The 203916-nt window shown below is 42.0% G+C and overlaps 4 protein-coding genes, 1 long non-coding RNA gene and 2 pseudogenes across 12 annotated transcripts; 4 read left to right on the plus strand and 3 right to left on the minus strand.

Annotated features, from left to right (window-relative positions):
* The first annotated feature begins 20422 nt into the window (after nucleotides 1-20422).
* LOC103677037 lies at nucleotides 20423-21490 on the plus strand (annotated as a pseudogene).
* Nucleotides 21491-31001: 9511 nt separating this feature from the next.
* INTS10 (integrator complex subunit 10) lies at nucleotides 31002-67385 on the plus strand. Of its 6 annotated transcripts, none has more exons than XM_040643193.1 (17): nucleotides 31002-31256; nucleotides 31838-31905; nucleotides 33073-33176; nucleotides 33876-34015; nucleotides 35994-36075; nucleotides 36574-36714; nucleotides 37382-37553; nucleotides 37964-38133; nucleotides 39075-39208; nucleotides 43695-43851; nucleotides 45172-45254; nucleotides 46277-46429; nucleotides 49173-49281; nucleotides 59505-59584; nucleotides 60651-60829; nucleotides 61717-61810; nucleotides 66922-67385. In XM_040643193.1, the coding sequence occupies exons 1-17, from the start codon at nucleotides 31128-31130 to the stop codon at nucleotides 67045-67047; spliced, it is 2121 nt and encodes a 706-aa protein (XP_040499127.1). In that variant the 5' UTR covers nucleotides 31002-31127; the 3' UTR covers nucleotides 67048-67385. The 6 variants fall into 6 exon arrangements, with proteins under 6 accessions (XP_040499127.1, XP_040499126.1, XP_008704488.2 ...); XM_040643192.1 differs by having other exon boundaries at nucleotides 60651-60813; XM_008706266.2 differs by having other exon boundaries at nucleotides 43698-43851; nucleotides 60651-60813.
* Nucleotides 67386-71023: 3638 nt separating this feature from the next.
* HGSNAT (heparan-alpha-glucosaminide N-acetyltransferase) lies at nucleotides 71024-115987 on the minus strand. 2 transcript variants are annotated; one of them, XM_040643198.1, is made up of 17 exons: nucleotides 115904-115987; nucleotides 100457-100572; nucleotides 93255-93391; nucleotides 92911-93032; nucleotides 90107-90176; nucleotides 87827-87896; nucleotides 87005-87114; nucleotides 84922-84998; nucleotides 84156-84186; nucleotides 82441-82601; nucleotides 81183-81298; nucleotides 79059-79180; nucleotides 78544-78670; nucleotides 75276-75353; nucleotides 74615-74685; nucleotides 74405-74517; nucleotides 71024-73389 (listed from the first exon to the last, which is right to left on the minus strand). In XM_040643198.1, the coding sequence occupies exons 2-17, from the start codon at nucleotides 100538-100540 to the stop codon at nucleotides 73208-73210; spliced, it is 1671 nt and encodes a 556-aa protein (XP_040499132.1). In that variant the 5' UTR covers nucleotides 100541-100572; nucleotides 115904-115987; the 3' UTR covers nucleotides 71024-73207. The 2 variants fall into 2 exon arrangements, with proteins under 2 accessions (XP_040499132.1, XP_040499133.1); XM_040643199.1 differs by lacking the exons at nucleotides 84156-84186; nucleotides 84922-84998 and adding an exon at nucleotides 77115-77201.
* LOC103677040 lies at nucleotides 88533-99593 on the plus strand. The gene is made up of 3 exons (XR_572304.2): nucleotides 88533-89987; nucleotides 94762-94941; nucleotides 98943-99593. It is a non-coding gene; the product is annotated as an uncharacterized LOC103677040 (long non-coding RNA).
* A 14959-nt stretch (nucleotides 115988-130946) lies between the features above and the next one.
* On the plus strand, nucleotides 130947-131660 carry LOC103677042 (annotated as a pseudogene).
* A 3968-nt stretch (nucleotides 131661-135628) lies between these two features.
* Nucleotides 135629-158772, minus strand: POMK (protein O-mannose kinase). 2 transcript variants are annotated; one of them, XM_040643200.1, is made up of 5 exons: nucleotides 158733-158760; nucleotides 155621-155713; nucleotides 151255-151352; nucleotides 149746-150047; nucleotides 135629-138021 (listed from the first exon to the last, which is right to left on the minus strand). In XM_040643200.1, exons 4-5 carry the CDS (start codon nucleotides 150025-150027, stop codon nucleotides 137251-137253), a joined length of 1053 nt encoding a protein of 350 aa, XP_040499134.1. In that variant the 5' UTR covers nucleotides 150028-150047; nucleotides 151255-151352; nucleotides 155621-155713; nucleotides 158733-158760; the 3' UTR covers nucleotides 135629-137250. The 2 variants fall into 2 exon arrangements, 1 of the variants encoding a protein (XP_040499134.1); XR_005838233.1 differs by lacking the exons at nucleotides 135629-138021; nucleotides 149746-150047; nucleotides 151255-151352 and adding an exon at nucleotides 155044-155441 and having other exon boundaries at nucleotides 158733-158772.
* A 5957-nt stretch (nucleotides 158773-164729) lies between these two features.
* FNTA (farnesyltransferase, CAAX box, alpha) lies at nucleotides 164730-192000 on the minus strand. Its single transcript, XM_040643201.1, has 9 exons — nucleotides 191763-192000; nucleotides 189535-189620; nucleotides 179816-179930; nucleotides 175900-176004; nucleotides 173252-173378; nucleotides 171195-171343; nucleotides 166733-166795; nucleotides 165639-165810; nucleotides 164730-165362 (listed from the first exon to the last, which is right to left on the minus strand). The coding sequence occupies exons 1-9, from the start codon at nucleotides 191960-191962 to the stop codon at nucleotides 165243-165245; spliced, it is 1137 nt and encodes a 378-aa protein (XP_040499135.1). The 5' UTR covers nucleotides 191963-192000; the 3' UTR covers nucleotides 164730-165242.
* Nucleotides 192001-203916: the final 11916 nt, after the last annotated feature.

Genomic DNA, 203916 nt, shown 5'->3' on the forward strand with positions numbered 1-203916 from the left:
GAGCCAATAATTTCCTTTCTGACAAATCTATTCTAAGAAAAAAATCCATTCTAAGAAATAATATATAAAGAGCTTCATAGGAAAAAGTAGAAATAATAAATGTTCAACAATATGGAAATGAGTAAATGGATTCCATACAAGCATTCGATGAAATATTAAACAATCAATAAGAGGACAAAGACTTCAAAAAGACTATCTGATAATGGACTATAAAAATGACATCAAAAATTGGGTAGCATCACAGAAAAAATGTTTACGAAAAATCAGAATTCAAAACTGTTTATACACTACAATTACAGTTACATACTTTTAAAAATACCTACACATGGAAGGAAAGGAACAGAAATTAATATTATGAATGTTACCCAGAAAATGATTGTGTCTTCATGCAAGTAAACTCTTAACCACAGGGCAAGCATGTAGGCAATATTCGGTAGAGTAGCCATTAGAATTGTTCTGATTATCATGGGCTATGGTTTGTCTTTATTTTTAATAAGCTTGTGTTACTTTAAAATAAAAACTAATCCTTTCAAAAACATCAGAAACGAAATATTAGTGACTTCTGGGTAGCAGAATTGTGGGTAATTTTTACACTCTTTTTTGCTTGTCTGTTTTCTCTGAATTTCGTACAAGACACATGTATTGCTCATATAAACTTTAAAAGGTTTTAAAGTTTTTAAATTTTTAACACATGTATTTAACATGTGGTTTTTACTGATTTGAAAACACTGCTGTTCTTAAAATCACCCTGAGCCAATTTACAAAATTATATTCATTACAATATGTTGCTATTGCTCAAGATACGTGTCCAGAAAGTGAGATTTACACTTTTTACCCCATACACTTCCGTCAAGTTTTACATTTGTATACTGGAAATGTGTAAATATATTACCTGTGTAATTTTTTAAATAATTTAAAAGAAAACCCAAAGGAAAAAAAACCCTGCTTTGTTCTCAGACTATAATCAGGGCACACAATATTCTTGCTAAAAAATTAATTCAGTAACAACTCAACTAGTCAACTCAAACTAGTAATGTCAAACAGATACATAGCTTTTAGGATGGAGATTACTGTGTTTGGAAGGTAGCTCAGAAAAAGGAAAAAGCCAAGTAGCCAGCTATTTCTTCGTTTTGTTGTCTTGGTAACTAAGGCAGCTGTATGAGCTGTTTTCTATTATTTTCCAATTCTGTCACAGAAAGAAAATTTTCAAATGGGAAAGCAGATGTGCCAAGGGTATAATTAATCTCCCTGCAAATGGCCCATTAAAATAATGTCAGTGGACATAGGATGAAAACGAATCCAAACAAAAGAACTAGAAAAATACAAGCCTAAAGCCAATGAGTGTTTCACATTTGGTTCCGTTGACACGGTAATACGAAAGATTTTGCGACAGGCCAAAAATCTCTAAGGCTGGAATCTAGGAAGGCCCAGGCAAGCTTACCCAAAAAACGGAGTGGGAAAAAGCTTCCTGGGGCCAAAAGCGCTAATACAAAGGAACCCAACTCCCACTGGTGAAAGCTCCAAAGAGGAAACGGTATGACTTCATGGGCTAAGTCCTTCTAAATGGAGCCTGTTTTCAACAGCCGTGTGTAAAATGAGAAATGAACTCTACCAGAAGTGACTCATGAAGAAAGCACAGCACTGTGAACAACTGCGCCTACAGAGCCACGTGGGGGTGAGGACGGGCCCCCTGCGCTCACACATCCACAGCTGCTCACACAGGGCAGTTACCATCAGCCACACGGATCCCTCCAAGGTCAGTGAGGTGGACCTGCAAGCACACACGGTCTGCTCTTAGATCGCTCCTTGGCTAGTTTCAAGTCAGCCTAACTTGATGCGACTGGAAATGTTAACAACCTTTTCCGAGGCTTTGAGGGAGTTAAGACAGATCAGGGATCTTGTTCTCTACCTTCTTCTTTTTTTCTTCGCTCTCCACATTGCCCAGCACAGATGGATGATTTCTCTTTTAGTGAATCAATAAAGCAGCTGGGAAAATGTCAGAGATATTGGTTAGCAATTCAAAAAGAGATGTCCTCAGATTCAAGTAATTAATACACAAAACAAGCAGCATTAATATCTGGATAGGTTAGCTTCAAAAAAAATCTTTTAAGTTAAAAAAAATTACCTCAGGGCACCCCAAAAACCCTACATTTTCAATTACCCTTTACCCAGGAAGAAAAAACTTTGAGTGTAATTATAGGCCTTTTTTTTAATATTTAAAAATAAAGTTTCTAGTTATTTTTCTTATTGCAAAAATAAATCATGCTCATTGGTCTCCCCTCATAAGGAAGGAGGAGAAAGACTTGGAGGAAGAGGAGGAGAGAAAAAAAAATGGGGACAAGCAAAAGGAGAAAAGAAAACGAACCCAATGAGACCCAGTCTCCCAGAGACAGCCACTGTGGACCATCCTGACATATGCATTTCCAGAGTCTCTTCCTTGCATGTACAAATTTCCCCCCAAAATACATTATTCATAACCTTTTTTTTTACTTAAAAATGTATATTGTATTTTCCTCTTCTTTCCCTTCCTTTCCCTTATTGAACAATTTGGTTCACAAGTCATGAGATCATTATGTGAGGCCCAGCAAGACAGGCCTGGGTGTGGTTGAATGTGAGGGGTGCAGAAGGGCAGGGCCACCCAGAGTGCAGGATGTCAGAATCCTGGGGGAACAGCGGGACAATGGGGACAGGGGAAGTGACATGCGGCCTGGTGGGAAGTGTCAGAAACCGAGTAGGTGAGGAGGACATCAGCATGAGGGACAGCCTGACGCACAGTGACCCCTCTCAGGGACTTGGAGCCTAAGCAGGGTGAGGAGGGCATCTGTGGGACGTGGGACAGCAGCAGTGTGGGAGGTTGTCTGCACACATACAGGGGATGAAACTAATAAATATGCCGAGGATAATGGGAACCAGTTTTCTCACTGTTTAGACAGGTACTAATATGAAAAGGGAGAAGAGTAGAACAAAGCTTGTGGTTGTATACTGAAATTGGAGAATTTATGGTTTTTAATATATATACTTATTTATGAATGTGTATGTATACATTATGAATGTATAAATGTCTAAATTATACTCCCTTGCTCTGGGAACAGGGGACTCCCAAAAATAATGAGCATACCTAGCACTTGGAACTTGATTTCCAAATACCATTCTACATGCTAAAATAACCTGGGCTCCTTGAGAAATGGCCAATTCTAGGACCAAAGCAAGGGAAAAGTGTTGTATTCATTTCTGACATTGCTGTTAATAAATGACCACACACACTTTGCTGCTTGAAACAGAAATTTATCCTCTCACAGTTTTGGAATCCAGAAGTCCAAAATCCAGGTGTTGGTAGGGATGTCCTGTGCCTGGAGGCTTTAGGAAAGAATCCTTCCTTGCCTCCTCCCACTCTGGTGGCTCCAGAAATTCCCTGTGGTACATCACTCCAATCTCTGCCTCTGTCTTCACATGGCCTTCTCTGTGTCTCTGTTTTCTCCCCTTCTATCTCATAGAAGGACACCTGTCACTGCATTTAGGGCCCAGCAGATAACCCAGGATGATCTTCCTATCTCAAGATCTTTAACCTGATTACATCTGCAAAGACCCTTTTCCCAAATAAGTTAATATTCACCAGTTCTGAGGCGTTGGACATGGGCATATCTTTCGAGGGGGCTACCATTCAACTTGCTCTAGACAGAATGGTTCTGGAATACCTTGTTGTGCTGGAAAGTAAGGAAAAGCTCACAAATGATGGGGACATGTCAAAAGAACATAGAAGACATCATGAAAGGGTTCCAATTGGCCAAATATGGAACAAATTGAATATCAAATAATAACAGTAACAAATTATAACCCAAAGAATAAAATATGTCCAAATAGATATAAATAAATAAATAAATAAAGGAGAGTTTGATGAAGAATAAGTTTACATAGTGTCAATGTATCTTTCCACAAAATATTTACCAATGACAAAGTGAAAAAAAGAGTAATTTTACAGTGAAGAAAGCCGACAGACTCTACCTTAATGAAATACCCCAGTAATGAGACACGATGAAGTTGTATGCTATACCACCTGATACAGAATGCAATGGGAAGCATCACTTTCTGAGATCTTCTTGCCAAAAACATATTACTAATCTAATCAAACAAATCCCAAGTAAGGAACATTCTAAAAACATCTGCAAAGGTGTCATGAGATCAAAGAAAGACAGAGGGACTATTTTTTTTTTTCCCTGAGGGACTATTCTTGATTGAAGGACACTAAAGAGACATGACAACTCCATGCAACACGTTGTTCTGAACTGGATCCTTTTGCCAGGAAGGACCATTATTAGGACAATCATAAAAACCCGATTGGGGTCTAAGGTTTAGATAGCAGTAAGATAACGTGATGGTTAATTTTATGGTCCACTTGGATGGGCCACGTTGCCCAAATACTGGTCAAATATTATACTTAATGTTTCTGGAAAAGTGCTTTTTGAATGAGATTAACATTTAAATTGGTGGACTTTAAGTAAAGCAGGTTATTCTCCAAAATTTGGGTGGGTCTCATCCAATTAGTTGAAGGCCTTCCTTGAGCTAAAAAGGAATTCAGCCAGCAGAGGACCTTTGTACTTGAATGGGACTTAGACTTTTCCCTGGGTCTCCAGCCTGCTAGCCTACTCTACACGATTGTGCGAGCCAATTCCTTAAAATACATTTCGATATATCTATACATACACATTCTGTTTCTTTGGAGAGCCTTGACTAATACTACCAATAGTAATTTCTTGATTTTGGTGGTTGTGTTATGGTTACATAGGAGAATGACCTACACTTAAACGCAGTAAACAAATATTCAGGGGGTGAGGTGACATTATGATGGCAACTTACTTTACAATGGTTGAGGAAAAAAATATTTACTGTTCCTATAACTGTTCTGTAAGTTTGAGATTATTTCAAAATGAAAAAAGTTTTCAATTCAACCGTACAGTTTTTAAAAAGTGTATTGTAAACACTTTTCACGTCAGCAAGTCCATTCATGTAACATCATTTTAAATGATCGTATACACTGGATGTATATATCATTGCTCGTTTAACCAAATCTTCTATTGTTGGGTATTTACATTCTTTCCAACTTTGCATTATTTCAACATTATTATAGTGATATATCTGAGGATATTCTTAATTACTTCCTTCACACAAATTTCCAGAAGTGGAATTTCTGGGTCAAAGGCATTCATTTGAAACTTTTGCATACATAAATTGCCAAATGGCCTTTCAAACACCAAATTCCTTTGCCTCCAACAAACCTACACCACTACTTTAAGCAAAATGATAGGCCACTGCTCAGCCAAAACTCACAATTCCTGAAATGCCCTAGTCTAGCTCTCGAAGTATCCAGACTCCAACTTCCACTTCTCTTTCCCACCTCAAATACATCTCCTCCTTAACGTGGAGCTGCCATGCCAGCCAGACGGTACTGATATTCAAAACCCTTCAAAGCGTAATGCACACATGTGGACTTTGGAATCAGACCTATATTGGAGTACCAGTTCAATCACTTATTAGAACCAGCTAGTCTACTTTGGAAGAACTACTTACCTGATACATAATTTTAACCATATTATATGCTTTTTTTCCCCCAAAATTCTAAGATCAAATTATTTTTAAAATAGGAGATTGCAATGCCCTGTGTGTTAGTCCAGGTCCTCTGAGAAGTAAATACCAAAATGGTATTAATATGTGAAGAAAACACCTGTGGGGAAAATGGGGAGGGAGCCAGGAAGGCTGAGAGAGCCATCAGACTTGGATGCAAGGAGGAGGACCCAAAAGAAGGAAAAAGGAGGGAAAGTGGAATGCAAATATCTTAGAGCACAATGGCTGTGCAGCAAGGCCTTTGAGGGGCCCTCAGGCCAAAGTCAGTTGGCAGGTGGGCCAGTGTTTCCCTGGGATAGGATACCTCAGCATCCCAATAAAATATTGTGATTTCTAAGAAATGTATCTTTGGTCTTCGCCCATGGATGCTGGCTCACAGTTCCCAAAACCCTTGGGTCTTTCCTGAATGATACTAGTAATGGGAGCCTTTTGTGTTACAATATTTGGTCTCTTGTCTTCTGTTCCTGAAAATGCTTCCAAGCCATAAAAGTAAAACGGGTGTCTTGTTATTCAAAACAAACCCCTTTCCAACACTACTGTGTTTATGTTAAAGAAGTGACTCTTGGACATCCCCCAAAGATGGGGGCTGGTTGCCAGGGGAACCAACCCTGAAGAGAGGGTTGGAACCTTCAGTCCCACCTTCTGATCTTTGGGGAGAGGAGAGAGGCTGCGGGCTGCAGGCTGAATCAATCACCAATACCCAGTGATTTAATCAAGTATGCCTTTATAATGAAGACTCCATAAAGACCCAAAAGGAGACGGTTTGGAGAGCTTCCAGGTTGGTGAACCAGAATGTTTCCACATGCCATCATGCTGGGACCCAAACTCCAGGAGGACAGTAGCCCCTTTGTTCAGGACCTTGCCCTATGTATCTCTTCATCTGACTGTTGATTCATATCCTTTAATATCCTTTGTAAAAAACTGGTAATCTAGTCAGTAAATGAGTTTCCTGAGTTCTGTCAGCCACCCTAGCAAATTAACTGAGCCCAATAAGGGGGCTGTGGAAACCTCTGATTTATAGGCAGTTAGTCAGTAGCACAAGTAACAACCTGGACTTGCAATTAGCATCTGAAGTGAAGGGCAATCTTGTGGGACTGAGCCCTTAACCTGTAGAATCCGATGTTATCCTGGGTAAATAGTGTCAGAATTGATTGAATACCAATCAATTTATTGGACACCCAGGTGGTATTGGAGACTTGCTGGTTGGTGTGGGGAATCCCACCCCACCCCCTCAACCCATGTTGGAATTGGGTGCAAAACCCTTCACCAAGCTGAGTAATCAGCTTGGAGCAGTAATGGATGTCAGGCACGGCTCTGGCCCTAGTGCAGTTATGTTTGGGTGACAAGGCACAAGGGTGACAAGGCACAAGCCCGTAGCCACCATACCTCGCTTATCCCTGTGCCTAGAGGTTTCCAAATGGGAGCAGGGCAACATTTAAGCCCAATCAGGGGGGTCGGCAACCCATACTTCAGAACCAGTTCTATCTCTTGGGAGAAGGAGATAAGGAATTCTATTTTTCTAATCAGGAAAAGATTTGGAGGACCTCTAGGAAGATAGTGACAGAACTCTGGAGGACCATGAAAGAAGATTAGAAAAAAATGAAGAAATATACTCTTCTTCCAAATGGAAAAGTTCTTATGTTATGAAAATATCACTTTTTCCAAATTATTTGCCATTCCAATCAAAAACCCATAAAATCAATGAACTTATTCTAATATTTATCTTAAAGCATAAATGGGTAGGTATAGTTAAGAAAATGCTGAAAAAACTGGATAGCAAAGAAAGGTTTTTACACTTACCCGATGGGGAAAATTATAAAATTTAGTCATTAAAATAATGTGATGGTGGTCATGGAAATAGAGAAACAGGTGGAAATTATTAGAGTGCTTAGCAACAGAACTAAGTGCAAAGAATATTTAGTCTATGATGAACGGGGCTCTTAAATCAGCTCTGATGTAACTGACTAAACGGTTTTGAAGACGGCTATTCGGAGAAATAAAAGCAAGTCACTAAGTGTCACCAAACCCCAAAATAAACTAGAGATCGCTTACATTTTTTAATGTACCAAAAAAAGAGTAATAAAGTACTAAAATGTACATGAGAAATTACTTATCTGGGTTTAGAAGGAAGAAAGCCCTTTTGAGCATATAAGAAGAGTCATAAACCGTAACATTAAAGATTGACAAATTTGATATACCAAAATTTAAAACTTCTGCAAGTCAAAAAACTCCAGAAAACATTCTGGGAAGACTGCGGTGGGGAAGATGAAATAGTTTTGGAGACTTTCTGAATCCCCACATAGTAATAACTAGATGACATAGCCAACGTTTACAATAAATCTAGGTGACAGGATATTCCCCCAAAATCCCAAATGCAAACAGATAGGGACAAACCAGCAACAGCCACAGTTTCTGCAGTGTATTAACATCTTTGCAGAAGGATGTCCACAATAGCTAAATCGTGGAAGGAGCCAAGATGCCCTTCAACAGATGACTGGATTAAGAAGTTGTGGTCCATATATACAATGGAATATTACTCAGCTATCAGAAAGAATGAATTCTCAACATTTGCTGCAACATGGACGGCACTGGAGGAGATAATGCTAAGTGAAATAAGTCAAGCAGAGAAAGACAACTATCATATGATTTCTCTCATCTATGGAACATAAGAACTAGGAAGATCGGTAGGGGAAGAAAGGGATAAAGAAAGGGGGGTAATCAGAAGGGGGAATGAAGCATGAGAGACTATGGCCTCTGAGAAACAAACTGAGGGCCTCAGAGGGGAGGGGGTAGGGGAATGGGATAGGCTGGTGATGGGTAGTAAGGAGGGCACGTACTGCATGGTGCACTGGGTGTTATACACAACCAATGAATCATCGAACTTTACATCAGAAACCAGGGATGTACTGTATGATGACTAACATAATATAATAAAAAATCATTAAAAAAAAAACATCTTTGCAGAAGGAAGCAGACAAAAGCAAGAACAAGGCATTTATCGGATCTGAGAATAGTAACACCATAAAATAGCAAATAAATGTTCCCTGTGAAGTGCAGTAGATCACCTTGAGAGCAAAAACTAAAACTGAACCCCCATAGCAAGTGAGAGCGAGAATCCATGTATAGGCCTAAAAGGGATCGAACCATCAAGACCCTTCACATTCTCAAAACTGACCAGCTACTGTTCCCTTCCAGAACTGGACTTGACACCAACGAGAAATTGTTTGAAATGGAGTCAAAATTGAGCAGGATACTGACAATAGAGGCAAAGGAAAAACAAGGCACAAATAAAATGAGAGGGAGAACTGAGCCAGGACATTTCAGAAGGCAAGCTGCCATATTTTTCAACCTACACAAAAATAACAGAAGAGGAAGACCTGTGAACTTAGAAAAGCGTGACTGAACCACTCCTCCTTTAAAAATTTCAGGAAAACTAATTTCATACAAAAATGAGCAGCTGACAATGATCAGGGTTAAAGCCCATAAAAAATCCCAAATGAAAATAAGGAGCAGAATAATATTCCTATGATCAATGAAAGCACTCCAGAAAGATATGCCCACAAAACATACTTTTATCTGTTATTTTGTAATCCAAAAATGTTTAGGCTCTTTAGAAATATAGTCAATTGAACATCTGACTTATGAGGGTAAGAAAGTTAGATTATCATCAAACTTTTTTAAAGCAATGCTATATGCTAGAAATAAATTTAAGATATGCAAAGAAAATGTGATCCGAAGACTTTATACCCAGAAAACTAACTTTTAAATATAAAGAGCTAAAAAGACTGTTATCAAAACAGAACTCAGGAAATAACTTTCTCAGGAAATAATTTTCCCATGAGCCCTCCCAGAAATATCTTCTAGAAGCTTCAGACAACCAAAATTACTAGAGAGACATTGACATAAATATTGGCCATGAGCATTAAATATATGGTTACTTTAAAACCAAATCTAAGTGAGGATAAAGACAAAGGTTATAGTGTTTAGTAGCTCTATACACTATATAGCACTAACACTAACCATTAAAAAATGGGGGAAGACTGGGGAGAGCATAACCAAAAATTTTAAAAATATTTTTCAGTAGCCATTGTAGTGATAAAAGATTAGCATTGTTATTCTCAGATTGCTGTGTATAAAGCAAATGTGCAATATCAGACATCCTAATTCTATCATTCCCTGTGTCTTTGAGAATCAGAATAGTCAGCATAGAAGGGGAAAAATACAGTAATGTAGAAGAGATTTAAAAATTCTTATTTCGTAAATACTAAATTTCAAGTGGAATATATAAGATAGATGACAGATAGATGATAGATGGATGATAGATGATACATAGAAGATAGATGATCGATAGATAGATAGATAGATAGATAGATAGATAGATAGATAGATAGAGTTACTAGATCTGTCCACTGAAAAGGTTTATAAACAGTAAGCATCCAAGTAGCAATGGGCATCCATCAAATCCAGATAGTGATCTTAAAATACCATCTCCACTAAGTCGCAAAATGAAACAAAGCAAATTAACAAAAAACAAGGGTTCTTGAAGTGATGGCTGACAACAGGTCTAAATAGAAGATGTAGAAGATAAACCTGGAACATCTTGTCACACCAGGTAAAAGGGAATCTGCCACAACACAAAATATTATTTGGGAAGGTCCCAGATCAAGATGGCACCACAGCAAGCTCCTAAACTCAACTCCTCCCACAGCCACGTAAAATCTACAGCTACATATGGAACAATTGCTTCTGAAAGAAATCCAGAAGCTAACTGAATCCACACATTGGGTGAATGAGAAAATATCCACATCAAAACGGGTAGAAGAGACTGAGAAACGATCCCACCCTAAACCCATCCCCTGCACAGTGACATAGAGTCAGGAGGAAACTCACAAATCCCGGCTTCTCCCTGAAGAGTAAAGGATTTGGACCAACATCTAATGCTCTGACTTTTAAGACTTCCACCTAAGAGATGGGCCCCCAAAACATCTAGCTCTGAAAGCCAATGGGATGCGCAAGATTATAACAAAGACACAGTTCTTAGAGGGCTTGTGAGGATTCACAGTGGCTATCCTTCCAGGCCTCAGAACAGAGGCAGCACACTGAAACACCCAGCCTTTCCCTGAAAGAGGCCTATTTGCATATCTTAAAAGCCGCAGCCTGAGAATCGGGCTTCTAAATTAACACAAAAGTAGGGACTGACTCCCGTCCTCTCCAGAAACCAGGGAGGCTGATGGGTGTCCTCTTTGCCCTCTTTCTCTGCTCCACTCCAGGTTATAGGTAGGTACGTCCCTGAAAGGAGCTTGTGCATGTATCTGGTGCCCTTGCTTCTGTGGATGCTGCCCAGAGGACCTAGCTCTAAACTGCTTGGCCCTGGTGGCCAGCAGGACTTATGCTCCTAGGTCCCATAGGATTGTAACAAACAGAGAAAATATTCTTAACCAGCTATCACCCCAAGTCTGAGTGCAGCGACAGCAGTCAGAAATACCCAATTCCTGGGACGCCTGGGTGGCATAGCAGTTAAGTGTCTGCCTTCGGCTCAGGGCGTGATCCCGGCGTTATGGGATCGAGCCCCACATCAGGCTCCTCTGCTATGAGCCTGCTTCTTCCTCTCCCACTCCCCCTGCTTGTGTTCCCTCTCTCGCTGGCTGTCTCTATCTCTGTCAAATAAATAAATAAAATCTTTAAAAAAAAAATCTTAAAAAAAAAAAGATGAGAGAAGAGTGATGGATGTATTAACTAGTTATGAGGAATCTTCATGTACAGTTGACCCTCGAACAACACAAGTTTGAACTGTGAGGGTCCACTTACATGCAAATTTTTTTATAAATACTATACTGTATTGTAGATATAGTTTCTCTTCCCTATGATTTCTTAATAACATTTTTGTTTATTTTATTAAAATAATACAGTATATAGTACATATACCATACGAAATATGTGTTAATCAACAGTTTATGTTATTAGTAAGGCTTCCACTCAGGAGTAAGCGAGTAGTAAAGTTTGGAGAGAGCCAAAAGTTATAGGTGGATTTTCAGTTGTGCAGGGTGTTGGCACCTTAACTTCCATATCATTCAAGAGTCACTGTACGTGTATATCAAATCATCATGGTGTACACTTTTTTTTTGTTACTTTCAGAGGTAAAATTTAGTAGCATATAACACCCAGTGCTCATTACATCAAGTGCCCTCATTAACACCCATCACCCAATTAACCCTTCCCCGCACCCACCTCCCCTCTGGCAACCCTCATTTGTTTCCTAGAGTTCAGTGTCTCTTATGGTTTGCCTTTCTCTCTATTTTCATCGTATATTATTTTTCCTTTCCTCCCCCTACGTTCATCTGTTTTGTTTCTTAAATTCCATGTATGAGTGAGATTATATGGTATTTCTCTTCCTCTGACTGACTTATTTCACTTAGCATAATACCCTCTAGTTCCATCCATGTCATTGTAAATGGCAAGATTTCATTCTTTCTGATGGCTGAGTAATATTCCATTTTATATATATATACACATATACATATATATGTATATAGATAGATAGATACACACCACACACACACACCCCCCACATCTTCTTCATCCATTCATCTGTCAGTGGACATCTGGGCTCTTTCCATAGTTTGGCTATTGTGGACATTGCTGCTATAAACACTGGGGTGCAGGTGCCCCTTCAAATCACTATGTTTGTATCCTTTGGATAAATAGCTAGTAGTGCAATTGCTGGGTCATAGGGTAGCTCTATTTTTAAGTTTTTGAGGAACCTCCATACTGTTCTCCAGAGTGGCTGCACCAGCTTGCATTCCCACCAACCGTATAAGAGGGATTCCTTTTCTCCACATACTCACCAAAATCTGTCATTTCCTGACTTGTTAATTTTAGCCATTCTGACAGGTGTGAGGTGGTATCTCATTGTGGTTTTGAGTTGTATTTCCCTGATGCCAAGGGATGTGGACCATTTTTTCATGTGTCTGTTGGCCATTTGTATGTTTTCTTTGGATAAATATCTGTTCACATCTTCTGCCCATTTCTTGACTGGATTTTTTGTTTTTTGGGTGTTGAGTTTGATGAGTTTTTTCTAGATTTTGGATACTAACCCTTTATCTGATAAGACATTGGCAAATATCTTGTCCCATTCCGTGGGTTGCCTTTTAGTTTTGTTGACTGTTTCCTTTGCTGTGCAAAAGCTTTTTATCCTGATAAAGTCCCAATAGTTCATTTTTATCTTTGTTTCCCTTGCCTTTGGAGACGTATCTAGCAAGAAGTTGCTGTGGCCCAAATCAAAGAGGTTTTTATCTGTGTTCTCCTCTATGATTTTGATGGATTCCTGTCTCACATTAAGGTTTTTCATCCATTTTGAATTTATTTTTTTTAAAGATTTTATTTATTTATTTGACAGAGAAAGAGACAGCCAGCGAGAAAGAGAACACAAGCAGGGAGGGTGGGAGAGGAAGAAGCAGGCTCCCAGAGGAGCAAGGAGCCCAACGCAGGGCTCGATCCCAGCATCCTGGGATCAGGTCCTGAGCTGAAGGCAGACGCTTAACAACTGAGCCACCCAGGCGCCCCCTTTTGAATTTATTTTTGTGTATGGTGTAAGAAAATGGTGCAGTTTTGTTCTTCTGCGTATTGCTGTCCAGTTTTCCCAATACTGTTTGTTTAAGAGACTATCTTTTTTCCATTGGATACTCTTAACTGCTTTGTCAAAAGTTATGTGCCCGTATAGTTGTGGGTCCATTTCCAGGTTTTCTCTTCTGTTCCATTGATCTATATGCCTGGTTTTGTTATATTTGGCCTCTTCCACTCCCTCTCGTTGCAGTCATTCTTCCTTGTTAAACACTGGAATGGGGAAAGCCTTTCTAAATGGTTACATGAATATACCAGGATTTATTTACTCATTCTGCTTTTGAAAGACATTAGGAGTTATTATGGATAATGCTACTATGAACATTATTCTATATGTGTTTATCACACAGGAGCACATATGGTGTTGAGTAAATATTTAGGAGTGGAACTGTTAGATGAAATAATACGTGGATCTTCAGTTTTAGTAGATATGTCAGTTTTCCAAATTGCCTGTAACCAACTGACACTCTCATGAGCAGAGTATTGGTATTTTTCATAATACTGGTTATTATCACTCTTTCATAATTTTAATAGTCATGGTTATATAGCAGTATCTTATTATTTTAATTTGCATCTTCCTTATTTCTGAAGGACTTATTCGTTGTTTAGACAAGCCTGGTTTAATCTCTTGCCTACTTTTTTTCTGTTGGATTGTTTCTCTTTTTCTTTTAAAGTATAGAATACAAGAAGGGAAAAAAGTTTTTAAAAAAACAACTGCACAGATATTCAATCATGATAATAATAGTTATTTCTGAGTGATGGAATTATCAGTGATTTATATTTTCTTCCTTGTGCTTTTCTGCACTTTTCTAATTTCCTACACTGATTATGTATTATTTTCAGAACATTAAGTGTTGCACCATTTTAATGAATAAAAACAATGGGTTTTTGCAAAAGATACCATCTAGGGAATAAAGATTGAATGCCGAACTGGTAAATTTATGAGATATTTGGGTGATTTATGGTAGTGATTTTCAAATGATTCCAAAGTGTTCTATAGCTAAAATTGAATAATAGTGCCCTTTTCCAATTTTCAGTGGTTTCCTTTATGTTGCTTAATGCCTTAGAACCAAATTTAATACATTAAGTTTCCAAACTATACATACATCAATGAATTATTAATATGCCAAATAGGATTCAGCAAAAACAAGTTATGGGAGAAGTATGAACCATAGTTAGGAAAATCATACTCTTATATCAAGAAGAATTTCTGCTTTCACTCCCATCAGAACTCCTATTAATGTAGCAGCTTCTAAACTAAAAATATTGGCATTCTGACAAATCAAAAATTAAAAGGCTTTAGATTTCTCATACTCTGCAAAATTAAGTATCAAATACTGATTGAATAAAACTATTCCCTGGGTACCTGGCTGCTCAGTTGGTGGGGCGTGTGAGTCTTGATCTCGGGGTTGTGAGCTCAAGCCCCACACTGGGAGTAGAGATTACTTAAAAATAAAATCTTTAAAAGAAAACTGTTCCTGGGGCGCCTGGGTGGCACAGCGGTTAAGCACCTGCCTTCGGCTCAGGGCGTGATCCCGGCATTCTGGGATCGAGCCCCATATCAGTCTCCTCCGCTATGAGCCTGCTTCTTCCTCTCCCACTCCCCCTGCTTGTGTTCCCTCTCTTGCTGGCTGTCTCTATCTCTGTCGAATATATAAATAAAATCTTTAAATAAAATAAAAATAAAAAATAAAAGAAAACTGTTCCCAATAGTGTGTAACATAAAGAACTGAAACATGATGCATAACCTCAAAAAGCTTGGCATTTCATTGGGCAAATCAAGCCCTTATGAAAGTAACAAAATGCATGATAATGTATGAATGATGTCGCGAGTCAAGGAAAACAGAGGTAGAGGTAAGACAAAGCCATAAGAGAATGCCTAATACAAGAGGAATATAAACTTAGGGTAAGTATTCTTTCCTTCTACCTGAGCACTCTGTCCCACAATAGATGCCACCACCCAGCAATATAGGAATTTTTATCTAAATTTATGCTACCTTCTTACTGTTATCATAGTGGCAGATCCATGGTTTTATGATGGTCTCCAAGCTGCAACTCCCCAGGATCCCAATCCTTTCTCTGTTGCTTTGTTATGCTCTCCATCTTATTTATACAGACAAATGTGCTTTCTTTTAGCCAAGGTACCAAGTGTGCCCTTGAATAATCTGGAATATAATTTGAAGCAGCCCTTAAAATGTTATTGAAAATTAATTTCCAGGAGCACCTGGGTGGCTCAGTCAGTTAAGCATCTGCCTTTGGCTCAGGTCATGATCTTGGGTTCCTAGGATCAAGCCCCATGTGGGGCTACCTGCTCAGAGGGGAGACTGCTTCTCCCTCTCCTTCTTTCCCTCCCCCCTGCTCATGTTCTTTCTCTCTCTCTCAAATAAATAAAATCTTTAAAAAAAATAATTTCCAATTATCACCCTCAATAATTCTAAATTCCACATAGCAATTTGCAGTCAGTTTTCATAAATGTTTAAGTGGAATTTTGACACTGAGAATTTAAAATGAACTGTTCCCGAATGTAAGACCAAATAAGCTTGGGCTGTCAGGGAAGATGGTAATGGAGGAAGTTCCAGGAATTTGTCTCTCCAGCTGGACAACATTGCATTGGCAAAATCTGTCTTGTGTAATCATTTTAGAATTCTATAGTCTATTTAAAGACTTTCAGCTTCCAGGGGACAACGTGCTGGGTAAATTGTGGTTAGTTGTGATCAATTTCACCCCAATACAGTAGTAGCTGCACATCCTCCCACTCCCAGCCCCATGGCAGGCAGCTATACCAGTGTTTCTGGAGTAGCTTGCAGGAGCCAGAGTGAGCAAAAGGACTTTGTCCACCAAACACCAGGGATCAGGGTTCTGACCACCAACTGCTGCATCTGATGATGAAAATGTAGACACAGAGGTGGGCAGCCACTGTTGGCAACTCCCACTGCCATCATTTCATGCTCCTCCAACTGAACCAGCTTCCAGAAGATTTAAAGAGACAACAGTTAATTTATTTTCTTCCTTTTCCCCTTTTGCCCCTTTTGGAAGTCAGACATTTAAAGATTAGTTACATACACAGGAAAAGTTAGAAAGTCACTACACATGCCCGAGATGCAGGCTCAGAAAAGACCTGAAGAGACCTTAAGTTACACCTCAGGTTGATCCCTGACACAGACACCTAACAAAACAATTTGTAAAGAAACAAACCAAAACAGCACACCCTGGGGAAGGAGGAAAATCTGATTTCCAGAATTACCATATTATAAGATTTAAATGTCCTGTTTTCAATTAAAAATCACAAGGAAAAAAAGAAACAGGAAAGCACATTAAAAAGAAATAATAAAAAAATAAACAGAAACTATACCTGAAGAAGACCTGCTATAAGAGGTGCAATTTATTTCAAACAAACTAACAAAAAAAAGGCAAAATGACAATATAGTCATAGTAATTTTTTAGAGTAAGTTCTGGTTCTGGCCTTGAAGAATTAGTTCAAATTGCACTTAATACTCCTTCTATAAACAACTAAAAAACTAGAAAACATATAAAACAACTGTGTTCAAGCACTGACCAGTATCCAGCATAGGGTTACAATCCTGCAGGAGGCACAGTAGGTGAGCTCCAAATCCACCCGGACTTTTTCTCTGAAGCCATTTTCCAAAAACAGTATAGGAAAATGGAGGCCAAGCAGAGAACTGTCTCTGAGCAACAGAACAGAGGTTGGAATTCAAAGTTGCTATGGCACATGAAATTTGAGGGGCAGATTATCAGGAAGGAAGGAGTTGCACAGAAAGAATCTCCAAAATCTGCCTGGGGTTCCCCTGGAGTGTTGGTTTGGTTTGGTTTGGTTTGGTTTGTTTTTTTTACATAGCCTAAGCTATGTATGTGAAGGATGAGGCTCTGAAAAGCCTAACAGAGAAAAGATACTAAGGGATTGAAAGCTGAAGAGAAATATCAGGGATTTAACAGTGCCAGGGAGACACAGACCCAGCCAGAAAGGAGAGGCACTGGTCAATATCTTTGTTATTCAGTTTTGACATCAGAATGCTCATTTCTTAGAAGAAAAGACCATGCTCTAGAATTGAGGGCAAAATTGAAATAACCAACATTTAAAAACCTAAAACTAAGTTTCAGTAAGGTCAGGGTGGTCCACATTAGTTTAGCTACCTACAGAAATAAAGTTCAACACTCTTTTAAAGAAAATAAAATAATCCAAAGCCTCTAAAATAAGTCATCAACTGTCTAGTATACAGTCAAAAATTACTAGAAATTCAAAGAAAGAAAAATGTGATTGAGAGTAAAAGAAAAATCAGTCAATAGAAACAGACACACAGATACCTCAGATGTTGAAATTAGCAGGAATGAGGGCTTAAAAATAACTATAGGGACGTCTGGGTGTCTCAATAGGTTGATTTTGGCTCTTGAATTCAGCTCAGTTCATTTCTCGGAGTCATGGGATCAAGCCCTGCATTGGGATTCATTCACGCTCGGCAAGGAGTCTGTTTGAGATTCTCTCTTTCTCTCTCTCCTTCTGCCCCTCCCCCTTCTCCAAAATAAATAAATAGATCTTTAAAAAATAGCCATAAAATGTGTAAAAGAATCCAGGGAAAAGGTTGACTATAATGGGTAAAAAGATAAGGAATTTTTGGAGCATTCTAAAACATACACATTTATTACATACACAAAGGTAATATATGTGACAATAATAGCAAAAGGGTAAGAGAGAGGGTAAGTAGATATTGCTGTTTTGTTTCTCCTCAAGAACTGGTATAACAAAGAAAAACTGCAATGAAATGTTGGAAGCATTATTAGAATGGACTTGCATGCAGCAGGAGCAAAACAAAGGACAATAGTCAGTTCCCCACAGCATATAGTGAAAGGCTGAGTGCTGCTTTTTTCCTATTCTAGACTCCTTTCTGCCCACTATTCTCCAAATGGCTGAAACCTAGAGACTCTTAGCTGAGTTCCCTCTAGCTTCTTGTTAGGTTCACCCAGTGGGAAGTACCATGGAATCTTGGAGGGCAGAAAGAAAGAGAAGTAGAGTATTTCTTGTCCACTCTCTTCCTGTATCAGCTCAAGAGTTTTGGCAGTGGTTATATCTCTCTATAACAGCAGATTCTGCTAGGATGCCCCTTCTCCATGACCTCAGCTCTCAACCTTCAGATAAAAAGGCTGGAATCCTGCTGTCACTAGTTCCTGGTCACTCAACATCCCCTGGTGGTTCTCTTAACTCTGTGCACACTGCTGTAAATGGCTCCTTCATTAAATACACACAGGGAAATGGAACAGTGGGAAACAACAGCACATTGTGGCATCAGGCTTACTCAAATTATGGTGTCTTGGGCATGGGATGGAGTACAGTGAGGAGAAAAGACTTGGAAATCACTGGATTGCAGTGGCAATGATAAATGGGTTGTCAGCTTTGAAAAAGAGAAGCTTGGTGTCCTGAACTTTCAACTCAAGGCATGGGTTGAAATGAGATGGCCTCCAAGGAGTCTGTTATCTCTTTGCTGCAGGGCCACAAATGACTAAGGACGGGGTGCCTATTCTGCAAGAGTCATCCCACTATCCCTCATTGTCTCCAGAGTTAAATTCCAAAATGGCTGAGTATCTGCATGGCCTTGAAGTGTCTCTCTACAGTTTGCTCACTGTTGCAAGGAGGTAAAATAATAACAGTGGAGAAGTCAGACAACACCTTGAAAGAGTGATCACAATAAACATCACCAGCGAGAGGCAGATGGACATCCTATGCTTCCAGGTGTGATCCTTGAGAAGGATATACCATGTACACAATATTCATTCCACCTGGCAATGCACACCTGAATCTCAGGAAGGATCAGATGAGGCCAGAATGAGGAACTTTCTATTTAAAAGAAAATGGAGGGGAGCTATATTCTTCAAAAATGTCAATGTCCCCATAAAAGACAAAGAAAGACTGTGGAAATATTCTAGACCGAAGAACACTAGGTGAAAAGTAAAAGCAATACCTGATCCAAGACTGGATTCTTCACTCAAGGGGGAAAATGCTACAAAAAACATTAAAAATTGGCATAGAAATGGTAGCTTGGATAAAACAATTTTATTAAGCTTAAATTTACTGAACTTGAAAACTGTACTGTTGCTAATGTGAGAGAATATCCATATTCTTAGGAAACACATACTGAAATATTTAGGCATAAAGGGCCATGACATGCAATCTAGTCTCAAATTGTTTGGTAAAAATAGATATTATGTATACATACATATATATGCATATATCTATATGTGTGTGTGTGTGTGTGTATATAGGGAGAGAGGGGGGAAATCCATGCATATTACATAGCAAATGAAGCAAAATGTTAACAGTAAGTGAAACCGGGTAAAGGGTGCATATTAGTTTGCCAGGCTGCCACAAACAAAGTACTACAAATGAGGTAGTGGTACGATTGTTGACTTAAACGACAGAACATATTGGCTCCCAGAAGTCTGAGACCATCAGCTGGGGTTGGTTCATTCTAAGGGCTGTGACAGAGAATCTGCTCCAGCCCTGTCTCCTGGCTTCTTGAGGTTTGCTCAAAATCTTTGGCATTCCTTGGCTTATACTGACAGCACCCTGATCTCTGCGTTCATGGTCATGTGGGATTCCCCCCATGTGCACGTATCTCTGTGTCCATATTTCCCCTTTTGTATAAGGACACCAGTCATATTGGATTAGGGCCTAAGCTCATGCAGTGACCTCAAGTTTAAAGCTGTAAAGACCCTGTTTCCAAGTAAGGTTACCTTCTACAGTAATAGGGGTTAGGACTTCCACAGATCCATTTTGTGGGGACACAATTCAACTTATAACAGATATACAAATGATTTTTATAGTATTTTTATTCCTGTATCTTTTCTGCAAGTTTGAAATTATTTCCAAGTTAAACATTTTTTTTTAAAAGGAAAAGAAATTCCTGGGGCTCAGTCAGTTAAGCAGCTGCCTTCGGTTCAGCTCCTGATCTTGGCATTCTGGGTTGGAGCCTGCCTCGTGTCAGGCCCCTGCTCAACCCGGAGTCTGTTTCTCCCCCTCCCTCTGTCTCTCCCCCACTCATGCTCTCTCACTCTGTCTCTCTCTAATAAATAAATAAAATCTTAAAGAGAAAAAAAAAGGAACATTGCGTCAAAAACTGGGGACGTACTGTATGGTGACTAATATAACAAAATAAAAATTATTTTAAAAAAGAGAGAGAGAGAGAAAAATGAAAAATTCCTGTATGACCCAGAAAGTGAATTACAAAACCTATTCCAGGAATAGACAAAGGAATATATCCCAAAGGAATCATAAGATTCTACCAATTCCCATCCACAAGACCCTTGGAATGGAAAATAGAGGCATTGACCAGAAAGGACAAATTGTGAAATTAGGTAGGCCAAATTTATCAATATGAGTACACTTACCAAGAATTCTAGATTTAGCTTTTTCTCAGAGAGAACGCCAAATGGCAGATGATGCCGGTGCTGCAGGAGGACCTGGCAGGCCTGGGGGCCCTGGAATGGGGGGGGGGGCTTCTGAGGAGGCTTCAGCAGCAGCATCTGGGCCCCAGCTGGAGAGAGGCCACAGAGCTCACGGAGGCAAGGCCAACGACATGGCTGGGCCACCTGGTCAAGGTCATGAAGATCAAGTCTCCAGAGGAGATCTTTCCCTTCTCCCTGCCCATCAGCGAATCTGAGATCATTGACTTCTTCCTGGGGGCATTCCTCAAGGATGAGGTTTTGAAGATCACGTCTGTGCAAAAGCAGACCCCTGCTGGCCAGCATACCAGGTTCAAGGCATTTATTGCCATCAGAGATTACTATGGACACGTTGGTCTGGGTGTCAAGTGCTCCACAGAGGTACCCACTGCCATCCGTGGCTTTCCAAGCTTTCTATCCTCCCTGTGCAGCGAAGCTATTGTGGGGAACAAGATAGGCCAGCCCCACACTGTTCCATGCAAGGTGACGGGCTGCTGTGGCTCTGAGCTGCCACCAAAGGCCCTGGCATTTTTTCAGCCCCTGTGCCCAAGAAGCTCCTGATGATGGCTGGTAGTGACAATGGCCACACCTCAGCCAGGGGCTGCACTGCCACCCTGGGCAACTTTGCCAAGGATACTTTGGATGCCATCTCCAAGACCTAGAGCTATCTCACCCTGACCTCTGGAAAGAGACAATGTTCACTAAGGCTCCCTATCAGGAATTCACTGACTGTCTTGCAAAGACCCACACCAGAGTCTCCATGTGGAGAACCCAGGCCCCAGCTGTGACCACCACATAGTTTTATACAAGAAAAATAAAGTGAACTAAAGCTTGTTAGGAGAAGAAGAAGGAGGAGGGGGGAGAGGGGAGGAGGAGAAGGAGGAGAAGGAGAAGAGGAAGAAGGAGCAGAGGAAGAAGGAGAAGAGGAAGAAGAGGAAGAGGAAGAAGGGGAGGAGGAGAGGAGGAAGAGGAGGAGGAGGAGGAAGAAGAAGAAGAAGAAGAAGAGGAGGAGGAGGAGGAGGAGGAGGAGGAGGAGGAGGAGGAATTATTATTATTCTAGAGTCAATATGTCCAGCAGCAAAAATCTAGGAACCGCTATTCAAATATGCACAGTTTTGCTCCAATAAGCCTTGTCAGAGGTTCCATACAGTGTTAAAATCTATCACATTTTGAAATCTATTGGGTCTGTTGCAATAGTTTCAGATATGTCTTCCTTCCACTTTGGTCCTGAAGTGGCTGTGAGAGTCCCAAATGGCTCTAAGAGTTTCCTTGTACAGCCTGGTTCAGAGATGGCCTAGATTGAGATGCTGCAATTTTCCTAGCATACTTTAGAGAAAGGGGTATGATGATGTAATGAGATGGGAATGTCGAAGTTAATTCATTATGTGCAGCCTGCTTAGACAACACCAACCCTACAACCCAGGATGGTCCAGAAATGCATTAGTGAAGGGAGTACCAGCAGCCATAAAAATCTCTATATTAACTGTTCTCCTTAGGCCAGACATGCTGGTGGGAGATGCTGCCATAGAATTGGGCTTCCTGCACAGCAAAGGAAATTATCAACAAAATGAAAGGGCAACCTACCAAATGGGAGAGAATAGTTGCAATCATATATCTGACTAAGAGTTAATATCCAAAATACACAAAGAACACTTAAATCTTAATAGCAAACAAACAATCTTATTTAAAAAGGGGCAGAGTATCTGAATAGACATTTTTCCAAAGAAGACATACAGATGACCAACAGGCACATGAAAAAGATACTTAACATCACTAATCATCAGAGAAATGCAAATCAAAACCACAATGAGATATCACCTTGTCCCTGTTAAAATGGCTAATATCAAAAAGATAAGAAATAACAAGTGTTGGTGAGTTTGTGGAAAAAAGGGAACTTTTGTGCACTGTCGGTGGGAATGTATATTGGTACAGCCACTATAAGAAACAGTACGGAGGTTCCTCAAAAAATCATATGTAGAACTACCGTACAATCCAGCAATTCCACTTCTGGGTTTTTAATCTGAAGAAAATGAAAACACTAATTCTAAAATTATATCTGCACTCCCATGTTGATTGCAGCATTATTTACAATAGCGAAATATGGAAACAACATAATCATTGATAGATGATTGGATGAAGAAAGAAGATGTGGTATATATACAATGGAATACTATTCAGGCATAAAAAAAGAATGGACTGTTGCCATTCGTGACAACGTGGACGGCCCTTGAGAGCATTAATCTAACTGAAATAAGTCAGAGAGAGACAAATACCATATGATCTCACTTATATGTGGAATCTAAAAACCAAACCAAACAAACAAAAAAACTAAAACCAAAAACACCAAGCTCATAGATACAGAGAACTGACTAGTAGTTGCCGGAAGGGAGGATGATGAGGGGCCTGCCAAATGGGAGAGGGAGTGAAAAGTTACAAAATTTCAGTTATAAAATAAACAAGTCATGGGGATGTAATGTATAGTATGGTGACTATAGTTAATAAAACTGTTTTGCATATTTGAAAGTTGCTAAAACAGTAATTTTGAAAAGCTTCACCCCAAGAAAAAAAGTTTTCTCTAACAGTGAATGGTAACTATATATGAGTGGATGGATGTTAACTAGACTTATTGTGGTGATCATTTCACAATATATACAAATGTCGAAACACTATGTTGTATACTAAAACTAATATAGGTTATGTCAGTTATACCTCAAAAATTAATTAATTAATTAATTAATTAATTAAAAGAATGGGGCTTCCTGATTTCAATAGGGATAATGGGATCCCTGTGTCATAGAGGTCAGGTGGTAACACTTGACCATTAGAGAGAAAGCGGAGACAACGACCATAATAAGCCTCAGGGACAGAGAGGCAATCAGAGCATTTTGGTCCCCAGGGGTCTGTGGCAGTGGTAAATCAATCATGAAGTTCCCAGGAATAAGGTAGGTGGGCAGCCTACCGATTCATAAAATCAGAGCAAGTCTAAGCCAAGTGAGCAGAAACCTGACTTTAGTGACTGTAAGTGAAAAGTACCCAGTTCCCAGCCTCCAGTCAGCTCACAGATCCAGGATTCCATAACTGAGGTAGAGGCCACATCCCTTTGGAAAAGGACTTTGTGAGGGGGGCCTGGGTGGTGCAGTCAGCTAAATGTCCAACTCTTGATTTTGACTCAGGTCATGATCTCAGGGTCGTGGTCTCAGAGCCATGGAATTGAGCCCGATGTCGGGCTCCAAGCTCAGCGTGGAGTCTGCTTAGGACTCTCTCTCCCTCTCCCTCTGCTCCTCCCCCACCACATGTGCACGTGCACACAATCTCTCTCTCTCTCTCTAATAAATAAATCTTCAAAAAAAAAACACACAGAAAAAGGACTTTGCAACTTAGCCACAATTTCATATCATAAATCTTCCTTAAAGCCTTCCACAGAGGATGTGCAGCCATTTATCAGGGTGATGGGCACTGGGGAAGAGAAAACCTGGGTTCCTCGGGGTTATTAGATAATGAATTGATGTTGAATTAATTAATTCTGCGTGAGTTCATTAACCCTGAATAACGTTAACTGCTGAAGGCCCACAGCACCACACCAGCCTACCAGTCAGGTCATAAGTGGTGTCTTGGTCCAAGGCTATCTCACAGCATGTCCAACAAATCTCACAGGAAATGATCCTGTAATTATTTCCCCACAGACATGCTTAGCAACTAACAGAAACAATCTTCTAATTGGTTTCCTAATGGAGTAAGAGCCATTGTGTAGGAAAGGTAGAGTGAAAGTTTCTGTTACTGAAAGATACATGGTAGGTGATTCCCATTACATCCCATTTAACTCAACTGATGGTTCATCCTTGAAAAAGCAACATGGATCTTGGAGAATATGAGTTGTCATTAACTTAATCAGCTATTGGTGTTAACTTCAGCAGCTATTCCAGATATATCTTTACTTTGTAGTAAAACAAATTAGCACAGCTTCTGATAACTTGGTAAGCAAAGGCCAAGTTGAGTAGAGCCCAAAGGAACAGAAATAAGTTTCTTATGCCTGTGACATAGGAATATTGTGTGGAGCCTCTGACAAGGGCTAATGGGAGAATCACAGTGAGAGCCCAAAGCAAGCTCATTTGAAAAGCAGTTCCTAGGGGGCACCTGGGTAGTTCAGTCGCTTCACGATCTGCCTTTGGCTCAAGTCATGATCCCAGGATTCTGGGATCAAGCCCCACATTGGGCTCCCTGCTCAGCAGGAATCCTGCTTCTCCCTCTCCTTCTGCCTGCCACTCCCCCTGCTTGTTCTCTCTCTCAAATAAATCAAATATAATCTTTAAAAAAAAAAAAAAAGCAGTTCCTAGATTGCTACCGGAGCCTGGTGGACATTGACCCCTGACTTGTAGGCTATCAACTGACCTGTGATCTGAGGTGCCCATCATTAACTTGCTATTATCTAAAACATCATTTAGGATCCCATCATAAAATTAGGAGTGTGTAGAATCATTCTACTATTTAGTGGAAATACAATAGATAAGAGAGAGCCTGAGCAGGTCTCAAAATCACAAGAAATTCTCATGACCATGGCTCAGAGTCCCATGTAGCTATGTCTGCTGCCTTACCACCTCTCCCTGAACTCACGTCCGTGGCCTCATGAGAGCACCTGGTGTACACAAGGGTGCGCGGTATGCTGGCATCTGGAAGTGGGTGACCACCGAAGGACAGCCACACTCAGGGTTAGCCCTAAGACACAATAAAAGGGAATATCTCCAGCACATAGAACTTTGGGTAGTTCATCCATGGTCCACTCTGGACCTGAGGTATGAATCTCTACTGACATGGGAAGTCATTGACAGATTATCTGACAGATCAGGGGCTTGGAGAGAGCAAAATTGGAAGACTGGTGACAAAGAGATCTGGGAAAGTAAATGTGGACTCTCAGAATGGGTGCAAAATGTAAAAGCAGTTGTATTTTACATAAATGCTTCCCAGGGGACATCCACAGCAAAGAAGACTCTCACTGAATCAGGTGGAAACAAGATGACTCATCCCGTGGATGTCCGTCAATCTCTTTCCCCAGCCATTCATTGTTTGCTCAGTGGATACATGAAAAAAGTGGCCATGGCAGCAGGGATGCTATGTGTGAGCTCAACATGAACTTCCCCTCACCAAGGATGATATGACTGGAGTTACCATTGAGTGCCAAATGGCCAATGGCAGAAGCCAAAACAAGACCCCCAATATGGCGTCATTTCCCCAGAGTGGAGGGTGAAGGGAGCAGCCAGCTACCTAGTGGAAAGCTGGTTAACACTTAACACTGGACCTGTTCTTCATGGAGAAGGGAGTGATTTGTCCTCATGAGAATTCATACTATTCAGATTTGCCCCCATAACATTCTGCGCATTCCATTCATGCCTTACAGAACACCTTATTCATCACCATTGTATCCCATACAATATCACTTCAGGCCCAATAACATCTTATGGCAAAACAAATGTGGCAGAGGGAACAGGCCCAGTGCATTCACTGGTCTTACTCTGTTCCCATCACCCAGAAGTATGTGGCCTGACAGAATGGTGGATATGGTCTACTGGAGGTTTAACTAGGGTGTCAGCTAAACCACAATCCTGTGAGGTTGGGCAACTGTCCTATCGACATAGGATATGCTTTAAACCAAACAAGGGTGGGAGGAGAGAGTGGCCCCTCAAAATATACCCAATAATCCACTAAAGGAATTTTTTCTAACTGTCCCCCTTAAATCTTGTGCTCTGAGAATTTGGAAGTCCAAATTCCAAAGAGAGGAGGGTAAGCACCAGGGAACATAGTCAGGCTTCCATTGAATTGGAAGGAAGACTGCCACCTGACCATTTGGTGCTCCTGGCACCAGTGAACCAACAGGCAGAAAAGAAAGGGGCTACTGTATTAGTCAGATCTTTGATCCTGATTCCCAAGGGAAATGGTTGCCGATACACAAATGCCGAGAAGGGACTATGGCTGGAACCAGAGGGCTTCTCAGGTGCCTCATAGCGGTCTGACGTCTGAGCTGGGTTACCTAGAAATGCCTGAGACAGGGATTTAGGAACACATGATTTATTTAGGGAATGTGTCCTTCAAGAAAAACCTCTAAAGGAAGGAAGCAGGATAGGGGAAGGGGAAAGAGCTGAACGTAGCTGTGGTCTCAGACAAACTTGCTCTGAACATAAACTATGCCATAGATTTCCTCCCTTTGAGGCAAGGGCACTACCTTTTTTCACTTGTATTGTACCTTGTGTTACTCTTTGGAATGGCCAACTTTTGAAGGAAGCTGAAGGCAATTCTCTACGGAAGGGAGCAGCTGTGAGCAGTTAGCAGCCTATACAGCAGTGGGGGTGGGGGTGCCGCCTGGGAGAGGGGAACTGTGCAGGGCACACAGCATCTACTAAAAACAATGGGAAGCCACAGCAACCCCCCTAAAACATGTCCTCTTCTGGTAGGAATCCGTAGAACTAGATGGACTGTAGATGTGAGAATAACGGATAGGGCAGATTTTCTGAGGAAACCAAGACTACAGGATTCAGAGCACCGGTGAAGATTTTGGCCTTGAATGAAAGGGACCCTCTATCCTCTGAAACCATAGGGAATGAAATCTCTGTAAAATTAAAGGTTTAGGTAAATCGATAAGCAAAGGGTGAAAAAAATTCAAAATTCACCTAAATTGTATTGAAAACCTACTATTAATACATGTCTGGCATATCTTAGGGGCCGGGACAGTAACAGCGTAAGAAACAGGCCTCTGATCCAATATAAAACAGTACAAGGATGATGGAGCCAAGGTGGGCTGGGTCAGGGAGGTGTTATCTGAGACACAAAGAATCAGTTCCCTCCACGCTAGCAGTAGGGAGTGCTCTGAGCAGAGCAGAAGTGACAGCCCACGTGAATGCCTGGAGAAGACGGAGAACACAACACATGGGAGAACCGAACGAAGTTCTGGGACGAGGGGTGGTAGCAAAAGGTAAGGCAGAGCCGTGCCTCAAGCCAGGTAGCAGCATAGCACAGCACACATCACCGTTCAAACCATCAAAGGGTCTTAAGAATATGTACCCCGTGACATGTGTGGTCTTGAACGATCTAGGCCATGGTTCCAACATTGACGGAGACTAAGCAAGGCCTGATGGCCTCAATCTTCTCCATTAAAGGCTAAACCATCTGCTCAAGGTGAAGAGTACGAGCACGTGAGAAAAATTACACAAATTACAAAGGCTTCAGACAGCTGGTGAAAGAATGGGAGGTGGGAGAAGTCGAGGCCCAGACTGATACTAAGCCCTGGAATTTGGTGCAGCGTCAATCGGCCCCTGCGCGCTACTCACCAACAGAACCCGGCCTCCTCCACACTCCTTGAACGTATACTCACTGCACCTACTTCAAACCAGTTGCATCGTCTAGGAAGAGGCACATAGGCTGGATCCAGGGTTGGTCACTTGAAGAGCGGATACAGCGGTGGGATGAGAACGCACAGACCACGAACGTGCTGCACGTCAGAGCACAGGCCTTAGCGTGCGCGGGAAAGGAGGAGGTCCAGGAGGGGTCAAATATACTAGGAGAAGAGTGTAGGTGTCAAGGACATAGAAATCTGTGAAGCCAAAATCCGGGAGAAGAGAAATGAGGAAATTGCTGAAAAGCACCAAGTGTGGGAAAGTTCAGAGGTTGCATTTGTGAGTTTGAAGTTTTTGAGGCGGAAGGTAAAAAGCAACATAGAGTTTAATACAAATCGCTGAACTGAGTTTAAGGAACTTCCGGCTGGATGCTGGGCATTTCACATGGCTTAGAAGTTGTGGCGGAGAACGTGAGCCAGGAGCTCAGATTCTTAGTGAGGCTTCAAGATCACAACAAAGAGGCCTAAAGACAGCAACTCACCTCGTGAGGGACTTCCTTTCGGTACTTCCCGATGTCGCAGGACATCCTAGGAGAAATGTTTAGCTGGACACCTTTCAAAGTTAAGAAGTCGGCAAGAAAATAGCTACAAATCTTACACTGTATTCTGGCAAAAAAGTAAGAGGCAATTTCAACTGGTTGGCACCTAAATACAACCAGAGTTACCTTCTTTAGCCTCTAGATTGAAAATATTAATTTACAACTGTTATCTAACAGAACACTAAATAACTAAAGACTTAGGGACAAGTGTACGATTTTGTTTTGGATTTCGTTTTGGTAATTCCAGACCCAAAACATAAAGTTTAAAAACCAAATCAGTCATTTTTGCCACTCGAAAATCCTTGCATAACACTTTATTAATATTAAATAACGAAAAAATTTAAGTCAGCAATCTGCTTTTATGACCTGTTTGTTATAAGATAAAAATTACCCTGAGCTGTTTAAGTTCCATTTTCTACCTTCTTTTCTACAAAGCCAAAAGAATTCTGTCACTGGGCAATTCTGGCCTATGAAGTGATGGCACAATTAGGCTATTGCTGTACGTAATCAGGAGACCTTAAACAGCATCTTTGGAACCAGAATGCTTCCTCAAGAATGCAATCAATAGATCACAGAATGACTGATGTTAATGCAGTGAATCTAGCTAAGATATCTTTGGGGCTACTAATGAAACAAAATCAAATTTTAAAAATTTTGAGTAAAAGGGGCACGCCTGGGTGTCTCAGTCAGTTAAGCATGTGCCTTTGGCTCAGGTCATGATCCCAGAGTCCGGGGATAAAGCACAGCATCAGGCTCCCTGCTCAGCTGGGAGTCTGCTTCTCCCTCTGCCCCTCCCCCATCTTGTGCTCTCTTACTCTTTCACTTTCTCTCAAATAAATAAATAAAACCTTTAAAATCTTTGAGTAAAAGGAAAGATAATTAAAAGTGCTATTTTTAGGGGCGCCTGGGTGGCTCAGTCGTTAAGCATCTGCCTTTGGCCCAGGGCGTGATCCCAGAGTCCTGGGATGGAGTCCCGCATCAGGCTCCCTGCCTTGCTGGGAGCCTGCTTCTTCCTCTCCCACTCCCCCTGTGTTTCCTCTCTTGCTGGCTGTCTCTGTCAAATAAATAAAGAAAATCTTTAAAAAATGATAATAAAATAAAAAATAAAGGTGCTATTTTTAGGATGGTATCACAAACTAAATAGCAAAATAAAAGAGCTTGGATTTGATAGCAGTAGTGCTTTATACTGCTTCTTTGCACCTTCCCTTCTTGGTACTTACCTCTAAATTTAGCATACTAACTCACCATTAACTTTAAGATCGTTTATTTATCAATTATCACCATTAGTAAGAATGTATTAGACCTTATATATACCCATGAATAGTAATATATATATTCATACTTATTTAAAATATAATTTTTCATGTATATAAGTACCTAGTAATTTCTATTTTTAAAACATATCAGCTTTGAATCCTTAATCTCTTGGCTTTAAATCAAATAAATTGAAGATATCAGTGGTAAAAAGAACTTGCTAAAACTTTTTGTATATAGAACTTGGATTGAGATCTAATGAATCCACATTTTGGTACATTCTTCCTAGTAGGCAGCCAAGTATTGCTACTCCAGCACTTAAATGCAGCCTCCCCCTCACCAGAGCAGGGAGACTATTTTGTTTTCCTTCTCTCAAACGGAAATCAAATCTGGAGTTTAGGTGAACATGACACTAATATGATGGGAAGAGATCATTAAAATGGCCTATTTTTCTGTAGGCCACATGTCCATATCATTGTAAAACCTCTGCTGGGATAGGAATACTCTTTGTAGCGCCCACTGCATGCAGCAAAGCACTTTCTAAGTACTAATTACTGCAATAGCTCAATGTTTGTTGTAGAAATCAACGAATAAAGGCGCAACAATATAATGTGGACATACTTAGAAATGATAAAATGCACCAGAACGAACGCTAGGCATTACCATGCTCCTCTGTGCCTTGGCCCCTAATCTGGCCTGACTTTTCCCCATAAACCTAATCCTGGGCAATGCCCCAGGGACAGGTTCCTCAACTCCGCTCGGCCGGAGGGAGCTCTGCGCACTCCTTCCCTCCTCCTCCCAGGCCGCCCTCTCCCTCTCCCTCTCCAACTTCTTCCCAGCCTGGTCCTGGATACCAGACCTCAAGAACACCCAGGGACCGCCCACCCGCAGATCTCCAGGAGAGGGATGGAAGAACCCGCGGAGGAAGCTCGGCGACTACGATCTCTTGCGCATGCTTCCGGGCTGGACAAGAGTCACGCTGGAGCCCGCAAGAATGGGAATCCACTTCTCCACATTTTGGAGGTGACCTGGAAAAGTCCGTACCAAAACACTAAATCTTCAAAGGAGGAACGCGCCGGACCTTTCAGGAGATCCGACCGGAGGAGCTGCTCGCAAAACCCAGAAAGGTTTTCCGGATCGGCCAACCCGGACATGCGCAGAAGCCTCCCCCGCGGCGACTGCGGCGGCGGCGGCGGCGACGGTGTCTCCAGATCCGGAAGGTAAACGACCTCAGCTGCCGGTGGCCTGACGCCTCCTGGGTCATGTCGGCCCAGGGTGACTGCGAGTTCCTGGTGCAGCGAGCCCGGGAGCTGGTGCAGCACGACCTGTGGGCAGCCAAAGCTTGGCTGATCACAGCCCGCAGCCTCTACCCCGCAGACTTTAACATCCAGGTGAGGTCAGGCCCTTGCACGCGGCTGCCCGCGTGGAGGTGTAGCACTTGGCCGCTCCGGGGCTACACTGGCCGCCAGCTCTTCCCGCCTTGGGGGCCGTCGCCTCCAGTCCGGCCCGCCCCTCTCGCTCTCTTCCCCCTTCTCTCCACCTCCCCCGCGCCGCTCTCCGACACTCCTCACACGCCTTCTCCCCCGCGAGACCAGCACCTTGAGATACAGCGGACCCGTTGGAGGTCCGGGTGGCTGGAGGCGTTGGGGGTGTTTTGCTTTCCGGTGGCCGGCTCGGCACCCCCCCCCCCGCCTCTGGGAAAGGCCGTCTTCCCGCTCGTTCATCATGGCAGCCATTTGTGTAGTGCCTACTAATTTTGAGACCTTATTCCTCCAATCTTGGGGACCGAAGGATTGTAAGTGACCCCGAGGGTCGCACTCCTAAGCCCCGTGGCTCTGTGCCAGCAGGTGATGCTTTGCTGTCAGGCCCTCTCGGGTTGGGGGTGCTCAGTGAAGGCCAGCTAGCTGCGGGCGGTGAGCTAGGACCAACCCCGGGCGGAGGTTGTGACCCTCGGGGCCGATCTGTGTTGCAGTATGAGATGTACACCATCGAGCGAAATGCCGAGAGGACTGCCACCGCCGGGAGACTGCTGTACGACATGTGAGTTCAGCTTGCACTGCCCTCGACCTTTGAGGTTTTGTCTGTGTGTGGAAGTGGGAGCTGGGGGGAGATCTTCAAGTTCATCTCCATCTCTTGCGTCTAGGCCTTCGTTAACTGCTGACGTGCCTTCTGCAGAGAAGGCTTATGTTTTCTTCTTGTTAAAACTTTTCTTTCAATAATGTATTTTATTTTGGAAATAATACGTGCTCTTTGCAGTTCGGACAATACTGAAATATAGAGAATAACAAGTGAAAGTTCCTCCAGCTCAACCAGAGTTTCTTGTGTCTGTGTACATGTATACACAATGCAGCACATACAAGTTGGTGTTTGTGGGAAAGAGCTACAAAAGGGAAATCATACTGCATATATCACGCTGCAGCTTGCTTTCTTCACCCACTGTCATGGAGGGATGCCTTTATTTTTCAGTATGTAGAGCTCTTCTTTTTCATATTTGCATAGCATTTCATAACATTCGTGGACATTGAGGTAGTTTCCAATTATTTGAGATTATATTCAGAGTGTCAGTAAGCAATTTTGTACCCAAATTTTAGTGTTTTTCTGTAGAGTAGATTCTTAAACATTGATTTTCACAGTCAAGGGTATACGGGATACACTATCAAATTACTCTCCAAAAAATACTATTCGAATTTACATTTCTACTAGCCGTGTATAAGAGTGCCCATTTTCCCACACATTTGCCAGCATTGGATATTATCAGTCTTTCTATCGGGTTTTTGATTTTTGCCAGTGATAGAAAGTGGTATCTTACTATTTTTTGGAAGTTTGTGTTCATCGTATTACTAATAAGACTGCGTATCTTTTCAAGTGTTCTCTTTGTTTGTATTCTTTCTGTGTTTTGCTTTTGCCCACTTTTTCTTTTGGGTAGGTTTTTTTTCTTTTCTTTTTTCTCGTTGATATTTAGGCGTGCTTTATATATTATGGTCATTTGTCTTTTCACTTATAAAAACTCTAAAGACTTTTGTGATTAACTTCATTTTCCTTAATTAGTTTTTATTTTTGTATCTTTATTTTGGTTTGTTTGGGTGCATCCACATATTCACTTGTAATAAAGAAAAATGTGTATTTCTCCGTATGCTCATGTTCTTTTCTTTTTGTAATACTATATAGAATCTGACATTTTAATTTATTGCATTCATTTTAAAATAGGTTTGTGAATTTCCCAGATCAGCCCGTGGTGTGGAGAGAAATCAGCATTATTACATCAGCATTAAGGAACGATTCACAGGATAAACAAACCCAATTTTTAAGAAGTAAGAATGGAGTTATAACTTAATGGTGTATAAATTACCGTTTCTGGAATACTAAGTTGTATATAGTAATTTCACAGAAAACTCAACATCTGTGGTACTGGTATCCAAATGTATGTTTGTTCTTGACAACTGAGGTCTGTGCAAATGGTGTCATTTGGTCCCTTGAGCATTTGCTTAGAAACCTCTAAGCTTCCTTAAAGGGTGTGCATTTATCAGTTGGACCAGGGAATTGAATATATTTTTAGCAGGTTTTATAGTGATCAGAAAGCATCTGTAGGTTAGGCAGATCTCCACAAAAAAGGAGAGAAACTTTTAGTGGTTTATGACCTTTCCCCTGGGTTGTGATAGCCAATCAGAGATTTCAAATTCTGGATAAAAAAGTATGTGGTTTAGGTTATTTCAACTTAAACAAGTGCATCCTCTTTATCTCAGCCAGCAGCAAGCACTGTTGTGACCCATCCCCTACGCCATTCTTATCTTCTGGATCTGATAAGGCCTCCAAGTGTTTTAGGGTCATTCAGCAAACATCTGTGTCTAATACCATCTGACCCAGAAGCCTTCTAGGTTGTAGGTAAAACTGAAACAGTGATTCTAAATGTAGTATTTACTGCTCAGTACATGAAAATGCCTTATTTCCACTTTAGCTTCAGGATTTTCTTTCTGAAAGAAAATTTTTAAAGTACAATGTGTTATGTACAGGTTTATTTGAAACTCTCCCTGGTCGGGTCCAGTGCGAAATGTTACTAAAGGTTACGGAACAATGCTTCAACACATTGGAACGATCAGAAATGTTGCTTCTACTTTTGAGACGCTTCCCTGAAACAGTGGTGCAGCATGGGGTATGATTTGATCCTTTCCTTTTCCTCAAGAGAAAATAAAACCGATCAGCACATCCATCAGCTGGGTTAGAAGCTATAGTGGGTATTATTCTAAAAGCAGAAATTCTGAAGAATACTGGGTAAGACTGAACTTAAATCAAGGAATCTTCATCAGTAAAGCTAAAACGATGTTACTGTTATCAGACTTCGTAAATTTCCAGAAGCTGTCCCATCAGTGTAAGGAAATAGTCACCAAGCTTTGACAGTGCTATTTATTTGCAATCTGTAAAGTACAGTAAAGTTGTTTGTTTGTTTGTTTTAATCCTCTTCCAGAGGTGCCTGGGTGGCACAGTCAGTTGAGCGTCTGACTTTTGGTTTTGGCTCAGGTTGTGATCTCAGGGTGGTGAGATTAAGCCCCATGCCAGGCTCCCAGCTCAGCATGGAGTCTGCTTGAGATTCCCTCCCTCTCCCTCTCCCTCTCCCTCTGCACCCACGCTCCCTCATGCATGCTCTCTCTCTAAATAAATAAATCTTTTTAAAAAATCCTATTGCACTGTAGTCAACAATGTTTGAATTTAACTGAGAGCCATAGTCTATAGTCTTCACAGACATGTTTTTCATGTGCTTTTCCCTCTATTCCTTCTGTCTGTAATAATTATTGGTAAGTGTTAGGTATCTTCTTCCATACTCCCTGTACTCCCTGGACCCCTTGAGGTAGATAGTATCCCACTTTAGAGATGAGGAGAATCTTAAATACGTTAGTAGCTTCTTATAGCTAGTAAGTGGGAGATTTAGGATTCAAATCCTTAACTCTATTAATTCAAACTCTCTTGTTTATTCTTACCCACACTATCTTTCAAGCTTCTGGCTCCAGTTAACCTTTTCTGTACCTCCCTCTATTCATTTCCTAGGGCTGCTGTAACAAAGGACCAGAAAACTGAGTGGCTTAGAACAACCAAAATTTATTCCCACACAGTTCTGAAAGCTGAAAGTCCAAAAGCAAGGTGCGGGCAGAGCCATGCTCCCTCTAAAGGCTCTAGGGAAAGATCCTTCCTGCCTCTCCCTGGCTTCTGGTGGTCACCAGCAATCTTTGTCATTCTTCAGCTTGCAGCTTCATCATTCCAGTTTCCACCTCTGTTGTCACATGACTTTCTTCCCTATGTGTCTATGTTCCTGTGTCTTTACATGACCATGTAAGGAGTGTAGTCATTGGATTTGGGCTTGCCCTAACCCAGTGTGCCCTCTTCTCAACTAATTGCATCTACAAAGAGCTTACTTTTTTTATAAGATAAAATATACGTAGGGTCACATTCTGAGACTCTTTGAGTGGACATGAATTTTGGGAGGATGCTGTTCAACCCAATACATTCCTTGATCCTTACTCAACTATTAGCTTTTTGTGTTACCTTTTCCATTATTCACCCCACCCCATGCATCGCCAACTGACCCCAAGGAAGATAATGCAGATGTCTGGGTGGATTTTGATAAGCCTGCTTTCTACTCTGCTAGGTAATACATGGTAGAAAGTAATGGAAAGGTGCCCTTAAAAGTCAAACAGTTGCATCCAGCCTAGCCCAGGCTGAATGACTGGCTACTCCTGACAACACTTGAAAGTGGTAAGGTTTGTTGACATAATACATCTCGATGTAGAGAATACAGTTAGTTTCTACATTTTGTAGAAAATTTCTACATCTCCTTTATCATTCTAACTAGTTCCAGTGCTTCCTTCAAGTTTCTGTAGACATCTTATTAGCATTTTAATTTTGCTAGTTCAGAGGAGAATGACCAAGACAAAATAGTCAGTGGTCAGGTGAATTTGGGGTTTCCTTCTGGGCTGTGTTGCTGATGTACTTTGTTTTCTAGTCTTTAAAATGAGAATATTTGTTTCTTGGGGAAGTTTGCTTATACAAACTGGTAAATTAAAAAAAATATTTCTTTATGTAAATCTGACGTTTTAAACTGTAATACATTTAAATGATTTAACTGTATTTTGAAACAGGTCGGCCTTGGGGAAGCATTATTAGAGGCTGAAACTATTGAAGAACAAGAATCTCCTGTTAACTGCTTTAGAAAATTATTTGGTAAGAAAAATTGTATTTTGTATTAATTCCTTATGTAAGTAGAATATGCTGGAGTAAGTATCATTTCAGGGATAAGGTCATTTCTGGAAAGCAAAGGAACTTTTCATGGTGTGAAATTTAAATCCTTGTTTATTTTTTTAGTCCAGAAAGCATTTAAGCAACTCCTATATTTTTATTACGTAATATTCGATACCTCCTAAAGAATATGTGTAATATGTTCAAGTATGAGGCATAATAATAAATATCTGAATTGTCACCCAGTGTAAGAACTAGATCCTTACCCATAATGTAAAATTTGCTTGTGTATTTCCTTGCTCACTCCATCCACTAGTGTCCCTCTGCACTGCAGTTTTTAAATAAATGTGCCATAAAGGGTTTTTTCCCCTATATATTTTGGATTCTACATTAAGTGAACTCTAAAATAATATTTTGTTCCTATCAGAATTGTAGGGTAAAAAGACAACTTAATTGTTTTTTCTTATTTTTCCTTTTCAACAGTCTGTGATGTCCTTCCTCTAATAATTAACAACCATGATGTCCGATTGCCTGCCAATTTATTATATAAGTACTTAAACAAAGCAGCTGAATTTTATATCAATTACGTCACTAGGTCTACTCAAATAGAGAGTCAACATCAAGGTAAGTGATGCTTCAATTTTATTTATACAGAGTTTGGTAAATTGCAAACTCAGAAATCCCTCATCATTCTGATTATTCTTTGGATGCATACCAGTTTGATAGTGTTCTAAAAGATGATTCCTGGAAAAAATACTACAGGTAAGAAATGAGACTTTCCTGGGGGCGCCTGGGTGGCGCAGTCGTTAAGCGTCTGCCTTTGGCTCAGGGCATGATCCCGGCGTTCTGGGATCGAGCCCCACATCAGGTTCCTCTGCTGGGAGCCTGCTTCTTCATCTCCCACTCCCCCTGCTTGTGTTCCCTCTCTCGCTGGCTGTCTCTATCTCTGTCGAATAAATAAATAAAATCTTAAAAAAAAAAAAGAAATGAGACTTTTCCGGAACCAGTTTTACCCTTTGATTGAAACAGTCAACCTGTGAACCATAATGTTAGTGTCCTGAGCTTCATACACATACCACAGCTCAAAGGTCATTTCTTGCTTATACCAGTGGCCAGTTGTGGGTCCTTCCCACATAATGTGTTGGCATGTTGTGGGTCCAACACATAATGTGTTGGAATTGTGTGCTCTTGCCTTTTGAATAGGGATTCAGACTGTGTCTTTCTCTGTCAAGTGCTACCTACATAGTAAGTCATAAGATTAATTGTAGGCTTCTTTTTTCTCATTTCCCAGGTGCCCAAGAAGCATCTGATTTAATGTCACCTAGCAAACGGAGCTCTCAGAAGTACATAATAGAAGGGCTGACTGAAAAATCATCCCAGATTGTGGACCCTTGGGAGAGGTTGTTTAAGATTTTAAATGTGGTTGGAATGAGATGCGAATGGCAGATGGATAAAGGAAGACGGTAAGAAATTGTTCATTTCTAGAATTGCTTAGCAAGCCTTCTGATACCGTAATCTCAGGATCTTTAAAAACCAAAACACTTTCTTAAAAAGCATATAATGTGTATGCTTTGGGCAACTTGGCATTTATGCAAAAGAGGGTGGTTTTTAACTTTATTAAAAGATTCCCGGTGGGAGTATGAACTTGTAAGAGGCTGTTGAGCTTGAAGCACTCCTTAGCATTCAGAGGAACGAGTAGCTTCTTTGTCATTATGTGTCCTGAAATCGTGGTCTGATCACTGCTCTAGTTCAGAATCACATATGCCTCCAGCTGCATTTGATAAATGTCGTGCTTCTGTTGGGGCTTTTCTCTAGACCTTTAGCTGACAAGCCCAGAGTAATTAACTAATTTTTATCATCCTTCATCTTTCAGAAGCTATGGTGATATTTTGCACAGAATGAAGGATCTCTGCAGATACATGAACAACTTTGATAATGAAGCTCATGCAAAATATAAGAACCAAGTGGTTTATTCCACCATGTTGGTCTTCTTTAAGAATGCGTTCCAGTACGTCAACAGCATACAACCATCTCTATTCCAAGGTTGGTTAAAGAATGTTAGAGTCTCCCAAAATACTGGCTTCAGCTGGGATGATGAAGAAGATGAAAATGTTTACCTTAACATCGTTCTTGGATCCAAATAATTGTGGGGTGACACCAGTGCCTTTTTTTAAGTTGTTGGTAGTTTCTACATAAGTACATTTTCATTTAAAACTTCTATATCGGGGCACCTGGGTGGCTCAGTTGGTTAAGTGTCCGACTCTTGATCTCCGCCCAGGTCCTGATCTCACTCACGGTTGTGAGATCAAGCCCTGCGTTGGGCTCCACGTGGGCATGGAGTCCGCTTAATTGATTGATTAAATTTTTATATCAAGTGATGTAGTGGTACTGCAAAACTAAATACGGATATTCAGTGCCTCTATTTTGAAAAAGCAGCAGATGTAGCAAAGTACTGAAGTAGATTTCACAAAGGCTTTGCAATAGACAAAGATTTTTTAAATAACATTTATGCATATAAATTCTAAAAAATGTGAAAAATAGAAAGGTGAAATCACCTACCCATCCAATATAATACAGCTCTCATATTTGTGTATTACCGTATAGTCTTTCATGTATTTAGATTTTGTTTGGAATTTGTAGCTATAAGGTATTACACATATAACTTCATAGTCTTGAGTTTTTGGCTAATTTTATGATTCACGATCACTATGAAAAATTTGTAGATACATAAGAACAAAGACAGAGAAGGAACGTTTGCTTGTGATCTGTCATTGAGCGAGAACCTTTATTAATAATCTGGTGTATATCTGTACAGTCTTTTTTCTATTCATGTACACTTGTTTGTCTACCAAACTGGGATCACACTGAACATACTCTTTAATGACCTGTATTTTCAAACAACAGCTGAGTAAACTTCCACCTGATACTAAGTTTTCTTTTCCTTGCCGCATTTTTAAGTGTTGGTGTTTTCCCCCCATCCATAGGTCCTAATGCCCCAAGCCAAGTTCCACTGGTTCTTCTTGAGGATGTATCAAATGTGTATGGTGATGTAGAAATTGATCGTAACAAACACATACATAAAAAGAGGAAACTAGCTGAGGGAAGAGAAAAAACCATGGTAATCCTTTCAGATATGATTATTACCGGATTATATGTTTGTGGTTTGCTGGGAATGAATGTAAAATACAGCTTTGGAGCTAAATTGATAAAGCTTAGGTCTTTTAATTATAATTACTGTGTAAATCGGTGGTTCTCAACTGGAGGTGATTTTGCCCCCCAGGGACATTTGGCAGTGGGTGGGGAGGAGTTGCTATGCGTATCTCCCATGTAGAGGCCAGCATGCTGCAGATGGTGCTATAGTGCACGGGACAGCCCCACACGAAGAGTTGTTCTGATGTTGAGAAACCCTGGTGTAAGTTAGTTCTATCTGTCAGGACTGAATGGCATCAATTAAAGGTAAAAAAGCCAAGTGAACTACATTGAGCAGCTAGACAGGGTGCTGTGCTAAGTCCTGGCCTCAAAATGGAAAGGGCCGAGGTGTTCCGGCTAGGAAGTCATTAGAAGCCAAGGGGAGATGTTCAGAAGGTTTCATAAAGGAGGTCAGCATTTGAGATCAGCCTTGAAGGATGTAGAGGGTTTCGTCTTTGGAATTGGAGGGTGGATTTTGTGAAGAGAAGACAGTTTGCACGAAGATGCAGGAGGCCAGAGAATATGAAGAACCACTGGTCTTCTGATGGGGCCAGGCAGCAGGCCTGAGCAGAACAGTGATTTCTAAACTTATTTCAAAGCAGAGGAATCCTTTCAGTGAAAGCTTTAGTGGAGGCCCAGTGTGTAACAGCATGACCATGGAGGTGCTCCAGGTCAGGAGTCAGCAGACTTTTTCTGTGAAGGGCCAGGTGATAAATGATGTAGGCTTTACAGGCCCAACAGTCTCTGTTGCAGCTACTCGGTTCTGCTGTTAAAGTACAAAAAATAGCCATACGCAATAGTAAAGAAATGGGGCGGATGTGTTCCAATAAAACTTTATTTATAAAAACAGGATCTGGTCTGCAGGTCATAGTTTGCTAACCTCTGCTCCAGGTAAAATACTTCAGGGGAGCCTAGCGTCTCACCCACTTTCTGTCCCCTCTCCTCTCCTCCTGTCAGTCCCCTTACCACTCCTTCAGCCCCTGAGTAGCATTCACTAGACCCGGGCATGAGGAGAGATTAGTTGAATCTGATGTCTTTGTAAACTGCACGGTATAATATAGAATGGAGCAGGGAAGACGAAACCTTTCTGAAGGCTTCTGAGGTTGTTAAATCTTCTGATAAACTCCTTTGTTTCCTCCCACAGAAAAACGCACACATGCACAATTTCGCAAATAATTTCTGAGGTTGAAAGATGCTTTCAGCCAGAACCCCAGGTTGAGAACTCTGCTAACCAGGCTTTCCCAGATGCCCTCTGATTCATGTTTTAAAAAAACCACTAATGTGGCTGGGTAGCTACTCTCTCCTTCTTCCCTGACATTCCCAGGTGGGGTCACTCGTTAGCTGTCCCTTCTGGGTTCCATGAGTATGTGGTTTATCCAGGTACTTCACGTTAAGACCACAGACACTTCCTGCCATGTGGATAATAGGTCGTCGCCTAACACGGGTTTTAACTAAAAGCAGTGACGTGTCCCTTATAAATCAGTATAAATAACATGGTTCCATTGGTCTGTTTCTCTCCATCCCCACCACCTGCTCCCTGTCCAAGCCATCCCAGTCTTTCATACGTCATCAGGGGTGTCGTCTTGTCTCCCTGCTTGCACTCTTGCTCCCTACCATCTCTGCTTTATCCAGCAACTTTAGTGACGTTTTTAAGACCTGAATCAGACATCAGTCCCCTGCTTTACCACCTCTAGTGGCTTCCCTTCATGCCCAGAATAAAATCCAAGCTCTTCACCTTGGCTTCAGAGCCATTACCGAGCCAGCCTTTGTATGCCGCAGACGCTCGGGCCTCTCTGCACCTCCAGCGCTCTGAGCCCCTTTCTGCGCCTGGATCTCTAGCCCCAAGCTGTGCCCTAAGGTTGGCGTACGTCTCTCTGCCCATCCTGTGTCCTTGTCACTTAGCTGTCAGCCCAGACTTTTCTCCCTCTCAGACCTCTCGAAATGCCCATCCAGTTTTCCCTCTCTATTACTCTATTTTAATTCTGCAGAGCCCTTACTGCTGGCTGTTTTCTTGTTTCTTCATTTGCTGCTTTACTGTCTGTGTCTCCTGATTAGCTCTGTACGAGCTCCGTGGGGCCAAGGACCTTGTCTGTCTTGTACCCTGGACACCTGGACAGTGCCTGAGCCACAGCTGGTGAATGAGTGAATTCCCACTCTTCCCTCTCAGCCTTGGCATCCGGGCCATGGCATAGCTGTTTAAACCGTCTGGCCCTCTGGTTCTTCCTGTTTCTCACCTCTCATGTGTCCTCTGGCAGGCCCTGCTGTCATACTCTGGCCCTCCAACCAACCTCGGTTTCCATCTGTTTCTGTTTTTACTCTACTAACTGATTTTTCCTGGTTTTCATTCTGTCCCACAGTCTGCCCCGACCTATTGCAGGTCCAGCCGTGTCTGTTTAGCCATCACAGCAGAGGACATAAAGCTCAGCTTTTAGATTCATCTTGTTTTACTCATAGTGTTTTGCTTCTTTTAATAACCAAACATCTAAAAATTGGGAGATTTCCCACAGCAGTGGAGATGTTTGACTTCTTTAATAATTGGGATATTTGATTCGCTGGCCCCTGATGCTGGCCCACAGCTGGGGCCACATGGATGCTGCCCACGTCAGGCAGGTGTACGTTCTCCACCCAGCCTGATTCCCTGGCTCATGTGACGTGCCAGGTGGCTGGAGCTGAGGGACTGTCCCCTCCTGTGGGCAACGTTCCCCACCCGCACATACTTGTGTGTGTCCCTGTAGTCAGGCTTCTCGCTTACAGCAGCTGCCCGGAACTTCAGAGTGTACTTTTGCATTTCAAAATCGATTTCTTTAAATTTTAGAAACTGTTTGGAAGCTATTCTTACCATGTCTGAGGTCCCTTCCATAAACTCCCAATCCTGTTTTGAGGCAGGATTTTCTATAAAGTTGCAACAGTGAATACCCCATTCATGTTAGTATATCCTATTAGATTGGCACCGTGTGGCAAGGAACTGGACCCTGATGAAGTAGGATACCTAACAGGTTTTGATTGTAAAAGGGAGCTGGGTGTGTGTCGTTACTGAGGGAAGATAAGAATATGGCAGCTAAGTGGGCAGGGAGGGTCCCCAAGCATCAAGGACGAGCAGGAGAATACCAGGCTCTGAAAGTGGGGAGAGAAAGGTGGGTAGTGGGAGGGAGGTGCTTATTTTTTCTGAGATCAGCTTGAGGAATGGAGCTTTTACCTGAAATATTGGTACATATTTTTAAATGCGCATAGTGGCGTGAAAATCTGCAGGGAGAATTTAATTTGGGTCATTAAGTTAGTAAAATAACCTAGGTAGAATGAAGGCGTCCAGAAATTCTTAGCAAAATAAAACTGCGTGGAGCTGGTTTACCTTTACCATTTTTTGGCAGCGTGTCTGACCGTGCTCACTGTCACTTATACAGGTGCATTTCTCTGAGACCGCTCTTTGGCTTTGCATTTCTTGAGATGAAGAGCAAGAAAAGTAGGGCTCTTCATTGGAAAATACAGAGGCATTAATAGATAAGTGCAAGCAAATGTAATTTCTGGTCGACACCTTGCATTAGGCGAGCAGAACTAGAGAGGGCTGGCTGTGGGAGAGGGTATGTAGACGGAACAAAAGATTAGGAAGAGTCATTCCTCTGAGTCTTAGGGCGTTTGGGCTTTAATTTTATTCTACACGATAAACTCATTTGGAAGCAAATTAAATGGTTTCACATATTGAAAAAAGAGTTAACTATAAAACATATGCCACATAAGCTGTATCTCTGAATTTAAAAATCTAATTTGGGGCTTTTATAACATTGATATGTTTTTAAACTACTGGAAGTTTTAACTCGATAGCTTTACTTAGAAGCCAGCATAAGCTTAGAGTTTATCGTCAGAACATAAGCTTAGTTTTTAAGGCAAAAATTGAATATGTGAGAGTGAAAAGATGCAAAATTTATATATTAATTTTTAAGGCCAAATTGTGAAGTTCAAAATATTATCCTCATGATAGTATCCTTTGAAATAAAATCCGTACGGTAATCAGAATTGGCGGTAATAAACATAACAACGTCTGAGTACAGTTGACCCTTGAACAACATGGGGGTAAGGGGCACCAACCCCCACCTGCCCTACAGTCATAAATCTGTGTATAATTTTTGATTCCCCTAAAACTTAACTAATAGCTACTGTTGACCAGAAGCCTTACCAATAACATAAATAGTTGATTGTCTTATATTTGGTATGTTCTGTGTGTTATATACTGTATTCTTGAAACACAGTAAACTGGAGGAAAAAAATGTTAGTAAGAAAATCATAAGGAAGAGAAGTACATTTACAGTGCTGGACTGTATAAAATCCGTGTGTCAGCGGATCTGTGTAGTTCAAACCTGTGTTGTTGAAGGGTCACCTGTATAAGTTATAAGCTAATCACCTTCTTCACCTTCTCTAAGCAGAGTTCAGACGATGAAGACTGTTCAGCAAAAGGAAGGAACCGTCACATCGTGGTCAATAAAGCAGAGCTTGCTAACTCCGTTGAAGTGCTCGAGAGCTTTAAACTAGCCAGGGAGAGCTGGGAGCTGCTTTACTCCCTAGAATTCCTGGACAAGGGTAAGAACATGCTTGTCGTATTAGTGCTGTTTAACGTGTTATATAAAATCAGTGTGCTTAAAATAGTGTTCTACTTGGAACAGCAAGACACTTAGAGCTAAATTGCTTACAGCAGTTCACACGGTTTATAGGATTCTTTTTTGAGCAGGACATCTAATCATTTATTAATTAATATTCAAATTATCAAAAACTATTCAAATCATTTACATCTTAGCTTCTACTCTGAGTGTTTATTATAATTAGGATTGGGGTGGAGTTTGAGGGAGAGTTTTTGGTCTTTTAACATTGCATTGCTGGTCTCTTTTCTCCTTTTTCTTGCTGGGTTTGTTTAGTGTTTTTATTTGTTCTGTCCCACTGCCTTGTATCTTCCTTAGGTCACATGTAGCTAAGCATACAAAAGGTTTTTATCTGCATTAATTCCATTGCCTGAAAAACTCACCCTACAGAAAGCCTGTTTTCTTTTGAAAATAGACCTAAAACTATGGGGAGGTTTACAACTATTAAGTATTTCAACATTACTTAGAGATCACTAGCGGTGGGGGTGGGGGGATGGGGTAACTGGGGGATGGACATTGGGGAGGGTGTGTGTTGTAATGAGCACTGGGTATTATGTAAGGCTGATGAATCACAGACGTGTACCCCTGAAACAAATAATTTAAAAAAGAAGAAGAAGAAAAAGAAGAAAGAAAGAAATCACTGGCGCATTGCTAACACGTGGATTTTACTATACTTTGGAATCAACAGTATATTTTTACTTTCCTTCTGGCCAGTGGACCTTCATCCCTTGGCCTGCTTCCATCCCGTGCCTGTACAGAACCCTTGGTCAGCTGCGTCCTGTCATTTTTTCTAGGTAGATAGAGCGTCACTCCGTCTCTCCTGGTCACATCTAGAGTTGTAAACATGTATGTGACCTTTGGGGGGGTAGTTTTCCTTTAGCTATAACTTGACTTTAAAAAATGAGTCAAACGGTTAGTGTTGTATCTTTGTTTTCTGAGCTAGCTGAAAACAATACCTTTTCTGAGGAGAGCCAAGTAATTGACAAGGTAAGTGAGGTAATATACGAAAAACATTTTGAACAGCTCTTGGGACATGGTGTGTGCTTAGTAAATGTTGGGGCCTAATAAAAATACCGCTTGTGGATTACTGATAAGTATTATATTCTAACTTTACTATGTAATTGAATTCTAGACCATTGTTTTAGAAATCAAAGTCCACAGTTACCGTCCCTTTTTTGAAAGTTCGTCTCTGTTTTGCTGGGTTTGTTTTGTTTTCTGCTTCTGTATTAACGTGTTTTCGGTCAATTTGCTTTTGAATTCTCAGAATTTACAAGAATTTGTTTGGCATGGAAGACAGATACTTGGCTTTGGTTGAGAATCTTCCTCACTGATATGATCATCTATCAGGTAGAGTGATGTGTATTTTAAGTTCCCGTGTCTGTCTAGGATGATGATGGTGGTGAGCCAGCCATAGCGTGCAAGATGTGTGGGTTCCTTCTGTAGGCCAGTCGTGCTCCGAAGACAGCTTCTGGCCTCAGTGGCAGAGGGATTATGGTCCACTTTCATCTCCAAAAAACTCCAGAATGACAAGGCCACATCTTCTGTGTTACTTTTGCACACCCCTCTGTAAAAGCAAGATTTTTACTTTGCAATAAAAGATGGGTATTTCTCGCCCCTCGACTCTCCCGGAGTCCTTCCGCCCTGCTCTGCCGTCTTGAGCTACTTAGGCCCGGAATGGAGAGAGCTGATAATTCCCTAAGAACACGCAGAGCTTCCGACCTCTGTTGTCGAAACACACAGGCTGCTTCTTCCATCCTACATAAAGGAGAAATGGTATCAGTTGTAAAATGTTTATAAGCAGTGGTATATCCAAAATGTATTTTATCCAAAAGCTTGTGTTATTTTATTTAATCTTAAGACTTAAGACCCAGGGCACCTGGCTGGCTCCGTAGAGCATGTGACTCTTCATCTCAGGGTCGTGAGTTCAAGCCCCATGTTGGGCGTAGAGATAACTGAAAAATAAATAAATAACTTCAAAAAAAAAAAAAAAAAAGGAATTAAGACCAGAAAGAAAAATCTTTGTATGTATAAAGTACCTCCATAAAGAACCCTCCATCTAGCTTTAAATAAGTTGGTTTTGTTATTGCTAAGTCTCCTTTTTCCTCCTCAGATGATCAGACAGAGCTACCTTATCTGTAGTTGCTTAATGAACTCTGGAGATTTTTATGTATTTATTTATTTGAGAGAGAGTCTTAAGCAGACTCCGCGCTAAACACAGAGCCCAACACAGAGCTGGATCTCACGACCCTGAGATCACGACCCGAGCCAACATCGAGACTCAGACACTTAACCAACTGTGGCACCCCAACTCTGGAAATTCTTTTTAAAAGTCAGTGTTTCTCACCTCCTTGCTGTTATGTCTTTCTTAGGGTCAATATAAAAAAGCGATAGCCAGCCTGCATCATCTAGCCGCTCTCCAGGGATCACTTCCTCAGCCACAGATCACAGGACAGGGGACCCTGGAGCATCAGAGGGCACTCATCCAGCTAGCGACCTGCCACTTTGCCCTAGGGGAGTACAGAGTGAGTAGTGTGCGCCTTGCACGGGACCCTCAGATGCACTCAGCGGGGCTGGGGCTTCCTCTTTCCCTGGAGTGGCCTTTAATTCAGGGCATGTTTATTTGAAATAGGGTTTTTCTGCCTAGATTTTATCACCGAATCTGCTGGTAAAAATCTTGATAAATTTGTTTCACTTAGTTTTCTCTTTAGTTATAGCTTGCCTGAAATCAGGCTTCGGTACTTCCCAGATTTCCTATTCGTACCTTTTTCCATTTTGTTGGAGGATGGTTTCTTTTTTTCTCTACTTACCTGGAATCACTTTAGAGCACAATCAGTCCTATTGTCCTTGGACAGAAGAGGGAGGCATTTACTAAGTAGGAAATGGAGGATTTCCATTAGCTTATCGGAGCCTCAAATTCTGTTTTTACATGATAATGACACCTCATGGCTGTGATTGTGAGCCCCTCCTACCACAGGGTGGAGACCCTGTGCTTTACCTTAGAATCTCTCACAGCACCTACCACAGTGGGCTGCACAGCTTTGATACTTAATACATGTTTGAATTCAATTAAAATGATTAAGCACATTCTTTATTCTTTATACTGTATAAATTCAGGGCCACAACTTAACACACAAACTCTGATTTCTTCTCATCTTTCTATATGTGAAGTTGATTACTTGGTGATTAGTAACCCTGAATAAAGTTTCTAAACTTGAACTTTGAAATGTGATTTCTAATTTGCCATGATGATATTTAGGAGCATGTAAAGTATGTGCATTAAAAATTGAAAATACTTTTCTGCCATCATTTATGTAATTATCAGGTACCTAATTCCAAGTCTCAGTGAATTCCTCCTGAGAACTTGAACGAGAGCGGATATTTACCCACGCAGATATCCATATATCATGTACAATTAGAGAGTTATACAAGGCACTGCTGTTCAGCATTGTATTAGGGAATATAAAATAAACAGATTTAATTAAGCTGGGCAAACTCATTCTCTTTGAGGACTTCTGTCAAAGCCGATCGCGGTGAGGCCTGCACCCTTAGTTGCTAACTTAACCTGCTTCCTGAATCTCAGCTGCCTTCAGCTGTCTGTCTTCACCTCAGACCCAGCGTGTCCAGGTGTGAGTTTCCTTCCTTCTCTGGCCCTTAGATGTAAAACTCTCAAGTCACGGTTGACTCTTACTCTGGCTAATCATTTTGATTGTTCCAGTATGAAGCTAATATCTTTGGTGTGGTGCCTTTTATTTCTTTTGCACCACTCTAATCCATGGCTCTGAACTGAGTTTTTTGCCAGTCTTCTTTTTCCATCTCTAAGTTACGGTCACTGCTTTCTACGAGATTGCTGTCATCATTCCACTTAACTGAAATAGTGACTTCCTTGGTGCCCCAAATTGAACCATGTGCTGGGGGTGGAGATACAAGCAGGATGTGGGAATTGAGGGATCCCTGATTCAGGACATATAATTTGAGTTACAGAGAAAAGTGCAAGTATTTATAGAAGACAGTTAAAAATCCAGTACTAAGTGGTATGCCCTTGACATATGCACAGTAGGCATTCAGGGAAGGGTGTTTTCACCAGGGTCCATGTAGTCAGGGAAGGATTTACAGAAAAGATTGGCTGGAGGTGGGCATATGACTCCGGAGTACACATCATGGCCCCACTCCTTACTAGCTCTGTGACCTGGGGCAAGTTACCTCACCGAGCTGCCTCACTCCAGTGTTCAAGTTCTTAACGACCAGGCTGTCGAGCTCTTAAAGCTGGAGCTTCACAACCCCGTGGGCCTGGGTGGGTTCGGGATGACCCTCTGAGTTAGCTGTGGCTTGGGGCAGTTAGAACCCCCAGGTTAGTGCCACCACCTCTGAGCAGCCTTACAGAGATTTTCTGGATGCGCCAAGACATGAAAAAGAGTGGAAAGCATGGGTTTAACACTCCACTTCCTCATCTGTAAAATGGGGATAATAAGAAGGTTGTGCTGGACACGTAGAACGTGCTCCCAAATGGAATCTGGCTGTTACTAGAATTGAGCAGGTGGACCGTAGGTGAGGGCTCCCTCTCTGTGGATTGAGAGCGACCTGCTCGGTGTGGCACTTGAGGCTTCCTCAGCCACCAGCACTGCATCAGACCGGTTTTGTCTGTGTTATTTCTGAAACCATACCTTCTTTCCCCTCACCTAATCACCTAAACACACCCAGCCCTTCCCCACATCTTTCTCTCCTCCTCCGAAAACCCTTTTTTCTCTTTTCCACATTCCAAATTCTTCCCCCCCCTTTGAGGTTGAGATAAGGGTAACCTTCGTACCTGAACCCTTTCCAGCTCGTTTAGCCCATGTATATTTCTCCTTCATTTTAAATTATGCTTTATATCATACCATGTAGTTCACTATTCTGTGTCCCATTTTGTTCATTTTTCTATTCAGTGAGTTAGTAAACGTCTTTAAGATGGGCCTACTTCTTTTGGATGCCACTGTGCTGTTAAACACGTGGGTAGTTAATACTTGACTAATTTGTAATTTTTGTTCTTTTGTTTTACCAGCAAAGATGAGTTGTTATTCCCCCGAAGGTCTAGTACCACGATCCTCAGTTACTTTTTCTACATTTGCTGTTGAGCAAACAGTAATAATCTCGTAGAGTCCTGAGGTAGTGGTACAGACCTCCATGTGCACACGTTGCCCAGTCGTCTGCTACACATATGTTAGTGTTCTGTTGATTTGCTTTTAATGAGACTTTCAGGTTGGTGCCTTTTCATCTGATCTTCTTTAGATGACATGTGAAAAAGTCCTTGATTTGATGTGCTACATGGTACTCCCTATTCCAGATGGAGGCAAAACACAGGAAGAACCCTCAAAAATAAAGGCCAAATTTAGAAAAGGTACAGTGACAAGTTTTATTCATATTTCGTAAATACAGCTCTAGGACCCAAGGCCAGAAAATTCTTTATGATTCCTGATGAAATAATACTATGTGATCTGAGGGGTTTGACAAACTGTATAAAAAGTTAATCCCTTGCTACGCTTGTCCTTGGCACTGATTTCATAAGCAGCTGTAAATCTGTCTTTCTTCCAAAGTTCTCTTCACTTCCTGAGTTTGTTATCTCTGAAGAATATCCGTGAACTCCTTTTCCTATCTTTACCAATTCTCAGAAAACTTGCAGATGATTTGTTAAGAAGTGTGTCCTGGCATTTCCCTCTCAGGTTATTTTGAGCTTCACCTCAAGGAGCATATTGCTTGAAAAACTATATAAATTTAGTTGTAATGTTTATATGAGAAAGGAAGAAAGATACACTGTCAGGGTTCTAAGTTTCCACATTAGAAGTTAGAAAAAGATAAGCTAATGAACCCAAAGAAAGTAGAAGACAGGAAAATATAAGAGCAGAAATCAGTGCAATAGAAAATGAAATCGAGGAAATCAATAAAGCTAAAAGTTGTTTTTTTGAAAAAAATAAAATTGATAAACTCCTAACAAGATTGATCAGGAAGAAAAAGAAGGAATGTCACTACAGATCCTACTGAAATCAAAAGGACATTAAGAGAATAAATTACTAATAACATTATGCCAATAAATTCAGCAATTTAGTTGAAATGGAAAAATTCCGTGAGAAACATAGCTTGCCAAAACTGACACAGAATGAAATAGAAAATATGAATGTTCCTACATCTATCAAAGAAATTAAATTGTTATCAAAAACTTTCCCATAGAACTCCAGATCGAAATGGCTTCACTGGTGAATTCTGTCAAGCACTTAGGAAGAAATAACACCAATCCTACGCATACTGTTTTAGAAACTAGAGAAAGAGAGAACACTTCCCAATTCAGTTTTTAAGGCCCAATATAACCCTAACGGCAAAACCAAATAAGAGCATTGCCAGAAAAGGACATTAAAGGCCAGATCCATCATAAACATAGATTCCAAAATCCTCAAAAAATCTTAGCAAATTGAATACAGCAGTATATAAGAAGAATAAAACATATGACCAAGTATACTGGGAATACAAAGGTGGTTTAACGTAGAAAAATCAATCACTGTGATATCACCACTTTAGCGTAGTAAAGGAGAAAAATCATATGATTCTCTTAGTTGATGCAGATAGGTTCCATTATGTTTGCATTCATCATTCATGATTTTTTTTAAATCTTAGCAAACTAGAAATAGTTATTCCTCAACATCATTCTTAACCATGAAATAGCAAATGCTTTCCCCAAGATCAGCAACAATACAAGAGTATTTGCTCTTACCACTTCAATTCAGCATACTGGAGTTTGTAACCAGCACAATAGGGAAGAAAAAGGAAGGCATAAAGGTTGAAAACAGCTGTCTTCATTTACAGATATGTGGCTACATTAGAAAAGCCTAAGGAAGCTCCAAATAGAGTAACATCAAAAACCATGAAATACTTAGGGACAACTTTATTGAAAAGTGTACAAAATCATATTCATAGATTGGAAGACTCATATTTGTTAGGGTTCCAGTTCTCCCCAAATGTATCGGTAGACTCAGTGCAATCCCAATCAAAATCCCAGCAGACTTTTTTTTTTGGGGGGGGGGGTTAGTTTGATTCTAAAATCTATAGGGAAGTATAATCTAGAATAGCTGAAACAGTTTTGAAAAAGATAACAAAACTGGGCAACTTACCCTACCTGATAGCAAGACTTTTAATATAAAGCTACAGTTATCCAGACAGTATTGGCATAAGAGTGGAAAATCCAGAAAGAGACCCACACAAATATGGTCAGATGATTTTCAGTGACAGCACCAGACCAATTCTTTGGAGAAACAAAGACCTTTTCAACCAATTGGTGCTGGAACAAAGGGCCTCTGCTGTAGAAAGAAAAAGGATCCTCAAGCTTTATGTCACCTTATTCACAAAGACTAATTTGAGGTGGAGGCAAGACTAAATGGAAAAGCTAAAATGATAGCATTTTTTAGAAGAAAAAGTATTGCTCTCCGTGCGGGGGTTCTGCAAGCAGCAGGCCCAGGGCGACCCTCCTCCCCCGGAGGATTGGCAGCAGTGCAAACCGCAGGAGCCTGCAGAGTTCGGTGCACACAGAAGTGCAGACTGCTTTCTCTGAGGGTTTACTGAAGAGAGAGGGGCCACAATCTTTCAGCTCCGGGGCTGGAGATCAGCCATTTTTATTTTGGTCCTCTAAAGTGGTGTAGAAAGCCTTGAGGGAACAAAAGCCACATAGAGCAACCCAAAGCAGCTTACACGGAGCCCTTCTGCTGGCAAGGGGCGGTGCAGCTCCGCCCAGGCAAAGACACCTGAGAATCAGGGCAGCAGGCCCCTCCCCCAGAAGACCAGCTGAAACGTCAGGAGGATACCAAGTTTACAGAACACACAAAACTGCAAAACTCCAGTGCTAGGGAAAAATAGTATATAGAATTCGAGGTTTTTTTCTCATGACTTATTTTTCAGTTTAAAATTTTCCTTTTCTTTTTTTTTCCTTTTCATCTAGTTTATTTGATTAACTCTTCTTTTAACTTTCATTTTTACATTTAAATTTTATAGATATATTCTTCATTTTTGGCTTCTTTTCACTGTATTCAATTTATATATATGTTTTGCTTTCTTTACAATTTTAGGATTTAGTGTCTTCTAACAAACAGACCAAAATACACCCAAGACCAAGTGATCACCCTGTTTTGTCCACCTGAGAGGTTATATTCTCTCCTTTTTCCCTTTTTTTTTTTCCTTTTTCTTTTTCTTTTTCTTTTTTGGTTTCTGACCTCTTCAGATTTGTCTAGTGTGTATTTCACTTCAGTCATGGTTGATATTTTTGATTTTGTTCTCTTGTTCATCCATTCTTCTCTGGGCAAAATGACTAGGAGGAGGAATTCACAACAAAAGAAAGAACCAGAGGGAATACTGTCTGCCACAGATCTTAACAATATGGATATATGTCAGAGATGGAATTCAGGATGATAATTATAAAGTTAATAGCTAGGCTTGAAAAAAGCATAAAAAACTCTAGAGAATCTCTTAGTGCAGAAATGAGATCCAATCAGGTTGAAATTAAAAATACTTTAACTGAGATACAGTCTAAAATGGATGCTCTAACAGCTAGGGTAAATGAGGCAGAAGACAGACTCAGTGAAGACAAGCTGATGGAAAGGAGGGAAACTGAGGAAAAGAGAGAAAAACAACCAGTGGACCATGGGGAGGATTTGAGAAATCAGTGATACCATAAAGCAAAACAATATTAGAATTATTGGGGTCCCAGAGGAAGAAGAAGGAGAGAGGGAGGGACAGAAGGTATATTTGAGCAAATCACAACTGAGAACGTCCCTAATCTGGAGAAGGAAACAGGTATTCAAATCCAAGAAGTAGAGAGAACCCCCCCCCCCACACACACACACAAAATCAGTAAAAATAGATCAACACCCCAACATGTATTAGTGAAGCTTGCAAATTTCGGTGATAAAAAAATCCTGAAAGCAGCTCGACACAAGAGGTCCTTAACCTACAGGGGTAGGAACATTAGACTGCCAGCAGACCTATCCATAGAGAGCTGACAGGCCTGAAAGGGCTGGCATGATACATTCAGGGTACTAAATGAGAAAAACGCACAGCCAAGAATACTTTATCCAGCAAGGCTGTCATTCAGACTGGAAAGAGGGATAAGGAGCTTCCAGGACAAACAGAAACTAAAAGAATTTGTGATCACTAAACCAGCCCTGCAAGAAGTATTTAAGGGAGTCCTGTAAGTGAAGAGAGAGCCCAAAAGTAACACAGACCAGAAAGAAACAGAGACAGTCTACAGAAAGGGACATTATAGGCAATACAGTGGCACTAAATTCATATCTTTCAATAGTTACTCTAAATGTAAATGGCTAAAGGCTCTAAACAAAAGATACCGTGTATCAGATTGAATTAAAAAAGCAAGACCCATCCATATGCTGTCTACAGGAGACTCATTTTAGACCTAAAGACACCTCCAGATTGACAGTGAGGGGATGGAGAACCATTTATCATGCTAATGGACATCAAAAGAAAGCTGGGATAGCATTCCTCATATTAGGCAAATTAGATTTTAAACCAAAGACTTACTAAGAGATGAAGAGGGACACTATATCACACTTAAATGGTCTATCCAACAAGAAGATCTAACAATTATAAATATTCTCCTACCTTGGAAGTAGTCAATTATATAAACTAATAACCCAATTAAACACATTGATAATAACACAATATAGTAGGGGACTTCAACACCCCACTCCCAGCAATGGACACATCATCTAAACAGAAGATCAACAAGGAAACAAGGGCTTTGAATGATACACTGGACCAGATGGACTTCACAGATATATACAGAGCATTTCCTCCTAAAGCAAGAGAATACACATTCTTCTCGAGTGCACATGGAACATTCTCCAGAATAGATCACATACTGGGTCACAAATCAATCTCAACTGGTACCAAAAAATTGGGATTATTCCCTGTGTATTTTCAGACTGCAGTGCTTTGAAACTTGAACTCAATCACAAGAGGAAATTTGGAAAGAGCACAAACACTTGGAGGTTAAAGGCACCCTCCTAAAGAATGAATGAGCCAACCAGGAAATTAAAGAAGAATTTTAAAAACTGATGGAAACAAATGAAAATGGAAACACAACTGTTGAAAACCTTTGGGACACAGCAAAGGTGGTCCTAAGAGGGAAGTACATAGCCATACACGCCTTTCTGAAAAAAGTAGAAAAGTCTCAAATACACAAGCTAACCTTACACCTAAAGGAGAAAAAACAATAAATAAAGCCTAAACCCAAGAGTAGAGGAGAAATAATAAAGATTAGAGCAGAAATCAATGAAATAGAAACCAAAAGAGTAGTAGAACAGATCAATGAAACTGAAACCAGAAGCTGGTTCTTAGGAGAATTACTAAGATAGATGAACCCCTAGCCAGATGTATCAAAAGAGAAAAGAGAAAGGACCCAAATTAATAAAATAATGAACGAAAAAGGAGAGATCACAAACAACACTAAGGAAATACAAACAATTTTAAGAACATATTATGAGCAACTATATGCCAGCAACTTAGGCAATCTGGAAGAAATGGATGCATTCCTGGAAACTTATATTCAGGAAGAAATAGAAAACCTGAACAGACCCATAACCAGCAAGGAAATTGAAGCAGTAATCAAAAATCTCCCAACAAATAAAAGTCCAGGGCCAGATGGCTTCCCAGAGAATTCTATGAAACATTTAAGGAAGAACTAATACCTATTCTTCTGAAGCTGTTTAAAAAAAAAAAGTAAGGAAAACTTCTAAACTCGTTCTGAGGCCAGCATTACCTTGATCCCAAAATCAGACAAAGACCCTGCCAAAAAAGGAGAATTACAGACTAATTTCCCTGATGAACACGAATGCCAAAATTCTCACCAAGATACTAGCCAGTGGGATCCAACAGTACATAAAAAGCATTATTCACCAAGACCAAGTGGGATTTATTCCTGGGCTGCAAGGCTGGTTCAACATTTGCAAATCAACAACGTGATACATCACATTCATAAAAGAAAGGATAAGAACCATATGATCTCTCAATTGATGTGGGAAAAGCATTTAATAAAATACAGCATCCTTCTTGATTAAAACACTTCACAGTGTAGGGATAGAGGGACATACCTCAATATCACAAAAGCCAGTTACCAAAAGCCCACAGCGAATATCGTTCTCAACGGGGAAGAACTGAGACCTTTTCCCAGAAGGCCAGGAACACAACAGGGATGCCCACTTTCACCACCGTTGTTCAACATAGTACTAGAAGTCCTAGCCTCAGCAATCGGACAACAAAAAGAAATAAAAGGCATTCAAAATGGCAAAGAAGAAGTCAAACTCTCTCTCTTCATAGATGACATGTTACTTCATGTGGAAAACCCAAAAGACTCCACCCCAAAATTGCTAGAACTCATAGGAATTCAGCAACGTGGCAGGATATAAAATCAATGCACAGAAATCAGTTGCATTTCTATACACTAACAATGAGACAGGAGACAGAGAAATTAAGGAATCAATCCCATTTACACTTTACCAAAAACCATAAGACACCTAGGAATAAACCTAACCAAAGAGATAAAGGATCTATACTCAGAAAACTATAGAACTCTCATGAAAGAAATTGAGGAAGACACAAAGAAATGGAAAAACATCCCATGCTCATGGATTGGAAGAATAAATATTGTTAAAATGTCTATGCTGCCCAGAGCAATCTGCACATTCAGTGCCATCCCTATCAAAATACTATCAACATTTTTCACAGAGCTGGAAGAACTAATCCTAAAATTTGTATGGAACTAGAAAAGACCCCAAATCACCAGGGGAATATTGAAAAAGAAAATCAAAGCTGGGGGCATCACAGTGCCTGACTTCAAGCTATATTACAAAGCTGTGATCATCAAGACAGCAGGGAATTGGCACAAAAACAGGCACAGATCAATGGAACAGAATAGACTCCAGAAATGTACCTTCAATTCTTTGGTTAACTAATCTTTGACAAAGCAGGAAAGAATATTCAGTGGAAAAAAGACAGTCTCTTCAACAAATTGTGCTGGGAAAATTGGACAGCCACAGGCAGAAGAATGAAACTGGACCATATCTTTACACCATACACAAAGATAAACTCAAAATGGATGAAAGACCTAAATGTGAGACAGGAATCCGTCAAAATAGAGGGGAACACAGGCAGCAACCTCTGTGACCTCGGCTGCAACAACTTCTTGCTAGACACGTCTCCAGAGGCAAGGGAAACAAAAAACAAAAGTGAACTATTGGGACTTCATCAATATAAAAAGCTTCTGCACAGCAAAGGAAACAGTCAACAAAACTAAGAGGCAGCCCACAGAATGGAACAAGATATTTGCAAATGTCATATCAGATAAAGGCTAGTATCCAAGCTCTATAAAGAACTTACCAAATTCAATATCCAAAAAACAATCCAGTCAAGAAATGGGCAGAAGATGTGAACAGATATTTATCCAAAGAAGACCTACATATGGCCAACAGACACATGAAAAAATGGTCCACATTCCTTGGCATCAGGGAAATACAACTCAAAATTACAATGAGATCACCTCACACCTGTCAGAATGGCTAAAATTAACAAGACAAGAAACCACAAATGTTGGCAAGCATGGGGAGAAAGGGGATCCCTTTTACACTGTTGGTGGGAATGCAAGCTGGTGCAGCCACTCTGGAGAACAGTATGGAGGTTCCTCAAAAAGTTAAAAATAGAGCTGCCCTATGACCCAGCAATTGCACTACTAGGGATATACCCCAAAGATACAAATGTAGTGATCTGAAGGGGCACCTACACCCCAATGTTTATAGCAGCAATGTCCACAATAGCCAGACTATGGAAAGAGCGGAGATGTCCACTGACAGATGAATGGATAAAGAAGATGTGGTCCATATATACAATGGAATACTACTCAGCCATCAGAGAGAATGAATCCCTTCCATTTATATTGACGTGGATGGAACTGGAGGGTATTATGCTAAGTGAAATCAGTCAGTCAGAGAAGACAATTATCATATGGTTTTGCTCATAAGTGGAATATAAGAAACAGAGCAGAGGATCATAGGGGAAGGGAGGGAAAACTGAATGGGAAGTCATCAGAGAGGGAGAAAAACCATGAGAGACTCTTAAGTATAGGAAACAAACTGGGGAGGGGGATGGGGTAATTGGGTGATGGGCATTAAGGAGGGCATGTGATGTGATGAGCACTGGGTGTTACACACAACTGTTATATTATTGAACACTACATCTGAAACTAATGATGTACTATGTGTTGGCTAGTTGAATTTAAATAAATATTATGTAACTGAAAAGTAAACAATATGGCATTATATATAATTTCAAAACATTTATTTTCATTTTTAAAAAAAGAAAAGGTCCTTGCAACTGGTAGGTAGATTTATTAGGACACTACAAATTTCCTAGAGGACAAAAGCATGATAGTCTTGATCATTACTGAAGCTGTTTAAGGTACATATGGTGTTAAAAAAAAAAATGTATAGCCCAGACCCCTTCAGAAAGTGTGTCTCTGAAACAGAAGCAGATCAGGTGGGTTAAGACTGGACCTAGCTGACTTCAAGACTTAGTTTTAAGCTATAGTAATAGAGATAGTGGAGTGTTGGCATAGAGGCTGACTGATGGAACAGAATGGAGAACTGAGAAACAATGGTATTACAATTCGGTGAGCAAAGAATGAATTTATCCAATAAGTGGTAGTGGGGCAGTCGATCCAAATGTAAAAACAAAAAAAATGTGGTCCCTCCTTCACACTACACAAGAATTATTTAAATTTTAAGATTTAAAAATGAAAAGTAAAGATTTCAAGCTTTTAGAAGAAAATACAGAAAAGACTCTTTGGGCCTTCCAGGTAGAGAAGGATTTAGGCTACAAAAAGCACACAACAAAAAGGAAAAGATTAGTAAATTTAGTCCCATTAGAATTAAAATAGCAACAAAAGCTACTATGACAAAGGGACAGGAGAAGTCATAGCCTGCAAGAAAGTTATCGGGCACAGACAATCAACAAAAACTTTGTATCCAAAATTTTGAAAAAGCTCCTTCAAACCAGTAAGAAACAACCAGCCAACCCCTCGTAGAAAACCAGGCAAAGAATATGAACTACAGAGTCACAGAAGCAGAAATCCAAATAGCCAGAAACTATTTGAAAGGACTCTCAACCTATTAGCCATATGGGGAACTCAGATGAAAACAGTAAGCTACCACATCACCCACATCAGAATGCAGAGGTTAAACTGACTGTGGGGATGTGAAGACACACATTGCCCGTCTACTTCTGGAAGGTGTATAGGTTCATACCATCACTGTGGAGACCAGATTGAACATCTCGTTACCTGGTCATACACCTCTTCCAGCTAAATGCCTTAGATCAGTGCTTTTCATACTTGGATCCTCACCCCCCAGGTCATGAATTTCAACCAGACATTTTCTTTTTTTAATGAGATAGAATATAATATTATTATTAAAATGAATTCATCTCCTTAAAAAAAGGTAGATTATATTTCAGAATGAACCTTTTGTTTTAGATACATAAACGTGTAAATATGTGTGCACAGGATCTCCTTGATTTCTTGTTACTTTCATCCTCAGGGTAGAGAAGGATTTAGGATATAAAGAGCACACACCATAAGGGAAAGGATTAAGGTCTTCATTTGAAAATATTGCCTAAGGCTTTTTCCCCCCACATGCGCACAAGAAAATATATATGAGAATGTTTATTTCAAGCATTGTTTGTAATAGTGAAAAATTGGAAATCTCAATGTCCACCATAAAAGAATGGATAAATGAATTGTGGCATATGTAAATAGCAGAATACTGTATAAACATTGAAAGTCAGTGAATTAGAGCTATAGGTATTAGTATTGAAAATAGTTTGCAGAAGGATGCATACAATATGACACCATTTATATAGTAGACTGAAAACTTGCAAAACTTTCCTCTGCTGTTGCAGAGGAATAAAAAACAGCGCCTTCAGAATAATAGTTACTTTAGGAAGAAGAAAAGAGGATGTGATCTGAAAAGGTGCACAAGAGGATTCTACTAAATTTGTGATACTTTATATTAAAATCTTTAAAGCTGGGTGCCTGCATGGCTCAGACAGTTAAGCGTCTGCCTTCAGCTCAGGTCATGATCCCAGGGTCCTGGGATTGAGCCCCGCATCTGTCTCCCTGCTTTGCAGGCAGTCTGCTTCTCCCTCTCCCTCTGCCTGCCACTCCCCCTGCTTGTGCTCTCTGTCAAATAAATAAATAAAATCTTAGAAAAAAAAAAATCTTCAAAGCAAAACGTTAATGTTTTATATAGCTGGTGTCGAGCACAGAGATGTTTGTCATACTCTCTATACAATTTTCTCCAAAAATAAAAAGTATTTAAGCAAGGTTAGGAAAGAAGATTGATAAATGAAATCCAGAGATCATTCAAAAACCAATTTCACCATCACTAAATATAATTATTTAATTATATTTGAAATCATATGACTGTTGCTTATCTTTTTTTTCTGGAAAGCATCTTAAATATATGCCTCTCAAAGCTGTTTTCTTTGATAACAACACATGTCGTGGGCTTTTGTCCACAGGCTCGGATCTGAAGCTGCTGCCATGTACCAGCAAGGCCATCATGCCGTACTGCCTGCGTCTAATGCTGGCTTGCTTTAAGGTAAGCTGAACGTTGACGAGCATGAACGAAATTGAATTTGGAACACTGCTCCGATGATCTGGAGAGACTTGGTGCTGTGGGGAGAGCGCACGGGCTAGCAGTGAACAAGCACCAGCCCTGGACGGCACTGGGCACAGATGAGCAGGAAGTGATCCCCATCCTCGAGCAGTTTACAAATAGGCGTGGGACGGTTATGCAAATAACCTGCCCATAGTGGTGGTCAGTAAATATTTTGTAAATTAATGTATGTCAAAATATATTAGCTAGAAGAAGAGAGTACAAATGCCGTCAGGCTCATAGAGGGATGGTGAGTTTATTATCCTAAAAACCAGCAGGGTGAAAGTGTTTCAGGCATAGCTGGGAAGGTTTACAGGCTGTTGGAAGAACGCCAGGCCCTTGGCTGCCAGTGGAGCAGAGCCTTAGCGTGCATTTCACCAAGGGTTGTGAGCAAGAGAACAGGAGTACTGAGTCTCTGCTCTAGGGCTGTAATTCCCAGACTTCACTCCTCATCAGAATCCCTTGGGGCAACAGAAACAATTAAAAGTGTGATTTGAGGCCTCGCTGCTCATTGAGTTCTGGGGCTGGTTCTGCACATCACACTGCTGCTTCCTTCCTTGTTGCTCACTGGCTTTCTGCTCCCCGGTCCATGTTCTCCTCAAACCCTTCTCTCCGACTAGCCTTGCGGCCCACCCTCTACTCGCAACTGCCCCCTTCAAAGAAATCCGCAAATTCTTCTCTCTGCCATACAGAACCACTCAGCTTCTCTCGCCCTTTTCCCAAGTCAGAGCATCAGGCCTGCCAGGCACGTCCAGCTCCCTCAGGAGGCTCAGTGAACACACTGCCAGTGACCTTGTTTCCAGCACAGAGGGGACCCAGGCTTCTGTGGTTGGGACCCACCCCCCTCAGAAGGCGGTTGTTGTTTGCATGGCAAGTGTGTGTTCTGCTTTGTTCCCTAGATCACACATTTGTATACAGCGGCGTTTTTTCAGGGAGTGGTATTGGTATATGTAAGATCACCCCATGATTTCCTCTTCCTTCCGTGTCTGCGCGACCCCTTGTCTTGCAGCTCCGAGCTTTCACGGACAGCAGGGACGACATGGCGCTGGGGCATGTGATCGTCTTGCTTCAGCAGGAGTGGCCACGGGGAGAGAATCTGTTCTTGAAAGCTGTCAATAAGATTTGTCAACAAGGAAATTTCCAATACGAGAATTTTTTCAACTATGTTACAAGTATCCTTTTTCCTGTGTAAGCATAAGAAATTCTGACTTTTTTTTTTTTTTTTTTTTTTTAGAATAAATGCATAGTACAAGACGGAATTCCAGGTAGAAATAATGGTTTTCACTATTTTGGGGGAGGAGAGAAAGAATGACGAATGAAAATGGGCCCGTGGCAGCTGGTCTCATGAGAGTCCTAAAAGGCTTCCCGGAGGTGACGCACGGAATCAGGGTATCAGTCAGCTCGATTCCACTGCCCACCTCCAGCGACTTCTAGGAAGGTACCCGAGATGCCTGCATTAATAGCCTTCGGGTTCCTGAGAGGCCCAGAGTGGCTGGTGAGGCCGTAGAGTAGAATAGTTCATTGGCCTTCATCTCTCAGCATAGGGCCTCCTGGGGGCACTGGCTGTCCCCTGGGGTAGGCTGTTGGAGCACCGTGTCACAGCCCTTGCAGCGGCCACTGAGAACCCGCCACACATGCCGCACAGCCCGGCAGTTGCTTTCAGCAGTGGGGAGTGTTGGGTTTCATACTGTTAGGGAAAGACCACCTTCTTCAGGTTGTGAGGAGCGGGTTATCCTTGTCCCAGCGCCTAGGGCGATATTTCTTAACCGTTTCCAGGGATTCAGCGCCCCCACTGCCTCTTTCATTTCTTATTAAGAAAACAAAAGATTTTGCTGTTACAACCATACAGAACGTGTTTAATTAGCATCTGTAGGAGAAACATATTTATCTTTATGGGGTGGTCTGGTTGGTACAAGAATAGTTAGTTTTGGAATCAGACCGGGCCGGGTTCCAGTACTGACTCCGGCTAGCGGGGTGGCCGTGGGGAAGTCGCTCGGTCGCTGTCAGCCTGGTCCTCCTCCGAGAGAGCAGGGCACCTTGTTTCTGCACGTGGTTAACCTGAATCTGGCCTGCAGATATCGATATGCTGGAGGAATTCGCCTACTTAAGAACTCAGGAAGGTGGGAAAATTCATCTGGAGTTACTGCCCAATCAGGGAATGCTGATCAAGTAAGCATGCTGTCCTGCTCTCCCACGCGAAGGGCTCACCTTTCGTGCGCGTGTAGGAAATATTTGCAAGTGTCTGTAGCTTTGAGAAGTTTCAAAGAAAGGAAGCCAAACCTGGTCTCTGTTTTTGAGAGTAGATTTGATTCTGGGTACCTTTTGAAGTTTGGTGTTTCCTTAACTACATTTCTTGATAAAACATTGCTTAAATTGGGATATTTCTGTCACTTTTGAAACCTTTTCACTAAACAAAAGTCTCATTCATGATACCTTTTCCTTTCCAAAATGTACAGGCTAATCCTATAAATTTCTGGTTAGACATAAAATGTTTTTAATTAAGAAAGAGCCGTGCTTAATTAAAGTTGCAGTGGATTAAGAAAAGCTACAGACTTTATTTATCAACTGTACTTGGATTTCGGTATTTATTTGAAGGCTTCCCAAGCAGTCTCCATTGCTTGCATAGCGCAGGAGAAACTAGCCGGGTCTAGTGCCTCTAAGAAAAACACACCTGCTCCAGGAAATAGTGGTGGGGTGCCTGGTCTCAGGCATGCCCTCCCACACCTAGATGAAGTTAGTGACCATTTATGATTTTTAAATAGCTCATAAATCTTGCTTCTATCCTTCAATACTCATTGTAGTTTGGATACTAGATCCTCTGTGCTGTAAATGCCACGTGCGGCTTTATCTTCATATTTCCTCCTTTGCGTCCTGCAGACCCAGCATGGCCGTGACTCAGTGTCACAGTCACTGCAAGAGACTGAGCCCCGAGTGAGAAGAGAGTGTTGCTAAGGCTGAAAACCTTGTCCTTTTTCTCTCAGTTGCGAAATGAATGAGTTTTCAGTTGTTGAGAGCAAAAATGCACATCTTTTCCTATCTTCGTAGAGCCTTAGAAATGTTGAGAGGGAAGCAGGAGGTGTGCACTGTGATATGTATAATCGCAAACATTACTTTATTCCTGTTGAGATGAGGGTTTATGGAATCCATTCTAAAGAATGGGAAGGTTAAGTCGGGTTTTTGTCCTTCATCTTGTAAATATTATTAATAAATATTCTAAACATCTAGCATAAAAGAACAAATGCTCTTTTCTGAAAACACGAGACCTTTATGCATTAGGTTGCTTAGGCAAGATGGGCTGGACATGCTCACCTTCCCATCTCCATTCCCTTCCCTAAGACTGCAGGTAGAAACTAGGGGGAAAATATGGCATGTGGAAAATAGTCTTAACGGTGTTCGAGAACAAAGAGGACTTGTTGATATGGGAGCTTAGGTAACCCCTTTTGTGGGCTTAAAAATGAAAGATTTCTAGGTTTTGAGGCTGGATATATAAAACAAAGCTAATATTAATAGCTTTTCGGTTAATTCACATTCACGCTCACTGTACAAATTATCATAATATAGGAACGGCCTTAGAGTCAACTGCATTTACTTAAGGTTAAAGTTATAGATGATCTCTCCCTTCAGATAGTGCTTAACTGTGGGAATTTGAGTGAATGGACTGTTACAAAATCAACAATTGGATCTCGAATTTCATTATACCGAACCTTTCTTCTGTAGCTAGTTTGTATCGAGCTGAATAGTGACATGGTTACGTGCCAACAACCCCCAGGACAAAGAATGAAAGCAGGTGCTCTTGGACACCCAGATAATATCACTGTAAAGAGTTGCTTAGGGCAAGGCAGGGATGCACAACATGAATTTCTAGGCTTTGAGAGAGAATTCCGGGCTCCCCCACCTTGGTCAATATAAACTTTAATGTCTTCTAATTCCCTGTAGAAGACCATTAAGCCTCTTAGGAAGCCTGCTGTTCTGTCCGTTTGGAAGCAAGAATAGGGATTGTTACTTAGTGAGCTGACCTTCTAGAAATTTGCCCAGTCTTCACTGTGTGAGTCTCAAAGTTCATTTGAAGCCTACATTTCACGTTACTTAACGCCTAACCAGCAGGAGAAGCAAGCTGCATAAAGCCAGAGAGCTCTTACTAAGGGGGGTAGGGTTAGAATCTTGAGTAAAACTGTCTGTATTCCTTTTCCCTTTGGGTTCCAAACAAATTCTCTGAAGCCATCGCAGACCTTTTGGGTGGCGCCTCCCGCTGAGTGCCAGAGGTGTTGTGAGCAGTGTACAGCCCTCCCCTTGGGTAAGGCTGTGAGTCCGTCCTGGTCTGCTCGATGCTGGCGGGTCCAGTACCAACGCTGAGGGCACCCGGGGGCTGACCAGCAGAACAAAGACGCTTTGTCCTCACGTACTCTAAAATAGAGAACTATTTCTTTGCTGATACTTGCAGTACCTTAGTTGCGTTAGACTAGGTGAAAATGGAAAAACCGTGTCCTGTGCACAAAATCTTTGTTTCGAATTCTGCAAAGCCATGGGTCCCAGACTCTTTTTTCCCCCCATCTGTTCCTTTTCTCAGTACTTTCTGAAATTCAGGCTCAACCTTTCTCGATCAAAAACATTGCCAGCCCCTCTAGTATTCCCAGAAGGGCCTCTTCAATTTGGGGCTTCAATCCTGGCGAAGATGGTTACCAAAAGCCCCTAAGTCTATCTCTGGGATTGGTGGGGGCATGAGCAGAGTGGAGGGTGAAGGAGGCTGGATTCGAAAACGTGTCTTCTCGAGTGTGACTCCCTCTCCGCACTACCGTTCAATTGCGTCTCGTCATCCTCTTCCTCGGTGGTGGTTTTTACACCAAATCTCGAGTGGGCTGAGCTCGGGGCCCAGGAACAAGATGCTGCGGACGTGCCCCAGCACCAGGTGCAGGGAGAGGACTGCTAGCTGCTCCCATCCTCCCAAAAGACACCGCTGTGGCCGGGGGCCCGTGGAGGTTCAAGGGTTTCTGCATCGTCTGTTCCAGTCTTGTGCATTTTCTCTGGCGTGTTGTTTTTGCAGTTCAGGGTGAGTCGGTGTGGGTGTTTGAATGCTGCTGTTTGCTGTTTTTTAAAGGCCTTCTAGAATTCTTACCTGTGCTTCAGCCCAGCATACAGACTGCTGACAGGTACCGCGTGGAAACACACCTGCTCATAGTGTGCCGTTTCGTCCCCATGTCGTACTGCCCATGGTTCCAGCTCTCTGTGCCTCAGTGCTCTTTTTCATGCTTTATTTATTTTTTTAATTTGTTCTGCATTCCTTGGCAAACCATCTGGTTGTAATATTGTAACATTTCTTATTTTTTTTCCATAAGTTGCCAGTGTTTTTGTGTTCGATTTAAAAATCATTATGGATCTGGAAAAAAAAAAAACGAAAGTTATATAAAACTGTTAGATTAAGCATTAGGTTAGGCACTAGACTGTGATTCTCTTTTGATAAAACATAAGGCATTCAGTCGTAAATATTTAAGGGTGCCGAAGTTCATTTTAAGTAACTTTTTATTCATGGATTTTCGTATTAGTGACCTGTGTCGGTGTTCTGGTCTTACTGGGCCTTAGCACAGCCTTTACTGATTTTTCAGCCCTTCCCTTTCTAAACTGAAAATACTTGGTATGCTGCATTTCTTAGCTGCTTTCTCCGGCCCTTAAACCACAAAAGCTAAGTCTCTTCTTCATCCAAACTCACCAGAGGGAATGAGACTGATAGAATACTGCTTTACCTGTAGAAGCAATACCACTGAACCGTGACCAGCAGGACACGACGTTTTACTATATTTTTACTAGCATGAAGGGAAGAGTTTGCTTTGAGCTTTCAAAGCCCTTTAGCTTGTCTGCAAATACCAGTAACTCGGTTGCTCAGGGGTTGGCTCCCGTCAGGGGTTGCAGTCTGGGACCCAGAAGGACAGTATCTCAGGACAGCTTAAGTGGGTCTGTGCCTATTCCCAGTGGGCCTCGTGGCCTTAGCCTCACTGACACCGTGTCCGTATTACTGAGTTAACCAGCCGACTTCACTAGAAATGTCCACAGAGAACTGTTTTCTCTATGGCACTGCTGCTGTTTACCGAGTTCTTTCAAATGCCCACGGGCATTGTAGACTGTCCTTGTAATATCTTTACTAGTCTGACAGAGCCTAGTTTAGTTTTTTCTTCTGTTGCATTGCAGCTTTCTGACTTCTGTTGTACTCGTTGTATATGACAATACACAAGTTTAAAAACAAAAAACAGGAACATTTTAGAGTGGTTTCGACAGTTTTGTTTTGGCCGATGCATAAAAATCTAATTTTAAGTCCCTATTACTGTTCTGAGGGAAGTTAGGCAGTCGAGGTGGGGAATGGAGGTGCCTTCTCTTGGTCTAAATCTACTAAAGTACTGACCTGGTAGTTAGAACTCCTTTCCTTTTAACAACCCATTGAGTTCTGCTAGATTTTTCTTTTCCTTTCTTCATTTTGACGTCTTAAGTTTTCTGGGATTTCTTTTGTGAGCTCCTTCTCCACAGCACAGCTTTTGGGTGTAGCTAGAACTGTTCTCGCGCTCCCACTGACCCTTCCACAGACGTGCACGTCTCCTGAGCACATGGACCAGATCTGGTCCCCAGTAGGCCTTTGCAGGGCGCTGGCTGTTCTGCAGTGAGTCTGCTTCTCTCTCCCCACCTCTGCTAGATCTCGTCTTGGGACCTCCAACTCCTCCAGCTTCTCAAACAGATGGGAGTCTGGATGGGCTTAGCAGAGCTGTCCTGTTCTGGCATCACCGGGAGAGAGACGCGCTTGGAACCCCAGCGGCTGGGCACAAGCCCCAGACCTTTCTGAGCCTTATCACAGAGCCCCAGCCCCCAGCTCAGTGTGGCGACTCGCTCGTTCTGGCTTCCCTCCTCCCTGCTGCTGCCTCTGCACTCGGCTGGCTTGTCCGGACGTGAATTGTGTGGCCGTGTGGACTGGGCCCGGTTGGCCCAAAGTAACAACCGTGCACAAGTCAGCACAGGGATGCATAGTGTCAGAGCTGCAAGAGTTCAGAAGCAAAGCAGGTGGCATTTTACTGGACATTCAGATGTTTAAACTAGCCTTTTATTGAGGAGGAAACATGTCACTGTAGTTTAATGTCTTTCTGAGAAGGAATGGGCAGGGGGATTGTTTGGTGAGGGCTTTCCTTCCTTTTTGAATTGTTTTACTTAGATTTGAGTCAGGTTTTACTCCTGCCCCAGAAACGCTGACCAGTGATGCCGGCGCTAACTGTGGTGTCCATCTGTTTCCCTGTCGCTGCCCTCAGGCACCACACGGTCACTCGGGGCATCACCAAGGGCGTGAAGGAGGACTTCCGCCTGGCCATGGAGCGCCAGGTGTCCCGCTGTGGCGAGAACCTGATGGTCGTGCTGCACAGGTTCTGCGTCAATGAGAAGATCTTGCTCCTTCAGACTCTGGCCTGACGGAGCCCTTTCCGCCACACGGAAGGCAGCTCAGAGCGTGGGAGATTTTGTGAAGACACAAAGCTTTCATAAACGTTGCTGTTAAAACTCTTAGAGGAAAGCCTTCTGAGTTCCAGCTCCTTGGTTGCTTAAAAGTAGTTCCCAAGAGTCTGAGAAGCTATTTCTATTTTTCAGAGTCATTTTTGTAATTTTTTGTAAAACAAAAGAACCTGTTTTGTAAATAAAAATCATCCTAAGTCTGGGGCTTTTAAAAATGTATTGTAATTCTGGTGAGTTTCTGAACAAGAGTGTGCTTTACTTAAGTGAATATTATTCATGCTCTCAAGGTCTTATTTTCCATAGTTAGGCATTGGTACGTATTACATATCAACAGGCTTTCAGACCTTTTCATTCAGGAAGTTTTAATACCAAACACCTTTACGCCAGAATGAACTTGAGTGAACTTCCAGCGAGGGAGCTGCGGGTGGGGGTCTGTGCACCAGCCCGGGGAAGGCACCTCCTCCCTGCCCCCGAGTTTGATACCCTGTGGCCCAGCTCCCAGCCCTGGCTCTGCCCGGCCCCTTACTGCCCTGTACCGGGACAGGTTAAGTCCCCTGTGCCTCAGGCTCGGCCTTGGAACACAGAGCTGATGGCACTTCCCTCACAGGCTGTGAAGACCAAGTGTTCCCTCACGTGCCGTCTGTGGAAGGACACCTCGTGTGTCCAGCTGGGCCAGTGTTAGCTCTCAGGTTTATTTTCTTCTTTTCCTGTTCTGAAATATATCAGGTAAACGTCAAACAAATACTTGTTTCTAGGGGCTACTTAATGAGAGGCCTAAGAAGTTAGTGACTTTGCATTAAATGTTTTAGATCTGCAGTTGACCCTTGACTAACGTGGGGGGCGCCAGCATGCCCACCTACCCACGCACAGTCGGAAATCCACCTATAATGATTCCCCAAAAATTTATTTACTAATAGCCTACTGTTGACTGGAAACCTTACTGAGAAACTGTTGATTAACAAATATTTTGTATGTTTTATGATTTATATACTATATTCTTAAAGCGAGCTAGAGAAAAGAAAATCATAAAAATACATTTATAGTACTATACTGTAAAAAATCTGTGTATAAATGGACCCATTCTTTTCAAACCTGTGTTGTTCAAGGGTCAACTGTATTAAAATCAATAAAGTGGTTTAAGTAATAGACATCTATCTCAGAAAATACTCCACCTAGCTTGCTTTAAAGTGTTTATCAATTTAATATTGATTTAATATGAGTTGATTACAAATATATAAACCATCCTGTTGTTTTGATTGAGGAGTGTTGTTGGCCCATAACTGCTTCCAAATTAAACACATTTTGGTTTTATACCCTCCTCAGATCAGTATTTGGGGGCAGCATACATAGAACAAGACTTTCTGATACCCACGTGTGTAGGCACCAAAGAGCCAGTCATCTTTTTCCCCCAGTGGTGCCGATCCCGTGTGAAGAATTGCAGGGGAAATGCCACAGAATACAATGGGGACTCAGACCAAGTTTGCAGACAAGGCAGGAGTGGGGTGGGACTGCTGACCTCTGACTCATGAGGACCCATGCACACCCCTTGCACTGAGATGTGGCCAAACTCCAAAACAGCTACTAGCAGCGTAAGGCCACGTACCCAGGATGACCCTAGACCCCCTTAAAATGCCCGCCTTAGAAAGTTGCACGCTCACAGGATGTATTTGATCCAGCCCGAACATGGTGGTGAGCAGATAGGTCCCTGAACCCCCTCTTAGAGCAATTATTTTTAGAAAGCTGGCAATTATAAATCCTTCCGCTGCCCTTTGAGATGTGAAACTACCACCAGAACCCATCTCTGTAAGGACTCAAGCTGTGTCCGAAACGTAAATATCCAGGAGAAGGGCCTAGTTCAGGTGGGTACCTTGCTCCAACGTGCCCCACCACCTCCCATCACAAAGATAGGGGGCGAAGCCCAACTCACAAATCCAGCTGGCCTTTTCACACACACCAACCCCATCGCACCCCTCGCTGCCTTTCCCTTAGCACCCCCAGCCTTTAAAGTCTCCAGCCGTTATTTCCAGGAAACTGATGCAGTTCACACTGGACCCCCAGTGCAGTCAAGTCTGCCCTCCCCACTTCATTAGAATGGCTTTGTTTCTCTTTGACACGGGACAGGCATCACCTGGGATTGGTTAAACTGACAAGCGGTCTCCGGGCCAGAGCCATGTCACAGGCAGGATTTGGCTAGATGGAGGTACCAGTCTACAAGCTTACGACCCCTGGAGTTTAGTATCAGCCGGAAAACTATCCCGTATCAAAGTAAAAGTGCATGACTACAAACCATCAAGTTTTGACAAGAACAGCCATAAAAAGTGGGAAAACCAAAGACCTGAGTTTGTGTCCAACACCAGTAGTCAGGACAGAATTCCGCCAGAACCCAAAATGGTAATAGACCCTGTGGGAAGCCATGTGCTCCGCACTGCAGGGAGCAAAGCCAGCTGTCCACACGGCTAGCCCTTTGGATGGAATTCTGCAGAGGAAAGCCAGCAAGATAACGGCATCTTTTGTCAATGGCAGTGTTCTGACATACACAATTAGATAAGGGGTTTATGAGGTCTGAGGCATTTTATGACATAAGGCAAACATCTAGCATTTCCATCAACTTTGAATTTAGAAATGCATGTAGCCTTAAAAACTAATGCCCAACAAATACTGATTACCAAGAGAAAAATGTTGGCTCACTACACGCTGGTGAAAACAGATTACACAGATAGGCAACTAAACACTAGCGATGTGTTTTCCCACCTCGTTTCGAAGTTACAACAAAAGGAGTGTTAAAAATCTCAAAGGCTGAAATTATGCCAGAAGCTGCATTGTTAATAGGGTCATGGATCTTACCACGTACTGCTCAGTGTTTTTAAAGACCTACCCCTAATTTTTTACAATTGATAGGGATCTCTTCCTGAAAAGCAGTGTGATACGTTGAGAAACTTTCTCAAAAGTCCATTTATCACCGACATTTATTTGGAAAATAGAATTACATTAAAGGAAAAATAAAAACTATTGTGTTGGAATTTCATCTAAGGTGACACCGTTTAATACATTCGGGATTACTGCACATTTATAAAAGATGCCCTTTGTTGAACAGAGTGAAAAAAAGTGTAAGGCAAGAATTTATTCACGTAATTATAAATAAGAATGAGTAATGGAAGTACAAAAAATATATATAAACAACGTCCAATTACTACATCCCTACTCTAGAACAGTATTTTGGACTTTATTACTTTAAGAACTCGACCCCGACTTCCCTGTAAGACACTTTCCTGACTGTGCCACTCACTCGGGCACACTCGTCCCCTCCCAAAGCAGGTTGTCCGTGTAGCCATGCCGTGGGCTCATCGGTCCACAGTCCCTTGTCACTGCTGGTTTCACAAGTCAGATGAGAGGCTCGTAGCCAGTGAGACACAAGGGGAGGGCTGCTGAGAGGCTTCTGGGGAGGGTTTGTGGTCTAACAAAGTCACGAGATGGACAGAGGGGAAGCCCTCTCCTTGGGGTTGGTGTCACAGTCCCTGAGTGTGTGTGGCTATCATGGTGTGGTGGCCTCACAGGCGAGTGAGCTGAAGCCAGCCTACCTGGGGCCTTCTTATATGAGCCAAGTTTTCCTTTAAACCCAGCTGGATCAGGATTTCCTGGTCCTTACAGTTCAATACACCCTGATATATACTCCCCAATTCAAGAAATGCTTCTGGATAACATCCGGAGAGGTCCAACTCAGCCTGACTTACTGGGATTTGGGACGACACACTGTGACCATCCATGACTCACTGCAAGAGAAGGGTAGCAACAGGTTTCCTCACCAACTGTCCCCTTACACATTAGGAAAAGGAACATTTCCAGGGGGCACTCTGGACACAGTGCTTTCATCAGCACTTAAATATTAAAAACAAAAACCACCATTGCTTTGCTTTGATAAATGTTTATTTAGCGCCTGCTAAGTATGAGGCACTGTGTGTGCACCATGAGGAATAAATATACAGATGAACAAGACATAATGCTCGCCCTTATCAAGTTCACGGTCTAGCGTGGGAAAGGCGACATGTGCACAAGTCACTATCATACCAGGCAGAAAGCGATAAATGCCATGAGACTGATCCCAGTAAGATATTATGAGAGGAAGAAAATATTACTTTTGGATGAGAATACGAGATTAGAGAAGGTGTTTCAGAAGTAGGGGGTCTAAAGGTCAAGTGTACCCAGGAGAAAATTAAGGGGAGAAAGTAAAGCAGGAAGACTGCAGTCAAAGTCCGAAGCAGGACGTACTAAGTGCTGCGCGGGGAGGAGCCGGGCCGCCGGCGGAGGCGGGGTGGGCGGGGCCCGGGCGGGGGCGGGGCCAAGCAGCCGGAAGACGCGTCCGGCTGCCCCGAGCGTGGTTATATATACCCTCACGTCAGGCACCGCGGTCCCAACTTCGAGGGAAGCTTGTGTCCGGAGGAGATCTTACCCGAGCTCTGCTGCATGAAGCTTAATCTGGAGGCAACGGACACAGGAACGACTGAGGGACGGAGGCCCGGACTAGAGACGAGGCAGCCGCAGCGCGAAGGCAGGAGTTTCAGGTGGAAGAGCCGGCGGTGAGGAGGCGTGGGGAAGGGGGCACAGAGGAGGTAAGGTGAGTGAAAGGTGACGGAGGTTCACAGCTAGAGACAGAGAAGGAGCCATTCACGGAGCTGGGAAAATGCAGGGGGAAGTCTGAGCTTGGGCAGAGCGGCGGGAAGACGGGCGTCCGGGCGGAGGGTCCCGCGGGCAGCGACGGCTGGGGCTGGGGGTTCGGGGTAGAGTCCAGGCGGAACACAGGCAGAGGGTCGTCTGTGCTGTGCTGAGGCCGGAGCGACGTGGAGGTGGCCCCGGCTCGGCTGGCCGCGGGCGGGAGGGCTGACGTACAACTATTCCACCGTTTCCTCCTCACGGAATTCTCACAGAAAATTCGTTAAGCATGATGATGCATCATAGGAAAAGTGCTGTCTCTCTCAACGTGTTCTCCTGTCTTCACTCCTGAGAAACTATCCCCAGTTTTGTGATTCCACACAGGAAAGTGCCTCCACTGTGGAGGGTCATTCTGAAAGGATTTACTCCAATGAGAGTTGTTTTTTAACCTTTTCATTATCATTTATTTTGAAGAGTTTTCTGTAATAAAATTTTCCTAAGGATTTCAGAAAAGCTACGGATGTATCCCACCTGAATGAGCCTAAGAGTTGGAAGGAACCAGAGAGGTCATCACTGTCTCCCTCATTTCACAGATGAGGGAACTGAGGCCCAGAGAGACCATGGGACTTGCTGACATCTTATACGGCAGGGATGGCAAAGCTAGTGCCACAAACAAGACAGTGTGCTTTTCTCTGCCACACTATAGCTCCGAGTGCCAGCCACCATCTAGACACACAGTGAGAAAGACAGACAAGTGGGCAGACAGCCAAGTGGGTACTAAGTATTGTAACTATAAGCAAGAGTGGCTGGGAATAACACATCTGTATCTTAATGTCTTTTTCAAGTGGGGAAAAGGAGAGGATGCCTTCCGACAGAAAGGCATTTTTTGGACCCACCAATGCCTTGCAGATCTGAAAAGGAAATTACTCTTTCTTGAAATATTAAACTGCACTTAACCACAGAAAATATTTGGCTGCATCACTACACATCCCATTCGATAAGCCTTCCAGTCAGCCACAACAGAAATGATGGTATTCTTGGTTGGCATGTGTGCACATGGAAAGGCAGTCTACAGGAAAACAAGATCAATAAAAATTAGACTTTAGATCGTTTTATCCGTCACAGAAGCAAAATGCCCATGGCAATTTCCTTTTGAAGAGTTAAATGAGAAATCCTTAAAATGAAGTTCTAAATACATCCATTTACATGGAAGATGGAGAAAAAAGACAATTATATTCCAAATATCTAAGTCTCAAATATACACGGTTCTGATGAACAGCCGCATCATAGTAAACCAGCCAGAGTGCATCAGCATCTTCCCCAATCATCGGGAAATACACATCCTACTGATTTTAGAATTCATGGTTCCCTTTAATAAAGGCTGATTCAACACTCCCCCAAGGCCCACTAGAGTCTGCCGGCAAAGCATTTCAGCTGGAGCTGTCAGATTTTCCAGAAAACCTTCTTTTTATAGAGAATATAGGCAATGAGCACCCAAATTGCAGTGGCAACTATGTTCTGAGTTAGATGCTCTTTGTGTGACTGGTTGTCCTGCAGCTTCCACTGAAAAGGGAAGTAGTTCTCAAACACCTCGTGGCCAACATACACCAGAATAGAGTTCATTCCTGGAGGAGAGATAAAGAAAACAATATTTTCCTGAGTCACATCTGATCATGTATTTAATTCTTGAAATTTGACTTTAGTCCAATGAAAAAAACAAAAAGCACACACTTATATTATTGGCCACTGCCAAAAATAAGTAATGTATATCTTAAATGCTTAAGTGTAAGCTAGATCAAGAATTAGAAAATATTTATAACGATGTAATTCTTGAATACTAAATCTGCAAGGAGAGCCAAAATCATGAACTTATCTTTTCTAGACCAGAAACTTGAAGTCAGAAAAATGTAACCATCACTAGAATTGGAGGGCTGAAGTGAGTCACTGAAATGACTGGGTCTAGGGTGCCTAGGTGCTCAGTCAGTTAAGCGTCCGACTCTTGCTTTCAGCTCAGGTCATGATCACAGGGTCCTGGGATCAGGCCCCAAGGCGGGATCTGTGTTCAGTGCGGGGTCTGCTTGAGATTTTCACTCTCTCTCTCTCTCTCTCTCTCTCTCCTTCTGCCCCTCCCCACCCTGCATGCACATTCTCTCTTTCTCTCAAATAAATAAATTAATCTTTACAAAAAAATGATCGGGTCTATCCCTCAGTCTTCTGGTAGAATTGCATCAAAACCATTCCATTTATCTCTTGATACCATCTCTTGATATTTCTTATGTATCATCTATAAGGTAGTACATTTATACTCAGAAAAAAGGCATGGCCCCATTGCTGAAGCATTAGAAACTGAATGATATGCCCTGGATCGATTCTGATGCTCCACAACTCAGGATTGCCTGAAGAAACAAGTGCAACTTGGTTGTGACCCCACAATCTAAACAGATAAAATGGGTGGACTGCTTTGGAACAGGCCAGGCACGTCCTGCATGTAGCCCCAGCTGCCTTCTCCCTCAGCCTGCATCTTGGAAACCTGCCGCTGGGGACCGTGGCCCGAGGTCGCAGCACTAGGCATGCTCAGCTGTCTCTGGGCTGGCCCACTAGGTCACCATCATCAACTCCGAGCTTAAGAGGTTTGTTTACCTGGGTAGAAGAATGGGGTTCCCGTCCACAGTCCCTTCACATCCACAATGGGATAGAGGATAAGCAGGATGAAGAAGGCAAAGGAGCTCAGTGTGGTGACATACGAAATGGACCTACAAGGCAAATGAGGTGTTTCAGGGCTCCTGAGGAGCACATCCAACGTCAGGAAGATCAACCCAACATTAAAATGACACTATTTTCTATACCTACCACAGATTTTTGTTTATTGGAATAAAGCCTTCATTTTCAGAAACTTTCGTCAACGCAACAGAAATAAGCCCCTATAATGGGGGAGAAGGATGTTAGTTTTTTTAATAATAATCTCAAAAAACAACTGTGTATCAAAACTGGAAAATATGTGATTTAGTTACGTAGGGAGGGCTGAAAATTGTGTCTTCTATTTTTTTTTTAAGTGGAAAACTATTTTCAAGATGCATAACTAAAAATGTTCTCCAAAACAAAAATCTCCAAAGCATTCTCTTGAGTCGAAGGTAAAGTAATAAATAAATTAGAGAGGAAACATGAGGGATAAAATGAACAGCCCAACTTTCAACTCTCCGTCACTGGGAAATCTGGAAGCAGACCTCTGGAAGCTGTTACTGTGCTCTTCCTGGTCTGGCTCCCCACCAGGACCTACACTATTTCCTCACGATTCCGGCTGGCCGTTCAAAGGCAAACATAAGAATTTGTAGACATTTGCCTAAGAAAATAAACCTGAGAGTTGAGGTGTAAAGATGTGTTCCTCTCCGCTGTTCCTGTGAAGAATGTAACTCCTGTGCTGTGGTGACAGCTGCTGTCCAGTGCTGCTGAACATTTTCTTTCTTTGAAGCTTGTATGGACAGGATTTTAGTGAGAAATGCCAGTTACTTACTAGAAAACAACACCAGGCAGTGAATCTGATCAGAATATCTTTGGTCTGATCCTTGTAATACAAGAGTATTTTTCCTGCCTGGAGAAGAAAACACAGATGACCAAGAGAACTGCTTAAGGTATATTCGTGTTTCATATTAATCCACCGTCCTATTCACTCAACAGACTGATCTGCCAGGCACGCTGCTAGACGCGGGGATCACCAAGAGGAATGGAACGTCACCCCTGCCCTTGACGGCTGGCCACCAAGGCACAGGGGACTCCTCAGGAGGATGGGAGGACACGCCAGAGAGGAAGAGCCATCTGGTTGAGGCTACCAGTGCAAAGCAGGAAGGACATCTGGGCAGAATGGAACAGCATGCACCGAAACTGGTCAAATGGCTGAAAGAACATGCGTCCCTGAGCTGCAGGTCACTGAGAAAGGCTAGAGGGTTGGGAAGGGCGGGAAGGTGGGAGGCAGGTGGGCTTGAGGATCTCACTGGTGAGGCATGGGCTTTCTCCCATGCATGAGAGGGAGCTCAGGAAAGTCACTTCTCCCCCCACGCCAAAAAAACAGTCACAAGGGACCAGCCCAGACTGGCCTGCTGGATGGCCCGCTCTGGCAGCAGTACAGAGGAGGGACAGGGTGGAACTAGAGGCAGAAACAGAAACAGTACAATCTGGACTTTGCCCCCAAATCCCCTGAAATTAGGAATTAATTTCTGAAAAACATCAAAGGATAAGAATATGTTCATAATAATTTGTAACTAAAGCTAAAATTTATGAATTTTTTCTATTTGCCAGTTCTTAGAATTTTACATGAATTAACTTATTCAGTCCTCTCAACACCTTTCTGAAGTAGGTGCTATCGGAGCACAGATGGATGAACATGCCCGAGGCTACCCAGCTGGAAAGTGGGAGAGCAGGGCTCAAGCCCAGCCAGTGTGGCCCCCGGTCTGTACTCCTAACCCTACCCCAGGCTGCTCTTGTGGGTGCAGATTCACCCCTGCAGATCTGCAGATGCAGGGATTAAATGAACATATGTGAAAGCACCCACTGTGAACTATAAAGTGCTATAGGGGTGAGTATAGAGCAGTATTTCTAAATATTAATTGCCAAATTGGACCTGCACTGTCCAATATGGCAGCCACTAGCCACAGGAAACTATTTGAAATTAAATTTAAATTAATTAAAATGAAATGAAGTTTAAAATTTTGTTCCTTGGTCATACTAGCCACATTTCAAGTACTCAAAAGCCACATGGACATGAATATTTTCATCAGAGCCTTCCATCAGCTACTTTACAGGCTTTTCCCTCCCCCCAGTTAGCTCTGCTCAAATAATAGTTTCAAACATCAATAAGGAAAACTTTAGGGGAAAGAAAATCTAGACTCCTCAGAATTTTAACAAAATTGCATGTGAGATAAACCAAGAACAACCTGTATTGACTCTGGCATACAATATGCATAACCTGAAACCATACGGAGTGTGCACAAAAGAAATAAATGTGACAAATGGGGACACAGGGACTTCCCAACACCCAGTACCCAAACATTCTGCACATTCCAGCAGGGAGACCTTTTACCCAGAAATTACTATGCCTCCATTGCCAAGATAAGCCATATAAACAATGAAAATTTGGGGGGAGGGGGAGACATATAGGAATTATACCTAATTATTTCCATGTGCTGAATTTTAGTAACTTCTAGTTTTGACAATCTGTCACATACAAAAGAATTTATTAGACCATAGAATGTATGCTTCCAATGACTTGTTTTAATGAAATACTTTTTGAATTAGTGATGAATGAATAATCATTAACTGTCAGAAAAATGTACACCCTAATGAAATGAACGAATACCTGAATTCCTAAAAATGCCATCACAATGGAGTTGATGGTCCCTAAAATTCCCTCTGGATCATAGGCCACCTCAGTGTGATAAAGCACCTTAACAAAACAGAAGAAGAAGGCAGGACTCACTGACTGTGAAATGCACACAAACAACTCAGAGATCAAATACAAACTTGCATACACTCCAGAATTCAATGTTTTCCATTTTTGCTGCAGAAATTCAGGGCCAACTTGTGGGGATTATAGGCAGAATACTTCAGATCAACGAAGTGTGGGGTGTGTGATACCAGAAGGGAATGCAGAGCCCGGGATGAGCCATGACCCCAAGCAGCCACTTCAACTTCAGGAGCCGGTGACCTGATGCATCCCTAACCAGTTCCAACACTATGCCTGAGACCTTCGTAACTGCCAGGCTGACTCTCTTTGGTCAACCCTATTGTAAGATCAACCCTATTGTAAGATCAAAAAGCTGTTCCTGGGATGCCTGGGTGACTCAGTCGTTAAGCATTTGCCTTCGGCTCAGGGCCTGATCCCAGGGTCCTGGGATCGAGCCCCATGTCGGGCTCCACTGCTGGGAGCCTGCTTCTTCCTCTCCCACTCGCCCTGCTTGTGTTCCCTCTCTCGCTGGCTGTCTCTCTCTCTCTCTGTCAAATAAATAAATAAAATCTAAAAAAAAAAAAAAAAAAAGCTGTTCTTCCTAACTTCCTTTATGGCAAATTACATTTAAAAATATATCTGTATTATTTTATTATAAAACAAATGTTCATGTAGAAACTGCAGAAATTTGGAAACAGATCCACAGTGGATCACCCAGACATCCCCCTGCCCACCCCTCTCAGGACTAAAGTATTCATTCCCAGAGCTGATAGAAATACTAATGGCCAAAAGCTCTCAGCCAAGTCCCTTTTCAGGATCTGTCCCTGACTGAAGAGAGCTGCCTCTCCAGGAGTCACACTCCCTTGCTGGGGGCAGTCCACATCCAACGGCCCGATCCCTCACTCCAATTCAGAACAACTCTAAAGCACCAGTCTAGCCCCCCAGGAGATGAGCTAAGGCCTTGTGTGACTACTCCTGCTGCCTATTCCTGCTTCCTTTGATCCCCAGCAGGGGCTGATCCCAAAAGGATGGCCCGATAAGCTTCCTACATATGAATCTAGGCCTCAGAATCTGCTGCCAGTGAGTCTGACCTGAGCCACAGGGAAAAGCACGCCACCACAAGCTTGATCCACTGCTTCTGCACTTCCAAATCCAAAGTAATGGATACACAGAGCCCCATAATAAACATTACATTTCCTAAATCAGCCAACTTTTCAAATAAAAATTAGTTCCCATCATAGTTTGTTAAATGGACAGAGTTTCCAGTTGGCCAGCCCTTTCTGTTTTCCGTCACTTCAGAGCTCCCGAGGGTCTAGCTGAAGTACAAGCTAGGCTCACTCACGGCAGAAGAAGGATGCTGGTAAATGTGGTCATCTCCCAGAAGCAGGCGGTCAATGTAGCCAGCAGCTCCTCCAGTACAATTTGGATACTTCCCCCAATCTCCAATGCCACCAGGGCCGAGATAACCACTGGGAAAGTGAAAACATGTACTTAATTGATAAGACTTCAGCAGGAATAAGGTTCATCCTGGCAACTGTCGCAACCCAACAAGAAGCCTCAAACACGGAGACCCCTCGGCGCCACGCCCTCCTCACCAATGCTCTTCTGACTTGACTACTCCCCACAAGCTAAGGTGGGCAGCCCAACTTCCCTTCAGACAGACCCTGGAAAAGCCTCACAGAGGCATTCCGCTGGACATACACCAAACTCCTCTCTCAAGACACATGATGCCTCCAAGGAAAAGAAAGAGTGAAAGCAAGTTCCTCTCCCTCAGGAAATCTGCAAACTCTCACCCCAGAAGCTCTGACGTGGCAGAAAAGGCATGCAAAAAGGGATTACCTACATGGGCTCACTTACGTAGGACATCCAGGAACAGGCAAGAAGAATGTCAAGCCCAGCCAAATGCTTTCCAGCATCAGAATGAAGAGCCACTGGGGCCAGCTAAAGATGATGTCTCGAAGGGAAAAGCAGCTTCTCTCCTGAGTGAGGGGTTATAAAAAAAAACATATATGAACTACATGTAAGTAGAAGAGGAGAAAACATGCAGTAAATGTATCTGGGAAATTCCTGGTGATTCTTCTGTTGGCTTTTACAGTAGTAATACAAAAATAGATGCATGTTTATTTCATATACATTATGTGGTCTACCTGACCCTCACCATGAAATACCGTAGTAAAACATTAGTTAAAAACAAATCACTGGATGGGATTTGGATACTTAGTTAAGTGTCCAACTCTTGATTTTGGCTCAGGTGAGATCAAGCCCTGCATCAGGCTCTGTGTTCAGCATGGAGTCTGCTTGGGATTCTCTCTCTCCCTCTCCGTCTGCCCCTCCCCCCACTCATGCTCGCTCTCTGAATAAATAAATAAATAAAATCTTACAGAAAAAAAAAATCACTGGACAATTCTACTCCTATATCCAAGAGAACTGAAAACAGATGTTCACACAAAAACTTGTACACAAATATACATAGAATCTTTACTCATACTAGCCAAAGAATGGAAATAAGTCAAATGCTCATCAACTGATGAATTTATCTAAAAAGTGGTACATTCATAAAATATAGTATTATTCAGCAGTAAAAAGGAATAAAGCACCAATACATGGCCCTTGAAAAATATGCTAAGTGAAAGAAACCAAACAGAAAGGCACATATTGTAGAATTCCATTTATGTGAAATGTCCAAAATAGGTAAATCTACACAGACAGAAAGTGGATGAGGGGTTGTCTGGGGCTGGGGAACTAGGGGGGAACAGTAAGTGGTTGGTACTGAGTACAGGGTTTCTTGTGGGGTAATGAAAATGTTCTAGAATTGGGTAGTGGTGATGACTGCACAACTCTGTGAATATACTAAATATCATTGAATTGCACACTTCAAACTTGTGAGCTTTATGGTATGTGAAATATATCTCAATAACGCTGTCATTTAAAAAGCTATTTAAAAAATACATTTTAAGAAAGGAAAATGAAAAGTAAACTTTTGGAGCTGTCCTGACTGAAGGAAGGAGTACAGCCCACCTATTCTTGGTGTCCCACCCAAACCCTCGCTCCATTGTGGGGGCAGCAGATGAGCCTCCACAGACCTTAGGTCCCAAGTGACTAACAAAGCCCACAGTCATGTCTAGTCTCGCTTCACTTCAAGCAAACCCACAGCAGAGGGTACACATACAATGACACAGCGGGCAGAGTAGGTAAATGAATTATGATCCAAGGCACTCCAAGGACATATAACCAAGCAATCATTACAGGAAGAGCCAAGAAAATCTGGGATTCAATGATGAACTTGCTAGTTACATATACAGAAAGGAGCTAGAAACAAATACAGCTTTATTTAAGAAGGATCCTAAGTGGAAGAATTTAAACATTTCTTCCTGAATTTTTATCTCTACTAGGGGAAAAAAAAACTCCACCTGCATAACTCAACAGAGCAATTTATAGTAAGATGGAAAGCAATCGCGAAAGAAGTGAGACTCTCACATACTTCCCACAAATAAGAAGTGCGAAATAGCCTAGGACAGCCAATGACAATACTGCCATTCTCCTCTACCCTACCTTGGCATTTCTCCTCCAAGTTGAATCTTCACAGCCTCTATATAGATACTGAAATGTTTTGTGAGTTTTCTATATATCTTGTACTACAAGGAAATGGAAAAATTGGCAGTAATGCCCCCAAAGACTGAACTAGCAAATTGGATGATGGTGATATTATTTAATGCTGTCAAAATGCATTTGATTACCAGACATTTAAAATTTTATTAAGAGGGTAGATCTCATGTGTTTTTTTCCCCACAACAGAGAAAAAAGACTGATGTAAAGACTAAAGGAAAATAACTAATTGAAGGAAAAAAGAATGCACTTGACTAACAGAGTTAAGGAGTCTACTGAGATACAGTATTGTGCTCAGAACTAAAGAAGGTTCTGAAAATCATACAGTGATTCCCACCCCCCGCCTCCCCTGTGTTTAAAAGCAGGATTTCTCACCGAGACACAGCTTTCAGGCACAGGTTTAGCAAAGATGAGCTCTAACACAGCAACCACAAAGTAGGTCACCCCCAGCCTCTGGAGCACGCCAGGAATTCGCACCTTATCCCAAGACACTGCAGAAGGCACAAATTAGGTGAAGTGTTAGCCAGCATTCCTCCTCCTGCCCAAGACAACATTATTGTTTTCTACAGGGGAAAACATACCTTTATCACACTTAAGTTGCTTTCTAGGCTCTTGGAGATAGGAATATATAGGGGACTTGGCTCAAGCTCACAGCAGGAAGTGGCGAGGTGGGACACGGGGATAAGAACACATGTGTTCCTTGGGTGTGAGATAAAGCAAGGACTGCAGGAGAGGTTCTTCTCCTGGCCCTTTGTCATTCTGGGTACGGATTTAGTGCAACAGCAACTTGCAGAGCCAGCACAGGCCACCAACAGGCTCTCCCTGTCTTACAGGCTACATGGCTACATCACTGGAAGAGTGTGACCACGTAATGAACCCTATGATGCATTCTGGGAGCAGTGGCCCACTTTTTGGAGATGCACTGAATAAACTATTACAGGACACCTTTCCTTCTGACCCCAAATGGAAGTGACCTCTACATCCTCCAGATGCCTACTCTTAGCGCTTCTTGTCCAAGGGGACCATCTGGCTATTGTCCACATAATTGTGTCCTGTTTTGCTAATGCCACTGTAAGCCCCTTGAGTACAGCCAACTACTGCCTTCCCTGACCCTGATGTGGGCCTCAAGCATGGGGTGTGCGTCCTTCCCTCGGCCTTCCTGTCTCACTCACACTGCTAAAACAATAACAAAGGTATTCCTTCCCAGCAACCCAGCGGGCATACAGGTGACGACAAAGGTGGATTCTTGAACTACCACACAACTGCTTTATTGTGAAAGTCGATGAATTCAAAGTGGCAGAAGGGCAGGGTCTAGAACCAGCTGACCTGATCTGGCCTACTACTCTGTTCCTGCACTTAGAAGATCCACAGAAAGCACGTCAATCTCTCTGGGACTCAGAGTCTTCCTTCACACAACAGAAGTGTCTGAGTGGTCTCAGAAGCTCTTCCCAGGTCTGAAGTCCCAAGACAGTAGCAAGAATGCCCGAAGTTATACAACCAGGTATACACTTTTCTAATAACTGATCTTTTTGCTTGTACCTGAGATGGAAGAATTACATTTCTTTTAAATTATGACATGTAGCTTCCATATTTCAATCAGAATATATACTAACAGAGGGGAAAAAATACTTACATGGACCAAGGCAATAATTGGGGTTCACAATGACTACTCCTATACAGATTAACAGGAAACTCCTCCATGCAATTTTCCCCAGCAATTTGAATTTTGAACAACCTCGCTGCAGTATGGAAGTCATTGATAGGAAAACTGAAGATCCCATAATAAATACAAACCTAGAAAAAAAGACAGTTATTAAGAGATGGTCATTTCTAGGGTGGCTTTTTGACTATATGTCACTAATATTTTATAATCTACTACATAAAAGAAGCAATACATGATTTTTCTAAAGTAGCCAATCACCGAAATAACACTGGAGGAAGAATCAGAACATAACCCTGTTAGACTATAAGGTTTGTGCACCTTCAAGTCCTATTCCAGAAGGAAAGTTCTTCAGGGCTGAGTGCAATTTCCAAGGACAAGTCTCCCATTTATTATTAAAGAGAAACAATGATGAAGATACTAGAATCAAAACAACTGGACATTCACGAGCACGCCCTCAAAGTCGCTGAGCAACAAACAACACATGTCAATCATTTCTAAATTCACTCTTTCTCCTGAAAGAAAAATGAAAGCTATATTTCTTTTCCTAATTTTGTCTGAGCCACACACCTCTTTTCTTCCCTTTATTATACTAAATTAACTCCTTAAAAAAAAAAAAAAGAATAGCAATCTTTCCAATGATTGAGTGTGGGGTTAACAGAGGTGAGAGTTTGCTCTTGCTACATTCCTTGATGTCCGCTGGCTTCCTTTCTTGGGGTCACCTAATTGGATAAAAGTGTCTAGTAACAGGAATAGGAACACACTTCCTATAGGGAACCTCGTAAAGAATGTCCATAAATGGGGAGTCTGGGTGGCTCAGTTGGTTAAGAGTCTGCCCTCGGCTCAGGTCATGATCCCAGGGTTCTAGGATTGAGTCCTGCATCGGGCTCCCTGCTCAGCCGAGAGTCTGCTTCTCCCTCTGCCCTTGTTCTTGCACAGTCTCTCTCTAATAAATAAAATCTTAAAAAAAAAAAAAAAAAAAAGAATGTACGTAAATAATTACCAGATCTTCAGGCACGTAAAACTTCCTCTTACCCAAAACTGTCTCAAACAAGAACCCCAGCTCCCCTGCAAGAAACCCTGAATTCACATTAGTGATGAAACACAAGGGACCAAAGACATAAACTAATAACTAGTACTACCTCCTAAAGATGGGACAAGGTCACTCAAAGCATCACAGACAAAGACACAAATCCCACATTGTACAGGAAGTCAGGGTCCCTTAACAAGGTGAACAAGCCACAGATGATCAGAGATAGGGTGGGTCGCTCCTGTATTACTTTAAATTTTAATTAATACTATCATTGCCCTGTTACACACTTACCAGAATCTCCTGATACCAATATATTACATTTCTTTTAGGAAATATGATTTTTATACTTATTGTCAGGATTAGTGGGATTTAACTACATTCTCAGAATTTATAATTTCCTACAAGACCCTGGGATCTTGCATACCATATCTACAAGAACAACATGTTCCCTGTGAAATCACTCATCTTTTATATGCAGGTTTTCAATAAGCCCTATACCAAGTATAAGAGCTATCCAGTAACACAACTTTTGGAAGGACCTGTGAGCAACACAGGCCTGTGGCCCAGAACTCAAGGATGGTCTCGGAGAAAGGCTCCAGCATCAAGTGGACACTTGGATAACCTATGGAAGAGCCGGTGGTAGACTGCAACTCACCATGGGAATACAAGGTCAGCCACCGTCAGTCCTGGAGAATAACATAAGCACAAGAGTAAGGAAAAAGACTCTAGAATGTAAATACTTCCTAAATCTAGAATGGCTCCATTATATACTGATATATATGGAAAGTAAACTCACATAGAGAGTTCGCAGGAAAACACTGTGAAGTAACACACACAGATACTCCCTGGGGACTCTGGAACCAGTCACCAGGCCTGGGGCAGTTCCTAAGAACATGACTGGGCAGGGGAGAGCCAGAGTAGAAGTCTGTGGACAACTCTGTCATCCTCAAGCAGTGTTATTCAAAATCCATTTTTAAACCAGCTACTGAGCCAGATTCATAGCCATTACTCAGCACCACTCAGACCAACCTGAGTTCAATGGCACCCCGAGGAGGACCATGAGTCTTAGAAGGCAGAACTCCCATGTGGCTGTAATAAAAGGCATATCTAGAATATGACAAGAATCATTTACAACTAAATTCTTAACAGCTTCTGCAGAGTCCCACAGCCCTGCAACAGAGACTTGGGCGTCCACGTGTTATCACAGTAAAGCATTACAAGGCCACAGCACACGAAAGCAAGAACAAAAGGGTTAACAGCTTCCTCCAAAGGTCATTCTATGGGGGCAGGAGATCAGCGCTCAAAGGAGGCTGGTGGGGCCTCGTCTCTAAGCTCCTGAGGGGATGCTGAGAGGTTCTCTTGTCCACAATTCTCTGAGGGGTCCTACGCCAGCAATACTACTTTTAGAAAAAATATCTTACCATTCCAACTTGAGTGTCTGAAGTACCAATATCTTCCTCCTCCATAATTAACAAAGACCATGAGGATGAGAGCTATCCTGTAAAGCAGCACAGAGCACACTTTCAGGGCTTGCCCATGTGACAGGGAATGGCCCAACTGTAAGAGACACACTTATACTCACAGGGGCAGTCACAACACAGATACACTTAAAGAGCAGGGAACTATTATTTCTAATCACTACAATTAGGGCCCTACACAAAGCCCTGTGGTTGCCAACATTTCCAACATGATTTCTTTCTTTTTTTTAAACGAGGCTCCACATGGGGCTCGAACTCATGACCCTGAGATCAAGACCTGAGCTGAGATCAAGAGTCGGACACTCAACCGACTGAGCCATCCAGGTGCCCCGCCAACATGATTTAAGAGAAATTTACACTGACACTGAACTGTATAACTTGGAAACAAAGCAAAACCTTTCCCATCACTCAATTCTGTGCTAATTACTTAGATGTTGCAGGTTAAAGAACTGTAGTAGAAGGCATCCAGTCATTAGAGCTGAGGGCTCAAATCATGGGCCCTCAACTCTTATTAGGATAAGACTCTCATTAGTTACCTCAGTGTGCTTCTCTGTAAGACAGGGAAACACACCCACAGGGATCCCTGAGGAAAATAATGTATATCATGTGCCTAACGAACGTGTGGCACATTTTAGGCACTAAATAAATGTTAGTTCCTATCTACCTGCAAACATCTCATCTCCAAAAGCAGCAATGAGAATCAAAAAGAAAGAGGAATAGGGATATCTGGGTGGCTCAGTCAGTTAAACTTCTGACTCTTGGTTTCAGCTCAGGTCATGATCTCAGGGTTGTGAGATCGAGTCCTGCATCGGGCTCCACGGAGGGAGTGGAGCCTGTATAAGATTCTCTCTCTCCCTCTGCCCCTCTCCCCATCCCTCTCCTAAAAAAAAAGAAAAAGGAATACGATAAAATAGACTCTGAATGTGCTACTGTTTGATGCTAATTCCGCAGGGTACTGAAGAATGAAGACTTGAATGTGTCACTGCGGTTATCTGTGGCCCAACTCCTGGAGTCAGATCCCAGCCATCCCACGTAGTCCCCAAGTGACCTCAGACATGTTACTTAACTCTGTGGCCCGGTCTCTTCATCTGTACAACAGGCATATTGAAAGTGTATGCCTCACAGGATTGTGAAGAGACTGAATAAACTATGACAAGTAAGAACTGTGCGTGGCACAGGATGAGTCAAAAATCCTTAGCAATGGTTATTATTCTTATTATTGCTTGGCTTCTAAAATGCACCCCAGGAGCACTCAGGGTCTGGGAAGGCTGGGATAGAATTATAATTATCACTGGAATTTCAAAGCCCTCCGTGAGATGGCTCAGCCAGTTAAGTGTCTGCCTTCAGTTCAGGTCATGATCCCAGGGTCCTGAGATCAAGCCCCGCAGGGGTTCCTCAACTCAGTGAGGAGTCTGCTTCTTCTACTCTCTCTCCCCCATCTCCTACTCTCTCTCTCTCAAATAAATAATCTTAATTAAAAAATAAAAAATAAAAGCCCTCCATGGGCAGACATGGAAGGCCTAACACCTACATGGTTATTTTCAGCTATCTGGTTTTGTACTTTATTTCAGAGTTGGTTCCTGGCCCTCACTCTTCTACCTGAACTCTAAAGTAACAACTTGCTGTAGGACTCCGCATTTGCTTCCCAGAGGGCCTGATACTACTACTTGGCGAGCAATGGGGAAGGGCCGGGGCTGGCGCATGCTGGTGTTTCATTTGTCTGATGGGACACGGGGGTGCGGATGGACAGGGAGGCCCCGCGTGCTGCTGCCTGCCCACGTGACCCTAACTCAGCAGAATCTACATACCAGTGGAAACTGGTTCTGGCCTCATGCCTTGATTCCTCTCTAGCAACTTTATATTTGTTGTCATGACCGTTTTGGAGGAAGAAGAGGCCACTGATTTATTTTTACAGCAAGAAGTCCTGCCTACCCTACAAAAAAAGATATGTAAAATACCTTAAAAGTGTGTTCATGTGTAAACATGTAATCCTAGACTATCGATGTCCCAAGGGAGCCCCACATACCCCCTGAATGTGTCCACACAGCGGAGGCGCGGCGATGCAGCGGGCGGATGCCAGGCTTCCAGCTGAGCATCGCCACCGATGGAGCCTGCCCTGCTTGGAGACCCCAGCTCCTTCAGAAAACGGGGAGAGAAACATGCCAGGTGGTAAGACTAGTCAGTTAATTTCAGTTTTCTGGTTTTTAGGGAAGAAATTAACAGATTGGAGAGCTAAAAAGCATTGTTCTGAACAATCCTTTAATTTCCTTTTGTAAAGATCCCACCCAGAGGTTTAGTTTTTCACATGATTTGAATTCTGTGCCATCTGCTGAGCTTGCAGCTGCCATCCTGATGAACAACCACAAAGAACTGGTCCATACGTGCATCTGGTACAAGGGTACAAGCAAATATGTCCATAAATGGACATACATTATGTCTATAATGAATTTATTAACATGAGTAATATGTTTAATCACCACAGGAGGCATTCAATTTGTAGATTTCATATTGATGGCTCTATTCTTTTGTTTTTTTCTTGACACTCTCTACTTAACTGGATCGATTCAACAGTGCTGCCAGCAGAGAGAAAAATGTCTCCACGCCGTGCATATAATGCAACCCAAAGTTCCAACCCTACCAGGAAAGAGAAGGGGATGCTGCCCTTCACCAGAGCCGAAGAGAAGGCTGCCTGCTCCTTATGAAGGATACAGCACACACGACCGACCTGGCCTTCCACAATATAAATAAGATTAATTAAACCAGATAATAAAGATTATTAAATAGGGACTTATAAATTCCAAATCTAGAAAACCGCCCAGGCCACACATGATGCATTCTAATAACTCACAGAATTGATGAGGCGATCAGTTTCCCGAGAATTTATTGCTTTAGAAATCCAATTATGAAAGTCGTCCAAACTGTAAATAAATAAAAAGCTCAGTTAATTTATTTTCTTTGGCAGAATTTTCAAAATGATTGGCTACTGTATCGAAAAAAAATTCATTTGAAGTTCATAATCTATGCAAGTCAAAGAATTAAACATTTTAAAGTGTCTTTAAGCGTGGTGGATCTTACTTCATCCACACTCCCACCCCCTGCCCCCTTGCCTACCTGAGACTGTTTTAAAGAATCCCAAACATGGTATCATTTAACCCATAAATACTGCAGTTTGTTGCTCTAAAAGATAAACAACCCCCCCTTTTTTTAACAGAACTGTAGTTCTATTATTACATTTTAAAATATTATCAGTAATTAAGGTCCTTAGTATCATCAGTCAGTTCAATTTCTGTCTCGTAAGTTTTTTCTCCAGTTTAATTGTTCAAATCAGTCTCTAAACATGACCCACTAATGTAATGCATATATTCTTATTTCTTCTCTTTATTCCCCACAACTCACTCCTATTTCTACTTTATTCAGCACTGATAACATCACCATCACATAAAAAATACTAAAATCGAGACATCTAAGGAGGGGTGAAAGGAGAAGGTATTTAAAAATTAAAATTTTAGAAATGCACTTAATTTTCTTTTTTTTTATTTATATAGATCTGTTTTTATTAATGTCATTAATATAGAATGACAGAATCTTTGAGTTCTAATTTAATGGTCCTCACGAATAACCTCCCAGTGAATGTAGGAATATATTCTAAGAAGTATTACGAAGATGGCCCTGAGCAACCACTTTTTTTTTAATAATAATCTTTTATTATGTTATGTTAGTCACCATACAGTATATCCTTAGTTTTTGCTGTAATGTTCCATGATTCATTTAATTTTCTTGTACATGCTTGTCCTCCCAGCAAAAGGAGAGAGATCCAATATTCTTACTACCGCCTCAGATTCTGATCTGGTTCCAATACAGCCTAACATCCCTGGACTTCCGGGGGCACGCTGGAAAGTGCTGGAGCAAGGGACAAGGGACTCCCGCTTTGCCAGCATAGCATCCTGCCTGCAGGGCTGCAGAGGCAGACCCACATGCTACAAGGAGTTTCAATTCCACAGTGGAAGGAGATGGAATTTCTTCCCTTTGCAAGAGCTCAAGATCAGCTACCAATTACTTTAGAAAGTGACACCATAGATCCATTCATAGTAAAAGGACCAAATGAAAACACTGAAATAAACTGGAAAAGTATTTGCATCTTATCAAAAGATTGACAAGATAATATCCTAATTCAAACAAACTCTTCTGCTGAAATTATACTTTGCCCCTAAAAAGCAGTTGGGTTAAAAATCTGCTTCTGAGCAAGTAGTTCTTTTACCCTTACATATCATTGTATTTCTAGGATGCACAAAGGAGAGAGTCAGAGCGCATGAACTCCCCAAAGCTGCTAGGTTTCCTCGAGGCAGCAGACTTAGAAGACTAGGTTTTCTTCCTTCCAGTTTGAATACAGCTCACCCATAAAATCTTGTGATCCTTCCAGACCCTAATAGGCTGAGCATGTGAAAATTCCATCAATCTTACTCCTTTAAAAACATGAGAGAGCTTTCCTTTGAAAGGTGATCTGCCAGGCCTGGATCTGTGACTTTTTCTTTTCCAGTCTATTCATTCACTCTCACCAGACTTGCTGTTAACCAGGCAGAGAGAGGAGAAGGAATCCCCTCGCCAAGCTGCCAGTCCCAACCACGGAAAAGCGAGTCCACACCGAGGTCTGGAGGTCCAGCGCCCCAACCTCCATCTCTGCCACTGGACGCCCGGCTGGCAGGAGCTGGGAAGCTGGACCAGAGGGGTGGCCTCAGGGATCAGGGCCGGACAGGAGGGAGAACAGTACAGTGCAGCAGCTGCCTCGTGAGATCAGCCCAGGCCATCCCCACTCACTACAAAGGCAGGCTGTGAGATCCCTCTGGAAATAATGACTTCTCAAGCATTTTTTTCTCTGTTTTCAGCCATTCGGGAGGATTGAAGGCAAAGATCCATTCGAACTAGGTTATCATTTTCCTGAAGTCAGGGACCATCTCTTATTCTACATCAATCCCTAGTACCCTGGGCTGGACCGGGAATGGTGGACACAGGTAAGTATTCATTTAATCAAAGAATAACGGTCACTGAAAGGATCAAACTAGCCTTCCTGAATATATTTTTTTCTATATTCTACTTCCCCCAATTGTGTCCTCCCCTAACAACTGCTTACCTCAACAAGAACCTCAGAAAGAATACTGCAATGATGAGCGCCACACCAACGAGGAACGCAATACACACAGCTATAAAAATCAAAGAAAACACCGTATCACCAAAATGTCATCATAAGCATCGAAGCTGTTATGTCACTATAATTAATCTGTAAATTAAAAAATGCAAACAAAACAAGTGAAGGAAAAGCCTATATTCTTCTGCTAACTTTCCTATAAACACTTGAGAACACCCATCATTAGGGGAGTCGTCATTTTCATTATGAAAAATATCAAACATACACAAAAGAACGGAGATTTGCATAATACGCCCACACATACCCATTACCCAGATTCTAGAATTATCAAGATACTGTCACTCTTGCTTCATCTGTTGCTACTCTGCCTCCTTTTTTTTTGCCTCAAGTATTTTTAAGCAAATCCCAGACATCACGTCATTTCCCCGTCCATCTTCAGTACGTATCTCTAAAGCACAGGCCTCACAAAAGACATGTTGGCATTGTGAAACCCCTGATGTGGCCCATTGGGAAGGCTTCTAGAGTCATCTACCAAAAATGCATGCCCTCTACCTAGCTGTAAGAAAACAGCGAGCAAGTGCAAATAACAAAATAACTGGCCAGTCCTCTTCAAAAGTGTCAAGGTCACAAAAGACAAAGAAAGGCTGCAGAAACCTAACAACTAAATGGGCTGCGGGATCCTGGACTGCATCCCGGACCAAAGAACGGGCCTTGAAGGGACAAGAGAGAAATCTGAAAAGCCTATGCATCAGTTAATAGCACTATACTAACGATAACGTCCTGGTTTCAATCATTATATACGGGTGACTGTACTATGATTATATAGTTTAGGGGTTTAGGGAAAGCTGGGAGGTTTATATGGGAATGCTTTTCTGTAGTGTTTCTGTAAGTCAAAAACTATTCCAAAATTAAAAGATTGTTAAAAATGGGCCTTTTGTTATATACATGTTTACATACACCATATCATTAAAAACTCTCTGGCTAACAGAGTACATATTCTAATTTTTCTAGTTATTTCAAAAATGCTTTTTGTAGTTAGTGTGTTTAGGTCAGGATACAAACAAGGCTCACATTTTCTATTTGCTCGTTATGCCTCTTTAGTCACATTTAGACTTGTTTGAAACAAGTTGTCTATGAGGATGTCTCATATTCTAGATCTGTCGGTCTGTTCCTCTTGGGGTCACTGAGCTTGTTCTAGCCTCCAAATGTTCTGCAAATGGGCAATTAGCTGTAGAGGATTGACTAACAAAGTTCAACTTTTTGGGGCAAGAATGCTTCACAGATGGTGCTGTGTCTTTCCTGCTCCCCACATCAGGTGCACCTGGGGTGGCTGACCATGTGCCCGATGCCCACATTCAGCTGGGGGAAGCCTGGCCCTCCAGTGCCAGTTCCTCTTTCATGCAATGGTTTCATCCACTCATGACTTTTGCCTACACCAATTCCTTCATTAAGGGTTACGAAATAGTCTGCCATTCTGCCACATGTATTAGTTGGAATAACTCCTTAAAGAATTTACCCTCATCATCTCAGACTACTTAGTTATCCTAAAGTACAATTAAAACAGGAAAGGCAGGATAAATAGTTAGATCCTTCCTTTCAATTAACAATTTTAAGTCACTCCAGTTATCAGGTGTCCTTGTTACCCCCGGAGGCAACCAAAGTATTCTCTCTGTTTAGGGAAGGGACTCTGTTCTTCTTCTTCCTTTTTTTTTTTTTTTTTAAGATTTTATTTATTCATTTGACAGAGAGACAGACAGCCAGCGAGAGAGGGAACACAAGCAGGGGGAGTGGGAGAGGAAGAAGCAGGCTCCCAGCTGAGCAGGGAGCCCGATGCAGGGCTCGATCCCAGAACCCTGGGATCACGCCCTGAGCCAAAGGCAGATGCTTAACGACTGAGCCACCCAGGTGCCCCCATTCTTTTAAGTTTCATAAGGGACTCATTGGTTTTTGTAGATTCAATGGGTTTCCATCAATTACATTCATTATTCTATTTTTAATGCTTAACCTGGTCCATGTTGGCCCTTTCATGTTGGCTCTTCCATTCTTTTGACATGACCCTATGGTTTCCAAAAGATGCACTGTGAACAGTACTTATTAATGCCATAGGGATTTATTATCTTATCTACTGGGTGGCTCAGACGGACAGATTTTCTTTTTCTTTTTTAAGATTTTATTTATTTGAAAGCAAGAGAGAACATGAGCAGGGGGGAGGGGGGAGAGGGAGAGGGAGAAGCAGACTCCCCACTAATCAGGGAACCTGATGCAGGGCTCGATCCCAGGACCCTGGCATCATGACCTGAGCAAAAGGCAGATGCTTAACTGACTGGGCCACCCAGGCGCCCGTCAGACTGGTAGATTTTCTTCAGTGGAGTTATTAGAGAATGAACAGTCCCTCCTTAATCTAAGGGACTTCTGGACTGTCCCTGTAAGACTCATACAGGAAATACTGTGTCCTCTATCCTAAAACAAGGAAAGATACTTGACAGTCATTTGCCCCATTTCTAGTTTCTTTCTATTGCATTAACTTTTTTTGGGTTATTTATGCTTCATAATTAAACTAAATAACATCTATGAGAATATGTTGATCGTATAATTTTCTTATATATCACATCATTTTCTTGGTATACACCAATGACACAATCAATACATTATAAATATACCATAACTAAATATGATAGATAACATATAATCCAGCTTTTAAAGTACACAGTGCCGCAAACAGTACTCAAAAACTAAAACCTTTAAAACACAAATTTAAAACAAAAATTCAACAAAGAGCATATACATACGAAGGTTACTGTCAATGGGATTCTTGTTGACAACTATGTCACAAGCAGTTTCATTGACTCCATTAGGCGCCTGCTTTACCAAGAGTGAATAGTTTCCAAATTCTCCAAATGTGTATTCCAGCCTACAAAGATATGGCAAAATAAGGAAAAATGGTTAGATTAGGACATAAGGAGTTGGATTATGGTAATGTCATCAAGGCAGAGTGACAGGCATTCCTGAGGGCTGACTGGGAAAGATATTAAAAAAATACTCTGAAGGAAGGAAACGCTAAACACCAAATAGGGAACAAAAACTAGACAGAAACCACAGGCGTCAGTAGGGTCACGTCAAAGCAGGTACAAACCTACAGACTTCTTTCTCTTCCAAGGTGTCATTAAGCTGCAGGAGAGATCCATGCTGGGTGCTCACCACCACCGCGGCAATGCTAGGCTTCCCAGGTTTCCCACTCCAGGAAACATTCACCAGTACTTGAAACAAGCACTGTACAACAGAAACACAAGCAAACTGTTAGAGGAGTCTGAAAGGCTGCTGATTGTCAGCGCATATGAATATCCACCTAACTCCTGAGATGACCTTTCCTTCGTCCTTATAAAAAACACTTAAATTCCAATAACTGAGATAAAATTTGCCTATATCACTATGTGTAAATTTTTCACCGAAGTAATAAATACAGCATATGCTGTCTTGCATTCCATTGTTTTACATATTACATACAAGTAAATCTCCATGATTCCATCTAATTTGCATATTTAAAATTTTTAATGGTTGCATTATAGTCCATTAAATACTAAAATTGTGAGTATTTAGACTGCTTTCCAAGCTTTTTTGTTTTATCTATTTGTGTATCATTTATATAAATTATGTTTTTAAAGACACAGTATAATTTTTATAATTTATATTATATATAATTTATATAAATTATCTTGTTTTCAAAGACCTACACATGATGTTCTTATTCCTTTAAATTCTTTCCCTAAAATACATTTCCAAAAATAAGGTTACTGGATAAAAAAAAATAATCATTTTATTAGGGGCACCTGGGTGGTGCAGTCTGTTAAGCGTCCAACTCTTGGTTTTGGCTCAGGTCGTGATCTCAGGGTCATGGGATCGAGCCCCCGTGTTAGGCTCTGCACTCAGTGCAGAGTCGGCCTGGGTTTCTCTCTCCCTCTCCCTCTGCACTCCCCCTCAAATAAATAAATAAATCTTTTTAAAAAAACCATTTTAATGGTTCTTGTTATATGTGGCCAAACAGTACTCAACAAGAAAAATTACAGTACATTTGTTTCTCATTAGCCTTACCAGGATTTAAAAATCATTCCTCTTTTTGTTCATGTACTAAATATTTATGATATCACAGCATTAAGATTATATTTTAAATTATCAGTAGATTAAATAATCCAATATTCTTTTGTTATTTTATATGTCTTATGGTATGAACCATCTGTTAGACACAAAATCCCCTTGAATATAATCTTAGAAATCTGTCCTCACATACTGCAATATTAAACTTTAAACTATCTCAAATATTTCCCCATTCTAGTGCTTTCCTTTTTATCTTGTTATATTCTCGTATTTTTAATTACAAGTTTTTAATGTCTTATACAGTATACATACTAATCTGGCTGGCTATTTCTTCTATTCATTAGTTTAAAAATGTATTTTTTAAAATATTTTTTATGTTTGTGAGGTTCTTTTAACTCGAATCCACATAGTAGTTGACAAATGGTATACAATAATTCTAAATACCGTCCCCATGGTTTCAGTTGTAACATTTAGGTTAAATTCTCATGTAAATTAGATTCTACTTCTTAGATTTACTTTGGCCCACTGTCTTCCTTTCTCTTTTTCAGCTACACAAGTGGTTGCGACTTGGTAATGCATCTTATTTGGTGCAGCAAGTCTCCCTACTGCCTGTTCTTTGAGGCCATCCGTCGATCTTCTTGCCATTTACTTTTTCCTATCAGTGTGGGAAGGATTTACGTAGATTCTATAAAGTAGCCATTGCTACGTTAACAGCAACTGTGTTAAAGGTATGAATTAATTTGAGAAATACCACCATTTTTTCTATGTTTAGTCTTCGTATCAGAGTATATTGGCTATCTCTCCATTTAACCTGTATTTTCGCCCTAAAATTTCCTTATTGTCTTTATGTATGAACTCTATTCATGAACTTTATCCCCAGGGATAAAAATGTAAGTCATCATAAATAAATCTTTCAATATGTTAACTTATTCTACCTGATAGAATTTTATTTAAGAGTGTTACACCAACTTTGATTAAAAAGTATGACCTGCATGTCTTTTCCTGTCTTGGCCAGATTTTAAGATTAACACCCTATCTATACAGCAGAATAAATCAGATATTGAGCCATCATTTTCAGGGGGGAGGGAGCTTTTATTTAGGTTAGTTTGTATAAACTGGTAATTCTTTATTATTTGAAAATGTAGAAAAAATTATATATTTCTAGATGGAGAAATTCATTATAACTTTCCAGATTTCTTAATCAGTGGCTGATCTATTTATGTTCTTAATTTCTTGAATCAATCTTCATATCATATTTTTTGAAGGAAATCATTTTGAGTTTTGAATTTATCAGCTTATAAACTGTTCATTTGACCATAATTATTTTAATTACAGTGGTTATGCATATCCTAATTTCTAATTTTATTAATTTCTATTTATCAGTAATTTATCAATTGTGTAACTTTTATTTTTAAAAAATCATCTCTTGGGGCGCCTGAGTGGCTCAGTCGGTTAAGCTTCCAACTCTTGATTTGGGCTCAGGTCATGATCTCAGGGTTGTAAGATTGAGCCCCCACATTGGGCTCTGTGTTGGGCATGAAGCCTGCTTAAGATTCTCTCTCTCCCTCTGTTCCTCTTCCCCCTACTCCACCCACACGCTCTCCCTCTCTTAAAAAAAAAAGGTGGGGGAGACTCCTAGGTGGCTCAGTTGGTTAAGTGTCTGCCTTGGGCTCGGGTCATGATCCCAGGGTCCTGGGATTGAGCCCTGCATCAGGCTCCCTGCTCTGCAGGGAGTCTGCTTCTCCCTCTGCCTCTGCTCCCAAAACCCCCTGCTTGTGCTCTCTCTCTCTGACAAATAAATAAATACAATCTTTAAAAAAAATCATCTATTGGGGCATCTGGCTGGCTCAGCTGGTTAAGTATCTGACTCTTAATCTCAGCTCAGGTCTTGATCTCAGGGTTATGAGTTCAAGCCCCGCACTGGGCTCCACACTGGGCATGGAACCTACTTAAAAAAGCAAAAGCGAAACAAAACAAAACAAAATCATCTCTTGACTCATTTTAAGTTTTCTCTCATCTTCACAGGCAGGGAGTGACAGAGGCAGGATTCAGACCAGGCACCCTGGCTGCAGAATCCATGCTCTTAACCACTCCACTCTATCACTTTCTGGTCTGGTTCAGTTCACCCGTTCAATCCTTAAACCCTAATGAGTCTGATAATAGTGAATGCTTATTTCTCACCACAGTTTTGTCCTGTAGTTTCTACCACCACTCTTTTTTTTTTTTTTAAGATTTATTTATTGTAAAGGTTTATTTATTTATTTTTAGAGATAGAGAGAGCACAGGGAGGGACACAGGTAGAGGAGTGAGAGAATCCACAAGCAGACTCCCCAGCTCAGCAGGGAGTCGATGTGGGGCTCAATCCCAGGACCCTGAGATCACGACCTGAGCCAAAATCAAGAGTCAGCCACTTAACCAACTGAGCCACCCAGGCACACTTCATTTATTTGTTTGAGAGAGAGAGAGAAAGAGAGAGAACATGAGCAGGAAGGGCAGAGGAAGAAGGAGAGAGAATCTCGAGCAGACTACAGGCTGAGCGCAGAGCCCGATGTGGGGCTCGATCTCACGACCCTGAGATCGTGATATGAAGAGTCAGATGCTTAACCAACTGAGCCACGCCGGTGCCCCCTACCATTACTTTCTATGTGTTGTAGGGGCCCATCTCAATCCCAAGCCTTTTGATTGGTGTGCTTCTATTTTAGTATTAACATTTCACTTATTTATGCAAATGCAAAGCCTGACTGGCCCCCTTATTCCCAGGTCGACCTCATGAAAGTAACAGTGCATATGTCTTTTTGTTTTTGATGTATTCTTTTAAAGTACAATAGTCTCAGATTTTAGTCTTCAATATGTTATTAGTCAATGTATTTATGTATAACTTTCCTTTTTCCAAAAGGAATTTGAAATTATTCACAATATTTTAATACAACTGAGTTTTACTTTTATGCAAGTTAATCCGTTTGTATTTGTTGCAATTAGTCTAGACTTGCTCACCCTGAATTCCTTCCTCTACTTTTATTGTCTTGTCATTTATATATTTTCCATATTGTATATTTTTAATAATATTTTAAAGATATGGTAATATTAACTATTATTTTTATCATACTTAGAACATGTCTAGTTAAAAAAAATGAAATGGCCTTGTTTATTCTAATTTATGTCTGAAAATAATTAACAGTCAAAAGTAACAGATCACCTTCACTGCAATGAAAGCCCAGATTTCTGTCTCCCACTCACTGCTTTTCCCTTCTTGCCTCCTCCAGATCCCCTGAGGAATACCGTTTAGGATGCTAAAAAGCAATTTTCTTTTTCTTTTCTTTTTTTCTCATTTTCATCTTATTTTTACGTAGTCAGTTATAATGATTACTCATAGTTAACATTACAATACTAACCTTCCTCCAATTTTGGTTCTCTTTTCAAAAGCACTTGCTGACACACAGGTATCTTTAGCTGTCTTGAAGCTATGAAATCTACACATTTTTTCAATGTTTATGTGTTTTTCAACGTGTATGGATTTTAAGTGTTTCTACTTTAAGGGAAGAGAGATAAAGAGGAAAGGAAATTGTCTAACCAGATAACTGATTTCCTTCACCTATAAGTCTCCCATTCCCAGATATTTATTATCTGGTTTACAAAATACAGATTATTATAATTTGCTTTCCTTTGAATGTCTGCCTCTATATTTGCTTAAAGATTTTTAAATGATCATTAATGTTCAGAATTTTCAAAAGGTTATGTCTCAATAGCATTTTCTGGTTATCTAACATTACAGGCTCATAAATGTCTTTCCAATTTCCAGGCTAAGGTCTTTTCTGCAATTATGGGACATTTTTTACAATTATGTTTAAGTGCAAACTCTACCACTCCTTTACTCATTTTCCTAAAACATAATTATCTCCATGCTGTTTTGTTGTGGTTTTTTTTTTTGTAAAGATTTATTTGAGAGAGAGAGTGAGAGAGAGAGAACATGCATGCGGGGCGAGGGGCCGAGGGAAAGAATCTCAAGCAGACTCCCCGCTGAGTGTGAAACCCTACTTGGGCTGATCTCAGGACCCTGAGATCATGACCTGAGCCAAAATCAAGAGTCTGATGCTTAACCGACTAAGCCACTCAGGCACCCTCATGCTCTTTTAACAGTCTTTTTCCTGAACTAGTCGCATGTAGCTAATTCTTCTGTTGATTCTCTGATGTGTCACCAGCATCACTGTTTTATACCACTGATTCCACTTTTCTTTTTTTATTCTAAGGATGCTTTACTTGCCCTATGGTTAATACCCGGAAATGTGCTTTTTTCTTCCCCTGAACTTGTTTTTCCATAAATGTTAGGCCATTATTGTCTTTTTAGAAGACATTTTGCTCATTCTCTGAATTATTTGTGGCTTTGAAATTCAGCTATTATTGATTTTTTTTCAGGTTTCTTTTTAGGTCCTTCTCATAGGCTGGTGTATCTTTCCTTTGTCTTTGCTGTTTTTTTTAACATTCTAGATTTTCTTTGCTTCACCTTACTTTAGAGAGCTCTCGATGGCCTTAATCAAAACAAGGAGGGATCACGTACTCCTTCATCCCCTCTTTAGTTGGTACCCATACTGGGGGTTCTTTTGTTTGCTTTTTAAAGCTATTTACAGTGAACAAGTCCCTATGGTTTTGCAACTTTATGACCGTATGAAAGTGATATGCATTCAGTAGAAATGTACTTGGAATTTTGAATTTTCACCTTCTCTTGGGCTAGATATATGCCGAAGGACCCTTTTTCATGATGGTGGACAGCAGCAGCAAGCCAAAGTGCCCAGTCAGCCATGCAATCATGAGGGTTAACAAATGATACACCGTAGGATAGTGTAAGTATTCTGAGTGCATTTAAGGTTGGCTAGACTAAGCTATGATGTCCAGTAGGTTAGGTGTTTTAAATGTATTTTCATCTCACTGTATTTTCTACAGTGGGTTGCAACCCATTGGAGGAAAATCTGTACATTAAAATTCCTCCTGTGGGGAAGCCTGGGTGGCTCAGCTGGTTGGGCATCTGACTCTTGATTTCGGCTCAGGTCACGATCTCAGGGTTGTGAGATCAAGCCCCACCTCTGGCTCCATGCTGGGCGTGGAGCCCGCTTAAGATTCTCTCTCTGCCCCTCTGCCCCCCACTAAGAAAAATTACATAAATAAAAATTTAAAATAAATAAAATAAAAATTCCTCCTTTGAAAGCAGTACATTCAAATGCTCAATTTGGAAATAGAGAATATTTTATTTTACATAGAAGAGTAGCCTTGTATTTAAAAAGCAACAAGGTCTAGGAGCTGTACCTTCAGATAAAATAAATCCTTTATCAACAAGGAAGCAAAGAAAAAAAAAGGAGAGAGAGGCAAAAACCAGGAAACAGACTCTTAACTATAGAGAACAAACTGATGGTTCCCAGAGGGCAGATGAGTGGGGGGAGGGGGAAATAGGTGATGGGAATTAAGAGTCCACTTCCTGAGCACTGAGTAATGTACAGAGTTGTTGAATCACCGCATTGTACACCTGAAACTAATCTCAACACTGTATGTTAACTGTACTGGAATTAAAATTAAAAACTTGGGGCGCCTGGGTAGCGCAGTGGTTGAGCGTCTGCCTTCGGCTCAGGGCGTGATCCCGGCATTCTGGGATTGAGCCCCACATCGGGCTTCTCCACTGGGAGGCTGCTTCTTCCTCTCCCACTCCCCCTGCTTGTGTTCCCTCTCTCGCCGGCTGTCTCTCTCTGTCAAATAAATAAATAAAATCTTTAAAAATAAATAAATAAATAAATAAATAAATAAATAAAATTTAAAACTTAATAAAAATAAATAAATCCTTTATCATCAGGAGGGCAGATCCCTGGAATAAATGCCACACCTCAACCTGAGCCTCCCCGTTGTCCTCACTACTTTGCCCTTGGAGAATACCCAGGTGTCTCACTCCTTCCTTCTCTGGTCCAGCAATGGGGTTATGCATCAGGCAGAGGAGTAAAATAAAACATGGTCTATCACTTTCACTCATCACCAAGAACTGAGTTTTTAAAAGATGGGGAGGGGAAAAGAGAAGAGACTGATGTTGCTCACTGCTAGGCATTCTCCCTGATTATATGTCTTCTGATTCTTTCTACAGCCTATTTGTTACCTGACCTAGAAAACTGAAGTGAACATGTAAAGGGCTTCAGGTATGAGAGCATTAAGGATCATTCCAAAGAGACCCAGAGCAAACAAAGTTGTGAGCGTGAACATGATACCTACGTGATAACAGCGTTCAGAATTCCAGAAGACAGTCAGGTTTGTTCCACGTAGTTCATTATGGATGAGCAGCAAGGCCTGGTCCATCTTCAGGTCTACATGCTTTTTTTTATCTAAGTCTGGTAAGAATTAGGGAAAAAAAGTTTAAAAAAAGCAGAAAAAGCACCTGAAAGACACGTTAGAGACAAAGTGCACCTGTGTGAACAGTGGCTTCACAGGCGTGCTTCTCAAATGCCTGTACTCGGAGGCTCTGGGGTCTCTCGTCCCTTACTTTGTGAACACACAACTGAACAACTACGCACACATAGGCGTGTGCGCGTGTGCACACACACACACACACACAGGTGCCCTTTTGCACACATGCCTCTACTACAGACGAGGATTCAGTTAACACCATCCACATCCCGTGTGTAAATGGACCATGTTCACCACATGCTAAAGTATGAGGGGCACTGACTTTACTAGTTTCACATCTCTTCCATTTGACAATATGCCAATCTCATGAGCTGGTATTTTCTCCATTTTGTAGATGAAGAAATTAAGGCTCGCATGGATTTGATCACTGTGCACGGCCAGAGTTCTGCAAAATCACTGTGTAAACCCAGTTTGTGTGGTTCCAAAGCCCAAACTTTCCTGGACTATGTTACTCCACTCCAAGTGCAGCTCGGGAGATGACAGGATGCCCGCTTAGCAGGGCTCTGCAGTGATTTGCACACCCTTTAAAGTTGAGAAGCTCTGCCTTATATCACTTGGGTTTGACTTCTGATTCTCCTTCTGGTTTCTACAGCAGATTTGAAGTAAGAAGAGAAGATGAGCTTCAGTCTGAAGGGAGAAAGACCCACTGCTCTGTATTCCCAAGGCTTAGAGCTCACCACTTTACTAGATGCTCTTAGGATGACCTAAAGACCACGACCATGAACATTCTAAATTTCACCTGCCAACTTGGTAGGCAAAGAGAACTACTATTAGCTAAAGTGAAAGCAAAATGTTTCATTTAAACCAACCTCCACATTTATACTATTATATGAGAGAGAAATTAATATGCCCTCTAGCTTCTAGGTCAAAAAAGAGAGAGAGAAAAAAAAATATTTAATAACACAATGAGAAAGGTAATAATCTAGCCTCTTTTTTTTTTTTTTTTTTTTTTAAGAGGGAGAAGCAGATTTCCCACTGAGCAGAGAGCCTGACAGAGGGCTGGATCCCAGGACCCTGGGATCATGACCTGAGCTGAAAGCAGACACTTAATCAACTGAGCCACCCAGGCGCCCCTAATGTAGCCTCTTTTATTTTGTAATATGAAATCTTCCTTCAGGGCGCCCCAGAAACTCATGTGAACAGTTATTTGGTTAATTCAGGAAATTCTTCACTGTACCCAATCTAAATCCCTCATTTTAAAGTTTACCTGAATTTACCCTTATTCAGCTCTCCATAAACACAAAACCCACAATATACAATTCTCTTTTTTTAGATTTATTTATTTATCTTAGAGAGAGAGAGCATGAGTGGAAGTCAGAGAGAGAAAGAGAATCTCAAGCAGACCCCACACTGAGCACAGGGAGCCAGATGTGGGGCTCAATCCCAGGACTCTGAGAACATGACCTGACCCAAAACCAAGAATTGGACACTTAACCAACTGCACCACCCAGGCACCCTAATAATATATAACTCTTAATAATCTACTGAAAATCTTTTCCCCCTCTAGACTAAATAAAGTTACACCCATCACTTTCTCTGTTCTTTGTCATCCTTCTGAAGAGCTTCTTCTAGTAGAAGCAGTGTTTGGGACCAGGGATAAAACATGGCGGGTTAAGTGTCGGGACTCCCAAGTTACACCGACGTGAATTTGAATCCCACCCTGTCTGTTTCCTCACCAATAAATTAAAAGTCTAGAGGTTCTGCACGCAGCTTCTATTGTCGGGCGAAGGTTCCCACACAACCAAGCAATTCTCAGACGGCAGCTGGGCATCCTACAATTCTACTCAATTCTGACACCCACTACCTGGAGACAGTGTCAGATCCCACAGACAGGGGGGGCTCAGTCCCACAAGCCCGCCACCGCCTTCAGACGCCAGTCACCAGCGCAGGTTACACCCATGCTTCTGCCCAACCGGTTAGAGACCGGAGGTTCCCACAACCCCCTCCTCAGTTTTGATTAATTTGCTAGCGCAGTTCACAGAACTCAGAGCGACATTTTACTAGTAGACTGCTGGTACATTATAAAATGATACAACTCAGGAACAGCCAGATGGAAGAGACGCATAAGGCGAGAGAAGGGGAAAGGGCACAGAGCTGCCATGTCCCCTCCCAGGCCACCACTCTCCCCAAATCTCCAATTGCTCACCAACCCAGAAGCTCTCTGAACCCCATCCTATGAGTTTTTATGGAGGCTTCATTACATAGGCAATTGATTAAATCATCGGTCATTAGTGCCGATTCAAGGCCTTCCAACCCTCCCCAGAAGCTCCTTGTGGGGCTAAGAGCTCCAACCCTCCAATCACAGGGTTGGGTCTCCGGGCAACCAGCCCCATCCTCAGGAGCAGTGCGGAAGGTCACCTCATTAACATAACAAAGACACCTTGGCCCCCACCGAGGAAATTCCCAGGAGGAGAAGTCCTGTGCAAGAATCGGGGCAGGTGGGGGGGGAGACCAAATAGAAATTTCTTCACAGAAATCCCAGTGTCACAAGTCATAGTAGTGTGCACTTCACAGGACCGCTGGGAAGGCTACGGTTGATAATACATGTAACATGGTTGGCGCAGAATCAGAAACGAAGTAAAAGCTGAACACGTGAGACTTCTAACGTCAGGCCACACGCGGCCGACGCACAGCTTCATCGGGGTCGGGAACATATGGTTAAATATTTTCCCCAGTTGTTTCTGCTTTGTTCACGTAACTTCATTTCCAATTTCTTCCCATTTCCTCTTTCTTCCTATTTTAAGAAATTATGCTATATACATCTGAAAATTAACACGTTCTCCTTTTGACATAGTTCCTTAACTTCCAGGAGTGAAATTTTATAGCTTTTTCAATAGCTTTGGCTATGCACTGCCAAATGCCTCTCCAGTTTAGCAGTGATTTATGGTGACAACTGCGGAGACTGTGCACTCCCAGGTGACACAGATCATACACTTCAATGTGCACCAGGCCCCAACAGCCCTATGAAATAGCTACTGAGGTCTCCACTTTCTGGACGAGGAATCTGAGGCCTGGAGAGGTCAAACAACTTGCCTCGAGTCACCAACCAGCCACCAGGACTTACAATGCAGCCAGTCTGACCAGCACCTGACCTCTGAGGCCAGTCTCCTGAAGGTAGACAGATCTGTTCCCTAGAAGCTGGGCCAGTGATTTTTAGTCTTTCACTTTTTTCCTCACTTTTGAGCCTGATGTATAGAAAATATAATTTCCTTATTGTTTTAGTTTTGAAGTAATGATTGGCAAGTTTGAAAATGTTTTCCAAATGTTTACCATCAGTACTTTCTTTTCATGTGAATTGTTGGAATGTTCATTTATTTAACCACTTAACCCCCATTAAAAAGGAGACAGCAGGCCCAGAATGGAGTCACTTATGCTAAAGCCCACCCAGACTTAATACCTACCCTAACTGCGGCTTCAGCTTCTTCCAGAAATGGGGCCTTCAACCAGGCAACCTGGAACTTCCTGGTCAGCATCAGGAGCTAATCTGCTGATAGCCCTTTCTGCTTCCCCCTAGGAGGGTCACTGTGCTGAAAACAGTGCAAATTTTTGTGAATAATTTCCTTTTTCCTCTCCCTCTCTGCCTTTAAAAACCTTTCCTTTTCTGCTGCTCAATGAAGCTCCTCTCTACACTGTTTGCTAGGTGGGATGCTGCCCACTTCGTGCATTGTTGAATAAAGCCAATTTGATCTTTTGAATTTACACAGCTGTCTCTTTGTTTTAAGATTTTATTTGACAGAGAGAAAGACAACCAGCGAGAGAGGGAACACAAGCAGGGGGAGTGGGAGAGGAAGAAGCAGGCTCCCAGTGGAGGAGCCCGATGTGGGGCTCGATCCCAGAGCACTGGGATCACACCCTGAGCGGAAGGCAGATGCTTAACGACTGGCCACCCAGGCGCCCCTACACAGCTGTCTTTTTGTTATTTAACAGATTTGGTGGCAGCAGTGGTACTGAAGGAGACTTCCGACGGCTTTGGGGAACATGAGAAACACAGGCATGGTACCCCACAAACACTCTGAGTTCACCGTCTTGCTCACCATGTCCGAGCGCTGAGGGTGAGTTCTCTCTTGGTTCTGTGCTCCACGTTCTGCATCAAGCCCTCGAACTAACTGGCTCTTCAGTCCACAAATCCAGGCTTTTTGAGTGGAAAACCCCAGTCCTCAATCCCGTTCCAAGATCCACGTGGGAACAGTTGGTAGCAGTGCACTGTTCCCCACCATGGGGAGCCCCCAATCTGCAATCCCCATCTGTTGGGGTCTGCTGGTTCAGCCCTTTTCCCAGCCCAAGACTCCACGGGGACTGCAGGGGGTACACACAGGGCCTTTTACTGGCCATTCCACAGAAACTTCCAAAGCCCAGCTTTCGGTTCTGTTCTCAGATTCCACACTGGAAAGTGCTGGCATTTTAGTCCACTGCTCTCCTTTGGGAATCCTTTCCCAGAGTCCATGTCGGGAGCAGCTGCTGTTCCCATTTGTTTGGAATCAGTCTGCATGCAGGCCCCATTCTTTGAGGTTTGCTGGTTCAACACTTTCCCCAACCCTCAGTTCTTTGGTTACGGCTGATGTCTACAGTTTCAGTTCCTCAGATACTACTACTGGTTTCTGCGAATACGCACATGATGGAAAGGTTAACTGTTCATGGGAATCGGGGAGGCCAAAAAAGCCACAAAAATTGGTTAAGTACGAGTCAAGCATTTAAGAGCTGTTGGAGTGCTCACCACTTAGTCCAAACACACCCGTGTTAGGACAGACGGGTCACAGAACCAGTAGGGTTGACACTAGGTCACCTGCCAACCTCAAGAAAAATTCTGTGCATGTGCAATGACATACACCGTGAAACAGCACACAACCCTACCCCCACAGCACATCCCTCTTAGGTATTAATCTGGCTCTGAGAAACTCAAAGGCTAAGCTAAAAAATAAATAATAAATAATAATAAAGATAAAGACGGGATCCTTAATTTCTAAAGAATGAAGTGTGCTACCATCTGGCACGTTTATTTTATGTCTAAGAACTGTGGTCCCAAAAGCCATAAATATCTACAAAAATGGCAAAAGCTTACGAACGACAAGCTAGAATTACAGTGGCCATTTTGAGTAATGTTCCAATTAGATCAGCTCATTTAAGAAGTGCAGTTAAAGGTAAGGATTCCCAAATTAAACAGAATGTGATACATAATTTTAATTGGAATGCAGAAGCCTCCGAAAGGTTTCAAAATCGCAAAATAGCCCCACTGAAAAATTTATCGTAAAAGACTAATGAAAAATTAAAAACAGAAGAGGTACCTACAACAAAAGGCTATAGAACTCATGTGATCCCTGTTGCTCCCCCATCCTCCTTCACCTGAGTGCTCATTCTAGTTATCCTCTCTCTGAAGTAACTTCACGTGACCATGAACAAAGTCAACCAAGGCAATGATCTTCCAGGCATCCCCATATCTACCTTCAAAGGAGGGACCCCCGTATGCGCTCCTCTCAGAGTTGACAAGACTCAGGGATTTTCTGAGAAACTGCTGCATTATTCCTTTAAAGAGCCAAGGGGAAACTAAAATTAAAACGCAAAACATGAGAGGCACCTGGGTGGCTCCGTTGAGCAGTACCTTCAGCTCAGGCCAGCACCCCAGGGTCCTGGGACTGGGCCCCGCGTCGCCTGGGAGCCTGCTTCTCCCGCTCCTTCTGCTCCTCCCTCCCGCTCATGCCCTCTCTGCCTCTCACTCTCTCTCTAAAAAATTGTTTAAAAAACCTTTTGCACTTACTCCATCGGCCAGAAAAAGTGAGGATTCAACTGTTCTTTTGTAAACTAGTGAGTTCTGCATTATCATATCTGTCATGGTAAAAATTTTACAATAATAACTACCAGGTTTCTGCTTATACATTAATGTCTGTCTGTCTGTCTATGTGTGTGTATGTGTGTAGATGGGTGGCATTCTCTACCTCTGGAAAATTGCTAAATTGCTAAAATTAATTTGTAAAGAGGTCTATTTAATTGGTTTATAAATTAAGTATTTCTAAATCTCAGAAATATAATAGAAACTAATTCAAATGCTTTTTCAGGTTCATATGATCTGGGAAGACATTCGGTATTAAAGATTGTTGGTTTAATTAAAATAGGTATGTCTTTAGAGTTTTCTACATTAAATATGACACTTTTATCCTAGCCAGGTTTACTCATCAAATATGTTCATATTGTCTGTTACTAAATTTGTCAACAAGGGACAGTGGCTGTCTGTCATTTTTGAATCATGATGTTTTATGGGTATTCTAACCATAATTGATAAGAACAAGTAAATTGAATAGATATAATGACGTAAAAAAATTTTTATGTGAACTATTTAAAATAGTTTCCCCAATCTTTTTGGTAACCTTGAAACCTTAAAGTTTTGCTAAATTAAGTTGAATTCACTGAATATCCAGATCATTTCCAAATAAGATAAAATGCTGGAACATTAACTACTGAATATAGGCTTGACCACTTTTGCTTCCTTTTACAGAACTGAAGATATTTGAGCCTGTTAGTAAACATGCTTCATGCCACCCTGAGAAATTTTCTATGAAAAAAGCACATTTCTAGAAGTCATAACATTTGTAAGTCTGCCTGAAAGAGGACTTCAACTGCCTCCATTTTGACCTCAAACTTTCTGTTGGGTTCTTCTTTCCAGCTTGTCTCTTGGCTGGGGGGTGGGGGGGAACCCTGAGGGCAAGGCATCCTCTGCAACATCCCCCTCAAGCAATAAGGACGGCCCAGAGCCAGCAAGACACCACCCTTGATTGACTCTAAGGCAGTGGTCGACCAGACCCTCACTGCCCAGCTGTGTGCACCCACCGACCTTTGCCCCATATTTTCCTTCTATACACCTGGAAGTTATTTTCAGCACTTTGGAGACAGTCTTTTTTTTTTTTTTTAATTTTATTTATTTATTTATTTGAGAGAGAGAGAGAGAGAGAGAGCACACTCAGGCAGAGCTGCAGGCAGAGGGAGAGAGAGAAGCAGGCTCCCTGCTGAGCAAGGAGCCCAATGTGGGGCTTGATCCCAGGGTCCTGGGACCATGACCTGAGCCAAAGGCAGACTCCCAACCCACTGACCCACTCAGGCGCCCCAGGGAGACAGTCTTCGAGACACTAGCCCGCTATTGTCCCAGTGTTGGCCTCACTGAAATAAATCCCTTTCTTGTTTCAACACCACTCGTCTCTCTGCCTATGGATTCTGTCGCTGCTGAGTGGCAGAACCTGGTCTGTCTGGGACCCCCAGGGCCAGGTGCTCTTGCATCCCATGTCCCGGTTATATGACAACTCACAGAATGCTACTGTAAAAGATAGTTCACAATTACTTACTTCTTAAAGTTCCTAAAGGATCCTAATTAACATGCAGGATTAAAGCTACAGGAGATAATAAGGGAGATATTTCCATATGCAAGAAAAGTAGCATGTGTGCCTTCATGAAAAGGTATGAGGAATGGAAATGTATTTTTGTTGAGGGAAAAAAAAAAAGGAAACCTGTCCTAAAATCAGGGTGGTTTTTCTTTAAAAAGAATACATAGGACATAGGGAATACACAGGACAAAATCTGATGGTAAAAAAGAAGGGAATCTTTGAAAAGGAACTTTAATGTGTAGTCAGGCTAAGATGAAAATGAATTGATCTAAAACTCAGGGGTTTAAACTCAATTAGCCAACATACAGTACATCATTAGTTTCAGATGTAGTGAGGTTTTGGGGTTTAAGATTTTATTTGTTTATTTGACAGAGATAGAGAGAGAGACAGAGCGCGAGCAGGGGGAATGGCAGGCAGAGGGAGAAGCAGACTCCCCGCTGAGCAAGGATCCCGATGCGGGACTTGATCCCAAGACCCCAGGACGGGACTTGATCCCAAGACCCCAGGATCATGACCTGAGCTGAAGGCAGATGCCCAACCAACTGAGCCACCCAGGCACCCCCCATTTTTTTAAAGTAATCTCTATGCCAATGTGGGACTCCAACTCATGACCCCAAGATCAAGAGTCACATGCTCTACTGACTAAGCCAGCCAGGAGCTCCTAAAAATGAGTTTAAATATCAAAAGTACACTGTGCAAAATTAGAATTTGGTTTTTCTCTCCATTAAAAGGACAGAGTTCTTTTAGGTTATTGGTCTGCTCTTAATAAATTATAACCAAAGGGTTTTCTTCACCTTTAATATAATCTGCCTAGAAAACAAAAATTCTGTTTTGTGTTTATCAGGTTTTTAGTTAGAAAAAAAACCCAGAGTCTTTTCAGTATTAAAATAGGTACAGCTTTGTATAACTGTTTGACTTTCTGTATTTGCCTATGAAGTCTTTGCTACTTGGTGAAATGGATAACTAAGTATTATTTCACAGTGACCTATGACCCTATCTAATGAAGTATCCAAACTTTTTGATACTTTTAACAAACCTCCCCAAAACCAAATTCTAAATGAAGTCTTTTTGACTTTGACCTTGAACTAGCCTTGGGTTTTCCAGACGGTCCCTTGGAATATCTCAAACGATTTGTTCTCCTTATAAAAGGGAAGATGTTAAACTTAATAGGCTTACCTGGTATGTTAAATTACATGGGAAGCGTTGTCAAACAGGATGCTAAACCTTCTTAGATTATATTTGCATGGATATATGTTAATATAAGTGTTCCAGAAACTGTATGAAATTCCTGAAGATTGAATAGGTATTGATATAATGTTAACACCTGTAATTCTAGTTATTATCTGAGTATGTATTCACGAAAATAACCAAATTTCTTTGTCAATTCCATTGTAATGAACTTTTATCAGATTTTTAACAAAAGGCATTTTTAAGTCTTCTGTCATTTACAGAGAGTTATTGTTTTTACTCAGATGCTTTTACAAAAGCTTCCTGCAAATGTGTTTCATCTTCAGAGAAATTCATGGAAAAGAATCTGACAAGTACTCTAGAAGAGGGGTTTCTGATAACTTTCAGATCATGCAACTGAACTGGGTAAAAATTTCCAGAACTATTGGGCGCCTGGGTGGCTCAGTTAAGCATCAGACTCTTGGTTTCAGCTCACTTCAGGTCATGACCTCATTGGTCATGGGACTGAGCCCCTCATTGGGCTCTGCTCTCAGGTTGAGTCGGCTTGAGAATCCCTCCCTCTGCCCCTCCCCCAACTCATGCACACATGTGTGCGCTCTTTCTCTCACTCTAAAATAAATCTTTTAAACAAAAGTGGAGGGGGGGACTGGGTGGCTTAGTCAGTTGAGCATCCGACTCCTGGTTTCAGCTCAAGTCATGATCTCAGGGTCATGAGATTGAGCCCCACGTCAGGCTCCATGCTCATTGGGGAGTCTGCTTGGAATTCTCTCTCTCTCTCCCTCTGCCCCTCCCCCTACTCACACACAATCTCTCTCTCTCTAAAATAAATAAATAAATCTTTAAAAAAAAAGAAAGAAAAGAATTTCCAGAACTAGTGGAAAAACAGTATTCAAGTAGGACAAGAATTTATAACATGGGACTGAATGAACCGAGGAGGAGGATTATTAATTTTTATGACTTCTTGTTTAAAACTCTGCCGGTTCTCTCACATTTTGCTTTTCCAGATTTTAAGAGACCTTTTTCTCTTTTCTGTTAAGGTATCAACAAATTGACAAGATATACCTTTGCAAACAAAGATGAAACATTTACTTTCTCTCCCTACCTAATTCCTCCAGAATTGGAAAGCTCTTGGGTATTCTTTTCATGGCCATATAGTTATTTACAGAGATTCGATGAGTCTGATCCTTGTAAACAGACACCACTGAAACCTTGGCTATACTATTAAAGCTTTGACCAGCATGTCATATTTGAGAGAGATATGAATAGACTCAGGTATGACCAAACAGCTTTAAAGAACTAAGGTTGCTGTGAAATGTTGGGATCCCGGAGCCAACAGCCAAGAAAGAATTCTTGAGTCATCTTCAGTGCAAAAACAGTGGTTTTATTAAAACATGGGGGGTGTACAGCTTACTTAGAAATAAATATTTTCTTAAAAAGAGAGAAAAAAAGCTATAACCAACTTTTAAAAATAAAGAGCTTATATGGTCAATCACTATTCTGGCTGCACTTAAGAAAATAATCAGGCAAAGTTTAATGCAAACAAATTAGTTTTACTATTAAAAATGAGGGTAATTGTAGAGAGAAGAAATGTTTACCCCTTTGTCTGTATTAGATTCTAATCCTGTTAACTGTCTTTGAGGTTCTATTATAAATTGGACTGGATCCTGAATTATTCTAGTTTCCTCAAAAATTTGGCTCCAACTCTCCAAACTAGTTTGCAATTTTCTCCCAGCCTTCTGATTGGAATCACCAAGAACAAAGACTGCCCTTGAATCTCATGGCAGGGACTCCACGTCCTCCTTACCACCCAGGCAGCAGCCAGACTTCAGGGACGTAAGCCCCGGAAATGCATCTCGCTGTGAAGAAGGCTCCACCCGACATGGGGTCCTATACGAGCACTAGCGCCCTCCCAACGAAACTGAATAGGAAGAGAAGGAGCTGACATCAAGCAGCGGGCTTCCTCCCAAGATGCCCGATCGAGACTGCATACTTTAAACATGGAACTCTTTCTTCCTCCTTTTCTGTCCTTTACTCTGGCACTGGCCTAGGAAGATAATGCCATCATCTGTAACTCACAGGCCACTGCTAAGGTGGGTAACTTCTGGAACTTAGAACAACTGTTTATTTTAGGCTAAGAGGAAACCTCGCTGACCCTTTGGCTTGAACAGGCAAATACAAATGATTCCTGAGAATGAATCCCTTAACCACACCACCATAGCAGGAAGTGATCTGTGCCCCCAAAGAGTTTGTCCTTGTCGGTGGTGGTTACCACTATGAATGCCTCTTAGTCTATCGAATTGTGGGGCTAAGAACTAAGGCCAGGGGAGCCTGGGTGGCTTAGTCGTTAAGCATCCGCTTTCAGTTTAGGTCATGATCCCAGGGTCCTGGGATCGAGCCCTAGGTTGGGCTCCTTGCTCAGCAGGGAGCCTGCTTCTCCCTCTGTCTTTCCCTCTCCCCACCCCCTGCTCATGCTCTCTCTTGCTATCTCTGTGTGTCAAATAAATAAATAAAATCTTGGGGAAAAAAAAAAAGAACTAAGGCCAAATGAACTAAGACACCTCATTGGTCCACTCTCCAGGATTTGCACTGTCCAGTCAGAAAGGAATTACCAGGAGGCATTCATGACTCTAACTCACTTCCTCTGGTAGGACCATACTTCACTGGTTAGGAGTACATGTCAACGAGGATATGATCAGAAACCTCTCCTTAACGCTTAAAGATATTGCAAAATCCAGTGCTAAGACAATAGCTGCCCAATGAAGATCCTTAGACTCTCCGTCCAAAGTTGTTCTTAATAATAGGAGAGCCCTTGGTTATATTTAAGCCAAAAAAAGAGATCTCTGAACTACGGCCAAAACCACCTGCTGCACCTGCACTAACACTTCTGGGGAAGCTGAAACTCAGGCAGAGGATCACGGAGCAAGCCGCCTGGCTTCCAGAGGTGACTCCTTCAACAGGTCTTTTTTTGACTTAGTTGATTTTGATATTTTTGATTGGTTTGGGTCTTGGGGACCCAAGTGGCTCTGAAATGCACTCCAGACATTGGGAATTAGCCTGCTTGTAATAACTGTAGTAGTCTCCCTGGTGTGTTAGATTCTCTCAAAAGCTCTCAGTACATCTTTGCAGCCACTAACCACCATGCAAATGATCTCCTTATATAGAAACATCAGAAAGCAACAAAGAATGACCGACTGAAAGACAGTAAACCTTGAAATTGTGGCCTATGAATCCCACAAAGATTAAAACAAAACAGGGGTGCCTGGGTGGCTCAGTCGGCTAAGGGGCTGCCTTTGGCTCGGGTCATGATCCCAGGGTCCTGGGGTTGAGCCCCGGCTCATCATCAGGGCTCCCTGATCAGCGGGGAGCCTGCTTCTCCCTCTCCCTCGCCACTCCCCCTGCTTGTGCTCTCGGCAAATAAATAAATAAATAAATAATCTTTAAAACCCCCCAAAAAACAAATCAAAACAACATGACCTATGGATACCACACGAAGATCACAAACTTGCATATAAAGCTCTGAGAACTACAGAGCTGAGAGTGGGGGTAGAGCCTTACACTTTGATCACACCTCTCAGTTAAGCTGAGTGTGATCGAAAGGTGGAGATTGTTAAAGAGGAGACAGGAGGCCCCAAATAAAGTCACTTATGCTACACCCCATCAAGACTTAATACCTAACCTAACTGCACCTTCACCTCTCAGAAAAGCGACCTTTAACCAGGCGACCTGGAACTTGACCGTCAGCACCAGAAGGTAATGTACTGATGGACCCCTTCCATTACCCCTAGGAGAGCATCCTGGCCTCAAATGCATTCTTTGCTAATAATTTCCTTTTTTCCTCTCCCTCTCTGCCTTTTAAAACCTTTCTTTCTCAGGGGCGCCTGGGTGGCTCAGTCGTTAAGCGTCTGCCTTCGGCTCGGGTCATGATCCCAGGGTCCGGGGATCGAGCCCCGCATCGAGCCCCGCATCGAGCCCCGCATCGAGCCCTGCACGGGGCTCCCTGCTCAGCTGGGAGCCTGCTTCTTCCTCTCCCACTCCCCCTGCTTGTGTTCCCTTTCTCGCTGGCTGTCTCTGTCAAATAAATAAAATAGAATATTAAAAAAAATAAAAAAAATAAAACCTTTCTTTCTCTGCAGCTTGAGGGAGCTCCTTCTATTCGCTAGATGGGATACTGGCCGATTCATGAATTACTGAATAAAGCCAATTTGATCTTTACATTTACCCTGCTGAGTTTTTGTTATTTAACGCCCGTTCAGTCTTGAGGTTCTTTTAGGATTTGTATCATTTCTTTACACAGCACAGATGTTAAATCCTTTGTCATACCTGTCACAGATACGTGTCACGCCATGTTTTCAAATAGTTCTCTTTAGTTTCCCTTGTTCAGTTTTGATAGTTTTCATTTTCAAATTTATAGTCACTATCCATTGACCTTTTCCTCTGTAATTGTTTACATATCATCATCCCTTCATAGTTGGAGTAACTAATGCTTTTATTCATATTCCTGAGTCTTCAGTAGTGGGTAGAGTAGGGTTCTTCAATTTCCAAACGAATTTCAGACTTTAACAGGTCTTAATAGTCACCACAAGGATACAACTCCCAGGCTATCCACTATGACATCTAAATTGAACTTGATGCTCAGTTTCAAGAAAAAGCCGCCAACTTCTGATACTGATGACCTTAGAAATACCAGGGCAACACTCAAGGAGCATTATATCCAAAAAAAACCAATTTTCTCAATAAAGTCACCTTTCAATAGTGCCCGAGTAACTGTGCTGTTTGTATATCAGACTTTTATTTTGTTTCCAAAAATTTAATTTCTGGGCCTAGCTCTCTGTTCATGAGTACCTTTGCAGGACAAATTTTTAAAGACATTGTCTATTATTTTTTCTTTCTAAGTAAACTTGAGTCCTCAAACCATAGGAAGATGGAGTTCTTAGTAGGAAGTTGTCCAGCCCAAACCTGAACTCCAGGTGGCAGTAAAGCCTAGCTGTCCTCTCAACACAGCTCCCTGAAGGTTCTGGAGTGGATCACTTAAGAATATTAATATGTTCTCCCTAACTCCACAGAATTACTACTTACAAATCACCTCTGTCCTAAAATAATTACCGCTATTAAATGGTGCTAAAGTACAAAAAAAAGGCATTGCACGAGATCTGTCCCTGACAACTTAAGATTGGCCTGATGACGTAACCTCTTAGGGTCCGTTTCCTCCAATATAAAAGGGGAGTAGAGGGGACAGAGTCAGGAGTGGGGGAGGCAGTAATACAAAATGTAATCCGCTAAGATGGTTTTTCAAAATTCATTTAGTCTTTGCCCTACAAGATTCTGGCCAGGGAGGAGGGACAGTCTGAAGTACACGCACTGACGCCGAAACCCCCCTTATTCTGATACAGAAAACGGGATGGGAGGAGGTGGGGAAGAGAGGCAGGGGACAGGCAGACCTTTCCCCAAACCCTGATCAAATAGGGTTTGCTGCAGTTGACTGACCCCATAATCCCTGAACAAAGCATCCCCTGGGGAGGAGCTGGGGACTATCATCTCCTGGGGCCGTGGGATTCCCGTTTCGGGGGTTCTAGGGGAGTATTTTTCACCATTTCCCCCGGGGAGTTGGGAGACCACGCAAATTAGGAAAACACTAGAGGAGCTGAGTGCCGACACCCCCAGTCGGCAGTAGAATCACCCCCAGCAAAAATACCCCACGCTGCCCCTCCCAGGCCAAAAATCTTGTTTCGTGGCTTCCCAGCAAACCGCAGGGCGCCAGCAAACCCAGGCCTCAACTGTCCCTCGCATCACCCTAGCCGTGAAATGTGCCTAAGGGCGCTTGAGACGGGGCTTCGAGTTCCGACAACCAGCGCCTGCGATCCACACCGTCCCCGCGCCGCCGCTAGCGGAGTTCTTATTCTAGGTCGGACGTTTACTAGCGAGTTGCAGGCCAGCGCGGCGGGTGGCTTTTCCCCGCCCAGCCGCGGCCCGGGGCTGCAGCGCTGCGAGCCCCGCAACCACGGCGGCCCGGCCGGGCAGCGGCCCGCGCTCCAGCTTCCCCCAGCGCAGCCGGCCACGCGCCAAGTCGTGCGTCCCCTTCGCGGAGCGGACTTCGTTTGCGCAGAAGTCCCCGCAAACAGTAAGCTAGGCGAGGGCTGCACGTCGGAAACGCCCCTTTCTCGGCCCGTCCGTCTCTTATTTAGCTTCGCATTTGGGGAGTAACAGGTCTCCCCCTCAAAGGCTCTCCGCTGTAAAACAAGAGTCGCCTGGAGACCTAGATGCGCGGCAGCCTCGGGGCGTGCGGGCGGGCGTGGGCGCGGGGCTGTCCCGCTCGGCGGCTCTCTCCGCGGCCCGCGGCCCTCCCGTTCGGGTGGGTGTTTCCCGTTCGGGTGGGTGCTTTTTGGACGAAGGGGTCGGGCCCCTCCACAGCACTAGTCCCCCGAGCCCGCGAGGCTAACCCGCGCCGTGTCTGCGACAGCGGGCAAACGTGCCGACACCGAAAGACTCCCGGCCCGAGGGCGCTCCCTACAACGCAGAGGAAACAAAAACTAGTTCCGGAGACCCGCTTTATTCCGAGCGCTCGCCCGCGGCGGGGCCCCAGCCGGGAGGGGGCGGCGCGTCGCCCCGGGGGAGGGGACAGTCGCGCGGCCCCTCAGCTGGCCGCGCCCCCCAGCGGAACGGGCGGCGGGAGGGGCCGCCGCGGCGCGGGGTCCGCACTCACCTCGCGGCGGGGCGGCCTCGGCACCGCGCTCCGGAGAACCGCCGGGGGCCAGCAGCGCGGCGCTCAGCACCGACGCGGCCAACAGCAGCGCGGCCAGCGCCCGGCCAGCCCAACGCCCGGCGCCCCGCTCATGCCGCCCGCCGCCGCCGCCGCCTCGGCCGCCGCTCCTCTGCCGCCGCCGCCGCGCTCCCGGGCCCGGCGCTTCTCCGCGCCACGCGGCCGCGCGCCCGTCATCGCCTCCCTCCCGGCTGCCGTCACCACCGCCGCCGCCTGACTCACCGAGGGGGCGGGGGCAAAGCCGGAGCCGGGGGCGGGGCCGCTGGCGGGGGAGGGTCGCGGGCCTGCCCCCGCGTCGGGCGGGGCCGCCAGCTCCCTGCGCCCGCTGACCCGAGCACGGGAAGGAGCCGAGGTGCGCTCCCAGCACGCAGTGCTCTTTGGTCCTGCAGGCCAGCGGCCGCGGCGCCCCAGTCTGTGGCCACTCCCCTGAGCAACATTCTGCTCAATTCCTGGGTCCTGTCATTCACCATACAAACGGGCGTTAGCGTCCCCTGGCCCCAGTTCTGGAAATGCCATGGTAAGCAAGACAGGCAGAGTCCCAGCCCCGCCAGGCGTTCACCCTCCAGAGGGACAGATGCGCCTCCAAAGCCGCCATGGGGTACCACCAGTTTGATGCTCTTTGTCAGTCTCGGATGCAAAGTTAGAGGCGCGCGGGCACGATGACTCCGCAGTTGCACTCCTATATACCCGGGGAAACTGTCGTACGGAGGAGACACGTTCGATAATGCTCGCAGCGGAGTGCTTTCGAATTTCAAAAACCTGTAAACACTCTAAATGTCTATCAGTGGAGAAAATGGGTAAATTGTGGTAGAATATATACAGCTGTAGAAATGATCTATGTGTATCAACATGGATGAGTCACAAAAATAAAGCTGAGGGCAAAAGGCAATTTGCACAAATCCCTTTGTGATAACTTATACGTAAAGTGTAAAGCCAGAAAAACAGTACTGTATGTTGTTTAAGTATATATGCATATGTAATAAAACTATAGACAGATACGGAAAGATAGACACTAAATTCAAGTAATGGTTGGGAGTAGGGAGGGAGCAAGATGTCATCGCAGTGGGCTTCGGCTGGCAATGTTTCATTGCTTAACTAGGGTGATAGGCATATGGGTGACCCCTATATTACCTTTTTTAAAGATTTTATATGTTTGTCAGAGAGAGAGCACATGCAGGGGGATTGGCAGGCAGAAGGAGAAGGAGAAGCAGGCTCCCCGCTGAACAGGGAGCCCGATACAGTGAGCGATCATGATCTGAGCCAAAGGCGGTGGTTTAACCGACTGAGCCACCCAGGCGCCCCCCCCCAAATTATTTTTTATACTTCCCTGTGTGTCTGAATTACCTGACAATGTTTTAAAGCTACAATAAGTATGGTGAGTGCTATGTTGGTAGAACAAGATGCTAAGATAGCATTTGACAGAAGCACCTAAGCTGGTCTGGAAAGACTCCCAGGAAGACTGACACTTAAACCAAGTTTGAGGGATGTTAGCCAGGCCAAGGGAGGCAGTGTTCCTGGGGCACCTGGGTGGCTCAGTGGTTAAGCGTCTGCTCAGGTCATGATCCCAGGGTCCTGGGATCCAGCTCCCTGCTCAGCAGGGAGCCTGCTTCTCCCTCTCCCACTCCCCCTTCTTGTGTTCCCTCTCTCTCGCTGTGTCTCTCTCTGTCAAATATAAAATCTTGGGAAAAAAGGGGGGGGGGGAGTTCCTAATAGAAGGAACAGCCTTTGCACAGGCTCAGATAAAGCAGGGCCCAGCGTGGGAACCCAGTGTAACTGAAGCGGAATTCTGGGACAGAGCTAGTCAATAGAATTGAGTTGGGTGGGTCAGTCAGTTAAGTGGCTGCCTTCGACTCAGGTCATGATCCCGGAGTCCTGGAATCTGGTCCCGCATGTGTCCTGCACTGGGCTCCCTGCTCAGCTGGGAGCCTGCTTCTCCCTCTGCCCCTTCCCCTCCCCCTGCTTGTTCTCTCTCTTTCTCTCTCTGTCTCACAAAAATAAAAAAGATAAAAGATAAAAAAAAAAAAAAAAAGAACTGAGTTTGGGCTTCGTCCTAAGGACCATAGCAAGCTGTTGATGAGTTTTAAGGTGGAGAATAACTTTCAGGAAAATAATGGTCATGGACTGTCTCACAAAGGTCAGTCACATCCTCTTTCTCAGAGAAGACAAGTGTCTATGTCTGAACGTCAGGAAAATGTTCAGTTACTCCCTCTTTCTTCTTTGTCCCACTGTTCAGAATCTCAAGACTCAAGGGACAGTGGTGTCTAAGCCATCTGGCAAGGCCATTGCCAACAAGTTGTCTACTGTCCAACAGCTGCTTCTGTCCCCACAGAACCAGAATGGGCCACAGGGGCCACAGGGTAGATATATCCTTCTCTCTCCTCTCCTTGAGGACGGCACTTTCAGCTTTGTCCCAATCCTCCATGGCCAGGAGAGTCGGGAGTTCCTGTCTTAGAGCAGTGCTTGGCTGTCCACCTGGAACACCCTTCCACCAGATACCTCACGGCTCCCTCCCTCACTTCACTCAGGTCTCAGCTCAACTGTTAGCTTTTCAAGGTGGCCTTCCCCATTACCTTAATCTAAAGCTAAAACTTCCTCTATCCCTGTATCTCACTGTATCTGCTCTGTTTTCTTCTCTATCTGACATTAGAATGTGCATTTGTTTATGTGTTTCTCTTGCATTAGAATGTAAGCTCCATGTAGGCAAAAAGTTTGTCCTGAGGGCAAGAACCTTCTCTGTTAGGCTATGATGCCCTAATAAACAGCCCCTAAATCTCTTGGCTTATCTCAACGGAAGTTCATTTCTTGCTCACATTTATGCCCGATGCTTCAGTCCAACAGCAGCTTCCACCACTCCTGCAGCAGTGGGAACATAATGCCGCAAATCCCCCACTGGCTCTTAAAGCTCCTTCCGTAAGGAGATGTCTGTGACTTGCATTCACATTTCACTGTCCAAAGCAAGCCCTGTGGCCACACGCAATGAACACGTGCAGGAAAAAGACCAAAACAAAACCACTGGACAAAATTCAATACCTAGTCAATTCTCAGCAAACTAGGAATAGAAGGGAATCTCTTCAGTCTGATAAAGGGCATCTATGAAAAACTTAGGGCTAACTGGACACTTGGGGAGACTGAATGCTTTCCTCCTAGGATCGTGAACAAGACAAGATTGTCTGCCCTCACCATTTCTACTCAGCATTGTCCTGGAGTTCCTAATCAGTGCATTAAGGCAAGAAAAAGAAATTAAAAACTTACACATTATATTTACTCAGAGATGGCATGATTGTATATGTGGAAAATCTTAAGGAATCTACAAATACAAAAAAAAAAAAGTTACTAGAAAGCTTAAGTGAATTTAGCAAGGTCACAGAACTCAAAGTCGATATACAAAACTCTATGTTTATATTCCAGACATAAACAATTGGAGCTTGACATTTTTAAATAGGATTTACAATAGAGTTTTTTAAATGACTACATAGCAGTAAATTTAATAAAACTGAAGACTTGAACATTGAAAACTATAAATATTGATGAGGAAAGTTAAAGAAGACCTAACTAGCTGGAGAGAAATACCATCTTCATACATTAAAAGAATCATTGCTGTTAAGATGCCAATTCTCTCCAAATCAATCCCAATCAAAATTCCAGCAGGTTATTTTTTAGATTTTTTTTTTTGCATGTGTGAAGAAATTGACAAATGATTCCAAAATGTATATGGAAATGCAAAGGGCCTAGAATAGCCAGAATTATTCTGAAAAAGAACAAAGTTGCAGGAATTGCATTATCTGATTTCAAGATTATAAAGCTATAGTAATCAAGACAGTCTGTTTTGGGGATGGCTGAGTGGCTCAGCCGGTTAACTGTCTGCCTTCCGCTCAGGTCCGCGGATCGAGTCCCACATTAGGCTCCCTGTTCAGCGGGGAGCCTGCTTCTCCCTCTCCCTCTGCTGAGCCCCTTGCTTGTACTCTCTCTGTCCCTCTCTCTCTCTCTCTGACAAATAAATAAATAAAATCTTTAAAAAAAAAAAAGATAGTGTGTTTTCAGTGGAATAGGATAGAGAGCCTAGAAATAAACACACGCAACTTGGTTTTCACCACATTGCCAAAGGAATTTAATAGGGGAAAGCATATTCTTTTCAACAAATAATGCTACAATTATATGATTCACCTTGACCCTTACCTCATACCACATACAAAACAAACAAACAAACGAAGCCACAAAACAAATAAAAAAATAGATGAAAGACCTAAACATAAATGCTGAAACTATAAAACTTCTGGAGAAAATACAGAAGACTTATAGGAGAAAATATTTATGACCATGGATTAGGCAAAGATTTCTTTTTCTTTTCTTTTTTTCCCCTCTGTATAGTGTTTATTAAAAGAAGAACCAGTTAGATGTTGGGTGAAAGATTTCTTAAATAGTACATAAACCATTTTTTAAAAATTAAAGACCCTAAAAAAAATTTTTTAAAAGCTAAAGACACTGTTAAGAAAAAGAAAAGGGGGGCACCTGGGTGTCTCAGTCGGTTACTCATCTGCCTTCAGCTCAGGTCATGATCCCAGAGTCCTGGGATGGAGCCTGAGTCAGGCTCCCTGCTCAGTGGGGAGTCTGCTTCTTCCTCTCCCTCTGCCCCTCCCCCCACTCCTATGTGCTCTCTCTCTCTTTCTTTCAAATAAATAAATAAATAAAACCTTTAAAAAAATTCATTGAGATGTACACTTAAAATGGTTGCATTTTATTACATACAAACCAGATTTCTGCCTTGGGAAATCCGATGGATAGCATGCCATTTATAGATGTAGGAAATACTGAAGAAGCGGATTTGGAGAAAAAGGTTATTTGGGAAATGTTGAAATGTTGAGTTTGAAATGTTCTTCTTTGGAGAAATGTGTATCAGTCTCTCATTTTTAAATTGGATGGTTGTATTGTTATTGCTGAGTTATAGGGGTTCTTTATATATACTGGATTAACCTTCCCTTATCAGACATATGATTTGCAAATAAAATTGATGTAAAGAATTAAGTATTTGGAAAAAATCGGTACAGAGATGGCAAGTGAAGCCATGGAAGAGGATGAGATCATCCAGATAATGTGTGTTGGGCTAAGAATAGAACCTTCAGGAACACTTGGGATGGGCAGAGACTAGGAAGAAGAAGCCAGAATGGTAGGAAGAAGTCTAGGAGGTTGTGATATCACAGAAGTCAAGAGGTATTTCAAGAAGGAAAGGACTGAAAATTATCCACTCAGTTTAGCTCCCAGGTCATTAGTGACCTGGTAACAGCAGGGGTAGGGGTAGCAGCAAAGATCAGACTGCAGTGAGCGGAAGAGTCAAAGGAGTATAAAGCATAGACACGTCAATACAATACAATGGTACGGGACAACTAGATGGCCAAATGCAAAAGAAGGAAGCTGGACCCTTACTTTACACCATATACAAAAATTAAACAAAAATGGATCAAGGATTTTAATGTTAAATCAGAAATTATAAAACCTTTAGAAGAAAACATAAGGATAAGTCTTTATGAACTTGGATTTGATCATTGATTCTTAGGTCAACAAAAGCATGAGCAACAAAAGAAAAATACAGATCAATTGGACTTCATCAAATTAAAGCTTTTGTGTTTCAAAAGACACTTTCATGGTGCCTGGGTAGCTTAGTCAGTTAAGCATCTTCCCTTGGCTCAGGTCCTGATCCTAGGATTGAGCCCCATGTCAGGCTCTCTGCTCTGGGGGAGTCTGTTTTCCTTCTCACTCTGCCCCTCCCCCCCTGCTCATGCTCACTCTCCCTCTCCCTCTCTCTCAAATAAATAAAATCTTTAAAAAAAAAAAAAAAGACACTTTTGGGGCACCTGGGTGGCTCAGTCAGTTAAAGCATTGCCTTCGGCTTAAGTCATGATCCCAGGGTCCTGGGATTGAGCCCTGTGTTGGGTTCCCTACTTTCAAGAAAATAAAAAGACAACTGATCAAATGTGAGAAAATATTTGCAAATAATATATCTGATAAGGGACTTGTGTACAAAATATATAAAGAACTACAACTCAACAACACAACCAAACAACTGAATTTAAAATGGGCAAAGAAAAAAATGGGGGAAAGGGTCTGAATAGATATTTCTCCAAGAAAAATATACAAATAGCCAGTGAATACCCACAAAAAAATGCTCAAAATCATTAGTCATCAGGAAAATGCAAATCAAGGCCATAATGAGCCCTGTTCATGGATTGGAAGGCAATATTATTAAGAAATCAATGCTACCCAAGGTCATCTACAGATTGAACTCAATGTCTATCAAAATCCCAATGGTATTTTTTTTGCAAAATAGTAAAGGCCATCGAAAATTTAGATGGGATCATAAGGGACACCAAATAGCCAAAACAATCTTGAAAAAAAGAACAAAGTTGGCAGTTTCACATTTCTGGATTTCAAAACTACAAAGCTACATGATCAAAACAGTATGGTACTGGCATAAAGACAGAGATCTAGACCAATTACATGGAATAGAAAGCCCAGAATCAACTTACATATATGGTCAAATAATTTTCAACATGGGAAAAAACAACGTTTTCAACAAATGATGTTGGGGAAATTGGATATCTACATGCAAAAAAACCCTAGAAGTTGGGCCCTTTCTTACACTGTCTACAAAAGTTAACTCAAAATGGATCCAAGACCTAAATGTAAGAGCTAAAAGTATAAAATTCTTAGAAGAAAATATGGGGGAATAGCTTCATGACATTACATTCAGCAGTGAGTTCTTAGGTATGTCACCAAAAGCAAAGACAACAACAACAAAAAAGATAAATTGAACTTCATCAAAATTAAAAAGTTTTTGCATCAGGGGCGCCTGGGTGGCACAGCGGTTAAGCGTCTGCCATCAGCTCAGGGCGTGATCCCGGCGTTGTGGGATGGAGCCCCACATCAGGCTCCTCGGCTGGGAGCCTGCTTCTTCCTCTCCCATTCCCCCTGCTTGTGTTCCCTCTCTCGATGGCTGTCTCTATCTCTGTCAAATAAATAAATAAAATCTTTAAAAAAAAAGTTTTTGCATCAAAGGACATGACCAATAGTGAAAAAGCAACCATGGAATGGGAGAAAATATTTGCAAATCATATGTCTGGTAAGGGACTGATATCCAGTATATATAAAGAACTCCTACAACTCAACAACAACAAAACAAGCAATACAATTTTAAAATGGGCTAAGAACTTGAATAGGCATTTCTCCAAAGAAGACATACAAATGTCTTAGTGGTTGCTTAAGGGTAGAGGTTGAGGGGAATGGGAGGATAGGGGATTATAGCTAATGGGTGTGGCATTTCTTTTTGAGGGGATGAAAATGTTCTGGATTCTTTTTCAGCTTGAGGTAAATTGACAAATAATCGAAAATAAAAGTGTATATGTTTCAAGTGCCCATTGGAGTTGGGGCAAGATGGTGGAGGAGTAGGGGCCCCGTTTGAACGGGTACCCTGAATTGAGCTGGATATCTACCAAACCATTCTGAACACCCACGAAATCAGCCTGAGCTGTAAGAATATGTATCTGGATCTCTACAAGCAGAAAATCTGTGGTCACAATGTATGCCGGACAGAGTTGTGATTTTGCGGGCAGATATCAGAAGATAAACGGGGGAGAGGGAGCCGCCATAAGCTGGCCCTGGAAAATGATATAACACCGGAGCTCAAAAGCCTCCTGGGCCAGCCAGGGGACTGGCAATCACTTGCAGGGCAGTAGGGGTGGCGGGAAGGGCCTGATAAGGGTGCTCAAACAGGATCCAGGAGCTGCAGGGGGTGCACCCAGACTGGGGCCCTTGCCACTGCCTGCGTGGACCCGGACCACCGGCGGTTTTGGAAACACAGGGGGCAGAGACAGGCGGGGGCCCTGAGTCTACCGCTGGGAGGGTCACTGGGGGTGTGCACACCCGTGGGAGGCTGCAGATTTCAGCAGCGGGTTCAGAAAGGGAGACTGTATTCTGGAGGGTTTGGAGAAGAGCAGACTGTGATTTCTCTGCCCTGGGACAGAGGTGTGGGTGCATCGTTTTCCTTGGTCTGACCCTCCAAAAAGGCACGAAAAGCTGCCAGAGAACAAAAGCCCAAAAAACCAGTTTCCACGGAGCCCAGCCTCCTGATAGTGGGTGGGGCAACTCCGCCCAAGCAGGGCTGCCTGAGAAACAGTGAGGCAGGCCCCTCCCCCAGAAGACAAGCTGGAAGAACAAGAGGAGGACCACCCAAGGGTCCCCACAAAACTGTAAAACCCCAACACCAGGGGAAAATAGTATATTGAGTTCCAGATGTTGCCTCACAGCTTGTGTATTTCTCAGATACAACTTTTTTTTTTAATTCTTTCTCATGTTTCTTCTGTTTTTTTCTTTTTACCTTTTTCTCATTCCAACTAGATGTTTAATACAACATATTTCATAGTAGCTTTTTAACTTGTACTTTTTTACACCAATTTTTTTTATCTATAGATATAAGCTTCAATGTAGTCCTTTTTTCCCTATTCAATACTACCTTTATATATATCCAATTTTATTTCCCCTGTAACTCTGGGAAGTAGTGTCCTCTAACAAAGAGAGCAAAATACACCCAAAAAGTACTGAAACACCCTACCTTGCCCACATTGAGAGATTATAGCCCCCCTACCCTCACCCCTCTCTTTTAAAAAAGTTTTTAATCTTTACATTTAAAAAAAATTTTTTTTTAAGATTTTATTTATTTATTTGACAGAGAGAGACAGCCAGCGAGAGAGGGAACACAAGCAGGGGGAGTGGGAGAGGAAGAAGCAGGCTCATAGCGGAGGAGCCTGATGTGGGGCTCAATCCCAGAATGCTGGGATCACGCCCTGAGCCGAAGGCAGATGCTTAACAACTGCTCCACCCAGGCGCCCCTAAAAATTTTTTAACTTCACAAATTTTATTCTTGGGTTTCATTATGGCTTTGTGGTTTTGGTGGTGGCTTCCGACCCCTCTGGGTTTTCCCAGGGTACATTTTGCCTGGATTGTGGTTGATATTTTGGACTCTGTACATCCCCTCAAACTACCCCTCCACAGAATGACTAGGAGGAGGAACTCACAACAACAAAAAGAACCAGAGACAACAGCCTCTCCCGCAGACCTAATGGATATGGATATAAGCAAGATGTCAGAGAAAGACTTCAGGGTAGCAGTTATGAAGTCAATAGCTAGCATTGAGAAAACCATCAGCAGCAATATAGAATCTCTAAGGGCATAAATGAGAGCCAATCAGGCCAAACTTAAAAATGCTATGAATGAGATGCAATCTAAACTGGATGCTCTAACAGCTAGGGTAAATGAGGCAGAAGAATGAATTAGTGATCTAGAACATAAACTGCTAGAAAGGAAGGAACAGGAGGAGGCCTGGGACAAACAGCTTAAAATCCATGGGAACAGACTTTGAGAGATTAATGACGCTATGAAATGTACCAGTGTCAGAATTAATGGGATCCCTGAGGCGGTGAAGAGAGGGAGGACTAGAAGGTGTATTTGAGCAAATCGTAGCTGAGAATTTCCCTAATCTGGGGAAGGAAGCAAGCATTTGTGTCCAAGAGACAGAGAGAACCCCTCCCAAGATCAAGGGAACAGACCAACACCCCAGCATATAATAGTAAAACTCGAAAATCTTAGAACCAAGGAAGCCATCCCGAGAGCAGCAAGGGGGGAAGAGATTTCTTACGTACAGGTGGAGGAACATCAGAATAACGTCAGACCTGTCCACAGAGACCTGGCAAGCCAGAAAGGGCTGGCAAGACATATTCAGGGTACTATATGAGAACATGCAAGCAAAAATACTTTATTTGGCAAGGCTGTCATTCAGAAAGGATGGAGAGATAAAGAGTTTCCAGGACCGGCCGAAACTGAAAGAATATGTGACCACCAAGCAAGCCCTGCAAGAAATACTAAGGGGGGGGGGTTCTATAAAAGAAGAAAGACCCCAAGAGTAATAGAGACCAGAAATTTACAGAGACTATCTATAGAAACGAGGAATGTACAGACAATAGGATGGCAATAAGCACATATCTTTCAGTAGTAACCCTCAACGTGAACGGCCTAAATGCTCCCATGAAACGGCTCAGGGTTGCAGATTGGATACGAAGACAGAGACTCCATATGCTGTCTACAAGAGACTCATTTTTAACCTAAAGTCACCTCCAGACTGAAAGTGAGGGGATGGAGAACCATTTATCATGCCAACAGGCCTCAAAAGAAGGCTGGGGTAGCAATTCTTATATCAGACAAATTAGAATTTAAACCAGACTGTAATAAGGGATCCAGAGGGACACGATATCATTCTTAAAGGGTCTATCCAACAAGAAAATCTAACAGTTGTAAATATCTATGCCCCCAGCAGCCAAATACGTAAGTCAACTGTTAACCAAAATAAAGAATCAGATCGACAATAATACATTACTAGTAGGAGATTTTAACACTCCACTCTCAGCACTGGACAGATCATATAAACAGAAGATCAACAAAGAAACAAGAGCTTTGAATGACACATTGTACAAGATGGACTTCGTAGATATATACAGAACATTCTACCTTAAAACAAGAGAATACTCATTCCTCTCGAGTGCAGATGGAATTTTCTCCAAAATGACCACATACTGGGTTACAAATCAGGTCTCAGCCAATACCAAAAGACTAAGATTATTCTCTGCATCAGACCACAATGCCTTGAAACTGGAACTCAATCACAAGAAAAAATTTGGAAGGCATTCAAACTTGGAAGTTAAAGAGCATCCTGCTAAAGAATGATTGGATCATCCAGGAAATTAAAGAAGACTTTAAACAATTCATGGAAACTAATGAGAATGAAAACACTTCAGTACAAAACCTATGGGATACTGCAAAGGCAGTCCTAAGATGGAAATACATAGCCATTGAAGCGTCTCTCAGAAAATTAGAAAAATCCCAAATGCACAAGCTAGCCTTTACACCTAAAGGAGCTGGAGAAAGAACAGCAAATAAAACCTAAACCAAGCAGGAGAAGAGAAATAATAAAGATTAGAGCAGAGATCAATGAGTTAGAAACCAGAAAAAAAGTAGAACAGATCAACAAAAGTAGGAGCTGGTTCTTTGAAAGAATTAAGAAGATCGATAAACCACTGGCCAAACTTATCCAAAAGAAAAGAAAGGACCCAAATTAATAAAATCATGAATGAAAGAGGAGAGATCATGACTAACACCAAGGAAATAGAAACAGTTATTAGAAATTACTACCAGCAACTATATGCCAACAAATTAAGCAACCTGGAACAAATGGTTGCCTTCCTGGAAAGCTACAAATGACCAAGACTGAAACAGGAAGAAATAGACAATCTGAATAGACCAATAACCAGAAACGAAATTGAAGCAGTAATCAAAAACCTCCCAAAAAACAAAAGTCCAGGGCCAGACAGCTTCCCAGGGGAATTCTACCAAACATTTAAAGAAGAAATAATACCTATTCTACTGAAGCTGCTTCAAAAAATAGAAACAGAAGGAAAACTCCAAACTCTATGGGGCCAGCATTACCCTGATCCCAAAACCAGGCAAAGACGCCATCAAAAAGGAGAATTACCGACCAGTATCTCTGATGAACATGGATGCCAAAATACTCAACAAGATCCTAGCTAATAGGATCCAACAGTACATTAAAAGGATTATCCATCATGACCAGGTGGGATTTATACCTGGGATGCAAGGGTGGTTCAACATTAGCAAATCAATCAATGTGATAGAGCATATTAATAAAAGAGAAGAATCATATGATCCTCTCAATTGATGTAGAGAAAGCATTTGACAAAATACAACATCTGTTCCTGATTAAAACTTTTCAGGGTATAGGGATAGAGGGAAAATGCCTCAATATCATAAAAACCGTCTATGAAAAGCCCACAGCGAATATCATTCTCAAAGGGGAAAAGGTTTTTCCTTAAGGTAAGGAACACGACATGGATGCCCACTCTCACCATTATTGTTCAACATAGTACTAGAAGTCCTAGCCTCAGCGATCAGACAACAAAAAGAAATAAAATGCATTCAAATTGGCAAAGAAGAAGTCAAACTCTCTTTGTTCACAGATGACCTGATGCTTTATGTGGAAAACCCAAAAGACTCCACCCCCAAGTTATTAGAACTCATACAGCAATTCATTTCTATACAGTAACAATGTAACTGAAGAAAGAGAAATTAAGGAATCAATTCCATTCACAATAGCAACAAAAACCATAAGATACCTAGGAATAAACCTAACCAAAGATATAAAGAATCTATACTCTAGAAACTACAGAACACTTATGAAAGAATTGAGGAGGACACAAAAAGATGGAAAAACATTCCATGCTCATGGATTGGAAGAATAAACATTGTTAAAATGTCTATGCTGCCCAGAGCAATTTACACTTTTAATGCCATCCCTATTAAAATACCAGAGCTGGAGGAAACAATCCTAACATTTGTAGGGAACCAGAAAGACCCCAAATCGCCAAGGGAATGATGAAAAAGAAAAACAAAGCTGGGGGCATCATGCTGCCTGACTTCAAGCTATATTACAAAACTGTGATCACCAAGACAGCATTGTCTTGGCACAAAAACAGACTCATAGACCAATGGAACAGAATAGAGACTCCAGAAATGGACCCTCAACTCTATGGTCAACTAATCTTTCACAAATCAAGAAAAATATCCAATGGAAAAAAGACAGTCTCTTCAACAAATGATGCTGGGAATATTGGACAGCTACATATAGAAGAATGAAACTGGACCATTCCCTTACACCATACACAAAGATAAATTTAAAATGGATGAAAGACCTCAATGAGAGACAGGAATCCATCAAAATCCTGGAGGAGAACATAGGCAGTAACCTCTTTGACCTTGGCCACAGTAACTTCTTTCAAGACACGTCTCCAAAGGTAAGGGAAACAAAAGCAAAAATGAACTATTGGGACTTCATCAAGATAAAAAGCTTCTGCACAGCAAAGGAAACAGTCAACAAAACTAAGAGATAATCCACAGAATGGGAGAAGATATTTGCAAATGACATTTTGGATAAAGGGCCATATCCAAGATCTATAAAGAACTTCTCAAACTCAACACTCAAAAAACAAATAATCCAGTCAAAAAATGGGCAGAAGACACATGAAAAAATGTTCAACATCACTAGCCATCAGGGAAATTCAATTTAAAACCACAATGAGATACCACCTTACACCAGTTAGAATGGCCAAAATTAACAAGATATGAAACAACGAGTGTTGGCAAGGTTGTGGAGAAAGGGGAACCCTCTTGCACTGTTGGTGGTAATGCAAGCTAGTACAGCCACTCTGGAAAACAGTATGGAGGTTCCTCAAGGTGTTAAAAATTGAGCTACCCTACAACCCAGCAACTGTACTACTAGGTATTTACCACCATGATACAGATGTAGTGAAAAGAAGGGGCACATGCACCCCAATGTTCATAGCAGCAATGTCCACAATAGCCAAACTGTGGAAGGAGCCGAGATGCCCTTCAACAGATGACTGGATAAAGAAGATGTGGTCCATGTATACAATGGAATATCACTCAGCCATCAGAAAGGATGAATACCCACCATTTGCACTGACATGGATGAAACTGGAAGGGATTATGCTAAGTGAAATAAGTCAAGCAGAGAAAGACAATTATCATATGGTTTCACTTATAGGTGGAACATAAGCAATAGCACGGAGGACCATAGGGGAAGGGAAGGAAATCTGAAGGGGGAGAAATCAGAGAGGGAGATGAACCATGAGAGATTCTGGACCCCGGGAAACAAACTGAGGGCTTCAGAGGGGAGGGGGTAACTGGGTGATGGGTATTTAGGAGGGCACGTGTTGTGATGTGCACTGCGTGTTATACATAACTAATGAATCATTGAACACTGCATCAAAAACTAATGATATACTATATAGTACCTAACTGAACATAATTTTAAAAATAAAATCTGAGTATTTAATTTTCTTGTTTATATATTTTGGACATTAACCCTTTATCAAATACATGTTTTGCAAATATTTTTACCCATTCTGTAGGTTGCCTTTACATCTTGTTGTTTCCTTTGCTGTAGGAAATTTTTGTTTGATGTAGTTCCACTTATTTTTGCTTTTGTTGCCTGTGCTTTTGACATATTAAAAAAAAAAACCACTGCCAAGACCAATGTCAAGGGGCTTTTCCCCTGTTTTTCCCTAGAAGTCTTATGATTTCAAGTGTCTTATATCTAACTCTTAAATTCACTTTGAGCTCCTTTTCATGAGTGATGTCAGATAGGGGCCATTTTCATTCCTTTGCATGTGCCTGTCCAGTTTTTCCAAAACCATCTGTTGAAGAGACTCTCCTTTCCCTGCTGTGTATTCGTGGTGCCCTTGTCAAAGATTAGTTGACCATATACACCTTGGTTTATATCTGGGCTTTCTATTCTGCTCCGTTGGTCTATATGTCTATTTTTATGCCCGTACCATACTGTTTTATACAAGTGTCACAACATAGTTTGATATCAGGAATTGTGATGCCTCCACCTTTATTTCTCAAGATTGCTTTGGTATTTGGGGTCCTTTATGATTCCATACAAATTTTAGGATTTTTTTTCTATTTCTGTGAAGACTGCCACTGGAATTTATAAAAATTGCATTGAATCTGTGGATCACTTTGGACATTTTAACACTATTAATGCTTTCACTCCATGAACATAGGGTATCTTTCATTCATGTGCATCTTCCGCAATTTCTTTCATCAATGTCTTATTATTTTCAGTGTACATGCCTTTCACCTCCTTGGCTAAATTTATTACTAAGTTTCTCATTGGTTTTGATGCTCTCGTAAATGGGATTGTTTTAATTTCCCCTTCTGAATTTGTTAGTGTATGGAAATGCAACTGAGAGTAACAAAAGCATCAACTCTGCGAAGGACAGTTGCTGGCATCTTGGTCTTCCCTGCGTCTTTACTGCCCTCCAGTGAGGTTGCTGTGGTTTCCGCAATGAGCTCCCAGAAAGACAGCATAGTCTGTTCCAGGCCTCAGAGGCACCATGATGTGTCTAGCTTCAAAAATGACAAGTTTGATAAGAGTGTCCAGACCAAGGAAATTAAGGCAAACCATCATAATGGAGTATGTCAGCACTGCAAAGAAGCTATTGAATGATGTGCAAAACACAGCAAATACAAACCATTTCAAAGCCTTAAAAATGTGTTAAATGTTTACAAAAGACAGTGAAGTGTTCTTATAACATGTAGACCATGTGCCTGTGAAGGTGAATTTTGTGCAAAATGTGTAAGAAAAGAAGACACTGTTATTCTGTTTAATAAAGAAACAGAAAAGGGGCACCTGGCTGGCTCAGTTGGCAGACTCTTGATCTCAGGTTCATAAGTTCAAGGCCCATGTTGGGTGTAGAGCTTACTGAAAAGAAAATAAGAAGAAAGAAAAAGAGAAAGAGAGGGAGGGGAGGAGAGGGGAGGCGAGGGGAGTGGAGGGGGAGAGGGAGGGAGGAAAGGACGGAGGGGGAGAAGGAGAGAAGAGGAGAGGAGAGGAGAGGAGAGGGGAGGGGAGGGGAGGGGAGGCAAGGAAAAAGAGAGAGATAAAACATATTGAAAATAATCTAAATTCCAACCATAGAAGAAACTGCAGAAGAAATGAAGATATTTACATTTTGATATGGATTTACGTGACACAGAAGATGACAACAAACTGGATTAATACGATATTAAAATCAGTTTGAAAAATGAAATTCTGACCGACTTTTGACTTTAAGGGTTTTACAAAAAACAAAAATAAAACAAAACAAAACACCCCAACACTGTTACATCCTAATGAAAAAATTGGATAAGCCTATATAGAAAATAGGCAAAATTTACACATGGACAGTATAAATTTTGTATGATATTTGAATAACTATAAATCTTTCATCAAGAGTTTACTTACAATAAATTCCGAAGTAGCGTACGTTAGAGTGAAATGAACACCGAATGCCGACGTGAGTGTCCAGCATCGTACTGCAGCTCATGGGAATTATGGAGAAGAACAGACGACCTAACAGCAAACTAAGCCAGAAAAGCAAAACGGAAAATGCAGGTGTGCGTGCAAGGTGTCCTGTTGACTCGTGGGGTTTTGGGGGCAGCCAGAAGTCTCAGTGGGAGGTAAGCCTCTTACTGGGGGTACAGTTTCTCCCCAGAGAAATCTTCCAGTCTCCTGACTGGCGTCACAGTAATAGCCTGGCTGCGAGCATGGGAGAGGAGGAGTTTGTGGAGTGGAGTGGAAAATGCCCGTGAGGGGTCTTACCATCCTTTCTGTAGAGTTTCAGGCAATCCCTCCATTTTCATGATTGAATTTTACCCCAACATATGTTATATCTGGGGTTCTCATTTAGCTCTTTAGTTTGCTTTTCCTAGAAATTGTCTTTTTTCCCGTGGAGCATAGAGAAGTGGTATCCTGACTCTGTCAGGTTTGTGAAGGCAATCTGGAGTCTAGCTCTTCTGTATAGGAACTTTCCACCAATTCTTGTGGCTTTCAGCCCACTCCTGACTCTCACCTTCCAAGGAACTTGGTCTCTCCAATTTTAGAGCTTTCCAGAATTCTGAGGCACAAATAGTCCTGCTTCATGTTTGGCCTTATGTGGTTTATACCTGTTTATTTCTTCCCTGTCATTCTAACTTGGTTTCAGAAGGAAGCAGAGATAGATGTGTGTGATCCATCTACGGTTAACACATGAAAAACATGATAAAAACCAACAGTCTACTTTTTTTTTAAGATTTTATTTTAATGTAATCTCTACACCTGATATGGGGGTCGAACTCACAACCCCAAGACCAAGAGTTGCATGCTCTAACAACTGAGCTAGCCAGGCACCCCCAATGGTCTTTTCTTTTTTTGTAAGATTTTATTTATTTATTTGAGACAGAGAGAGGGAGAGCACAAGTGGGGGGAAGGGAGAGGGACGAGCAGACTCTGCGCTGAGCACAGAGCTCAATGTGGGGCTCAATCTCACAACCCTGAGATAATGACTTGAGCCGAAATCAGGAGTCAGACGCTTATCCAACTGAGCCACCCAGGTGCCCCTTAAAGTAAGATACAACACAGCTGTGCAACCCCCCCCCCCGGAAATTTAAATGATAATCTGCAAGGAAAATAATCAATTTACTTGGTTTTATAGGAATATCCCGTTGTTTACTGTGAGCTATACACACATACTATGTGCCTGTGTTTTATTTTTTTTTATTTTTTTAAAGATTTTATTTATTTATTTGACAGAGATAGAGACAGCCAGCGAGAGAGGGAACACAAGCAGGGGGAGTGGGAGAGGAAGAAGCAGGCTCATAGCGGAGGAGCCTGATGTGGGGCTCGATCCCAGAACGCCGGGATCACGCCCTGAGCCGAAGGCAGACGCTTAACCACTGTGCCACCCAGGCGCCCCTGTGCCTGTGTTTTATGATCCATGTGCTATACGGTCAATTACATAACTGAACTATGTTAACCCAGTAGTGACGGAGTGAATCCTGACATCATTCTGCAAATACTAGTCCTTCAATAATCCAAACAGTCCTGGAAAAAAAGTTACGAAGTCCCTAGTGGAGAGACCTGCTGAAAGCCTTATAAAAGCCCGAGCTGCCTACTCTGACAGCAAAGTAAGTAAAAGTTAACCCTCAAAAATTTACTCATAAGAAAATTCCAGCATCTGGAACAGTTTGAATTGATTCTTGACAATTTATGATTTCCTTCAGTTTCTAAGAACCCATTTAAAAGGTTAATAACAGTTGTTGGGCTAAAGAAAACAAAAAGAAAGAACACAGTCTAGCATAGGCTATAGTTTACATATTACACATACAGTTTTTTACTCTTATAGGAAAAAAATAAACCCAAGGTGAAGGGGGTACCCTGTGAGTTTCAGAATTGAGGTCCGGAGGTCCTGTCCTCTTCAGCTATCTGCCTATTTCCAAATTTCCGAATACAACCTTGGCAATGACCCTGCACAAGAACTTCTGGTCGTCAGAACTGCCTTTAAGAACCTGGAGGGTCAGAGGTGATCCTGGAGCCCAAGCACACCCTAAGGGGCTCCCCACGGTCACAAGCTCGTCCTGCCCGTTTATGACAGACAAGAACACCACCACCACCACTCGGGGGAAACACTGTGCTGTCTTCATTAGGCACTAGGTCCTCTCCAGAGGTAAACATGAGTACTGTGCTTTACCCATGGGAAGTACTCCATGATCAATCACATGGGATTGGGAGGAAATGAATCAAATTTTCTTTCTGGAGGAAGTAATTCCAGGTAGCAAAAGAAAAAAATAAAGAAAAACACTACTCTTGGATGCGGTACTCTTGCTGACTTCCTTTCGCAGAGTTCTGATTCCAAACTACATTGCCGAGCTCCAAAGAATGTTATTTCCTTCATTTTCTTTATCCTCACAAAAGATTACGAAGGGGTAGGAAAGCATGGCTTCACATTTTAAATTACCCTTAAATGATCAAAACTCAGGCGAGAATGGCAATTACTGAAATTGAGTGATGTTAATTTTAAAAATAAATAAAGAGGGGGGTTCAAAGAGGACTTTTCTGCCGAGAACTGCGGGAGATGAGCTTTCCACCCCGCTCCCATCTGCAGGTGTCTCCTTTGGAAACAGCCCTGTGTTCTGTCTCTGCGGAACTACTGACAATCACTGGATGCCCCCAGAGGCTTGGAGTGTTTGTAGCATCACGGGAGATAATGAGAAAGCCCATTATATACCTATAGGGTGGTAGGGTGGTGGTGATTTTTTTTTTTTTTTAAACATTTGGAACAGGTAAGCAGGGAGAAAGCACTGAATCCTTGGCTGTGCTTTGAGAATGGCTCACGTCATCGGCCTCCTCTCATCACACTTCTGCAGGGTGCCAGGCAGCAAGCTAATTGGGCAACGAACTCCCCATCTAGGCTTTAGCCAGGCTGTAAATTGCTCTCATGATTTCGCACAAGCCAACGACTGAACCCGGACAGCCAGGTCCCGGTCAGCATCTGGCACGGGCATGACGAAGCACCCGAGAGAACTCAAGAGAAGCACAGTGGAGGAAATGGCTCCCACTGACTCTTTCACTTTAGAAATCGGTTAGTCTGTCAGAGGCAGAGCTGGGATTAGAACTCGGGTCTTCTGGCCCTAACAGTGTCCCTTCCCCCAAACCACGCTGCTTATTTTAGCTCTGCTGTCAACATTTCAAAACAAATTTGTTTAAACTGATGGGTTTGCTCCAATGCAAAGTCCAAAAGCTAAGGAAAACCCTCAAACAAGAATTATATCATGAACAGGGTCATACAACCAACAATTCCCCACAATAACCACCTACATCAAGTGAAGAGTCATAAGGGACACACAGCCTTGGCACAGAGCGTGGTTTTTTATTGAGATATAATTCACATACCATAAAATTTGTCCTTTTATACAATTCAGCTACTTAATATATTCAGAGTTCTACAACCATCAGTATATAGTCTCAAAACACTTTCAGCACCCTAAAAAGAAATTCTGACTCATGAGCAAGTACCCCCCCTTCTTTACCCCGACCCCCTGCCAGCCCCTTACAACCACTAATCTACTTTCTATTTGTATGCATTTGTCTGTTCTGGACATTTCATATAAATGGAAGCATACAACGTGTGGTCTTTTGTGACTGGCTTCTTTCGGTTAGACTGTTTCCAAGGTTCATCCATGTTGGAACATATATCAGTACTTCATTCCTCTTTCTGGCTGAGTAACATCTTGTTGTATGGATACACCACATTTTCTTTATCCATTCACCATTTGATGAACATTTGGGTTATTTCCATCTTTCGTCTACTATGAATGTCGCTACGAATGTTCATGTACAAGATTTTTCATAGACATGTTTTCAACTGTCTTGGGTGGACTGCTGGGTCATGATATCTCTATTTTTAACTTTCTGGGGACCTGCCAGACTGTTTTCCAAAGCAGCTGCACCGTATGACATTTCTACCGGCAACGGAGGAGCGTTCCAATGCCCCACACCCTCGACGACACTTGTTATTACCCATGCTCTCGATTCCAGCCATCCTGGCTGGCTGTGGCAGGGTTTTTGTAACAAAAAGTGACAGTTAAAATACTCTAGGGAAGCATATTCTCTGATCAGCCAGATGACCCAATCAGCCTCGCAAGTGGCAGACTAGGACAGAATACTAATTACACCGCCCTATCCTACCGCTTCTGGTACTCTCCCTAACAGTTAAGGACAGTGGCTCTCAAAATGCAGTCCCAAGACCAGCAGCACCAGTTAGAAATGCAAAGTCTCAGACTCTGCCCGGACCTACTGAGTCAGAGACTCCGGGGTTGGGACCCAGCTCCCTGTGATTCTGGTGATTCTGACACCTGCTCAAGTTCAAGGGAAGGAAGCATCTGTTGCAGGGCATCTTTGACCCTCGGGGTCAGCTTTAGCCACCTGATTAGTGGTGATTAATACACACCAAATCCATCATCCTCTGCAAATGAGAATGACAGTGCCCAAGAAAGAACTTTCTAAAGGATTCCGTCAGGTAACTCAAGTGGAAGGGTGGGACACTTTCCAGTAATGAGTGATACTGTTGATGTAAATTGTTCACAGTAGTTGATTTTGGACAAGGAAAACCTAGCTGGAAGGTAAACAGGAATTTCATAAGCACCATCCCAGGCAGTATCAGAGATATAATTTCCCTCATACTTGCTGTCCTAAACATTCCTTTTCCATTCAAAACCTCAAAGAGCATGCTGTCATAGTTCTTTAGGTTTTTGGGAAGAGGATGGCATAAGAACTTCACATTCATTAAAATAAACATTTAAACGATCATTTAAAGCACTAAAGATGGCCTCATCATACCATGTGAAATCGATCGCAAATACTCCTGTGACCCTGGTCATGTTGATTACCACCTCAAAAAATGAGGAAAACAAGTCTTTGGGAAAGTACTGCATGTTTCTCTCATATCCTGCCATTTAGAAACCTTTTCTATATACATTTCTTACAAGCTTACATATTCAGTAATGAGGGCGGGGGCAGCCTCTTTGTGGCTACATTTTTGTTACCTCCTTCAGCTCGGGCTACATTCCCTGCTTCTCTCATCTTCGGCTGGGAGTGATCAGCACAAGAGAGTGAGGCCTGACTTCAGCCAAACCCAGCGTGCCCTCAGCAACTTCCGCCCAGGTCCCCGGGAAAGGGACACCACTCACGTGTGCATGTGGATGCAGGGGGAGGACCTCACCATCAGAGCAAGAGCTGCTGTCACTCTTCCATTTGTTTCTGAAAACCCGTCCTTCACTGACAGGACTGGTTTCTATAGCATTTCTCTTGTCTGGGACACCACGGTATCTCTGAGTAAATTCAAAACCTTCTTATAAGTGTCTAGAATATCCTGAGCCGTGGGTCGTTCTGCAGGAGTCTGGCTCTTACAGGCTTTATGAATATCAAACAAATGAAACCGGACCATATCGCTCCCTTCAACATGCCCCAAAAGGAAACTAGAGACGTCTGGAATCTTCCAGATGTCGATCTTCTCGTCATAGGAGGGCATGAGGTCGTCGTCAAAAGGTGTGTCTTCTCCATAGGGCCACAGCTGCTCTGGAGCCACGAAGTCCCCGTGCAGCTCCCGGTGGCCACACTTGACGAACGTCCTGGAGCTGCGGTTCACCAGGGGCAAGGCGTCCAGGTCGTTGACCACGAGGCTGAAGTTGCTCGTCAGCAGATACTGCGACAGCGTCTTGGGCAGGTCGCTGGAGTCGCACATGACCCGCGTGCCCAGGGGGCTGTGGTGCAAGTAGTCGATGATGCTGACGTAGTCCACGGCCAGCTGCAGCCGGCGCTGCCACGTGTTCACGGTCTGGTACTTGGAAAGGTTCAGCGTCGCTTCCAGGTTGCTCAAGGAGCCCAAGGGGTGATACTCGGTAAGGAGCGTGTTGTCGTCCTCACAGTAGCCCAGCAGGGTGACCACGTGCTTACTCTGCAGCCCTTGGAGCATCTGCAGCCCGTGCCAGAAATCATCCTTCACCTCCAGACTGGTGAGCCGTGACAGCGCCACCTTGCGCTCCTTCCACTCGGCCAGGAAGACCTAAACAAGCCACAGAGAACAGGAGCCCTGAGAGTCACCTGTGCCAGCGCGCCGGACGTGGTGAGGAGAGTGCAGAAACGGGGGGACGCAGGCCCGTCCCGGAGTGGCGGGTCTCGGTGGGTTACAAAGGCACGGGCACCCGGTGCGGAAGGCAGGGCGGGCCTGGGACGGACGCTGGTGACGCCGCCACGGCCATCAGGACAGCGTGCTGGAAGGCTCCTGGGGCGGGCAGCGCGGACGTGGACAATGGGAAGCGCATCCCCGGGAGAGGGGCCTGCAGGGTGAAGGCACCGGCTCCCACACCCTGCGGGAAAGGGCCGGGGGACGGGGGGGAGTGGGAGGGGAGACCCCTGGAAGAGGGGTGAGTCGAGCCCCGCCAAGCCATCACACGTCACAGCATCACCTGCTCATCTTCCAGGGTAGCCTCGTCAACCACAAGCAGGAATCGTTTTAGGGAGGGACAACACTGTTAGGCGGGCTGTGGTTCTGCATTCCTTCGGCGGTAGAGCGGAAGCTGAAGTGCCCCTCAGGCTCTAGGCCCCCCCACTGCCCCCAGCGCCTGACCCGGACTGCCGCGGACTCTCCATCCCTACTAGCTAGGAAAGCCTTGCAGGAAGGACTGTAACGGAGAACCTCTGACCTTCTGCTTCAGTCTCCGAAGACAAGGGGGAGACTGCAGAAGAGAGGACAGGCTCAGAAGCGGGGAGCTGGCGGCCCGGGGTGCTTCTCCGTGCTTTCTACGACTCACTGTTGAAATACAGCTCACGGCTTCCGAAACCAATTTGGAGCAGTATTTATCAAGTGCCTGTAACATCGAATCTAAAATCTATCAAGGCAGTAACGTGAAATAGATAAAAAGCTCTAGGAATAAAAATCTGACACTACTTATGAAAGCATAAACTGGAATTTACCCGTCCATCAAAAAACAGGGACGAGTCCAGCAATGGGGGGATCACTCAAGAGTAGGGTGTGGTCAGCAAAATGCATAGATTGACAGAGTTTTCACGGATAACAGTAATGTCATAAATGAAAAAGGATACAAAATTTCCTTTACGTCACTGTTCTAACTGCATAAAACAAGACAAAATTACATGGAGATCAAAGGAAATAGACTAATATTTCTCTATATGGTAAGATTCCGAGTGATTTTTTTCCTTTATGCCTTTCGGTATTTTCCAACTTTTCCAGAATGACTGTATATGATTTTCACATTTAAAAACACTTTTTAAAAGAACTCAAAAACATATCAAATGGAGGTAAATTAAAGACCTGTGAAGATTTCTTTGGGATCTGCCAGGGGAGGTTCATCAGTGGAAAAACTCAGGTACCCACAGTTGACCTTTAATATTTAAAAGAGAAATCTTTCAGACCTTTTCAAAAACCCAAAATTGAGAAATTTCACTATGGATCATAATTTTTTTTTAATTTTTTGAAGAAGATTTTATTTATTTACTTGAGAGAAAGAGAAAGCGAGAGACAGAGCATGAGCGGAAGGGGCAGGGCAGAGGGAGAGGGAGAAGTAAACTCTCCATGAGCAGGGAGCCCAACATGCGACATGCGACATGTGACATGGAACAACATGCGACATGTGACAACATGTGACATGCGGCAACATGAGACATGCGAAGTGCAGCTCCATCCCAGGACCTTGGGATCCTGACCTGAGCCAAAGGCAGACGCTTAACTGACTGAGCCACCCAGGCGCCCCTGGATCATAATTTCTATTAAAAAGTCATTTTGCTTGTATGCCTAAAACTAATATAACACTGTGTTAATTATATTTGAAGTTTTTTAAAAGCCATTTTGCTCTGGCTGCTATATGCACTGAAAGTTTCATGAATATATACACTTATTTTTCTATGAAACACATTTTCCCCATAGACCTGAGTCAACACTTAATGTGACACTTGACTTCAACACAAAAATCGTATTTTTTGTTGACAGCCTTCACTAGCTTAGACCCACCTCGTCTTAGTGTCCACCGGCACTGGCAGGTGGCTTCGGTATCATCGGCCCATTTTTCACATAAAAACAGTGATCACTCTAGGGTAGCTGCTACAATTTATTGATACATACATTTATTCAATAATAAATGGTGGGAGAAGTTCAACCACAGGCCTCATGACTTCCTCCTAAACTCCTGTTTATGTTGAATTTTTGTGCCTCAGATAAATGAAAGATTATTAAATACTATTTATTATTAAATAGTATCAGTCTTTGGGATCACTCTCAAATACCTGAAACCTTCAAAGTTAAATATTTGCAAGTCAGGGATTGCTTAAGAATCGTTTCTCAGGAATCTCTAATTCAGTTGCTTTGTAACACTTTCTAAAACTCTTACTTAGAACAGTTTTACCGTTTTAAAAAATTATCAAATTAATCAAGAATACTCTTCTTGGTAAAAGTTCAAATACAGAGTAGACTTCCTTCCCCTGCTTTTACTCCCCAATCCAAAGGAAAGCTGTTAAGTGGGTAACCTTCCAGCCATTTCTGTGTGCTCTCATATGTGCTAACATGCGCTTTACAAATCGCATTTGAGATTGGGGTGGCACGAAATAACATTATAACATACATATCATACTGCAACTTGCTTTTTTCATTTAACTGATACCTCTCAGACATTCCTGTCTGTATATATATAGATCTAAGTCGTTCTTTTTAAAGCTGCATAACATTTCACAGTTTGGGTACACTACTTATGCTAGTGAGGTTTTGCAGATGATCATTTCTTTCTTTAAGACTAAATATAATAAAGATTCATGAAATTTGTCAGGGATGCAATCAGACGGATCAGGTTCTTCCTCCCATGCAGCTCTATAATCTTTAATATGATTTTATGTGATCTATTTTTAAAGACCTGATGGACATTTAAATTATTTCCCATTTTTTTCTTATTAACAACAATGCTACAATAAATACCCTTATATTCACAACTCTGCATGCCTGCCAGCATTTCTACGAGCTGGTTAAGTAGATGGGTAACCGAAGAATATGGACTGCTATCACCACCCTCCAAAGTCTGCCGGCATGCACTCTCTCCACTCCTGCATGAGCGAATCTGAGGTCCTACAGCCTTAATCACACCACATGTTATCAGTCTTTGTACTCTGTACCAGTCTGACGAACGATAAACATTTTACTGTTCCAACTCACTCGTATTTCCCTGAGTTTTAAGTTGGTGAAAGGACCCTGGCTTTTACTCAAGGGAGAGAGGGAGCCACTGGAGGATTTGGAACAGAGGAGAGATGCTGTTTGACTTAGAATTTAACAGCAGTATTCTGGCCTTTGTGCTGTGAACAGACTGAAGAGATTTGGAGCGGGGGGCAAGTGCAGAAGCAGAGAGCCCACTTGGGAGGCTACCAAATGATCCAGGTACAAGATGATGGTGGCCTAGATGGGAGGAGGGGAGATGGGTAGAAGTCTGAGGAGTGGTCAAATTCTGGCTCTCTTCTGAGTGCAGAGACAATAGAACTTGCTGATGGATTCAACATGGATGTGAGAAAAAGAGAGAAGTCAGGATGCTTCTTCCCACATTGGTGGCCTGAGCAACCAGACCAGCAAGTTGTCATTAACCACAATGCAGAAGGATAAAGGAAAGGCAGGCTGAGGGGATGGTCTGGGACACAGTCAGTGTGAGAAACCTTCTGACATCCAAGTGGAGATGTGGGGTAGGCAGCTATACAGAAGAGTCTAGAGAGTTCAGGGCAGAGATCTTAACTGCAGAGAAAGGCAAGAGGCTGAAGGCATCCAGGGAGCGAGCATACAGGAATGACCCAAGGTTAAGAGGGATGAGGAGGTGGACCTTGCAAAAGGGACTGAGAAGTGGACACTGTTACTGCGTACTTTAAATATACAATTCAGGGGCGCCTGGGTGGCTCAGTCGGTTGAGGGTCTGACTCTTGATTTTGGCTCAGGTCATGATCTCAGGGTTGTGAGATTGAGCCCTGTATGGGTCAGTGTGCAGCCTGCTTAAGATTCTCTCTCTCCCTCTGCCCTGCCCCTGACCTCACTCACAGGCACACTCGCACGCACACTCGCTCTCTAAAAATAAATAAATATACAATTCACATAACATCTGTTTTCCAGAAAGCCTGAAGCATTAAAAATAGCTCACATAAGATCCTTCTAAATGTTACACAAAACTAGAGGGTTACAGAGTAATGTAAGAGAAACAATCAAATCCATTCTTCTGATGCAATCCAAACCAAATTTTATGGCTTTTTAATGTACTACACTTTAATTTTAAAGGGAAAAACATGCAGCTAAACTCTAATGGTGATCTGTGATCTCTTAGTGTCATCACCATGGGCCAGGGACATGGAATGACATGTGAGGCCACACAGAGTGTGACCTGAATCATGCTTTGGTTGTCCACAGTAACATGGCTGGACCATCTGCCTTCTGGAAGAATTGTTTGTACTGGAATCTTTCTTCTTCCTCAATAGTACTGTTGCCCCAAATCCTCTCAGAAAATGGGCAGCTCCTTGAGATGTGGGTATTTCTGTCTTTGAGACGGCTAACAGAGTATGTACCTGTTTTTTTGTTTTGGGGGGTTTTTTTGAGAGAGAGAGAGAAAGAGAGAGACAGAGTGGTGCAAGTGGTGCAGAGGGAGAGGGAGAGAGAGAATCTTAAGCAGGCTCCATCTCACAACCCTGAGATCATGACCTGAGCCAAAATCAAGAGTCGACACTTAATCGACTGAGCTGCCCAGGCGTCCCTGTACCTGGTTCTTTTAATGTAATCTTGGATTTAAAGATCTAAAAGGGGGCACCTGGGTGGCTCAGATGGTTAAGCGTCTGCCTTTGGCTCAGGTCATGATCCTAGGGTCCTGGGATTGAGGCCGGCATCAGGCTCCCTGCTTGGTGGGGAGCCTGCTTCTCCTCTCCCCACTCCCCCAGCTCATGCTCTCTTTCACTATCTCTATCTCAAATAAATAAATAAAATCTTAAAAAAAAAAAAGATCTAAAAGGGATTATATGTTAATAATACTGGAATTAAAATTAAAAACTTAATAACAGCTTGAAGTTAACAGGCATTGTGGTTCCCCCAGCTTTGGTTTTCTTTTTCAACATTCCCCTGGCAATTCAGGGTCTTTCTGGTTCCATACAAATTGTAGGACTGTTTCTTCCAGCTCTGTGAAAAATGTCAATAGTATTTTGATAGGGATGGCACTGAAAGTGTAAATTGCTCTGGGCAGCACAGACATTTTAACAATGTTTACTCTTCCAATCCGTGAGCATGGAATGTTTTTCCATCTCTTTGTGCCTTCCTCAATTTCTTTCATAAGTGTTCTGTAGTTTCTAGAGTATAGATCCTTTACATCTTTGGTTAGGTTTATTCCTAGGTATCTTATGGTTTTTGGAGCTATTGTAAATGGAATTGACTCCTTAATTTCTCTTTCTTCAGTTACATTGTTATTGTATAGAAAAGCAACTGATTTCTGTGCATTGATTTTGTATCCTGCCACATTGCTGCATTGCTGTATGAGTTCTAATAACTTGGGGGTGGAGTCTTTTGGGTTTTCCACATAAAACTTCATGTCATCTGCAAAGAGAGAGAGTTTGACTTCTTCTTTGACAATCTGAATGCATTTTATTTCTTTTTATTGTCTGATTGCTGAGGCTAGGACTTCTAGTTCTATATTGAATAATAATGGTGAGAGTGGGCATCCTTGTCCTGTTTCTGACCTTAAGGAAAAAGCTCTCTGTTTTTCCTTATTGAGAATGATATTCGCTGTGGGCTTTTCATAGATGGCTTTTATGATATTGAGGTATGTTCCTTCTATCCCTGTACTTTGAAGAGTTTTAATCAGGAACAGATGTTGTATTTTGTCAAATGCTTTCTCTACACCGATTGAGAGGATCATGATTCTTGTCTTTTCTTTTATTAATGTGCTCTATCATGTTGATTGATTTGCAAATGTTCAAGCTATATTACAAAGCTATGATCACCAAGATAGCATTGTCTTGGCACAAAAACAGACACATAGACCAATGGAACAGAACAGAGACCCCACAAATGGGTCCTCAACTCTATGGTCAACTAATCTTCAACAAAGCAGGAAGGAACATCCAATGGATAAAAGACAGTCTCTTCAACAAATGGTGCTGGGAAAACTGGACAACCACATGCAAAAGAATGAAACTAGACAATTCTCTTACACCATAGACAAAGATAAACTCAAAATGTATGAAAGACCTCAATGAGAAACAGGAATTCATCAAAATCCTAGAGGAGAACATAAAAGTAACCTCTTTGACATTGTCCACAGCAACTTCTTTCAAGACACATCTCTAAAGGCAAGGGAAACAAAAGCAAAAATGAACTATTGGGACTTCATCAAGATAAAATCTTCTGCACAGCAAAGGAAATATTCAACAAAACTAAGTGGCAACTCATGGAATGGGAGAGATATTTGCAAATGACATTACAAATAAAGGGCTGATATCCAAGATCTATAAAGAAATTCTCAAACTCAAGACCCAAAAAATAAATAATCAAGAAATGGGCAAAAGACATGAACAGACACTTCTCCAAAGAAGACATACAAATGGCTAACAGACACATGAAAAAATGTTCAACATCACTAGCCATCAGGGGAATACAAATCAAACCACAATGAGATACCATGTTACACCAGTTAGAATGGCCAAAATTAACAAGACAGGAAACAACAAATGTTGGTGAGGATGTGGAGAAAGGGGAACCCTCTTACACTGTTGGTGGGAATGCAAGTTGGTATTGCCACTCTGGAAAACAATATGGAGGTTCCTCAAGGTGTTAAAAATAGAGCTACCCTATGACTCAGCAACTGCACTATTAGGTATTTACTCCAAAGATACAGACGTAGTGAAAAGAAGGGGCACGTGTACCCCAATGTTCATAGCAGCAATGTCCACAATAGCCAAACTGTGGAAGGAGCTGAGATGCCCTTCAACAGATGAATGGATAAAGAAGACATGGTTCATATATACAATGGAATATTACTCAGCCATCAGAAAGGATGAATACCCAACATTTGCATGACATGGATGGAATTGAAGGGGATTATACTAAGTGAAATAAGTTAAGCAGAGAAAGACAATTATCATATGGTTTCACTCTTACGTGGAACATAAGGAATAGAGTGGAGAACCACAGGGGAAGAGAGGGAAAACTGAATGGGAAGAAATCAGAGAGGGAGACAAACCATGAGAGACTCTGGACTCTGAGAAACAAACTGAGGGTTACAGAAGGGAACGGAGTGAGGGGATGGGGTAACCAGGTGATGGGTATTAAGGAGGGCACATGTTGGGATGAACACCAGGTATTATACGCAACTAATGAATCACTGAACACTACAACAAAAACTTATGATGTACTATATGCTGGCTAACTGAACATAATTTTTTAAAAAAGTAACTGATAAAAAAATATTTCAACAATTTTTAAAAGATAAATAAATAAATAACAAAAACTTAATAAAAAGATACACATTAAATAAAATTTACCCCCCCCAAATCTAAATGGGATCAATCTCCCACTGTTATCCTCGGAGAATAAGATCAGAGATGGGGAGTACAAGAGGTAGAAGGGAACTTTTTACTTTGTACTTCCCCTTCTTCTGCATATTTTAATTGAATGTACTGCTTTTTTTTTTAAAGATTTTATTTTATTTTATTCGACAGAGATAGAGACAGCCAGTGAGAGAGGGAACACAAGCAGGGGGAGTGGGAGAGGAAGAAGCAGGCTCCTAGTGGAGGAGCCTGATGTGGGGCTTGATCCCATAACGCCGGGATCACGCCCTGAGCCGAAGGCAGACGCTTAACCGCTGTGCCACCCAGGCGCCCCGAATGTACTGCTTTTATAATTAAAGAAAATTAAAGAAAAAAAGAAAAAGCAACAGGTCAATCTGCCTTTCAGGGGCAAGGTTGCACACTGTTCCAGGCAATCCCAAACACAAACCAAAAATACAGTCTGGGGAAAGAAGGCTTGGTTGCATGATCCCCTGAGGAGCAAAATCACTCCTGGTTGAGAACCGCTGACTTAGGGGCAAGATAGGGGACAGAAGGCAGCAAGGGGGCGGTAATTAGAAATGGCCAGTGAGGGAGCAGGAGCACTATAAAGAGGTGGTAGCACGGAGAGCCAGAGGAGTCAACCAGATGAAAGGCTGCAGAAAAGATCAAGTGAGAGGAAGACAGAAAAAAGGCCAACCCAGGTTTGCAGGTCTCTGGATAAGGGCAGTTTCTCCAGAGGGGGGTGTTTGGAAGCCGTCCTGGCAGAAGACAAGAAGTGAATGGGAAGAGAGAAGCTCTGGGCCAGATCTCTGGCAGTTCCATTACACAGGAAGCAGAACGTGCACAGAGCTTCTGAGGAAGAGGGGTTTCTATCGTGAAAGAGTGTGTTTGCATGCCAGTCAGAATGACCCGCGGAGTGGGGAAGACTGCGGGTGCAGGACAGAGTGGACAGCTTCAGGGAGAGGCGTCATGAGAAGTCACGACACCTGCGCTGGAGGGCTGACAGGTCTGCTGGCCGAGGATGAAGAAAGTCCTTTTGGGCAGCTGCTGTTTCCATAACAGCTTATGCAACAAGACCAGTAGCTAAGGCAAGGGGGAAGGAAAAGTGGCGGAGGGAACAGAGTAGGATTGCTGGGCGGTGCTGAGAGTACTGCTGAGGTCTGTGGTCGTGCATGAAACTGCAGGGCTGTGGGACTTCTCTCTACCTGCGGGGCAACTACTCGAATGCAGACGCTCAGCTGGGGTCAACCGGGTTTGGGGCTCCCCGGCCAGGCATGACGGAGACATGCAGAGGAGCTGCTGCACGCATCTGCACAAGATTGTCTTTGAGGGTCACAGCCAGAGTCCCTGCGGCTGTGTCAGTGCAGGAATGAAGACAGAAAGTGAAACCCTGGCGGGATCAACACACCCGACGTCCCGATGAGACTGAGGAATTACTCGAGCAAGGGCGCCGGGAGAGGAGGTGGTCAGGGAGCAGGATGCCAAGAGCTCTGGTTACAGAAATTCCTACTGAGAAGCTCATGCCTTCCAGCTTAGGGTGTCAGTGCAGAGGGGTGCCCATGCGGAGGAGCTGGTCCCAGTGATGGAAAACCCGTGACGTGTGGGAGCTGTTCCAGTAAGTGACCTTGCGGAGGAATGAGAGGTTGCCCTGTGCGGGGACCCTCCCGGGCCCCGAGCCCTGGGGCTCCAGGGGGTGAACCAGACAAGACTCCTCACTGATGGCGCTAACATCCGGTGCATAAAATACTTTTGCCCCGAGGGCAAATTTCAGCCAAAGACACAAGAAAATCAATGTAATGGCCTCACAGTCACACTTCACTTCAATAAACAAAGCTACAGTACTCAGAGTTAATATCCACATTTTTAAACCCCATATTCGCATGGGCATGATTTGTGGAGCTTCCCCAAACTCCTATCTGTCCACAAACAACAACGATTTGCCACCATCAAAGCTACCTACCCAAGGGGTGCCTGGGTGGGGCAGTTGGTTAAGCATCCGACTCTTGGTTTAAACTCAGGTCATGATCTCAGAGTCGTGAGATGGAGCCCCGCATCGGGCTCCACACTCAGTGTGGAGTCTGCTTAAAAGACATTCTCTCTCTCCCTCTCTCTCTGCTCCTCCTCCTGCTCTAATAAATAAATAAACCGTTAAAAAAAAAAAAAGCTACCTACCCAAAAATATATCCTTCAAGGTAAAGAGCAATTATGAAAAAGAAATCCAGAAATGATCTGAGCAGTAACACAGAAACAACTGGGCAACCAGGCCCTCAAGGTCATCTCTTTGAAGGAGACAGAAATCAAATGGGTGTAACCCCTCTTCTCTACCCACGTCCCTCCCTGGTGTTTTCTTCACATCCTAATGCTTTCGACATCATCCCAAATATATATTCCCACCTACCGCCACGGACCCAAAGGCTAGACTTGTACATCCAACCATCTGTGTCTCCATGTTCATGTTCATTCACAGCCTTAACACGTTCGCCTCGTGCACACAAAATCTCTTCTTCCAGTCTTCCCAGCTCAGTAATGACAACCCTGTTCTTCTTGTTGCCTGGACCAAGAACCTTGTGGTCACCCTCTCCCTCTCTTACACCCCACAGCAGATCGATCGGGAAATCCTACTGGCTCTGCCTTTAAACCATGAGCAGAACCCACTGATTTCTCACTAGGTTCACTGCTAACACCCTTGTCAAGCTGACCATCTCCCCCCTGCAAGGCCTAGCCAATCTTCCACCCTCACCACACCTCAGTCTCCTCTCCACACATACACCACCTTCTCTCTCCACTCAAATTGCTCCAGTGGCTCTCCTGGTCCCACCAAGCCCCACGTGCCATGGCCACCACTTGGCCCTTCTCTGACCTTACGTGCTACACCTCCCATCTCAACCTGCCCTCTGGTTACACTGGCTCATCCCTGGTCCCTCAACAACCAGGCATGTTCCATCTTGGGGGCTCTGCTGTACCCATCTTTCTGACTGGAACATATTTTCCCCAAATATCCAGACAGCTCACTCTCATATCATTCTGACCACCTAGAGCAGAGAGCCGTGGCTCTTTCCTTGCCCTGCTGTCTTCTCAGCACATGTCATTAACACATTTCATCGCATATCTATCTCTTACTCATTGTCTCATCCCCCAACTAGAAAGCTTCAACCATCTTTAATTCATTACCACAGCTGTAGCACCTACAATGAATGATTAAATCTTTAAAAAAAAAAACCAGTTACTTTTTCTATGGTTTTACTTTACATAAATTCCTTTCCCTTCTCCCTGACTTCTTCCTTTAAGATGTCTCCTCTCTGGGGCGCCCGGGTGGCTCCGTCAGTTAAGCGTCTGCCTTCAGCTCAGGTCGTGATCCCAGGGTCCTGGGATCGAGCCCTGCGCTGGGCTCCCTGCTCAGTGGGGAGCCTGCTTCTCCCTCTCCTCCCCACTTGCACACTCTCTCGCTATCACTATCTCTCTGTCTCAGGTAAATAAATAAAAGCTTTAAAATAAAAGATGTCTCCTTCCCACATTCACGGTGCCCTCGTCTCCCAAAACAAAAGCCAGCCGTTCATCAAGCTGCAGGCCCGTGGATGCATTTTCTGTCCCCTCCCTCTTGCCAGTCACTCAGTGTATCCTCACAAAGGAACTGTGTGCAACAACCCTTAGCCGGCCTCCAGAGGCACTGCCGCCTCAGGGGCCTCACCTACCACAGCACCGAGAATGGACGGAGTGCTCTTGAAGCTTCTATCCGAATTCACCCATTTGGTTTCTCTTTTTAAAGTAACAAAAACTTTTAAAAAGTCAATATAATACCATGATAGGGCTTGAAAAATAAGAATGAAAAAAACTGCCCATCATCTTTTCACCATAGCACAATTTCTACATGTTTCTACAAAAACACGCTAATTTTGTACAGTATTGTACAATTTGGCATTTTGCTCTTTTCACTTATCCTCATAAGATTTTTTTCGTGTCGCTACACGGGGCTCCTAAACACAGTTAATGGCTGCAAGTAGCTGGACCATAACTAAGCACTCCTTATAGTTATTATTACTGGCTTTCTGTTGCTATGGGTAACAAAGCAAAGTACTCCCTGACGCACTTGGCTTCTTTCCTTCCACTGGATTAGCATAAAGGCGCAGATCGAGATCACTGGGCTCAAGGATATTCTGAGGACCCTTAATGCCGAGCTGCCGTCCTGCAAGGCCACCCCATTACCGCTCGGACGTAAAGCAGCACTCACTCTCTTCACGGCTCCTTCCCCGACACGCTTCAGCTGCCTCACTTCGGTCCTCAGCTCCTCGCAGGACAGCCACGGGGAACAGTTCTCCATCGGCCCCAGTCTGAAGTGTCCGTGGGGACAGTGGGTGGAGCCCGGAGCAGAGGGAGCAGGGGCGATGAAAAACCAGTCAAGGCAGAGGTAGAGGAGCGCGTTCATGAGCGCCATGGAGAGCAGCAGCCCCACGGCCGGGGGCACCGCGCTGCGGGGGGGGCCTCTGCCGCCGTCCGGGGCCTTCCTGTCCATGCTGCTGTCGTCGTGGGTTTCTGCGATGTAAAACCAAACACGAAGTAATCATAGCCAGCTTTTCCGCCATGAAGGTGTCTGGGTGACAAGGGGTTCAAAGAAGGCACGGCCTCAGGCCTCTTATGCCCAAGGATCCCACATGCCTTAGGGTCCCTGCGAGAATTAAAGAAGGTATTGCATACTAGGTTCATTCTAAATGCTCAATGTCAGCTGTTCCCATAATCAGGGTCTTCATTATGAGCCAGTCTGGGTTCATCCACTCTGGATTCGCTTAGAAGGAAGGTGTTTGTGTGTGTCTGACTTCGTGTCCCTCCCACAGCAGTTCAGCAAAATGAAAGCAAGCTGCATCTGTTAGTCCAGTGCGGCCAGGACAGAAGATGGACAAAGGAGAGCAGCGGAGATTAGATAGGGTGGGGGTGGGGGCGAGAAAGCAGACGGCCTCCTGAACCCAGCTAAGGAGTTCGGATGTTCCCTGGAAGGTACTAGAAAGCTCCCTAACATTTTTTTTTTTTAAAGATTTTATTTATTTATTTATTTGACAGAGAGAGAGACAGCCAGCGAGAGAGGGAACACAAGCAGGGGAGTGGGAGAGGAAGAAGCAGGCTCATAGCGGAAGAGCCTGATGTGGGGCTCGATCCCATAACGCCGGGATCACGCCCTGAGCCGAAGGCAGACGCTTAACTGCTGTGCCACCCAGGCGCCCCTCTCCCTAACATTTTTAAGCAGCAAGGCTACTCTTCGGCAGGCATGAAAGATGTATTGGGGTGGAAGAGACGGCGGCAGGGAGACTGGGTGAAGGGCGCCGGCAGCAGTGTGAGGTAAGAGCTGAGAAGCACACGAGCCGGAGTAACGGTGCTGAGAACAGAGGCGATGATCCGGTGATCCTTGTACCAAGTAACCACCGAGAAGGCTGGACACCCACCAGTTCCCTCCAGCACTGGAGCCGGCGTGAGGCTCATGGTGGAGTCGGATATTACTGCCTAGTTGTGGGGTGGTGGAGGGGCTGGGAGGGGAGAGGACCGGAAGGACCCCAGATGTCAGGTGCCTGGCACTCGGGGTGCTTGAGGCAGGAGCTATTCGTGAACCCGAGTAGAAGTGTGTCTATACTTTGACAAGGGAGATGGTCATACCAATGTGTTCACTCAGTGTCAGTACCGGGATGTGTTGGGGACACGAGTGACAGAAATGACCCTGTGCTTCTGAAACGACCGTGATGTGAAGTGTTACCTTCCAGGAGTGTCTTCGTTCTCTCAGCTCAGGTCTTCACCCAGACACCTGGGTCACTCAGGGTCCTGGCTGGCCCCAGGCATGGACTTGAAAATACTCTGCCACAAAGTACCAAAAAGGAGGTTTGCTGAATGAAAACTGCAACTCTGCCCATAGACAAATGGCAATAGTTCGAACGGTCTTCTCCAGGGGCCCTCCTCGGGTGTGGGCGCCCCCTGGGCCCTTGAGCCCCGGGACAGAGCAGCAGCTGCAGGAAGCCCTCTGACAGCCTGGCTGCCCTCATGAAGCCCTGCCAGCCGGTCTGAGCTCAGGGCCCCGCGTCCCCTCTCCGCTCCCCCCACCTCCATCGCCTAGTGCCGGCCATTCACGCACTCAACACACACGAAGCCGTGTCCACACGCTTAACCCCGCTCTAGGCACTGGGGTCTGTGAGTGAACGGATGTGGTTCCTGTCCTCTCGGACCTCAGCGAGGAACCAGAGGAGGAGAGAGACAATAAATAAGTAAACAAAAAAGCTTCCCCTTGTATATCGTGCTGAGCTTTCAAGGATAGAGCCGAACAGAGGAGAAATGCCCTAGAGGAAGCTGGCCCAGAAGGCCTCTCTGAGAAGTCATGCTGCCACCAGAGGCCTGAGAGGCGACAGCCATGAAGAAAAGCAGAAGACAGCCCTTTCATACCTTCTCCTGGAGACAGTAAACCCACCTGCCATTCACAGCGCTGGACAACACCCATCAAGCCAGCTGCAAAGTTCATAGGGAACAGCGCTTCTCCTCAGTCCGCACTGCAGCTATAGTCTCAGCAACGCCCCTCTCTGATGAGTGCTTTCTAACTCGCTGAGAAACTCTGCTCTCTGAAGCCCCAGGCTATCAGAAACTTTGCGCTTGAAGTCCTCGCAGGAATAGGGAAGCATGCCGCTCTCGCTGGGGGAGCTGTGTCTCTGACACAGAGACGTCACCTCTACGTCCAGCTGGGTGCAGAGACGCAGAGGAGCGGCGAGATGGCGCGCAACCCCTATGTGCACCGTGCGGTCTCCCAGGCCCCAGGCCCTAGGGTCCACTTTGCAGTCCAGATCAGATCTTGACCTTTTTCCACTTTGAGGTGAAGCGATCAAAACATCGCTTCCTTTAAATTTTGCCTAAACTCCACCCATCCCCCAAATTCTGTAATAACTCTTTTCCTCTGATTGAGAGGCCATGTTCCACTGCTGCGTGGTCTCACTCATTGCAATGGGTCAATAAACCTGATAGGTTCGTGCCGGTGGCCTAGGCCCCCTTCTCTTCAAACTTGTGTTCGCTCCTTCCCAAACCTTACTCTCAGCTGATGACCTTGTTTCCTATTTTCCTGAAAAATCAGAAGCAATCAGAGAGCCTCAAGCCCCCAACCTCATTGCAGGTTCCTGCCCCCCTCCCTTTTCTGCTGCAATGACAAGACAACAGACTGGCCCGAGCTCCCAGCCCTGTGCCTGCGCAAGCAACACCCTTCCCTGCCTCCCCACCTGCTCTGGACACTGCCTCCGCCCTGCAACCCGATCACTACCAGTGCACCCTAACTTCTCCCACCATGAAAACACCCTTGTCACCCCTCTGTCCCCTCCAGTTACTGCCCTATGTCTCTCTTCTCTTTTTGGTCAACTCCTTTAAAGACTATCTGTGCTTACTATCTCCATCACTCCCTCCTTCTCTAGAACCCGCTGCTACTTCGCCCACACTGACCCCATCGCGGTGGCCTCGCTGTTGCTGAACACAGCAGTCAGTTCAGTGGCGGGCTTGAACACTCGGTGGCGTCTGGCATGGCTGATCACCCCGTCCTCCTTGAAACGCCTTTGTTACCAGGTTCTCAGGAAGGTGCACTCTGGCGGCTCCTCTTGCCTTGGACTCTAAACTGGTGGAGTGTCCAAGGCTTGGACAGACCTCTGTACTCACGCTCTGGGTGATCTCGTCGAGACTCGTGCTCTCTGTCCCCACCTGCTGAGCTCCCGGTGTAAAGCCCCAGGCCCAGCCTCCCCAGAATGCCACGCTTGCTAACTTGACATCTCTACTTGGATGCCCGAAGGAAAATTCAAAAACAGTATTTCTTCTCAACGGTAAAAAGACAAATAACTCAATGTGGAAATGCGCAAAGAACTGGAACAGACGTTTATCCAGAGAAGATATGCAGAGAGCCAACAGGCACATGAAAGTCTCCACTTCACTAGTCATCAGGAAAATGCAAATCAAAACCACAATGAGATCCCGCCTCATACCCACTAGGACGGCTGTCATCAAAGAGGCAAGAACAAGTGTTGACAAAGATGAGGGAAAATAGGAACCTTATACGTTGCTGGTGGCGGTATAAATGATGCGGCCACTGTGGAAAACAGTCTGGAAGTTCCTCGAAAGGTCAAACACAGGGTCACCCATGCAAACCCATTGCTCGGTATTTGCCCAAGGGAAGTGAAAACGTTCATTCATATGAACCGTAGTCACCAGGACATGAACGTCCACAGCAGCGTTATTCATAAGAGCCAAATAGTGGAAATATCCTGAAGTCCATCAACTGATACATGGACAAATGAAATCTGATCTATCCATACATGGACTATTTATCACCCATAAAAAGAAATAAAGCACTAATACATGACGTAACATGGACGAAACTCGAAAACTTAATGCTAAGTGAAATAAGACAGACATAAAAGGTCACGTATCATAGGATCCTGTTTATATGAAATGTTCAGAAGAGGCACATCCAGAGACAAAAGGAGGTTAGTGACTGCTCGGGGATGAGTGAAAGGGGAAAGGGGGGGTGGCTGCTAATGGGCACAGGATTTCTTTTTGGATGAAAACGTTCTGGAATTAGTGGTGGTGACTGCCCAACCTCGTGACTATACTAAAAATCACTGAACTGTACACTTCAAAAAGCAAACTTAACGGTATGTGAATTCTATCTCAACTTCAACAAAACAAAATGCTTCCCAAACACAACAACTGCTCTTTCCCCACCATCTGCTGTTTTCAGCATTCAGACCCTCAGGACGCGACAACTCTACCCTTCCGGCGACCCAGCCCCAGTGAGGCTGCTTGTAAGGGTCAGCACAGCAACACTGCTTCCTCTGAGCAAAATTTGAGCAGCAATGGACTCTTATACAACTCAGTGGAGTTCTTTTTTTATTAATTTAAAAAAAAATGCTGCTGTGCAAATCCCTGCCGTGATTACGAGGCATTCAGCAAACACTGGCTCCACTGAGTTGCTCCAGCCTCACTCAAGTCTCCCCCTTTTCTTGACCCAGTGCCATCTGCTCACCTGCCCCCGGGCTTTCCAGCTACGCGCATCGGGGTGTGAGGGCTCATGGCTCACCTTTCCCACAAAAACTCCAGCCCCGCACCTTTCTCTCTGGCCCATTCCCTCCTGTCTTCAGGGACTTCGACTAAAACTAGGATGACGTTTCCCATTCGGCCCTCACAGTCTCGTGGGCTTCCTCCATCGGCACCTGGTTCTTAGAAGGTGCTCCTAAAGAAATGGATAAAACAACTGCCATCTCTCTTTCCCAACATTCAAAATGACCAAGTGTGGCTCAACTTAGACCTTAGGTCAGGAAACAGCCCTTTTTTCTGTAAAGGGCCGGATAGCAAATATTTAGGTGTAGGGGCCAAAAGTTGAAATCCAGTGACAACCGCATCACGTGACTTGGGGGGCACCAAGCAGCAGTGTAAAGCGATGACAGGCCATAAGTTCTCTGTCACTGTCATTCAACTCTGTCACCAGGGTGTGAAAGCAGCCCCCCACATTACAGAAACAAAGAGGGTGGCTGTGTTTGAATAAAACTTTACTTACGGACAATGAAATTTGAATTTCATATAGTTTTCATGTGTCACAAAAGATTATTCCTCTTTTGATATCGCCCCCCCCCCCCCCAGCGTTAAAAAAGGTAAAATGCATTCTTAGCTTGCAGGTCATGCAAACACAAGTGGCGGGTAGAAGCTGGCCGAGCCCTGCGCCGGGTGATGCTGTCGCAGACCATCCTTCCATCCTGTGCATTCCCTCTGTGTAATCTCACTCACGCACGTGGCGACGGCATTGGTTTCTAAGTCTCTACTGTGGCCTGGATCTTTCTCCTACACTTCACTCCGCTGGTTCGTCAAGGCCTGGGATGTCCGTAAGCGAGCTCTTTCCTGTCACCAGCATGCCCCTTCTCCAGGGTTCCCTCACTGTGACAGGCATACAACCCACTCACTTGCTCAAGTCACAAAACAGGTGACTTGGTTCCGCCCTCCCCCAACCTCTAATCATCACGTACAGTCAATTCTATTCTCTCACCCAAACCTCTCTCAAATCGGCTGGCTTCTCCCCTTCTCACCCCCTGGTCTAGGCCTCCAGCATCTCTCACCTGGGCTTCCGCAACAGCTTCCTGCATGGACTCCCACTTCTTACTCTTTTCCAGTCCATTCTCCACACAGCAAATAGAATTTTTTTTTCTTTCCTGAAATGTTTCAAGCACAGACAAAAACTAAAAAATAAGATCATGAACACCCCTCCAAACTGAGGGCTTCAGAGGGAAGGGGGGTGGGGGAATAGGCTGGTGATGGGTAGTAAGGAGGGCACGTATTGCATGGTGCACTGGGTGTTATACGCAACTAATGAATCATCGAACTTTACATCAGAAACCAGGGATGTACTGTATGGTGACTAACATAATATAATAAAAAAACATTAAAATAAAAAAATTAAAAAAATGAACACCCCTCCAGCTTTGCCAAGTAACAGTGCATGATATTTTTTGGAAGATCTTTTTTTAAAGAAATAAAATATTACATATATAGTTGGAGCCCCTTTGGACCCCTCCCAGTCCTATTCTGCTCCCTCCCAAGAAGTAAGCAGCACCCACCACCCACAAGCTGATGGACATCAGTTCTCAAACTGCGGCCCCGGGACCTGCAGCGGCAGTATCACCTAGAACTTGTGAGAAATGTGAGTTCCTGAGTCCTCACTCCAGATCTCCTGAATCAGAAACTCTCAGGTGAGGCCCAGAAATCTGTTTTAACAAGTCCTCCAGGGGATTTGGATGCATGCCAAAGCGCAAGAATGTCTGGTGAACAGCATTTCCACACATACTCCTTATTTTCACCGCCAGCACGCGCCTACAAATAACAGCGCATCCTACATGCATGTTTGCGAGCTGTAGGCAGGCAGTACCGTACTGTATACATCCACGCGGCTTCCGAGGTTTATCCCCGCAGATACAGCCAACTCTAGGGTGCCATTTTCCCTTGTTTAGCTATACCACAGCCAGCAAAGCAAGTTTCGTACACACCTCCTTCTGCACATGTGGGAAGTGTCTCGCTGGCATATAGAGGGTGATCCTTCTAAAGCACAAATCTGATTACTCCTTGCTTAAAACCAACTAACTATCCTCTTCTGTCCTCAGGACAAGTCCAGACTCCTAGAAGGCCCCCTGAGCTCCAGCCCTGTCCAGCTCTCCAGACTCCTCCTTGCACCCCACACGCTAGGCCCGGAGCCTCCCTCCGTTCTAGCAGTCGTCCCTCTGAGATGCCCAGGCTCTGGCATGGTGTGTCCCTTCTTCCTCCACTGTGAGCTCCCAGGGGATTGTCTGCCTGCTTTGTGGGCCCCTGGATCCTCAGCAGCTGGCGTTCAGCAGGGACTCAGGAAAAATGCACTGATTGCCTGATCACTCAGGGATCCTCTCTGCTGCTTTCGTACTCCCGCTGAATCTGCTCTTTCTCTCTTCCGGCTCCTGTCCTCTGATGCTCTCGTCCAGCACCTCCTCCAATCTGAGTTCACCAGCGTTTTACTTCTCGAACCCCCTTGCTGGGACCTGCCATGATCCCATCTTACCATAGGTAGTAAAGTCAGTTGTATAGGACCTGAAGCTTACATAATTTTTTTTCTTTTGGAGGGATACCACTTTCTTCATTTCCAAACAAAGGCTGCCAACATCAGGTAGGAAATTCTGTAGAACTCTAGAAATTCATATTTTCTAATCTTCATTACATCATTACCCAGTTACCCACTTTTTAAAAAAGATTTTATTTATTTGACACAGAAAGAGAGAGAGAGAGTACAAGCAGGGGGAGCGGGAGAGGGAGAAGCAGGCTTCCCACTGAGCAGGGAGCCCAACGCGGGGTGGGGGGTGGGGTGGATCCCAGGACCCCGGGATCAGGACCTGAGAAGGCAGATGCTTAACCTACTGAGCCACCCACGCACCCCACCATTACCCATTTAATGCATTTCTTGTGGACCCTGACGTTACATGCCTCAATAATCTTTCAATTATCCCTAAGCCCTCACATCCACTTCTGAATTCTCAGAAAAAAACCACTCACCCAAAAATTCAACTAACTTTTACACAGTGTCAACCTCACACCAATTCTGTGAGCCATATATAATTATTATTCCCATTTACCAGAGGAGAGAACTAAGGTGAAGTGACTTAGCCAAGGTCACTAAACTGTACATGGAGGAGCCAAGTTTTCTGGCCTTTAACTCACCTTCTTTCTCTAAATCCTGCCTCAGGTGTTGGACCGAATTGAACATAGCATGGTCACTGCATAGGGTGGGAGGTGGACCTCAGACTGCCCATTTCTTAAAGAAATCTTTAACCCTACCCTAACGCCTGACGGGCCTTTTTCTTTTACAGGCACATTTTTGGAGTAGGCTGCCCAGAGCTCTGGATTGGCTGAATGGCCTATTTTTGTTGTAAGCAAATAAGCAAATAAGCAAATAAGCAAAAGGACACTGACAGTTGCTGGTTTCCAAGGAATAAAGATTGTGGGGCCAGTTGGGTAGGAGAAATTCAGGCACTGTTTAGACACAAAGGACTTCTCACATTGATAGTTAAAAGTTCGTAATGGAAAAAATTGGAAACCGCTGCTCTACACTCACAGCTCATTTAAAAGAAAGAAAAGCAATAGCACAAAATTAGTTTTTACCGATTTACAGAATATTCAATTCAACCAGAGAAGAAACGAATTGGTGCCACCCAATATAATTGAGAACAGAATCCCATCTTGCCCACAGAACACAAGGTACGTTAAAATAATTATTTTAAATATTTCGGATGCTTACTTAGCCGTAAGGTGCTAGTCAAGGTAAAAAGGTTGGAGAAGACAAGACTACTGACCACGTGGCTAAGCCAGCCTTTAGAAACAGAGCGGCACGGGGCTACCCCCACCACCGAGGGCCGCGCCTGGAGGCAGCTGGCAGTGGCGGCACGAAGGATCCCGCGCACGACCGACGCCGGCAGGAGGGAGCCGAAGCCCGAGCCGGGCCAGGTCGCCCGCCAGGCCAAGGTGCGCCTGGGCCGCGGGGCGCGACGCGGAGGGGCCGCCCGACAGGGGCAGGCCCCGCAGGAAGCCCCGCCGCCCTCCGGCCCCGCAGTCCTTGGCTCTCTCGGGTCTGGCCAGGACGCTGCGCGCCGGCCCGCCGCTTCCCCGCGCTCCCCCGCCCGCGCGCCGCTCCCACCTGCCGCCCGCCGCGCCTACCTGCGGCCCAGGGTCGGGCACGCGGCCTCCTGCGCCGGCGCGGCCGGAAACGAGCCCTGGCAGGGCGAGCGCGAGGCCGCCCCCTGGCGTCCGCCTCCCACCGCGCACCTGGAGGCGGCGCGGGCGGGACTCCGGCCCTGGTGCGCCCACCGCTCTCCTATTCTGGCTTCTCTGTGAGCCCGTGTGGACAACGAGGTGTTGACCTATTAGTGTTGTAGTCCGGACGCCAGTCTGGTGCTGGCTACGGTGGAGAGGAGCTAGAAGATCTAGACCTTTCAAAAAGCTCCCGGTCACTGCGAAGCGGTGGTCTCCAAAGGGTAGTCCTCAGACCAGATGCCAGTGCTTCACATCTCCAGGGAAATTGTTAGAAGCGCAAATTCTCGGCTCCATCCCCGACCTGGAGGCAGGTGGGGTCCAGCAACTTGTGCTTTTAACCAGGCCTCCGGGTGATGCCGAAGCCGCTGAAGCACCCCGAGGCCCCTGGTTTTTATTCATGGTTTTGCACAGCAGAGCGATGTAGGAATGTGTGTGTCCTGTTCTAGCAGAACTGACTGCACAAGGGCTTTAGGTAGGTTTCAGGGAAAGAAAGCATCATTAACAGAACAGGTAGGCATAAGGATAAGACATTTTGAATTTGAAAAGGAATGGTAGTCCAAGCTAATATCCAGTAGGACCTTACGTCTCTGGGGAGGGGGGCAGTAATAAAGATTCCCCCCATTTATAGGAATTACCTGCCTTAGAGGATCCTGTGATGGTCTAGAAACCGATGATCTCTCCGAGACAGAGAACATACAGAGAAAAGAAGAGAGCCAAATCTGAGCTCATGGAAACTTAGATTTCAGGATTAGAGAAAGTATAAAGAACAAAGAAGCTATGAAAGCCAGTAAGGAGAGATTCCAAGGACAGAAAGGGCTGATTCCTGGTAAGATGGAGAAAACACATGAAAACTCTCCTCTCCCACCTAACACCACGAGAAAACCTGAACATCATGGCACAGCTATTTGGGGTCTCTGAAAAGCAGATATCTTCAGCTAGATCAAAGAATGCCGGAATTGGAAGCACCACTGACGGGTCATGATGCTATTGTCTTTCCTCTGCTCTCCTCGAACCTGGCTCAACACAGCCCCAAACCTGGAAGTGAGCATTGATGGGCAGAGAGAGACCCTGGAGAAACCGTCAGTCTGGCTCAGAAAGCAGAAAAAGAAACTCCAAAAACTCAGAGACAGTGGAGAAAATTCTGTTTGTTTTTTTTCTTTCCCTTTTTACTTCATTCCCTTGCACCCCAGCCTTCAGTCAGTCAATCCTGTGTCAAGAGCAATGGCAGAATCAAAAATGGCAGGCAGCAGAAAACTGTAGGAGCCAAAACTCTGGAGCAGAGTAATCTTCCTTCCCATTCAGTGGAGCTGCAACTCCAAGAAGGCAGAGAGATAAACTTTGTTGCTTTTTGTCTGTTTTTCTGCTGACTCTTGGTTTTGGCTCATGGTCTTGGGGTGGTGGGATTGAGCCCCATGTGGGGCGCCCAGCTGGGGGTGAGGGTGGGGGGAGTCTGCTGGAGATTCTCTCTCCCCCGGCCCCTCCCCCTGCTTGTGCTAAGAGAGAAAGAGACAGAGAGAGAGAGCACTCACGTGCACACATAGTGGGGGAGGGGCAGAGGAGAGAATCTTCAAGCAGACTCCCCACTGAGTGCAGAGCCCCATGTGGGGCTTGATGCAGGGCTTGATCTCACCACCCAGATCATGATCTGAGCCGAAATCAAGAGTCAGATGCTTAACTAACTGAGCCCCCCTTTTTTTTTTTTTTGAGCTCCTAAAATATGTTTGGTGGTTGAATGCAAAAAGGATAAAATTGTGTGATGGGGTTTTTAACATAAGAGGGTGTAACACAGCGGCACTTGGGTGGCTCAGTCGTTGGGCCTCTGACTTCGGCTCAGGGCGTGATCCCAGAGTCCTGGGATCGAGCCCCATATCATGCTCCCTGCTAGGAGCCTGTTTCTTCCTCTCCCACTCCCCTTGCTTGTGTTGCCTCTCTCACTGGCTGTCTGTCAAATAAATAAATAAAATATTAAAAAAAAAAAGAGGGTGTAACATATAAGACAACTACAGCATAAATGGGAGAAGGTAAGGAAACCTATATAGTGATAAGGTTTCTAGAGTAACCACTAGAAACAAAATAAAACCAACCAATCAATAACAGAGGTATAACAGGAAAATCTCCCAACACTTGGCAATTAAACAATACACTTCTGAAAAATCCATGGATCAAAGATGCCATCTCAAGAAGGGAAATCACAAAATCTTTGAGCTGAACGAAAATACAAAATATCAAAATTTCTGAGAACAGTTAAAGCAGTTGCTTGAGGAAAATGTATAGCTATTGGTATGGGTGAAAAGACTGAGTTGACATGTTAATTGGGAAAGGTAAACAAAAACACTGCATGTCATACATTTGTGTAAGAAAAGAAAAAGAATACGTATGTCCCTTGCTGACATGTACTATATTCTGCAAGATTAAAAAATACTGCGAAAGGTTTACATCTGAGAAGTAAGGGAGAGGGCTGTGAATGAACGCAGGGAGAGACTTGTATATCTTTCTTTAGTGTTTGTCTTTTTTTAAACATGCGTATGTTCCTTCTACAATTAAAAAATACTAACTTGAAGGCTTAGACTGTGAAAAAGGGATTTTGTATCAATCACCTGAACTTCTTCCTTAAAAAAACTAGAGAAATTTGCTAAGAGAGAATCTTAAATGTTCCCACCCAAAAAAGTGAACTATGTGAGGTGATGAATGTGTAACTAACCTTAAATGTGGCAGTCACCTCACAGTATACACACACATCAAATCTGGTTGTCGTATACCTTAAGATTACACGATATTACTTGTTAATAATATCCTGATAGTGTTGGGGAAAATATTAGAATAAACCAAATCAAGTAGGAAGAAATAATATGAGAGAATTCAGTAAAATTAAACATTTTCTATTATATATCTTTTTTTAGAAAAAATAAAAAGCTGGCTCAGACGCACTGACTTGATGTAATTGCCCGTTAATGGGTTACAACCCAGGTTGGAAAACACTGATTTTTACAACATAACTTCCAGAGGGGAATGTTCTGGACTCTCTTGTCAACTTATAACTTAATATTTAGGATATAACTAATCATAAAATTGAGTTTAAGGCCTTATTAAATTTGTTCTCCTTTGTGACCCTTTCCTGACTCCATCAGGAAGATAATCCCTTCTGCTTCTTTGTTCCCAAATCGTATTTCTTCAATAGCCAATAAACATTTTCAAGCTACCAAAGCGCATTAGCATGCCGTTGGCCTCTCTCAAAATTGAAGTCCCTGAGGACAGACGTAGTGGTGTCTCACTCTTTTCTAAATCCAGCTTTTATTAATGTAATATCTATTGACATTTACCATATTTGAAATTTAAAATTTTTATTAATTTATTAATAAAACAATAAACCTATTATGTTACGAATAACATTTTATAAAACCTACATTTTTCAAATTAAACAGAAAAATGGTAGTTCACATTTTTGCAAATCTCTTTAGCCTAACTTAATAGAAGATAATCTAGATCTTCATATCTACTTCTAGAATCTGTTGCAATATGGTGTGTTGAAGTATATGAAAAAAATCCAGACTCATACACAAATATATAGTTGGAAAGGGAATATTTTAATAGACTTTTCAGAAATAGTGATACTTCTTTTTTTTTTTTTTAAGATTTTATTTATTTACTCGACAGAGACAGAGACAGAGCACAAGCAGGGGGAGCAGCAGGCAGAAGGAGAGGGAGAAGCAGGCTCCCCGGAGCATGGAGCCCGACAAGGGGCTCGATCCCAGGACCCTGGGATCATGACCTGAGCCAAAGGCAGCCGCCCAACCAGTTGAGCCACCCAGGTGCCCCCAAAGTAGTGATACTTCTGATACGACACCCAAATCTGACAAGTGGTAGTTTCTCAAAGGTTAGTTGCAATATAGAATCTGCAAACTTATCTACGCACTTTCTATACTGATGGGTCTTATAATCTGAATGGAATGTTAATCTCTGCATGATAACTTCACAGACTGGTCATTTGGAAAATATTTTCTTTCCATTATTCAGCTCTCCCAACTGTTGACACAGTTAAACACTATCAAAATTTTTAAAAATTATTCACTTTAATTAATACCATGTTGATTTCATTAGAAAGGTCTGTAGTAGGTGTTAGGAAGCTTCCAGGCTTACCGTGGTAGGTTAAAATTTTCACTTAAAGGCTCAAATTTTATCATTGGCAACAAACATTCAGTTGTTTCCTATGACAAACTGAAGTGACAAACTCTCTTCATTTATTTTTGAGAAAATGTACGCCAGCCATCCAAGTATGAATAACCAGTTTATCAACTGTTCTTTCAAGTAAAAGTGGTGTTCTATGGAAAGTACCTGTTTGGCCCCCTTCACAATTGCACAAATGCTTTTCTTCAAGACAACCAAAAAGATATGCTTTATGTACAAACCCATTCAATCACACAAAGTATTGAAAAGACAGAGTATTGTGAGTAAAATAAATAATTAGTGACTCACCAAAGACCTTCTTCAGTGAATATATGGCAGTGAAGAATACAGCAGCTACTAAACACCACTGCCTTGTCTTTGTGGTAAGGCACCAGCAGTTTTACCCACCACTGTTTTGAACCAACAGTGCAAATAGCAACACGGTGACAGTGTTATCGGGCGAGTAGTCTTGAACTAGGAGACCCCTCCATGGACCACATGGTAATTAACATGCACTATGTGGGAAGGGAAGCAGATGTGCTTTCATGTCCAGCGAAAGGAGTGTGCTGCCGGGTCCATGCGTCCAGCGGCCCACTAGGAAGGAGATGGTCGTCACTAGGATTAGCAGGGCCTACCATCATTATACATTTCCATCCTAGAGCCTCCTCCCCTGATTCCATACCCACTAAGCAATCTTTTGATAAATGAATTGCCACTTCAGGCAGAAACTGCCAAGTGACTAGGCCGATGTCACTGTTGGGTCTGCTTCAGCTACATTTCTCAATGTAAGTTATGCTTTTTATTAAACAGTCTTGATGAGCTTTGTTGAGTCAGCAATTCCAAATCCAATAAATTTTGGGACACTGATGAGGTAGTTTCTGAGAGTCAATGCAATTTTATAATTTCTCTGAACAGTCTTTGTTCCTAAGGATACCTTTGAGATTGTCTACATAGAAATGATACTTCATATGACAATTTTAAATAGCAAATCAGTTATTCTGAGCCTAGAAACAGCAAAAATACACAAAATGATAAAATATTATTTCCTAAATTCTTGAGAAGCCTCCTCTACTCTATATAAATTTCTTTATAGTTTGATGCTTTGAACATTAAATAAAAATTCTTTGTTGATAAAGTAAAATTATGTGGAGGTACAGAGAACTAACTTGTTCAACACTTCAGCTCCATTCTAGCATGTCTTCCTGAATTGTAGAGGCCAGAAAGCTATCAACTACATTTTCCAGATTACTTTGCAGTTAAGACTTTTAGATGACATTTAGGTTCCTTCTAACCCAATGTACTGAAGTGAGCGAGGCTTCCATTTGGAGCCGCATTATGTGGGAAGGGAAGGAGATGTGCTCACATGGAACGTGGCACAGTTGGACAGTCCTAGAGGAACAGCCTCATTCAGCAGCTTCCTGATGCCAGAACAGGCAACGGCAATTTGATGGCCTGGTTCTGTAGTGTGGTTTGGGGATATATTTCTAAGATCAGACAATTATGCTGTGAGCTATCTATACACCGTAATAAAACCCTGTAGGTCTAAACTATCTTGAGGAGACTTTGCTGAAGTCAAGAACTGACCAATTAACATTCTAGTAACATTTCCTTTCACATGAACATGCTTCTGGTTTCTGTAGTTTTATGGTAACATTTTCTTTCTCAGTGGCTTTTCTAAGCCGAGACAACGTTCCTTGTACATCGTTAAATGCTATTTAAAAAAACAAAACTACTATGTCAAGTTTTAGGATACATCTATAATTTTATTACAAAACCATTCTTTTGGCATTAGTTGGTTACAGTGATAGCAAGATACGGTGAGTGTGGCATAGCAGCTCTAATGTAACATTGCATTCCCCGCTTCCTGAACCGAAACGGAAGTGACCTTATATCCATTACATACAAGTTACCTGCGTTCATTAATGCTGCAAATCGTGACACATATTCCCTTTAGGGAGGAGCTGATGCTAAGGGATTAGAGTAAAAGTTGGTAAGTCTACAAAAGTTCCTTCACGGGACTTTCTGTTTCTTCTCCCTCCCCACAAATTACTTTGCTTGAAAAGAATCAAATTACTAGTCGGAAGAGCAGCAGCCCCCAAGGAGCATCACACTTAGTTCTTGTTAAAAAGCGGTACCTGCGCAATGCACATGTTACACCACAGGCAAAGGGAATGACCGCTTTAGGTTTGAACTCCTGCATTAGAGTCTCTTAAAAAAATAAAGCATTCCATCGAGTTCCTCCAGGCGGTGTTATTGCTGTACACTTGCTGGGTCACTCTCTGTGCTGTGTTTGCTTTGAAGGGATCTTCCAATATATCTCCAATATTCCTTTCTTATAGTGTCCTTTTCTTTAGCTAGAATTTCACACAACTGAAAATGAAAAACAAAAATGCTTTAAAGATAACGTGTAACTCAATCTCAAGGGCAAACGCTTTTGAGCCAACACATTTAAAGTCAGATAATGTTCAAATGAGATACATCATTATAATCATATACTGTGTTCACTAGTGATGTGGGTTGTGCTCTAACAGTGGAAATAGTCCTGCACTGAACTCTCGAGTGACCACGCTGAACAGGGCATGAATATAGCGGCAATGGCAGACCAAATTCTGAGACACCGAGAAGAACACAGTTCTCCTGACTTACCTCTAATGCTTTATTAAGAATGTCCTCCTTGTTGTCACATTGGTTTTCTAGCATGTCTTCGTATATATCCACGAGAAAGGCAATTAGGTAGGGGGAACTGTGACTTGGTTGTAAGTCAAGTAACTGATTTAACAGATTGGGATATTTGGAAAGACCACGATCCTGTAAAATCCTAAAAAAAATTATTCTCAATTTTGAGAAGAACAAAAATAATAGAAAGATCAAGAGAAAATGACCTCTGTAACATGAGCAAGAAGAGGAGACTTATTTTGAATGAATGAAGTTGAAACTAAATGAAAATTTTAAATTATGTGTGAGTTTTATTATGGATAATTATGAGCTGAGTATAATTAGTTATAAAGAATAATGAAACTTAAAAGTGATCATTTATAACTCAAACTGCAACACAATTAAATCAGAAAATAAACCATCTTCTTAAAATTAAAAACTGAAGGAAGAAAACAAGAGATGTTTCTGTTTCTTCTTGAGATGGTTCCTTACTCTTTCAGCTCTCCAGACATTATAGGTCCCAACCCTGGATACATCTCTCCAAATGTGAATGGGCTCCATACTTTATGTTCTTTGGGCCTAGTTTCCAGGGAGACCTCTAAGCTCAAAAAGGAGCCTGGTTGTATCAGTGGCCAGGCAAGTAAAACCTTGTCAATTTAAGGAATGAGACTTGTAACAGGAGAACTCTAGAAATGAAAATAGAAAGGCTGGCTATGCATCTGTGCAATCTGCTTGTAAATAGTTTGCTTTGTCTTTACTATGTTCCTGAGCTAAACAGAAACTAAATGTATATATCCCATTCTTTGACATAAAGACTATAGGATTCATAAATACAATTATAACTGTATTATTGTTCAGTCATGGACTATTCCAAAAACTGTGCTGGTATGTGCTTGGGTGGTGAAGAGAACGCTAGAAGGCACTGTTCTTGGGTGTCACCATCTAACACTGGTATATTTCCAGAAGATCAAGAGAAACGGAAAATTCTTTAGTATCCTTTTGGAATCTGATTAATGGAATATATTCCATGATACATCATATTAGCAGGTGTTTTTTGTATAAAACAATCCAAAACAACCTCTTACCCTTTCAAATAGTTCCATGCACTTTCATTGTGTGGTACTAGTTTGATCATTTCCAGAGTGTACCTGTAAGATAAAGACCACAAAGAAATATAATTTTAAGAGCAGTGCAATAATTAGAAACAGTTTCAATAAGATTGTGCACAGCTTGGATATGTGCTTTCATTTATCTTAGTGGGCTAGCTCATATCTAAATTAAGAGAGAATCCTTCAAGCCTGCAGTTTTCAATTCATAGTTATATAGTTCCTTCCTCTTGTAAATTTGTAACCAATTCTGGAAAAGAACACCTAACTAATATGAAGGCTCAATTCACAAAAGGAAAATAAACTGATGTGGGGGACTTCCTTTAATTTAAGATTTCTCTTTGAAGGAAATGTCAGCTAAAACAGGAGGTTTTCCTTTTATTGGTAAAGCAATCTTGAGAAAAAGTCTAAGATCTACTTATGCCCAACAAATTTAAATCATTCAAAAAGGAGAACTACATAATCTTATGAGCTGTAATAAAAAATAGCATGGAAATTATATAGACAAAGAATAAAAATGAGAAATCAACACAAATGTATATTTCTTATACTCTAAAACCAGATTAGTAGTTAACTACAATGTGATTACCAGTCAAAATGGACACTCCCTTTCTCTTCCCTTTAACCAGATTATTAAGTACAATTTAGATTCAATTACAACAAATTCCAAGGAAGTGACAGAATTTAGCTTCACTATATCCTTGCTCAAATGAGTCACTTACTGACTAAAATTTAGTAATCTTGGTTTTATTGCTGTTTTATTTATTTTTATTTATTGTTTTATTACTGTTACAATAGCATTTTTTTTTCCACAGAGAGTACAATCGTCCCCCCTTTCTCCACAGGATAGGTTCCCAAATGCCCAGTAGATAGATGCCTGAAACCACAGAGTATCAAATCCTATATATACCATGTTTTCTCCTATACATCCACACCTATGATAAAGCTTAATTTATAGGCACACTAAGAGATTAACAATAAATAGAACAATCATAATATACTCATTGTAATAAAGGTTATATGAACGTAGTCTCTCTCAAAATACCTTATTAGACTGTACTCACCCTTCTTGTGAGAGAATACAATGCCTACATGATAAGATGAAGTGAGGTGAATGACAGGCATTGCGACGTAGTAAAGACTACCTAACGTCTCACCACACATCTGTCCTCAGGAGGATCATACGCTTCCGGACTACAGCTGACCACGAGTAACTGAACCGCAGAAGGCAAAACTGCAGGTAAGGGGGACTACTTAACGATAAACTCATCCAACACTATGAAAAGGTTTTTTGCAACTACTTTTACATGACCTAATATTTCCAGTTATTTTTCAAACCTTGTCCCTGCATGTCTTCACTAATCATTGTAGAAGATTCTTAATTTCATTTTGGCAATACCTAAAGAATTTTATTCACATACATATGCACTAAAGCATGATCTATTTTAATGGTTAAAACATACACTTTGAGGTCAGAGTGCCTAGCTTCTTTGGTTTTTTTTTTTTTTTTTAAGTAATCTCCATCCAACGTGGGGCTTGAACTCAACTCCTTGGACTCACAACCCCAAGATGAAGAGTTGCATGCTCTACCAACTGAACCAGTTGGGTGCCCCAGACTGCCTAGCTTCTAATCTTAGCCCCATCCATTACTATCTGTGTATTCTCAGGCACATTATAGAACTACTCTGAACCTCAAGTTCTTCATCAAGTATCTCGCAGTGTTGTTATGAAAATTAAGAATTCCACGGGGCACCTGGGTGGCTCAGTTGTTAAGCATCTGCCTTTGGCTCAGAGGGCATGATCCCGGCATTCTGGGATCGAGCCCCACGTCAGGCTCTTCTGCTGGGAGCCTGCTTCTTCCTCTCCCACTCCCCCTGCTTCTGTTCCCTCTCTCGCTGGCTGTCTCTCTGTCAAATAAATAAAATAAATCTTAAAAAAAAAAAAAGAATTCCTGGCATGTAATAAATGCTTAATAAATGGTAACTGTTGGGGCCCCTGGGTGGCTCAATCGGTTGAGCATCCAACTCTTAATTTCAGGTCAGGTCATGATGTCAGTGTTGTGGGATTGAGCCCTGTGTTGGGCTCCACGCTCAGTGCAGAGTAAGCTGGATATTCTCTCTCTCCCGCTAAATAAAATAAATCTTTAAAAAATTGATAAATAAATGGTAACTATTATTAATAGTACTAGTACTCATGAAAATATGGCCATGATATATAAAATGATAAAAAGCAATGTGTATACCACCATTGTCTACATTGCTGTGCAAACATGTTTGCAACAGGTTTAGAAGGGTCCGCACTAATTGCAGCTCACTCTAAAGAATGGGGTATGGGAAGAGAGAAAATAAGAGATTTTCATGTTTTACTTTCCATAATTCAGAACAGTTTCCCCCTACAACTAGACTGCATTACTTTCATAATAAAAGAAAAAAAAAAAAGAAAATAATCAGGTAAATCTATGTTCTTTAGAGTTAAAAAATTAGGCAACAAACTAAATTCTAGATAACTACAGCTACTCCTAGCATTTTAAGTATTTTTTAACTATCTTAATGGTATGATAAGCCTTAAATATGGAAAACTCTTAGATTCGTTTTTTTAAACAATTTTTTTAAAGATTTTATTTTTAAGTAATCTCTACACTGAACACGGGATTCACACAACCCTGAGATCAAGAGTCGCATGCTGTACCGACTGAGCCAGCCAGGTGCCCCTGGAAAACTCTTAAGATTCTCGACTGATTATTTCTGTTTCTATTTGGTAACAGAAAACCAGTGATTTGCCTTTGAAGACTATGAGAAGTTTCCATATTTCACTCTTCATACTCAACTTTTAAGTACCTTATTACACCTAACCTAATGAAGTAAGTAAGAAATATATAGTATTTGAAATCCCTAATTATTAACTGGGTTAATTCAAGGAAGAATAACCTGAAGCATTCTACCTTTTAGCAAGAAAGCTACTGAACTCTCTAAAGGATGACCCTTTACTGTCCTTCAGAGTACTTCTGTCCTAATCCTCACAACAGAATACCAACTCTAAAAGAAAAAAAAAGTAATATATTAAGGTCTAGATAATGAGTCTGGATTTTCTCTACTCAAGCCCCATTATTTAGGTTTAAAAGTAATAAAATTATTTCAGTAAGTTCACTGTTACCCCACAGATCAATACTATTCAATAGAACGTGTTATGATGATGAAAATATTCTTTATCTGTGCTGCCCAATAGACTAGTCATTAGCCACATGTGGGTACTGAACGCTGAGAAGTGATTCATACAACTCAGGAACGGAATTATGTGATTTTAATTAGTTTGAACTTAAGTAGCCATATGTGGCTAGTGACTACCACATTAGACAGTGCAGCTTTGAAGAGCATACTAGTAAAAAGAAAGCATGAGACGTGACTGAGGGGTATGTGGCTGCTCCAGAAAGAAGCCTGGGGCAGAGAGTAAATGCAGGACACTGGATGACAGGCCTCTTTTCTTTCTAATTTAAATCACCAGAACCCCATATAGAACAGATAGAAGGAAAACTAACCTGCCCTGACCCAAACAGAAGAAATAAAAAGAGAGATGAAGGCAGATGGTCATAAACATCAGCTCCTCCCAGGAGCTGTTAAAACAACTTTTATTTTTTCATTTTTAGTTTTTTTAAAGTAAGCTTTAGGCCCAATGTGGGGGCTTAAAACTCAAGACCCTGAGATCAAGAGTCACATGCTCTACTGAATGAGCCAGCCAGGAGCCCCTAGAACAACTAGTATAATTAAAATTATGAGTATGTTCTCATCAGGCTATAAAAACAATATGTTCAAATTTAAAACAGACATTGAGACAAAAATAGACAAAGTCAGAAAAGAGGTGGCTATTAATGATTATAAGTACTAATATACATTACAATTCAAAAAATTCTGGAGCTTGTAACAGCTTTTTGTATGTTAAAGCAGTAGTTTTAAACCAGGGCTGCTTCTACTCCACAGGGGACATATGGCAATTTTTGTTTGTCTCCACTTGGCGGACGGGGATTCCTACTGATATACCGGGTGTAAAGGCTAGGAATGCTGCAACAGCCTACAGGGTACAGGACAGCCTCTACAACAAACCCTGCGCGGCAGAATAACGTGGCTTCTGGGAACTGTTATCTACAGGGCACCAGAATTTAATGAGATAGTTTTACAATAAAGCTTCCTAGACACTATGAAATCTGATTTCTTCTCCATCTGTGGTAGTAACACTATTTCAAGAAACTTGTGACACTGCAATTTAGAGGTGTACTACAGCAGCTATAAATTTGTCCTTACAGATTTCATCTAAGTATTCTGTCCTATTAATTCAGTGAGGGCGGGATCAGGGGCAGGCTTGATCTTTGCTGTATCCCCAATGCCTGAGACACGACAGGCACACAAATATTCTTTTAACGAGTGAACAAGTCAAGGAGATTACTAACTGGACTTCTCTCTCCAATATAGCACGATCATTATAGCCAGTGGTGTTAGAAATGACGAAGTATCTTTGGTTCCAGACAGAGTTATTTCTCACATCCTCTTTAAGAAGTTGGTCTACGTACTGTAGCTCATTATCCCAAAGTTTAAATTCCTACGAGAAAATAAAAAATATCCAATTAGAAATGTCCCATTACTTTTTTTTTTTTAAGAACAACCCCAAGATCAAGAGTCACATACTCCACTGACTGAGCTAGCCAGATGCCCCTAGAAACGTCCCATTATTAATAAAAAATAAAAATAAATAGGGGGCGGGGTGCCTGGGTAGCGCAGTCGTTAAGTGTCTGCCTTCGGCTCAGGGCGTGATCCTGGCGTTCCGGGATTGAGTCCCACATAGGGCTCCTCCGCTGGGAGCCTGCTTCTTCCTCTCCCACTCCCCTGCTGTGTTCCCTCTCTCGCTGGCTGTCTCTGTGTCACATAAATTAAAAAAAAAAAAAAAAAAAACTTAAAAAAATCAATAAATAAGGGGCGCCTGGGTGGCTCAGTTGGCTAAGTGTCTGCCTTTGGCTTAGGTCATGATCCCAGGGTCCTGGGATAGAGCCCTACATTGGGCTCCTGGCTCAATGGCGAGCCAGCTTCTCCTTCTACTTCTGCTGCTCCCCCTGCTTGTGCTCTCTCACTGTCAAATAAACAAAATCTTAAAATTAAATAAATAAATAAATTTTAGCAAAGCTAGGTAGAAGTGAAGATGTGGGACTCATCACATATTTGGAGGAAAATGATTATTGCAAGTCAAGGAAATGGAGGGGGAAAGAAAAGTCATCGAAGACAAGGGAATGGTCACAAAGAAAGAAAAAATAAGGAAGAGAGAGCAAAGTGGCCTGTGATTTGGTACCATCTTCTTGAGAACAGAACATACCAAGAGGCATATTTATATTAAACAGACCCAAGAAGTATTCTAAGGGACTAGATCACAGGCAAAAAAGATATATGTAACTAAACGCTTAAGCATTAACTTGAAAATTTAGAGGGGGGAAAAACCAAACTCAGAAAATGATTAACTACAGTATAGTATATTAATTTAATGGATTTGATATGAATACATATTAAGTAAAACGGAAGTATTAAAAATGCACATGTAAGATAAAATTACATTAAAATACACGTGGAAAAATACAACTGTATTTAGATACAAATTTTTATGTTATAAAGCTGTTTAAATAAAAAAAAATTATGGGGAGAAGAGAACCAATAAAAACAACTTAAGAAAGGAATGAAAAGGTCAAAACTTACAAATGTTGCAAAAGTTGGGGATGTTAACTATGAAAAAACAGAGTTATATTTCTTGTTTGATAATGGCAAAGGATAGAATTTCATAGAAAAAACAAAAATACCAAATATCTTTAGAAAATGTACCCCTTTAATCAAATTTAGAAAAGTTTAAATTTTTAAGTAAAAAAAAAAATTTGTGAACTGCTCTTGGTATAATGAATAGTGCACAAAGTAGCAATCACTGGGAAAAAATTCACAGGAAACAACAGTAGAATTGTTTGCTGGAATAAATAAATGCCCAGAGTGGGAGGTATAACTGGTATCTTCTATTCAGGGCTTAGCATAAAATTTTAACAAGTGGGCAGAAATAAAATACTATTTATTACTGTAAAATCATATTCCAAAGTTTATGTATGCAAAAACCCCAGTAGGTACCATGCCCTTGTTAATTAAAATAACATAGCTGTATTAGAAAATTACAACTACCTTTTCTATTCAATTTGCTAGCAAATATAAGATGTGATGCAAATTCAATCTAAAAAATACAAGTTACTATTATTCTTTAATATGAAACTACTTACCAATGTATCTTGAGAGATTATAAGATTAATCAGCATGAAGGATGTCAGGTTTTAATTAAGTATCTTAATAATTCTTAGCCATTATATTTTGTGTGTAATGATCTATATATGTGTTTTAGTTCAGGAGTATACTTACAATTCAACAGTAATTTTAATTATTTAATTCAGTTAAAACAATCTGAAAAACATTTTAACAAGAAAGGCAATACCTGAATAACCCACTGTCGATGTTGCCAGGCATGATAATTCTTTGCATCTTGATTAAGAATATCAGCAATAAATTCAAGCTCCTGAGATGGATCTTTTAGCCATTCCACTAATACTCGCCTATGATGCCTAAAGCAGGGAGAAGAAGAAGTTTTGTGCTCACATATCCAAGAACTGAAGTATCAGTGGTGTGCGTTGTACTACATGATATGGAGGGACACTCAAAAAACAGAAAGTCACCTCTAGTTCTCAAGATTATACTGGAAAGAAAAGGTAACGAAGAAACACTAAGAGGGAAAATTCCAGAACACTAAGTAAGAGCCGAGAAACATAAAACAGTGATTTATGTGTAAAATGAAATGAGATACTTACACTTTAAAGGAGGTTTATTTCAAGCTAAATCTGGAAGTAATCTTTTGACAACCACAAAATCCTGTCAAAGGATTCTGAAATACTCCCAGATGGCATAATCAGACTATAGGAAATGTGATACTATTTAATCAAGTATAGAAGCTCCTCTGGTTATAAATAGGTTTTCAATTTTCCTTAAGTCCCCAGCATCACATACAAGCAACTGCTCATTCCACCAATTCGTGGGCAGAACTGAATTCACTTCTACTCTGGCAAGTAGCTGTGACAAGCTGCGAGTTTGTTAAGAGTTGTTTCTGTACTAGGAAAATGCTTCTAAGAGTTTTCTGTTGGGTTCTATTTTTATAATTTTTTTAGCTGAAATATTAATACAAATCTATTAGTGAAAATGTTCTAAAAGTCACTGTAGTGATGGTTGTACATATTTGTAAATATACTAAAACCACTGAACGATACACTTTAAACGGGTAAATAGACTAATGATGTATTATATGCGGGCTAACTGAATTTAGATTTTAAAAAATGGGGGCGCCTGGGTGGCACAGCGGTTAAGCGCCTGCCTTCGGCTCAGGGCGTGATCCCGGCGTTATGGGATCGAGCCCCACATCAGGCTCCTCTGCTATGAGCCTGCTTCTTCCTCTCCCACTCCCCCTGCTTGTGTTCCCTCTCTCGCTGGCTGTCTCTGTCTCTGTCGAATAAATAAATAAAATCTTTAAAAAAATAAAATAAAAAATGAGTAAATAGTAGGGGTGCCTGGCTGGCTCAGTCGGTAGATCATGGGACTCTTGATCTTGGGATCATGAGTTCAAGCCCCACATCGGGTGTAGAGATTACTAAATAAATGAATAAATAGTATAATATGCGAGTTATATCTCAAAAAAGCTGTTCTTTAAAAGAATTCATTAATATTCAATATACTAAAAGTGAGTAGGAGTGATGGGAAAAGGGGAAAGATTTGATGCTGAATGAATGAATGTTCTACATGCATGGAAAATTGAAAAATTCATCTTACAGAATATTAAGAAGGCAAGATACTACCAAGAGGAAGATCCTAGAGGGAAAGCCTTCTAAATTTATTTCAGAAATCTCCCAAGTTAGTGAACACTAGCAATAATTTATTTTTCTAGGTTCCCGGAAAATTCTGTAATTTAGGAAAAACTTAAGAATTAGGTCTTTCAGCATGTCAAGCTGACCCTCAGCACTACCACCACCAGTACCTCCTCCTCCAGCTCCGAAATAACAGCAACCACAGTAGCTTCCATTCAAGGGGTGCTCATATGCCGGTACTGTTCAAACTCTTTCTTCCTATTTGTTCTCTGTCCTGCTCCACAATGCCTCTTTTTTTCCTCCACTGTGTTCTGTTCCCCTCACCTATAATAATCCCTATAGTTTTGTCTATGCTAACTTAGGGCTTACATACTCTGTAAAACACTCTGCACCATTGTGGTTTTCATACTGCACTGTAAAATAACTGGCTTTATTATGTGCTTTCCCTGTTAGACTGTGTGGCTCATCTTCGTATCCCCGCATCAATAAAAATATTTTGAATAAACAAATGAATGAAAGATCAAATACCAGACAGTCATTTTATAACACACTGAATAGAAAACATTTTTTCAGATTCTTTATTCAAAAATTTTCCCACAGGGGTGCCTGTGTGGCGCAGTCGTTAAGTGTCTGCCTTAGGCTCAGGGCGTGATCCCAGCATTCTGGGATCGAGCCCCACATCAGGCTCCTCCGCTAGGAGCCTGCTTCTTCCTCTCCCACTCCCCCTGCTTGTGTTCCCTCTCTCGCTGGCTGTCTCTGTCAAATACATAAATAAAATCTTAAAAAAAAGAAATTTTCCCACAAGATTATATGTTGTCAAAAGTTTTAAGTAATAATTGCAGTACACATATTTGAGTGTTAACTTGAGGTTAGGTACCACTTTAAGCACTAAACATAAAATCATCTCATTTAGGAGCACCTAGGTGGCTCAGTGGTGAAACATCCAACTCTTGATTTCGGCTCAGGACATGATCTCAGGGTTGTGAAATCGAGAGGCTCCTTGCTGGGTGTGGAGACTGCTTAAGATTCTCTTTCTCTCCCTCTCCCTCTGCCACCCCCCCTAAAAAAAAAAAAATCTCATTTAACCCTCCTAACAACACTATGAGACACGTAACATTAGCACGAATGCAAACTACTAAAATTATAAAGAAACAAACAATTCCCTATAATTTCATCACCCACTGGGCAGGTAATATTAACATAGTGATATATTTCCTTCCTATTTTCATCTTACCAAACTTGATAGTTTTTGGGCTGTTCCTCAATTATTGCAGTGATGTAGTTCATTTCCTCATGTAGATCCTTTTGAAGTGACTTTAGGAGAACTCTCCGAAAATGCCTACAGCAAATATCAAGCACTGTCTCATTACTCTACATAAACTGCCTAGCCACACCATCTGATAAAGGTAAAACAACATAGTTAGACACACTTCCTTTTTTGGTAGGTATTCTATATAACCAATAATTTAGCAACGTAACTGCATTTGGTTGTCCAAACTCATACAATTATCTGGTAATTAGAAGAATCAAGCATTTTGAAGTAAAAATAGTGAACAGCAACAAATGTTGAGAGAGGAGAAAAAGACAACCAATTAATGATTATTTTCAGGTAATGCTCTGGTTATGAGTGTCCTACTACAGGAGAATCAAAGACATCTCTTTCCCTATAATATATCCTTATATGGTACAGCTTATTCGTTTAGATATATCATTCATATGATAAATTCCATTACAAACATTATCAAATATTTATTTTTAGAGCCACCACAAATATGCTACTTACATATGAAACAAGTTTCTCTTAATTTCTTCAAGGTAGAATCAAATCATTTAAAAAAAACCTTTTCTCTAAAAACATCATTATTAGTTCTGGTCTGTTTTTACTTCAAAATTTCCAACTCAATGTATAATAAGAGACAAACAGCTGCTTTAAAAGTATCTTTTAAAATGAAATGCTAAATAGGACAGATAACGGTATTTCTCTATTTTATTAGCTTAAGGAAAATTAGGCTTAATAAAACATGGCGATAAACAAGCAGCTTGGTTTACATGAGTAAGGTTATCCAGTATACTGCCTTTAAAAAACAGCAAATAAACTTAGGAAATTTTAAAATGTATTCTAAGTTACTTTGTGTTATATATGGTCAGGAATTTCTTAAAAAATAAGAAAGCGCATACTAGAGATATAAAATGATGGCATATCATACTAAGAATTCCAGGAAACATGGTAGATTAAATGAGTGAGTTTATCCTAACACCCTAATAAAACCCCACAAAAATGACAGCAAGGGAATGAAAAACAGTAAATATCCACAAGGACAAAGAGAATTAGGGACAAGGGGATATCACAACAATGGGAAGGGGTCAACAAAATTATGGAAAATGGTAAGCTGACAGACAAGTTTTAACTGACTTTGAAAAACAAAGTGCTAAAAACCTAACCGTCAACAGAAGAAGAAAGGTTCAGAAATCAGGTGTCAGGTATCTTCAAGACTGGGAATCAAGGATGGGGTTAAAAACAGTATAAAATCTAGAAAGAGCCCTTAACAGCCAAGATCCCTTCCCCAACCTTAAGCAGAGAGGTGACGGCATCACTGGCCTGGTGTGAGATAACAGAAAAAATATATATAGGTCTCTGCCCCTGGTTCCTGGCACAGAGCTCCTGGAACACTCAGGAATTCCTAAGTGATAAGAGCACTAGAAGCGGGGCGCCTCGGGGACTCAGTCGGTTCAGCATCTGCCTTCGGCTCAGGTCATGATCTCAGGGTTCTGGGATCAAAGCCCACATCAGGCTCCCAGCTCAGCGGGGAGTCTGGTTCTCTCTCTCTCCCTCTGCCCCTCACCCCACTTGTGTGCTTGCTTGCTCCCTCAAATATTTAAACAAAATCTTAAAAAAAAAAAAAAAAAGAGCACTAGAAGCATTCTATTGAGGCAACTCTAGGTGGGCTCCTTAGGTGGTTCCTGGTCACCAGGAAGACCAACCTTTGATCAGAAGCTTGGAATTATCGATTCCACCTCCAGTTGTCTAGATAGAGGAGAGAGGCTAGAAACAGAGTTAATAATTGATAATGCCCACATGAGGGAACCTCCACCGCATCCCAATACTAGGGGGTTTGGAGTTTGTAGGTGGATGAACTTATCCATGTTCTGGGAGAGGACATACCCTCCATAAGGACAAAAGATCCTGAGCTTGGGACCCTCCCAGATCTTGCCCTATATATCTCATCTGGCTGTTCATGGGTACCCTTTACCACATCCTTCAATAAACTGGTAAACATAGGTAACGGTTTTCCTGAGTTCTCTGAGCCACTCTAGCAAATTAACTGAACCCTAGGAAGGGGTCAGGGAAACCTCTGACTTATAGCCCACTGGTTAGAAGCATACGTGACAATTGGATTTGCGATTAGTATCTGAAGTAGGGGGCAGCCTTGTGGGACTGAGCCCTTAACCAGTGGGATCTGACGTTATCTCAATGTCAGGTAGTTAGACAATGTCAGAACTGAGTTAAATTGTAGGACACACAACTAGCATCAGAGAGAACTGCGTGGTAGGGGAAAAACCCAGTCATTTGGTGACCAGAAATGTCAGAAGTGAAGTGTTTTGTGTGAAAGTAAAGGAGACACACAGGAGAGTAACTGTGGTTCTTTCTAAAAACCTGGCAAGATGCAAGTGGCTTTATTCTCTGGAAAAAAACTGAAGCAGAAAGGAATACCAGACACAAGAGGAATACAGGGTGAGGAAAAGGACTAGAAACTGGGAAATTTAAACCACTAATATACTAAACAGCTGAGAACCACTGCCCAACCAATCTTCCCCTGCCTAACCCCCGAAACTATGGCAGCCAAACACATTCTCCCCAGGTAATAATCAGACGACTCTTCTTTGGAGGAACAAACCACAAGAAAAGATCTAGAACTGCTGACATGTGAAGATTTCACACAAAACAGCCACATCTCCACTCACTAACCTCACAGTGAAGCCCTCCAGTTGACAAGTCCTGCCACATATAGAGCTTCCAATCAGAGGAGTTTTCCTGCCTCTATTATAAGTTTGAAAGGAGAATCAAAGATTTGAGAAAAATATTTACATGAAAGAAAGAGACCAAAACAAACACCAGAGAAATGAAAATATATCACACATCTATGAAATAAAAGACAAGATGCTATTAAAAAAATATTCAGAAAACAAAAAAGCTTTGGAAATTAGAAATTTTTGAGTGCAGACAGAAATGAGGAGATAAAGTTGAGAAATATCTCAAATATAAATGAAAAGACAAAGAAATGAAAATCAGAAAAAGCAATCAAAAAGGTACCACATACAACTAAAAAAAAAAAAAGCATTCCAGAAAGAGAAAAAAAACAGGGAAAGAGAAAAGGCATTATCAAAAACACATAAAAAAATTCTCTGGACCTACTAAAAATGTTTCAACGAAATAACAGGAGTCTTCTCAATAGAAGCTGGAGGAAATGGAAAACCAGTTTTAAAATTCTGAAGGAAAATGATTTCTAATATAGAATTCTACTAATAAAGTTGAGAAGAGACTAAAGACACTTTTCAATATATCAAATCTCACAAATGGTTTCCCACACATCCTTTTATAAGTTCTCTTCTACTCAAGGATGTGGTCGATAAAATGACAGAGTAAATCAAGAAAGAAAAAGAGGTCAGGTCTGGAGACAGGAGACCGAACGCATGAGAGAGCCGGAGACTAGATGTGCAGTGCGCACACTGGTGAAGAAGAAAAAAAGGGGTTGAAGGATCACCTGTTGTGTTCAGCAGTAACGACACATTTTACACATATCAGAGAGCCTGGGAGACAAATTACTTACTGGCACAAAGAAAACGAAACTGAACAACAAAAAAAGGCAACCTGTTAAAAGGAATGTACTCTGAAATACTACAAAATGTGGGTCAGCATATTTAAAATGTATAGGTTAACTTAAGAAAAAATAGCTGAGAGTTCTTACCTCTGGGGAGGGGACACTGGTAGTGAAAAGCAAGGGGACAGAGGATGCCATTTTTCATTCAGCCTCTGACTTTTAAACTCATAGTGTGAATTATTATGATGATAACAAGCTTAGTTAAAAGAACCATCTGAACTAAAACAGGACACATTTAAATGGGGAAGATTAATGATGAGCAGTACTTACCACACGGTATAATTGGCTGCATTTAACTCAATAGCATCTCTGGTTAGTTTAAAAGCTCGTTCACTTCTTTCATCACGCTGCAGAACAGCCCGGAAATAATCATACACATCTCTAACTGGGGACAGAGCATACGTCTGCATTAGCACTATCTTTCTTGTTTAAACTTAGACTATAATACAAAATGCTGCTATACCTTATGAGGAAAGATACTGAATTTTTATCATTTATAACAACAAGCAAAAGAAAGTCAAATGACTGTGTGAATGCCACCCTGAGAATGCTTTAGTGTCATAGCCACAATATATGTGTAACTATGTCTCCTGCTCACGTATGCACAGGGGCTAATGCCAGCCTCCAAATCTCTGAAAGACGTTACACATTAAAGTAAAATTAAGAGTACATATATTCAAATATATTCACTTACCTCATTTTCCCACATTATATTTTGATCAGTTTTATAACTGAAAAAGCAATGTACACAATGGTAGAAAATTCAAACAGTACAAAAAGAGTCACACTAAATTTCCGTTCAACTCCAAAGAAGCAACCACTATTAATGATTCTACTGTATCCTTCCAAGTATATGTTCTAAATACATCCTCCCATTTTTTACACAAACGAGATCACACCGGGGGCCTGGCTGCCTCAGTCAGTAGAGCATGCAACTCTTGATCTTGGGGTTCTAAGTTCAACACTCATGTTGGGTGTAGAGATTACTTAAAAAGAAAATCTTCACAAAGATAAAAAAATAAATGAGATCACATCACACTCTACGTTCTGGGCCTTGCTTTTTTCGCTCACACATTATCAAAGTAGTGCAAAACTTACATACTCATTGACTCAACAATTCCAGTTCCAGGAAGTTCTCTCTTTTTTTTTCAAGATTTTATTTATTTGACAGAGAGAGAGAGCACAAGCAGGCGGAGCAGCAGGCAGAGGGAGAGGGAGAAGCAGACTCCCTGCTGAGCAGGGAGCCCGACATGGGGCTTGACCCCAGGATTCCAGGATCGTGACCTGAGCTAAAGGCAGACGCTTAGCTGAGTGAACCACCCAGATGCCCCTTCAGGAAGTTTTCTTACAAATATACTTCCTATGTACCCAAAACAACCAAAGAAATTTACTGGAGTGTTTGGTTATATAAAAAAATTTTTAAAGGCTGGTTGATGGTAATGGGTTAATCAGAACTTACTAACATTAGTGTCGCTAAAGTTGGTATACAACACCCCACTGCTAAATTTGCCTGGCTTAAAAAAAAGGAAATGAAAACTGGAAACAAATGCTGAAGAATGAGCTCAGTCCATTATGGCACACCCATACAATGACGTACTACTCAGTTGTTAGTAATGAGGCTGCTCTGGTACGTACAGATAGGGAATAACTGCTAAGATTGTTAAGTGAAAAAAGTAAGGTGCAGAGCTGCATGCTATTCATTGTTAAAAACATACGCTTATTTATGAATATACTGAGGAACAGGGAGGAGAAGACATAATTTTCAACTGTATTCTCTGTTACAAAGTTTATCATATTTCTCCAATAGGTGCATTTCACTGTATGGTACTCAAATTTTATCTAACTCATCCCCTATAAATGAAAGTTTCATTCTCTTGCTGTCCTGAATATAAACCGTATGCTGTCCTGAGTATCACCGTATGCACACATGCAAATTCAGCATATCCACAGATAAACTCCCACAAGTAGAATTAACTGCATCAAGGTGATATACCCTGTTGATGCTGACAGGTTTTGTCACATTAAAGATCTGATCAATATATATATTCCCTCCAAGAATGTAGGAATAATTTATTTTTTCCACACCCTCACTGACAATATCAAAATTTCTCATCTTTCCTAATCTCTTAACTGAAGAAACTTAGACTTTGGCAAATATTACCTGCGTATTCCCATTTTCTACAAGACAAACTGAGACTGAGAGAGATCAACAAGTTCACATTGGGTCAGTGTTCCTTGCAGACAGAAGTTAAACCCAAATTTAGGGGTGCCTGGTTGGCTCAGTCAATAGAGCATGTGATTCTTGATGTTGGGATTGTGAATTCGAGCCCCACGTTGGGTGTAGAGATTGCTTAAAATAAAATACAATTAAAAAAAAAGTTAAACCCAAATCTAGGCTGATATCAAAGCCCATGCCACTAATCACAATGAACTAGTAGATACTGCAGCTGAAATGTCCTCAACACAGTACAGATTAAGGCAGAGAACAGATTATGGCCCAAGACAGACTATGAGAAAAAACGTCTGTTAAACACTCCCCAACACTTCTTTTTTCCACAAATAAAAATGTATGTGGACATGATATGCTATTTTTCTTACAGTATACATTTTTCCAGCTACTGACAATTGAAAACCTTTTTTAACAGGTATGTATGCAAACCATGTCAAAACATCCTAGTTTGCCTAACCATTCTGTTACTCTTGGCAATGTAGATTGTTTTCAATTTTGCTTTATAAAAATCACTGCTTTAAGCTTCCAATGACTTTGCATTAAAAATTTTTAAAATTACATATATAATGCATATATGTGTATTTTCGTGTGTGCATATTATTTCCTTACACAACCCCAAAAGTGAAGTTATCAGGAAACAGGAACAATTATAGCTCTTTACAAATTCTGAGACATAAAAAGGTTATCTTTTTTTTTTTTTTTTTTTTTTTTTTTAAGATTTTGTTTATCTATTTGACAGAGATAGAGACAGCCAGAGAGAGAGGGAACACAAGCAGGGGGAGTGGGAGAGGAAGAAGCAGGCTCTTAGCAGAGGAGCCTGATGTGGGGCTCAATCCCATAACGCCGGGATCACGCCCTGAGCCGAAGGCAGAAGCTTAACCGCTGTGCCACCCAGGCGCCCCAGGTTACCTACTTCTAAACACTATCTTTAAAAAGCTGAATTTAAATCATACCAGAATAAAATTTAGAAAGAACGTAAGTGGCAAATAACTATAAAACATTTTGCAGTCACTAAGAACCAAGCTCCCAAGTAATTTTCAAGTTATAACAAAATGCCTAGAACACATTAACTCTATATACAATGTATACATTCGTTTATACACACACAAGTATCTACACATACAAAACATATACACATGCACATATACATACCATAAAACCAACTTTGTGGAAACATAATCAGAGGAGTGGAAGGCTACATACCAAATATTAACAGTGCTTATTTCTCTCTCTCTTTTTTTAAACTGGTAACTTTTACTACATCATCAAGAACATTCTTTTTTTAAAAAGTTTTTAAATTTGTCAGTTAACATATAGTTTAATATTAGTTTCAGGTGTACAACATAGTTATCCATCACTTCCATACATCATCTGGCACTCATCACAAGCACACTTCTTAATCCCCATCACCTATTGCACCCCTCCCCCCACTCACCTCCCCTCTGGTAACCATCAGTTTGTTCTCTGTAGTGAAGAGTCAGTTTCTTGGTTTGTCTCTCTCCTTTTTCCCTTTGCTCATTTGTTTTCTTAAATTCCACACATGCGTGAAATCATACGGTGTTTGTCTTTCTCTGACTTACTTCACTTAGCATTACACTCTCTAGCTTTATCCAAGTTGTTGCAAATAGCAAATTTCATTATTTTTTAAGGCTCAGTAATACTCCATTGTATATATACCACATTCTCTTTATCTACTCATCAGTTGATAGGCGCTTGGACTGCTTCCATAATTTGGCTATTGTAGATAATGCTGCTAGAAGTATCAGAGTGCACGTACCCCTTTGATTAGTATTTTTGTTCTTTGGATAAATACCTAGTAGTGAAAGTGCTGGATCATAGTGTAGTACTATCTTTAACTTTGAGGAACCTCTGTGCTGTTTTCCAGCATGGCTGTACCAGTTTACATTTCTACCAATAGTGCCAGAGGGTTCCCCTTGCTCCACATCCTCACCAACACTTGTTTCTTGTGTTGTTGACTTTAGCCATTCTGACAGGTGTGAGGTGCTATCTCATTGTAGTTTTTTTTTTTTTTTTTTGAAGATTTTTCTTATTTATTTCTGCATGCAGGAACACAAGGAGCAGGGGGAGGGGCAGAGGGAGAAGCAGGCTCCCCACTGAGCAGGGAGCCTGATCCTGGACTCAATACCAGGACCATGGGATCCTGACGTAAGCCAAAAGCAGACACTTTATCGACTGAGCCACCCAGGAGCCCTATCTCATTGTACTTTTGATTTGCATTTCCCTGATGATAAGTGATGTTGAACATCTTCTCACGTGTCTGTTGGCCATCTGTTTGTCTTCTTTGGAAAAATGTCTTTTCATGTCTTCTCCCCATTTTTTAATTGGATTATGTGCTTTCTTGGTTAAGTTCTTTATATAGTTTGGATACTAACTCTTTATCAGATATGTAATTTGCAAATATCTTCTCCCATTCCATAGGATGCCCTTTAATTTTATTGACTGTTTCCTTCACTGTGCAGAAGCTTTTTATTTTGATGAAGAGCTAGTGGTTTATTTTTGCTTTTGTCTCCCTTGTCTCAGGAGACATATCTAGAAAGAACTTGCTATGACCAGTATCAAAGAAGTTATTGCCTGTGTTCTTTTCTAGGATTTTTATGGTTCGAGGTCTCACATTTAGGTCTTTAAACCATTTTGAATTTATTTTTGTGAAGGGTGTAAGAAGGCAGTCCAGTTTTTCCAACACCATTTGTTGAAGAGACTGTCTTTTTCCCATTGGATATTCTTTCTTGCTTTGTTGAAGATTAATTGACCATACAATTGAGGGTTCATTTCTGGGTTTTGTATTCTGTTCCACTGATCTATGTGTCTACTTTTGCACCAGTACCATACTATTTTGTCCTTTTCCTTTTTTTTAGAGTGCGTGAATGCATGTCAGACCAAGGGTGGGGAAGGTACAAGGAGAGGGAGAGTGTGTGTGCATGAATGCCAGACTGGGGGTGGGGAGGGTACAGGGATAGGGAGAGAGAATCTTTAAGCAGGCTCCATATCAGGCATGGAGCCTGATAAGGTGCTCGATCTCATGACCCTGAGATCATTACCCGAGCCGAAATCAAAAGTCAGACACTTAACTGACTGAGCCACCCAGGTGCCCCAGTACCATACTATTTTGATTACTACAGCTTTGTAATATAACTTCAAGTCTGAATTGTGATGCCTCCAGCTTTGCTCTTCTTTTTCAAGACGCTTTGGCTATTCAGGGTCTTTTGCGGTTTCACACAAATTTTAGGATTGTTTGTTTTAGCTCTGTGAAAAACGCTGTTGCTATTTTGACAAGGATTGCATTAAATGCGTGGATTGCCTTGAGTAGTATAGACATTTTAACAATATTTGTTCTTCCAATTCATGAGCATGGAATGTCTTTCCATTTCTTTGTCATCTTCAAATTCTTTCGTCAGTGGGTTTTTGTTTTTGTTTTTGAGACAGGGTGCGCAGTGGCGGGGGGCGGGGGAGAAGAATCTTAAGCAGGCTCCATGCCCAGTGGAGAACCTGACACAAGGCTCAATCTCACAACCCTGAGATCACGACCTGAGCTGAAATCAAGAGTTGGATACTTAACTGACTGAGCCACCCAGGCACCCTTCATCAGTGTTTTATAGTTTTCAGAGTACAGGTCTTTCACCACTTTGGTTAGGTGTATTCCTAGGTATCTTATTGTTTTTGGTGCAATTGTAAATGGGATTGATTCCTTAATTTCTCTTTCTGCTGCTTCATCACTGGTGTATAAGAACGCAACAGATTTCTGTACATTGATGTTGTATCCTGCAACTTCACTGAACTTGTTTATTAGTTTAAACAGTTTTTTGGTGGGCTTTCAGGTTTTCTATACATAGTATCATGTCATTTACACATAGTGAAAGTTTTACTTCTTCCTTGACGATTTGGATGATTTTTAATTTCTTTTTCTTGTCTGACTACTGTGGCTAGGGCTTCCAGTACTGTGTTGAATAAAGGTGGTGAGAGTGGACATCCCTGTTTTGTTCTTAACTGTAGAAGAAAAGCTCTCAGTTTTTCCCCACTGAAATGATTTTAGCTATGGATTTTTCACATATGGCCTTTATTATACTGAGGTAAGTTCCCTCTAAACCTACTTTGTTGAGGTAACAGTGGCTCTTTCTTGATGATAAGAGTCTTCTTTTGATTTTAACATCCTCGAAATTTTCTAAGGTAAGCATGGATTACTTTAAAAAAATTTTAATTAAAAAGAAGTATATATTCCAGGCAAACACTGTAAACAATACAAAAGTACATGAAATTTCTCTCACTCCAATGCCACTCCCCAATGCACTGGATTTCCATCAAGGGTAATGGTTGTTACCAAATATTTTTCTAAGTGTGTGTGTATAGTTGTTATTTTTTAAATTTTTTACTTATTTTTTATTAAGTAATCTTTATGCCCAACATGGGGCTTGAACTCATGATCCCGAGATTGAGAGTTGCATGCTCTGCTGGCTGAGACAGCCAGTTACCCTGTTGTTTATTTTTAATGAAATTGGTATATTTTTCATACTATTTTCCATTTTGGCATTTTTTCCCTCAATGGTATGTTCTTCCATGCCAACATACACACATCTACATCACCCTTTTTCCACTATTCCATATAAAGAACATGGCATAATTTACATGTGAATGCTATTTTTTTTTTCAAAACAGAATTCTACAAGTGGGAATAGAATACTCAGACTTACAGCTATCCATGTCAAGTTGACAGGCTCATAAATGAATCTGGGGTTATATAAATAGAATTTTATATTCATTAGATTTTTTTCTGTAGTTTTCAATATTAAAATATTCTTTTAACTAAAAATTACACATTTGATATACTGTCATACTCAAAGTTTCTGAAACTTATATGGCTTTTGTCACTCAACATTGTTTCTGAGATTTGTCCATGTTATAAAAGATCTAGATCCTCTTAATGGTTATTCAACTGTATGATAATGATATACTTCATTTATCCATTTTCTAAAACATAGATTATATAAGTGGCTTCCAACATTTTGCTTTTTCAAAAAATGCTGCAAATAATAATAGTTAATGCATATAGTGCTTACTCTGAGCCAGACACTGTTCTTTTATTTTATAATTATAATTTACTCACTCTATATAAAGTACTGGCCCTTGAATGACACGGGTTTGAATTGCACAGGTCCACTTATACGCAGATTCTTTTCCAAACAGTATAGTACCATATTTTTCTTATGAATTTTTTTAAGAGCTTTTTAAAAAAAATTTTATTTATTTGACAGAGAGAGAGAGAGAGAGAGACAGAGAGAGCACATGAGCAGGGTGAGTGGGGGGAGCAGGGAGGGAGAGGGAGAAGCAGGCTCCCTGCCTGAACCAGTCAGGCACCCTTCCTCATGATTTTAAAAAACATTTTCTTATTCTCTAACATAGTTTATTTTAAGAATACAGTATATAATACATTTAACATACAAAGTATGTCTTAATTGACTATTTATGTTATTATCGTAAAACTCCCAGCAACAGTAGGCTATTAGTAATTAAACTTCTGAGGAGTCAAAAGTTATACATGGATTTTCAACTGGGGGGGAGGTCAGCACCCCTAACCCTCCTGTTATTCAAGGGTCAACTATAGTTACTATTATTATCCTCATTTTACGTAGGTGGAAATAAAGGTATAGAGAGGTTAAATAATTTGTCCAAGGTTATAGAGCTAGTAAAATGCTGAAGTTAGAATTTAAACCAGTTGGTCTGACTCTGCAGTGTGTGTTTTTAACCTCCTACTACATGTCTTCTTATGTCGTATGCCAGAGTATACCCAAAGTGTATCAGTAGAAGCAGTTACTTCGAGGGTATACAATAAAAGCATTTTCCAATTTTGCTAGATTAAACCAAACCTCAAAATGGCTAAACATGAAAATTACCATCTGAAATGTATCAATCTGTTCATATGCCCTAATACCTGATATCGTAAGATAGTTTTAATTTTTATCATTTAAAGCACTGTTGGGAAACAACATTCCCATTTTATTTGTATATCTTTCATTCCTAATGATAATGGACTTCCCCCGCCTTAAAAGCCAATGGAATTTTCTCTTCTGTAAACTACCAGTTCATATACCCTTTGTCTACTTTTTTATGTTTGCCTGTTTCCTTAAACTTTTGTAGGAATTTCTTATGAGGTTCTGAACATCAACCCTGTTTCATATGGTGTATCTTTTCCCATACTACTGCTTCCCTTTTAACTTGCTCATGGTTGTCTTCTGTTGTACAGATTTTAAATTTTGATATATTCATCTATCAATTTTTGATTGATAGGTCATATTTCTCTATCTTTTCCTTTGTGGTTTCTATTCATGATATATGTAAGAATTTAAAATGCTAATCTTTTTCACCCTGCAAAAAAAGCTTTTATTAAATTATTTAACCCCAAGAGAAATGTACAATTGTATCAGTTTCTCCAACATCTTTGTTATAGGTACCTAATGAATCTGAAAGTGGTTTTCATCTCTCTGATCACTAGTGAGGTTAACATCTCTTCACAGATATTTCTATTTCTTCCAGTGAATTATCTCTCCATATTGTCTCTCTTCATAGTGTGAAAGTTTTGCATTTTAATGCAGTTATACCTTCTGATCTTTTCCTTAATTCTGAATTTTACATCTTGCCTAATAACACCTTCTTCACCAAAAGAAAGATTACTTTCTTATTCCTTGTATGTTTACAGTTGTGTTTTAGAACTTTATTTTCTGTAATTTATTTTCGCGTAAGACATGAGAGAAGGATATAAATTTGCTTATATCCAAATGCATAGACAACTGCTACAAAAACCAATATGATTAATCTATCTTGTATAAGATATCCTTTTAATCACATATTAAGTTCCCATCTATACTGATCTATTTTTAGATTTCTTATTAATCTATTTATTTCTGCACCAGTTCCACATGTTATTTTTAGTAGTCCATTTTTATGTTGGGTAAGTCAAACCTTCATACCATCATTTTTCCTTTTCAAACATTTCTTGGCATTACTTCATAATCAAAAGAATACAATAAATGCTTTTTGTAAAAAAGGAATGATCTTGGATAACAAAGCCTTAACTGAAATGTGTACATCACACACACACACACACACACACACACATACACCCCCCCCCCCACAGAGGAGGTTTGAGAATTATGGGGCCACCACAACCATTAGAATTCAGAATATATACACACACACATAAAAACACAAAGCTAGCATTTCAATTTATTCATGTACCCTTTCTTAGAAGAACAACTAACAATTAACATTTGCATGACCTTCAATTTACAAAGCATTTTCATTCACATTCATTATGAAAGAATGATACTTTGTCAAAGAAAATAATCCACTCATTTTAATATCAGTAAATGTATTCAGACTAAGCCTAACACTTCATTGCTGAAATATATTTCAAAATACACAAGTTTCAGCAAACCAAAGTTTATTCTACATAAAACAGTAACTCATTTATGTTTTATCTTGTATGCAGATTAAACGGTAAATGAAAAGCACAATCACAAGTATCTATTACATATTATAATGTAGCATTCATCACTTAGAATATGTCCATTCTCTGGACAAAATAAAAGTTTTAACCATGAAAATGAATTATTAAAAAACGAGTATCAGCTTGTCATTTAATCTTTATTAGACAAAAACATGTCATCTACGTAACCATACAACTGTTAATTTCAACTCTGCTACTAAGTTTGACTATAGACCTTTTCCTAATGAAAAATAAACTTACATTTTTCACTATAAATGATCTGGACCACTGGATTGGGGCCATCATTCTGCGGCACTGGATCTATATCAGCCCATTCTGCTCTGTCCCTGAAATATATATATTTTTTTCAGTGACTGTATTCAAACATATAAGAAGAAAAAGAAATCTGATGTTTTTAAAAATGGCAACAACTACACTTCCATTAATATTAGTAACTTATAAATCTTTTAATATAATCATGGTTGGATTCTTCATGACCAAGTTTTGCCATTTTACTTTACATATTAAACTTTTAAAGTAACATAAAAATAAACTGAATAATCTGCCCATTACAATAAGCTAATAAATCAATAGTTCTCAAAACTGAAGTTTTTATGTTAAGTGGAGAAACATGTTTTGCAGTAAGCACACAATAGTTTTAAATTAGAAATCAATTTAATTCATTGGTCTAATAAGACCTTTTGGAGTTACCATTTAAAAAAAATTGAGTAACAATTTACTAGGAACTTACATTTTAAAATCAAAGGAGGCACTATTAGTTTACTATACAGAGGTGGTCCAGGTGGTCTTTAGAGAGCAGGCTCTGGAATCTAATAACTGTCTGAGTTAGAATGTAGGCTCTACCACTTATCAGCTGTGTGATCTTGAGAAAGTTACACAATCTCTCTGGGCCTCAGTTTCTTCATTTATAAAATGGAGATATTACTAACCAACCTTAGAAAGCTGTTTGAAGGACTGGGATAATATGTTAAGCACTGAAATATGTGTAATAGTAAGCACATAAATAGTAAGTATATTACATATATATACTAATATATTAGTATATAGTATATAATCATGAAATACACAGTATTACCATATGCTTAAATGTTTACGCCATGTTATAAATATAGTATATAATAAATGCATATAGTAAGCATTCAATGAATACTATTTCTCATTATCAATGCTAAAAGAACATACTGGCACCAATAGGTGCCTATAGACATTTCTGTGTAAAATGCCCAGTATGACTAAATTTGTTTTAACCACTCTCTTATTTATATTCTTTTCCTTTCACCCATCTTTTAATTCTCTATACTGATCAGCTATTGAAAGCAAAGATTCTGTGGCATCCAGACAATCCTGAAGTTGTGTCCACTGTATCAGAAGAAATACAAGGGAAACAATTACCTGAGTTGTGAAACCTAGAACTTGGGGTAGTAGCATTAGAGAGGTAAGGCTGTCATTTAGTCACTGAAAAATCAGATATAGCCAAGTGAAGCAGCTGAATATTTTACAATTCAGAGAGGAGGTGTGAGGATTATGGGGCTACCACAGCCAAATTAAATGTGTAAAACAACTCCAATAACAAAATCTGGATAGTGACTTTCACTCATTCATAAAACCAAGGAAGGCAAATAAGCTATCTAATGGGTTTACATAGAACTGCATAAGAAAAAATAAGGCAAAAAAAAAATAAGATACAAGGATTTGTCAATTGTCTTTGCAAGTTCAACTGGAGGTAAGGAACTGGCATTACCAGAAAGCAAAGAACTTCTAGGGGTGGGACCGGGGAGAAAAAGCAAGAAAGTTACAAAGTACCCAACTATGCCTACTATATACCACTTGTATTATGTACGAGGTGATGTAGACCTTTTCAGTTTTACAGCTTAAATTCGGTGTCTGTCTGATGGTAGGCGCTAAAATATTTAAAGGAAATGCTGAATGAAAATGTCCCAGTCCTTAAAGATCTTGTACTAGCTCTCTCCACTTTTACAGAACAAACCACGGGAAGCCCTTACACGTTGTTTTTAAAGCGAGCAAATATGGACCTTATTTATATTTAAATCTTATTTCCTCCCAGGCTATTAAACAGCACCCAAACCCTTCGGTATTCAGTCATATTATTATCAGGCTTAGAGCTGTGGGAGCATGCAAGAGAGCGGGAGATTTCTTAAATTCCTGAATCACACCTAAACAGCCTAAGAAAGAGTGCTGTCCAGTGTGTTGCAGTTTCTACGCCGTCTGATGTCTGGCCTCCCCTCTGTCTCTCGGTGTCAGCGCTGGCCCCGGAAAACAGCAACCCCGAAAAGAGCGCTAGGGGTCCGAGCGCGCCCCCTCCACCCGGGCTGGCCGGACAAGGAAGCGGCGGAAACTTCGGCCGGACACGCCGAGGCCAGAGGAGCCGACCCGGAACCGCAGGCCGGGTGGAGCTCCCGCCTTCTGGGGAAGGGCCTCGGGTGCGGCGGCCCTGCTGTGGGCGTTACCTGTACAGGACATAGGTGGGCGAGTCCAGGCTCAGGAACCCGTCGTCCATAGGGGACGCCACCGCTTCTCCGGGCTCCGCCGCCATAGCTTCTTCCTGCTGCTGCTGGGGCGGCGGAGGGTGCGGCTGGGGCGGTGGCGGCTCCGGCTGACCGGACTCGCTGCCCTGCGCAGCCTCCCCGACCCCCTCAGCAGCCGCCATCTCGCCTCTGTCCGCTGCGGAGGTGGCGGCGGCGGCCCCGCCCCTCGCGGCCCCGCCCCTCGCTCCCTCCCCACACCCCCGTGGCGGCCCACTTCCGGTTTCCTCGCTTCCTACCATAGAGATGCAGACCAGAGATACCCGGGAGGCGCCCCAGCCCTGGAGGTCTGAGATGGGTACCTGGCCACGTGTGAGGGAAAGCCACTCTCCCTGAGGGCTCCAGATTTCCCGCACGTCGTCCCGTGTGTGGGCCTTTCCGAATGCTTGTAGTTGGTACTTCGGGACGTGTTGCTTTTGTTAGATCTCCTCGCTATGGGAGATGGTTCTCTTTTCTCTTGGACAGTGTCTTTGAAGCAGTGGATAAGGGCAGGTGGCCCACGGCTGAAGACTCAGCTCCTCTCGCTCGCCTCTATCAGGGAACTGGCCTCCAGTGCTTAATATTAACCTTTTAAGGGCCTTTATGTTTCTTGTGCACACTTTTCTTTTGAATGATGAGTTGATGCCGCAGAATTTAATACACGGTTTTTATCTTTTGAAATTAAAATCCTAATTATACAAATACTGTGTGTTTATGATACAGAAAAGGCAAACGTTCATTTTAACAACTGTTTGCTGACCACCTATTATGTAGCTTGCTCACAGCAGTGTAAAAGTCTATGTAGTCACGAAGTTTACATTGTAACGAAGGGCAACAATGTCACCCTAAAATATGTCGGTATTCAGGACATTCCAAAATATGCTGCTTTGGTATACTGATTATTTTTGAGCTGTAGGCACTTGAAAAACAGCAGATGAAGAAGCTTTATCTGAGCTCCCTTTATCTGCCTAAAGACAGATCCTCTAAAAGAAACTCAGTTGTCATAAACCCCATCCCTGGGGTTTCCACAGAAGTGGAGACAGCACCCAGACAAATTTTGTCAAAGTATCCTACCTCCCATCTACTCTTCTAAAGGCCCATTCATCTTTCCTAAAAATCACTTATTCTCTGGAGAGAGCTACGTTCCCACTTTCTATTAAGATGGTATTTAAGCCTGAATTCTAAGCAACCTCAGTGAATTACTAATTTGTTCCTAGGTATCTTCCTTGTGTACCTGAGGCATACATGTTAATAAATCTGTTTTTCTCTTATTAATCTTTTATTGCAAGGGTCACTGCCAAGAATTCAGAAGGGTAGAGGGAGAATTATTTTTCACCCTCTATAATAGGAAGGCTTTTCTGGGGGCTATTTGTTTTTATTTTTATTTTTATTTTTATTTTTTTTAGAGAGAGAGTGCAAGCGCAGGGGTGGGAGGCAGGGAGGGGCAGAGAAGAGCTGAGACTGTGTTTAACCCTTTCACATACATTGTTCCTGCTGATATGGTTATTCTTTTTTTTTTTTTTAAGATTTTATTTATTTATGTGACAGAGAGACAGCCAGCGAGAGAAGGAACACAGCAGGGGAGAGGGAGAGGAAGAAGCAGTCTCCCAGCGGAGGAGCCTGATGTGGGACTCGATCTCTGAACGCCAGGATCACGCCCTGAGCCGAAGGCAGACGCTTAACGACTGCGCTCGCTACCCAGGTGCCCCTGATATGGTTATTCTTATTCATGCCATTTTGTTTTGTGTTTATTGTGTAATGCTTTCTTGTTCTTTCTTTCTTTGCTCCTTTTTAGCCCTGACCAAAACTGTCTGTTCCTTTTTCTCTACTGGTTTGAAAGTTATGCATCCATTTCTATTAATTTATTAATGAACATATTCAAACTTTTTTTTAAGAAAGGGAGGGGGGATGAGGGGCAGAGGGAGAGGGAGAGAATCTTAAGTAGGCTGCATGCCCAGCATGTAGCCCCACGTGGGGCTCCATCTCACAGCCCCGAGATCATGACCTGAGCCAAAATCAAGAGTAGGATGCTTAACTGACTGAGCCACCCAGGTGCCCCTCTGGGGGCTGTTTGAGCAAAGACCTGAAAGAGGAAACTGCATGCCACGTAGTGCAGATAGGGAGTGCATACTCGCTGTGTTCTTGTTTCAGCAAGGATGCCATATCACTGAAGTCCTGAGAATGAGGGGAAGAAATTGGTAGGTGATCAGGTTAAAGAAAAAGGTTAAAGAAAAAGCCAGGGGCCGTGGTAAGAATTTGAGATGTGTGTGTGTGAGCGCACGCGCGCGTGTGTGTATGTGTGTGTGTGTGTGGTAGTATAGTCATAACATAAAATTTATCTTTTTAATACTTGTTAAGTGTAATGTTCAGCGGCATGAAGTACGTTCACACTGTTGTGCAACCATCACCACCATCCATCTCCAGAATTTTTCATCTTCCTAAACTGAAACTCTGTACCCATTAAATAACTCCCCGTTCCCTCTGTTAAAAAGAAAACCACAGGGGCACCTGGCTGGCTCAGTCGGTACAGCATGGGACTCTTCGTCTCACGGTTGTGCGTTCAAGCCCCATGTTGAGTGTAGACATTACTTAAAAATAAAATCTAAAAAAAAAAAAAAAAAAAGGAAAAGAAAACCACAGGCCCCAAATGAAACCACTTATGTTAAGAGCCCCACATCAGCAAGCCAAGACCTAATATCTAACCTAACTGAAGTTTTTGCCTCTCTGTACACACCCCCCCACACACACACACCTGGCCAGGAACATAACCTTTGACTAGTCAACATGGAATTTACTGGTCAGCACTAGGAAATTTACCGACAGACCCCCTTTGTTCCCCTCAGGAGGTTCAACCATGCCTAAAACAATGGATTCTTTGCTAATCTCCTATTTTGATTCTCCTTTCTACCTTTAAATACCTTTCCTTTTCTACGGCTTGACTGAGCTCTCCCTACTTGGTAGATGGGATGCTACCCAATTCATGACTCAATAAAGCCAATTAGATTTTTAAAATTTACTTGGTTGGATACATGTCATTGAACCCCTTTCCCTTTAGTCCCTAGTAACCAGATTCTACTTTGTCTCTATGAATTTGAGTACGTTAGGTACCTCGTAGAAGTGGAATCATACAGGATCTGTCCTTTTGTAATTGGCTTACTTTGCTTCACATGATGTCCTCCAGCTTCCTCCGTGTTGTAGCATGTGTCAGAATAGCCTTTTTAGGGGCGCCTGGGTGGCACAGCGGTTAAGCATCTGCCTTCGGCTCAGGGCGTGATCCCGGCGCTGTGGGATTGAGCCCCACATCAGGCTCCTCCGCTATGAGCCTGCTTCTTCCTCTCCCACTCCCCCTGCTGTGTTCCCTCTCTCTCTGGCTGTCTCTATCTCTGTCAAATAAATAAATAAAATCTTAAAAAAAAAAAAAAAGATTCTTTAAAAAAAAAATAGCCTTTTTAGGGCGCCGGGGTGGCTCAGTCGTTGGGCGTCTGCCTTCGGCTCAGGGCGTGATCCCGGCGTTATGGGATTGAGCCCCACATCAGGCTCCTCCGCTGGGAGCCTGCTTCTTCCTCTCCCACTCCCCCTGCTTGTGTTCCCTCTCTTGCTGGCTGTCTCTCTCTCTGTCGAATAAATAAATAAAAAATCTTAAAAAAAAGAGTAGCCTTTTTAAAGGCTGGATAATATTCCATTGGTATGTATATACCACATTTTGTTATCCAGCTGTTAATGAACACTTGGGTTGTTTCCACCTCTTGGCTGTTGTGAATAATGAAATATCTGTTAGAATTCCTTCTTTCACTTCTTTTGGATATAAACCCAGAAGTGGGACAAGTGCTTGATCATATGATAATTCTATGTCTAATTTTTTGAGGACCTTTCCCCCTACCACCAGAGATCCTAATTTCACTGGTTTAGAGTGAGGCCTTGGCAACAGTATATTTTAAAGTCTCCCCCATGTAATTCTAACATGCAGCCCAGATTGAGAATCTCTGCTGCAGTCAGTCTGTGGTGCAGTCTGCTGTTTTGTCATCAGGTCTCCTGAGGATATTAAAGTGCCATAACTGCTGGGGAGACAGGCCTAGCCAGGGTTGATTAGCAACCAGTATGGTCATGTTCAATATGTAAATCAAGCAATCAAAAAAAAGTTTTTAATATGTTATTTTTAAAAATATAAATTAATCACAATATGTGTATAAATAAAACTACTTACCAAGTGATAAGTTGTAGTGCAAATTGTTCATCAATTTTAACAGCTTTATTGGTAACTATTTTAAATATCACAATATTTACCTCTTTCATGAGTATAATTCGTCACCAATTAATTATTTTATTTTTGGGATTACTGATATGAGTTTTTCATTGATATAGCTGTTATTAACTACATGATGATACTAATTTGATTGCACTCTTCCAGATATTTCCCCAGAACTTTGATAGTTATTAGGTGCCTAGGGATTTTGTTAAATGCCTGAGATTTCAACTCCCCCCAGTGGTCTTTAGGCTTCGTCATTTTCTCTCTCAGCTACAGCCAGAAAGGATGATACCTTCAGGACTTTGACTGCACTTCCAGACCTAGCACATGGAAACTGTGAGCTAGAGAGAGGGGGAGGAAGGGCGAAGAAGGGTTAAGAGGGGTAAAGTAGATGATGACTGATTGATCTTGGTTGCCAGAACTTGGAGCCTGTGTTTGTCTTTTGGCTGTTTTGCCCCACCACCAAGAAAGGACCACTGTGGCTGCACGCAGCCTAGTCAAGAGATAGGCATACAAGGTAGAAAGGAAATGATTGAGTGGGACCCAATTATAAAGTAAGCCACAGGGACAAGTCTGTGGAATGATATCCTGAAAGTGCTGAAAGAAAACATCTGCTAACATAGAATTCTTTATCCAGTAAAAATAGTCTTCAAGAAGGCAAAATAAGAACATTTTCAAATAAACAAACACTAAATGGTTTTATACTAGCACACCCTCAAAAGAAGGATCTTCTAAAGCATGTACTTTAGACAGAAGGAAAATATCCTCAGATGGAAAAATCAGAGATACAGGAGGGAAAGAAAATCAAAGAAAATAGTTAAGTATGTGGGTAAACCTAAATAATTGTTGATATAAAATCGTAGTATTAATGTCTTGTGCAGTTTACAAGTGCATGGAATTTAGATGCATGTAAGCAGTAGCATAAAAGTTGGTTAAGGGGTCAATAGATTCTCATAAAGTCCTTATGTTTCCCAGGGAAAGGATAAATGTATTTGCTTCCTGCATCTCTGACTTTTCCATCTGACAATTTGTCAATTTGTCCAACTAAAAACCAAACAAATGGGGCACCTGGGTGGCTCAGTCGGTTAAGCCTCTGAGTCTTGGTTTCAGCTCAGGTTGTGATCCCATGGATCATGGGATAGAGCCCCAGGTCGGACGCCCTGCTCAGTGGGGAATCTGCTTCAGACTCTCTCCCTCTGCCCCTCCCCCCACAGACATTCTTGAACTCTCTCTCTCAAATAAATATTATAAAAATTTTTTTTAAAAAGAGCAGATAAGCAAACCACCGTCTCATTGACAGGTTGATTGCAATTGTAATAAATCTATAGATCAATTTTGGGATAATCACACCTGTATTAAATCTCCAATCTTTGAACATTATATATCTTGGTTTATTTAGGTTTTTAGGTCTCTCATGAAGTTCTATTGTTTCTTTGAAAGTTTTATAGTTTCTTTGTACTTTGTTGATTTAGAGTTGTCTTTTCTGTTTCTGGTATACAGAAGTAAAATTAACTTTGCTAACTTCTATTAATTTTAATATTTTAGCTGAAGCAATTGAGAGTGTGATATTGGTACAGAAATAGAGAAATAATGTAATGAATACAGTAGGGAACTCACAAACAGATCCATGAATATATATGGATACTTGAGATTTGACAAAGCCTCCATTGCAAGGAGTGAGAAAAGGAGATTGTTCTGAATCATGGTACTGGGACAATTAGGCATCTGTATAGAAAAAAACCCCATATCCCTACCTCACACTATATAGGCTTTAGTGTGAGAGGCAAGAGATAAAGGTCTTAGATAACAAATAGGAGGAAATCTTCAGGCTTTAGGTCAGGGAAATTTCTTAAACAATACATTACATCATAATAAGAAAAAAAATAAATCTGATTATTTTAAAATTAAGAACTTCCTCTTCATCAAAATATACCACTAAGAGAGTAAAAGAAGTCACAGAGGGCTTAAATCCAAAATAAGTATTGGATTCCCACAAATAAAAATACAGACAACCTTAAATAGAAAATTGATCTGAACAGCTTCTGCACAAAAGAGGAAACCCAAATGGCAAATAAATATAAGCAAGGTGATCAGTCTCATTAATAATCAGGAAAATGCAAATTTAAAACATTTTTATATACCATAAGCCACCCACTAGACCGGCAAGAATGAAAAATTCAACAATTCCAAATGACTGCTCTGATTTGGAAAATAGTTTGGCATTATGTAGGAAAGTTGAAAATACATATTCTTATGACCCAGTAATTCTACTCTTAGATATATACACCAAAGAAATGTGTACTCCCGTGCATCAGAACACATGACCAATGTTAGCAACAACATTGTCTATAATAGCCACAAACTGCAAACAACCAAAATGCTCAGCAAATATACAATGTGTATTGTCATAACTATGTCTTTCTAGAAAATTACATAAAAACTATGCTGAATTAAAAACAATTTTCTGGAGGCGCCTGTCTGGCTCAGTCTGTAGAGCATGAGACTCTTGGACTGGGGGTCATGAGTTCAAGCCCCATATTGGGTGTAGAGCTTACATAAAAGAAAATAAAAAGTAAAAAACAATTTTCTGTGACTAAAGAAAGCCGTAACTCATCTTTCTATAATGGCTTTGTGAAATTTTGAGAGAAGAAAGACAACTTCAGTTTTATCAAGGCAGCTTGCTTCTGTTGGAACATTCTGGAAGCAACTGTTAAAATATATTGACAACTATAATGTGTAGGCTGGTTTCCTCCATAGAAACAGATAGTTTTTAATAACAGCATGATATTCTTTTTATTTTTTTTTTATTTTTTTTTAAAGATTTTATTTATTTATTCGACAGAGATAGAGACAGCCAGCGAGAGAGGGAACGAACACAAGCAGGGGGAGTGGGAGAGGAAGAAGCAGGCTCACAGTGGAGGAGCCTGATGTGGGGCTCGATCCCATAACGCCGGGATGACACCCTGAGCCGAAGGCAGACGCTTAACCGCCATGCCACCCAGGCGCCCCATGATATTCTTTTTAGATAGTGTATGTAGTATTCAATCATTTATCCATTGTTGGATATTTAATGTTTATAATTTTTCACTGTTATTATTTCATTCAATAACTATCTTCATATTAATAAACATGATCTAATAAGCATTCATTTTGTGACCACAGTGGACCAGTTACTGTTCTCAAGAGCAACGAAAAGAAATCGACAACAACAAAAAACCTCTGCTCTTTTGGTACTTTCACTCTAGTGAGGCAGACAGAGAAGATAAACATGTAATATCAATTGAAGATTGATAGTGACAAATACTAACAAGACTAGGCAGTAAAGAGAGGTAGAAAGTGTCAACAGAAGTGGGTTTCTTTTTTTTTTTTTTTAAGATTTTATTTATTTATTCAACAGAGATAGAGACAGCCAGCGAGAGAGGGAACACAAGCAGGGGGAGTGGGAGAGGAAGAAGCAGGCTCCTAGCGGAGGAGCCCGATGTGGGGCTCAATCCCAGAATGCCGGGATCACGCCCTGAGCCGAAGGCAGACGCTTAACGACTGCGCCACCCAGGCACCCCAGAAGTGGGTTTCTACTGATGTTGATAGGGAGCCCTCATTTTATAGGTGACTTTGAATACAGATTTGAGGGTGATAAAAGAGTGCATCAATGTAAATATCTGTAGACACTGAGGAAAATGTTCATAATCTTGGAAGCCAGTGTGGGTGCAGTGGAGTGATTCAAGGGTAGGGTTCTAGGTGATGAGGTCAGAGAGTTAAGGCAGAGCAGATGTAGAGCCTTACAGAATTTTGGCTTTTACTCTCCAGTGAGATGGGAAGTCACTGAAGGATTTTGAGTAGTGGAGTGACATAACTTACGTGTTTACAGGTCACTGTCTTCTGGGTTGGGAATGGATTGCCTTTCATCCATTCAAAATACAGTAGCATGGAAGGGCACAGTAGAAGTAGGGAAGACCAGAGACAAGGCTACTGCAGTAATCCAGAAAAGATAGTGACTTAGATTAGGGTGGGAATAGTGAAAGTGGTGAGATAGAGTCCAGCGTCCTGGGAGGGGGCCCAGTGTGGGGCTCCCTGCTCAGCAGGGAGTCTGCTTCTCCCTCTCCCTCTGTTCCTTTCCCCCACCCCCACTTGTGGTCTCTAATAAATAAATAGAATTTTTAAGAAAAAGATACACTATTTACAGAACAAACACAGATGATGGCAGACTCTTTTTAAAAAATATTTTATGTATGTATTTGTTGGGTGGGGGGGGGAGAGCACACAAACAGGGGGAGTGGCAGGCAGAGGGAGAAGCAGACTCTGCTGAGCAAGGAGACTGATGAGGCAGGACTTGATCCCAGGACCCTGGGATCATGACCTGAGCCAAGGGTGGATGTTTAACCGACTGAACCATGCAGGCGTCCTGCATGACAGCAGATTCTTACTGGAAGCTGCAGCAGGTATCCTCTAAGACAGCCCCTAATGACCCAACCTGGTGTTCAGGCCCTTGTATTATCCCTTCCCCTTGAATGTGGGCTGGACCTCATGACTAACTTCTTGTGAATAACTATGGCAAAAGGATGGAATGGATGTCCCAACACATTACAAAACTGTAGGGGGACCTGGCTGGCTCAGTGGGATAAGCGGCTGCTTTCAACTCAGGTCATGATCCTGGGATCCTGGGACTGAGCCCTGCCTTGGGGGAAAAAAAAAATCCCTGCTCAGTGGGGAGTCTACTTTTCCCTCCTCCCTCTGCAGCTTCCCCTGCTTGTGCACTCTTGCGTGTGCAGGCTCTCTCTCAAATAAATTTTTTAAAAAAGAAGAAAATAAAAGAAAGTTTGTGGATTATAAGACTGTGACTTCCAACATGTTTACATCCCTCCCCACACCTTTATATCCGTCAGAGCCCTCATTCTGAGGAAGGCAAACTGCCATGTTGTGAGCTATGCTATGGGAAAGGTACATGTGGCAAGAAACTGATGTCTCTGGCCAATAGCAAACAAGACCTAAAGCCTGCTAACAGCTATGTGAGTAAACTGGGAAGTAGATTGTCCCCCAGTCCAGCTTTGAGATAACTACAGCCCCAGCATGTACCTGGACTGCAGCCTCGTGAGAGACCTTGGCCAGAAGCACCCACTAAGCTGCACCTGCATTCCTGAACCACAGAAACTGTCAAATAATAAATGTCTGTTGTCTTATGCAGCCTTTAATTAATTTGGATTAACTTGTTCTGTAGCAATGGGTAACTAACATAGAAAAATTGCAGGTAGAGAAAAGTGGAACAACTTCTTCAAGCTGAAAGAAAATACCCATTGAAAATTTCATGAAAAAAATGGCAGCAAGGTAGACTTCTTCAGATATACAAAAGCTGGAAGCATTCATCATCAGTAGCCTTTTCAGTACAAGAAATGTTGATGGACACTTGTCAAGCAGAAAGAAATGATTTAAAACAGAATTTTGGGTCTAGGCAAAAGAAAGGAGGACACCACAAATTTTAACTGTATTGAAAAATATAAAGACCCCTTTTTCTTATTATACAATCATCTTCAAAAGATAATTTGCTGCTTAAAGCAAAAACAACAATGTATTGTGGACTTATAACAAATGTGAATTAAAATGTAGTAGCGTAACGTCTGGGAAGGATGAAATGGAAGTATACTGTTGAAAGTTCTTATTCTATACTTGAAGGAGTATAATATCACTTGAAATTAAACTGTGTTAAGAAGCATACTATAAATCCTAAAGCAGCCACTAACATAACACAATAAAATTACAACAATTAAGTCATCAAAGGAGATGAAATGGAATACAAAAATACTCAATTATTCCAAAAGAGGGCAGAAAAAGAAACAGAATAAAGAACAGATAGAAAAAATAGAAGACAAACAGCCAAGAAGGTAGATTGCAACCTAACCATATAAATAATCATATTAAATGTAAATGGCTTAAACACACAACTAGAAGCACAGCTTGTCAGGCTGGATATAAAAGGAACATCCAGGGTCGTCTGCATGGCTCAGTTGTTTGAGCATCTGATTCTTGATTTTGACTCAGGTCATGATCTCAGGGTCGTGAGATCCAGCCCTGCATCAGGCTCTGCACTCAGCAGGAGTCTGCTTGAGATTCTCTTCCTCTCCCTCTGCCTCTACCCCTTCCCCTACTTGCAGGCTCTCTCTCTCTAAAATAAATCAGTAAGTAAGTAAGTAAGTAAATAAATAAATAAATAAATCTATCTTTAAAAAAAGGAAGACCCAACTATATGCTTCTATAAGAAACTAAGTATTAAGTCACCAGTAAGTTAAAAGTAGAAAGGTGATAAAAAGTACAAAACTTAAAAAGATATACTGGGGCACTTGGCTGGCTCAGTTGGTAAAACACATGACTCTTGATCTCAGGGTTGTGAGTTCAAGCCCCATGCTGGGTGTAGAGCTTACTTAAAAATATTTTTAAAAAGACATATATATTTTAAAGATTTTCTTTATTTATTTGAGAGAGAGAGATAAAGCATGGGGGGAGGGGCAGAGGGAGAGGGAGGAGCAGACTCCCCACTGGGCAAGGAGCCCGATGCAGGGCTCAATCCCAGAATCCTGGGATCATACCTGAGCTGTAGGCAGACGCTTAACTAACTGAGCCACCTAGGTGCTCCAAAAAGATATATAATATTAACACTAATTAAGAGAAAGGTGGAATGTCTATAATAACAACAAAGTAAATTTGAGATCACAGAAAATTAGTAGAGATGAAGAGGGCCTCATTTCATAATGCAAAAAAGGGTTCGTTAATTAAAAAAGACATAACAATTCAAAGTATTTATTTTCCTGATAACAGCTTCAAAATAGATAAAGCAAAACTGATAGTACTACAAAGATATATCCATAATTATAGTGGGATTTCAACAATTTTCTCTCAAAAACTCATATAAAAGTAGACAGAAAAATCAGTAATGCAATAGAAGAGTTGAAGAACACTCTCAACTAACTTAATCTAATCAATATTTCTAGAACATTCCACCCAACAGCAGCAGAATACACAATCTTTTCAAGTGCACACAGAAAACTTACCAAGATAGACATTATTCTAGGTCATAAAACAAGTCCCAATAACTTAAAAAAGAGTTGTGTCATACAAAGCATGCTTGCTAACCATGATGGAATTAAGTTAGAAATCACTAACAGAAAGATTCTTGGAAAACCCAAATGTTTGGAAACTAAATAACACATTTTTTATTTATTTTTTTAAAGATTTTATTCACTTACTTGTCAGCGAGAGAGAGCACAAGCAGGGGGAGTTGCAGGCAGAGGGAGAAGCAGGCAGAGGGAGAAGCAGTCTCCCCACTGAACAAGGAGCCTGATGCCAGACTCTGATCCCAGGACCCAGGGATCATGACCGAGCCAAAGGCAGACGCTTGAGCGACTGAGCCACCCAGGCACCCCAGAATAACGTACTTTTAAATAACCCATGGGTCAAAGCTGAAATCAAAAGGAACATCAGAAAATATTCTGAACTGGATGAAAAGTGAAACCATGGTATATAAAAATCTGTAGGATGCAGCTAAAGTAGTAGTGAGAAGGAAATTTTTAACACTAAAGGCCTATATTAGGAAATGAGAAAGGCTTCTACCTTGAGAAACTAGACAAAAGAGCAAATGAAAAACCAAAGTAAATTGAAGAAAGGAAATAATAAAGATTAGAACAGAAATCAATGAAATACAAAAAAAAAAAAAAAGAGAGAGAGAAAAGTAAGCCAAAATTTGAGCAAATATATCTCTATATGTTAGCATGGAAGAACTGGAAATCAAAATTATAAAACAATATCCTTTGTAACAGCATCAAAAATTAGGAAATATTTAGGATAAATCTGACAAAAGATACCAAA

The sequence above is a fragment of the Ursus maritimus genome, unplaced genomic scaffold (genome assembly GCF_017311325.1).
Source record: "Ursus maritimus isolate PB19 unplaced genomic scaffold, ASM1731132v1 scaffold_28, whole genome shotgun sequence".
NCBI lineage: Eukaryota > Metazoa > Chordata > Mammalia > Carnivora > Ursidae > Ursus > Ursus maritimus.

What these genes read in the sequence shown, in the direction of transcription:
- INTS10 (XM_040643192.1), top strand. Translation starts at nt 31,128, where the DNA reads ATGTCGGCCCAGGGTGACTGCGAGTTCCTGGTGCAGCGAGCCCGGGAG. An exon ending in CCGCAGACTTTAACATCCAG is followed by an intron (nt 31,257 to 31,837) that starts GTGAGGTCAGGC and finishes TCTGTGTTGCAG; the next exon opens with TATGAGATGTACACCATCGA. An exon ending in ACAACCATCTCTATTCCAAG is followed by an intron (nt 38,134 to 39,074) that starts GTTGGTTAAAGA and finishes CCCCATCCATAG; the next exon opens with GTCCTAATGCCCCAAGCCAA.
- HGSNAT (XM_040643198.1), bottom strand. Translation starts at nt 100,540, where the DNA reads ATGGACCAGGCCTTGCTGCTCATCCATAATGAACTACGTGGAACAAAC. An exon ending in CAGACACTCAAGTTGGAATG is followed by an intron (nt 84,187 to 84,921) that starts GTAAGATATTTT and finishes GTTATTCTCCAG; the next exon opens with GACTGACGGTGGCTGACCTT. An exon ending in AACCCCATTCTTCTACCCAG is followed by an intron (nt 73,390 to 74,404) that starts GTAAACAAACCT and finishes TCTCTCCTCCAG; the next exon opens with GAATGAACTCTATTCTGGTG.
- POMK (XM_040643200.1), bottom strand. Translation starts at nt 150,027, where the DNA reads ATGGACAGGAAGGCCCCGGACGGCGGCAGAGGCCCCCCCCGCAGCGCG. An exon ending in GGGAAGGAGCCGTGAAGAGA is followed by an intron (nt 138,022 to 149,745) that starts GTGAGTGCTGCT and finishes TGGCTTGTTTAG; the next exon opens with GTCTTCCTGGCCGAGTGGAA.
- FNTA (XM_040643201.1), bottom strand. Translation starts at nt 191,962, where the DNA reads ATGGCGGCTGCTGAGGGGGTCGGGGAGGCTGCGCAGGGCAGCGAGTCC. An exon ending in ATCGACAGTGGGTTATTCAG is followed by an intron (nt 171,344 to 173,251) that starts GTATTGCCTTTC and finishes ATTTTCTCGTAG; the next exon opens with GAATTTAAACTTTGGGATAA. An exon ending in GCATGGAACTATTTGAAAGG is followed by an intron (nt 165,811 to 166,732) that starts GTAAGAGGTTGT and finishes AATTTTTTTTAG; the next exon opens with GATTTTACAGGATCGTGGTC.